This window comes from Aquarana catesbeiana, linkage group LG09, assembly GCF_042186555.1.
Source record: "Aquarana catesbeiana isolate 2022-GZ linkage group LG09, ASM4218655v1, whole genome shotgun sequence".
Taxonomy (NCBI): domain Eukaryota; kingdom Metazoa; phylum Chordata; class Amphibia; order Anura; family Ranidae; genus Aquarana; species Aquarana catesbeiana.
This window is the reverse complement of record NC_133332.1, coordinates 108399472-108687829: the sequence shown is the minus strand read 5'-3', so window position 1 is coordinate 108687829 and position 288358 is coordinate 108399472. Positions and strand designations below refer to the sequence as shown.

Sequence of the window (288358 nt, the reverse complement as noted above, 5' to 3'; positions counted from 1 at the left end):
TCGTTACGTAACGGGTGACCCCGCCCCCTCTGACGTCACTGGGAATGCCACAGGGAAGTCCCCGTCAAGTCCCCACCCTCCGTTACTTAAGCAGTGTCAGAAGACGAGAAGCGTCACACAGCGGGAGCCTCACATCATGGATGCGGAGCGGCCCGAGAACGAAGAAGGGAAGAAGATGCCGCGGAGGAAGATGCCGGACGAGAACACCAGAGCAAGAAGCAGAGGATCAGAGGAAGAAGAAGATGGAGGAAGAAACCGAAGGTAGATAGAAGAAAGTAGATAGAAGAAAGTAGATAGAAGAAAGAAGATAGAAGAAAGAAGATAGAAGAAAGAAGATAGAAGAAAGAAGATGGAAAGAAGAAGACTTTAAATAAAGGATTTGTCAAAAACTGTCTCTTGTCATTTTTAACATTTTTTACACTTTTTTTGTGAAATGGTAGGGGTACATCTGTACCCCATTACCATTTCACACAGGGGGCGGGATCTGGGGGCCCCCTTGTTAAAGGGGGCTTCCAGATTCCAATAAGCCCCCCCGCCCGCAGACCCCCACAACCACCAGGCAAGGGTTGTGGGGATGAGGCCCTTGTCCCCATCAACACAGGGACAAGGTGCTTTGGGGGGACCCAAAGCACCCTCCCAATGTTGAGGGCATGTGGCCTGGTACAGTTCAGGAGGGGGGGCGCTCTCTCATCCCCCCTCTTTTCCTGCGGCCTGCCAGGTTGCGTGCTCGGATAAGGGTCTGGTATGGATTTTTGGGGGGCCCCACGCCATTTTTTAAAAAATTTTGATGCAGGGCTCCCCTTAAAATCCATACCAGAGCTGAAGGGTCTGGTATGGATTTTGAGGGGGATCCCCACGCCATTTTTAAAAAAAATTTTGGCCTGGGGTTCCCCTTAATATCCATACCAGACCTGAAGGGCCTGGTATGGAATTTAGGGGGACCCCCACGCCATGTTTTTAAAAATTTTGGTTCAGGGTTCCCCTGCGGAATCTCATGCGGTTTTTATCAATTTTTATCAATTTTTTATGTTTATTGTCGGCCCTGCAATTGATTAATAGCCACGAGTAGTTTTAAATGACTTTTTTTCCTTTGAAATGTCATTTTGCTGTCAGACTGTTCTAAACATGGGAAACATGCGCCCCTTTACAGGCATACTATAGACACCCCCCAGGTATGAAATTTAAAGGAATATTACACTTTTATTGTTCACTTTAAGCATTATTAAAATCACTGCTCCCGAAAAAAAAAAACACTTTTTTTTGCATTGATGCATGTCCCCTGGGGCAGGATCCAGGTCCCCAAACACTTTTTATGACAATACCATGCATATAAGCCTTTAAAATGAGCACTTGATTTCTCCCATAGACTTATGGTAGCAACTATAGTTTGTAAACCATGCCTCACTGAAGGGAACATTCTCAGCACAGTCCCGCTCGCAGGCACCCGCAGGCTTACCTCGATAACATCGGGCAACAGTAGACATCTGCAGGTTCACTTTATTGTTAAAAGCAGTACTATTTTGGGGGGAGTCTGCGATCAATTACCTTGTGTGGATTCGTGCCAATGTTTACTATGAGGGGGGCGAAGTGTGCTAGCGCTCATTTCTTCACCTTTCTCTGCCACTTCACTGCATCTACCTTCAGTCCTATACCTCCTCCCATTTGTGAACAGTGGTTGTGTTTACAACGGGTGAGTTTGCTATGTTTTTGCTGTGGCACATCTAGTTATGATTATTTTGCCATCTTTTGACCTACTTGGCATTGTCTGTCATACATATCTACCCTTTGATGGGATTTTCTGCCCCCTCAGCAGCCGCTCTGTAATTTGTCTGCATCGCTTTTAGTTGTGAGCCTGTGTTTTATAGTTCATTGTAAGTACTGGGTGTCTTTCTAAGACGAAACGTACGTCGGAAGGTTGACGCGCTGACGTCATCGCTGTGTGTCTCGTCTCCAACGGGTGTTCCCTGGCCAGCCGGCTGCTGCTATTTTAACCTGTGTTTTTATACTCTGCTATCTACGTAAGTGCAATAATTTATTTAATAAATTGTTCATACTCACTAATTTGCGCTATGGAGAGCTGTGTTTTCATTCTTTTTGGGTCCTCCCTGCTGCCTGCACACTGATCCTTTGGACGGAGCTACCCTGATCTGCCTGGTCTGCCTGGCTATCCTGGTCATCCTCCCCCCATATTGTCGATCCTAATAGGACGTTAATACGATTGTGTGCCTGGTCTGTTTACAAGCTGTTTCACAGCTTGCCGTTGGTAAGCATTCAATTTATCTGGTGGCGGATTTTTTTCACGTGGTGTTACTGGAAGGATTTACTAACTTCATTGCACTCTATTGGACATTTTTTGAATTAACATTTGGACTTTATTATTTTACTGATGTGATATTTCTTATTTTCACATGGATATGTTTGTGTTTTTTCTTATAATATTTATGTGATCTCTCAGAGATCCATTTATAATTTATTTGTTTGCAGCGTGGTTCCTACTTACCCACTATATTTATTTACTTTATGCACCAAAGTATATCTATACGCTATACGTTATATATACAATATTTTGACGCTTATTATTAAGTTATCCACGCCCCCATAGTTGTTTGGTTTGCCTTTATTGTCTGTGTGGTCACCTCGTGGGCTGTCCAACCCATGGGGGGATGGGTGAAATGGAAGACTGTATTAATTGTTAAATATTTGTATTGATTATATGTTGCTTATGCACTTTCTTTCTTTATATTTAAATAGTTACTCAAATGCTCCTGATTCCTGAAAAAGCGCAAGGCGCATAACACGTGGAGCAAGATATTACTTCACTGCAATATATTCGTACTCTTGGATTCACTGCTACTATACAGCAAATGTATTTGTTGTCAGATTCCATGTAGTGATAAGTTGGTTATATTTCTCCTAATCTCAATGGGACGTGGCACCTTATATCTATGTAGTGTCCACAGTACCACTCTGTATTGATACAATAACCTTTTTTCAAAAGCATGAGTTTAAAGCACATAGTCACAATGTCCAGCAACTGCAGTTCGCTGGACATATTTGTAATCCATGGGTGCGATCGCCCAACGTGGTTGTCTCGGGTGACGGCACATGGTAGAAAGTTACTGAATTGCAGGCTTTAAAGTATGTGTCCATCCCGGCAATGGTTGGGCAACTGGGTAAGCAGGCAGAAATATGTAGCAGTACCACAGTAAGAGCTGCTGGTAGTTGTGGTCCATCTCTCACCCTGCACAGTCAGGTAAACAATTTTCAGACACTCAGAAGTCAAGAAGCAGTCCTTGTACTTTGTTTTTATGTTTTATCAAGGGGAATTAAACTTGGGTGGGGTAAGGGTAAGTATGGTATGCCTACTTGATTGAAGAAATAACAATTGGAAGGCCGCTTAAGCCGGAAGCTCCGCACTGCCCCAGCCGTGCTTCACACCAAGCGGCTGATTACAACCTAAAAACCGAGCGACTCCAGCAGCCCCAGTTAGAGGAAGTGTCCCAGAACCGACACATGTCCGGTGGATCGGTCAGGAGGGATCTGAGGCTGAGATTCGACTTCAGCGCTGCTCCGGCCGATTCCAAGATGGCGACATTGTGGCCCTCTCTGCCTCTCCATCACAGCCTCTGTGCCCTAACCCGGACATGCCCCTAAACTCAGCAGATCTGGTCCATAAGTTGGCCGAAAAGCTAGATAGAGGTCTGACCACCACTAAAATTACTAGGGACATTAAAGCAGACTTCCAGAATTTGGAATCACGGATGGAGGCTATTGAACATATGCTGGACACTACAGTAGCAAAAGCCAACCGGAACACAGATCTTATCCAGGTTCTACAGGACCAGCTTGACACAGCACTTTCCAGAATTCATGATCTAGAAAACAGGTCAAGGAGATATAACTTTAGGAACAGAGGTCTCCCAAAGTCTATCACAGACATCACAGCAGCAGTACAGGGATTCTCCCAGACATTCCATCGCACAGGCTGGAATTAGACCAGGCTGGTAGAGCCTTAGGAACACCTAAAGATGTGTTGGTTAAACCTTATTTCTATGCAGTCAAGGAGGAAATCATGAAAAAATCACGCACTCAACATCAGCTGCTCTGTCAAAACCACCACCTTCCACTATCCAAAGGAGGAGGTCCCTTAAACCCCTCCTCAATATCCTCTCCAGAAGGGACATTAAGTATTGGTGGGCCTTCCCAATAACGCTCAAGTTTGACGAGAGAAGCAAAACCTATTCTTTTACCAGCCTTCAGGATGGTGAAAAGTTTCTTCTGGATCATGCAAGATCCACAGCCTACTGCCTCAAATTCGCAATCTGAGGCCACCAAACACCCACCACCATTTAGCCCCATCACTCCAGTGTGGAACAAGGTCAAGCCTAAACGTTCCAATGATGGAATACCCCCTTGATCAACCTATGCACTGAGACAGTTAATTATCTTTATAAGGCCTCTGCTTACTTTGCAGAACTGACACCAAGTTACTATAAGCCTTTAGAAATGACTGGATGTCCCGTTTTGGCCTACCACTGGTTTTATGGATAGCTATTTTCCCTGGTTATACCATGGCAACTTTCAGATGTGACTCCAATTATCCCCCTTAGGTCCCCTCTCACCAATTCTTATCCCATACCCTTCATTTCCCCCACTTTTTTTTCTCTTTTTTTCTCTAACAACCGGACATTTAATAGGTTAATATCTTATGTTTACTGCGGATTCTTTTCTCTAACAAATGTATGTTTAGCCCGCAACTGGAACATAGAGATCCCAAGGGCAGATGTATCTTGGTAAAGGGCATTCTAGATGATCAACTGTATTCCTTCATTTCCTATTACGCACCCAATAAGGGTCAAGCAGAATTTTTTCAGGTGAGGCTTCACACATTAGACCCATTAGTGGAAGGAACCCTTATCTGTGGGGGAGATTCGAATACGGCCTTTGATCAGGGGCTAGATAAGTCTAGACCCGCTGGCTCTCAGCTTACCCGCCCACCTAAGAGAAGCCTAAAATTGCTAAATTACTCTTCCTGTATGGCCTAGCGGATGCCTGGCAAGAAATTAACCCTTCTAAAAGAGATTATACACATTTCTCATCCCCTCACCGGTCAAATGCTAGGATTCGGTGACTGCTAGACCTGGTGAATACTTGGATAAATTCCTTCAACCCAGTGTTATTGCAAAAAAAGCATATGTTAAGGACACTACAGACATCCTACGGATGTTGGATCAGATTCAACTAAATCCGTCTGCTATGACTTATCTAGTCACCGCGGATGTTCGGTCATTGTATACCATCATACAGCATAATGATGCCCTTCTGGTTTTAAATTGGGCCCTAAGCAAGCGAGATGACATCCCACATGTGCAAAAATGCTTTCTAGGGAAAGTCCTAGATTTCTGTATGGCACACAATTACTTTTGGTATCAAGATCACTTCTATTCTCAACAGGTTGTCGTGGCTATGGGAGCTAAGTTTGCTCCCAGCCTAGCCAACCTGTTTATGGCGGAATGGGAAGATCGACACATTTTCAATCAAAATAGGCCTCAATTAAGGCTATATTGCAGGTTAATTGATGACCTCCTATTTATATGGGAGGGATCTAAGGATTTTGTGATCCAATTTTTACAACATCTTAATAACAACACGAATAATATTGTGTTGGATCATATCATTAGTGATTCGAAGGTGAATTTCCTGGATTTGACCATTACGAAATCAGACACCAGGCTAAGCACTAAGGTTTACCTAAAACCAACTGATAGAAACAGTTACTTGTCTATTAGAAGTGGCCATCACCCTGCTTGGATTAGAAATATTACTAAAGGCCAAATGCTAAGGATAAGACAAAACTGTATGGAACTAGATGATTACTTTGCACAGCCTGAAATACTTAAAGAAAAATTCATACAAAAAAGGGTATAATGAGGCGTATTGGACAACATAATCTCTGAAATTGCGAATATATCCAGAGAACAATGTCTAACTAAGAGGGACAATAAGTCAGTCAATGACTCACATCAAGTGGGTTTCATTTCCAGCTTTCATTATCAATATAAAGAAATTGAAAACATTTTTAGAAAGCATTGGTACATTTTATGCAGAGATAGACACCTATGTGACACTTTACCCAGTACTCCGAGGTTCGTTTATAGAAGGGCCCCAAATTTTGGTGATCAAATAGGTTTATTATGTAGATTGGGAATCATTTGCTCGTACAATCAGGGATTGAGGTTTTCTTCTATCAGGATGTGGGAATGCTGGGCTGTTAACAAGCTTTATGTAATGTGATGTTTGTTTAGGGGGTTCGGATGTACCTAGCACACGGTACAGATTTAAAGATCTAATGGTTTGATACTAAACCTAGCCCTGTTAATAATAATACGAACTTATTATTTGATTTTAAATGCTGTCTTTGGTTTCTACAGTACTGTGGAACCGATGTATCATGCTTATGGGAACACGGGATGCATGCATAGACTCTACTATCACTTCCGCCAGTAGTTGGTATGGGGAGTATAAGGGGGAGGTTGCGTGCCGTACAGCCAATCCTGTGAAGACGTCAATATGACGATACATGTCAGGGCGTGGCTGTACGGCAACCTATCATCTGCTTGTGACGTGTGACGTGTTACGCTGTGTACCGGTCGGTTGAGACTACCTTACACTGCTGAGGATCCAACGAGGGGAAGGGTGAGGTCTAAACACTGCATCCCGGGTCCACCGTGACCATAATACACTGCCACAGCTTGTTACATGAAGCTTTTCTTTTATGCCTTAAATTATTGGAAGAGTGTGAGAACAATGATTGAAGACCTTGTGTATGCATTTTAATAAACGTTTTCGATGGTATCACACTATTGGAAGCATTGTTTCTTTCCATGTGGATACATCTCCTCACGATGAGTATTGCTGTAAATTGAAGAACTTCACGCGCCTTGATTACAGTTTCATTTTGATCAGCCCCGGTGGCCTGTGATACTGCCTATATGCTGAGCATGAGAATGCAAGGCAATATTTTTTGGTGAGTGCGGCTCCATAAGAGTGGATCACAATCACAGTCGGTGTGGTGGAAGACAGTTTTATTGCATAAGAAGATTGCTTTATTCACTCTTTTGACACAGTACTTTGCATGGACTTTTTTCATCATTTTTCCTTATAATATTGCACGGATTGATGTTATCATTAACACCATTATCCAACATTGTTTCATCATTCATTCACTTTCTCATTTATTTATGCTTATGAGTTAAATGATCTCCTGTTCATCATTGGGGGGGGAATATGGTTGGAACCATCACGGACATTATATTAATGCATTGTTTGGGTTCACTAGCACTAGTGGGTGATTTATTTCATCTACTTTTACTTTCATTTTATTTCATTTTATTTTCATTTATATATTTTTTTGTTATCATTGTATCGATGTGATATATAGCATCACTATTTTTATTTGAAATATTATTTACAAATGCTAGGATTGACCATATCCTCATATCTAAGTCTCAAATCTCAGCTATAGTTGAATCTTATATTAAAGACATGGTCTGGTCGGATGACTCCATTGCCATATTAACACTGCGCAGAGGTTTAGCCTCTCACATTGAAAAATTAAGGAATCAATTTTCAGTGACGCGGTCAGAGTAACTGAAATTGGGAAGGCTATCAATGAATACATTTTCCTTAATAATGTGGAGGGGGTTTCGGCAGAAACTTTCTGGGCTGCACACACAGCAACGATATGGGGCAAATTTATTCAGATAGCCACTCAGATTAAACGGGAAAAACTTATTGACATAGAAAGACTGGAGAGAGATTTTCAATCTCTGCGACATACACATAAACGAGACCCTTCCAAGGTCACCACAAACCAGCTACATGTAGCTTGCCTGTCCCTAAATCTAGCTCTTACAGCAAGGGCAGAAAAGAACATTCGATGGAGCGGGGCTAGATTTTATTATCAATGCGATAAAAAAGGGTCCATGTTGGCCTCCAAGCTATCTCCTCAGTTACGTATGCATTCTCTCCCTAAAATTCAGGTAACGGGAGGAATTTTGACGCTTAATCCAAGTCCCATTATGGAATCTTTCCATACATTTAATAAACACTTATATAGTGCGGGTAACGATGGAGATGGATCCCATATAACATCATTTTTGGACTCCCTCCCGATCCCGACCATTGAAAATTATCATCAGAATAGATTAGAGGCCCCCATATCAACTGAAAACGTGCAGACAGTCATTGAAAATTTAAGGCAGAGATCTACCCCTGGCCCAGATATATTTTCGGTACCCTACTATAAAACTTTTTCCACACAATTGGCACCTCACTTAGTTTGCTTCTTTAATTTCAAAGGTAAAGGAGATCCTTTTGATAAATATCTTACCACAGCTTTTATATTCGTAATCCCTAAACCAAATAAAGACCAAGGAGAAGGGAATAATTACAGACCTATTTCCTTGATAAACAATCACATGAAGATCCTGACCAAGATCCTGGCAGATCGCATAGCTTAATTTATCGGCTTATATGTCCACAGGGACCAAGTCGGTTTTATCCCAGGCAGACAGGGTCCGAACCAGATCAGGAGAGCAGTCAATATTGTTTCCCTTTTACAATCAGGTTGGGATGGAGGTAAACGCCAGGAGGGCTTGCTCCTATCGATCGATCTCCAGAAAGCTTTTGATTCTGTCTCCTGGTCCTACCTGTTCGCAATTGTACACCGCTGGGGTTTTGGTCAGAACTTCATGGGCTTTCTAAAAGCCTTTTATTCCTTCCTGGTGGCTTTAGTACTGTTAGCACACCTACAAGGCTATTATTCTAAACCCATCAAGATTGCTAGAGGCACCAGACAGGGCTTTCCCCTCTCGCCCCTAATTTTTGCAATAGCAATAAAAACACTGGCTATAGCAATTCGCTCCAACCCAGATATTAAAGGGGTTCGAAGTGGTCTACAAACTCACAAGTGCGCTCTCTTTGTGGACTCTTCGTGATATCCCCGGTCACCTTACTCCCAAACATCTGCAAACTGCTGGATGACTTTGCTAAGGTCTCAGGTTTACATGTAAATCCCTCCAAATCTCAACTGCTAAATGTTTCTGTCCCACAATCAACAGTGGCTCATCTGAGAAGCACCTTCAAATTTGAATGGAGTGATGCAACCATCCGTTATTTAGGGTTTTGTCAAGGCTGGCTCAGCCCTTCCTACTCTTAGCTGGCCGCTCAGCTGTCGGCTAATTGCCAACTCTCATCTCTCTCTACAGTTAACCAGCTGTTGTGGATCTGCTCATCAGTCCCGCCTACTTAAAGATCTCCAGCTCACTTCATTCCTGCCTTCGCGTTGGTCACATCACAAGAAACCATCTCCTGCGTTCCTGTTTAAAGAATGGCTTTGCTGACATCCCTTCTGGCTCCTTATCCTGCTTGCTGTTCCTCTACTTGGATCCCTGACTTCTGGCCTAGCTGATTATCCAATCTGGTTACTGAATTCTGGCTTGGCTGATTACCTGATCTGATTACTGAACTCTGGCTTGGCTGACTACCCGATCCGGTTAATGGACTCTGGCTATGCTTTGACTACGCTTACTCTATTTACCTTTTTATTTTTATTAATAAACAAGTATGATTTTACTGTACTTCTGTCTTGGTCTGGTTCATGGTTTCTGACAGTAGATGAAGGCCATGAATTCAGAAGATACAGTCAATCCACTTGTTGGTAATATTTTTTACAGATTGGATGATTGGAAGATCACTGTATGGATCAGTTTGTCATGGCGTTACAAACGCTACTGAGTCGCACGGCTCACCTGGAATCCCCCACTGTGGTTGCTCCGGTACAACCTGAGTTGCAGGCCGTCCCTGCTGCTGCACCAGTCTCTGTGCAGGCACCCGCCGTGAGTATTACCTCTATAAGAGGTATGTCTGGTTGTGCCCCACTTCCCCAGCGATTTGGGGGTGATCCAGTTCAATGCAGAGTTTCTCAACCAAGTTGAGATATACTTTGAGATGCTGCCCCAGGCGTTTCCCACGGACAGAAGCAAAGTAGGGTTCGTGATATCTTTGCTTTCTTAGAGAGCCTTGGCCTGGGCTAACCCTCTATAGGAGACACAAAAACCTGTTGTCTTGAGTTACTCTGAGTTTGTGGCCTCCTTTAAAAGGGTATTTGACGTTCCCGCACGCTCCGCTTCTGCTGCCAAGTGTCTCATGTCCATCAAACAGAGTACTAGAACTGTTGCCGACTACACCATTGAGTTCCGTACTCTGGCACCAGAGGTTGCTTGGAACAATGAGGCCCTCATGGCTGCTTTTTCTCATTGTCTCTCAAAATCCATCAAGGATGAGATAGCAGCCCGAGATATACACACTGAGCTGGAGAGCTTGATCTCGTTTGCCATCCTCATTGACTCCAGACTCAGAGAAAGACTTTCTTTTAAGGAGCGCTTGCGGAAGCCTCCTGTATGTTTGCCTCCGAGCTTTGCAGTCCCACCCGTGCCTCCCTCACCTTCCATGCCTCCTGGTATCGAGTCGGTCAGTGAAGATGAACCCATGCACTTGGGCTTCACGCGTCTCTCTGCAGATGAGAGAGCCTTTGGGAGGAGGGAGAGATTGTGCCTTTATTGTGGCCAGGCAGGTCACTTTTTGAAGTCTTGTCCTACCCGTCCTGGGAACCTTGAGGTCCTGTCATGGACAGACCTTAGGTGGTGTTGTGTCATCCCCAGTTATCCAGAAGGATAAGCCCCTGGTTTCAGTCACCCTTTCTTGGGCTAAGTCGTCTATCGAGATACAGCCTCTAATCGACTCTAGGGCTGCAGGCCTGTTCATTGATGCTGCCTTTGTATCAAAGCACCACTCGATTCCACTGCAGCTGCCTGACACTCCACTTGCCATTGAGGCTCTTGACGGGAGACCTTTACAGCCTGCCCATGAGACGGTTCCATTGTCCATGGCCGTAGGGGCTCTTCACTATGAGATAATCCAATTCCAAGTGATTTCCTCGCCTAAGTTTCCGCTGGTTATTGGTTATCCTTGGTTACAGAGGCACAACCCCTCTTTTGATTAGCTCCTCCTGAGAAACCTTGTGACCACTGCTTTGTCCCAGAGTGTCTCTGTACTGCCATGCTCCAGACTTACCATTCTCCCAAGGCAGCTGGCCACTCTGGTAAGAATCAACTTTTTTGGGCCATTTCCCAACAATTCTGGTGGCCTAGTCTATGTGCTGATGTAAATGCTTTCACAGCTGCCTCTACTCTGTGTGCTCAAAGTAAGACTCCACAACACCTTCCAGTGGGCCTCCTCCAACCCATACCCAATGGAGAGAGGCCCTGGACCCACCTGTCTATGGATTTCATTGTGGAGTTTCCCAGCTCCCAAGGCAACACAGTTATCCTTATGGTGGTTGACCGGTTCTCAAAGATGTGTCATTGTATTCCACTTAAGAAGTTGCCCACTTCTAAGGAACTGGCTTCCATTTTTGCTCGGGAGATCTTTTGCTTACATGGGCTACCCAAGGTGTTTGTCTCGGACAGGGGTAGTCAGTTTGTGTCCCGGTTCTGGCGAGCCTTTTGTGCACAGCTAGAAATTCAGCTTGCTTTCTCCTCTGTGTATCACCGCAGTCTAATGGGGCCGCAGAACAAGCCAATCGGTCCTTGGAGCAATTCCTATGTTGCTATATTTCTGACCATCACAACTGGTCAGACCTATTACCATGGGCAGAATTTGCTCACAACAGTGCCTTGAATTCTGCTTCCCGATTGTCTCCGTTTACGGCGAATTATGGTTTCCAACCTTCCATGTTGCCTGACTTTTTTGTTCCACAGTATATTCCTGCGCTAGAGGAGCATCTCCGTGGTTCTTCGTTCCACTTGGGCACAAGTCCAGGAGGCTTTGCGTCATGCTAATGATAGGTACAGACTCCTTGCTGACCGCAGACGCCTGCCTGCACCTTCCTACCACGTTGGGGACAGGGTCTGGCTGTCATCTCGCAACCTCCGATTCGTGTTCCCTCACTGAAGTTCGCACATCGGTTTATTGGGCCTCTCCGTATCCTTCGCAGGATTAACCCAGTGGCTTGCGCATTGGACCTTCTTCCTAGTATGCGCGTCTCAAATGTGTTTCATATCTCCTTATTTGAAACCCTTGGTCTGCAACCACTTTACCACCTCGGTGCCACATCCTCACCCTATACAGGTTGAGAACCATGAGGAGTATGAGGTACAATCCATTGTTGACTCCCGTAGGTTCCGTTGGCACATACAGTACCTGGTGCATTGGAAGGGGTACGGTCCGGAGGAACGCTCCTGGGTCTCGTCCTCGGATGTATATGCTCCTGCCCTCCTCCGTGATTTCCATTGATGTTTTCCCCTCAAGCCCGGTGGTCCTCCGAGGGGGAGGGGTCGTTGAGGAGGGGGTACTGTCAGGGCTGGCTCAGCCCTTCCTTCTCTGAGCTGGCCACTCAGCTGTCGGCTAATTGCCAGCTCTCATCTCTCTCCACAGTTAGCCAGCTGTTGTGGATCTGCTTGTCAGTCCCGCCTACTTAAAGATCTCCAGCTCACTTCATTCCTGCCTTCGCCTTGGTCACATCACAAGAAACCATCTCCTGCGTTCCTGTTTAAAGACTGGCTTTGCTGACATCCCTTCTGGCTCCTTATCCTGCTTGCTGTTCCTTTACTTGGATCCCTGACTTCTGGCTTGGCTGATTACCCGATCTGGTTACTGAACTCTGGCTTGGCTGATTACCCGATCTGATTACTTAACTCTGGCTTGGCTGACTACCCGATCCGGTTACTGGACTCTGGCTATGCTTTTGACTACGCTTACTCTATTTACCTTTTTATTTTTATTAATAAACAAGTGTGATTTTACTGTACTTCTGTCTCGGTCTGGTTCATGGTTTCTGACAGGTTTAACCTTACCCCTAGGATTGAACAGGTATACCTGGCTAATTACCCTCCTATCTACAAAAAAATGAAATCTGACCTCAAGGTCTGTGCACAACATGAGATATCCCGGTTAGGTAGGATCAATTCTGTTAAGATGACTTTACTTCCCAGATTGCTCTATCTCTTTCGCTCCCTCCCAATTCCTATCAGAAGGGATCACCTGCAAAACTTTCAAGGGAAAATAATTACATTTACTTGGGGTTCCTCTGCTCATCACGACGGGTGCTTTTTTTTTACCAAGGTCCTGGGGTGGGGGCTAGGAGTTCCACATTTTTTGTGGTATTACCAAGCAACACGCTTGGCACAATTGTCAGTCACTAACTCCCACCTGGAGAAACCTGAATGGGTGCACGAGGAGTGGCAAGCCGTTAATACATACACATTGGACTTCCTACTATGGTGCCCTCCCAAAGATCGTCAACCTATCATGTCTCCCATTTTATCCCACTCTATGGCCCTATGGGATAGTCTGAGAGGTCACCCCTACTTAACCTCTGACATGCAACCATTAGCGCATATATTTCATAACCCCATATTCCCCCTGGGATGAAAATCAAGGCCTTCAGTTGGTGGTTTGATAAGGGATTATACCGCATTGGAAATTTTCTTACCTCCCTAGGCCCATTCTTGCTAAGCTACTGTAACAGCAATCCTCCGAAGCTCACGGCGTATGAACAATGGTGCATTCAAACTACAGAGTAAAGGGGAGGTATCTCTATAATCTATTTGTCATTTGCTTCGGACAGCTCTAAACTGCCGCATATGCTGGCATGGGAGGGCAATATTCAGGTAAGCTGGGATTTGGGAGACTGGAATAGATACTCTTATCGCTCTTCCAGGGGTGTATGCAACACTTCCCTGATTGAAGTGAACCTCAAGGTGGTACCTGGTTCCAACCAGACTAGTCAAAATGTTCCCCTTCTCCTCCCCTCAATGCTTCAGAGGTTGTGACTCTCTACGGTTGATGTTACATGTATGGTGGGAGTGTCCAAGGATTATGGGATTTTGGAACAAGATTTTTAGTCCATCTCAGGAGAAAGCAAGATAGGGTGCCTATATTCCTACATACAATGGGACCATGGGGATTGAACATTAGTACTCTCTAACAGGAAGTCAGATCACAGCTGCAAATAAAGGAACTTGGAGATGCTAGGAGCAATAGATGGTACTTTTTTCGAGTTAGAAATACGTACTTGAATAGATTGTGTTAACCAGTTTAGCGTCACTTTAATGCACAAAACATCTACTGTAATGTAAACCAATGTAACATTTCATTAAAAATAACCCATTTTCTTTTGCTGACTCTGCATTTTTGGGCTTGGTTTAACCACTACCAAACCGGGCAATAGTAAAAAGACGTCCTTGGTTTGAAGTGGAATACCGGAGTTATGGCCACAGCAATAGGCCGTAACTCTGGTATTGTTTTGTTCAACTGGTGATTCTCTAACCACTAAAAGTGATCCAAGCAGCTGATTAGCTGCTGGATCACTTTTAGAAGTGGGGGGAGGGGTCGCCCCCTCCCTCCCACCACTTTTCATTGATTCTTAGGCTTACCTGGATGATCGATGAGCCCGGGAACTGATCAGGCAGTTGCGGCGACTAACTATAGAGATTAGGTGAGGAAAGACGGCCTCAGCTAAACTCTATGGTCTAGGAGGATCGAAGCGACGTCATGGCGTCACATCCGGTTCCGGTCCGAGCTAAACAACGCCATTCTTTTTTTAAAGCTTTTGATCAATGTTTTTTCTTTTGATCTAATGCTTTTCATTGTAGAAGAGAGATGTGGGGTCTTATAAAGAGGACCTGTCAAGCTGCGATAGCAATAAAATGATCAAAAAATTTTATAAAGGGACATTGTAAAATTAAAAAAGTAATAAAATAAATGTTTTTGTAAAGTGCCCCCATTCCCCCATGCTCGCACACAGTGGTGAAAGCATATATAGGTCACACCCACAAACGGTGTTTGCACCACACATGCGCACATGTGAGGTATTGCCACAAACCTTATAGCAAGAGCAATATTTAAAGGAATAGACCACCTCTGTAACTATAAACTGGTAAGCTGTAAAAATGTTTAAACATATATAGAGATTTGTAAGTACCCTAGTTTGGCACCATTCCACGAGCATGCGCAATTTTAAAGCATGTCATGTTGGGTATCTATTTACTCAGCATAACATCATCTTTCATATTTTACAAAAAAATAGTGTTTTGTATTTTTTTTTGTTATTCATTAAAGTGTAAATTAAAATTGCTTGGCAAATATCGTATGACATCAGAAATTGCAATGACCACCATTTTTCTCTAGGGTCTCTGCTAATGTTATTTATATATATATATATATATATATATATATGTGTGTGTGTGTGTGTAATGTTTGGAGGTTCTAAGTAATTTTCTAGCAAGAAAACAATGATTTTACATATATGAGAGAAGTGTCAGGATTGGCTCGGTATGCAAGTGGTTAAAAGTTATAATTACCCCAAAAGAAAATTTACCAATTCCCTAAATGCATACTTTACAGTGGGCTACTGCCATTTAAAGGCAAAAACTGCAGAAGCAAAAATGTTCAGCGCGATCCAAGAATGATATTCTCAGATTCTATTTTGCAGTCAGTGATAATCATTTCTAAATAGTTCAGTTTGAACATGGAATTTCAAAAGTAAGAAAGCAGAATTCCTGTATCTAATGCTAACTGATGAGATGTAACAATGGACACGGAGTTCCCATACACAAATTATTTACGGTAATAAGAGAGTACTACTGCACAAAAAAAAATTGTCTTTTTACGCGCTTCCCACAGAGGTTAAATCATCATATTCATACAGGATTTCAAATTGTTTCTTCAGTTCTTCTTATGGCCAAAAACAAATGGAAAACATCTTGTTAAGGGGAAAGTTCGTCTGCTTTGTATACAGCACTTTCTTCTGAGTCCTTCCATGTGATTTCTTCACAGAGAACTGATGCCAAATTGTACAAAAGGACTGAAACCTAAAAAGATACTGCTGAAGAAATTGTACATATTGTAATACTTCAATGACACAAATCAGTGTTGCATGAAAACGGTGGACTTAAAAGTCTATAGGTTTCTTTCCCACTAAACGTATGAAAGGCAACCACTCACACTATCATAACACAGAAATGGAAACTTCTTGGACCTTGCATGTTTGGTATACTTTGCATTGGTCCAGATCAGGTGAGGAATTTTTGTTGAAATTCAATCTCAGGCAAAAGGTGAAAGCCTTCAGTAGAATACTAATGCTGTTGAACACCTCAGTCCTAAAAAAGGGGGGAAAAGCCACTTACCGTAAAAGTTACGTTTATTTAACCACTTATCTACTGGACACTTTCATCCCCTTCCTTCCCAGTTTTCAGCTTTCAGTGCTCTCACACTTTGAATGACAATTACTCAGTCATTGCACTCTGTACCCATGTGTAATTTGTGTCTTTTTTTTCCTCACAAATAGAGCTTTCTTTTGGTGATATTTATTCACTACCGGGTTTTTCATTTTTTGTGCTATAAATAAAAAAAAGACTGAAAATTTTATAAAAAAACTCAGTTTTCTTTGTTTCTGTTATAACATTTTGCAAATTAGTAATCTTTCTTCATAATTTTTGGCCAAAATTTATACTGCTTACATTACATTGCTAAAAATTAACCCAAATCAGTGTATATTATTTGGTCTTTGTAAAAGTTATAGATTGAGTCTACAAGCTATGGTGCCAATCATTGAAAATTGATCACACCTGATGTACTGATGGCCTATCTAATTTCTTAAGACACTATAACAAGCCAGGAAAGTACAAATACCCCCCAAATGACTCCATTTTGGAAAGCAGACATTCCAAGGTATTTAGAGGCATGGTGAGTTTTTTGAAATTTTTAATTTTTCCCACAATTCTTTGCAAAATAAAGATTTTTTTTTTACACAATCGTCATATTAACAGGTTATTTCTCTCACATGGCATATGCATACTTGCAACTACACCCCAAAACACATTCTGCTACACCTCCTAAGTATGGCGATACTACATGTGAGACTTTTATTCAGCCTGGCCACATACAGAGGCCCAACATTCAAGTAGCATCTTCAGGCGTTCTAGGAGCATAAATTACACATCTATGACAATGACAATTACACATGTCATGATGACCTATCACACTTTTGAAGGCCCTGGAGCACCAGGACAATGGAAACGCTTACAAAATGACCCCATTTTTGAAAGTAAACACCACAATTTTCTACGAGGCATAATGAGTCTTTTGAACATGTCATTTTTTTTCCACAATTTATCGGAAAATGTGGAAAGAAAATGAAAATGTGTTTTTCTTTACAGAAAGTAGTCCACTTATACAATATTTCTAGTATGGCGAGACCACATGTGTGAGATTTTTACACAGCCTGGCCACATACAGAGGCCCAACATTTAAGTAGCAGGCGTTCTAGCATAAATTACACATCTAGTTTCCTGACAACCTATCATTTTTGAAGGCCCTTCATATTTCTTACACATAGTATGCACATACCAAGAATACATTCTATTAAGGAAAGGGTAAAAAAAATATATTACCTGTGGTTTTAGTAGTGCAGTTGTCCACAGAGGAGAGCATTGGTCCAGGAAGTAGGCAGGGACGTGCTTAGCGACAACAAAAGTAATTATCCAAGCAGCAGGCAGGAACATTGCCTTTTTGTAAAAAAAAAAATGGGGGGGCACATGGTGGGGCACAGCATAATGTTGGGGGGGTCAGGGCCCCCTTTGCCCCCCCCTAGTGATGCCATTGAGCAGTAGGCAGAAGTATAGTCGATAAAACAGGCCAGAGTCAGTTCACGTGAAAGCAGTCCAAGTGGTGGGCAGAAGCATAGTCGAAAAACAGGCCAGGGTTAGTTCACATGGAAGGCAGTAGCATGGTTATTTTAAGAAGCATGAAAAATGGTCAGCACCGATGATGAAAATGGGGAAATGGTTAAAAATATGGGCTAATATTTTAGAAATGTATGACAAAGTCAGAAGCATTCTCCAATGCATTGGCTGGGTTGGGAGGGGCACTGGGGACAATGGTAGCTGGTATCTCTTTGAAATCTTCTTTTGTTGCATACGCGACATCTTTTTTGGCATCTTCGGCCTGCTTCAGATGGTGCAATGCTCTCCGGGAAGTGGCGCTCATGAAGTCGGCTAGCAGCATCTGAGTGAAGGTTTTCTGGGGGGGGTCTTTGTTGATAGATGAGGGATGTGACAATTTCTTCGATTAATTTTAGAAAGGGGTGGGGCTTTCCGTGGATATGGTGTAGATGAAATATGCATTGTAAACCCCAGACGAAGTCTAGTGAGACGAAACACTTCGGAAGACTCCACTGCCGCCACAATTTTATACTAAGCGCTTTTTTACTACAAAAAATGTAAATGTTTTACCTTTTTCAATAAAAGTGTTTGACATACGGAATTATGCTATGTGGCCCCTTTTTATTTTGTATGGGCCATTTTCCTGAGACGGGCAACTATCTATCAGAAGAGGTTCCCCTAACGTTCTGATGTCTCTGGAGTTCCATTGCCATTCACTTCAAAGGTCCTTCTTCATTGCCGGTTGGCAATACAAGCCTATCTGACTCATTGAGCGTATGTTCTTATGAGTCCAACCCTTCTGGTAAGCCTGCATTTCTTCTGTGTGGAGGTCCCATCACATTAATTTTCCATATTGGTTATTCACGTGGTGAACAGGATCATTTCATTCAAGTATTGGACTATGAATAATTATTGTTCATAAGTGACACTTGAAGACCACCAGAGACTATATTTTGTGCCTTTTGAGAAAAGATTCCTTTTTTCATCAAATCCGGTGCATGTAACAATACACTTGTTTGCTCATTTGATATAATAGTGCTACACTTTTTTATATACCTATGCATTGTAAATGGCCAAATAAAGATAATCGCAACTTTCTTATACCAGAAACAGGACCTCCTTGTTGCCAAATAGAGCTGAAGCATTTGGTCATTGAAACCCACCCCACCATGTAAAGATTATATTCTTGGATACATGTTGGTTTTTGAATGGGACCTCATCTTCTGTGAACCTCGACTGTGGTGTCATTATGGATGGTGGACAGCATGTATACATTCCTGTTATCCCTCTACCTCAAGGCCAGCACTTCATTGCTTCTCAGAGTTGCTTTTTCCCCTTTGTATTTTTTTGTTCACTAAAGATTGTGGGAAGCCCTTCCTGTTCTTTCTGGAGGTTCGGCAGGCAAGGGTTTTTGCACGGTGTAGGTGTTTGAAAAGGGGCAGGCTAGTATAATAATTATCCAGGTATATGTGATAACTTTTTTGCAGCAGTGGGTACGCCAGGTCCCATACAATTTTTCCGGTTGTTCCCATATAGGCTGGGCACTCAGGCTGCTGCAGCTGGTAATCTCTTCCTTCATATATGCGGAATGCATACAGATATCCCGTGGCTCTTTCACATAGCTTGTAAAATTTGACTCTGTATTTGGCCCTTTTGCTAGGAATATATTGCCTTATTCCTAGCCGGCCTGTAAAGTGTACCAAGGACTCATCCACACTTTTATTTTTTTTAGGGAGATAAAGCTCAGCAAATCTTTGGGAAAAAAATGTATGAGTGGGCAAATTTTAAAACTTGTCATAGTTTGGATGATTTCGAGGAGGGCACTGGGTGTTGTTGCTGAAGTGAAGGAAATGCATAATCATCTCATATCGGGAACTGAGCATTATGGCAGAAAAAATGGGCATGTGGTGGATGGGGTTGGTGGATCAGTAGGCCTATCCTTCATTTTTTTGGTAAGCCCCATGTTAAGGGTAAGGCCCCCAAAAAATTAAAATTCCTCCAAAGTCAAATCTCTCCACTCTGGACAGGCATAAGATGATTGAGGCCTGTTAGCAATATACTGCTGGGCATATAGATTTGTCTGGTCCACAATAAATTAAAGCACAGTGTCAGGCAAAAATAAATGTAAAAAATCAGAAAATTCAGAAAAAAATTCAGTATTGGCCTGCACACCTGGCTGTGCGTGAAAGGGGAAATTCTTGCTGATCCCGAGTTGGAAGGCAGCCATGTTGGGTTGACTGGAGCATCTGGGAAGTATGTCGTAGCCCTGACTCTTGGGGATGTGACACTTCAGTGCTGGTTCTTGGGGGATTTGAAACTGGCAGCAGCACTGGTACTGGGCCTGGGTATTTCATCCTGGGGTCTATTGCTGGCAGCTGCCTGGTTTCCAGAGCGCCGTACCCTTTTAGGAGGGACCCATTCTTCCTCTGATTCGGTAGCTGATCCACTGCTTTCAGTCGGTTAAAACTCTGAATTGGATTCCGAATCGGATTGGAATCTGACTGTGAGAACTCCCCACTGCTCTCATCAGTCATTGAGAGAACACCTCCTCACTGCTGTAATTTTTTTTATGGGCAAGGCTGGTACTAGACTGCTAATGGTAGCTGTGTTATGAGTACTTTAAGGATGGGCTGTGTGACTGGTACTGATGGTCAGATACTCTGCTGACAGTCTCTGATGGGTGACAGGTGCACTTTATGGGCACTGATGGGTGACAGGTAACTGCTGATGGTCACTGATGGGTGACAGGTACACCATTGATAGTCACTGATGTGCGACAAGTGCACCGCTGAAGGTCACTGATGGGTGACAGATGCACTGATGGGTGACTGATGGGTGACAGGTGACTGCTGATGGTCACTGAAGGGTGACAGGTGCACCACTGATGGTCACTGATGTGCACCAGGTGCACCACCAACAGTCATTGATGAGCGACAGATGGGTGACAGGTGCACTTTATGGGCACTGATGTGTGACAGGTGTATTTTATGGGCACTGATGTGGTGACTGTTGGGAGACAGGTACACTGGGGGGCAACAGTAACACGGCTGATGGGGCATTGTGTTAGGTTCTCTTCATTGTGTGCTTGTGCAGTACACTGAAAAAGATACAGATCGGTAACTGGCTCTTCTCTCCTCACACTGGAAATGAGTTATCGCTCTGCATTTACATTTGTGATCGGCTGTGAATGGATCAAGTCCGATCACATAGTAAACAGCCGCGGTCATTGGCTGTTTACCACTGTCGATGATGAGCTGTGTCCTGGGGACATGCAGCCACTGACATCGCCGCGCTCCTGATCACGCGCATGCTCCAATAAATGGGCCGCCGTCATATGACGCAGGTCCAGAACAAGAGCCGCACCGCCCCGCTGTCATTTTACAATACGGCGGGCTGGAAGTGGTTAAGAAAATCAATGCACAAACAAGTCCACCAGGTGCAACCAACCCTAATGCATCTTTGACTCTACAATGGAAGTATTTTCTGTCTTTCCTTACCCTTAGCCTTGTCCCCATCCTCACTGGAGGAGGTGTTGCCCTGGCAGCTAGGGGAGATGCTCTGCACCAGTAATGCCACTCCTTAAATGGTCTGCCCAACATCATGCAACAGGGCATATTTATTGGGATGTGCTTGCTCAGAACTGGCCTCCCTAACGTTTATACCTTTACCCCGCCTAACTGTCGCCCAACTATTCTACTCTTGTGCCTGCACCCCTGTATCCCAACTCACATCTGGGCATAAGTGTCTTATCCGTGCTCTTATTGTGGCTGTACTCACTGGAATCCCCCCCTCCCCCCCTTCGGGGTATGGAGCATTCACAGTATCTACCACTGTGTAGCACTTTAAAGGCTGGATGATCCCCAATGTAATGGCAGTTCTCCACTCTTGTGTCATATACCATATAGAGCATAGAGGAGAAAGGAATCCCAATAGTGTAATACTGTTTCAACTGTAACATATATGGCATTACTTTTTCAGGCACAGATAAGCCCAAGAACTGAACTGGTTCATGCAAGGATGAAGAAAGTGGGAGAGGGGGTCCCCATCACATTCCCGGCCTGAAGCTGAGGCAAGAAACCCAAACCAAATCAGAGGGTCAGCTAGTTGTCAGGTCATCACAATGCAATCCCAGAGGAGGATAGATGGTCTAATAACAATCCGCACCAATCTTGCATGTGTGAAAAACAATGTGAAACTAGTGATGTGGTGTGTCTCTCAAGAGGAGGGATTGAGACCCCCTCTCCCACTTTCTTCATCCTCACATGAACCAGTTCAGTTCTTGGGCTGATCTGTGCCTGAAAAAGTAATGCCATATATGTTCTGCCATACATGTTACAGTTGAAACAGTATTACACTCACTATTGGGATTCCTTTCTCCCCTATGCTCTATATGGTATATGACACAAGAGTTGAGAACTGCCATTACATCGGGGATCATCCAGCCTTTAAAGTGCTACACAGTGGCAGATACTGTGAATGCTCCATACCCCAAGGGGGGGGGGGGGGATGGTGGAATTCCGGTGAGTGCAGCCACAATAAGAGCATGGATAAGACACTTATGCTGTGGTCACCCTTGGAAAGTGGAAATTATCAACACTAATTGTTCACCAGCAAAGAAGCACTTTTTTTGAATATTCACTAAGTGGGACTATATATTTTTTAAATGCATGTATATGGGACGGAACCAGTCCCCTTTTTTGAGTTTCAAGTTTGTTCATTTTATTAAGGTCACTAACTTGATTATTATTTTCTGCACGTATACAATTGATATGTTGTAGCAGTTATATATAACGCATGTCAAATGCATTAATACATGTTCAACACATTTGTTTTGTATATTTATGTTATATTTTTGTTGTTTATTGTATATTTTTGTTATATTTATGTTCATCAGTGATCAGGTGCACAAACACAATAGAACAGCGCCATATCTACTTCACTTTCTTCTCATTTATGTACTCCACTTAGTGGTAGTAATTAGTAGAGGCAGCAGTTCTCTTAAACCAGGTATCTTTCTGATAGTACTTATTCCTTTGTGCGGAAACATTTAAACTTTCTTTAGGTACTCTCAGTTACTCTAGGTACTCCCAGTACTCCCCAGTTACTCTAGGTACTCATGGCACTCCCCAGTTACACTAGGTACTGTGAGCTGCAGCGATAAAACTGTAAGGAAAGTAACGTTACTTGTGCCCTTCATTGTTGTGTGACAATCTCCACTGTGGCCATGAATCCACCCTGGGGTAATGTCAGGAGGTAAGTCATCCTCAATCCTGGCCAGGAGAGCCTCCGGGCACACAGGGCATCTAACATCTGTGCAACCCATCCTGGTTTTCTAGTGTGCCTAGGGGGCACAGGTACAGCGTCCAGCCTCGAAAGCCTGCGGCCTGTCAAAGTCTATGGGAGGTTGCAGATGGACAGGGCTGCACATTGTACCGAGTGGTACTCATAGTTAATGCCCTATGCATTAATGGACGAATACTAGGGTTGTCCCGATACCGATACTAGTATCGGTATCGGCACCGATACCGAGCATTTACCCAAGTACTTGTACTCGGGCAAATGCTCCCGATGCTTCCCCGATACCTAGAAGTCAGCTGTGATCGGCGCGTGGGGGAGTTACAAGATTCTCCCCCAGCGGCTTTCACCAGCTTTAGTGACATACAGCGGTGATCTCACAGCTGACTGTCACTGCATCCTCCTCCGTGCTCCCTCCGTTCCTCTGTGCCTCTCCGCTGTCCCCCTCCGTTCTGCTCTCCTTATCTGTCCCCTCCGTTCTGCTCTCCTTATCTGTCCCCTCCGTTCTGCTCTCCTTATCTGTCCCCTCCGTTCTGCTCTCCTTATCTGTCTCCCTCCGTTCTCCCCCTCCGTTCCTCAGTCCCCCTCCTCCTTCCTTTGTGTATGGATAGAGTCAGCTGACTCTGTCCATTCACAATAACTGAAACATTGTAATCTCCTGTGATTACGATGTGTCAGTTTATGAATGGAGAGAAGCTGCTGTCTTCTCTCCATTCATTCTCAGTGCAGCTGAGGTTGCAGAGAAAGGGACTGGGGAATCTCTATCCTCTGTCTCTTTCTCTGTCTCAAGGGGGAGATATCAGAGGTCTGTTAAGACCCCTGATATCTCACCAAAGCCCCCCAAAAGGGCTGATTAAAAAAAACAAAAAAAAAAACAATAAAGAATAAAAAAAATATTATTGTAAAAAATAAAAATAAAAGACGCTCTATGTGCAACCTTGAAGTACAACTCCATTTGACAAAGGAAATTAAACAGCATTGCAATATTGCAACTGCACTAGTCAGAAAGCTTACCTTACTCTTCAGCCAGAATCAGATGTTGCCCTCACTTGTGATACTTGGAGGGTGTCAATGTCTTGTCACATGATTATGTAATGTACAACCTCCCTCTCATACTCCAGTGTTAGGCTGCAGAAAGACAACATTGCTTGAACCAGAAAATATTAGTCTGTATGTTCTCAGGCTAGATTTAAGACCAATGGGAAATAATGAATGCCAATAACTATTGAGTGCAGCTAGAATAATAACTAGATGTGCACAAAGAAAAAAAAGGAAAAATATTAGAATCATTCAGGAAGTGGATGTTGGTCATTTTAAAGCCCATCTATACTTTTTTTTTAAATCCTTTCACCCCTCTTCCTGTTTAAAAAAAAAATGTTTCAAAGCATTACTTACAACCCTACCCTCTGCATTCTCCTCTGCTTGCTGGTCATGGATCCTCTTTTAGATTGAATGATACTGTATCCAGTGTCATTCAACCCACTTCCTGTGAGCCCCAGCTGTCATGGACATACCCCCAGGAGTGCATCATCACAGAGCTTGAGTTCACAGGAGCACTGTTCACTATCGATGGAGAAGGGAAAGACCCTGTTAATGATGTGTCTAACCGTAAAATATTATTGTAAATATAGTGGAAGGATGCTGAGGGTGCTTCCCAACTTGGAGCTTTCCATCCACATTCCTAACACAATATCCTTGCTGATGACCCTCAGAATGCCCTTATTGGAGAGTAGGCACGTGTCTTCACCCATTATAAAATGCATTGTTTAGAGTACACGACTAGTGTACTGTTATATGTGAGTGTGTTTGTGTCTGGGAAAGGTGGAAGGGGGGGGGGGGGGACAAAATCTATGCAGATGTCACCATTCAAATAGTTGGTATTTGCATAAGAACTTCCAGGAACTCAGATGGTTCTTTTTTGCACCTCCTACTTTGTCCAGAATTTTTTAAAATCCGTACTGCAAAGCATCATGCAAGTTCATATTTACATTTAGCATATTTTCATATTAACAGGTAATGATTATTTTTTTAGTTACATGTCAATCTTACTTTTTGCTATACCAGTATGTAAATGATGACCTTTTCCTTCTGTTGTAGTAAAGCAATGGGAGACTTCATTTTGAATTAACGCATATATTAACCAGTTGCCGACCGCGGCACGCCAATTTACGTCTGCAGAATGACACGGGTGGGCAAATGGTCGTATCTGTATGTCCCTCCCCCCCGTGAGCGCGATCGCGCCCCCCCCCCCCCCAATGCCCGCGGTGGTTGGATTCGTTAGAGGACCGATCAGTCCTCAGGGCCAGACCAATACTTTATGGTCTGGACCTGCTGATCAGTCCTAACGAATGGAAACCTTCCCCTGTCTGTGTAAGTGTAAACACAGACAGGAGGAAGTGATGTTATCTCTCCTCGTGGAGTCTTTTCGATTCCAGTGAGAGGTGAGATAACATCTAACCGTGAGTTGCACAACACAACACTAACACCAGTACACACAGGTACACTTGCCACCCTCCGATCGCCCCCCCCCGCCAGTTAACCCCTTCACTCCCTGTCACTGTGTCACCAAATGTAGTTTTCAGATTTTTCACTGATCACTGCATTGGTGTCATTTGTGACTGAAATAAGTGTAAGGGCAGTTAGTAGTAGGCCCCAATAGGTCTAGAGTACCCCCTAAAACCCTGCAATAAAGGTTTAACCCCTTGATTGCCCCCCAGTTAACCCTTTCACCCCACGTCGCCAGTGTCACTAATCAATCTTTTTTCTGATCGCCGTATTTTGTATCACGGGTGACACTAGTTAGCCAGTTAGTTGATTAGTTTCACCGTCAGGTTTTTATAGCTTCAGGTACCCCCATATATTACCTAATAAAGGTTTTAACTTCCTGATTGCCCCCTAGTTAACCCTTTTACTCCTGGTCATCAGTGATCACTGTTTTCGTGTTACAGGTGACGCTAGTTAGTTAGTTTGTTTTTTATAGCATCAGGGCACCCGCCGTATATTACCCAATAAAGGTTTAACCCCCTGATCACCCGGCAGGTGATATCAGTTTAGCATCAGTCAGGGTCTGCGTCGCCCAAGGCAGCGTCAGATTGGTGCCAGTAGCGCTAACACCCACGCACACACCATACACCTCCCTTAGTAGTATAGTGTCTGAACGGATCCATATCTTTGATCTGATCAGAACTATATTAGCATCCCCAATAGTTTAGGGTTCCAAAAATGCAGCGTTAGCGGAATCAGCCCAGATACCTGCTAGCACCTGCGTTTAGCCTCTCCACCCAGCCCAGCCCAGCCAACCCAAGTGCAGTATCAATCGATTACTGTCACTTACAAAAACACAACACACATACCTGCAGCGTTTGCAGAGTCAGGCCTGATCCCTGCAAAGGCTAACAGTTTTTTTGGTAGCATTTGAATCAGTCGCTGACAGTCAGGAGCTGTTTTTCCTGTGAGTCTCACTAGTGTACCAGTAAATTTAGAGACCAAAATTTCAAATCAAAGGTACACTAGTGAAGAGGCCTACATGTTTCTGAGCATGACAGATAGTGAAGAGGAAGTCACTCATCTGTCATATTCAGGCTCAGAATATGATCCTGTAGACAGCGGCACCCTGACAGATAGCTCTGACGGTGGAATTGTGGTCCCTGCCAAGGTCAGGCGTACCCGACCCCGTTCTTCTGCTGTTGTTGAGGTGCAAGAACCGCAGGACTCTGGTATGGAGCAGAGAGCCAGTACTAGTGCTGCTCATCCTTCTGGTGAACTGGCAAGCACCAGCGGCCTAGAACACCCTGGTCGTAGTCAAACCAGCACTGCAGTATCACGTGGTGATGTGGCGAGTCCCTTAAGTGCAGTTCAAACTGGTGAGGTGGCTAGCACAAATAATGTCCCGCAGCCACCAAGAAGAAGACAAACACAGGCCCGTCAAGCCCATAGTGCCCTCCCTGCTGCATTTGCCAATCCTAATTGGGAGCCCTCCACTTCTGCAGCACCCGTACTTCCCCCATTCACTGCCCAACCCGGAATTCAGGTGGAAACAGTTGATTTTACGCCACTTGATTTTCAATCGCTGTTTTTCACGGAAGATCTCTATAGATCTATTGTGGACCAAAGCAATTTGTATGTTGGTCAATTCATCACCGCTAATCCCCATTTGACCCTTGCCAGAAAATGGAAACCTATTACGGTTTCCCAATTTAAGACCTTTCTGTGCCTATCCCTCCTCATGGGCATTACTAAAAAGAGTGAGTCGCGGTCATATTGGTCCACTGACCCAATTCACCATATGCCTGTGTTCTCTGCCTCCATGGCCAGGGCACGATACAAGCAGATCTTGCGCTTCATGCACTTAAATGACAATGAACTCTGTCATCCTCGGGGTGACCCTGCATACGATTGGCTGTACAAAATTCGGCCACTTGTAAACCACTTCAACCAACAGTTTGCAGCCTTGTTTACTCCCGATCAAGTTGTCTGAATTGATTAGTCCCTGATTAAGTTTTCTGGTAGCTTGTCTTTCAAACAGTATCTCCCAGCAAGCGTGCCAGATATGGGGTCAAGATGTATAAGCTCTGTGACAGGGCCACAGGCTATACAATAGGATTTTTATAACAGCTTACCAGTAAAATCCTTTTCTTGGAGTACATCATGGGACACAGAGCCTTAAGTAATAACTTAATGGGTTATAGGCCACCTTCCCCCAGACTTGAAGACCTATACTGCTGCCTGCAGCACACTGCGCCCGAAGGCGATATCCTCATACCTCCTTACATCCACCTGATAAAATTTTGTGAATGTATGCACTGAAGACCAAGTTACGGCCTTACAGATCTGAGCCATGGAGGCCTGGTGACGCACTGCCCAAGAAGCACTAACCGCCCTGGTAGAGTGTGCTCTAACTTGAAAACAGAATCTTACCCCTTAAATTATAAGTTTGAATTATAACTTGCCGAATCCACTTAGCGACAGTGGATTTCGACGCTGCTTGTCCTTTCTTAGGACCTTCTGGCAGAATAAATAAGACATCAGTCTCACGAATCTGAGCAGTTGTCTTTAAATAGATTTTCACTGCTCTCACCACATCAAGACAATGTAGTGACTTTTCTTCCCTGGAACATGGTTTTGGGAAAAACGATGGCAGGTGAAAACCTGAAACCACTTTTGGTAAAAAGTCTGGATGAGGGTCACTTATCCACTCTGTCCTCATGAATAATCAAATATGGCTCTTTACAAGAAAGAGCAGCCAATTTTGAAACCCTCCTTGCTGAGAATATAGCAACCAAAAATACCAACTTCCTAGTCAGAAGGACTAAGGGAATATGTTCTATTGGTTCAAATGGCTGTTTTTGTAACACAGACAAAACTAAGTTCAACTCCCAAGGGTTCAGGGGAGGTTTGAATGGCGGATTAATCCGCATCACCCCTTGCATAAAACCCCAGACTAAAGAATGTGTAGCAAGCAGTCTTTGAAGACCAATAAAGCTGAGACTTGGCCTTTAATAGTACTCAAGGCCAATTTCATTTCTACCCCTAATTGTAGAAAGGCAAGATTTCTGCCTATGATATATCTCAGAGGGTGCCAACCCTTGGATTCACACCAGGAAACATAATCCAACCAGACCCTATAAAATATAATTCTGGAAGCTGGCTTCCTTGCATTAAGGTGGGATGCCTGATGAATAGAATCTTTAAGGGCATCTATAGCAAAGCATAATGCTTTTGGTAGTTCAGCCAATTCCTGGGCTTGTTGTGCAGGAACCTCTTTAAGGGCCTGTCTAAATTGGTCCTTTAGGGATTGACAGGAGCCTATTGCAGCGACTGCAGGCTGAGTAACGGCACCTGCCAAGGAAAAAGTAGATTTTAACAGGGATTCCTTTTATCTGTTGGATCCTTAAGCATTTGTGCATTGTCTACTGGACAAGTTATGCCCCGTACACACGGTCGGATTTTCCGATGGAAAATGTCCGATCGGAGCGTGTTGTCGGAAATTCCGACCGTGTGTGGGCTCCATCGGACATTTTCCATCGGATTTTCCGACACACAAAGTTGGAGAGCAGGAGATAACATTTTCCGACAACAAAATCCGTTGTCGGAAATTCCTATCGTGTGTACACAAATCCGACGGACAAAGTGCCACGCATGCTCAGAATAAATAAAGAGATGAAAGCTATTGGCCACTGCCCCGTTTATAGTACCGACGTACGTGTTTTACGTCACCGCGTATAGAACGATCAGATTTTCTGACAACTTTGTGTGACCGTGTGTATGCAAGACAAGTTTGAGCCAACATCCGTCGGAAAAAATCCTAGGATTTTGTTGTCGAAATGTCCGAACAAAGTCCGACCGTGTGTACGGGGCATTACACTTTTATTCACACTGGAAATCGCAGCGTCAACTACTGGTACTTTCCATTTTTTGGTGAATTTCTCCTCCAGGGGATAGAGAACTGAGAATCTCTTTGGAGGGAGAAAATGCTTATCCGGGTGATCCCATTCAGCAAAACTAAGCTGTTCTAGTAATGCATGGACAGAAACGCATGCAAAGGCTGAGACCTTTTTAAGGAACCCAAGGAAGAAACCGAGCTTTCAGGAGACTCTGTTAGGGGTAGCATGAAAGTAGAACGAACCATCTCCGTAAGATAATGTATCAGCAATTTCTCAAATTGTGAGGTTGACAAAGGTTAATTTACCGTTGTGTCCTCCGCAGAGGAATCATCAGTTTGTTTTTCCTCCTGATCGCCTGAGGGTAACACCTCATCCTGTGCCCACTGTTCCCCTTGCAAAGGGTCTGAAGTGGGGAAGGGGGATCTAGCACGCTTCCTATCCATTTGAATGGAGGATGCAATTAAAGCCACTAATCTTAATTCCAGACCCTGCAGGGTGGAGGAAAGGACATCTTCAGTCACGTACCTGTATACAGGGGCTGAGATGTGAGAAGCAGTTGCACCATCAACTTGTTCCAATGGCTCACACTGGCTTGCCATAATTGGTAATTCAGGCGAGGATGACAGAGTGGAAATGCGACTCGAGATCCAAGCGCCTGGGGGTGAAACCTTTGGTACCTTTTTGGTCTTTGTCGTGTCTTTTTTGGCAGGCATAGTCCTAAGCACAAAAACAGAGGCACTATTCAATTGCACTTAAGCGCTGAACATAGTCATGACAGTAAAGCCTCTATTCAGTTCAGTCTAGTGCTGGGAAAAAAGTCCTTCCTGTATCAGGAATGCCAGTTGCACCCTCACGTGTCCCACAGCTCCTGTGTCCCTGTGTGCAGACTGCTTTCTTCCTCCTCGTCACCCGAGGAGAGACTGTCTCAGCTGTGTTTTTATTAACATTGCTTGCCATGCGTCCTCATGGACATTGCACAGCGCTGCGCTTAGGCCCCGCCCCCTCCGTAAACCCTCCTCCCTGTTTAATTTTTAAAAAATTTCCCTGTGCTTGTGCGTGGCGGGTTTTGGGTCTCCACCCAACACGGGGGGGGGGGGGGGGGCAGAGCCCTGTCAGCAGTGGGCAAAGAAAAACAACAGTAACAGTAATATTAGAAGTAACAGTAACACCGGGACCTCCGCACCCCCCGCTGATGTTCCCCTAACCCTCCGGTCCCTTCAGGGGGGAGAAAAGAAAGCATTTGGCAGATTTCTTTACCTGAGAAAAAATCCCCCTGCACGCGCTGCTGCAGCCACACCTGAGCTTTACAGTGAAGACAACAGATTAAGGTATGTGCATAAACTCCCTCTAGTGGAGAATTAAGGCATGACATTTTTTCCCTTAAAGAAGAAAGCATAGGTGGACTTTTTAGTTCCTAAGTTTCTTCCCTTACCTTATCTCCGCCGCAGGATTTGCTGAATTAACAGACAATCCAACCTTCACCAATCATGGCGGGCTACGTTTAGCAAACCTTCAAGGACCGGGTCCCTTGATAGCGGGGTTCCACTCCCTTGGACCTGTAAAAGCACCGCACCAGGAAAGCTTTAGGTAATGTAGCATGACCTAAGCCCTGGGTCCTGGGTTCCAGCCCTACAAAGAGAGGCATTACAGGCAAAACCTCGTGCTTTGGAAACCAGGCCCAAGTACCATCCACTTTGGCCTCAGTGGCACTTTGGATGGATCTGGCTATGGAGGCTATTTAAATCCAGCATGGATCCCTCCTGTAGCTCCTCAGAACACATCTTCACTCGTGACCAACACCTTAGACACTGGTGAAAAAACTGATGTGCTCCTGGAAGGAGGAGGGGTTATATAGGGAGTGAACTTCCTGGATTGGGTATACCGGTGTCCAACACCTGAAGGTGGCCTATAACCCATTAAGTTATTACTTAAGGCTCTGTGTCCCATGATGTACGATAAAGAAATATAATTTTATGGTTTACGAGGGAAGAGATCGTCACGTAGAGCCGGAGAACTGCCCAGATTACATAGGGAGCGCTGGTAAGATTGTGTGGGACTTGGTGTCACCCTTATTCGGAAAGGGATACCACTTGTATGTGGACAATTATTACACGAACGTGCCACTTTTTAGTCACTTGTTTGATCATGGAATTGGTGCCGTGCGATCTAATCATGGGGGCTTAGCTTGAAGTGTAATAATTTGTTCGCTGTGAAGTGGAGGGATAATCGGAATGTTTTCGTTCTGTCCTCCCATCACGCAGACACGATGGTCCAAATTTCTGCAGCAACTAGTGTTGTTAAGAAACCCCTCTGTGTCTACAAATATAACCTTAATATGGGAGGGGTGGCCCTCAACGACCAGTTGTTGGCGCCGTACCTAGTTGCCCGTAAGGCCTGACACTGGTACAAAAAAGTGTCTGTATTCTTATTTCAATTGGCTCTGCTGAATGCTTATGTGCTATACAAAGCTTCAGGACGAACTAGATCCTTCCTTAAATTCCAGGAAGAGATCATCACAGCCCTTCTGTTTCCAGACGGTACTGTGGCTCAACTTCCCAATCCAAATGCAGTAAGCCAGCTGCATGAGAGGCATTTTCCGTATGTCCTCCCTGGTACCCCTACCCAACGAGCCCCCCAAAGAACAATAGAAATTATTTTTTTTTTAAATGAAAGGAAAAGTTTAAAAATATAATAAAAAAGCAAAATAAATAATTAAAAAAAAAAAAAGCACCCCTGTCCCTCCGTGCACACGCTCAAAGGGGAACGCAAGCGTCGGTCTGGTGTCATATGTAAACAGCAATTGCACCATGCATGTGAGGTATCACCGCGAAGGTCAGATCGAGGGCAGTAACTTTAGCAGTAGACCTCCTCTGTAAATCTAAAATGGAAACCTGTAAAGGCTTTTAAAGGCTTTTAAAAATGTATGTAGTTTGTAGCTGCTGCACGTTTGTGTGCAATTTCAAAGCATGTCGTGTTTGGTATTCATGTACTTGACATAAGATCATCTTTTTTTATTTCATCAAACACTTGGGCAATATAGTGTGTTTTAGTGCAATAAAATTTAAAAAAGTGTGTTTTTTCAAAAAAATTGCGTTTTAAAAATCACTGCGCAAATACTATGTGAAAAAAAATTGCAACACCCACCATTTTAGTCTGTAGGGCCTTTGCTTTTAAAAAAGTATATAATGTTTGGGAGTTCAAAGCAATTTTCTTGTAAAAAAATAATATTTTTTCATGTAAACAAAAAGTGTCAGAAAGGGCTTTGTCTTCAAGTGGTTAGAAGCCTGGGTGATGTGTGACATAAGCTTCTAAATGTTGTGTATAAAATGCCAGGACAGTTCAACACCTCCCCCCAAATGACCCCTTTTTGGAAAGTAGACACCCCAAGTTATTTGCTGAAAAGCATGTTCAGTCCATGGAATATTTTATATTTTGCCACAAGTTTCGGGAAAAATTACACTTTTTTTTGCACAAAGTTGTCACTAAATGATATATTGTTCAAACATGGCATATATGTTGAATTACACCCCAAAATACATTTTGCTGCTTCTCCTGAGAATGGGGATACCTCATGGCTAAGACTTTTTGGGAGCCTAGCCGCATACAGGACCCCAAAAACCAAGCACCGCCTTCAGGATTTCAGGATTAGACTTGTGTCTTTAATATCTAATTAGATTATCTCACTTTTTTTCATGTAAACCAAAAAGAACCTAAAATTAGAATTACTGAATTAGAACATTTAATTAAAACCAGGTTTAACTACTAAACATAACATTGCATGCAATGGTTGCCTGCCTGTTTGTACAAGATGTGCTGAAACTTTGTGTTTTAGAGGGACCACCAGAAGACATCTTTAGTCATTTTCACATGACAATGATAGGGCCTACCTAATGTTCCCAACATTATTCATAATCTGTAACCCAACATTCAAAATGTTCTATCTGTATGTCTAGAATCCCTAAAATCAAATTAAAAAGAATCCATAAATAGCATACTGTAAAGATGGCCATGTAAAAATAGGATACTAATAGAGAGCGAAGGGCAGAAAAGATTTGTCAGTTCTTACACAAGGTGTGTATCACCAAGGTCTGCTGCCATCTGTATTCCTGTCTCAACCAATATACAGATGCAGAATACACTCACTAAAGCATTTAATTGCGGTCTCAATATTATATATATATATATATATATATATATATATATATATATATACACACAGTATATTATTATATTTATATAGTCCTGTTATATTTATATAAACCACTTATTAATGCTTCTTATAGTAAACCTTTTATAATCCATATTTTACACTGTATCAGAAATATATAATGCATTGACTTTACTGAATTCACAGTTCTGATGATTGTTTTATATGTAATTTGTGAACCCTTGTAAAGGGGAATTAGTTAAGCCCTGGAAACACATAGGCTATCCTTTTCACTCTTATCACTAATTAAAATTAAACTAGACTCTCAAACATGTATCTGGTGCTCGTGCAGCCAAGATGAATATGACTGAAAGACTGAAATGTGAATCAACTGTACCCCTGCACAGAATGAAGTGTGAAATTGAATATAGTTAGTTGTTGCCAGTCAGTAATACAACACAAAGAGAGGTGATGTTAACAACTAGAGCAAATCTGGTAGTGAAAAGCGGAAGGGAAGACCTAGGAGATTTTGGCCTGGTAGTTGGGGAGGGGGTCAAACACAATCAGAAGGCCCTTTCATGGTAGGGACATATTTCTGTGGGCTGTACAACGATTGGTGGGTATGGTGGTAGATAGGTGTTCCTAAAAGGACATGGTTTATTGTGATGCACCTTTTCACATCTTCAAGCATACATTTCCTTTGCAGCTTTCTATATTTGGTTAATAGACATCTCAGAGCTGCAATGTTGTTGGTGCTGGAAGAATTCCCTCTGCCAGACTCTGTGATTTCAGGTTTGAGCAGTCAACGAGTAGCTATATAATGCCCACCATTTGTCACTCACTCTAAATGGTATTCCCAACCCAACATATTTAGTGAAAAAAATGTTTTACTTTGAATCTTCTATATTCCTGTGTGGACTGAAAACTGAATATTGCAGTCACGGAATTTGATCCATATGAACTATTCCAACACTTTTACATACTGCAGAATTTAATTTCTACACACCACTAGGAACAATTTTTAATATTACAAGTTGGTAAGTTAGTAACTACATAAAAATTTTGTTAAACAATTAAAGCATATCTAAATTCAAAACCCAACATTTAATATACTGCTAACTGCACTTTACCAGACCTTAAGCTGCCTATACACGCTTCAAATTACTCTTGTTCAGCCCTGCAAACAATAAATATCCATTGATTTCCCCCAATCACGCTAAGCAGTGAGGATAGAGGAATATCACCTGCTGACTATTAAACAGTGCTTGCATTGAATGCAAGTGCTGTTTAACTTCTAACACATTTTTCTGACCAGCAATTTTGGCAAAAGTTGATTGAAAAACAGTGTATGGCCAGCTTAATATGTGGTCATTTTCTTTTTTTCAGGCTTTCTTCCTTTGTTTTCAGCTAGTGATCCTACCAAAAACATATTTCCTGTCCTAGGGTAGTAGAGCTCAGTACACTGTATATTTGAAGGTGCAGGGTTGTCACCCTAGGACAAGAGATATTTTAGAACTACAGAATACCTCCTTCTCTCATCTTCATAACAAAGAAGGGGGGGGGCATTCTGGGAAGGCTGATAATATTGTTTGAAAATTCAGTTTAGTGCACAGGCTGTTACATGGACACTGACTTTCTAGTAGGCTCAACAGGTATTTTTCTGTAATTGCACTATATGTAATTGGCCTGAAAAAAAAGAAAAATCACACATTTTAGGTTGTTACCAGAACAGGAATAGAAGGGACATTTTTCAATGGTGACACTAGTTATGAAGACCCTGGTGACAATCATGGATTCCCTCACTTTGGAGGGATTTCCTCTCACTTTCTGTTTTGGCTATAAGACAGGAAGTGAAGGGAAATTTCCCCAATGGTAACCTGATGGCAAAAAAAAAAAAAAAAACCTGACAGGGTTTCCAATAGGAGAAAAAAGCAAAACAAAGTTTGCTTTTAGGTCTACTTTAATCCACCAATAAAGAATATTAGTATGCTAAATATTATATATGATGTATCAGTTAAAGCGGAAGCAGAATCATTTAAGCTTTCCACACATTTATCCTCAGTGATTTCTTCTTGGGGGCAGGTAACTCCGTGTCCTGTGAAAACTTCTGATGTTGATTTATATGACAAAGCAAAGACACAATTGAGACCTTGAACTATTCCTTTGTAATCCACCATCCAGGTGGCAATCCAGGCCATACTGCAGTCACAGCTCCAAGGGTTAAACGAAAGGTAGACACTTTTCAGTTGGGGCATATGCAAGAACAAGTAACTGGGAACAGAAGTCAAGCTATTTTTATTTAAATGTAGAAACTGCAGTTGTTTTAGATCCGAAAAAGCATTGCGGGTAATGTGTGTTATTAGATTGTTATTGAGATGCAACTTTTTCAGGTTAACCAGCATGTTAAAGGAGCAGTTGATTTTGTCAATCCTGTTAGCTTCCAGGTACATAATCTTGAGCTGATCCAATCCACTGAAAAGCTGATTAGGCAAATGAGATAGGGAGTTATGTCCTAAATTTAGCACACTCAGTTTGTTTAGCTGGTTGAAGGCTTCATGTTGTATGGCCCAAATCTGGTTCCTTCGTAGATTAAGAGCTTGCAAGGCTTGTTGATGTTTGAAGGAATTCTTCCCTATGGCTTCTATGAAATTATTTTCCATGGACAACCTGGTGACATTGTGCAGTTTTCTCAAGGCTTGTGGCACATAATGTATCTTATTGGATGCTAAGTTGAGAACCTCTAAAGATGGCAAGTGGGTGAACACCAATGGGTGGATTTCAAAAATGTTGCAGTGAGACAGATCCAAAGACAGAAGGCTTGAGAGGCCTCGGAATGTGTGGGCATGAAGGTAGGTCAGCCTTTGGTTCCTACTAAGATTTAACTCTTTTAAGCTGTTGAGTGCAATGAAAACACCAGGATATAGGAATGTTAAGTTGTTCTGGCTCAGCCACAGGATATGAAGGGAAGGGACAAACTTGAAAGCGTCAAAATGAAGGATCCGTATTTGGTTTCCTGCCAAGTTCAAAGATACCGCAGATGGAGGTAGATCTGGTGGAAGGTCTTCAATGCCCATTTTTTCACAGTATATGTCATGATCAGCAGTACACCGGCACAGGTTAGGACAGGTGATGTTTCTGAATTCACTATTTATCTCAAGAACCGGGCACCCACTGAAAATGACTGAGATCAGGTAAATTCTCAGAGCTAAAATCCTGTCCGCAAGTGACCTGGATGATGGCAGCATAGCTGAGATTTGAAATGTGATCTTTGTTATCCAAAGGAATGTGAATGGGTCATCAAGAAGCTCTCACAACCAATCAGTTTTTAGACAGAATTAATCTTCTTAAATGTCACAGTGAATCCATCACAGAGGTGTTAATGCAGCAAAGTGCTTGTGTCAGCCAGCAAATCAATTCTAACATTTTAGAACATCGCCTTGTTTTGGAATTCTCTACCATAGCATTTTCGTTTATTAGTTTATATCTTTTTTATGTAATACAATCTACTATGTCCTTTTTTGTTAAATACAAAAAAAATATTTTATAAGGTGGAGGAAATGTACAAGCCAATGAGAATTTTGCAGAAGAGAAAAATAACTAACTTATTTTTTTTTTTGCCTCTTTAAAAGGAACCTGTACAATCAGATTCTATTTACTGTCAAATGTGTAATATTAGACCAAGGATAAAAGAAAATACCCAAACACTGGAGCAAGCATATTTCGTTTTTTTGGAGTCTCTTTGTGCCTTATTACATAAATCAGTTGTGTTAACAAATACCCATATAAACTGGTGATCTATAACTTAGCACCATGGTGTGGTTTACAAGTAATTATAAATGACACTGGGATTACCAAACACATGATTCATAATTTTGTTTTAAAAAGAGTTAGTTTGCAATAGCTAATTATGGTATTCCACAGATTAGACCTGCCAAGCTATAATTAGATGGTTAGAATCTAATATTTCATACTAATCCAGGATTGTATGTGTTCTGCAAACCCATGGAAAATACTACTATAAAAGATGAAACAGGCTATATTTATCAGTCATAAAATTCTCTCCTATTGATTTTGCTCATCTTCCCTCATAACAATACAATTTGTTAAAAACTAAACAATAGGTAAAGAAGCAAAGAACAACACCCTTATTTTTAAAGTGGACCTGTTCTTTGAGTTTAGGTGCTCTTTAAGAATGACGTTGTACATTATAGCCACACAAGCAAATGTTTTGGGGCAGAGAGACTGAAAGAGTAGAGATGAATGGACTGATTCCTGTGAAATGTAGCTGGTTGCGCAATATGTGTTTGATAAAGCAACCAATTGACTCTATTCTTTGACTTTATTAAGTTTAGCTTGTTTTTTTGTATTTTTTTTTGGGGGGGGGGTGTTTATTTAGAGTAGTTTTGTTTATTTCATTAAGGGCTCATTCGCACTTTTACACAGATGGGCATTTTTCTGAACTACACAAATGTTTTCTATGTGCCCTGTTTACATTTAAACTTAGCCATTGTGGGAGCAGTAATGTGGTGCAGAAATCTGCAACATGTCAGCATTTTTCTGTTTTGCACTTCAGCTCACCCACCGCTTCATTCTTGACTGAGTTTCTATGTTAAGCACCCTCCTAGTGTAGGATACTAGGTACATTTAGTTTTTTTCTACATCTGTAATAAAGGGAGCAGTGATCACTTATTCTGGTCTGTTCAGGGTTTCACAGGCTGAGAGTTTGATTGCTTCCCCCTGCCTCTAGAAGAAGCTTCAGGAAGAGATGCAAATAACCAACCTGAATATTTACCATGCTCACGCCAGTCCCTGGTGTCCAGAGGGGGGCTGGAAAGGTGATAAATAGTCTGAAGTAATGAAGAGCTGGGTTCTCCTTCACCCCAGGAGGGCTTCAAAGGCTGAGGGGCTGCTGCCCTTACGCAGCCCATGAACAGTCTAGCTAGAGGTCTCAGCGGTGTGGGAGCTGAGAGCTTAGATGGACCTGGATGGTGACCCCTTTGGGGGGGTAGCACGATATATTAATTGAAATAAATGAAATGTCACAAGTTTACATTTAAAAAATACTGTAAAAAAAAGAAGTGAACAGTGCTCTGAGCTTTAAAAGTGCCAGACAGCACCAGCAACAAGATCGTCCAGAACCAACACTATCTGCAAGGTAAAATGTGGTGTTTCACCCTGTAGATAGTGTGAACCAGCCCTTAGTGTTCTTTATATTTTAATTTGTTCTTTGCTATTGTGTATTTGACTTTCATTTGTGTACTGTCACTTAATATATTTTTCCTTTTTTGTTTTTCTATTTTTTCTTTCTGTATAAAAAAAATGTAAAGTAACGAGGGGCTGTTTTTGGTACAAGAATCAGTCCAGAATAGTTAAACGTAACTTCTGTAAACTACTAGAAGAGTGTGATACTTGTCCCCTATTTGATAGCAGTTTGACTCTATGGGGGTTATTTACGAAAGGCAAATCCACTTTGCACTATAAGTGCAAAGTGCATTTGAAATTGCACTGAAAGTGCACTTGGAAGTGCAGTCGCTGTAGATCCAAGGGGGACATGCAAGGAAAATAAAAAACAGCATTTTAGCTTGCACATAATTGGATAATAACATTAGCATAGCTCCCCTCATTTCAGATCTACCCCTCAGATTTACAGCGACTGCACTTCCAAGTGCACTTTACACTTGTAGTTTACACTTGTAGTTTGCAATTGTAGTGCAAAGTGGATTTGACTTTCATAAATAACCCCCTATGTGTAGCGATCCAGAGTTGGAGAAACTTCCACGTACACTACATGTTTCCACTAGCAAATATGCACACACTGAGCAGGAACAGCAATAATGAAGACCCAGTCATACTGCACTAGCAGACGAGTGGACGTATGGAATAATTTACCATACATATGTTTTACTGGCAGTGAAAAAAAAAGGGTAGAAGCTCTGTGAAATGTCACCCCCAGTTTTATTTCTTTACTCAGTTTCACTGCACATACTCCCCAAAATGGTCATGAGTTGAAAGCAGCAGCTAGTTCATAGGTAGTGAATGAGCACAAACAACTGACAAATCATGCAGTAGTAAATGTCTGGCAAGGCATGGCAAGTATAAGTGATAATAAAACCGAATATGTTGTTGGATTCTCTACAATACATCACTAATGCAGATAAATCAGGAAGACTTACATCAAAACATTAAGATTTTTTGATGTACAGTGACTTGGTTTATTCACTGCTGGTGGTACGGCAGCAGTTGGTGACAAGTTGAAACATTATCTGTGCTCATAACTGATGTATCATAGCTAATTTTCACATTAGAACTTAGGCGTAGTATAGTCACACCTCTCCTGTTGTCCTGATTATAAAACAGGTCACAGAAGGATAAAGGGTGGTAGCTCTTGCCAAAATGACACACCAAAAAGCAACATAAAGATAAAACAGATTAAAGATAAGAAACTTAGATTTTGTTAAATAAAAACAGAACTATTAGAGTAGCTTAAACAAAACAACTTTATTGAAGTTAAATTTAAAGCAGAACTCCAGCAACAAATCAGATAAAATTGAATATCTCATTTAAAGATTAAAAAAACAAGCCCAGATTTTCCTGCAATATTCACCTTAAGCCCTGGTTCACATTGAAGCAATTTGGCATGCCATGCCAAATTGGCGGCTATTGCCGGTAATGCCCCCCACCGCGGAAAAATGCTATATGCCAATATTGCGGCGCCACACCAAAACTGTGGGTGTGGTCAGATTACATCAACAGTGGGAGGGGTTTAAATGGCCATATGCTTTAATGACTGTGCCACAAGCGAGTATGTAACAAAGTACAGTACAAACCTCAGTACATTCATTTTAATAAAATAAAACTATTCTATTTCATATCCTTTACTACACACAACTAACCTTAAAGTGATATTAAAGTCTTGTTTTTAGTTTGTTTTTTAAATAACAAACATGTTATATTTACCTGCTCTGTGTAATGGTTTCCACAGAGCAGCCTGGATCCTCCTCTTCTCGGGTCCATCGCTGGTGCCCCTGGCCCCTCCCTCCTTCTGGGTGCTCCCACAGCAAGCAGCTTGCTTTAGGGGCATATAAGCAGGCACACTCCCATACACTATGTCTCCTTATTGGCTTACTGGCTGTTATTGACAACAATGGTAGCAAATGGCTTTCACTGCTACCTAAAGCCAATCAGGGGTGTGAGTCCTTGGAGAGCCAAGGCTCTTGTGGACATCGTTGGATCTGGAGGGGGCTTGGGTAAGTATTAGGTGGGGCTGGGGGGGACTGCTGCACACAGATGGTTTCTTACCAGCATGCATAAAATGCATGTAGGTAAAAACCTTATGCCTTTACAACCACTTTAACAAAGCATGTACTGTACTTAGAATGCAGTAGTCAGGAGTAAGAAATGTAAAACACAGTGAGGGAAATTTATTAACTCGTGCAGTCAGAATCTAAGAAAAGCTGCGCATGACAACCGATCAGCTTCTATCTTCAGCTTTGAAAATGAAAGCTATGAGCTGATTGGTTGCCATGCACAGCTGCTCCAGATTCTGTCTGCTCTAGTTTTGATAAATTCCCCTAAGAGCTCATTCAGACAGGCGCTAAGACAGGTCGTGTATGCTAAACCACTTTTTGCTGCATCTGCATCCACCAGAGAGCTTCACCTATAGAAGTGGGTGCACAGATTTGAATTTGGACACTGTGCGTTCGGATACATGCATCCCTTCCTGTCTGCATGTCAAATTTTGACATTCAAATGTCCATGCAGCTGCTGCGTCCCAATTGACTTTCACTGGACTGCCTGCACAGAACACCAAGTATCCCCATGCAGTACACAGCCATCACACTGGGCATGGGTGTATATGCTCCATGTGAATGAGGCCTAATTGTCATGTGTGATAGCAGGAAAGAGGAGATGTCGGGTTTGTGAATTTTTTTTTTTTTAAATTATACTTATGTAGCACTAACTCACGGTGGAGCTGCTGGTTTAAAGTGGGTTGTTACCATCACCTTTGTTACCTCAATTTCACCAGAAACAGGTCTAGGGTCCCATTGAGTTTAATACCAGACAGTGTAGACACCAGACACTTGAGTATCTTTTCCAATGCTTTAATAAAGGGTAACTGAAGGAAGTAGCAGGAAAGAGGTAGAAGAAGAGTTGCAGGGAAGTTCAAATACCTTTTCTTAATGTAGTATTATGAATTGGAATCTTGTGGTTGAATGTACTCTCCTTTTAGAGTTGAATCTTTGCCCGCCCGGATAGGTTTCTCTCACTAACCTAGCAACCGGTACGCAGCACGAACAAAAGTCTCTGCCGCAGACTTGAATGGAATAGAAACCCGTACGATCCTCTGCCACAGGATGTAAAGGTTTATGATGGACAGCACACACAGCACTAGAACCTTTAAGCCGACCCGGCAGTACTATGCGGTAGGTTAACTTTAGGACGCGTCCTCCAACTGAGTCACCAGACCCCTCTCCAGACCAGCACTCTGCATGATCCTTCAATGACGGGTCCTCCAATGGGATCTTCTCAGTTGTCCAGCTTCTTCCCGTAGAACAGACAGCACAGGACCATTCCCTCGCCGCTGTGGTAGGCCCCAGACAGGCTTCTGGGCCCACCCACACGCTGCAGCATTGGAGGACCACGCGGTAGTACTCCTAACACATACCTGTTGGCCAGGAGGGCCAGCAGGTGGAACGATACGAACCTTTAAACATGGCGTCTGTCCCATAAATACCCTCTCCCAGAATGCAACTCAGAGGACCACCTCCACCGAGTTATCTCCGGGATAGAAGAGCACCCATACGCTTCAGCTCGTTGCCTTTCCAACACTGACCCATGGCGACAACGACACCCACAGGCACAGTGTGAAACTACATGCCACACAGCCAAACTGGAACAGAGGCTAAATCTGACTATGTATAAAACAGATAACCCACTAAATTTACCTATAAGCGGTAGATGAAAATCTACCAGCGTTACAATTACGTAGGTGGATGCTGCATCTGTCCCCCCCCCCCCAGCTCTCAGGCTGAGAACTGAGTAATCAAACTGATCACTCAGTTCTCAGTGTTCCCTGAGAAGAGAGCTGGTGGCTGTCAGTCTCTGGCTCTCTGTTCTACCCCCCCCCCACTCACTGAAACACTGGGCTGTGGTGGGGACAGAAGTGGCTAGCTCAGCTGGCTGTTGGCTGACCTCACAGAGCCGGTCCAGGCTGGGGAAAGATCACAACCATATGGTCAGGAATCGTTTACATGCCTGAACCGGCTCTGTGACGTCAGCTGAAAACGGGTCACAGGACTGCAAAACAATCGGCACTGCTGTGATCCACAGGAGAAGTACAGCTAAACAAGCAATAAATCTATCACAGGACCTGTCTCTCTGCTCCTGTTTGACATTACTTACAACAATTGATAAATGTCCCTATTTATGTTGTGAACCCCTCATCAAGGGGCCTTTGCCACACCATCTACCATTTCCCTAGTAAAGGGCCTTTTCTACACCCCTCCTCCAGTCTAGGGCGTCCTCTGCACTTCCCTCCTAGTCCAAGGCCTCCTCTACAGCCCCCCCCCCCCAAAGTTCAGAGCCTCCTCTGTACCCTGCCCTCCGAATCCGGGTCCTTTGCCACACCAACACCACTTTTCAATTCCAGGGCCTCCTCTACATGCCCAGTGGCCTCGGGTGTCCGCCTCTCCTAGTCCAGTGCCTCCTCTGCATCATCTAGTCCAGGGCCTCCTCTGCATCACCCAGTTCAGGGCCTCCACTGCACCCCCCCTCAGTCCAGGGCCTCCTGTGTACTCCCCTTCTAGTCCAGGGCCTCCTTTGCATCCCCTAGTTCATAGCCTCCTCTGCACCTCCCAGTCTAGAACCTCCTCTCCTAATCCAGAGTCTTTGCTACACCAACAATTCTTTTCTAGTCCAGGGCCTCTTCTGCACCCCTCCCCCACTCCTGCGCCTCCTCTGCACCTCACCAGTCCAGAGCCTCCCCTGTACCCCCCCATCTCTAATCCAGGGCCTCCTCTGCACCCTCCAGCCCAGTGTCTCCTCCACACCCCCCATCAGCCCAAGGTCCCCACTACACCCTCCAGTCCAGGGCCTCCTCTCAGCCCCCCCTGTCCTGGGCCTCCTCTAGACCCCCCCAGCCCAGGGCCTCCTCCACACCCCACCTCAGTCCCTCAGTCTGGGGTCTCTTCTGCACCCCCTCCTCCCAAGCCAGGGCCTTCTCTGAACTTCCCCCAGGCCCCCCAGTCCTTTGCCATAACAACTCCAACTTCCTAGTCCAGGGCCTTCTGAACACAAACCCCTCTCCCTGTCCTAATAAATGCCTTCCAGTTCCACAAAGGCTCTCCCATGCTGAAGCGTCACTCTGAAATGCCTTTCTAAAGTGCTGGCGGGCGGAAGGAGCAGAGTGATTCAGCGCTAGTGCACCTGTTCAGTCTCCCTCCTATTTGGTTCTCTGGTATTTGGCAGACTATGCAGAGGGCGCTGCCTGTCCATTACACTTGATCAGACGGCAGTGACACCCTTAGTGCATCGCTTCCCAGTGCGGGTGGGGGCGACAGAAACCCTGCCATCACCCCCTAGATGCGTCACACGAGGCGTGTTCCCCCCTGCCCCCCCCCCCCCCCAGTTTCGGCCCTGCTGACATGCGGTTATTAAATTTCAATCCCACATGTCAGTGTGAACCTAGGCTAAATCCAGAGATTTCCCCCACTGTACTTTTTTATGAAACTGGATGTCTGCATTCACTTCCTCTGAACCCAGGTTGTTGTGGACCCATCCCAGTCTGCAAATGATCTGTGAATAGAAAGCAGCAGAGTGATGAGATTATCTCTGTCACTCTGCTTTCTCTTCCTAGAAATACATGGCTGATTACCTTCTGAAAATGCTAGATGCCTGGCTGTTACACCAAACAATGGGTTTAAACAAGCATTAATTACAAGTATGCATATCGGAAAAGTCAGAAGCCTTTTTCTGCAAAGTTAATCTTGGTAATGGCTTTAGGCTCCATGCACACTGGGCTTAAAAAAAAAAAAGTCTGTTCTCTTTAGAGTAAAAAAACGCTTGTATAGAGCTTTTTTTGTACAAAGTTTAGATGAGTTTAGGAGAGTTTTACCTTTTTTCTGCCTCCGAGCTCCAATCAGAACCGCGAACCAGAAGGGTTTTTTTTCTGCCTCAACGTTTAACTCAAAATATGCCTCTTAACGTCCTATGTGCATGGACACATAGGATAACATTGAGCTGCTTCTACAGGCAGAACACAAAACTCCTGTAGAAGCAACGCTTTTTAAGCCAGTGTGCATGGAGCCTAAAGCAGGACTAAAGTGTGAAATGAAAAAAACTGAGCATGCAGGTTTTTTTTTGCAGAAGAGACATGCAAAAAAATAAACCTACTTGCCTGCTCTATTTTCTTTAAAATGTACATGCGCAGCTCAGTTTACGTTCCAGCACAGTGCCTGTGTGTCCTGATGACTGCACCACAGCATATGCAAAGAAGTAAAGTCATCCTGCTCCAGCCAATCAAGATGACCCAAAGACCGGAAACCAAGAAGAAGCCGGGGAGAAGATGCTGGCGCCAGCAAGGTACTTCATGGGTCTCGAACTATTGAAGCAGAGGTAAGTATATTTTATTGAAGAGAAATTCCCAAAAGCATGGCTTGTTGGAGGTACTTGAGGACAGGATTGAGAACCACTGGGCTAAGGTGACCGGGTAACTGTAGGCTGGTAGCAAAGCAACCCAGGAACAAAACCATGTATGACTTGCTTCTTCAACACTTAATGGCAGGAAAGACTTCACTCTCAGTCCTTCACTGTTAACCCATTATCCAGTAAACTAGCAAAAAACAATAATTGTTAATGGCAGCCAGCAGTCCTAATAACAAGGTAACTTCCAGTGCTTGACCCACATTGTTTACATACAAAGCCAGTTTCCCGAGATAGCACCATACCGGTGCTGTGCCATAGCACTGGACCTGGACAGTGCTCCTCAGCTAACACAGTAAACAGTGGTCTGGAAAGTACCAAAATGCAGAGCCCAGTGACCTAAACTCATTTTCCAAGCTAGCCCCATAACTCCCAGTTCAACAGGGTCTGGGTATGGCATGTTAAAGTCAGGCTTAGAAAAGGCCAATCCGGAGCTGCACAGGGAGACCACTTCAGTAGTGCAACAGCAGTGCAACTTTGTGCACTAGTGCGCAGTCATGTTGGAGCAGGAAGGGGCCATCCCCAAACTTTTCCCACAAAGTTGGGAGCATGAAATTATGAAGTACCAATGTCTCAGTATGCTGACGCCTTACGAGTTCCCTTCACTGGAACTATGGGGCCAAGCCAAACCCCTGAAAAACAACCCCACATCATAATCCCCCTCCACCAAATGATTTGGACTAGTGCACAAAGCAAGGTCCATAAAGACATGGATGAGTGAGTTTGGGGTGGAGGAACTTGACTGGCCTGCACAGAGTCCTGACCAAAACCCGACAGAACACCTTTGAGATGCATTAGGAGCAGAGACTGTGAGCCAGGTCATCTCTACCACATCAGTGCCTGACCTCACAAATGCGCTTCTGGAAGAATGGTCAAACATTCCCATAGACACACTCTTAACCTTGTGGACATAAATCCCAGAAGAGTTTAAGCTTTTATAGCTGGAAATATTGAACCCTGACTGGGATGTCATTAAAGTTAATGTGCGTGTAAAGGCAGGGGTCCCAATACTTTTGGTAATATAGGGCATCTTACCTAGGGGGAGCTGTCTGCATGTATTTACTTTTCTGCTCTTTTAGCACCTGTATACGCTTACAGACTTTTTGGGTTGCTGCCTGCTATCCTTTGGTGCCACAGCCTTCTCTGTTCTGCAACAGCAGAATCTGGACTGTCCCCTTTTCACCGCTGTCCTCAGTGAGGCTGCTCATCTCTGAGCCCAAAGAGACTGCTACTTTTACTAAAAACCATTTGAAAAACAGATGCCCAGTCAGATGTCAATCGCAATGCTGCATAGGAAATGACCACTCCAGGGGCTACACTGCAAGTGGAGTGTCCTGTATGGCACATGGCTCACAGTTCCTCCTAACCTTCTGTGCTGTGAGCTCTGTCGAGACACACCCCCCCTCCCAGCCAGGTGTGGGGCATTCTGGAAGTTGCTGTCAGAGAAGGGCTACCCTGGTATAGAAGGATGGACAACTCTGGCCTGCACACCTAGGTGTGCCATTGCCTATGGAGACAGATCCCTTAAAACTGGGACAAATAGTAACCGTACCGTGCAGGCCACCTCAGTTCCTCCACACCAAACTCGTCAAATCAGTCAAATCATAATCTTTATAACCCTGTACACAGGGTTACAGCATACCTCCAAACTTTTTGAGATGGGAACGAGGGACACCTATTAGCAAAAGTATGTAGGCATAGGACACACCCCCTTAAAGGAGAATTAAACCAAAAAAATATTAAACCCACAAGTGCTTTTTTTTTATAGCACTACTATTCCTTTATACTGGATTTTGAAATGTGAAGATGCAGCAATCTAGAAATTGGATGAAAGGTTTAGCACTGAGAAACACTTTTTGAAAGATAAAAAGTGCATTTTATATACAATTATAAAGATTAGACCAAAATGGGGGACAAATGAGGGGGAAAGAGGGACAGAGAGACTTTGTTCCCAATCAGGGACAGTTGGGAGCTATGTTACAGTTATGCTATAACATTAAATGATCTTCCCCAAACTGTCACTACAAAGTTGAAAGTGCACAATTGCCTAAAATGTTTTTGTGTGCTGTAGCATTAACAGTATCCTTCGCTGAAAACATCCAATCAGTAATTTGGAAGGGTGTCCACATACATATGGCCATACATTAGTTGTGATTGTCAGGTGTTGACAAACTTTTGGTCATACAGTGCATCATTCTGGCCTCAAGAATTGTTGGGTCACCAAGTCTGCAAATTTGCAGATCAAGAGTTCTATTTTCATTCTGACTTTTTTGATGCACACTTGTTCTAGTTTTGTGGTTCAGAAAGCATTGCAGCTGAACACAGCCAGATAATCATCTTTTTTAGGAGGAGGGCCAATGCATAGTGAAGCATTAAAAGTTCACCTTTAGAAAAAAAATATAATAATAAATGCACATTTTTTTTTGCAGGGAAAAAAAACGTGCATTTATTTTTTTGTAGAAGCCTGGAAAGCATTACACCAGCGATCAGCAGTTCGCTGGTGCCATGTAGGTCTGCTGCAGACTGTCAGTGTAATGCCCCGTACACACGGTCGGATTTTCCGATGGACAATGTCCGATCGGAGCGTGTTGTCGGAAATTCCGACCTTGTGTGGGCGCCATCGGACATTTTCCATCGGATTTTCCGACACACAAAGTTGGACAGCAGGAGATAAAATTTTCCGACAACAAAATCCGATCGCGTCAATTCCGACCGTGTGTGGCCTGTTCCGACGCACAAAGTGCCACGCATGCTCAGAAGAAATTCCGACACGGGACAGCTCGTTCTGGTAAACTTAGCGTTCGTAATGGATACAGCACTTTCGTCACGCTGCAATGTTAAAAATGGTTTAATACAGCGCACTCTCTTCTTCTTTATAATGTGACAAGAATTAAGTCGTTTTGCTGCTCATATTCACACACACTTCTCACAAACTTATTTCGTTACTATTTCTCGGGATTCCCTCAATATATTTTGATTTCTCACATCTGACAACATATTTTTTTTTTTTTTTTGGTGATTTTGATTTGTACTTCCGAAAATGTTTGTGTGTTTTTTGTGACAAGTTCCCACAACACCACTAATATGTTGTTCTATTTAATCTGTAGGAGATTGTTTGGTGTTGTTGTCCCTTGTTAATTTCACATTTTATGTTAGAAATGTACCTGAATCGTCACCAACAAACTGTCCTTTTTGGATGAAAACACACACAGGAGAGTAGAATTTACCTAACTAAATTTTATTAAGGGGTCACAACTATAAACAAAGAGGGAGGCAACGCTGGAGAAACTGCAGAAGTAGGTGAAGCCTTGGACCCCCAGGGCAGACATCAATTATTTAAAAGCAAAATTGGTGGCCTGAGGAGTCCTTATCTAAGGGAGGGCAGTTTGGTCCAGAAGTCCCAGAGATCCGGAAAGCAGCAGATGACATCTGTGTTCCCAGGCTGTGGTCATACGAGAGACTGCATCTTCTGTCAGACCAGACTGAACCCAGGGCCATCACTCTTTGGTCTTCTTTCCACACTTCCTTCCAGCCTTTGGCTGTGGTGGTGGAGTTGTGGCAGCAGGAGGAGGAGGAGGATCGTCCCTCTCCATGACATCCGTCTTGTGTGTCAGTTCCCCACTCAAACCCCTTACGTAGGACTTTATAAATCAGGTCCTCAGAGATCTTGCGTTGGCCCTCCTGCATGCCCTGCAATTTGGTGGCAGCCATGCAGGCAAAGGCCTCTTCAGGACTGGGGAAGGCTCTGAGGGACGCAGAAGCCTCCTGGATCAGCCTGTATGCTGAATCCTGCACAGGACTGGGAGTGGCCTTCCTGGCCCTTTTGTATGGCAGGCGGAGGGGAGGAACCTGAGACTCAGTCAGGCTGCGACTTGTCCCAGGCTTCTCTTGGCTGCCACTTAGCCCCGCCTCCTCCTGGCTGCCACTAACCCCCCGCCTCCTCCTGACTGCCACATTCCACAGCCTCCTCCTGGCTGAGGTCTTCCTGTGTATGAAAAAGGGACATAGTTTTAGTATTTTTTACATCAATCACACACAATTTTCACCTCCTGACTGCTGCAAATTGAATGTTAACAAATATAACAGACTATCCTTCTGAGCCCAGCAGTTTTCATTCTTGTCCCAATTTTGGGTGCCCACTACTGTCTATTGATATGTAAAACACTTTTTTTAATCAGCAATTAGTGATCAATGATAACATCTAGTAAACATCATTTATTTATTGCCCAGAAATCTGTAGAAGAATGCTATACCTGGCTCCAGCTGGGCTCCTCCACTTCTTCCTGGCTGGAAGGCCCAGGTTGGACATCGGAAGCCTCAGCTGGGGTGGAAGGAAGAGTGGAAGGAAGAGTAGAGAGGGATTCCCTGACTTCAGTGTGGTCTGACAGAAATTGCAGTCTCTCATAGTACCACAGCCTGGGGACATAAACATCATCTGCTGCAGCTCCGGACCTCAGGGAATCTGTGACCTTCTTGCGCTCCCTAAGATAAGTGCTCCTCAGGCCACCAATTTTGGCTTTTAAATAAGGGATGGTTGCTGTGGGGACCACCGGCTTCACCAACTCCAGCAGTTTCTCCAGCGCTGCCTGCCTCTTCTGTTTGTGATTATAGTGGGGGTGTCTGACTTGCCACAGACAGGGCAGCTCCCTGTATTTGTCAATGAACAGGGGCAGGAAATTGTGGTCGTTGAACCCATCCATTTTCTCTGCAAGACACAACACAAGACAAACCCTAATGTCAGGCCAAACTCCCCTAATCTTGTTACAATATAGGCTTCAATTTCAAAGCAGTATAGGCCCAAGTTTAGATCCTACCTTCGTTAGCACAATCGGCGTCTCCAATGCTCCTTCCTCCGCTCACAGATCGTACGTAAGATGCGCGCGTTACGATTTATATACACTGCGCATGCATATAACTCCGCCCGCCCCTGACGTTCTTTCTATTCTATTCCCCGCCCCTTTTCGTTCGGCGCAGTGGAGGAAGAGCACATGGCGGATAGACAGCAGGATCGTGCTAATTACAGCAACGAGGAGGAGGAGGAAAGGCCGGAGCCTGAAACGTCCCGATCCAGAAGGAGATTGAAGGACTCAAATATGTCCTTTGGGGAGATGTTGGAGATGGTGGACATCCTGAAGAAGGCCGACTATGATGGAAAGTATGGGCCTTACCCCAACCCCAATGTCCGAAAGGCCAAGATCATGGCGAAAGTGGTCAGGAGTCTGCACCGGAAATTCGGGGTACGACGATCGAAAGATCAGCTCAGGAAGCGGTGGTCGGACCTGAAATTACGAGAACATGAGCAGTACAGAAAGATCCGGAGAGTGCTGCAAAAAAGTAAGTATTTGTGCTGTGTTCCTATTGTTCTTGTGTTTATTACGTTCGTGCTGCTCCATGTGCTTTTAGGAACTGTTGTACAGTTTAAAATGGCAACTTTCATGTTCATGGGCACATTATTCGTTTGGATCACACATTTTTATTTCGGACTATAAAATACCATTGTTTAGCCCATATGCATTTGGCCACCATTTTGACGCCCTATACTTGGCTTCAAAGAATTGGGTTGTGTAGATGGCTTTGTTACTGGAATGAAATGCCAACTAGATTGTGTGTAAGGAGAGGACACTCAGCAGCTGTTTTCACATCTGGACACTGGAGCACTAGTGTGGGACACAAGAACACCCTTTTTATTATGGGGGCCACACAGGTGCTCCACTGTATACTATAGGGGGGGCTACATCTGTGAAGCTTGTACCAAACAGGTAAAGTATTGCAGCTTGACAAGGACACTAAAAAAGCTACATCTTGGAACTCAGCTAAAATAGACAATTGTACCCCACTTCCAAGCAATGTTTCATCTTTATAGTTCTGCCATCAAATATCTGTGTGCTAATTATACCATTTTTGTTTTACATAGGGGAGAAAAGACTCGGAGGACACCCCTCATCCGAGGAGACCAGAGCCCCCCCCCTCTGGAAGAAGGGGAAATCCCCCCAACACAAGATGAGCAGGAGGAAGAAGACGTGGTGGAACTAGTCACTACAACAGTTGAGTGTCTGCGACCACAGGCTCCGATAAGAGATGGATGGCGGCATTTTTTGGGAAACCTAATTTATTTTGGGGTTCGTCTCTTTTTAGGTGATCGTGAGGTTGTGGATGAAGATCCTTTCACATCCGAAAGTGCCCAGATCGTGATCGGGGAGATCATGGGGTGTAATTTACAATTGGAAAACATCAAGCAAAACATCAATGATGTTATTCCAAAATATAAAAACATCATTGATGTTTTGGGGCGAGTTTAAAACCCCTCCAAATCACTTTCTTCTTTTGTGTGCTACAATGTGCGAAATGTTTTTGTGATTTTTCCCAAAGCCAAATTTGGAGGATGCACACAGTGTGCCAACATGTGCTATCTGCCATCACGGGAGATCAATGGACGCGTTTTGGGGGTGCAACCCCCTTCCTCAATAATAAAGTAGCGGTGAGGAAGGGCTTTCTCCCCAAAACACGTCCCTTCATCCCCCGTGATGGCAGATATCACATGTTGACATTGGGAAATTTGTGTGCATCTTCCAAATTTGGCTTTTCCTGGGGTGATTTCCCCCCATCTGAACGCAATATCAAACACAGTTCCTAAATACTCATGTCTGATATTGCCTTCCAGTTCTACCAAATGTGAACTTTGTAAGATCAAGATTTGTGTCTTTCTTGTGGGTTTTACACAGGCCTGTTTTCTATAAAATGCACATTTTGATTTTGGATAATGACACCACAAAAATTGATATACAACAAACATGTTGGTTTGTCAGAAAAACCTTTGGTAAATGCACATGTGATTGTGCAGGTATTAAAAAGATTGTTCATCAAGAATGTGTGGATTATTGTCTCAACGCTACAACACTTTTGGGGTGATGTAATTGTTTTATGAGAAAATGTGGGTAATTTCCTAAGGGCAAATCCACTTTGCACTACAAGTGCAGTTTCAGTGCAGTTGCAAGTGCACTTGTAGTGAAAAGTGTCTTTGCATTTAGTAAATAACAGCCAACAGTGCTTTGTATAAGGTTACACAATCACGACATTTTCTGCACTCCACACATTTCTGTCAGGGTCAGCTAAAACAAACACAAGCAGTAAATGTCCATAAAGAAGAGCCTAGGGAGAGATGCCTGTCGAGAACTTGAGGTCCTGCAGGCTTCTCCCTGTCGCCAAATACCGCAGGGTAGCGACCAACCTCTGCTCCGGAGTGATGGCTTGTCTCATGCAGGTATCCTGCCTGCTGATATAGGGGGTCAGCGAAGCCAACAAACGGTGAAACACGGGGTCCTTCATCCTGAGAAAGTTCCTGAAATCATCAGGATTATTCTCACGGATCTCACGGAGCAAAGGCATATGAGAGAACTGGTCAAGCTGAAGCAACCAATTCTTGGTCCATGAACTCCTCCCCACCCTGTTCATGAACTGGACTTGTGTCAGGGTCAGGACCCCAACACCAAGCCCCCGCACAGCATGAACTCTACAAGGAGTACATATACGAAACATGGCTATAAAACGGTCGGCTGCTCAGAACGAAGTAACAGAACGCACTGAAGAACAGCAAGGCCTGTGAAGAGCGACCTGAAAACCAGTAACGAACGAACAAGAATACAATGACTCCTTAAAGTCACATGGAACTTGCTTGCACGCACTGAAGAGCAGATACAAACCCACAAGCACAAACTGAACGGCAGAAAATGATCTGAAAGCCACGAGTCTGAAAAAGCGCGAACCGTCTCTCACCAAACTTTTACTAACACGAGATTAGCAAAAGGAGCCCAAAGGGTGCTGCGCTTGGTTCTGAACCGGCCTTTTCTAGTCTCGTCGTACGTGGTGTACGTGACCGCGTGGTTGTCGATGGGAAATTCCGACAACTTTGTGTGACCGTGTGTAGGCAAAACAAGTTTGAGCCAACATCCGTCGGAAAAAATCCTAGGATTTTGTTGTCGGAATGTCCGCTCAATGTCCGACCGTGTGTACGGGGCATAAGCTGTCTACTTGTACATCATATGGGCAGGCAGTTTCACACTGATGGGAAGACTCAATGAACTACAAGCTGACATCTGCAAAGCAGTGGCGGCTGGTGCTCAACAATTTTTTTTGGGGGGGGGGGGGGGCGCAAACAAACTGAAAAATTCTGAAAAAATTAGATTTTTGTACTCACCATAAAATCCATTTCTCTGAGGGCACAGTGGCTGACTTTGATGGGGCACAGTTGCTGCATTTTATGGACACAGGGGCTGCAATTGATGGCACAGTGAGGCTGCAATTGATGGGTTTTTCTCTTTCGTTCATCGACGGACACAGCGCTCCCTTAATCTTGACCATTGGGATATATCCCCTCCACAGGAGTAGGACTAGGCAGAACAAAAAACACCTGGCTGTGCCCATGAGAAGCAAAATGATACCCCAGCTCCACTGCCAATATGATGATCTATGAACTGTGAACCAGTGCTCTAGCAAGAACGTTCAGGCCCCAAAATGCAGTACTTGAATCAGAAAAGGGCTGGCGACTCGGATGCTCTTGAATAAAAGTCCTTTATTTGGTTACATGGGTACACGGGTACAGGCTACGTTGACATGTTTCGGCTAAGAAGCCTTTATCAAAGCATTGGCTGTGCCCATGGGCTGTCCTCAGTCAGTATATAACCTCCTCCCTGCTCTAGGTATTCAGTTTAGTAGCAAGCAGTAATAAAACTATCAAAAACTCCATAGAGGGGTGTCCATCGATGAACTCAGAGAAATGGATTTTATGGCGAGTACAAAAATCCCATTTTCTCTTTCATTCATCGACGGACACAGCACCTCCTTAATCTTGACCATTGGGATGTCCAAAAGCAGTGCCAAAGAAAAATGAGGGGTGGGCAAAATAACCCAAGCCTAACCACAAGAGCCCTAACCGGGTCACAGGAGCCCAATCTGAAAAAATACAAATTTGAAGAAAAAACACCCCTCAAGAGGGAACCCCCCCTGCACTGATGACCAGGTGGCCGCCTTGCAAACCTGTGATATTGAAGCTTGATGACGGAAGGCCAAAGAAGTACTAAGCGCCCGAGTAGAATGCACCATGAAAAGGAAAATAGGAACCTGACCCTTGATAGAATAGGCCTGAGTCACAGTCTGTCTGATCCATCTGCAGATGGTAGCCGAGGAAGCGGCCAGACCTTTCCTTGGTCCCTGTGTAACCAAAAAAAGTGAATCTGACCTCCGGAAGGACTCAGTGGCTGCCAGATACACCCGAATCGCACGAACCACATCCAAGGTATGCAAAGCAAATTCCTTGGAATGAGCCAGCTTGGGAAACAAGGACAGCAACACAATGTCCTCATTCAAATGGAAGTCAGAGACAACCATGGGTAGAAATGACAGACAGGGACGAAGAACCACTTTATCTCTATAGATTACTAAATAGGGACTACGACAGGGTAATGCTGCCAACTCTGAAACCCTGTGGGCCGAGGTAATAGCCACCAAGAAGGCCACCTTCTGGGACAATGTAGGTAAGGGAATCTCCTGAATATTCTCGAATGGAGGTTTCTGGAGAACCGATAGTACTAAGTTTAAATCCCATGGTGGCAAAAGAGACTGTACAGGTGGAGCCATATGGCTAGGGGTCACTGAAAGGAGACTGCTAAGACAGACACCTGGCCCTTGATGGTACTCAAGGCCAACTTCTGCTCAACACTACGTTGAAGAAAAGCTAAGATCCGAGCCACAGAAAGATCGAGGATGAACACCAATCGACTCACACCAAGAAATGTAGGCTTTCCATGTACGATGGTATATCTTACTAGAAGTCGACTTCCTCTCCTTCACCATAGTAGGGATTACTGATCCCAACAGACCTCTATCTCTCAGTACCTGGCTTTCAATGGCTAGGCCATTAAAACCAGTAACTGTAAAGCAGGATGGAAGCTCAGCCCTCGGTACAACTTGTCCTCTCTGAGAGGTAGCTGCCAAGGGATGTTTACGGCCACCAGAATGACCAGAAGAATTTCACCCTTGGTCCTTCGCAGGCACCGCAGAGGAGAAAGGTGTTGGCCCCACAGTGGCACTGGGATGACTGCGGCGTCTACCAGAGGAACCCGCGAGATTGCCACGAGCCTCAGTTACTTCCTGTTGAACTGAAATGACAAACTGGTCAGCATTCACTCCAGAGTCAGACCAAGATAACCCAATTTCCTGGATGGGGCTAGAGGGGACGTTGGGTAGTTCGGGCGTCCCCCAAACCTTTACAGGAATTATACCCACACAAGGAGACACAGGGCCCCCCAAAGTGGACGAACTCTGTCCCCCTTCTTTGGTACCCCCAAAAGGTTCAATTTGTGGACCCCCTTGACGCTCAAGAAAGAGGTCCATGAATCTGGAAACCAGTGAAGCTGTCCCCCCACCCCAGCAATGAGTGAGGGCAAACCTTCATGCTGAAGGAGTATTGTCAGTGGATCCGGAGAAGCCTGCTCTAGGCTTACCAGACCAAGATTGCTTGGAACTTCCCGGGGAAGAATTGAGAGATCTGTTTTCCTTGTCTGCAAAATAATTTCTTATGGGCTGAGAAGGAAGGCCCCCGTCTGCAACAAGGCTCCTTCCCTTTCCTAGATTGAGGCAGGAAGTTACTCTTCCCCCCGTGACCCCCTTAATGATGTCATCCAGGGTAGCCCCAAACAGGCAGTCGCCTTGAAAAGGCAGATCAATCATTGCTTTTTTAGAGTCTTAAGCCACAGCACACGTCTAATCACCACCGCTGAAACAGAAAGCTTGGACAGCACAGGAGCTGCATCCAAGGCTGCAACACAAATATACTACAGCCCATGGACCAACTGGTCTGCTAAATCAACATAAGGAGTGGGAACCTGCTCCCTACCCAGACCCTGGTGCAAAAGTTTGGCCCATTCAGTTAGGGTCTGCGAAACCAGGGCCGAGGCCAAGACTGGACGCATTGCCGAACCAGCCATAGTAAACATGCTGCATGCCACATCCTCTGCTTTCCTGTCAGCTGGGTCCTTAAAGGATGGGGATTCCTCTACTGTGATCATGGTTGCTTTATTCAACCTAGAAACAGGAGGGTCCACCACTGGTGGGGTAGTCCACTTTTTTAAAAGTTATTCTTCAAAGGGGTTAGCGTACTGAGAAACGTTTGGGGACCACAAAGGGTGACTTTGGTTGTTCCCATTCCTTATAGTTAAACCAAAATAAGACAGATAAGGAAACACCTTTGGTGTACGAGGTGAATTATGTGTACCAAAGGACACAGCCACACCTGTGGCCCCATCAGCCGCATCCTCCATCTTTAGAGTCTCCCGCACCGCAGTAACAAGTTCCCTCCACCAGCACTTTTTCACTCGCTGCTGAGGCCGCGGAGTACTCAGCCTCACTAACGGACAGGTCAGGGGGTGAGATATTAAACCCCCCGGATGGGCTACGTCCCCGGCGGCATCAGGCTCAGAATCAGATGAGACAGACTGAGCAGGGGAAGGCTCCTCCTGGGTCTTTGCCCACACGCTACTTCCACCTAGGATACCAATGACTCAAGGACCGCTGTCAGCGCAACCATGGGAAGCTGGGGTTCCGAGGGACCTGCCACCTAATTCATATATCCCGGGACAGGAAGAGGAGAAAAGAGGAGGAAGAGGAAGAGGAGAAGCTCCAGCGTCTCACTAGACTACACAAACATAAAAAGTGATCCACATTACATCTGCCAGTGAGCACTGACTCACACACTACCTGACAGTTGTGTGTGATATATGGCTACACAAACATGGCCACCGGCCGGGGACCAGAGAAAGCAAGGGAAAAAGGTCACCGTGATGTCATCAGACCTCCCAAACATGGCCGCCGGCCCTTTGACATGCTGAAGCATGCTGCCAGGATCCTCTCTGTGCCTTCAACATCGCTGCACCCTCTGCAAGTGGACCCCCCTCCAAAAGGTACTGTACTCAACCAGACTGGTAAACATTTAAGGGGATACTGCTGTGCACTCTGCACCGCTGCGCTCTCAGCACTGGAACCCCAAACTGCACACTACCTCACACTGCACACACAGCAGGGCATGCACCTAGGGGTCTCCGCTGCACCTTTGTGCACTGGAACCCCCCCATGCCGCCAGGGCAGGACACACACCAACTAGAAGGGGAATGGCAGGGGAGACCCCCAGGGGTCCCTGCTGCCTGCCCTGGGACTCCCACCAATCTGTGGGGGGAGGATGAAGCCCAGCTTAACCAAGGGACTTTAAGATGGGAGGAGGGATCCTGCAGGCAGTTCCGACCATCCCTGGAGGGTACCCGCGTCCACCCCAAACTGCACAAAGGGGGAAAGGGGGGACTGCACTTACCGATCCATGGTGCGGGTGACCCTCCTGACCGAACTCTTTGTCACCGAAGTGGGGGGCTGTTGGTCAAGGGACCGCTGCGACTCGGACTAGAGCCGGTTTGTATGTGACCCTGCAAGACGTTTAACTCATGGGCCAGCCCTCCGTCCATTGAAGCTATGTCACGGCCGACCTAGTGCATAGCTGTGGTCTGCAAGCGCTCTCTGGCTGGACTAGGGAGACCACTGGATCTAGATTATCCAGCCTGTCGCCCAGCCCAGCAGTTGATTGTAGAACTTCCAGGAGAAAACGCATGGAAGAAAGACAAAAAGCTAAATTTGCTAGGACCAAAAGATCCCAGCAAGGAGCTAGGTCCTTACTCCTAATTAGACTGAAATAAAACTGAATACCTAGAGCAGACAGGGGGTTATATACTGACTGAAGACAGCCCATGGGCGTAGCCAGGTGTTTTTTGTTCTGCCTAGTCCTACTCCTGCAGAGGCGATATAACCCAGTGGTCAAGATTAAGGAGGCGTTGTGTCCGTCGATGAACGAAAGAGAAAAACCCATCAATTGCAGCCTCACTGTGCCATCAATTGCAGCCCCTGTGTCCATAAAATGCAGCAACTGTGCCCCATCAAAGTCAGCCACTGTGCCCATTAAATGCAGCCAAGGTGCCCATTAAATGCAGCCACTGTGCCCATCATATGCTGCCATTGTGCCTATCATATGCAGCCACCTGTGTCCCATCATATGCAGTCACTGTGCCCATAGAATGCATCCACCGTGCCCATCATATGCAGCCTCTATGCCCATCATTTGCAGCCACTGTGACCTGCCCCCCTGCCCCGCTCACCGCCTGACCGGCACTTACCCCCATCCTGGTGGCGGGTCAGGCAGCGAGCTGTGGGACATGCAGTGGGTCAGGCGACTGCTCCTGCATCCCCCATGCTATTCTGTCCTCCCGTGTGTCTCTTCTTCCATTCCACGAGGCGTCCAATAGTAATAGGGATGCCTGTGCCTTCAGCCAATCAGGTGACGGGTATTAGACCCGCGCTTCCTGATTTGCAGAGAGGCAGTTCGGTGTTAGAGAACCAAATATAAATGTTCTTTTCTAACACACTTGGGTTGGCTCAGAGCGCAATGCTCTGCGCTCAGAGTGCGTCTTTTTTGAAAACTATTAGAGCCTATGGTTCTAATCAGGTGCTTAAAAAAAACACCCCCGCCGCTGTAATTCAGGCGCCCAGTGTCCGAAAGGGGTCGGATGCCTGAATAGGGGGTGGCTACAGCGGCCTTGGATAGATGCATAAATCTGTCCATTTTACATATAGGGGGTGGCGTGACAGAGGGGGCGGCACCCCTGCGCCCTTAATGAATGCACCACCACTGCCACAAAGGATGTTGGTACTTGTAGCTCTGAACTCTACAAATCAATGGCTTGTTTCAAAAAGTGACAGCTTGTACAAGGAACTGCTCTCCGTAGTGCTGTCACAGGGAGAGAGGTGATCGTTGAGTGGCTGCAGCAGTGGGAATATGTTACCGTACATGTTCCACCCTAAAAACAAATGGAACATGTAACATGTTCCTAAAGGTGAACTTCTTTAATGCTCTATTGTGCTCTACTTTATTTTGGTTGTTAAAGATCTATAAGTGAACATTTGTGCCTTTTATACCAAGACTGCTCTTTACACTGGGTCTGGCACCATGAACTGATGATCTTTCCTAGTTCCGGATATCATTCTGAAATGTAGACTATAAACTGCAGGCTTGGCCAATATGTTTTCAATTAACTGTGCTAACAGCTGACATACAGGGGAGGAGCGAAAGGATTGATATATGACAAATACTAGTTGCTATTTCTGAATCACTTCTTTCAGGGAAAGATACTGCCAAATGTTTCTTACAAAAAAAAATAATCCCTAGGGTACAGGACAATTCAGAGCACATATACCAATGTGAACAAACAGGGAACATTGTGTGCTGTAAACAAGGCAAGCAGAAAATGCTAAAAATAGGCACACTTATAAATGCATTATCTCCATATTTACCTTAAAGCAGGGGTCTCAAACTGGCGGCCCTCCAGCTGTTGCAAAACTACAAGTCCCATCATGCCTCTGCCTGTGGGAGTCATGCTTGTAACTGTCAGCCTTGCAATGCCTCATGGGACTTGTAGTTTCACAACAGCTGGAGGGCCACCAGTTTGAGACCCCTGCCTTAAAGTATATCTAACCCCCTAATTTCCACCTGGTAATTCTGCCAGCAACACACTTAATGTCTTAAGGAGACAACACACACTTATTATCAAAACACTGTAAACTGCTCTGAAATGCATTAAAAAAAAATATACGGGAAAGCTGAGAACAGCCGCGATGACCCAGCATGGCGTCCACACCCCTGGAAGACGTCAGTTGTGACGAAAGCATAGGACAGAGCCTGCCGTGACATCACGGCACCAGATGTTTCCGAGCAGCCATACAGTGTGCTGGCCAAAGGCTCTGTACAGAGTGTTTCTTTAAACACAGTTTTTAATGTGAGTGTTATGCTTCGTTTTAAGGCTGAATATAGTTTTTATTGATTTTTAAAGGAAAAAAAATAATACAAGTTAAAGGGGGGGGGGGGGGGGATACAGAATGAAGAAAAGGGAGGAGGGGTAGGGATGGGGAAGCGGTTCTCACATACCGCCCATCATACAAAACATTCTAACACATATATGCATAAATGCTTAGAACAGTTCTTATTAACCAATATCCAACAATACGGTGCCCACTTACTTAGGACACTGAAATGTATAGTTATTCCTGTGCTACCATGTAAACGAAGGGCAATGAACGTTGAACTGCTGCAAGCACCGAATATAGGTCAAACTCAGCCCGTACAGCAATTAGAAATAACGTATGTAAAAATTGGTGCTGCGCTGTTCTTTAACAAAAAAAAACAAACCTATGCTGCTAGAGGTAGTAGTACAAAGGTAAATGATATAAACATATAAAAAAACAGAAACAATATAAGAATAAGTATAATCAATATAGAGCACTTCTATACCCAATAGGTGCAGTGTGATATTCCGCAATAATCGGTGGTAATAGCAAAGTGCAAGAAAATCATTCAATAAAGACTTAAGGCCAGATGTGATAAGTATCTTACTGGAAACACTAAAATAAATATACAATCACTAAAAACCTCAATGGATCGTACAAGTAGGCAAAAAACAGCAATTAATAAATTAAATGTGCAACGTGCAATCAATATGTGCAAAAATCGCAAATGCAGTGTATAATAAACATATAACCAAAAAATCAATATACAATCACTAAAAACCTCAATGGATCGTGCAGGTAGGCAAAAAACATTGTGCAAAAAACAGCAATTAGTAAATTAAATGTGCAACGTGCAATCAATATGTGCAAAGATCGCAAATGCAGTGTATAATAAACATATAACCAAAATAAGTCCACTGTAGAACTTGTGAAAATTCAAACAAAGGCAAACGTGCAAAATATATAATGGGCCTGGGAATGTAGTCCAATGCGATTAAATCCTCTTAATGTGGAAAATGTGCACAAAAGTGCAATAAGGTGCTGAGAGCATGGGGTGATCTCCTCTTCGTGCACAGGACACACAGTGGTGTGAAGTGGCCTCTTACCTTGCGGTAAAGAGGTAACCGCATAAAGTTGCTGGTAATGGCTGCTTCTCCCTTGTGCTCCTAACTGCCTCTCACTTAGAATCCTGAGCTGGATGGAGCTGTTAGTGGGTCTGTGTCTCTCAGTGGAGCAGGAGGGGGATTAAAGGAAAGAAGGGGCCAAATAGTGTAGTATTTCAATCAGAGGTTGGTTTTTATTAAAACAATGGTGAGGGTACTCACTTCACTTACAAGAAAAAAACACACAGAAAACTTATCTCCTACGAGCGGCGAGCTCGTTTGCATATATCAGTCTTGGATGCCTATCCCGTCCCTACGCGTGACGTCACGGTCACGTGACTTCATCAGGGGATCAGGGGATTGAGGTTTTTAGTGATTGTATATTGATTTTTTGGTTATATGTTTATTATACACTGCATTTGCGATTTTTGCACATATTGATTTCACGTTGCACATTTAATTTATTAATTGCTGTTTTTTGCACAATATTTTTTGCCTACTTGCACGATCCATTGAGGTTTTTAGTGATTTTATATTGATTTTAGTGTTTCCAGTAAGATACTCATCACATTTGGCCTTAAGTCTTTATTGAATGATTTTCTTGCACTTTGCTATTACCACCGATTATTGTGGAATATCACACTGCACCTATTGGGTATAGAAGTGTTCTATATGGATTGTACTTATTCTTATATTGTTTCTGTTTTTTATGTTTATATCATTTACCTTTGTACTACTACCTCTAGCAGCATAGTTTTTTTTTTTTGTTAAAGAACAGCGCAGCACCAATTTTTACATACCTTACTTAAGACACTGCCTTGAACATGTAGCCCACTACCCCCGTAGGAGCTGCTAAGCTGTTCATTTTCCCACTGGCCATCCCAGACCCTTGGAGCTACCCTTATCTCTAACACTTCAGGTTCCATTATGTGTAACAGCACAGACTCAATCCCCTTAACACAACTGTGGTGTGGTATGCAGCTGACAACTGTCTCCAGTGTGAGTAACTTTATATAACAGTGTCAGAATTGTAATGAAGTACAGCTTGAGGCCTATATTAAACTCAGTCTTAATCCTTTAAATTTCCTCTGTGGGACTACAGGTACCAGCAGCACTGTGTTATAAGAGTAAGTGTGTAAGAGTGCGTCAATGAAACTCTGGGCAACAGCCCTCTCACCCAACCAGGTCTGCAATGTAGAACAGTTCTGCTCCGATGCACAGGGTCCTGCTTCCGGCTTGCCGACACTGCTCCACTCCACTCAGCGAAATGCTCCGGGACTCTCAGATGACTCCGACAGGCTTTTCTGGCTCCTTCCCAGTCTTGCCTCACCGTCAGTCCAACTCACTGATGTGTCACAGGATCACTGATCAGATCGCTCCACATTGGACGTAGGCTGCACTTCACTGGAGACCTCCACACAGATCCTCATAGGCTGGCCATGCGTTCCCAAGAGACCTAAGATGGCCACTCCCAGCCTTTTTATAGCCTTCCCAGAATGCAGTTCAGTCTCTTGATGCTCATGGGAGTTCACTAAGCATTGTGGGTAAGTCAAGTTAATGTCCAAAGTAAACAAAACAAAAACACTTCCTGTCATCTTCTTGAATAATGAAATAAAATGCAGTTCATTCCATATTTTGGCCGCTAGATGGCGCCAAATACTAAGCTATAATACTGTTCATTGAACAACATAGCATTACATTAATAGACAACAATTTGCGGGTGCTAAAAACATATAACATGTAATCTAACTGTTGGATGAGGGAGGGTATGGAGGCAGGGACTAGAGAGAGGACAAAATAAAGGAAGGAAGGAGGGGGGGAACTCAGCAGTATAGGTCTAGGAACATTTTAGTTAACTATACATTAAGCCTTAGAGGGGTAACAAAATCACCTTCATTGGTGATTCCTCCTGTATATGTACAATATGGGACCAATTCCTCAGGCAGAAATTCTGTTGAGGAGGAGGTCAGAGGATGAGTGGTGAAGCCAGAGGTACCATAATTGTTTGTGTTTATCCAATGTATCTCCCAACTTTGCCTGTAGCTCCTCCATGAGCATAGTATCATTGAGGATGTCTATCCATCTGGTAATAGAGGGGATAGTTTCTGATTTCCAGAGTTGCGATATGACATGTCGGGCTGCAGATAAAAAGAATCTGAGGAGGTTTTTCTAGTGAGATTTTATGGGGCCTGGTAGAATGGATAAAAGAGCCACTATAGGAGAGGGCACTAGAATTCCCACTGCTGCAGACATTATATAAATCATTATACCAAAAACCTTGTCCCAGAAAGGGCAAACTCTGTCGCACTCCAACCACACATGAATGTAAGAGCCTTTTCCTCCGTGACAGCACCAACAGGTATCCGAAGTGTTGGGGTACATCTCATTCACTGTGACTGGATCCCTGTACCATCATGATAACAGTTTGTAGTTTTTCTCTTGTGAGAACCCAGGTGTGGATGATTTGTGTGTGAGTGTGAATAAGGTATACCATTGTCCTGCGTGCCCAGGTCCCTGGACCACTTTTGTGTGAAGTTTGGTAGTGAGTTGTAGGTATAGGACTGTAGGTCCCTATAAATCAGAGGTTACTCTTCTTTTTAATAAATATTCATTTTAAATGGGTGTACACTTTGTGGAGTTCTTTCTCAATATAAAAAAGAGGCACCTCAGGTGAAAAGCGGCGCTATCCCAATATCAGGAGAATCCAAGCTGAAAGGATTTCCAATAGCCCTTTTAAGGGAGAGGAGTTGTCTGACCTTCCTGTCATAAGAAGGTCATGTCTGTTTAGTAAGCCTTTCTGGATACTATTAGGTGGTGGATTCCATACTTTGTCTTCAAGCCACTATTATCACATATCCCTTACTTGAGTGGATAACCGTCACTTCAGTCTTTGTTGGATTTGCATTCACATATTGTATATGTATCAGTTTCATTACACTTTTTAATTTGATATTTATTCACATGAACTTAATGTCTGTGCAACATGTTTGTATTGCAACACTCACTTGCTGCACTGTATAGTAGAGCATCATTGACATAGGACTAGGGAATATCTCCATCACATTGGAGGAGGTGTTCTATAGTCAAAGAGAAACAGAGGACAATACTAAATAACAGTCAGCAGAAGCTGAAAACAGAAGTTATTAGTTCACAAGATCTCTAGCAAGGATTAACAAGTATTTCTTTTTGCAATGATGAAACAAAAATGACCACTAAATGCATGGCTGTTTTACAGTAACAGACCAAAGGAAGAAATTAAAGTGTATGTAAACCATAACAAGCTTCTTTAAAGGGCATGTGCATATACATAGGTGTCCATGGGTGCATACAGATTAATGTGCACTATTATACTAGTGTATCCCAACAGGTATAATCACAGTAAAAAAAAAAACTGTTGTGATCCATTTTGACATCCAGCTGTTGATTGCCGTCTTTAACCGTGATCATCAGTGTTGTAAACAATGAAAATGTGAAATCTGGATGGGACTCACGGAAAAATGTATTTCTTCTTTTCCAAAAGTATTTGGAAATGTTAAATGCAGTCTTGATAATCCTAAACTGCATCAGATTTCTGAAAAATAATTCCGTATTAGTTAGGTCCATATATATTTGGACACAGTCACGGTTTTAGTTTGTTTCAGGTATTTACCAAAACATATTCAAGCTATAGTTATATAATAGATATGAGCTGAAAGTGCACACTCTCAGGTTTAAATTTGAGGTTATGACATCCAAATCGGAGGAAGGGTTTAGGAATTACAGCTCTTAAGTATAGCCACCCCCCTTTTTCAAGGGACCAAAAGTAATTGGACAATTTAATTAAAAGCGGTTTCATGGCCAGGTGTGGGCTACTCCTTTGTTATTTCTTCATCACTTAACTAGTTCCGGACCAGCCACCACAGTTTCACTGCGGCAGGTTGGCTCGGCTAGGCGAAGCGACATTACCTTACGGCGGCCTCGACTATCGTATTCGCTTCAGTCTCCAGGCCCAGGCCAATGATTTCTGGCCTGGACCTGGTGATCGGTTCTGGCGAATTAAATCCTTCCCCTGCCTGTGAAAGTGTAAACACAAGCAGGGGAAGTGATGTCATCTCCCCCTCGTGGAACTCTTTTCCGTTCCAGAGAGAGGAGAGAAGACATCTCAGAGTAAGTTACACAAACACTACACTGACACAGTACACATAGGCACACTTGTCATCCCCAGATCACCCCCCGATCGCCCACCCCAGTTAACTCCTTTACTCCCTGTCACAGTGTCACCCAGTGCAGTGTTCATATTTTTCTTTGATCACTGTACCGGTGTCATTTGTGACAATACTCAGTATTAGGGTACTTAGTAGCATGTCCAGATAGGTCTAGGGACCCCCTAATAAAGGTTTTTACCCCTTGATCACCCCATCACCAGTGATCTCTGTATTAGTGTCATGGGTGACACTGGTTAGTTATATTTTTATAGCGTCAGGGCACCCGCCGTATATTACCTAATAAAAGGTTTAACCCCCTGATCACCCGGGGGGTGATATCAGTTAGGTTTTAGCATCAGTTAGGGTCTGCATCACCCCAGGCAGCATCAGATTAGTGCCAGTAGCGCTAACACCCATGCACGCACCATACACCTCCCTTAGTAGTATAGTGTCTGTAGATAACGGGTCGATATCTTTGATCTGATCAGATTAATACTAGTGTCAGCCCAGATACCTGCTAGCACCTGCGTTTAGCCCCTCCGCCCAGCCCACCCAAGTGCAGTATCAATTAATCACTGTCACTTACAAAACACTAAACACATAACTGCAGCATTCGCAGAGTCAGGCCTGATCCCTGCGACCACTAACAGGTTTTTTGGTAGTGTTTGAAGCAGTCGCTGACAGTCAGGTGCTCTTTTTTTCCTGTGAGTCGCACTAGTGTATCAGTAAGTTTAGAGGCCAAAATGTCCAATTGAAGGTACACTAGTGAAGAGGCCTACACGTTTCTGAGCCTGACAGATGAGAGTGAAGAGGAAGCCACCCATCTGTCCGATTCAGGCTCAGACTATGAACCAGTAGACAGCAGCGGCACCCTGACAGATAGCTCTGACGACGGAGTAGTGGTCCCTGCCAAGGTCAGGCGTACCCGACCCCGTTCTTCTGCTGTTGAGGTGCAAGAACCGCAGGGCTCTCGTATGGAACAGAGAGCCAGTACTAGTGCCGCTCATCCTTCTGGTGAACTGGCAAGCACCAGCGGCCTAGTACATCCTGGTCTTACATCCAGCACTGCAGTAACAGTTGGTGATGTGGCGAGTCCCATAAGTGCAGTTCAAGCTGGTGAGGTGGCTAGCACAAGTAGAGTCCGGCAGCCACCAAGAAAACAAACACAGGCCCGTTAAGCACATAGTGCCCTTCCTGCTGCATTTGCCAATCCAAATTGGGAGCTCACCACTTACTTCTGCAGCACCCGTACTTCCCCCATTCACTGGCCAACCCAGAATTCAGGTGGAAATGGATGATTTTACGTCACTTGATTTTTATTCGCTGTTTTTCATGGAAGATCTCTATAAATCTGTTGTGGACCAAAGCAATTTGTATGCTGGTCAATTCATCGCCACTAATCCCCAGTTGGCCCTTGCCAGAGATTAGAGACTTATTACGGTCTCTAAATTTAAGACCCTCCTGGGCCTATCCCTCCTCATGGGCATAGTTAAAAAAAAAAGTGAGTTGCGGTCATATTGGTCCACTGACCCAATTCACCATATGCCGTGTTCTCTGCCTCCATGACCAGGAGACGATACGAACACATCTGGCGGTTCATGCATTTCAATGACAATGAACTCTGTCGTCCTCGGGGTGACCCTGGATACGATCGGCTCCACAAATTTTGGCCCCTCGTAAACCACTTTAACCAACAGTTTGCAGCCTTGTTTCCAGATCAAGTTGTCTGTGTTGATAAGTCCCTGATTACATTTTCTGGCTGCTTGTCTATCAAACAGTATCTTCCCAGCAAGCATGCCAGATATGGGGTCAAGATGTATAAGCTCTGGGACAGGGCAACATGCTATACATATAGTTTTATGGTCTACGAGGGAAGAGATAGTCACGTGGAGCCTGAGAACTGCCCAGACTACATAGGGAGGGCTGGTAAGATTGTGTGGGAATTGGTGTCACCCTTATTCGGAAAGGGGTACCACGTGTATGTGGACAATTAGTACACAAGCGTGCCACTTTTTAGTCACCTTTTTGATTGTGGAATAGGCGCATGTGGCACTGGGCGATCTAATCACTGGGGCTTCCCCCAACGGCTTGTAGAATCCCGACTTAGACAGGGGGGAGAGAGCCTGCTTGAAATGTAATAATTTGTTTGCAGTGAAGTGGAGGGATGCAAGGAATATTTTCGTTCTGTCCTCCCTTCACGCAGATACGACTGTCCAAATTCCTACGGAGACTGGTGTTATGGAGAAGCCCCTCTCTGTCCATGAATACAGCCTTAACGTGTGAGAGGTGGACCTCAACAACCAGTTGTTGGTGTTGTAACCAATTGCCCGTAAGGCCAGACGCTAGTACAAAAAAAGTGTCTGTATATTTATTCCAATTGACTCTGCTGAATGCTTATGTGACATACAAAGCTTCAGGAGGAACTGGATCCTTCCTAAAATTCCAAGAACAGATCATCACAGCCCTTCTGTTTCCAGACAGTGCTGTGGCCCACCTTCCCAACGCAAATGCTGCATGGGAGGCATTTTCCGTATGTCCTCCCTCATACCCCTACCCAAAGAAATCCCATCAGCCATTCGAGACAGTTTAAAGTGATACTAAATTCTGGTTTGAAGAAAAAAATAAAATTCTATTCATGTATTCTTATGTAACGCTCCTGCTGAATAGTCCCAAGGATCTTTTCCCAAACTAGAATATCAGCAGCTGGGCACACAGCTTCAATCACTCTTCTGGCCCAATGAACAGTCATCCTTTGTAGGATTTTTTTTTTATTGCTGAAGAACTTTAATAGGATATAGGAAAGCTGTGGGATACTCAAGTAACACAACGCAGAAACCAGAGGACACTTCTCACTTTATTAAAACTTCTTAGAACAGTCATTGCAGCAACAAATAAGGTTTAATTGCAGTGAGCTACACTAGAACACCATAAGAAATGCCCATACTTGAGCAGAGTGTGGCACTGATGCACAAGGGTTTGTAGCAGTACTCAGTCACTAGGTTCTTACACACAGGTCTGTTCTCACAAATGTCCCTGGATAATTGGACGCCTCCTTCCAATATCAGCCAGACATTTTTCCTGTGAACTTCCCAGACCAGATCCTCAGTGAAATTCCTCAATCAGCTTCAGCAAGGTCTAGTCGAACAGCCTTTTGCCCCCCCCCCCCCCAAAGCTCTACACAGCTGGGACTTTGATGAGCACTAGAACAAGCACCCCCCCCCCTTCCCCCCAGCTCTAGGACCTCGGTGAACTCAAAAGGACAGCTGCTCTTCAGGCTAGAAACTTTGCCTCCTGTACAAGAACCCAGCTGCCCCAGCTCTCAGACAATGTATGCACTCCCCAGCCACCTATTGGGCACCTACCCCCAGGGACTGGCTGGAACCACAAATATTCAGGCTGTAAATCTGACTCTCCCAGCCCACTATATTCCAGAATCCTCATTAAAGCAGAGGAAAGCAAATCAAACCTACAACCAGTAAGACCCTGAACAGCCCAAAGTAATCAAAAGCTTGCCCACCGCTTATAGAGGAGCCTAAAGAATAAAAATGTACCTAACCTAATCAGCAACCAATCTAAGAGAGTTCTAATTTTAACTCAGAAAAGTGTCTCCTATTGCTCTCAGTCTCCTAGAAATCTCAAGATTCCTTTTTTTTTCCTGCTGTTGCGGTGATCTGACTTGCTGCTAGAGGGTGGCTACGTTTGTTCTCCATGGTCCTACCTTATGTAGGAACATAGCCACCCTCTATTGCTGACTGCTGAATTGGACCAGAACCTATGAACTATGGGATTTGTTGTAGCCATGGGCAATGCTCATTCCAAACGAATGGAAAGGAGGGGAAAAGGAGAGATTTGGAAACTTATGGAGGTTACATGGAGGCAGAAAAACACAGCAAAAAACATTTTCCTTAAAATAGGTTACAGAGCCATCAAGTAGTGGATATGAATGGATTCTTTTTTGGAGAAAAGGGATATCATTTAGTGTCAACTTTAAGGCCCCCCACCACCTCTATACAATTGTAAAAAAAAAAATGCTGCGTTTTACCTTGTTCTCATCTCCTTTACTTCAAATTGGCTATTCTCACCTAGGTAAACATGATACAATTGGATCCAGCGCATGCACAGAACCTTCTCAAGTCTTTGCCTGTAATATGATGAAGACCCTGCAACATATCTTGTGAACGGCCTCCTGGGATGTTCAATGTAGATATTCCAGGAGGCAGTTTGCATGATTTCATAAATGCAGATGCCATGGAAGCTCCACCATATTACTGGCAAAGACCCAAGCCAATTGTGCCCATGTGTGGGAAATATGGCACATGCACAGACATGCCATGGGTCTCATAGGTCTGCGCATGACCTTGATTCAAGATGGAGACACTGGAGGAGAGTGTGGTAGGTAGAACTTTGCCTGCAAGCAGGACAATGCTGGGCTCCATGAACTAGTGAGGTTTTTTTGTTTTTTTTCTTGACAGCAACAGGTGTTTAGTATTTAACCACATCCCACCTGGCCTATAGCAGAATGATGGTCGCAGCCAAGATCAATTATCCTGACTGGGTGTCATATGATATCTGTTAGGCGCCCGTCTTCTCCTTGTGGCCTAGGCTCTTGGAGATGGCTCAGTGGAGGTCCTCGCCGGCGGTTAATCAATTACACATACACACACTAGGTATGCTGAAATGATTACAATGGTTTATTGAATGCTTTGCTGTTTTATGCTGTGCCTCTACAAGACTCTGCCCCATTTGGGGGCCAATCAAAATGATACACATAAATGTTCATTAGCATATTTAGTAATTTCTTAATCTTGTGATTTTGGTAATGTCTTCATCTTGTGACCTTAATATTCATCTTGTGACCTTAATGTTAACCCCTATAGTTCAAGCTAATAGGTCATTGATTCCTTACTTTCTGTCACCGTCTACTGACCATGAGATGTCCAACCACAACTTCCTAAAAAAACTAATTCTAGCCGCTGTTGGCCTTCTCATACCCAGCAACAGTGTACAGAGATAAAAACCACAGACAGATGTTTCCTAAGATGAAGGCATCAGACAGGAATAGACAGACAGGGTGATATTGCAATGAGATAATTCAGTCATTAAGTAATACTTGTCATAAGATTCAGTCTGTCACATTCACTAAAATATACCAAGATATTTCTCTAATCATTAAGCAAATAAGCAAAACCTGAACATATATCCTCAGGGTAAAATCAATAATCAATCATAATGCAATGTATTATGGAATCTCCTTACAATCCTCCCTTTGACCATTCGATATCATCGAAATGGTCATTCTACCTTTTCGTCACGCCTTAAGGATTCATATCCCTCGGCTACCTTTTTGTCACGCCTTAAGGATTCATATCCCTCGGCCTCTTTTTCCTGGTTCTCGTACCATACCGTGGGATCTCTGGAAATGGAAGTCAGCTTCATGGTTTCGGAATGTGCTTCGCTACCCTTTTTGCAGAGGCATTTGAGTAACATGAAGCATGCATACAAGAACAATATGAAAAGCAGTATGGTAAAAATTGTCATTGCAGTGTTCTTTAACCATGAAGTGAGACCTCCCAAACTGAACCCGGTAGAGAAAGGGTCCCATGTTTTCCCAATATCCCTTGCATCCTGTTGTAGCTTGTTTACCTCTTTTCTGTGTTGTGCAATAATGTCATAGTAATCAGGGATCTCGATACTCGTGTTGTGTATCCAAGTGCAGCATTCATAGTCCTCAGTAATTTCACAGAGGCCAGTGAGGGCTGCACTCATGCTTTCTATAGCCAGGTCATGTAACCCTAGTTGTTTTCTAATTGCTCTGGTTTCTAGGTTTAATTTTGAGATGTCATCAGAGTCCTTTTCCAAGATCTCATCAATGATTGAGGTGTAGTTATTTAGTTTCTTCATCAGATCTATTCCCCAACCTGTCCAGGAAGGAAACCAAGCCCAGGTCATATCTTTTTCTAGGAACATTTCTCTCTTTCCAAGATGTTTTAGAGGGTATCTTGGGTGGGTGCTAGCTTTAAGTAGGTGTCCTTGCCCATTATCCCCAACTACTCCCATTACAGGAACTATTTTAGCAAGGTAACACCATCCCTGGGGTTCTTCAGGAATCCATGGGTAACAGAGCTTGCCACAACAGATGTAGGTTGTGTTACCTAGTGCCAAGGGTCGTTGACTAACAACGGTCCTTGCACCCTTTGAATGACCAGATGCCATCAGCAGAGCCAATAACTGTGCGACCGTGGAGTGGGAACTAGAATTAAAAAGGTCATAGATGGTAGCATTTATCACAGGGTCTGAGGTGCGAAAAAGTGAGTTATCGGTAAGGGAAGCCATGGAGACATTAAGTTTTGACCATTTGCACACCTCAGCTCCCCTGGAAATGTTTCCCAGTATGAAACACCAATCTGGAGCATGGCTTCTACCCACGATTTGAAAACTGAGGGGCTTATTGGGACTTTTCCTTATGACATTGGCAAGAACTATGGGGGGAGTTCCATTCAAAAAAGGAGTGATGTTTAAGGGAATGGCCATCAATGGGATTCTGGCTGTACTGGGGTGGAGTTTGCTACATATCCAACATTTCTCAAAACCAGACTTCTGTGCATAACTGTACTTAAACTTCAACAACAACATCTTGTCAGTGAAACCTGAAGGGGGTTCAGTGGGGGATATACTTCTTTTATATTTTAAACTAGATGTATTGGCTGTCTGGGCATTTCCACATATCCCCTCTAGTGACCCTAAATCTTCTGGATGGTACACACAATTTGTTATTAACCAAGTAGGTATGAATACTATCAGAATCAGACATGTCCAGAAGCATAATGTTTTTCCTGACACAAAGGTAGAAATCATTTTGTCAGGTACTGTGTACAAAGTTCTGTTTCTTGTTTCTTCCTGTTGGTGGGGGATTCGTCTCGTCGGTCCGAGAGATTTGTTTTATGCCTTCTTGAATGTCCTTCAAATCTGGTCGCTGTTCCTGGTCAGAGGAGTCTTGGGGTGCTGGAGGAGGGTCAGGGGTCTGGGGTTGCTGTGGACACTTCTTTAACCGGCTGGCGTGGATCCAGGTGTTTCCTAGATCGGTCAGTACAGCAGTTCTGGAAACCTTCTCTATCTTCCAAGGTCCAGAGAAAATGGGTCCAACCTTCTTTTTGTGTGCCAGTTGTTTCACCAGTACTTTGTCTCCTGGGATGAAGGGATGAGTAGGTTCTGTTGAAAGAGGAGAAAAGGTGACAGAGACTTGTTCGTTCATATCCTGTAGCATACTTACCAGATTTTTCACGTACATTTCCTGTTGAGAATAGATGTTAATGTCAGTGTTTTGATCTAAGAGGGGCAGCTCTATGTTTGCAGGAACTCCCATCAAAATCTCAAAGGGCGAGAGTTTTGTTCTAGCATGTGGTGTTGTTCTGATCTGAAATAGGACAGAAGGAAGGTAATCCAACCATCCTTTCATGGTGCCCCCCGTGGCCTTTTTTAACTTGTCTTTAATGTTCCTGTTCATTCTTTCCACTACCCCTGCACTTTGTGGGTGGTAAGGGATGTGCAGTTTCCACTGTAAGCCTAGTAGCTTAGCTAAAGTCTGTGTAACAGAGGAGCTGAAGGCAGGCCCTCTGTCTGACCATATGGCCGTTGGTATTCCGAACCTACAAACCCAATGGTTCAGTATGCATTTGGCAGCAATTTTAGCAGTCTCACCTGTACATGGAATACCTTCAACCCAACCTGACCATTTGCATACGATCACGCAAAGGCATTTCAAATTGCCTTTTTGTTTGGGCATGTGTGTGAAGTCTATTTGCAAATCTGTTAGGGGACCCAGGGGTGGGGGCAGGTGGCCATGTAATCCATGATTTTTCCCTTGGACATTGTTTTGTGCACAGGTCAGACAACTGCTGGTGAGGAGTTTTGCCTGTTTACTTAAGTTGTTCGTACAGAAAGACTTTGTGTATATGTTTGTTAGGGCGGTGGTACCTATATGTCCTGGACCATGGAGATAGGAAAGTATGAGAACACTGCTTGATTCTGGTATGCCCAATATCTTCCCCTCTTTTGACCAAAGACCTTCTTGGTCCTTGGTCAAGCCATCCTTGACCCAAAAAGAAACATCCTCTTCTGTAGCTAATCCCTGTATTTGTGCCACAACGGTTTTAAAGTTGGGTGATGTAAAATGTTCTTTGAAGAACATTGTTGTGGGGGCTGGCTGACCAATGTATAGGGCAGCGGCTTTTTTTGCTTCTCTGTCTGCCAGAGCGTTTCCTTTGGAAACTCTGTTGTTATCTGATGAATGTGCCTTTACTTTGATGACCGCTATCCTCTTTGGGAGAAGAATCGCTTGCAGGAGTGCTTTAATTTGCGTAGAGTTAGCGATTGGCTTGTTGTCAGCGGTTTTAAATCCTCTATTCGCCCAGATTACGCCATAGTCGTGCGTGACACCAAAAGTGTACCTACTATCTGTGTAGATGTTTACCTCCTCATCAGAGAAAAGTATGCAAGCTCTTGTGAGCGCCTCCAGTTCTGCTACCTGTGCCGAGGAGGGTGGTAAGGCTTTTGCTTCCAGCACCACATCAGGGAGTTGGACAATGGCGTACCCTGTCAGGAATGTTGCATCGGAGGGGCGAGAACAACTGCCGTCTATGAAGACGTCCTGTACTCCTGGTAGGGGAATGTCAGTGAGATCTGGGCGAGGGCTGGTTATTGCTGCAACCTGTTCAACACAATTGTGCTTCTGATCAGGGTTTCGCGGTAACCTGAGCAAAGAGTGCAAAAGACGGACAGTGGGATTACTTGGTGGTGCGTGTTTGAGAGTGAGGTTATCAGTATTCAGAAGTGTGATCTCATACCCACTAAGCCTTTGTGCTGTCATATGCTGCGTGTTCATGTTTTGCAGGAGGTGAGTTACTGAATGAGTAGTGTAGAGAGTCAATTCATGGCCTAATACTGATTTGTTAGCCTCTTGAACTGCCATAGCACAAGCAGCAAGGTTTTGTAGACAAGATGGCATCCCTTGTACTTGGGTAGGCAACTTTTTTGAGAGATAGGAGACTGGTCGGTACCCGGTTCCATGTTGCTGTGTCAAAACCGCAGCAAAAGAATTTCCCGATACCACACAGTATAATTGAAAGGGTTTGCCATATTCTACCAATCCCAGGGCGGGGGCCTGAGTCAGACTTTTTAACAAGGCCTGAAAAGCACAGAGCCTTTCTGTTGTCCAATCTACTGTCTTTGGGGCGGTGGACAAGGTAGCCTCCCTCAGAATGCCATCATAATATGAACAATCTGGGATCCATTGGCGGCAATATACGATTGCGCCCAAGAATGAGAGCAAAGTTGCTTTGTCTCTCGGAGGACTGAGAGCCTGCAGGGCTGCGGCACGTTTGGGGGATACCAGCCTGGTTCCCTCCTTCAGAATGCATCCCAGGTATTCTACCTGACTTTGACACCATTGTATCTTCTTCCGCGATGCTAGGTGGCCAGACCTGGCCAGGTGATGTAACAGAGATGTGGAATCGACCGCACAATCTTCAGCAGATCGACTGCACAGGAGCAAGTCGTCCACATACTGTATTAGTACCGACCCGCGCTCAGCAGTCCATGACTTAATTGTCTCATTAAGGACCATGGAGAAGGCTGCTGGACTGTCCACATACCCCTGCGGTAATCTTGACCAGGTCAACTGTTTTCCCCTCCCCCATGAGAATGAAAACATGGGCAATACCCCATCATCGATCGGGATGCTAAAGAATGCGTTCGCCAGGTCTACTACTGTGTAGCAAAGGGAATCAGCAGGTATTTTCAAAAAGATGAAAGAAATATCTGCTACCAAAGGTGGCAGAGGTATAACCTGCTTGTTAACGGCCCTTAGGTCCTGTACAAGCCTCCACTCCCCATTTGCCTTTTTCACAGGGTAGATTGGTGTATTCCAGGGGCTTATAATGTGTTTCAGAATCCCTTTTGCTATGTAATCATTGATTAATGGTGTGATGCCTTCAATTTTTTCAAGTGGCAGGGGGTATTGCTTGTGATATTGTACTTCAGCGTCTGGACGCATTTGTGGTGTGTAAGGTGTACAGTTAATAAAACCCACACTCCCTTTGTTGTCTGCCCATATGGCATGTGTTTCTAGAGTGGGTGGCAATGATGCAAAGAGTCCCCTGAAAGTGTGTCTCTTTGGAGCATGTAAATCACAGAACGGTGAGCTGGCAGTGAGGGAGCCCCCTCTGTCAAATTTAATGGTGATATTCAGTTTTGAGAGTAGGTCCCTCCCCATTAAAGATACTGGACAATCCACAAGGACAGCAAAACTCTGGGTACACAGTTCCTGCCCTTCTGGAGTGGCCACGGGCAATGGTGGAGTGATGGGGTGGGTAATTGATGTCCCATTTATACCAATAGAGTTTCCCTCAGTGCAGTGCGGTGTGTCATATATGGCATCATTCAAACTACTGAATGTAGCCCCTGAATCCAACAATAGACATATCAGGTGATTGTCTACCCGCAATAGTACCTGCGGAAGACTTTTCCATGATGGATTGTAACACACAAGGCTGAGGGACGGGACGTACTCTTGGCATCCCTATTGTGGCGTCCGCCGAGCGGATGGCCACTGCATCGGAATGCGTGGGGGTGGTCTGTTAGGCTGAGGCTGGTATTGGGGTTGTGGTTGGGGTGGTTGGGGTTGTGGTGGGTGAGGATACCTGATATCCTGAAGGCGACGGGGGGTGGTGTTAAGATTCCTACCCCTTCCTCTTTGGGCGTTTGTTCTAATTCTGTAGGGACATTGGGACTTCCAGTGCCCCAGTTCCCCACAGTTAAAGCACCCCTGGTCTGGTGGGTAACCCTGATCTGGGGGATATGATTGCATTGGTGGATAAGGTTGCATTGTCATTATGTGGGTGGGCGGAGTCCCACCAGTTGGCAGAGTCTGGGTTGGTGTCAGGGAGGGAAAAATGCCACCCTTCTGCTCAAATACCCCTGATGTTTCTCGTGACCTAGCATCCTTCATAAATTCATCGGGGGGTTGTTCTGCCCACTTTGGATTAGTGAATTTAAGCAACTGTGTCACCTTCGTATCGCCACCAGCCATAATGGTGGTGGTGAACAACTGGGGGTTGGCGTTATCTACTGCTTTCCACAGACCATATACCCGGGTACAAAATTCATAGAACTTTTCCTTCGGTCCCTGTTTTGCTAGGACAAGTTCCTGAAGTGCAGATGAACCCTTGTATATAGTAGACCAATGATTCCCCATACCTTTCCAAAAAGATACCCAATCTTTATTTTCTTCTATGTGGGCTGTCCATAAGGCATCTACGGGATGCCCTTCTGGGCTGTCAGGGTCAACTATACTAAGAATCCCTGCTATATCTTCTTTATCCAGGCTCGTCCCTGCACTGTATTTTGCAAGGAAAGCTCCAGCCTCCCTAGGGCTTTTCTTTGGGCTGGGGCATAACTCCTTTATTTTTGACAGTGTGCCTAGGGGTAGGGGAATATGGACTACCGTCTCCCCTATATGCATAAGTGGTGCTTTAAAGGTGGCACCTAGACTTTCCTGTTCCATGTCTATTTCTCTTTCCTCAGTAGAGGATTCACCCTGCTCCCTTTCCTCCTGTGGGGGTTTCTGGCTTATGGCCGGTTTAGTTTGGCTTCTGAGTGTGGTGGATGGCTGTGAAATTATCTTTTCCTTAGCCTCCTTAATCCTTCTTGCCTCTTTCTCTAGTTTCCTCTCGTACGCCTCTAAATCTTCCCTTTTCCTTTGTATCCTTTCTTCCTCTTCCTGCTGTCTTTTATTAAATTCTTTCTGTTTCTCCTCCCATTCCTTTTCCTTGGGGCTTAACTTCCTGACTCCTTCCTCTTCTCCCTCTTCCAGGGTCTTTCCATCCCTTTCTTCCTTAGTTATCACAGAATACTCTCTTATTTCACCCTCCCTCCTATCTAGCTCTCTTTTGTAATGTTCTAGCTCTTCCTCCCTCCTAGACATTTTCTCCTCTAATTCCTCCTTTCTCTTCTTAAACTCTTTTAACTTCTCTTCTAATTCCCTTTCCTTCGGATCCAACCTCCTAATCCTCTCTTCTTCCCTCCTACGTATACCTTCTGCCCGGACTTCCTCTTCCCTGTTCCTACTTTCGTTTTCCCATCGTGTAACTTGTGCCTGATCAGCTGCCCCATATACCATGGTAGCCAATACTGCTGGATCCAGAGATGGATACAGCTGAAGACATGGACCCAATGTTCCATCCTCCTGTTTAACCATCACATAAGGGGGGGGTGCTTCGGGTTGCTGTGATAGGGCGGGTGAATTTACAGGTTTTGGTGTGGGGGCTTTAGTTACATACTTTGTTTTATACTTGGCTAAGCATTTGTTCCATGTTTTGTAACAATCTTTCATGTATTGGGTGTCTTCCCATTTCCCAGGTGGGTAAGAGTGCTTGTGCACCTGACACACCTTGCTCACTTCCTTCCACTCGTCCTCAGAACAGGGTCCCACTGGCCCTGGGTCATGTATCCCCAGCTGTTGGCACCTCTCTCTGACCTGTGTCCAAAACGGTTCTACCTGTGGCCCCGGTAGTGTGTTTTTAACGTACTCATAGGGAGATGAATTGGCCATGGTCTGGGTTGCCGCAGAATTCCCCATCTAATAACCTTGGTAGTGTGTGTCTAGTACAGGGACAGAGATGAAAGCAACCTGTTTGTGCTATAATCTGTTCCCTGACTTGGGAATAAGTCCCCTCGTCTGTTATCGCTGTGGGGCTGATATAGCTATGAAGGTTAACCCTCAGTACTCGGTATAGGAAACCCCTCCTTGTGGTAGGATATACTCCCCTTGCACCAAGTCGGTATGAAAACCCGGTCGGTCTAGTGGTGAGCAGGATCCACGTCCTGTCAACACTAAGGAACAGTAAACCAAAGGTGCAATGTGGGCAGGCGGGCGCTATCTCACTACAATCGGGTTCCTGATTTATGTTGTTCATTTAGTGCATATATGTGTAATACTTTAACAAAAAAATCCTCTAAATCAATACAGTACTTTACATTCAGTTGTCATACACATATATATCATACACTTATCTCTAACTCTCTATACACTCTAAATACTTACGGTGGTACCTAAAAGAAAAACAAGCAAAATCTTATATATACAGTGGCAAAATAAAGTTACATTATATGAACATGTTATAATAAGTGCACTTTTCAATATTTTCCCCAAAAATTGGGCGTCCACTCAGCCACTCCTTATACTACGGGCGTATTCTATACTTCCCGAGTTTTAAACACACATATATCTACTCAACACAGTCAGACCAACCTAGTCAGACTATAAAAAACCAAAAAAAACCTGCGAGCCCTTTCTTTAACCCTCCAAGGGACCAGCCTAGTCCGTTGCGAAGGCACAGTTATGTAAGTAGGTGGGTATACAAGGTTATTTGAACAAGGCAAGCATCAACACCAGTTACCAAAAATTAGGTAAAAAGGAGTAAAATGACTTACCTGTTCAAACACCCCACTTCTGGTACCAAAACTGTTAGGCGCCCGTCTTCTCCTTGTGGCCTAGGCTCTTGGAGATGGCTCAGTGGAGGTCCTCGCCGGCGGTTAATCAATTACACATACACACACTAGGTATGCTGAAATGATTACAATGGTTTATTGAATGCTTTGCTGTTTTATGCTGTGCCTCTACAAGACTCTGCCCCATTTGGGGGCCAATCAAAATGATACACATAAATGTTCATTAGCATATTTAGTAATTTCTTAATCTTGTGATTTTGGTAATGTCTTCATCTTGTGACCTTAATATTCATCTTGTGACCTTAATGTTAACCCCTATAGTTCAAGCTAATAGGTCATTGATTCCTTACTTTCTGTCACCGTCTACTGACCATGAGATGTCCAACCACAACTTCCTAAAAAAACTAATTCTAGCCGCTGTTGGCCTTCTCATACCCAGCAACAGTGTACAGAGATAAAAACCACAGACAGATGTTTCCTAAGATGAAGGCATCAGACAGGAATAGACAGACAGGGTGATATTGCAATGAGATAATTCAGTCATTAAGTAATACTTGTCATAAGATTCAGTCTGTCACATTCACTAAAATATACCAAGATATTTCTCTAATCATTAAGCAAATAAGCAAAACCTGAACATATATCCTCAGGGTAAAATCAATAATCAATCATAATGCAATGTATTATGGAATCTCCTTACAATATCCAGCAGGTTAAGCCACTTATGCGCGCCCGAGGGTGCTTGTTCCGACTCACTGCATTATGGAGCCTATGACGCAGCTGATCACGTGGCTCTTTACCACGTGATCAGCTGTGTCTAATCACAGCTGATCACATGGTAACCAGGAAGTGGTTTACCAGCTTGCCTCCTTTCGTGCCGACAAGGGGCATGGGTAGAGGAGAGCTGATCTGCTGCTCTCCTAATATGGGGGGGGGGGGTCTGCGCTGATAATCAGCATATTGATTATCGGTGTAGACCCATCAGCGATACCCACCAGTGCCTCACCAGTGCTTGCCAGTAATGCCAATCAGTGCCCACATGTGAGGCCAGTGCCCATCAGGGATGCCCATCAGTGCACATTGTCGCCCATCAGTGCTGCATATTAGTGCTTCCTCATCAGTGCCCATCAGTGAAGGAGAAAACTTCCTTGCTTACAAAATGTTATAACAGAAACAAAGAAAAACGGTTTCAACATTTTTGGTCTTTTTTATTTGTAGCACAAAAATTAAAAAAAAGTGGTGATCAAAAACCACCAAAAGAAATCTCTAATTTTTGGGAAAAAAAGCTAAAAATCTCATGGGTACAGTGTCGCATGATCGCACAATTGTCATTAGGATTGCAACATCGGTGAAAGCTGAAAATTGGCCTGGGCAGGAAGGGGGTAAAAGTGCCCAGTATTGAAGTGGTTAAAACATTTTGTGATAGGTAGAGCAGAGCTTCTCTTTAAGGATAACTGACCTCAATAACACCATCTGCTGAAACAAGATGCTGGTGTTAGCAGTCAAAATACAACTCATGACAGTACAAAACTCATGTTTTGTTTGTTTTTTTCTTTTATACCTTGTTCCTTACTAACGTTTAGCAGTTCTTACATTCTCGGAAAGCTGCCAACTTATGTTTGTATTGTAGCTAGGGATTTCACACATTACAGCCTAGTTACTTAGAAAAAAAGGCACATTCACCAAAAATGATTTTGGGCAGGCATTAGTGGGTCAAATAATTAACCTCTTGTATATCTTACAGACTCAAATGGAAGGTTCAACATTAGTTTGTATATGCCCTGCTTCAGATCATAACACACAGCTGGATTGCTAGTTATATATATTTTAGACCAATAGGATCCCACAGGGTAGTGAGGAACTATCATTTTACTTGTATTGGTCAGGGTAGTTGGGTGCAGCTGGGATGTTCTGCCACAACAGTCTGATAAATGAAAGAAACTAAGATGTATGTCAACCTACCGAAGAGAATGAGTGAATTGTCCTTATAGTCTTTTTCAATATATGAAAATGATAAGCTATCTGTAAATGTCATCCATTTTTTCTGCCTCTAAACGCCTATGCATGTTAGCCTTTGTATCCATGCACACATGGGCTTTTAGAAACTGTAAAAAACCAATGCCAGTGCAACCAGGAGCAGCTAGATGCTCTGAAAAAACTATTAGAAAAACTATGCATAGAAAAAACTATTGACACTTGTAAGCGCACCTAAGCATTATGCGCTTGAGCAGTAATTCATTATATTCATAAATTATTATTCCGGCAAATTAAATGAATTCATGCCCAAGCCCTTGACATGCCTAAACGAGTTACACACTTATGACTGTGGTAATTACTAAGGCAGTGAAACTGATCAAATCACCTGTGCAAAATAATGGAGAGCCTGAAAACATGACCTGTTGGTGCGCCTTGAGGACTGGAGTTGAGTAACACTGACAGAGTTTGCAAAGTGTGCTGATCTTTCTAATAGGACCACAACCAGCGGCGGGACAAGGAGATTCAGTGCCCAGGGCGAAGATGCCAAAATGCGCCCCCCCCCCCAAGCAGGGGGCGGAGCAAGTTGAAGCATGTGTAGCGCATCAAAACATGTGTAATGGTTGCAGAGTGCACCAGTATTACACACACACAGCCAATTAGATTACTTTGATGATGGCTTGGCCCACAGCCAATAATGAGTAATGGCAATAATGGCTGCCCAAAGTTGATTTCTGAAGATTGTAAATGGAGCTCTAGAACTAGCTGAAACTGACCTTGGCTTCTGTCAAATGGTCCTGCTGAAAAACTTCCTTTGATCAGTGGGCTGCAGCGCTGATCAGTGTATTCTGATCAGTGGAGTTCTGCTGTCAGAGTACAATAGAACAGAGAGGGTGGATTTTTGCATCCACCTTGATTGTTTGCATGCAGTGATCTATTCGTTTTTCTTCCAGCAGGCTGAAAAAAAAAAAAAAAAACAAACAAAAAAAAACATAGTATGTACCCAGCTTTAGACAATGTGTCAGGAAAAACATTTCTCATTCTTAGTACTTATACACATGAACAGTAAAGGTGAGCATACACTTTTTTCAATCTGATTGTACAATTTCTGCACAATCTCCTTTGGATTCACCAAAACTTTGTAATATGAGGAGAAATCCAAACAATTCATTATCCAATTAGTAGTATCCAATCAGGCAGGCCCTTGTACTGGCATCAGTGGCTCTCCTCACACGTGGAGCAGCGCGGGCTACCGGAGCTACCCTGAAAGTCGGCGGTGGAGAAAACAGGTAAGCTGACCCTAGAGCAAGTACATGCCCAGCTTCTTGAGGCGATCACCTCCAGTAGCATCTCCCTGACAGGCAAGATAGAGGAGAGTGGACATAGGCTTCATGAGACATGACTTGCAGCAGGTTAGGGAAAGGGTGGCAGAAACAGAGGAGAATTTCCACCTTGGAAGAGGATTTCTCCCCTTTCCCTGGTCGGGTGACAGCTGCTAAGAAACTAATCTCTTTCTGGTCCCAAAAAGCGGATGACCTCAAAAATCGCCTTAGACGCAATAACTGCAGGTTAGTGGGGCTCCCCGAAAAGGGTGAGGGACAGAATCCAGGGGACTTTGTGGAAACGTGGCTCAAAACTACCGTTCCTGATGCCAAGTTTTCTGCTGCCTTTGCTATTGAGAGGGCTCACAGAGTCCCAGCAAAACCCCCTATCCCTGGTGCAGCTCCCAGGCCACTGCTGGCCAGAATGCTCAACTGTAAAGATCGTGATCTGGTCCTACGTAAGGCCCGACAGAAAGGTATCAACTTTGAAAACGTGCAGATCTCCATCTTTCCGGATTTCCTGATCGAATTGCAGAAGCAAAGAGCCACATTCACAGAGGTTAAACGGAAGATGGGATCATCTATTCTATGGCTTTCCCTGTTCGATTGAGAGCGATTGATGGTGGTCGTGTGCTCTTCTTCACTACCCCGATGCAGCTCAAGAGTGGTTGAATGCAAAACGGCGTCCGTCCTGATTATTCTGGAATAGCATTGATGTTGGGGAGATTCCTTTACCTTGCTTGCCCTAGAATACATTTTTTCCTGCAACAAGTGCTTGATAGTAATCCTATTACATGCAAGCTCCTTTTTGTTTCTTTTGTTTTCAAGTAAATGCCTTTACTGCACTCGATTCACCAAAACTTTGTAATACGAGGACAAACCTAAACAATTCATTATCCAATTAGTAGTATTCAAATCAGGCAGGCCCTTGTACTACATATGGGAGTGCACCGCTCCAAAGTGATCACCTCTCCTAAGAACAGCTGCCTCCGCAATCAGGCAGGTTGTTGGCTCTGTTTACAACAGAGATAATGGAAAAATAGAACGCTGGATAGCTGTACTCCAAAAAAAAGTTGACCTTTATTAAAAAATTAATATCAAAGCATCACAGGGCAATACAGACTAACTGCACAGCCTCTGACGCGTTTCACACCAGATATGGTGCTTAGTCACTAAGCACCATATCTGGTGTGAAACACGTCAAAAGCCGTGCAGTTAGTCTGTATTGCCCTGTGATGCTTTGGTATTCATTTTTTAATAAAGGTGAACTTTTTTTTGGAGTGCAGCTATTCAGCGTTCCCTTGTACTACATAGTCAGTGGTAGATCCAAAAGATATTGTACAATCAGATTGTATAGTGAATGGTAAGCTGGCCATAAATGGATCAGTTTTTTTGATCAGAGTCTGAATGAAACAAGCTGAGAGGATCCCCCCATCCACACAAGTTAGGTGTATGGAGGAATCCTTTCCACTGAGACATTACAATGTGATAATAATACATTTTATTTATAATGCCCTTTTTCATCAAAAGATCTCAAAAGGGATGATAGTGGTCAGAATACATTGATTAGCGCTGCAGATCAAAAGGAAAAAATTCCAACAAGCTGGTTTGAGAAAAGTTGATCATATTAGATCAACTTCTCTTTACAAGAATGGCCATAGATGGATTGAAACTCATCCAGTCCTTGGTGAACCAGCTGAATTTCCATCCAACTATGGGCAGCCTTAGTAGCTCCTGTGTAAAATCCCTGTTGCTTTCTGATGCCTGGAGTGCTGGGGAATTCACTAAGCCTCTATGTACATGAGTTGTTTAGGCCAATTCATATGTGGTGCAGACATGTGAGTCCTGTGCAGGGCTTTCTTGTGCACTGTGTGCATACCTGTGCCAGTGTTCTATTCATTTCTATTGGGACCCGCACCTGCATGTATTAGGATATAGTGGCTGTGTCCATGCAGCCTAATGTCCCAGTAGATATGAATAGGGTGCTGGCATGGGGATAGACACAATGTCCATGCATCCCCATGCTGATAGACAGCCCTGCACGGGAGCCACATGTCTGCATCTAATCTTAACAGATCCTTAATAAAAACAGAATGTGAAAGAACAGTCGTCTTCAGTGCTATAACTCCGATATAAAGCCTGAAAGAAGGTTACCCATTCGCTGAGTATTGGCAGCCTTAGCAGCACAGACACAGGAGAGAGACACCACTCACTGCATTAGGGCTTGAGACGAGGGGACCCGAGGGAAAGGGCACAGGAGGAGGGGTCACTACACAGAGGAGGAGTCACCTCCACATTGTCCACAGCAGAGAGGGGAAAAAACAGGAGGCTAGGGGGCGGAGCTGGTGATGTCACACAGACATCAGGAGTGATAGAAATGAATGGAGAGGGGGAGGGAGAAGCCGCTGTCCAGGCAAGCAGAGGAGCAGGAAGGAAAGCTGTATGTATCTGGAATCTATCAGGAAAGCACTGATATGCTTTCCCAACCTCATGCGCACTGCCCCCCCCCCCCCCCCACTCTGTCACTCAGGGACTAGTACAGTGCACTGTGCAGGCAGGGGATGGGGGGTGCTACAATACAATCTAGCCTACACGCAGGGACAAAGCCACTGTCAGATTCGGCACTCAGCAGCACATTATGTGCTGGGCATGGTTGTACCCAGCAGACAGTGCCTTCTTCCCCCAACGAAATCATTCCGCCCAGCACAGCTGCCCGTCTCGCCCCCACCCCTAGTACTGGCCCTGATCATGACTACCTTTATGTTTTCAGGAAACGGGGGTTAATTCACTAGTTGAAGCGAAAATAGTACAGAGGCTGCTCCTTATGACCAGCACTAAGAATATTAGTTGCCTTGCTGTCTTTGGCTTGAACACCTTGTGTCACAAACTTGAAAGAAACATCTTTGCCTAGGAGTCAAATTTTGGAAGCCAGTAAATGACCATGATTGCCAGGCAATTAGCATTGTCCTGTTATCTTAATGTCAGGTATAATTTAGGACATTTTCATCCTTGCTACAGTATGTATGTGGGGGAGACAAGTGGTAAATATGATATTGCAAAGGAACATGGCCACCATTGACATGGCCGGACGTGTCTGAGGAGAGCTCTGCCAGACACCCATAGAATCCGCATCAATCCTGCATATTACTAGCAGCTCTCACTCCACAAATTGCTTCTTTGAGGTTCCAAGACATTACTTGCAGCAGGTTAGGGAAAGGGTGGCAGAAACAGAGGAGAATTTCCACCTTGGAAGAGGATTTCTCCCCTTTCCCTGGTCGGGTGACAGCTGCTAAGAAACTAATCTCTTTCTGGTCCCAAAAAGCTGATGACCTCAAAAATCGCCTTAGACGCAACAACTTCAGGATAGTGGGGCTCCCTGAAAAGGCTGAGGGACAGAATCCAGGGGACTTTGTGGAAACGTGGCTCAAAACTACCGTTCCTGATGCCAAGTTTTCTGCTGCCTTTGCTGTTGAGAGGGCTCACAAAGTCCCAGCAAAACCCCCTATCCCTGGTGCAGCTCCCAGGTTACTGCTGGCCAGAATGCTCAACTGTAAAGATCGTGATCTGGTCCTTCGTAAGGCCGGACAGAAAGGTATCAACTTTGAAAACGTGCAGATCTCCATCTTTCCGGATTTCTCGATCGAATTGCAGAAGAAAAGAGCCACATTCACAGAGGTTAAACGGAAGATGGGATCATCTACTCTATGGCTTTCCCTACTCGATTGAGAGCGATTGATAGTGGTCGTGTGCTCTTCTTCACTACCCCTGATGCAGCTCAAGAGTGGTTGAATGCAAAACGGCGTCCGTCCTGATTATTCTGGAATAGCATTGATGTTGGGGAGATTCCTTTAGCTTGCTTGGCCTAGATCTACATTTTTTTCCTGCAACAAGTGCTTGATAGTAATCCTATTACAAGCAAGCTCCTTTTTGTTTCTTTTGTTTTCAAGGAAATGCCTTTACTGCACTGGCAGTGAATGTCTTCAATTTTTTTCACTGTTTAGAGCAACATAATACTGAACTACACAGACTACCATTTCAATTTAACGCTGGGTTCTCATTTTTTTCCCCACTGTTTTTTTTTTCCCCACATTGCCTTTTTTTCTGTAGATTTTCTGAGTTTCAGGCCTATTCTAGTCATACCTGGTGTGTTGCTGCCCTCTTCTGGATGAACCTGGAACTCCTTATCCAAATGGCTTCTGTTGTCTACCCTTCTAACCATTTGGGGGGGGGGGGGGGAGGCTCTGAACTCTGGTAGTATTATACACACTGCAATCCAGTATTATGTGCATTTGAAACTGTTCAGTCTGACACTGTTTATTTCATCTAACAATAGCAATGTAGAATGTAAACCCCCCTTTTTTTTCTGAGAGCTCAAGGAGATGGCTACTACCATGAATTACCTTCACATATGCTGTTGCAATGTGCAGGTAATGCCCCGTTGATACATCTTATCTACATAATCATTCAACAGTTACTAGCTACATCAGATATTTATGGTTTGGCTTTTGGCCGCAGTTGTTATGCCATTTGCCATTTTGTTCATTGGTACATATATAGTTTTACTCCTACACATTTTATCTCATTGTTATTTCCTGATATGCTGAACATCATTTTTTTGACTGTTTGATGGCTAATCTCAGTACCTTTTTGTCATGGAATGTGAGGGGTCTGGGTACCCCCCACAAGCGTTTCCAAGTGTTTACCACAATACTTAAATCCAGCTCTCACCTGATATGTCTTCAGGTGACGCATTTGACTCCTGTACACATTGATCACCTCAAGAAGCCTTGGCTGCAGTGGACAGGCCATTCCTCTTATTCTAGGAGGGTATCAGTATTGGTGCACCGCTTGGTCCCATGGGAGTGTGTGAAGGTTCAGGCAGACCCCCATGGGAGGTATGTCTTTATCCAGGCGCAGCTACATGCACTCCCATTTGTGATAATGGGTATTTACAACCCCCTCCTGCTAATCTACAGGTGGTTAAAGAGGCAATGGTTTTTGTGGCAATGTATCCAGAAGCCTGTTTTTTGTTTAGGCAATATCAACCTGCTCTTATACCCGCTCATGGATAGACATGGTGACCCTTCGGCCACGCAGTCCCAGGCACTGTCTGCTTTCGGTTTGTTGGTCTCTGAGTTTGGTTGGAGTGACTTATGGCAGGTTTCCAATCCCAATACCAGGGCTTATTCATGGTCCATCCACAGCAGAGGCTGTCTCTCAAGAATCGATTTGGCATTAGGTAATAAGCTTCTCACCAAATTGTCCTCTATCACATATCTGCCTAAGGGAGTGTCGGACCATTCACCTTTGTCACCGTCGATTGATACTGGGGCTACTGGAATCCGTAGACCCTGGCGGTTCAGCCCTTTTTGCTGTCCCCGATTGAGTCCAATGACAGGATACCAGATCAACTAGCGGCTTTCCTGGAAGCCCACGGCTCTGAACGTGGTTTAATGTTTTGGGACGCCTTGAAGGCTTATTTTAGAGGGGCTCTTAAGTCCACTATCTCATTTAATAAACGTTCTTCCCAACAAGACGAGGAAGATCTAGCAAAAAAGTACCAAACAACTAAGGCGACTTATTTGACAGCCTCAACTACCCGTATCTACTGGGAGTTTATGTCTTGTTTATATTCAGGCCATATGTCTGCCGCTGCAAAAAGGAAATCATTCTATACCCAGCAGGCCCGTTTGGCTGGAGATATACTTACTTGCTTTCACGACTTCTATACAAGTATGTATGACTCTACCCTTACATTTACCAGTCAAGATATTGAGGCATACCTTTGATATTGTAAATTATAAACAAATATATACCGCGCTGTCTATAAAAGAAATCAAAAAACGAAAGCAGCCAGCAAAGCAGTGGATAAAGTTGCAAAAATAACAACTTGGGTGAAATGTGCAGCGCTTATGTGATCATATAAACCATAACAAATAATAGGAGTACAAAAAACGTGAATAATAAATGATGTGCTCAAAAAAACTCCAAGCAGTCTATTATGACATGTGATGTCTATAAACAGAGGAACTTGGACACGTGATGCCCAAAAAAAGAAAAAAAGTCAGTGACAAGCTTCAATCATGTGTGATGATAATCCTCAACCACATGTATAATATAGTGACAGTCTTTAACTTCAAATATGTATGATGTAATAACAGTTGATAGTAGATCCACCACCAAAGACACCAGAAGCTGCTTATGAGAGGGATTGGACTCAAATAGGTGTACACCTAGTGAGTCAATCAAGCTTTGTGGTATAATATACCAAGGGGATCAGATGCTCTATCCAGATATGACCTCCAGATGGACCTCCGAACAGGTGAAAGGTATGGATGGATAGATATAGGCAGTCAGCCCCATCATTAAAAGAAAGAGGAAGGCATATAGGGTAACTCCGTATGGATATTTTAATACATAAAAAGCAAAGGAAATACACTCACGTGTATAGCAGTAAAATCAAGCGCTTGTATAAAAGAAGACAGTGGTCTCAGCATATCCTCCCGACGCGTTTTGACTTAGAAGTCACCATCTGGGGTGCTGGACTACTGTACTGGCTGAGTATTTATAGATACTGGTTACCCCCATAACAAGTGGCAGCTCCGTCTGATTGAAAGTGTAAATTATGGAGATTACTTCCTGGTTCCTCCAAAATGGCGCCTGGGCTTGCATTCCAAGCCTCGTTTTCATATGTAGAGGATTACTTCCTGGTTCTGCCAAAATGGTGCCCAGGCAAGAGTTCCAAGCCTTCATTAGAAAAATAAAATACCCTCATAAAAACATTTAAAAATACTTATATAAAAACCTCTCATAAAATATATTCTAATTAGGTACCAACTGGACCCTACAGTACCAGAGTTGTTTATTTGATTACCTGCCCCTGTGGGAAGTAGTATGTGGGCCGTACAATTCGAGCTCTCTCTGTGTTAGAGTCAGCGAGCATATCGCTAAAATAAAATTACGTCAAACATAATGTGCCTCGACATTATAGAGAGCATCACAGACGAGACCCTACTGGTTCTCAATTTCTTGTCATAGATAAATATACACCTCCTTGGAGGGGAGGAGCTAAGACAAGGGGAGTCTTTCGCTTGGAGACTTATTGGATCCACCAATGGCAGACCTACTCCCCTTTTGGGTTGAATATAGAATGGGACATCAATGCTTTTATCAACCAAGCATGATGCCTTTTCTCTATTTCTGGTACTTTAGGGTCCAGTTGGTACCTATTAGAATATCTTTTATGAAAGGTTTTTTATAAGTATTTTTAAATGTTTATGAGGGTATTTATATTAATTTCTTATTAATTTTTCTGATAACATATTTTAGAATGTATTTTGGATTTATTTGAATATATACTGGTTTGGTCCCTATCACAAATATCAGCTTGATCCAACCAATAATGTGTCCTTTTTGAGGGGTGCCATCATTTGTCACACCTTAGTATCATATTTTTTATATATATTATTGCCGTTTTAAGCCACATCTGCTCCTATATGTCCCCCAGAATAGCGGTGCCATGTTTTTGGCTGTTTAAACCAGTCACTGTTCCACATGTCACATCCTCTTTCACATGTTAAAATGAGACTTTGAACTCTTGTCCGGGCGCCATTTTGGTAGAACCAGGAAGTAATCTTCCTCTACATATGAAAACGAGGCTTGGAATGCAAGCCCGGCCGCCATTTTGGAGGAACCAGGAAGTAATCTCCATAATTTGCACTTTCAATCAGACGGAGCTGTCACTTGTTATGGGGGTAACCAGTATCTATAAATACAGGGCCGATCCTAGGCGGGTGCAAGGGGTGCAGTTCACCCAGGCGCCACAGAAGTGGGGGCGCTCAAGCGCCAGAGTGCTCCCCTCCCTCCTCCTCCCCTCCTTGTCGGTGTCCACAGGCCGCTCTCTCCGCGGCCGCTGTGTTTACTGCCCAAGTCCATCCCCGCCCGCTCCATCCTCCTGTCAGAGGAGATCGGAGCGGCTGTCTCTGTTCGGAGAGAGACCCGCGCAGTGATGTCGTTGGGGGGCGGGGCGGTCCATGCCGCGCGGCATACAGTGCCTGTTATTTCTTTTTCTCCTCTGGGTCACGATCTTCTCCACCCGGGTGGTGCAGGTGCACACCCGGGTGGGGTTTGTCCTGAGGGGGGGGGGTCTCTGGGAGTCTGTACTAGAGGAGGGGGGGTCTGTGGGGGGGACTCGGGGAGTCTGTACCAGAGGAGGGGGGGTTTGTGGGGGGGGTCTGTACTAATAGAGGAGGGGGGGTTTGTGGGGGGAGTCTGTACTAATAGAGGACGGGGTTTGTGGGGGGGTCTGTACTAATAGAGGAGGGGGGGTTTGTGGGGGGGGAGTCTGTACTAATAGAGGAGGGGGGGTTTGTGGGGGGGGAGTCTGTACTAATAGAGGAGGGGGGTTTGTGGGGGGGTCTGTACTAATAGAGGAGGGGGGTGTTTGTGGGGGGGGTCTGTACTAATAGAGGAGGGGGGGTTTGTGGGGGGAGTCTGTACTAATAGAGGAGGGGGGGTTTGTGGGGGGGAGTCTGTACTAATAGAGGAGGGGGGGTTTGTGGGGGGGAGTCTGTACTAATAGAGGAGGGGGGGTTTGTGGGGGGGAGTCTGTACTAATAGAGGAGGGGGGGTTTGTGGGGGGGAGTCTGCACTAATAGAGGAGGGGGGGTTTGTGGGGGGGAGTCTGCACTAATAGAAGAGGGGGGGTTTGTGGGGGGGTCTGTACTAATAGAGGAGGGGGGGTTTGTGGGGGGGGGTCTGTACTAATAGAGGAGGGGGGGTTTGTGGGGGGTCTGTACTAATAGAGGAGGGGGGGTTTGTGGGGTAGGTCTGTACTAATAGAGGAGGGGGGGTTTGTGGGGGGGTCTGTACTAATAGAGGAGGGGGGTTTGTGGGGGGGAGTCTGTACTAATAGAGGGGGGGTTTGTGGGGGGGTCTGTACTAATAGAGGAGGGGGGTTTGTGGGGGGGGGAGTCTGTACTAATAGAGGAGGGGGGGTTTGTGGGGGGGGTCTGTACTAATAGAGGAGGGGGGGGGGTTTGTGGGGGGGTCTGTACTAATAGAGGAGGGGGGGGTTTGTGGGGGGGTCTGTACTAATAGAGGAGGGGGGGTTTGTGGGGGGGAGTCTGTACTAATAGAGGAGGGGGGGTTTGTGGGGGGGAGTCTGTACTAATAGAGGAGGGGGGGTTTGTGGGGGGGAGTCTGTACTAATAGAAGAGGGGGGGTTTGTGGGGGGGAGTCTGTACTAATAGAGGAGGGGGGGTTTGTGGGGGGGAGTCTGTACTAATAGAAGAGGGGGGGTTTGTGGGGGGGTCTGTACTAATAGAGGAGGGGGGGTTTGTGGGGGGGTCTGTACTAATAGATGAGGGGGGGTTTGTGGAGTGGGTCTGTACTAATAGAGGAGGGGGGGTTTGTGGGGGGAGTCTGTACTAATAGAGGAGGGGGGTTTGTGGGGGGGAGTCTGTACTAATAAAGGAGGGGGGGTTTGTGGGGGGGGTCTGTACTAATAGAGGAGGGGGGTTTGCGGGGGGGAGAGTCTGTACTAATGGAGGGGGGATCTGTACTAATGGAGGGGGGTGGTTTGTGGGGGGGTCTACTCTGTACTAATGGAGGGGGGGTGGTTGGTAGGGGGGGTCTGTACTAATGGGGGGTGGTTTGTCCTGAGGGGGGTCTGTACTAATGGGGGGTGGTTTTTGGGGGGTCTACTAATGGAGGGGTGTGGGTTTGTGGGGGGGTCTGTACTAATGGAGGGGGGTAGTTTGTCCTGAGGGGGGTCTTTACTAATGGGAGGTGGTCTGTACTAAGGGAGGGGGGTGGTTCATGGGGGGAGTCTGTACTAATGGAGGGGTGTGGTTTGTGGGGGGGTCTGTACTAATGGAGGGGGGGTAGTTTGCCCTGAGTGGGGTCCGTACCAATGGGGGGTGGTTTATGGGGGGGTCTGTACTAATGGAGGGGGGTGGTTTGTCGGGGGGTCTGTACTAATAAAGGGGAGTCTGTACTGAGGGAGGGGTTTATACTTAGTGGGGCGTCTGCACTGATGGAGGGGGGTCTATACTTAATGGAGGGGGGTCTATACTTAATGGAGGGGGGTCTGTACTGAGGGGCGACTATAGTTGGTGGGGGGGGTGACACCATGTTTTACCGCACTGGGTGACACCAACCCTAGTGACATCACTGCAGCCGTGGGCTCTTCCCCCCTCCCTCTTCCTCCCCTCCCTCTCCCTCTCCTCGCGATGCTGTACTAGTGAGCAGCGCTTGCCAGCACAGCTGCCCCACTATGTTTCTTCCCCCGCCTTCATATCGGCCAGGGAAGAAATAGAATAAAAATATAATCATGTAGTCCCGAGGACTGGCAGCCCCACTGTAACACGGAAACTGCAGCCCACACAGCATGCCCAGCTGAATGGGATAGAGAGAGAGCCAGGAGCCCGGGAAAGCTTTCAGGGAAGTACACCCAGGACTCCAGAGGGAGAGGACAGTGCTGAGGGAACACCATCAGAGAGAGAACCCCGCTGCCCTGCGGAGAAAGGAATGGAGTCAATGCCAGAATGCAGATCTGGGCTCTACCCAGCGGAGTCGCCACGGGCAATTCAGAGTGAGCTGACTCCTGATCAGAGGAATCGTTGTTGCTGGGTCAGGTGAGAGGGCCGATCGCCCATTATCTCCTGTACTATGTCTGCAGTCTTTTGACCATCTCCTTTATTATATCTGCACTCTCTGACCGCCTCCTGTGCTATGTCTGCAGTCTCTGACCGCCTCCTGTACTATGTCTGCAGTCTCTGATCATCTCCTGTACTATGTCTGCAGTCTCTGATCATCTCCTGTACTATGTCTGCAGTCTCTGACCATCTCCTGTACTATGTCTGCAGTCTCTGACCATCTCCTGTACTATGTCTGCAGTCTCTGATCATCTCCTGTACTATGTCTGCAGTCTCTGATCATCTCCTGTACTATGTCTGCAGTCTCTGATCATCTCCTGTAATATGTCTGCAGTCTCTGACCATCTCCTGCAATATGTCTGCAGTCTCTGACCATCTCCTGCAATATGTCTGCAGTCTCTGACCATCTCCTGTGCTATGTCTGCAGTCTCTGACCATCTCCTGTACTATGTCTGCAGTCTCTGACCATCTCCTGTACTATGTCTGCAGTCTCTGACCATCTCCTGTACTATGTCTGCAGTCTCTGATCATCTCCTGTACTATGTCTGCAGTCTCTGATCATCTCCTGTAGTATGTCTGCAGTCTCTGATCATCTCCTGTACTATGTCTGCAGTCTCTGACCATCTCAGGTAATATGTCTGCAGTCTCTGACCATCTCCTGTACTATGTCTGGGGGCTCTTTCTAACAGAAGCCCTCTCTGTGCGCATCAGAGAGACTCATTAGTGTAAGCTCGTCCTGTATTTTTTTTTATTGTTAGAAGATCATGGGAGGATCCTAGAAGACTTCTTAGGGGAGCATCTCTGTGTTTGAGTCGTTGCCATAGAAACATGTGTAAAGGGGAGGAGTTTGTAACATGACCACGCCCATGTGGGGGCGCCAGAAAGATTTCTGCACCCAGGCGTCTGTGACCTTAGGATCGGCCCTGTATAAATACTCAGCCAGTACAGTAGTCAAGCACCCCAAATGATGACTTCTAAGTCGAAACACGTCGGGAGGATATGCTGAGACCACTTTTGAGCACATCATGTATTATTCACGTTTTTGTACTCATATTATTTGTTATGGTTTATATGACTCACATAAGTGCTACACATTTCAACCAATTTGTAATTTTTATACCTTTGATATTCCCTACATTAACTCAGGAACAGGGGGAGAACTTAGATGCAGATAACACAGAAGATGAGGTCAGGGAGGCAGTAGCATTTATGGCTAAGGGAAAGGCCTCGGGTCCCAATGGTCTACCCTTGGAAATATAGTGTAGATACCTGCACACTCTCGTCCCAGTTCTGGCACAGGTCTATTCTACAGCGTTTAGAGAGGGGATACTACCACCATCAACGTACTCTGCCACGGTGGTCCTTATTCCTAAACCCGAGAAGGACCCAGCTGATGCATCGTATTGGCAAATTTCTTTATTGAATATTGACTATGAAATACTAACAAAGATCCTGGCCAAACGTCTCAATGCAGTCATTCTTAGTACAATTCATCCAGACCAAACTGGCTTTATGCCACGAAAGTCTACCTCCATTAACATACGTAGGACGCAACTAATAGCTCAACTTAGAAAATTTCTGCATGAGTATTGTGCGCTGGCTTCACTAGACACCGCAAAAGCCTTCGACTCAATAGAATGGCCCTTTCTTATGGCTGTGTTGCACTCATTTGGCTTTGGCACTAAATTCCAACAATGGGTCACTAAACTTTATAGGGATCCCAGGTCTAACCTTTTAGTCAATGGTCTCCTATCCTGATCTATACAGCTTCGAAGAGGTACCAGGCAGGGGTGCCCTCTGTCTCCGCTGTTTGCGGCTGCTATCGAGACGCTGGCACTGAAATTTCGGCAGTTTCCCCTCATAAAAAAAAAAAAAAAAAAAAAAAAAAAAAAGCATCACTATGGGTGAGAGTAGACATTATAGGAATATACGCAGATGACATTTTATGTATGCAGGATACCTCTGCCTCATTAGGAATAGCAATGCAAATCATAGAAAAACTTGACACGTATACGGGCCTTAAAATTAACCTGCAGAAGTCAGCCCTAATGACCTTTTCCTTGCAGGCCCTTCCATGCAGTGATCCTCCATGCCCTCTTAAGGTAGCGACCTTGTTTAAATATTTAGGAATCATTATTACCCTGTCTCCTTCAGAGGCTTCCCAAGCGAATCTGGACCTTCTGGTTACCATGCTTAAAGCTAAACTTACTGCCTGGGCCAAACTTCCCCTGTCTGTGGCAGGCAGGACTAATCCCATTAAGATGATCCTTCTGCCCAAGTGTCTGTACGTGACTTCTCACATGCCTACCTCAGTACCTTTATCATTTTTTAAAACCGTGGACACGCTACTCATCTTTATTTGGGCCACCCATAGGCGGAAAAGTAAATTCTCCACTCTGCAGCGCCCTAAAGCTGATGCTGGCATGGCATTGCCTAACATACTATTTGGCTGGGCAGCTATGCCATCTGACAGACTGGTTGGAACCGGCTATGCCAGCGGTGGTTGAGTCATATCTCGCCTATGTCCTTAAAAGCAAACATCTGTTGATAGCACTGGGGGCACCTATGGCCACACTGAGGGAAAGATATATACCAATATTGACACTGGCCCGTTGTGGAGGGAGACCAGAAAATTACAAATTTTCAGGGTACTAACGAGGAGCTACCACTCTGGCACACTGTGTGTTCCCCCACACTCCAATGTTAAAGCAATTTGTGGAGTCTGGATTCTGGGAGTGTAGGGGAATGGTTTCTCTGGACAACATCTATGATGGAAATGTATTGGCTTCTTTTGAGGGATTGCAAAGGAAACTACAACTTCGACATGTGCTGCATACTCAATTTTGTATTTGTGACACTGACTTCCCTGAATACCCACTGATAGGAGGGCTTCGATCTCAGGGCCCTAGGGGACTTCTCAACTCTGTATCTCCATTTACTCTGTCACGACTAGTGGGGCTCCACTGGAGGTGCGCATCCAGTGGCAAAAACTTGTCCCCAATTTGTCTGATGAGGATTGGGAGGAGGCATGCTCTGCCCATCTATCTGTATCTTCCGCAGTCAATAAAATTAATCCACCTTTATATGCTACATCAAACATACCTGACCCCGGTCAGACTGCACACAATGCACCGTATACCTACCTCTGCCTGCACTAGGTGCACCTGTCCACATGTGGATTTTGCGCATGTTATGTGGCCTTGTCCAGTTATAGTGAGATACTGGCAAACGATGACGGAGATATTGTCTGTGATCTTATCCATTCCTGTTCCATGTACCCCACTGGTGTCTGCTGGGGGTCCTCGATGAGGAGCAATGGTCAAGACATTAGGACCATGCTACTGGAGACATTATTTATGGCCCATAAAGCTGTAGCACTTAAGTGGATCCAGCCCACACCTCCATCCATATATGCATGGCTTTGGTTAGTGAATGAGGTATTACCCTATGAAAAACTCATATTTGAACACAGGGGTTCCAAAGTATAATAAAGTGTGGGATGCTTGGTGTTCTTCTGCCCTTACTGTAACCAACACGTACATATATCACTAAAAGATCTGAGAAATAGTTATTGTACTTTAGTGTATCTATGGTGTTTTCTATAACATGTGCATCGGGATCAATATGCCGAGAAATTCAGTATACTTGTAAAGACATTGACATTTTTGCACTGTAAGATGTACCACACTGTCTAGTTCGCTTGTTGAACGCATTTGATAATGTCGTTGTCATGTACCCCTTTCAATAAAAAGTTGAAGAAAAAAAAATATGACATTGCAAGTGGTAAATATGACATTTCACCATGTGACAGTGATCTACTCTTGGTTGCTACTCTTGATTTCTCATTTTCTTCACTTTTTTTCAAATTTTTACCTCAGACACAGTTCTATTTGAAGAGTGAAACATGTTAAGTTTGGGCAATTTGACTTTGGGAGCACCGTCTGACTTTATTTTCATTTAGGTTCACATGATTTAATTTTTATCCTGACACATTATTTCCCCCCCTCCCCTCCATTTTTCTTTTTTGTGGGGTGAGACAAACCTTGTGTAAATGCAGTCTTGATTAGCTTTTTGTGGATACGGTGATATATGGGGCTTCTCTTTTTCTGTTCATCTCAAATTGTATATCTGTCCAATAGATGGGAGGAGAGACAGATCTACTCCCATCTTCTGATACCAGGTGGTGTTGGTGAGTAGACATCTAATTTACATATCCTCCAATACAGCCTGGAGCCTTTACATTGAATATAGGAGGAAATTATAACCCTCATATTGTCTATACGTATATTTTAAAGAGAAGTTTTCACCATTTAAACTTGGTAGATGTTAATATTACCACATAAAGATAGAATGTTCATTTTTATATAGAATGGCATGGACCTCATCCTATTGGTATACCCGATACGGTCATTTACATACTTTTTATAATTTAAAATAAAGGTTAAATTTTAGTTAGGAGGCATTTTGGTGCATAGGGAAGCGCACCCTCTTCTAGTTCAGTCTAATTTTGCCACAGTTGAGTGTTATCACCATCACAGGCTTTTGTATATATTCATACAGAAATTCCTGAATGTCCATAGCTTAGCTACAGGTTTACTGTAAAAGTAAACATAGCTTTAAGAACCCAAAATGTGTGCCGACTTAAAATACACTAGTTTCCCTTTTAATTCATTTATCTCATCATGGTTTTTTACCAAACCCTAAAATGTACCAACATTTTTTTATATTGAAAGCAAAATAATTTAAAAAATAAAAACAGTCAAGAAAGCTCTTTATCTCAATTTGATACCAACACCAAGCCAAGGGACATGCTGAAACAGTTTCTTTATTTGAGTTCTGCTTTGCCATCATATCATTTTTCAACAGCATAAAATAGCAGCATGATCGTAAAAATCTAGCAAACAGGTCGCCAAAGCTATATAAATATATGCAAATATAGATGTTAAAGTAACTTAATTCTTTGGCCCTTTTTTTCTCAGATGCAAATACATACTGCTATGCAGTGTATGGTCCTCGGCAGGAATGAAACCAGCAATTCCAGATAAAACAGGTCAGTTTGAGTATATAGAACTTTTAAATAAAAATTGTTACAAAAAATAAATGTTCATGCAGGCCTTATACAAAAAAAATGGTAATGTATGAAGTTTGAACCAAGATACACACAAAAATGCATTCATGTTAAACTATCAATCACATTCGCAAAATAAAACCAGGAATGATATATGCAAACAGAAAAACTAAGCAGAAAAGGAAAGATGTCCTATGTTTTGGTTAGAATTGGAAGTGCCTTTATAATATGGTTATTTCCAGAAAGTTTCCCAGATGACTGTCACACACCCAGTGGAAGCAGCCACTTTGACTGTGCTAATAGCCAACTGAACATGAATTTTTTTTTTACATGACTCATACCAAAGAAAGGCAACTGGCTACCATAGGACAGCGTTAGCCTAGCCCACAAAATAGTACTACAAAGAAAGCACAAAAGGTGTTTTAGCAGCCCAGCAGGCCTCGTTATGCCCAGAGTTGCCAAGGTGTACATTGCTCAGTCGTGGTTGAGCAGACAAAATTGTATATTTTTTTAGTGACATAATTGTAAAGTTAACAGCAAATTTCCAGAGTACATGCACAAATAAGAGAAATGTAACACCCCAATCTGTACAAACAGGTGGAAACATGATGTTCCTTTTAAGTTCAAGTTATTGTTTTTCTCCCCGGCATCAATACTTTTTGGCTTGCTAACCTAGAACGAGTATGAATATCAAGACTCGACATTAATGGTTGCTTACTTGTTACCTGTGATGGGCTTAAACTACTGGAGGCAGATGATTATTAGGACAGACAAGTATCATTTCCAGAGGTATGTAAGCAATGGGACCCTGTATTTTTCTTTTAAAATTACATAATTGATGAAGCAGTTGCAGAAACCATGGGTGCATAATTTACTTTACTGTACTATAAGATTAGGACTTCTGGACAACTGAATAGCATTAACATTCACAGCAATCAACCATTGGTTTGTAGGATTCAGGCTAATGAAAACTAAATAACATAATTGGGTATTGTACATTGCTGTACTGCACAATGCTATTCAACTGCCATGGGGAAGCCACCTTGTGTAAATAAAAAATTTACTTAAGTCAGTTTCCAAAGGGCAATGTTCTCACCCTGTGTGATGGTGCTGGTGCTTTGTGATTGGCCCAGTGCCATCACATGGAGCGAGTCACATGCTCCTCCATACCCACAAGTACCAGCATTTTCTTTGCTTCCAACAGCTGAACAGCACAGTGGGGAGTGAGAAAAAGGCCAGTATGTGTTTTGGGGGGGGGGGGGGGCTGGAGGTTTTAACAAATCACGGGGTTTGATTTAAGGAGAAACAAATTTCAAATGTTATGGCCCAAAGAAGCTAATTTTTATTCAGATTCTCCCATACTGCATTAAGAGAAATAAAGTTAAAACTAACTAGTTGAGTAATCAAAACTGCTTTCTTTCAGGCATGTTGAAGCCCTGCAGGAGAAAAGGCAACAAGGTATTTTTTGCACCTTTGTCATGACATACCCTCAAATGTATTGCTTGGAATTTCTAAAGCGGAAGATCAAAGAGCAAAAAAATAAGGTCACGAGTGGTCCAAGCTTGAATGCATTTTGGTATGATCTTGAAGGTTCAGCTGGGAAAGAGCACTTGTGGCATACAGTGCTTCTTCCTGAGAATCGGGTAGTTTCTAATGTTGAAGCAAACCTCAAAGTCTTGCCACCATCAAAAAAGTTTTTATGTTGGCAGTACGGAAAGGCCTCGGACTGCCAAGTCTTGCAAGCCATACACCCTGTGAGTCTCACACTCCTCCACAGCTGAAAACAAGTACAGTTACACCTTCTTCATCCCTCGGCCCATCAAACAAGCAAACACTGTCATAACCATCTTGGGCTTCACTTCCACAAGGTCATCAGGAAGTGCGTATACTCTTGCTCCAATTCTTCTGGCCATGGACACAGCATATCTAGAGCAAGCATAAGAAGATAAATTAGGAAAAAACAAAACAAAACAAAAAAAAAAAACACAACAACTCAGGTGACATCACCCACCCTACCTCTCCACCTTATTATAATCAGAGAACATTTTGCATTCATTCAGGAAATGAAAATACCCATGCCAAGCAGTAGTAGACATGTGCAGTTAGTTTTGGTCCGAATTGAAATTCAAATTAAAATTTTCCATTTTCGGAAATTTGGATGTATCCGAATTTTCAAATTACAATAGCACCGAATTTTAATGAATCTGAAATAACGCGAAAAATTTAGACGAAATTCGAATCCGAATAGTCTTCAAATTAAATTCAAATAGTTTTCAAATAGTTTTCAATTTGTTTTGCAATTTCCAAAGAGAATAAAAGAATAGAAAAGGAAAAAAAAAAATACAAACAGAAAATAAAATAGAATATAATAGAGTAAAACAGAACAAAATAGAATGGAAAATAAAACAGAATAGAATAAAAAGAATAGAATAAAATAGAAAGAATATAACCATCTTATGAAATTTGAATACATAAGAAAATTTAGAATAGAATAGAAAATAGAATAGAAAGAATAACATTTTCCCAAAATTCAAATAGAAAATAACAGAATAGTATTAAAAAAAAAAAAAAACCCAGAATAGAAAGAATATAACTTCTGAAATTCAAATAGAAAAGAATAGAATAGGACAGAAAAAAATGGAACAAATAGAAAAAGAATAGAATTCAAAAAAGAATAGAAATAGAATCATTTCCCAAAATTCAAATAGAATCATTTCCCAAAATTCAAATAGAATCAATTCAAATTTGAATAGAAAAGAATAGATTAGAAAAGGAAGATGGTTATATTTTCTACTCTATTGTTTTTTTATGTACTAGGCTTATTTTTTATTCTAATCTATTCTTTTCTATTCAAATTGATTCTACTTGCATTTTGGGAAATAGTTATATTTTTTTCTATTCTTCTGTTTTTTTATTTCTATTCTTTCGCATTTTATTTTTTTCTATTCGAATTTCAGAAGATGGTTATATTCTTTTATATTCTATTTTTTTCTATTCTATTCCTTTATTTTCTATTCCATTATATTCTCTGGAAATTGGCAAACAAATTGAAATCTATTCGAATACTATTCTAAATGGTTTATAAAACTATTCAAAATTTGAAAACGAACAAAACAAATTCCAAAAACGTATTAAAACGGATTAAACTAATCTAATTTATCTAAATAAATGAATCAAAATTAATTTTTTAGTTCTGCACATGTCTACTGAGCAGCCAATCTCCTGTGTTCACAATACATGAGGCTTCTCAGCAAAGGAACTGGAAGTAACTGAATATCAATGGTGTAGTGATGACCACTTAAGTGATTTCCAGGGGCATCAGCAAGGTACATCACATACATAGTTACATTGCTCCAAGCTGGACCAATGTTACGTTGTAAAAATATACTACGCCTGGAATTCATCTTTAACCGCTTGCCGGCCAGCCGCCGTCATACTGCGGCAGGTCGGCATGATCCCGTGAATCGCCGTCATTGTACGTTGGCTCGCAGGATCGGGATAGCGAGCGCGCGCACCCTCCCGCTGCACTGCAGGGGTGCCGTTGCTCGTGGCCGATGGTCGCCGGCCCCGAGCGATCGTGGGCACTAGAGGCAGAACAAGGACGTGTGTGGGTGTAATAAATATATATATATATATATATATATATATATATATATATATATATATATATATATATATATATATATATATATATATATATATATATATATATATATATATATATATATATATATATATATATATACACATATACACACACATATATATATACACACACACACACAAATCCCTGTTCTGTGAGAAATTACAGATCGTGAGTTCTTAATAGCTAGGAACCACGATCTGTCATCCCCTCTATTTAGTCCCATCCCCCTACAGTTAGAAATCCACACAGGGAGCACAATTAACCCCTTGATCTCTCCCTAATGTTAACCCCAACCCTGCCAGCGACATTTTTACAGTAATCAGTGCATTTATATAGCACTGATCGCTGTATTAATGCCAACGGTTCAAAAAATGTGTCAAAAGTGTCCGATGTGGCCGCCATAATGTCGCAGTCCCGATAAAAATTGCAGATAACCGCCATTACTAGTAAAAAAAAAATAAAAATTCTATAAATCTATCCCCTATTTTGCAGGTGCTATAACTTTTGCGCAAACCAATCAATATACGCTTATTGCGATTTTTTTTAACCAAAAATATGTAGAAGAATACATATCGGCCTAAACTGAGAAAAAATTAGCTTTTTTGGAAAATAAAAAAAATGGGTATATTCAAAATTTTCAAAATTGTTGCTAAAATGATTAGCGCAAAAAATAAAAACCGCAGAGCCGATCAAATACCACCAAAAGAAAGCTCTACTTGTGGGAAAAAAAAGGACGTCAATTTTGTTTGGGTGCAGCGTCGCACGACCGCGCAAATGTCAGTTAAAGCAATGCAGTGCTGAATCACAAAAAATGGCCCGGTCATTCAACAGCAAATCTTACGGGGCTAAAGTGGTTAAATGCATTCTTTGCATTCAGGTAAAAAATGCCCAAGTACCTTTCTGTGCCCCCTCCCCAAACATTTAGCTGTGATCCATGTTTGCCACAGCTGGGTCATCCAAATTCTGTGCTGCTTCCCTGATCTTCCAGATTGTACATGAGGGTACTGAAGGCAGCAGAGCCATAGGTCCAATAAAAGAGAAAAATATCTGGCACCGCGATGTCTCAACAATAAACAAATAACTAAGGACTATGTAAGAGGCTGCAACAATCAATAAATTACAGGTATTGATTCCTTTTAACGGATGGATCTAATAAAATCATACATTTTATTGTTGAGACATCGTGGTGCCGGATTTTTTTTTTCTAATATTGGACGTTTGAATGTCCGAGTACTGGGGCTGAGCACATGAGTATCTCATCCTATTATTTCGGGGCTATTTTGGGGTAGCAGCACGATTCTAGGAGAAGCAGAGCCACAGGTGCCCAATACAGTCAGTCAAATTGATGGGAGGAGGAAGCAGTGCCTATGAGCGCACACTGTACTGGCCGGGAGTGTGTACACATGGGTGTCCCTTTAGCAGTCAGCTAAAGAGACAGCTGCAAAATAGAAAGGCGGCTCGAGGGCCAGTCACAGGGACCAAATAGGGACATTTAAAAAAAAAAAAAAGAAAAGAAAAATCATCCTATAATGCAAGTGTGGATCCTTTTCAAAATAAAGTAAGAGTTTAATATCACTATGGTAATTGCTAAGGATTCCACTGTAGGGACTCCATAAAAAAAAAAAATTTTAAAAATGTAATTCATGCAAAACAATGATATAGGCCTGTTTGATTCAACAGAAAAGGCTGAATGCAAAAGAAAATCTATGGAACAATGCCAAGTTGTTCCACACTCTTTAGAAACAAATATGAAGCCATTACAGAAATAAACCAGTTGTTACCCCACTGGCAGAACATCCAACAGACAACTAAGAATTTAGCTCAGTAAACAATGGCTGCCAAAAAGCCATGGAACAAAAGACATTAGGGTCATTATGTCAACAAAACAAAGACACACTTACTTGGCATTCTCATGTTTGTCTTCATCTGAGAGTGAACCGGTCTTAACAAGGTCATAATTAATACTGCCAGGCTGTATAGCATCAATCAGATCCACTACAGGAAGACTAGTGCTGATGGTTTTGTCCTGTGGAAAAAATGGAAAAATGTTGAGGTGAATCCAGCAATAATATGCTAATGCCTGAGCTAAAGTGGTTGTAAAGTCAAAAGTTTTTTTTGATTGTAATGCATTCTATTCAAGAAGTGCCAGCGAGGGACCCGAGAAGAGGACGCTGCTGATGGAAATAATGGGGCCCTGTACAGACTCCCTGCATTCATGCAGCAGCAGGATGCGGGGGCCTCAACACCATGAGGCTTTAAAATTCTGTGCTGAGAACAAGTTCACTGCCGAGAACAAGTTCACTGCACGCTCCCAGCACACGTACCAAATTGTCCATACAGCTGCCCATCACTGTTTGCGATAGGGAACCACCAGAATGGGCTCCTGACCATGTGACTGTTGCGACAGAGAGCCACAGGGATCATGCGATTGGGAAGTTGCCTCCACCTACCAGCATTAACACCCACTTAATGGGCTGTTGGGCGGTGGCGGCAAGGGGTTAAAAAGAGCAAATAAAAAAAATAAAATGCAAGCACAAGTTAACTGAACAAGCACCTGAAGTTATATGCAAATTTCAACTTTTCCTAGTAAAACATGTTTGACCCTGCCCCCACATATTTTGGTACTTACTGTCAGCCTCATTGGCCAAAAGATTGGAAATAGAAACAAGCTTAAAGTTTACCTTTTGGGAAAAAAAAATAAATGCACATCTTTTTTGCAGGTAAAAAAAGTGCAATTATTTTTTTGACTCTGCATCCTGTGAGGCATTGCACCCACAAATCAGCAACACCAGGCTCCTGTAGACAGTCCGTACAGCTGTCTACCAATACCTCGTATAGAGCAGGCAGTTAGCGAATGGCCCACACGTCCGCTTCATTCATTCTGTGAATTAATGAACTACAAACTGTCAGCCATGGAGGCTGAAAGTAGATGTAGTTTATTCTTTCACAGAACTGTGTATAAATGACATGGCTGTGTAGGCGGGGCCCAAATGTTTTTAAATTCTGACAGCGGGTGTGGGGAGGGGATCAAAATCCTACTGTCATAGGAGGAGTGAGGAATGAAGGGAGGAGTAGAGGAGGCAGGAGCTGGAACATGCTTTATGTTTCGCACTAAATATGGATGGAACATGTAACATCCTTAAACTAAAGGAAGATCCAAGATTTGTATTTAAAGTGTATACAAAAAAAAAAAAAACACCTGTAGTATATCTCTGGAATGCATGCACATTGTTTCGTGTTTTATTCTGCCATAAATCCAATGTGTTCTTAACTTCCCATTTAAGAACTGAAATCTCAACCAGCATCAGCAGCACTACCTGCTGGACTACAGAAATCTGCCTAATTTTGACTCATCACCAAGGCAACATGCATTCCCCCCCCAAGCAAAAGAAGTGATATCGACTTGACTTCTCAGAATCTGCCCACACAATGTGTAGGGAAAGGGCTTTTGGAAGATATAGTTGTGGGGGCTCACCTACAACAATAAAAACAGAGCTTCCAGCAGCTATTCCTAGAATAAATTTACAATCTTAATAATAATGTACAATGGGAGCAAAAAAAAAGTTGGTTTACCAATATAGGAACAGGGTAAAAGAAAAAAAATATATATTGGGACCCACTCTAGAGAGTAAAGTTTGGGGGTAAATTCGGGATATGCCTGGACATATACCGTACTTTAAATGTAACTTCACCTTTACAGAAAATCTGTAAGGGGACTTTACACTGAACCCCCTCCCCATCCCACCCAGTCCAGATTGCCACAATCCCCTGCTGTCAAAGCTGCTCCACTGGTCAGGGGATTTGAAACTCCCGCGGCTTAATCTTGTGTCCATATTGCTTAGCCAGTATGGATCACGTGGACAGTGCAGACCAATCAGAACCCACTAAGCCCATACCCTCCGTCCGGACCTACTATGCCTCGTGTCCTGCGTGATACAGAACAACTCCTAACTAGGAGTTCAGTACCTCACGCATCCAGGTTCCCCTTCTATGGAGATTAGTGGTCTAGTCACGGTCTAAGGAACGTTTTAGTGGTGTCTCCATTTCAAGAAAGGCCCCGACCGGGTTAAGGTCACAAGCTTTATTAAGCTTGCCAGTTGGTAAGCGTGCATTTTACTCATATCACAGTGGTGTGGTGAAGGTTATCCAGTTTATTTGTCAATCATTTTTGGTAGAGACCCAAGCTGGGGTCCTCATCCGTTTCACCTTTGAAGACTATTATTATAGAACTTTGCTGATTCAATTGACCAGATATGGACTCTAATATTATTTAACACTATTGTGACATTTATTTATCACATATTGCTTTACAGCGCTGCTTCTTCCATTTATATATTTTGTGTCCATATTGCTTAGCCAGTATGGATCACGTGGACAGTGCAGACCAATCAGAACCCACTTAGCCCATACTGTCAGCGCTGAGAGGAGAGAAAGCCACATGAATTTTAAATCCAACTGGTGAAGTGGCTTTTCTGTATTTGACAGCGGGGAACCATGGCAATCTGGTACAGTGGAACCAGGTAGGATGGGGAAGGGATCCAGTGTCAGATTTTCTGTAAAAGTGAACTTACTTACAGACTATGAAGAATATTTACACTTAAGTTCCTAATATGACCAGCACTTGCATGACTATCCCTGCCCTAGGATGTCAAGTTTACGAGTCATATAAGGTGTAAGGAAATATTGCGCTAACTAATAGAAGAAATAATAAATACATTTCTGTGAGAAAATCAGAAGCTGCTAAATAAGAATGTGACAAATATTCAAAATGGTGAGGTGTGTGAAATGTAGATATATTGTGTATATGTATATATCTACTGTATATCTCAATATCAAAAGGATTAATCATCAGATATGCATTCAAGGTAAATCCTGCTATAGAAAATGCATAAATGTCCAATGAGAAGAATCAATCCTAGGAAAATGCAAACGGAGTCCTCAACAGACAAATGGTGGTTCTCAAAGAGAAACTGATGGTAAACTGATACAAAGAACTTCCGGAGTGAGGAATCAATACATTATTAAAAATGCATACTCTTATCGGAACCAGGTGGGATCCGAATGTCAGCGTCAACGAGTCGATAAAGCATGGATATCCAAACCAGCAAGTCGCCCAAACAATCCAAGTCCAGGAACTCCAGAAGTGCATCCAAGGAAACTGGTAGATGGCAGCAGGACTGGACAATCGATGACCCAAAAAACGTAGGTTTTTATTTTAAAACCAACATACAATAAGTAAAATGTAATAAAAGCAATGTGGGGAGCGAAGTATCAAGCCCGACGCGTTTCATCCAACTAAGACATCTACAGGGGCATCTGTATCTTGTATGTTAGTTTTAAAATAAAAACCTACGTTTGACCTACACCATTGGAAGCCCTTTTTTCTCTCGTTTGCATTTTGCTAGGATTGATTCTTATCATTGGACATTTATGCATTTATATAGCAGGATTTACCTTGAATTCATATCTGATGATTCATCCTTTTGATATATTGTTACTGTGTATATATACAGTGGGGACGGAAAGTATTCAGACCCCCTTAAATTTTCCACTCTGTTATTTTGCAGCCATTTGCTAAAATCATTTACGTTCATTTTTTTCCTCATTAATGTACACACAGCACCCCATATTGACAGAATAGTTGACATTTTTGCAGATTTATTAAAAAAGAAAAACTGAAATATCACATGGTCCTAAGTATTCAGACCCTTTGCTGTGACACTCATATTTAACTCAGGTGCTGTCCATTTCTTCTGATCATCCTTGAGATGGTTCTACACCTTCATTTGAGTCCAGCTGTGTTTGATTATACTGATTGGCTTTCCTAATCAAGTCCACACACCTGTCCATCTAAGACCTTACAGCTCGCAGTGCATGTCAGAGCAAATGAGAATCATGAGGTCAAAAGGAACTGCCTGAAGAGCTCAGAGACAGAATTGTGGCAAGGCACATATCTGGCCAAGGTTACAAATAAATTTCTGCTGCACTTAAGGTTCCAAAGAGAACAGTGGCCTCCATAATCCTTAAATAGAAGATGTTTGGGACGACCAGAACCCTTCCTAGAGCTGGCCATACTAAGCTATCGGGGGAGAAGAGCCTTGGTGAGAGAGGTAAAGAAGAACCCAAAGATCACTGTGGCTGAGCTCCAGAGATGCAGTCGGGAGATGGGAGAAAGTTGTAGAAAGTCAACCATCACTGCAGCCCTCCACCAGTCAGTGCTTTATGGCAGAGTGGCCCGACGGAAGCCTCTCCTCAGTGCAAGACACATGAAAGCCCGCATGGAGTTTGCTAAAAAACACCTAAAGGACTCCAAGATGGTGAGAAATAAGATTATCTGGTCTGAGAAGACCAAGATAGAACTTTTTGGCCTAATTCTAAGCGGTATGTGTGGAGAAAACCAGGCACTGCGCATCACCTGTCCAATACAGTCCCAACAGTGAAGCATGGTGGTGGCAGTATCATGCTGTGGGGGTGTTTTTCAGCTGCAGGGACAGGACGACTGGTTGCAATCGAGGGAAAATGAATGCGGCCAAGTACAGGGATATCCTGGAGAAAACCCTTCTCCAGAGTGCTCAGGACCTCAGACTGGGCCGAAGATTTACCTTCCAACAAGACAATGACCCTAAGCACACAGCTAAAATAAGAAAGGAGTGGCTACACAACAACTCTGACTGTTCTTGAACGGCCCAGCCAGAGCCCTGACTTAAACCCAATTGAGCATCTCTGGAGAGACCTAAAAATGGCTGTCCACCAACGTTTACCATCCAACCTGACAGAACTGGAGAGGATCTGCAAGGAGGAATGGCAGAGGATCCCCAAATCCAGATGTGAAAAACTTGTTGCATCCTTCCCAAAAAGACTCATGGCTGTATTAGATCAAAAGGGTGCTTCTACTAAATACTGAGCAAAGGGTCTGAATACTTGACCATGTGATATATTTCAGTTTTTCTTTTTTAATAAATCAGCAAAAATGTCAACAATTCTGTGTTTTTTCCTGTCAATATGGGGTGCTGCGTGTACATTGAGGAAAAAAATGAACCTAAATGATTGCAATATAACAGAGTGAAAAATTTAAGGGGTCTGAATATTTTTCATCGTGTGTGTGTGTGTGTGTGTGTGTGTGTGTGTGTGTGTGTGTGTGTGTGTGTGTGTGTATGTGTGTATGTGTGTGTATATATATATATATATATATATATATATATATATATATATATATATATATATATATATATATATATATATATACACATACATACATATACATACATACATATATATATATATATATATATATATACATACACACACACATACATATACATTTCACACACCTCACCAAGTTTACGAGTCAGCCTGAGGCCCCACCATGCACAACTGCAAACTGCCTACTCAGCCAATAGCACCATGTTCCATAAAAGATGGAAGTGACTCAAAGGCATTTATTGCAGTCTGTATTGTTTGACCGACAGCTCTAGTAAAACAAATTTATTAAGAAATAAATCAGTACGTTGTCCTGTTAAAAGGGTTTATGACTGGCAGGTTTACTCATCTGGGACAAAAGAAATGTTTAACTTCTGTGCGCCAGGGCTAAAAACTCTAAAATTGATTGGACAGGCATACAAAACCTTTGTGAGCTAAAGCATTTGTATTTTCCCTGTGTGTTTATCTATATACACAGTGTTCAGCTTTAAAGAGGAGGAGTTCACCTTTTTACAAAAAATAAATGCACATTTTTTGCTGGGGAAAAAAAAAAATTGGAAAAAAAAAAATCAGCAATTATTTTGTTACGGGAGCCTGTAAAGCATTTTACCAACAATCAGCAGACTGCTGATGCCATGCAGGACTCTTGCAGACCTGTCTGTGTATCTTCTTGCTCGTACAGGCAAAGCAACACACTGTCAGGAAGAATTATAAACTTCCACAGTGCTCACAGCACCATGGTAGTTTATTGAGAACTACAAGCTGACAGCTGCGAAGGATGTCAGGACTTGTAAATTTCCATTCACAGAACACTCTGAAAGAGCAATGGGGCTTTGCCCACTTTTGACAGCTAGCGGGGGGAGAAGATCCCCACTAGCTGTCAGAGCACGGAATCGGGACGGGCCTTTCTTAATATGTTACACCCTGAATATGGGTGTAACATATTATGAAAAGGTGAACTTATCCGTTAACCGGTTCCCAACTGGCACACCCTGAAGTACGTCGGCAGAATGGCACGGCTGGGCAAATGGGCATACCTGCAAGTCCCTTTAAATTTGCCGCCGTTCTTTTGCGTATGCGCCGGCCGGGACCTCCGTGAGTTGGGTCGCTTGTCCCGCAGACTCGATCGCCATGGGGATACCTGCGATCACCTTACGGAGAAGAAGAACGGGGAGATGCTAATGTAAACAAGCATCTCCTCATTCTGCCTAGCGATAGTGTCACTGATCTCTGCTCCCTGTGATCGGGAGCAGAGATCAGTGACATGTCACACGTAGCCACGCCCCCCCAGTTAGAATCACTCCCCAGGACATACTTAACCCTTACACTGCCCCTAGTGGTAAACCCCTTCACTGCCAGTGTCATTTACACAGGAATCAGTGCATTTGTATAGCACTGATTGCTGTATAAATGACAACGGTCCCAAAAATGTGTCAAAAATGTCCAATGTGTCCGCCATAATGTCACAGTCACGATAAAAATCGCTGATCGCCACCAATACTAGTAAAAAAAAAAAAATTAATAAAAATGCCATAAAACTATCCCCTATTTTGTAAACCCTATAACTTTTGCGCATCCAAACGCTTATTGCGATTTTTTTTTACCAAAAATATATAGAAGAATACGTATCAGCCAAAAACTGAGGGAAAAAAAAATGTTATATATATTTTTGGGGGATATTATAGCTAAATGTAAAAAATAATGTGTTTTTTTTCAAAATTGTCGCTTTTTTTGTTTATAGCACAAAAAATAAAAAACCGCAGGGGTGATCAAATACCACCAAAAGAAAGCTCTATTTATGGGAAAAAAAGGACGTAAATTTTGTTTGGGAGCCACGTCACATGACCGCGCAATTGTCAGTTAAAGCGACGCAGTGCCGAATCGCAAAAAGTGCTCTGGTCTTTGGCCAGCAAAATGGTCCGGGGCTTAAGTGGTTAAAGAAACAGCTTATGTCAAATGGCCAATTATTGTTGAACACTTTCTATTTACTCATCGAGGCACAGTATGAGAAAGAAAAAAAAAAAAAAAAAAAAAAAAAAAAAAGAAGAAGAAGGACGGGATAAAAATCACAGCCAAACCTAAAAGCCGAACATTTCCAGTTTTGCGTTTTGAAATATTTATGTAGCAGTACCTTAAAATTCTGAATAGATGAGGTCTTCCCAGCGTCAGCCAAAGTGCTGTTCACCCAGTTGACAATAGTGTCATCATTTGCCTTGGCGCCATCACCCAGATCCTCCAACACATTCAGTGTATACCTAAGGAACAAAGGCACAATTACTGCTGAAAGCAACACCTGGACTTCAAGTTAAATTGCACTCAGTGCTCTAACACTTTGTCATATTTTAGGTGCTTTGGTGTACAGAATAAATTATGGCTGTATAGTTGTGGCGCTGGGATGCCACAGCATGTTTGCCTACAGACATGCATTGCAAAAAATGCAGTACGTGGCTATGCTCACTTAAATATTGCAACCTGCGTTTACACACGCACCCGAATAAGTATTTTTCAAAAAGTAAAATGTCATGCTTTGAAAACTACACTCATACAAAGGTCTGTGTAAACGTGAGTGGCAAAAAGCTCATAGCTGCATATGAAGTTGTGTCATTACCCATCTATGGGCAAAACTACCCAACTACTGCATTCATTTACTCTGTAAGCCTATACGCCAAGAATATGGTTGCGCGCAAGAGCCCTTAAAATCATGTAAAAGAAATTTTATTATCGCTGGCCAAATAAATATGTTTCAATGCATTGTTAAAACTAAGGTACCCCTGGGGAAGAAACTTTTCCTTGAAGTTCACAAAATAAGCAAAGCTGTTCCAGGTAAGTGTATGCATTTTCTCCCTCCTTTCTTCTTGAGCACTGCTCTGTGCTTGAAACAGAGCAGCATATCTAGCATTTCTCAAACTTTTTTTTTTTTAACCGAAATATATTTTCAGCTATTGGAAACCCCCGCTGAAAATTCTACCTACATTGTGTGGTATGTTGGCGTGAACACTAAATTGTAGAACATTTTGTATACAAGGATAAATATGGCATGCCTAGCCTATTTTACACCCGGGGCAGATACTTTATATACCATCCTTCTCTGGACAACAATATTTATAGTAATAATCTTGAAATCAAATCAATAAAACAAAAAGGGAAAAAAAAACAGCACCCCCCCCCCCTTATTGCACTTTCACATTGATATGTGATCTTGCCGTGATTTTACCGCATTTGCGGTGTGGTTTTTAAAGGACACTGCTGGTGTGTTTTTGCTATGGTTTTACTGGGTTTTCCATTGCTTTCAATGGGAAGGTGCGTTTTTTTTTTTTTAGCTCCCCAAATATGCTACTAGCAGGATTTCTTTTTTTTTTTCACCGTCCCACTATGAACACATTTGTTGGTTTTAAAGGGAAGCATTTTTCTTGAGCTTTTAAGGTTTATTTTTTTTTTTTTTTTTTTTTTTTTTATGCAAAAGCCCTTGAAAAAACTCTTCAGTATGAAAGGGCCCTTACATTGATGATCAGTGTAGATAAGAGATCAATTCCCCATTGAACCCTAGATAGATTTACTAGGTTTATAATCTGATTCTTTCTGGGCACATGTACATTGTGGGGAATTTACTAAGACTAGAGCAGACAGAACCTGGAGCAGCCATGAATGGCAACCGACCAGCCTCTAGCTTTCACTTTTGAAGCTTATCTGAACAAGCTGAACTCATCAGCTATTTGGTTATGATGCACAGCTGCTCCAGTTTAAATAACCCCCCCAACATAATTGTTTCCTAACCTGTTATCGCTGTTCATAAAGTGCTACACTTACCTTCTCATGAGTTGCCAGACTAATGCAAGTGTGAGAGTTGGGTTTCCATCATTGAGGTCCTGCCCTCCAATACCCACTAATGAGAATTTAGCAGGATGTTTTCCCAGGTCAACTGCATAATTACAGTTCTCAAGCTGAGAAGAAAGAAAGGACATTACATAAAACCAAGCACTAGTGCTATTTTTGCTTCTAATTCACATATACAAGAACACACTAGACCTCTTGGCGTTCACTTACCTTTTTCATGTTTGCTCCAAGTTTGGGATATGGGGGCTTGTTTACTTTACTCCAGTCAACAGGAACCTTAATCTTCTCATATAATTGTAAAATGACTAGAGAGTCTTGTAGGTCACTGGAATTTCAAAAATAAAACCAGGTTTTATTACATTTTTAAGTCCTCATACTGCAGGGGTAGGCTGAGGCATTTGTCTCAATATTCAATTATTAAAAAAAAAAAAAAAAAGTCACATGCAAACTTATTGCCAATGTTTTCCTTTTTTCAGAATATGTAAAAGTAGAATGTGTGAAAGGACATCAAAGCTCAGAGGCAAAAATGTCACTCATTCAATAAAAAGAAAACCGGCACAAAAGAAACAGAATTAGAACGCAGAGTTGACAAAACACATGGTTTTCTTTATAGAAATAGGTTACCACATCGGTCTGTAGTGAACTAGGCCAATAAAAGGAAGATTGTAATTAGCTGCCATGGATGACAAAAGCAGTTCTTGCTTCATACATTGATAAATTAGGCAAATACTTTTACTTAAGCTTCAAAAATTAGTCCTAATGCGAGCATCTTAACAATAACTCCATCTACACTATCTATACTCCACCCATAACAAAACGGGGTTCCATCCCTATCGATACATTTGTCTGGCAGTGTCCCTTCAGTGCCACTGTGGTCATGACAGGCTCCGCTAAGATTTATGCTATATAAAAAGAGATCACCAAGTCCGTAGGAGTTCTTAATATTAGGTCTCGGAAGAATCCGGTAGAATACCCATAACAGCTGTAGCACCACCTGAAATGAATGAAATGGCTGCAAACCACAGTAATGATTCAAGATCCTTCATTGGACATCCCAAGTAACACCACAGGACAAGATGCCTGGTAGATGAGTATCACACAGTTCAGATGTGCTTAATAATTACTGTAAAGATTAAGCATATCTGAACTGTGATACACGTCTACCAGGCATCTGGTCCTGTGGTACTTGGGATGTCCAATAAAGGATCTGGGATCATTAGTGTGGTGTGCAGCCATTTCTTTAATTTCTACTGTCTGTGGAGGCCTGCCCCCACCAGTTCCATCAGGCTTCTTCATCTCACCTGGAGTGGCAGGTTTTCCTTGTTCAGTCCTGTAGCACCACCTACAGGAATGTCTACCCTATTAGGAGAAATAAACTCCGCATACAGCTCAATGGGCCTGTCAAAACAACATTGGCAGTGGTACGAGATGTTTTGGCTATGCTCCTGGACATTTTTAACAACCTAGCAGCACATCAACCCCTGCCCACTTAATTAAAAGTAAAGCGATCCATTGAAGCTAGTGCTGATCCATTAAAATCACTTTAACCACTTCCATACTGGACCAATGCTGGCATTCCTCTCCTACATGTAAAAACCATATTTTTTTGCTAGAAAATTAATTAGAACCCCTAAACATATAAATATTAGCAGAGACCCTAGGGAATAAAATGGCAGGCATTGCAATTTATGTTACACTGTATTTGTGCAGCAATTTTTCAAACGTCCTTTATTGAATAACACACTTTAATAATAATAAATAAAACTGTAAAGTTCGTACACTTTTTTTGTATATTGTATGTGAAAGAGGTTACAGCGAGTAAACAGATACCTAAACATGTCACGCTTTAAAATTGCGTACTCGTGGAATAATGCCAAACTTTGGTACTTAAAAATCTCCATAGGCTATGCTTTACAAATGCATTACAGGTTACCAGTTTAGAGCTACAGAGGAGGTCTTGCACGAGAATTATTGCTCTTGCTCCAACGTTCGCGGCAATATCTCACATGTGTGGTTTGAATGTCGTTTACATATGCGGACGCGACCTACATATGCGTTCGCTTCAGCGTGCGAGCACGAGGGCGCTTTTTTTTTTTTTTTTTTTAATTTTAAACACTGCCTTTAAAATTTTTTTTTTTTTTTAAATTTAAAAACCAAAAAAACACACACACCACAATCTCAGCTTACCAGCCAAAAAAAAAAAAAAAAAAAAAACGGTAGTGTTTACATCTGTCAAGGCCAGACATGACATCATTAAGTCGCACCCGGCCTCCAAAAAGGTCAGAGATTGTCTGGGACTATTTGGTCCGCGGTATTCTCTTTGGTAAACGGCCACCACCAGCCGATTCATTCCTGGCTCACACGGGTGAGCCAGAAGAAGCACCCTCCCGCCACCTGTAAAAACAATTAAGCAGTTGAACAGCCACTATGATTGTTTTTACTGTGCAGGGAATCGACGGCAGAAAAAAATATATATATATATATATCTGAATGGATGCCTGGCATCATTCAGATATCTCCACTGAAAGCCCAAGACATCATGCGGTATGTAAGTGGACACAATAGAAATAGGTTAACTTGTACAGCAGGGGTAGGCAACCTTTCAGAGGTGGAGAGCTACCTGAACATGAGAGATCAAAAGATCACTGGGGTTTGGCACCCATTTTTTGTAAGAAATTAACTAGCAAGGCTTAACTAAATAGTAAGGAAAAATAATACAACAAATGTTACATTAAAAATATAAACTTAGCGGGGCACGGCTTGCACGTGCACGAGAATGGCTGCCAGAGCCGTGAGCTCCTCTGCGCCGTCCGGACTATTAGCGACGAACGGGCTGTTAAATACCACAGAACGGACCATCGACTCCACGGCACATCCCCAGGCACCTCGCCACCACGATGTTCCGCAAAAGGAGCCAGGATAGAGGACCGAGACGCCTGGAATCGTTCTCCTTCCAGCCCTGCCAGGCACAGGGAAGGGGCCAAGATGGCACCGCCGGAGCAATGGCGCGGCACTTTGTGGCCTACACAGACTCCCCGGACGGCCATCCACAACTAATTCAGGGTGAATCATCACCATCACGCACCCAGGACTCATCTCCAGCCATAATGAAAATGCTATATCATCACTGCAGTCCTCTATAGCTCAATTCCTGACCTTACGGCAACTGGTGCTAGACACCACTATGAAGGACATGCTGTTATCCCTACAATCTTCCTTGATGACTAATTTGTCCTCACTGATTGACAAATTTTCATTGGAAATGAAGCATATGGATAATAGAATGTTATTCACGGAAAACAAAATGGAGGAATGTACAGAGACAGTAAATGATCTCATTGATGCATATACTGAACAAAAGGATGACTCTCTGTGGATTAAAGCGAAGCTGGCGGACCTCGAAGACCTTTCCAGGCGAATTATTAAAATTCGTGGAATCCCAGAATCCATCCCGCCTAAAAAGAGCTGCACAATTATGCTAGTGCCATATTCTCTAGCATGCTGCCAGCTCTCTCCAATTGATCATAGATCGCATTCATAGACTGCCTAAACCTCGCCACCTGGAAGCAGACATCCCCAGGGATGTCTGAGGATTCACTTCTATCAAGCATAAGAGCAAATCCTCTCAAAAGCAAGGGAATTGTCTCCTCTCCCAGCTCCATACTCAGAAATACAACTGTATGCAGATCTGTTGCAGTACACGCTGCAAATGAGAAGGCAATAAAACAACAATCACAAAGGCCATGAACAATCACAAAATCATATACAAGTGGCGTCATCCAGCCACCATCCTGGCCACACACAACGGCATTCAACACACCATATCTACTATAGATGGCAGTCTAAAACTTCTCCATGCCTGGGGAATTATAGCAGAGCCTCAACATAACCAACCTGACGCCCACGGGAAACCCAATCCTTTTTAGTTTGGTCAAGATCAAAGGCGCGGGAAAAATAGACATAAATTAGTTAACCTGTTCAGAATACAACTTCATTGTTAATCAGCACTAAGTCTGGTCTGGCCGTACGCTCAGATATTCATCTGCTGAACTTTTACCCCCCAGTTTGATCAGCTGCTCACAGAGCTTTCTACTGCTGATACACCCGTTGTTGTTCTTGCCATTTTACATTTCTGCTGAGGTCACCATACCCTCATATTGCGGAACTCTCCAGCTCTTGCAGTATTGTAGCTCAATATCTAACACATCTTATATCCCTCTTAGATTCTTGTTTATACCACATTTGCAGCACAGCTGAGGATACCAGATAACGAACGAAGCTTCTCATTCACATTCCGATCTCCAACTGTAAGTCCATCTTAACCATATCCCACCCTCTTATCACTCGCCAACATGGATATCACCATTCTGTCCCTCAATGCCAAGCGTTTGAACCACCCAGCCAAAACGTGCATCTCTATGGAAAACAGCACTTGCTCATAAATGTGATGTTATATGCGTCCAAGAGACTCACTTTGCCCAAAATGCAACCCCACAGTGTAGCCACAAGCAATTCCCACATAAATTCCGAACCAGCTATACAAAAAAACAAAGAGGAATCATGATAGCCATTCGGAACACTGTATCCTTCCAACTTCAGAATTGCGTCACAGATCCAGACGGGAGGTTCATTTTTCTGCTATGCACAATTAACAATGTCCCTTACACCTTGACCTCCATCTACGCTCCAAATCACCACCAGATGCACTTCCTCAAAAAGACTCTACGGTCAGCAAGGAAAACCCAAAAAGGCCACCTGTTGGTTTGTGGTGACTTTAACCTGGTCCCAAATAAAGAAATGGACTCCACCACAGGGTCCAAACGTCATGCTTCTCCTTTAGATAAATTTATCTCTACCAATGATTTGTTTGACGTGTGGAGGTGTTGTCACACGAGCGAGCGGGATTACACTCTCTCGCCGCGTCACAACACCTACTCACGAATTGATCTATTTTTGACTGATAAAAGATTGTTGCAAAAGATATCAAACTCTACCATTCACACCACCACCTGGTCAGATCATGCTCCTATTAGCATCTCAATATCCGCTAACTCCCCACAACCCAACTCATATATATGGAGAGTGAATTACCTCCTTAACAACCTGTGTTATTCCACACCAATTAAACAACTGGAAGAATACTTCCTACAAAACATCAGTCTCTGACCCGCTGGTGGTGTGGAATGCCCATAAGGCAGTAATCAAGGGGGGTATTCCTACAAATGGGAGCTAGGGCAAGGAAGAAAAGAAACCAAAAGTTAGATGAACTCACAAATGCCATAGCCAACACCGAATCCCTGAACAAAACTAACCCATCTCCTACCCTCCAAGCAAAAAATGTTCCAACTACGTCACGACTTAAGATCACTACTCCTTGAGTCATACGTTAAAAATGATAAAAAACTAAAAGCATCATCATACACAACAGGCAACAAGTCAGGCAAAGCCATGTCCCTACGAGTACAGGGGCATAGAACAAAAACTAAAATCCCATTCCTATACCACCCGCACGCTAACGAAAAACTACTCAAACTCCACTCTATTGCCAACGCCTTTACTGCATACTACAAAGACCTTTACAACCTTAAAGATGACACGCTTACACATCAACCATCCCCAAAAGAAATCCAAGCATTCCTTAACAACACGAATCTTCCTTCCATCTGCTCACAACTCCTCTCATCACTGAATGAACCCTTCACAAAATCCAAATTACTACGAGTAATTAACAAGCTTTCCAATGCTAAATCCCTAGGACCAGACAGCTTCACTGGGGAGTACTACAAACTTTTCTAATCGTCTTCAACTCAGCCACCACATCAGCTTCATTCCCTGCTGAAATCCTCGTGCCATGGTTCTGAAGCTACCCAAACCTGGTAAAGAACCAACATCACCGAAAAATTTCCATCCTATCTCCTTGCTTAATCTAGATTTAAAGATACATGCCAAAATTATAGCCAACAGACTCGAAAATATACTACCATCCCTTATCCACAGGGACCAATCTGGTTTTACAAAAGGTTAAGCCTCTGACACCACTAGAAGAAGGATTAATATTATTCACAAGGTAGAAACCAATAAAACCCCTTCGCTTTTTCTATCTTTAGACGCTGAAAAAGCATTTAATAGGGTACACTGGGGATATATTTTATCGGTATTACACAAATTTGGTATACAAGGCTCGATCCACAATGCAATAATGGTCCTATACTCTACCCCATCAGCCAAGGTTTTCTCGGCAGATAACCTTCCTGTCCCATTCCAAATCACCAACGGCACAAGACAGGGGTGCCCGCTCTCACCCCTACTATTCAATCTTTTTATGGAGCCTCTTGCCGAATCTATCAGATCTAAGCTACAAATTAAAGGAATATCCCACACTGATCAGGAACATAAAATAAGTCTATTTGCGGATGACGTAATACTCATGTTCACTGATCCTGACCACTCCCTTCCTGAGATCCAGAAAATGCTTGCCTGGTTTAGTAACGTTTCTTATTACAAAGTGAACAAGACTAAATCCTACATTCTAATTTAGGATTAAAGGACTCTACTATCGAACGCATCAAAAATCAATTCCCTTACGCATGGGCGGATCAAAGTATTACGTATCTGGGGATTCAACTATACGCTTCCATGATAACATTCTCGTTAATATACTTGCCATTCCGAACTACACTCCAAGAAAAACTTAACAGGCTGGCGTCTTGAATTTTCGTGGAAGGGCCATCTGGCAGCATTCAAAATGTTTCACCTCCCACAAATACTCTATCTTTTTCAAACTCTCCCGATCCCAATACCCACTAAGTACTTCACATCACTAACAATTCTATCTAAATATATATGGCAAAGCAAACAAGCTAGATGCAGCCATGATAAGTTGATCAAACATCGTCTAGCTGGAGGAATGGGATATGTGGACTTTCAAGACTATTACATGGCCTCAATCCTTACCCAAGCAAAAGAATGGTTTCGACCTTCCTCAATGACAGAGTGGGGACAGATCGAGGCCACTTCATCCCTAGAAAATAACCTACCCTCATGGTTATTTACTATCACTCTAGGCGGACCAGTTCCCCCAGGAATATCCCCAACAATGGTAGCAACACTTAAAACATGGAAAAAGGTTTGTAATTCGAAGCCAGAACCACCCTCTCAAATCAGAAGTCCAAATTCCTTTAGAAACACTGCAGAACCCAATGAAATACACATAGTATTATCGTTGGGAAGAAAGGGGTATTACAAACATGTCTGACCTGCTCCACATGGGACGTAATCAAACCTTTCCCCACATTACAGGAAAAATTTAACCTTCTAAATTATGACATATTCCTATACCTACGTACCAAACACTGTATTACCTCGATCAAAAGCTCAACATGCACAATTCCTCAAGAAGCTTGGATATATTTTAGAACACCCATACCACACCAGAAAGGGATATCATTGTTTTACAATCTGATACAGAACAAAAACATTTTTACCAAATCCACTCCACTGCTTAAATTGGAAGTAGAATTGGGATAATCATTCACAGCACATACCTGGGAAAGAGCATGTAAATCAACATACAAAGGCACTTGCTGCTCAACCCTATGGGAACTAGCAATTAAACTGACACACCGGTGGTACCGCACTCCCAATAAAATAGCCAAATTCAACACGAACCATGATGACGCCTGTTGGAGGCAATGTGGACAAAAAGGAGACATGATACACATCTTCTGGAACTGCCCAAAACTAACAATACTGGACCTCCATATTGCGCTTACTTTCTGCTTTCACACAAATCTCCATTCCCATGAAACTATCATTGGCACTACTATCACTAGAAATCAAGCAATATCCCAACCCAATGAGAAATATAATAATCCAAATCCTACTGTCGGCAAGACTCAATATTACTAGGAACTGAAAAAACACAGATCCACCTACAGTTAGCGAAGTGGTACAAACAACCCATGTCCACTTCTCATTGGATTACATGGATTAGCTCCCCAGGACCTATCGAATACTTTAATCCTTAAATACTGATAAAAAGTTATTACTAGATCTCCCATTTACAGATAACCGTTCTCTGTCTGGTTAGTTAAACTCAAACTGACATAGTTATATGGAAAAACATTTCCATGGGGTATGACCTCAGAGGAGGGGGAGGCAGGCCTACACAGGCACAGAGTAGCAACGACCAGGGTGTGTGGGTAGGCATGTTCCTCCTATATACGATCAGAAGATCGTCACTAACTTCCGACATATACAGATTTTGAGTTTAGTTCTGGTTCTTTTACTTACTACTGCAATATAACTAAGATTATATCTGTTTGAAATGTAAAATAAGAAATAACTAGAGTCTACTATGATTGTTTGTTTATATATCATATGCATACCTCAGAAATACTTTGCATAACATTGTATTGTACAAAACTTTTCAATAAAAACCTATTGAGTAAAAAAATATAAAACTTAGCCTACCTTAGCAGTGGACAGGGTGCGGAGAGCGTCGCTCGGGCCGTGGACGGAGAGCGTCAATAGGGCAGTGAACAGGGGCGGCAGCACTGGTGCAATGGCAACCCTGCCCATGCTCCATGGTGCCTGTGCAGCCTCCCCATCACACCTGGACTGGAGGGGGCAGCATTTACAAAAACTAATATCCCTCAGGGAAAGGGGGAAAGGAGAAGTTGGCTTTCGGCTGCTGCAGGGGGGAAAAAAAAAAAAGCAGCTGATCGGTTCTAGTAAATGGTGCCCCAGCCATCCCTCCTGTCCAGCTGCGACAGGGAGACCACACATGCCTGCAACCCCTCAAGATTTACACCCCTGGCCACTGCAGCTGGAGGTGGCAGTTTGGTGGTAGTAAAAACAGGGATCAACTATGGGGTTTTACCCCCCATACATCGCAAATGAGCCCTTACTGCCTTGAGCCTCCTAAATTAGTAACAGTGTTCAGAGTTTTAAATTCTATTATGCCCAGTTCAGTCTGACCTGAAGTAGTGTTAATCCAGTAGAATCCAATTTCATTACAGCACAGAGCTCTTCTCCCGCTGTTGCTGGCACTGCTCCACATAATACTAACAGGGATGAGTGCAGCAGATATCACTCCACCTTATCCTGCCATCAGAACTACAAATCAGACTGTTGTACATGATCTAAAGTTTTAATTTTAAACAGATACATACTTGTACAAGTGGTTCACATGAGGATTTACTCCAAGTGAGTTCATCCAGTTACGGAATGTTCTTTCCTCCCGATTTTCCCCTAAAAATATGCAAATATATTAATAACGAAAGAATTAAAAGCTTGTTCAAATAAAAATAAATGGAAGACAACATTTTGCCAAACTGAGGCCTATGTAGAATGCCAACCAACTAGGATTTTTCAACTGTAAATAGAAACAAATTATTTGCTGCTTGCAGAATGAAGATAAGTTATTGCAATTAGATTTTTATTCTCTAGCCCATGCCAATAACCAAAAGTTGTATAAAATTTTACACTTTGGGGCTTAATAGAAAACTTGCAGAGCTGTTCATCAAGCAAAACTGAATGTTTTAAGGCAATTTCTTCTACAGGGCCAACGTTATTCATTCATTTACAAAAACAAAAATTGTCTAGAAATATACTGTACTGCATTAGGATCAACAGCTGGAACTGGAATCATAGGAAGTACATATTTCCTACGCGTGTCAGCTCCATCTAGTGCCCATAATGAAATATTTTACCCAAACAACTATTTTTCTTTGAACATTTGCATGAGACTAAAGACCCTCTTGGCTAGATTTTTATTTTACAAAACAAGTAGCGCTAAAGCCAAGGAAAATCGGTACAAGAGAGGATTTTAAAGATGCCCAAAGACCTCCTTCGCAAACAGCACAATGCATTTCTACAGTAAAAAGTAATCTTCTTGCATATAAACATTTTTCTTAACGTGTATCCAAACCAAAAACCATACATGTACAACATTTCAGCTTGCCAGCCTTTTTTTTTTTTTTATTTAAAAAAAAAAAAAAAGAAAAGAAGGAGGGTTGGGGGCCCTAAAAAATGAGGCTTGGCAGTATGAGGACATTCTGCATCACTGAACTTGGTCATCAGAGCAGTGCATGGTCACCAAATATAGTATGTGTATAGAATAATTATAAATAAAAACTTGTGTGCTGCTATGAAAATAATTGTAATAAAACTTCAAACTGTAATATAGTGTTAATTAAGCGCACCATTATTTGCATAGTCCATTTCTTATGAGTGGGAGTTCACTTATTGAATGGTAGAAGCTGTTATTTTTGTTCATATCAGTTAATGTCACAGTTTGAAGTGTAATTACAATTATTTTCATAGCAGCACACAAGTTTTTATTGCATTCTTTAGTCTCATGCAATTTATAACACATTTAATAAAAAACAAAATCTAAAAACACAAACAAAATACTGATAAGAAAATGAACATGCAGTATATACAGTCATCAGTAGATGGTGCACACAGATCAGGTTGGTTTGAAGGATAGGGTTTGTTTGAAGTACAAATTACTACGACTGTTAAATTTGAACTTCCTCATGTTTGTCATGAAGTTCATTGCAGAGTATGCACAGAAAATTATTTAACTCTTTAAAAACTGAAAGTAGCGTAAAGAGTGCAACACTGTGCAAACAGACTTCTGGAGTTGATAACAGTGCAAACAAATAAAAAAATAAAACCTCTGCATACATTTTCTATTTAAAACCGATCCATTTGGTCAGATCAGAAAAACATGTCCTCACCCACACAACATCTTACAGGACTTCTTTCTTAACTTTTTGTTATACCGATTATCAAATAAATAAAAAAAAAAAGTAACCAAATGTGGGTGACGTAAATGCAGAAGGCACCAAGACAGGCAGAGCTGTAGAACAGCAGACTCCCTGAGCGACAGTCTACTCCAGGGGTGCCCAACCTTTTGAAGAGCGAGGGCCACTTTAGCGGCTTGGCAGCTGGTCGCAGGCCACAATGAGCGGCCGAGATGACAGGTCTGTGTCCACTCTGCATATGCAGAGCAGACAGGGACACAGTCAGCTCTACTCTATGGGCCCTCCGATCCACCCTGACAGAAGGGGGCGGATTCCCTTCTGTTTTTTTAAGCAGATCACATTGAAGATAAGTAGGTGTAAAAGGATGCCGGTCAGTTTAAATTTGCTGCTCTATAGAGGTGATCATGTGAAAAGGAGCCCAAGGCTGCTTTCACACTGACACAATGAAGTTTACCTGCACCTGAACTGACCTCAATCTTCACTTCTTCCTCAGGATTCTTGCAGGTATCACTGGCTGCTGCCGTCTCCTGGGTGGGTCCGGCTGGTGGCTGCTGCTGCTGGCTGTCCGTCCTTCAGGGTGGGTCCGGTGGGTCCGGCTGGTGGCTGCTGCTGCTGGCTGTCCGTCCCTCAGGGTGGGTCCGGCTGGTGGCTGCTGCTGCTGGCTGTCCGTCCCTCAGGGTGGGTCCGGCTGGTGGCTGCTGCTGCTGGCTGTCCGTCCCTCAGGGTGGGTCCGGCTGGTGGCTGCTGCTGCTGGCTGTCCGTCCCTCAGGGTGGGTCCGGCTGGTGGCTGCTGCTGCTGGCTGTCCGTCCCTCAGGGTGGGTCCGGCTGGTGGCTGCTGCTGCTGGCTGTCCGTCCCTCAGGGTGGGTCCGGCTGGTGGCTGCTGCTGCTGGCTGTCCGTCCCTCAGGGTGGGTCCGGCTGGTGGCTGCTGCTGCTGGCTGTCCGTCCCTCAGGGTGGGTCCGGCTGGTGGCTGCTGCTGCTGGCTGTCCGTCCCTCAGGGTGGGTCCGGCTGGTGGCTGCTGCTGCTGGCTGTCCGTCCCTCAGGGTGGGTCCGGCTGGTGGCTGCTGCTGCTGGCTGTCCGTCCCTCAGGGTGGGTCCGGCTGGTGGCTGCTGCTGCTGGCTGTCCGTCCCTCAGGGTGGGTCCGGCTGGTGGCTGCTGCTGCTGGCTGTCCGTCCCTCAGGGTGGGTCCGGCTGGTGGCTGCTGCTGCTGGCTGTCCGTCCCTCAGGGTGGGTCCGGCTGGTGGCTGCTGCTGCTAGCTGTCCTTCAGGGTGGGTCCGGCTGGTGGCTGCTGCTGCTGGCTGTCCTTCAGGGTGGGTCCGGCTGGTGGCTGCTGCTGCTGGCTGTCCTTCAGGGTGGGTCCGGCTGGTGGCTGCTGCTGCTGGCTGTCCTTCAGGGTGGGTCCGGCTGGTGGCTGCTGCTGCTGGCTGTCCTTCAGGGTGGGTCCGGCTGGTGGCTGCTGCTGGCTGTCCTTCAGGGTGGGTCCGGTTGGTGGCTGCTGCTGGCTGTCCTTCAGGGTGGGTCCGGCTGGTGGCTGCTGCTGGCTGTCCTTCAGGGTGGGTCCGGCTGCTGCTGGCTAGTACTTCTGGGTGATGCTGGCGGCTACTGCTGGCTTGTTCTTGATCCCCTATACCTGCCATTAGTGTGACAGGAGCGTCACTGGAGAAAGCAGAGCTGGTGCTTCCTGTATCGCGCTGGGAACTGTCACAGGCAGAGCACATTTGGTATCACTCCGCCTGAGACAGAAGCCAGCGTTATACAGGAAGCATCTGCTCTGCTTCCTCTAGCGCCGGTTCAGATCTTCCCGCTGATGCTCGGGGATGGCGGGTCGGGAACCCACAATCTGGGCTTGCCAACCTGCCATGCTAGTGCAGGAGGTGGCGGGCCACATCAGAGGACCAGCGGTTGGGCACCCATGGTCTACTCCTTAATACAACCAGCAAAGAGATGCTAAGATAGGAAAAGCAACGTTTCAAAGCTGCTTCATGCATTCCGTGCACTTGGTCATGTGCTATCAAATGACTATGAGTCATGGGTAGTGACCCCAGAGACGGTCATTAGAAACTTTCACTGCTCCGCCCCAAGGAATTTTCAAAATACAGGGCTTTGCAGCACAGAGCACTCAACTAAAGTCTCATGCATACAGGACATTTTACTTCCTCCCCCGAATGACTTTGCTCATGGCAGGAAAATGTTTTTTAAAAAGGTTGTGTTTTGCAGAGGCATTTAGGAACATTTAAATGCGTTCAGGAGTGCCAAGCGTTTTAGTGTTCATGAATTCCACTGACCAGAATGTTAATTTAGGCTAGCATTTAGGTGTGTTTAGATGCATCTAGTCGCATAACACGTTCTCGCTTCAAAAACTCCTTCCTGAATAAGCTTAGTGATCTTTTTTTTTCCAGCATGTAAACACTCTGCTTCTAATGAGCCTTCAATTTACAGGCTGGAAAAAAAAAAAAAAAAAAAAAAAAAAAAAAAGTTACATGCTGGCGTTTAAGCCCAGTGTGCACGAGGCCTTTAGTTCACACCTGAGCAATTTTCTGCTTGAAGCTCGTAAGCTCTAAAAGGCTCAACAAGCCAAATCCCATTCATTTCAATGTCCCCTGTTTACAGCTCAGCATTCTGTCGCTTGTCACACAAAACATTACATGAGCTACCCTTTTGACAGACTGGAGGCAGATTGGGCCCCATAGGCTTCAGTGGAAATGCCTGAAAATGTGCGACATGAGCGTTTTACAAGTTTTTTGTTGGCATTTTCTGCTCAAACAGCAGCTCTCCACCCCTAATCTCCACCTCAAAAAAAAAAATTTTAAAATGCCTGAAAGTCGCTCTGCTCAAGTGGGTTACTAGGGGTCAATAGTGGAAAGGTAACGAGGGGAAAGGTTCCAGCATTTGAAAGCAAATACAGGATGAGCGCAACAGTCACAGTGAGCAAAGTCCATTCTGCTACACAGCACATAATACAAACAGGGCTACGACTACTTGCTGTGCTTCCTAAGGATACAATAAAGTCATCCCCACTCCCAGCTTTAAAGCTCAATTAACCTCTCAGATTAAAATTAGCAAACTACATTACAGGTGTATAAAAAAAATTAAAAAAAGTCTTGCAGTTCATACTATGAGAAGTAGCCACAGCCTGAGTAGAAAAGCCTGTCTTCTGCCAGCAGTGCAGAGTGGGTCCCTTGCCCGAACTAGTGGCTTCTCTGTAGAGGTCTGAAGTCAGACCTATAGCTCTGCAATCAGCGAAGCTCATGCTCCCTGCTGATTGGACAGCCCTGATTGTTATTTTGCAGGGGGCATGTGCGACAGATCACTGCTTTCCCACAGAGAGTAAGGGTATTACTCTGTAGTAAGCTGGCAGGGAGACTAAGTGCATCTTCTCAGGCTGTGGCTGCTTTCCAAAAATCAAAAAACTGTAGGATTTTCAATCTTTTAGCACACCTGGAATGTTTTTAGTTGATTTAAACTGAACTTCAATGGTGCTGTATGCCAAATACATCAAAGATCCCAGCTGTTCCTAGCAGTATGGACTCTAAACCGCACAAGGTTGCAGACTTGGCATCCCCAAGCTAATAGCATCAGGAAGAGGCTGGGAACTTATTTAATACTACCCCTAATAGGTGCCAACTTACACCAGCTTCTAGTCCAATCTGATGGACCGGCTTCTAGTCCAATCTGATGGTAGGAAGGATACCCTTCATAAGCCTCATTCATGCGGCCTTAATACATCCAAATAAGTGTTACTGATCATTAAGGCAAGGAACAAAATGTTCTTATTGAGAAAAAAAAAAGCATGACCATTTTTATGCATTAAGTGTTTACTCATGTCTATAGATGCAGATTTTTGGTTATAGATCTAAACGCAATGCATGTTTGTGCATCTGTTTACATGTTTCCATTGAAAATAGATCTGCTGCGTTCAGATCTGTAAATAAAAAATGGTTGCAGCTTTTTTTTTTCTTTTTACGGCCGTATAGGTGAAGCCATATAGGTACTCCAAATACATAAAATTATGCTTCTACAGACATTTTTACCAGAACTAGCTTGGATTAGGGATGAAGAACGACTCACCTTCAAGGAGTGTCCAGTCAATATCTTGGTTCTCAGGTTTGGTAAGTGCTGGGTATTTATTGAACAGATTGGCCACAAAAGCCATGTTTAATTTTGGATTTCCACACACGACATCAGCGGGAGTAACAAACTGTCTGCAGCCAAGTCGGTCTGCCTGTTGGAGCATGTACTCTGCTCTCTTTAAATCATCCTTTTCCTATTGGGACAAATAGACAGTAATCACACAATTACAAATTATTTTGCACATCACCAGTGATATTGTCACTTCCTAATAAATTAGATTGTGTGTTGAGTATTGGTCTGCATGAGGTTGTCCATTTGTATTAAAAGGAGGTAAGTAATGAGAACTGCCTTAGTACATGACGTCCGACAGCCACCAAGACATGGAAACAAAACACAATTGTGTCTGTAAACACAAAACTGTCAGTGTGGCAAACAGTGATATGATAGGACTGTGAAGCTGGGGATGGAAGGACAGACTATAAGAGTGCAGATATTAAAGCCCTACATACCGAGTTAACTGCTAAACAGGACATTTATTGGCTTGATATCTGGGCTAAGCTGAAGCATCTGTCATATCTTTATTACAGACTGGTCCATTCAAGATTTCTTGCTGAAGTTTCTATCTCAAATGAGTAGCGATCAGGTAGATCAAGCAAATACTGAGAGATTATCAGCAGGGAACATCAAAACCAAGTCTGCTATGCAGATGATCAGTAAGGTGTGTGGGTACCTGAATAAGTTCCAAACCTATAATCTTTTCTTGATCAAATAAACCCAAAAAAGGAAAACCCTGCCTAGAAAGTTTAAAAGTAACTCCAACAAAAACCAGATTTTTATCTGTACCCAGAGTGGGACAAAGTATGATCCACCACAATTTTTTTTACGTTTCTATACCCTTACTTGTTGATCTCTACTGACACTGGTAACTGGCCTAATTCTTAATATATATTTCTACAGATAATCCTTTAGAGGGGTAGAAAGGTCAAATAATCTACCATCTTATGTCCAAGAACACATGGAGGAGAATTGGGCAAAGTCTGAGAAGCGAGAATGGATGTGTCAAGTCTTCCCCAACTCCTTCCTGCTCCCTCCTGGTTGCACGTTAGCCGAGTATTAAAGTGGTTGTAAATCCTCACATATACCCAGCCTCAGGTGATACACAGATAAAACCAATCCTACTACATAGGTTGTACCTGTCTATCTGCAGTCTTCTCTTCTCTACATCCATTCAAAATGCTAAATTTATAAAGCTTGTCTGAGCTGTCATAAAAATGGAGCGGAGAGCTGAAATTACTTAGCAGAGTTCTGAGAGCTGATTGGAGGGAAGGGACAGACCCCTGTTCACACAGCACACAGGAACAGAGCTGAGGCTGTCGACCAGCTGGAGCTCCCTGCCTTGTCAGAAGGGACTCTGCTGATGGAGAAAAAACAGCAGACAGAAATTACACTTAGTGCTCTTAACTGAGACAAGTATGCACTATAGAAGAATATGCTTTGTTCACATTTCATGTCTGAGGTTTACAACCACTTTAATGCCGGAGGAAGGGAGGGCTTTCCAATCGTACGATTGGCTGTCACAGATGGGAGATGTCTGACAGCTTAGTCTCTGTGCTGGAAGTGGAAAATGGGCAAGCTCTAGGGACAGAAACCTCAACCGCCATGAAAACACGTGCAGCATTGGGGCGTTGAGCATTATGTTTAGCAATAGGTTATTATTCAGGCACACAGAACTAGTATGCAGTGATGCAGATTATTATTATGATGATAATAATGCACCAACAATTTACACAGCTCTTTGTATACTGTGCATTCACATCAGTCCCTGCCCTCAGGTAGATTTTAATCTAAGGTCTCCATCTCACATACATGTATGCACATACTAGGGCCAATTTAGGCAGGAGCAAATTAATCTACCAGCAGGTCTTTGGAGTGTTGGAGGAAACTGGAGTACTTGGACAAAATCCATGCAAACACAGGGAGAACATTCAAATTCCATGCAGATAGTGTTCTGACCATGATACAAACTGGGAACCCCAGCGCAGACCCTGCAAATGGGCAGTGACTGTGGGTGTGAAAATACTTACACTGAACCCAGACATGTTGATATCAATCCTCTCTTCATTTTCCTTTGTTCCTTTGGGTGCAATCTGGTTGAGCAGATGGAAATAGGCTCTGGAATCCTAATGAATAAAAAAAAGGAACAGTGTTATTAAATTGCGTGCTGCAGTTTGCCATTTATTAAGTGTACATGGTGTTAATCTAGATAGTGCAGTCATACCTTTATGTTTTTGTGTGTCAGGGTTACTAAAGAAGGTAATAAAACCTAGTTCTCATTGATGAATTTCATTTGCATACTTGCCACCATTCTAGTGTAAAATCTTGATACAATGTTAGTTGCTCCCTAAAGCCACCTTAACCAGTCCCAATAAGCCAAGTTACAGCTGAGCAGCGTTTAATGTCACATGATGCTCCACCAACTCAGCCACAGAACATGGTATGGTTCCATGAAATCTGGAACGGTTGGCCAGTATGCATTTGGTACGAAGTGTTATTAAAGGTGTAACAGTGCCAGTCAAAAGTGCACATGTTGCAGCAAGCAGAACACACTAAAAAAATTGTGAGAAGTCCATGCAAAGTGGTAGTTGTGATGAAGCTGGTATGACAGCTAAATTAAAGCAAGTATTTATATAGTTATTAAAGTAAACCTGCCAGGAGAGAAATAAAGGGGCAGTAAATATATCTTCCACTTGAAAATAATAGTTGACTGGCTGTTAGGCAGATACTCTGAATTGGAACAAGTATCTGGATCAGGAAAGTCAAAAGTCCTCATTTGCACACTTGTTGCAGGCCAGGGACCTGGTGTTGAAGCCAAAGGCTCAGTGTTAAAGAATTTGTTTTTTTTTCTTTTTCTTTAACTCTCCAGGGGATCAAGTGCATATAGCACGTGCTTATTGTTGCCCCAGTTGTTCCCTAAAACCACCTCTATATGCTGGCTGTAGCTCCACCCTCTACTAAAGCCCAATTTATGGGTGTTCCTGTGAGGGGAGGTGCATCCAGACCCTCCAAGTGGAGTACTCTGTCACTATTATGGATGACCGATCTACACTGCTTGTTTATTCAGAATAGTAAAAAAAAAAAAAAAAAAAAATCAGCACTTGGCTGCAGATACTTTACACAGAGCCTCAGCTCTTCATGGTTTGTCATTATGAATGAACAAGCAGCGCTGCTCATTCATTCATAGCACTGACAGGTCAGTGTATGTCTATTAGGGCTGACTGTACACAAACACATTCCAACTGATCAGAGTTGTTGGGGGGGGGGGGGGGTTGGAGGGTGTGCAATTTGTAAACCAGTTTGACCACACTACATAGAATCTAAATGGACACAATGGAACAAGAAAAGCAGCTCTTGGTCTCCTAGGAAGTTAAACAAATAAAAATATATACCGTACATACTCGAGTATAAGTCGAATTTTTCAGCCCTTTTTTTTGGGCTGAAAGTGTCCCCTTCGACTTATACTCGAGTCACCGCCGTCTGTCTGCATGATCAGTGTGTCATGCAGGCAGACGGCGTGCAATGGTAGTGTTCGGCGGCTATTCCAGCATTCAAAAGCCGCGCCTCTTGCTCATCTGTGATAGGCTGAACAGCTGTCTCGTCCGTGGTATGAGAATGAGAGAATGTCCGTGATAGGCAGTCAGCGGTCAGCCTATCACAGAAGAGGAGGAGGCGCGGCTTTTGAACTGTGGAATGGCCGCTGAACACTATCATTACACGCCGGCCACCGTTTGAGGATGGAGATCGCCACAGGGAGCCTGGAGATCGCCACAGGGGGGCTGCACAGGGACACAGACAAACAGGGACACAGACACACATGTACAGGACACAGGTAGGCAGGCAGCTGCAGATGGGCATTGTTGACCCTCTGCATTTCTCACCCTCGTCTTATACTCGGGTCAATAAATTTTTCCCAGTTTTTTGTGGTAAATTAGGGGCCTCGACTTGTACTCGGAACGACTTATACTCGAGTATATACGGTAGTTAAAACCAGGAAACTAGAATTTTCAAATTCAGCAATTGAATCTACCATGTGTCTTTCGTGACAGGTTTTCTTTACAGTGGAACTCCAGGTAAATGTTTTCAATTCTTCTAGGTAGAGTGGGGACAGGTTAATACATGTCAGTTTTTTTATTACTGTCTGTTAAAGCAGGAGTATCGTGCATATCTTCCAATTGGGGTCAGCTTTTTGTGTCTAACAGAAGAAAATCTCCCAAATGAAGGGCAATAAAACCCATCTCAGGTTCTAACTCTCCTCCACTCCAAAGAAAACTGGAGAAAGGGTTATTGCTGGAGTCTCACATTTGTAAAACACAGAAAAACAAACATCAATTCAAAGCACAGCAAGTGAAGTGCAGTGTGCCAATGTGCACACAAAAGGCAAGAATAGTGTCTGGCTCAACAAAATGTGTTGTCTTTATTACTCAAGTTATTCATCCAGCTACACCCTTGCAGTCATCAGGTAGCAGAGCTTCATTCTGGCCCGATTACACCACTGATGTTTAAGCTTTAATGTAATAAGGAGAACAGAGAATGTATTAATCTTTCCGACAATGAACTGAAGAGCATTTGTCAAGATGGAGGTAATGGATACCTTCAACAAAATTGTAATAATCTGCAAAGTCATTGGATGTGGCAGCTGCATTCGTTTTCTTTGAAGGCTTTTTGTCCTTTTTCACCCGGCATTTCTGCAAACACACTTCGGGTCCTTCCACACGGGCACTCCGCTGATCCCTGCTGAGCAGGCAGATAACAGGTCCATCGCCGCTCACTATGCAGAGACAGACCTGTCAGAGCCCCGCTCTCCTCTATGGGAAGCAATGCTGTATCCCGGCCTAGGCCAACAAGGCCCAGGCCTAGGGCAGCACTTTGCAGGGGGGCAGCACGGAAAGAGTCCCCGCCGACTTGCAATACACTGTTAGTATAGCACCATTCTTATGGGGCGGACTGGGTTGAGAGGCAAATTAGTCTAGCGCCCCCATAAAGCGGCCTTACTACTTCCGGTATGCGAGCGGCTGGCATTCCGCAACTGGGGGGGGGGGTGGGGGGGGGCCGCTTCTAACTTTGACTGTCCTATCGTCCTGGACCACAAACCTTCCTCACTGTGCTATCTGTTTTCTGCTGCACCATTGGCATGGTTATATCTTCTTAGTCCTCTCCATAAAATTTATCAGAAATTTGTGCTTAAAGTAGAACTATAGGCAACACTTTTTTTTTCATTTTGGATAGAGTAAGGGAGGGTTATAACACCGTCAGTTTATTTGTTACCATCCCTGTCCCATTGCAGAGATTTCCCTTCACTTCCTGCCCCATGACCAAAATTTCAGGGCTGGTCTTAAACAGCAAGGGGTGTGGCCTTGACATGAAGGGGTGGGTCATATTTAAATTAGGGGGTGCACGAGTTTAGTCAGGCCTAGGGCAGCACAAAACCTAAATACACTACTGATGGGAAGATTGGATGAAAACGGATCCGCCTGTCTGTTTTCATCCGATCCGCCAGACGGATGGAAAATAGGGTCTAAATCCATCTGGATTTCATGGACAGGATCGTGGCGGATGCCAGCGGACAGGTCACTGCTGATGTCCGCCGCTCCATAGGAGCGAACGGAGGGTCCAATCAGGTCTGCCTGAAAAACAGACAGGCGGACCTGATCAGAAAGCCATGTGAAAGCTGCTTTACTGTCCCTGGTTGACAACGCTCACTTACTGCGCTATATCTATAGAGGGAGCCACAGTTGTCACCCAGGCTGAACTTCAAACCTGTCTTCCTCTCTTTACCTTCAGTACATGGAATTTTTATTTTTAAAGAGAAGAATGCTTTCACTTTAGCTTACAGGTAGTGACAAGGACAATGCATTTCTGGCAAGATAAACAGATATTTTCTGCACTTGCTGGAATTGTTCTTGGCCTGAAAAATGAGAATTAATGCAGGCACCACATTCAAGGACTGGTAAGCTGCAACAGAATACATTTTCTACATTAATCTTGAGTCAGTGTTAACAACTGGGCAATAATGAACATTTCTGGGATTGGGAAGTGCTTTAAAAGTTTTTTCAACATGTGATTAATTCACAATTGTTCCTCAATGTGCACCCACTGCATTATAACCACAAAGTCTGCTGAAAAACCCTGTCCCCATGAATTAAGAGATCATAATGCTTATGTGCGCCCATATACATGGGTTGAAATTCTGCCGGTTCAGTAGGGACCGGACGAATTTCGATCCATGTATGAGCAGGCTTGTTGTACAGAAGTCAATCTACCTGTTGGTATTTCCCCGAACAATCAGTGCTGCCGGCTAAAAAGTGATTAATGAATGGCCTACCTTAACATTGCCTTTAGTCCCCAGCACCCCCCCCAACAGGTCATTTTTAAGGGTCTCCTTCACCTAGCATACAAGGATTACATTTTTTATTTAGACCATCAATTACCACTAGGGGAAATCCTGAAAATATGACCTGCTTAGTTTACTGAACATAGAGCTGAGCAGAGCTGTATTTCTGCACTTAAACCCCATTACCACAACAGGTGGTAATGCATGTTATGTGCATGTGTGTGCTGTGGTGCATTCAATCCAAATGGCACACCAACACACCTATCCCAGTCCCTCAGTGTTTAAGGCACCAAAAAGCACTACCATGAGCATGTTTTGGTGCATATGGAAGCCCATTCAAATAAGCTGCCTTAATGCAATGCATTTGTAAAGATATAAAAAGGCCGTAAAAATATTGCACAGCATCTCAAATGTACACTTCTGGAAGCTCACCACACGTTACAATCTGACTGTACATTCTCCTTTAAATCTACCAACTATGTAGTGCCTGCCTCATTGGATACAGAATGAGTGTATAGTCCGGATGGGCAAACAAAGTAAAACTGAAATATTAGGATTTGGTAAATCTTAAACTGTACAGAGCTTGTACACTTAGATTGTACCTTGTGGTGCTCATTAGTAAGGCCCAGCTCTCCAAATTCCACAGACACATACTTCACTACCTTATTCAATAAAGTCTCGAAATACAAAAAGTCATTCTCCCTTAGCTCTGCACAGCTCAAAAAAAAAAAAAAATCCTTGTTACATTTTTGGCAATCATAACCTGTTGGGCAATCAAATCTCAGTTTGTACTACAGCCTTCAATATACACACGCAGAGATTAGTAGCAATAAAAACAAGGCTTCCTTTCATTAGTCCGTTAAAAGCCATTTGTTCATTATATACCTTAACAGAGTTACCAAAGTCAGTTAGCTGCAGAGAGAAGGAGGATGAGGAAGAGCAGAAGAGACAGCAGCAAGAATCCATTTGATGCATTAGAGGGGAAAGACAGAATCAATTAGTTAAATGAAAGACTGTGCTTAAGTCACTGTGTAAATGTATACAATGATGTTGAGTAGGAATATACAGTAACATGATGAACATATGTTATACAGCATAATGCTAATGGCACATTAGTGAATATATATATCTCTACAATGGTATGGGGAAGATGCACTTTGGATTACCTTTTCAATCAGTTTTTTTTTTTTATTAAACTGATTAATGGGGTCGGAAAGATTTTTTGTTAGAAAGTGGATGGATATGTTAATTTTATGATTTTATTTATATCATTGTAAAATCTGTAACATTTCATTCAAGCTAACAATACATAATTATGTTAAATTGTGACGCACTAAACTGAGTAGTATTTATGAAGCTTTGCAGTTGGCTACTGATGTTAATCCATGTAAACCTTGTCATTAACATAGCTGCCAGTGTAAATCTGGCCATACATTATATAATTTTCTTATTCATTTTCCTTTAGGATTTACCTTCAACTATGTACTGCAAGGGCCTGCCCAAATGCATACAATTGAAAGTGTTTAGGTTGGACCTCATATTATATGCTTTTGTTAAATCTGTAAAAACTGTATAATGTATGGCCAGCCTAAAGGGCCCTTTCACACCATTGCATTGTGGCAACACGTTACATGCGTTTGTGCAATGCATCTGAATGGCTCCCCTATGTACTTTGCATATTGACATGGGTTGCTGTACAATGGGCAGCCAAAAATGGCACTTATTGAATTAGGCAGCCCATTCAAATGAATAGGCTGCCCTAATGCACCACAGGAATGTGAATGGGCCCTAAACGAAGTCTAAGGAGTCTATTCCTCAGTGGTTCCTTACAGCTGCCCACACTATGCTAGTGATTTTGAGATAGGAGACCCAACAACACCACCTCCTTCAGCAGGACAAGCATAACGCTGAAGGGCAAATGGGTTGGTAAATACCACAACAGGGGACTCACATACTTGGGGGAGTGATTTGGAGGAGTGGATCTTGAACCTGACTTATAATAGCCCATTCAAGATATCAAATTTAACTATTAAAAACAATGGCCATCATCAAAGAAAAAAAAATATAAGGTAACCTACTTTTTTATATGGTTAAAGCCAAACTCCAGTCAGCTATAACATCCCCACACCCCTTCCGGTAGATTAAGGATCTAAAGCTTGTTTAGTCTATGGGACATGTACTAGAGGGAAAGTATTGTCTTATTCAGTCTTACAGGCCTCCACCCAGTTAGTTCCAGTATTGATGACTGGTTTCATGAAGCCGCTTCTCTTCTCTAGTCATGTCATCATGTATAATGCAGGACCTGTGGCCACTGCTGGACCTGCATTGTATGAGAAGGTCCTTAAAGTAATTTTTTTTTTAACCACTTCAATACAGGGCACTTATACACCTTCCTGCCCAGACCAATTTTCAGCTTTCAGCGCTGACGCACTTTGAATGACAATTGCGCAGTCATGCTACACTGTACCCAAACTAAATTTTTATCATTATGTTCCCACAAATAGAGCTTTATTTTGGTGGTATTTGATAACCTCTGGGATTTTTATTTTCTGCTAAATAAAAAAAAAAAAAAAAAAAGACCGAAAATTTTGAAAAAAACATTTTATTTTTTTTGTTTGTGACAAAACTTTGTAAATAAGTACGTTTCTCCTTCACTGATGGGCACTGATGGGGCTGCACTGATGGACACCGTTAAGGTGGCACTGATTATGGGCACTAATATGCGGCACTGATATGCAGTACTGATGGGTACACAAAGATGGGCACTGATAGGCGGCACAGATGGGCACTGATGTACAGTAATTGATGGTACGGATGGATGCCAATCAGTGCCAAACAATAATGCCTGCCAATCAGTGATGCCCATTGTGAGCACTGATTGGCATCCATTGTGGTCTAGGGTGGCATACCTGGTGGTGACATCCCTGGCGGTCCTAGTGGCGTCCCTGGTGGTCCAGTGTCGGCATCCTCGGGGGGGCTGCGCTGATAATCAGCACAGACCCACTCTGTGAGAGGACCAGCTGATCGGCTCTCCTCTACTCGCGTCTTACAGACGCGAGTGAGGAAAAGCCGATCAAGGGCTCTTCCTGTTTACACTGTGATCATCCGTGATTGGACATGGCTGATCACATGGTAAAGAGTCTCCTTCAGAGACTCTACCTAGATCGGTGTTGCAGTGTGTCAGACTGACCCACCACCGATCGCCTTGATACACGCCCACATGGGCGTGCGGTGGCTGTTATCCTGCTGGACGGCATATGATGTTCGGTCAGGATATTGAAACCACTTTGCCGCTGTCATTTTGCTATACAGCGGGCGGCAAGTGGTTAAAGATGTTATGTTATACTTACCTGCCCTGTGCAATCCTTTTGCACAGAGCATCCCTGAACCTCCTCTTCTGGGGTTTCTCACCAGCACTCCTGGCTCCTCCTCACTTCTGAGTGCCGTTGTAGCAAGCTGCTTGCTGTGGGGGCACTTGTGCAGGCTCAGCTAATGATACACAGCGCAGCTCAGCCCTGCCCCCTCCCAACAGGATTTGACTGACAGCAGCAGGAGCCAATGGCCCCCACTGCTGCCTACATGTCCTGTTTGGAGGGAAAGAGCAGAACCGCTGCTCTTGAGCATAGCGCTGGATCAAGATTGAGCTAAAGTAACCATTTAGGGAGGGCTGGGAGGAGCTTATAACAGAAGGTTTTTTGCAAAGGGTATATGAAGCCAAAAAGGTTCTGCCTTTACAACCACTTTGAGGGTCTAACAACATTCCAGGGACTGGAGCAAGAGCCAGAAGAGCAGCATCTGCCACAGGACTGAGAAATAAAGTATTCTTCTGCATTGTACCCATCTAGACCAAACAAGCATTAATCACGAATATATGGGGGAGTTGGGGGTCAGGACTGAAAGTGATGGAAAGTCTCTCCAATATAAAGGTCAGAAACGGTAACAATGTTTTTCCTACTCTCTATGCCCTCCCTGCCTTGGGGACCCTATTACCCTCATTTCTTTCAGAGTTAGATATGACGAAAAGAAAAGATCTTACAAAAAATTAAAAATTTTCCGTACACTAGCTAAGAAAAAAAAAAATACAGTTGGGTTTTAAACAGTGGTTCTTTTAGACCTAAAGTCCATAAAATCCATCTAGAGTAAGGAATTCTACTTTTACTTTACAAATGCTCTCTTCCAGTCTGCAGCAGAGGCACAAGACATTCATCCTATTTCCAAAAACAGGAAATCTACATCTCACTGGCCTGGTGTGGTAATGGATATCCGATGGTGTGACAGATTCCAGCCCCACCTTTAAAGCGGTAGTAAACTGCTGTATGGGGTTTTTTTTGCATAATGTGCTAGTATGCACAGACCAAAGCCCTTCTATCGACGCGCTGTCACCACTGACAGGGCTTCTATCTTCCCACCGGGTTCTCGGATGTGTGAAAATTATGCATGGGCGTTAACTTACACTTTAACGGGAGACACTCTCCCTCTGCAATAACGGTATACTTATATTTTTAGTAATTTTAGAAAATGCAGAGCAAGATTCTTACAAATTTTTATTTCAGAGTTGTAATTTTAACTTGCCATGTGTAAAATGGTCATGCTTTTAAATTATATGTTGTTTTGTAAAGAATGAATGTAGGTTATAATCCCGAGACAAGGATATGAAAAATACATGAAGCTTGTAAACAGCACCCCACGTATCACTCAAATAAAATTGATGCCTCATTTGTCTGCACAATGCATTTAATGTAAAGTCTGCCCTTCCCAAAAGAGGCAAAAAGACACAACATGCATTATTAATAAGACCTAATCCCTCTTCTTGTGCTGGTGTGCAATATTCGGCTTTTGTACCACACGAGTACCTTAATGTCTAAGGTAAAGTTATTGATCCTATTCCAGCCAGCGTTCTCCAGATGGAAGTTGACCCATCTCAGCAGCAGCTCTTCAGGGGACAATTTCATCAGATCCTCCAAGGTCTCTCCATCACGAAGCAAGGCAGCCAAGGCTGAAATGCACAAAACAGAATCAGCTGCATGGTAAATCTATTAGTAAACAAAAGATTTTTTTTTTCTTTTTTTAAACAATTTCTACCTGGCAAGTTCTTTCATATCATCTCTACTAGATAAAATTGGATGTCCTAAAGTTATACCGAATGCCTAGTTATTTGCCTTAAAAAGGGAATTATCCAACTGCATCAAGGTATAGATACCATGTAAATAATTTAAACATTAATACTATAAATAAATACTATCAAAAAATAAAATAAATAATTTTAAAAATGGCCATAGATGGATCAAAATATAGCAAATTCAGCAGGGACCAGTGGAATTTGGATCCATGTCAGCCGTCCCTGTTCAACAGAAGCCAATTGTTAGGAATGTTGGAAAATTTCTTGATCAGCGGCTGCTGATCAGCATATTTTGACAGGGGAAAGTCCTGCTGTCAGAATACAATGTCCCAGCTTGTGTGGATGAAGGAATCCATATGTTTTTTCATACAGCCCATTGGCTCGGTCTGCTGGCTGATCAAACAAGTTCTCTATGGTCAGTTTAAAGTGGTTGTAAACTTTTTATTTATTTATTTTTTTTAACTAAACTGATACTTACCTGCTCTGTGCAAAGGTTTTGAATAGAGCGGCCCGGAAACTCCACCAGCGCTCTTGGCTTTTCTTTTTCGAGTGCCACCATAGGAAGCCACTTTCTAAAGTGACACATGTGCAGGCTCGTTCCCAAACCAAGCTGTGTGCGTCTACAGACAGACACACATCATTGACTGGCCCACCCTACTCCCTTCTCATTTAAAATTTGATTGACATCAGCGGGAGGGAGCCAACGATTAAAATCCCTTTGACTTTAGAACCATTTTAAGTATATCGCTATTTCCCAAGAACAGTCAAGTCATTTGTAGCCTGAACCATTATCAGATTACCTTCATTTCTGCTGATCTCAATGTCCGCAAACAAACCAATTTTAATAATCTGCCACAAGAGCCCCAGGACCAGGTGAGGCTTTCCAGCCTTCAAGTCTTCTGCTCCAATGTTAACCACATGACATCCAATGGCAGAAGCAGAGTTCAATGCCAAGTTCAAATTTTCCTGCAGAGAGAACAGGTTATGTGTGGTGGGAAATGCTGTCTGTTTAAACAATTGGAGAATTGAGAAAAGCACTTACAGTATCACATAACTAAACCATTTTCAGTGCAATTTAATTTAGAAGCAAAATGAAGACGACCTCTTAAGATAAACTGTATACCCCTGTATGTATACTCAAAACATTGTTTTATGGCTTTGGATAGTGTGAGAAAGGTTTAGATGTTCTGTTGGAATCCTATTGCTATCCGTTTCCCCACAGGGGAGCTTTACCGCTCAATTTGCCCTGGTGACCATCATCATCAGCTGGGCAGAAGGTGAGGAGAATACAAAATTTTTTTATAGTTGTAAAAAGATCAGAAGTTAAGGGAACCTTCCAATAGGGATCTGTGCTCTAGCGACAACTGTACAGCATGGGATTTTCCCTTCGTTTGGAGAAAACATTTTAAATGGCCATAGACTATTTCTCAGAGAAGCTTATCAACTTCCTCTATAATGGGGCAAAGAACTACCTCTGTCGGCACAAGAATGGGCCAAAATGCAATAGGTTTTCTTTCCCCATTTCACAAACTAGGTGTCCTTTCCCCTTATTTCCCCATTTTAGAATATCTATTTATGCTTTGATTCTGTCCAATTTAAAAGATCAAACAATGACTCCCAGTGTGCTGTGTTACACAACTATACAGGATGTTTTTGTGATGCAGACCTTAGAAAGGCTCTGAATCACTGTGATTATCTGCTTTGTGACTCCAATATCAATTTGGTGTTCAGGTAAATTCTGAGACTATTGCAGTAAAAGCCAATCCTACTTATTGACTCACCTGGATGGTGAAAGCAGTTAGTTTCTTCTTGTTAATTGCTCTTTCATCAATAGTGTCAGGAACAGACAAGTTAACCATTTTACTGGAAACAAGGAAAGGTATTATTCGGATGATGCTTTGAAAGTTCAGTTGAAAAGCAGCTAGGTTTTAGGCTGACAAATGCAACTGTAGCCAGGCTAGGATTCAAATATTTACATACACTTATTCTGATCTCCAATATGCATCGAGTAAAGCATAATGTACAAGGTCAATTCCAAAAAAGTTGGGACACTGTAAAATCCACAAAAAAAACTAATAGCTTGCAATTTAAACTGAGAAAATGTACCATTTTAAGAAAGAAATAAGGTAATTTTGAATTTGATGGAAACACATCTCAAAAAACAGTTAGGGCAGGGCAACAAAAAGCTGGCCAAGTAAGCGGTACTAATTGAGGAAGAGCTGGAAGAATATTTTGCAACCAATTAGGTTAATTAGCAACAAGCGAGTAACATGGCGTATAAAAAAATAGTCAGAGTGTCTCAGTAAAGATGGGCAGAGGTTTATCAAATCTGTGAAAAGTGTCATCTAAAATTGTTGAACAATTTCAAAATAATGTTGGGACAGGGTCAAGTATCCCCTCTAATGCCGCGTACACACGGTCGGACTTTTCGTCTACAAAAGTCCAACGGACGCTGACGGACTAAAGCTGGCTGGTAATCCGATCGTGTGTGGGCTTCTCCGGACTTTCAACGGACTTTTTCAGCCTCAAATCCGACGGACTTTAGATTTGAAACATGCTTCAAATCTTTCCGACGGACTCGAGTCCGGTCGAAAAATCCGCTCGTCTGTATGCTAGTCTGACGGACAAAAACCCACGCTAGGGCAGCTATTGGCTACTGGCTATCAACTTCCTTATTTTAGTCCGGTGTACGTCATCACGTAAGAATTCGACGGACTTTTGTGTGATCGTGTGTAGGCAAGTCTGTTCGTTAGAAAGTCCGCCGCAAGTCCGTCGAAAGTCCGTCAAAAGTCTGTCGGACAGGCTATCGGACTTTTGTAGCTGAAAAGTCCGACAGTGTGTACGCCCCATAACACTCTGTAAGGCTGGGTTCACACCGCAGTACAGAGCGTCCCACAGCAGGGGTCCAGTGCGTCCCTGTTCACCATTTCAGGTCCGATTTCAGTGCAAATTTTTGGCTGAATTCGGACCTGAAACAGACCAGAAGAAGCACAGGACTCCTGTGCAATTCGCTCTGGAGCCGCTTCGGATATGTGTGAACTGGCTCCATTGAGAGCCGGTCACAATCTCCTGACGTGCGGATTGGATGCAAGGAAACCCGCATTCAATTCGGAATATTGTGAACCCAGCCTAAAGGTCTGGGAACTGAGGATACCAGTTGCTGGGAGTTTTGGGAGAGGCATGTTTGTCCCAATCTTGCCTGAGCATATGTTGCCCTAAAACCTGGACACATCTTAGTATTGATGGTGCCTTTCCAGATGTGCAAGCTGCCCATTCCATACATACCAATGCTGCCCATTCCACATGTACTCCCCTGCTTTAAATTGGTAAATCAATTCAAGTCAGTAACGCCCTTTGGATCGCGGTAGCTTCGAGCTTATAAGTCTGTCTTACTTATGTTGTTACCCCTTTGCTTTGCGCTAATCCTGATACGCTTATAGCAGGGCACCATGAGGTCACAGGGGATATGACTGAAATAATGGTTAATGTTCCTCAACAAGCCCTAGCTTGCCAATAACTGCATAGGACATGCCTAGGCCCTGTCCACCTTGTTCTTGTTGGGCTCATCTAATGCCATGTACGCTGTGGCTCTGCTGTGATGAATGAAATGATGGAAAATGTAGTTCCCTACAGAAGGTACACAGCTAGCACAGCTCTTGGAAATTAAATGCTAGCTCTGCCAAACTCCTCCCAACATCAGTATCAGGATCCTGCAACAGAGGCATAGAAAGGTGAAGGAGTATAATTTTGATTCTTGCAGGGGTAAGAATTACTTTCATGCTGAAAGCATATACAGTGAAACCTCGGTTTGCGGTTAACGAGCGTTTCGCAAACCGTGCACTGTATTTCTAGAATTCCTAACTCGGTTTGCGAGTGTTGTCTCGCAAAACGAGCAGGATTCAGGCCAAAAGCGGTGTGCAGTACCGCTTTTGGCCTGAGGTGGGGGGCGCTGGAGCCAAAAGTCGCCGATCAGTGCTGTCCGGAAATGCACGGAAAGGCCCGAGGACAGTTTGGCTGACCTCGGCAAACCTTGGAAAGGCTCGAGTCTTTCTGAGGTTTACCAAGGTCCGCCAGAGTGTCCCTCGGGCCTTTTCGGCCATTTCTGAGGCTCTTCCGCGCCCCCCGCCTCTGGCCGCATGCGGTATTGCATCCCATTGAAGTCAATGCGGAACAAATTATTTTCGTTTCCATTGACTTCAATGGGAAAACTCGCTTTGATATGCGAGTACATAGGATTAAGAGCATACTCCCGGAACGGAATATGCTTGTAATCCGAGGTTCCACTGTATATGAGACTTATGGGTATCAATGGGGCCTGAATAAAAAGACACAATGCCTTTACTATAAGGACTAAATGATAAAATCTGCCACTATTCAAGCAACAGTAAATAACTATATTAGCTTTTCCCATTTAACACATTTATAGTAAAGTACACTCACATCTGCTGAGACATATGTTTCAGTAATGTAGCCTATATAGTATATATATTAGAACATGAATAACGATAATTCTCTAAAGGGCAAGCTGCTTTACAAAATACTCAGGCTCTTCACGAATACTCACCAAAGCACAATGCCATCTCCAAGTGTCCGGAATAAGTCGTTGGTGTTTGGATTCATGGGAAGGACATGTTTGCAGTCTGGGTCATTTTCTAAGGCTTTATTTATCCAGTTGACAAAGGCATATTTTTCCTCCTCTACAATAGACCACAAAACTTGTATGAATGACAGACAACACCCAAATCTCCAGTCTAATTAAAACTAAGTATATTGTTTTAACATGTAATATCACTGAAACTATAAATGTAAAACATTCATCACTACATCCCCTGTAAGCTGAGAGCCAACCACATTTATTAACAACTTTATCAAGTAATAATTTGGTTCATGTGCTTTGAGACACTATGCTGCCAAAGCACAGGGGCAGAGAGAGCTGCCATTGCATCACAACGTACTCAGAACGATGGGGGTTATTTACTAAAACTGTATGGTGCAAAATCTGGTGCAGCTCTGCATAGAAACCAATCAGCTTCCAGGTTTTATTGTCAAAGCTTAAAAAGGAGAAGTATAGCCAAAGCTCATTTGGCTGTACTCCTGTGGATCACAGGAGTGCAATTCGATTTGCACTCCTGTAACCCGTTTTCAGCGGGTCTGCCGACGCTCTCTGCCGACATCACCGATGTCAGTCCAGGCACCGCGTCATCCCGGCAATGGAAGTCTGGATCTGCCAGGTGCCTGAACTGACACCTGTCTCAGCGAGCCGCCGAGAGCCTGTGCCAGCCGCTCCGCCCCCTCCACAGCTCAGAGCTCCAGTGAGGAGGGAGAAGAGCAGAGAGCTGTAACTGACAGTCTACAGTTTATGCAAGCTCTGAAAACTGAGGTGTTCGATCGATTGGTTTTCAGTGTGGAGGCTGCGGGGGACAGATGCATCGGACCCATGCTGTATCCCCCTAGGTATGCAAGATGGAGGAAATATATAAAAAAAAAAAAAAAACACATTTACTTGTGTTTTAATTGAACAAGCTGAAATTAGAAGCTGATTGGCTACCATGCACAGCTGCACCAGATTCTGAGTGCTCAAGTTTTAGCAAAGCTCTTCCTGTGTGGAGAGTAGTTGCAAATCTGAAGGTGGATAGATAAAACTTTATAGGCAAAAAAAAGCATTTAATATTTTTTTATTTATGTGCTTACATTATATGGACAGCTATTTTCAATTTTTTTGAATTGTAAAATACATTTGTAAAGACATTCCGCTGTAAAGTAATTGTAAGATAAAGCCTTCTCTGATGCCATAAACAAAATGTTTGAAAAACCAACCACATGCTTCACTGGCAGCTCACATCAGTGACATTTCCCTGAATAGCATGGCAGTTACTACTGTGTAGAATTAAATGCAGTAGGCATGCATTCTTGCAGCAAGCAGCTCTTGGCACCTCTGCTTGTGCCTCTTGAACAGCTGCATAGTGGGCTGAAAGTTACAAACTTCTGGGTAGTCCATATTGTTAGCAGTCACTTGCAAAGTCAAGAATGCATGACAAACGGCTGACCTGCTCTTCTTCAGTTATACTAATAAGAGGACACATGGGATGAATGGTGTGGCTGCTACTCCTCTGTACCAGCATAGAGCACTGGAGTGGGAGAAGAGGCAGCACGTTTCCACTATAAGGAAAATATTTGGGGGAATTCCAAGCAAAAATCATTAAAATAAAAACATGGCATATTTGGGCTTTAAAGTAGAACTATAGGCAAAACTAGTTTTGGATAGCGTAACCCGTCAGTTTAGGAAGCTAAAAGGAAATCCCTGCAAATAAGGGGAATCCCTTGGGTACCCCCAGGTCACCAGAACTAGTGACCCCATTGGAAGATTATGCGCTACTACTTTTCTGGGGACAACCCAATATTTTTTTTTTACTTTACTTTTACTTTCTTTTTCAATAATGGTAAACAGGACAAAGAGATTGAATCTCCCTAACGGGGACACAGACGGTAATAAAATGACCGGTAGGTGTTCTAATCCCTCTCCACTCGGTCTGAAACTAAAATAGTAGTATACTAGTTAATAGTACTTTAAGTCTTTTGAAGCAGTGGCAAATGAAACTGCAAAGTGCAGATGAATCCAAACGCCAGTATGAAAACCTTCCAGCTGCCCATCAGGCTTTTCTGCTGTGCTATCTTACCAGAATAGGAGTGTTGTGTCCCCTCACTAGACAACTCTGAGGTGCCTCCAATTGCACAAATTCCCTCTTTGCGGTTGATTGCTTTCCGGAATGTTTTTGCAATGTCGCTGCTCTTCAGTTCTTGTACAAGCTACAAAGAAAACAGAAAAATTATCTAAACCAAAGTTTAAATTGGAAAAGACAAGTGTACTATCTGGCATGTCATTTCCATCCAAACAGGCCATGACCTAATTTAAAATCTGCATTTATGACCACCAAGGAAATATCTACTGGACCATAACCTGCTTTGGTTTTAGCACATGAAAAAATAAAAAACTTTCAATGAGCCTTGGCTTATTTCAATTTGAGGAAGCATTTACATTTTGTGTCATCGTTAACATTTTTAACATATTTCCTTGATAATGTAACCCTCTGGAAACAATTTTCTACCCATTTCATTATTTTTAAGACCACAAGGGAAATTTGCCAACCCATCAAAAATCATGCTGCATTGGTAATATTGTCTTCTAAAAAAAAATAAGGCAAATAAAGAAATTGGACTGGTTGCTATGGGTTACTAATTGGTATATAGTAGTAGAAATGTATTTTAGTTTTGGGTAGAGTAGGGAAGGCATGGGCCCCATCAAGTTTATTTTTTGCCGTATTCTATTTTTCCTGGTGACCACTGACAAATATTTCGGTTGTCATATACATACATACACACAGTCGTATGCAAAAGTTTAGGAACCCCTGACAATTACCATGATTGTCATTTATAAATATTTGGGTGTTCGGATCAGCAATTTCACTTTGATCTACCAAATAACTGAAGGACACAGTAATATTTCAGGAGTGAAATGAGGTTTATTGGATTAACAGAAAATGTGCAAATATGCATCAAAACGAAATTAGACAGGTGCATAAATTTGGGCAACCCAACAGAAAAATCACATCAATATTTAGTAGAGCCTCCTTTAACAGAAATAACAGCCTCTAGACACTTCCTATAGCCTGTAATGAGTGTCTGGATTCTGGATGAATGTATTTTGGACCATTCCTCCTTACAAAACATCTCCAGTTCAGTTAGGTTTGATGGTTCCTGAGCATGGACATCCCGCTTCAAATCTCCCCACAGATGTTCAATGATATTCAGGTCTGGGGACTGGGATGGCCATTCCAGAACATTGTACTTGTTCCTCTGCATAAATGCCCGAGTAGATTTTGAGCAGCGTTTTGGGTCGTTGTCTTGTTGAAATATCCAGCCCTGGCGTAACTTCAACTTTGCGACTGATTCCTCAACATTATTCTCAAGAATCTGCTGATATTTAGTGGAATCCATGCGACCCTAAACTTTAGCCAGATTCCCAGTACCTGCACTGGCCACAAAGCCCCACAGCATGATGGAACCTCCACCAAATTTTACTGTGGGTAACAAGTGTTTTTCTTGGAATGCTGTGCTCTTTTGCCGCCCTGCATAACGCCCCTTGTTATGACCAAATAACTCAATCTTTGGTTCATCAGTCCACAGCACCTTATTCCAAAATGAAGCTGGCTTGTCCAAATGTGCGTTTGCATACCTCCGTTTGTGGTGTGTTTGCAGAAAAGGCTTCTTTCGCATGACTCTCCCATACAGCTTCTCCCTGTGCAAAGTGCGCTGAATTGTTGAAGGATGCACAGTGACACCATCTGCAGCAAGTTGATGTTGTAGGTCTTTGGAGGTGGTCCGTGGACTGTTTTTGACCGTTCTCACCATCCTTCGCCTTTCTAATATTTTACGTGGCCTGCCACTTCTGATCTTAACAAGAACTGTGCCTGTGGTCTTCCATTTCCTCACTATGTTCCTCACAGTGGACACTGACAGCTTATATCTCTGCAACAACTTTTTGTAGCCTTCCCCTAAACCATAATGTAGAACAATCTTTGTTTTCAGGTCATTTGAGAGTTGTTTTGAGGGCCCCCATGTTGCCACGCTTCAGAGGAGAGTCAAACAGAACAACAACTTGCAATGGGCCACCTTAAATACCTTTTCTCATGATTGGATGCACCTGTCTATGAAGTTCAAGGCTTAATGAGCTCACCAAACCAATTGTGTGTTCCAATTAATCAGTGCCAAGTAGTTACAGATATTCAAATCAACAAAATGACAAGGGTGCCCAAATTTATGCACCTGTCTAATTTTGTTTTGATGCATATTGCGCATTTTCTGTTAATCCAATAAACCTCATTTCACTACTGAAATATTACTGTGTCCTTCAGTTATTTGATAGATCAAAATGAAATTGCTGATCCAAACACCCAAATATTTATAAATGACAATCATGGAAATTGTCAGGGGTTCCTAAACTTTTGCATACGACTGTATACACACACACACAAATTTATATAGGGAGGCCTGTTACAGTGATAACTGTCTAAGGCCCTGTTCATACCAGTGCGAATTGACATGCCATTAGACAGTTTAAAATGGCATGACAAGTCGAACCCTATTTGTACCTATAAAACTGTTCAAATCAGCGCGACTAACTTACACTGATTTTGAAGAGGTTCCTGCACTTTTTTTTTCACTTTTTTTGGCAATTTAATGTTCGACTCGCATGAAGTTGCACAGCAAGCTACACATGAAAGTGCACTGACTGGCGACTTTGAAAATGCACTGAAGTAGCGTGATTTCAAAGCCACATTCAGTGTGAACCAGGGCTAAGAGGAAATAGTCTCCTCTTGGAAAGATTTCCACTCATTTCTGGCTGTGTCTTTTGGACAGAAAATGAGGGGAATCTCTCCAATAGGAGAAAAATACAAAAAAAAAAAAAAAAAAAAAAAAGGGGGAAGAAGAGAGTTTCTTACCATTACCTACACTATCCAATACTGGGAAGAAAAAAAAAAAAATTCTAACACTGAAACCGAGTGATTACACTTTGTAAAGGCTGGTATATTTGCCAAGTCATAACAATATGTGGTTTCTTAAGCTAGACTGAAAACCTGAAGTACACAGTAAAGCAGTCTTGTACCAAGCTGCTAGGATTTGAAATTTGTAATCTGCCGAGACTGGCTTAAAGCAAAGTCGGTATAAAATATTTTGCAGCTGTACAATTGTACAGCATAGTCACTACAGTTATAAAACCAGTACCAAAAAAAATGCACAAGGTTCATGTCAAGGGCAACGTATGGGCCTCTCAGAACACCAGCATGCCTTTGCCTTTGTTTTTACTCCAGGCTTAACAAGGGAAACAAACACTGCACAGTTCAGAGAACATTTCATTAGGGTCACAGGCCAAGGCTCTGCTACTAGAGTCAGCAAACACTCACGTTTCACCAATCATCACTGGTGTAGGCAAACTTCAGAGCACTTTGTAGCTTGTGGCCAAGTACAGTGTAATAACTAATGCTACCATTTCTAGCGTTGAAGGTTAGTAGACTGAGGGTCTAAAGCCCTAGCACCCAACCCAAGGTCCATGGGTCACAAGCAGTCCTTTGACATATGCTTTGTGGCTCTTGGGGCTCCTACAGTCTCAGACCACTTCCTGTAACATCACATTCGCTAAATATTGTGCAGTGCTTTGTAGATGGTCAGGGACCACACATTAGGCCTCCCATATCCAATAAGTTGACCGTAGCTGGTTTAAAGATACCCATACAAAAGGCTTTTGAGCAAAAGAAAAATATGGAGTCTGCCAATGCTAACCTTCTAGAAATGCTAACCGCCAGTTTCTCTCACCCTTTAACACCTAATCACAAGGACAGGTCAGCAATGGTAACTCCCCATTTTCCACACTAAAGGTTTCTTTTAAGGCCCCTTTCACACGAGGCGGGCTCCGTTTTCTACGGAGCCCGCCTCGGTCCGCCGGCTCAGCGGGAGATCAGTCCGTTGATCTCCGCTGAGCCGGCGGATGACAGGTCCCTCTCTGCTCACTGAGCGGGGAGGGGCTCGTCAGGCGCCGCTGCCGCCTATGGAGGGATCGGACGAAAACGGACAGCGTGTCCGTTTTCGTCAGATCTCACCCGATCCAATAGCGACGGATCTGGACGTAGAGCCATACGTCTGCTTTTAGCGGATCGCCCGTTCAGGTCTGCCGTCAAAACTGACAGGCGGACCTGAACGGTCCGATCGTGTGAAAGGGGCCTAAGGGTCATTTAGCCATTTCAAAATGATTAAATTTCTATTTATGCATGTGCAATTTTAAAGTATATCTAAAACTATAGGAAAGGGAACCAATACAACCCCTGTGATGTTTTTATTGCAGTGTCTGTCCTTACTGGAGGAAAATTAACCTATATTTGTCCTTTTAAAAATTGTTGCTGGGACAAAAAGTGATGGGAATTCCAAAGTTCCAATATTTACCATCAAAACTGGAATAAAGAGGGGGAAAAAAAATATTCCAATAGGGGCACCTGTTCTGGTGACAACAAAAAGTGACATATACAATTGTTACAACAGAACACAGGGTGATCAAGCTGAACAGAAATGGAGCTTAGTTCAAATAACCATATACTGAAAGATACCAGCATCTGTTCAGCAGCCGCCTGCTCACCAGATGACACTAATCTTTATAACCCCAAAGCCCCATGGCAGACAATTCTGTTAAGAAGCTGATGTATCGGTCTGTTCAAAGCATTTTCTACCTTTGCACAAGTTTATTTCACATACACACCCTGCACCTTATAAAATGTGCAGTATTTTATTCTTGGTAGTTTGTTTGAGAGAAGAACAATTTTTACTTTTAAGTAGAGTAGTGCTCACCCACGTTCTCCCAACACCTTCTACTTAAAAGTAATCTCAGGCAACAACTGAACCTAATCAGCGAGCTCTGAACGTTACCCAGAAAAACACTGCAATTGTGCTATATGCAGATCCTTCACTCAGTATTGTAAGGAAAGTCCTTTGTAATTCACTACAGTTAGAATCCTGAGATCACCCCATATGGTATTTAACAGTTCTTTCAGAGTCTGTACCTGAAAGGTTGTTTACTCTAATGCACAGAATGCATGAAGTTGAAAAACCTTTAGCCTTTAGAACTACTTTAACCACTTCAGCCCCGGAAGGATTTACCCCCTTCCTGACCAGAGCACTTTTTTACAATTTGGCACTGCATCGCTTTAACTGCTAATTGCGCGGTCATGCAATGCTGTACCCAAACTAAATTTGCATCCTTTTCTTCCCACAAATAGAGCTTTCTTTTGATGGTATTTGATCACCTCTGCCGTTTTTATTTTTTGCGCTATACACAAAAAAAAAAAAAGATATTTTCTACTTTTTGTTCTAAAAAAAAAAAATCCAATAAACTCAATTTTAGTCATACATTTAGGCCAAAATGTATTCGGCCACATGTCTTTGGTAAAAAAAAAGTCAATAAGTGTATATTTATTGGTTTGCGCAAAAGTTATAGCGCCTACAAACTAAGGTACATTTTCTGGAATTTACACAGCCTTTAATTTATGACTGCCTATGTCGTTTCTTGAGGTGCTAAAATGGCAGGGCAGTACAAAACCCCCACAAATGACCCCATTTTGGAAAGTAGACACCCCAAGGGAATTGCTGAGAGGCATGTTGAGCCCATTGAATATTCATTTTTTTTGTCCCAAGTGATTGAATAATGACAAAAAAATAAAAAAATTACAAAAAGTTGTCACTAAATGATATATTGCTCACACAGGCCATGGGCATATGTGGAATTGCACCCCAAAATACATTTAGCTGCTTCTCCTGAGTATGGGGATACCACATGTGTGGGACTCTTTAGGAGCCTAGCCGCGTACGGGGCCCCGAAAACCAATCACCGCCTTCAGGATTTCTAAGGGTGTAAATTTTTGATTTCACTCTTCACTGCCTATCACAGTTTCGGAGGCCATGGAATGCCCAGGTGGCACAAACACCCCCAAATGACCCCATTTTGGAAAGTAGACACCCCAAGCTATTTGCTGAGAGGCATGGTGAGTATTTTGCAGCTCTCATTTGTTTTTGAAAATGAAGACAGACAAGAAAAATTTTTTTTTTTCTTTTTTCAATTTTCAAAACTTTGTGACAAAAAGTGAGGTCTGCAAAATACTCACTATACCTCTCAGCAAATAGCTTGGGGTGTCTGCTTTCCAAAATGGGGTCATTTGGGGGGGGGGGGGTTTTGCCACCTGGGCATTTCATGGCCTCCGAAACTGTGATAGGCAGTGAAGAGTGAAATCAAAAATTTACGCCCTTAGAAAGCCTGAAGGCAGTGCTTGGTTTTCGGGGTCCTGTGCGCGGCTAGGCTCCCAAAAAGTCCCACACATGTGGTATCCCCATACTCAGGAGAAGCAACAGAATGTATTTTGGGGTGTAATTTCACATATTCCCATGGCATGTTTGAGCAATATATCATTTAGTGACAACTTTGTGCAAAAAAAAAAAAAAAAAAAAAATTTGTCTCTTTCCCGCAATTTGTGTCACAATATAAAATATTCCATGGACTCGACATGCCTCTCAGCAAATAGCTTGGGGTGCCTACTTTCCAAAATGGGGTCATTTGGGGGGGGTTTGAACTGTCCTGGCATTTTATGCATAACATTTAGAAGCTTATGTCACACATCACCCACTCTTCTAACCACTTGAAGACAAAGCCCTTTCTGACACTTTGATTACATGAAAACATTTTTTTTTTTTTGCAAGAAAATTACTTTGAACCCCCAAACATTATATTTTTTTTTAACCACTTGCCGACCGCCTAACGTAGATATACGTCGGCAGAGTGGCACGGGCAGGCAGAATCACGTATATATACGTGATCTGCCTCCCGCGGGCGGGGGGTCCAATCGGACCCCCCCCCGGTGCCAGCGGCGGTCGGCATCTGACTGGGAGCGTCGGGAGGCGAGGGGGAGACCATCCGATCGTGGCCCCCCCCTCGCGATCGCTCCCAGCCAATGGGAATCCTCCTCTGCCTGTGTGTAGTTTCACACAGGCAGAGGATGTGATGTCATCTCTCCTCGGTCTGGCAGTTTCCGTCCAGCGCCGAGGAGAGAAGACATGTAAGTGCACACAACACAAACACACACAGTAGAACATGCCAGGCATACCTTACACCCCCGATCCCCCCCCGATCGCCCCCCGATCCCCCCCCAATCACCCCCCCCCCCTGTCACAAACTGACATTAGCAGTATTTTTTTTTTTTTTTCTGATTACTGCATAGTGTCAGTTTGTGACAGTTACAGTGTTAGGGCAGTGAGTGTTAGGCCCCCTTTAGGTCTAGGATACCCCCCTAACCCGCCCTAATAAAGTTTTAACCCCTTGATCACCCCCTGTCACCAGTGTCACTAAGCGATCATTTTTCTGATCGCTGTATTAGTGTCGCTGGTGACGCTAGTTAGTGAGGTAAATATTTAGGTTTGCCGTCAGCGTTTTATAGCGACAGGGACCCCCATATACTACCGAATAAATGTTTTAACCCCTTGATTGCCCCCTAGTTAACCCTTTCACCACTGATCACCGTATAACTGTTACGGGTGACGCTGGTTAGTTCGTTTATTTTTTATAGTGTCAGGGCACCCGCCGTTTATTACCGAATAAAAGTTTAGCCCCCTGATCGCCCGGCGGTGATATGCGTCGCCCCAGGCAGCGTCAGATTAGCGCCAGTACCGCTAACACCCACGCACGCAGCATACGCCTCCCTTAGTGGTATAGTATCTGTACGGATCAATATCTGATCCGATCAGATCTATACTAGCGTCCCCAGCAGTTTAGGGTTCCCAAAAACGCAGTGTTAGCGGGATCACCCCAGATACCCGCTAGCACCTGCGTTTTGCCCCTCTGCCCGGCCCACCCAAGTGCAGTATCGATCGATCACTGTCACTTACAAAACACTAAACGCATAACTGCAGCGTTCGCAGAGTCAGGCCTGATCCCTGCGATCGCTAACAGTTTTTTTGGTAGCGTTTTGGTGAACTGGCAAGCACCAGCCCCAAGCAGTGTCAGGTTAGCGCCAGTACCGCTAACACCCACGCACGCAGCATACGCCTCCCTTAGTGGTATAGTATCTGATCGGATCAATATCTGATCCGATCAGATCTATACTAGCGTCCCCAGCAGTTTAGGGTTCCCACAAACGCAGTGTTAGCGGGATCAGCCCAGATACCTGCTAGCACCTGCGTTTTGCCCCTCCGCCCGGCCCAGCCCAGCCCACCCAAGTGCAGTATCGATCGATCACTGACACTTACAAAACACTAAATGCATAACTGCAGCGTTCGCAGAGTCAGGCCTGATCCCTGCGATCGCTAACAGTTTTTTTGGTAGCGTTTTGGTGAACTGGCAAGCACCAGCGGCCTAGTACACCCCGGTCGTAGTCAAACCAGCACTGCAGTAACACTTGGTGACGTGGCGAGTCCCATAAGTGCAGTTCAAGCTGGTGAGGTGGCAAGCACAAGTAGTGTCCCGCTGCCACCAAGAAGACAAACACAGGCCCGTTGTGCCCATAGTGCCCTTCCTGCTGCATTCGCCAATCCTAATTGGGAACCCACCGCTTCTGCAGCGCCCGTACTTCCCCCATTCACATCCCCAACCAAATGCAGTCGGCTGCATGAGAGGCATTTTCTTTATGTCCTCCCGAGTACCCCTACCCAACGAACCCCCAAAAAAGATGTCGTGTCTGCAGCAAGCGCGGATATAGGCGTGACACCCTCTATTATTGTCCCTCCTGTCCTGACAATCCTGGTCTTTGCATTGGTGAATGTTTTGAACGCTACCATTCACTAGTTGAGTATTAGCGTAGGGTACAGCATTGCACAGACTAGGCACACTTTCACAGGGTCTCCCAAGATGCCATCGCATTTTGAGAGACCCGAACCTGGAACCGGTTACAGTTACAAAAAAAAGTGTAAAAAAAAAAAAAAAAAAAAAAACATACAAAAATATAAAATAAAAAAAAATAGTTGTCGTTTTATTGTTCTCTCTCTCTCTATTCTCTCTCTATTGTTCTGCTCTTTTTTACTGTATTCTATTCTGCAATGTTTTATTGTTATTATGTTTTATCATGTTTGCTTTTCAGGTATGCAATTTTTTATACCTTACCGTTTACTGTGCTTTATTGTTAACCATTTTTTTTGTCTTCAGGTACGCCATTCACGACTTTGAGTGGTTATACCAGAATGATGCCTGCAGGTTTAGGTATCATCTTGGTATCATTCTTTTCAGCCAGCGGTCGGCTTTCATGTAAAAGCAATCCTAGCGGCTAATTAGCCTCTAGACTGCTTTTACAAGCCTTGGGAGGGAATGCCCCTCCCCCCCAACGTCTTCCGTGTTTTTCTCTGGCTCTCCTGTCTCAACAGGGAACCTGAAAATGCAGCCGGTGATTCAGCCAGCTGACCATAGAGCTGATCAGAGACCAGAGTGGCTCCAAACATCTCTATGGCCTAAGAAACCGGAAGCTACGAGCATTTTATGACTTAGATTTCGCCGGATGTAAACAGCGCCATTGGGAAATTGGGAAAGCATTTTATCACACCAATCTTGGTGTGGTCAGATGCTTTGAGGGCAGAGGAGAAATCTAGGGTCTAATAGACCCCAATTTTTGCAAAAAAGAGTACCTGTCACTACCTATTGCTATGATAGGGGATATTTACATTCCCTGAGATAATAAAAATGATTAAAAAAAAAAAAAAATGAAAGGAACAGTTTAAAAATAAGATAAAAAAATAATAATAATAAAGAAAAAAAAAAAAAAAAAAAAAAAAAGCACCCCTGTCCCCCCTGCTCTCGCGCTAAGGCGAACGCAAGCGTCGGTCTGGCGTCAAATGTAAACAGCAATTGCACCATGCATGTGAGGTATCGCCGCGAAGGTCAGATCGAGGGCAGTAAGTTTAGCAGTAGACCTCCTCTGTAAATCTAAAGTGGTAACCTGTAAAGGCTTTTAAAGGCTTTTAAAAATGTATTTAGTTTGTCGCCACTGCACGTTTGTGCGCAATTTTAAAGCATGTCATGTTTGGTATCCATGTACTCGGCCTAAGATCATCTTTTTTATTTCATCAAACATTTGGGCAATATAGTGTGTTTTAGTGCATTAAAATGTAAAAAAGTGTGTTTTTTCCCCAAAAAATGCGTTTGAAAAATCGCTGCGCAAATACTGTGTGAAAAAAAAAAATGAAACACCCACCATTTTAATCTGTAGGGCATTTGCTTTAAAAAAAATATATAATGTTTGGGGGTTCAAAGTAATTTTCTTGCAAATAAAAATTATTTTTTTATGTAAACAATAAGTGTCAGAAAGGGCTTTGTCTTCAAGTGGTTAGAAGTGTGGGTGATGTGTGACATAAGCTTCTAGATGTTGCGCATAAAATGCCAGGACAGTTCAAAACCCCCCCAAATGACCCCATTTTGGAAAGTAGACACCCCAAGCTATTTGCTGAGAGTCATGTTGAGTCCATGGAATAATTTATATTGTGACACAAGTTGCGGGAAAGAGACAATTTTTTATTTTTTTTATTTTTTTTTGCGCAAAGTTGTCACTAAATGATATATTGCTCAAACATGCCATGGGAATATGTGAAATTACACCCCAAAATACATTCTGCTGCTTCTCCTGAGTATGGGGATACCACATGTGTGAGACTTTTTGGGAGCCTAGCCGCGTACGGGACCCCGAAAACCAAGCACCGCCTTCAGGCTTTCTAAGGCCGTAAATTTTTGATTTCACTCTTCACTGCCTATCACAGTTTCGGAGGCCATGGAATGCCCAGGTGGCAAAAAAAACCCCCAAATGACCCCATTTTGGAAAGTAGACACCCCAAGCTATTTGATGAGAGGTATAGTGAGTATTTTGCAGACCTCACTTTTTGTCACAAAGTTTTGAAAATTGAAAAAAAAAAAATTTTTTTTCTCGTCTTTCTTTATTTTCAAAAACAAATGAGAGCTGCAAAATACTCACCATGCCTCTCAGCAAATAGCTTGGGGTGTCTACTTTCCAAAATGGGGTCATTTGGGGGGGGGTTTGTGCCACCTGGGCATTCCATGGCCTCCGAAACTGTGATAGGCAGTGAGGAGTAAAATCAAAAATGTACGCCCTTAGAAATCCTGAAGGCAGTGCTTGGTTTTCGGGGCCCCGTACGCGGCTAGGCTCCCAAAAAGTCCCACACATGTGGTATCCCCATACTCAGGAGAAGCAGCTAAATGTATTTTGGGGTGCAATTCCACATATGCCCATGGCCTGTGTGAGCAATATATCATTTAGTGACAACTTTTTGTAATTTTTTTTTTTTTTTTTGTCATTGTTCAATCACTTGGGACAAAAAAAATGAATATTCAATGGGCTCAACATGCCTCTCAGCAAATTCCTTGGGATGTCTACTTTCCAAAATGGGGTCATTTGTGGGGGTTTTGTACTGCCCTGCCATTTTAGCACCTCAAGAAACGACATAGGCAGTCATAAATTAAAGGCTGTGTAAATTCCAGAAAATGTACCCTAGTTTGTAGACGCTATAACTTTTGCGCAAACCAATAAATATACACTTATTGACATTTTTTTTACCAAAGACATGTGGCCGAATACATTTTGGCCTAAATGTATGACTAAAATTGAGTTTATTGGATTTTTTTTAGAACAAAAAGTAGAAAATATCATTTTTTTTCAAAATTTTCGGTCTTTTTCCGTGTATAGCGCAAAAAATAAAAACGGCAGAGGTGATCAAATACTATCAAAAGAAAGCTCTATTTGTGGGAAGAAAAGGACGCAAATTTCGTTTGGGTACAGCATTGCATGACCGCGCAATTAGCAGTTAAAGCGACGCAGTGCCGAATTGTAAAAAGTGCTCTGGTCAGGAAGGGGGTAAAACCTTCCGGGGCTGAAGTGGTTAAAGCAAATGCCCTACAGATTAAAATGGGTGTTTCATTTTTTTTTTTATACACAGTATTTGCGCAGCGATTTTTCAAACGCATTTTTTGGGGAAAAAAACACACTTTTTAAAATTTTAATGCACTAAAACAACACTATATTGCCCAAATGTTTGATGAAATAAAAAAGATGATCTTAGGCCGAGTTCATGGATACCAAACATGACATGCTTTAAAATTGCGCACAAACGTGCAGTGGCAACAAAATTAATACATTTTTAAAAGCCTTTACAGGTTACCACTTTAGATTTACAGAGGAGGTCTACTGCTAAAATTACTGCCCTCGATCTGATCTTCAAGGTGATACCTCACATGCATGGTGCAATTGCTGTTTACATTTGACGCCAGACCGACGCTTTGCACGAGAGCAGGGGGGTCAGGGTGCTTTTTTTTTTTTTTTTTTTTGCTTTTTTATCTTATTTTTAAACTGTTCCTTTCATTTTTTTTTTTTTTTTTTTTTTTTAATCATTTTTGTTGTTATCTCAGGGAATGTAAATATCCCCTATGATAGCAATAGGTAGTGACAGGTACTCTTTTTTGAAAAAATTGGGGTCTATTAGACCCTAGATTTCTCCTCTGCCCTCAAAGCATCTGACCACAACAAGATCGGTGTGATAAAATGCTTCCCCAATTTCCCAATGGCGCTGTTTACATCCGGCGAAATCTAAGTCATAAAATGCTCGTAGCTTCCGGTTTCTTGGCCATAGAGATGTTTGGAGCCACTCTGGTCTCTGATCAGCTCTATGGTCAGCTGGCTGAATCACCGGCTGAATTCCCAGGTTCCCTGTTGAGACAGGAGAGCCAGAGAAAAACACGGAAGACGGTGGGGGGGGGGGGGCATTCCCTCCCACTGCTTGTAAAAGCAGTCTAGAGGCTAATTAGCCGCTAGGATTGCTTTTACATGAAAGCCGACCGCTGGCTGAAAATAATGATACCAAGATGATACCTAAACCTGCAGGCATCATTCTTGTATAACCACTCAAAGTCGTGAATGGCGTACCTGAAGACAAAAAAATGGTTAACAATAAAGCACAGTAAACGGGAAAGTATAAAAAATTGCGTACCTGAAAAGCAAATATGATAAAACATAACAATAAAACATTGCAGAATAGAATACAGTAAAAAAGAGCAGAACAATAGAGAGAATAGAGAGAGAACAATAAAACGACAACTATTTTTTTTTATTTTATATTTTTGTTTGTGGTTTTTTTTTTTTTTTTTTACACTTTTTTTGTAACTGTAACTTTTATAACTGTAACCGGTTCCAGGTTCGGGTCTCTCAAAATGCGATGGCATCTTGGGAGACCCTGTGAAATGGCGCCTAGTCTGTGGAATGCTGTACCCTACGCTAATACTCAACTAGTGTATTGTAGCGTTCAAAACATTCACCAAAGCAAAGACCGGGATTGTCAGGACAGGAGGGACAATAATAGTGGGTGTCACGCCTATATCCTCGCTTGCTGCAGACACATCTTTTTTGGGGGGGTTCGTTGGGTAGTGGTACTCGGGAGGACATAAAGAAAATGCCTCTCATGCAGCCGACTGCATATGGTTGGGGATGTGAATGGGGGAAGTACGGGTGCTGCAGAAGTGGTGGGTTCCCAATTAGGATTGGCGAATGCAGCAGGAAGGGCACTATGGGCACGACGGTCCTGTGTTTGTCTTTTTGGTGGCAGCGGGACACTACTTGTGCTTGCCACCTCACCAGCTTGAACTGCACTTATGGGACTCACCACATCACCAAGTCTTATTGCAGTGCTGGTTTGACTACGACCGGGGTGTACTAGGCCGCTGGTGCTTGCCAGTTCACCAAAACGCTACCAAAAAAAACTGTTAGCGATCGCAGGGATCAGGCCTGACTCTGCGAACGCTGCAGTTATGCGTTTAGTGTTCTGTAAGTGACAGTGATCGATACTGCACTTGGGTGGGCTGGGCTGGGCCGGGTGGAGGGGCAAAACACAGGTGCTAGCAGGTATCTGGGCTGATCCCGTTAACACTGCGTTTTTGGGAACCCTAAACTGCTGGGGACGCTAGTATAGATCTGATCGGATCAGATATTGATCCGTTCAGATACTATACCACTAAGGGAGGCGTATGCTGCGTGCGTGGGTGTTAGCGGTACTGGCGCTAATCTGACGCTGCCTAGGGCGACGCATATCACCGCCAGGTGATCAGGGGGCTAAACCTTTATTCGGTAATAAACGGCGGGTGCCCTGACACTATAAAAAATATACGAACTAACCAGCGTCACCCGTAACACTTATACGGTGATCAGTGGTGAAAGGGTTAACTAGGGGGCAAACAAGGGGTTAAAACATTTATTAGGTAGTATATGGGGGTCCCTGTCACTACAAAACGCTGATGGCGAACCTAAATATTTACGTCCCTAACTAGCATCACCAGCGACACTAATACAGCGATCAGAAAAATGATCCCTTAGCGACACTGGAGACGGGGGGTGATCAAGGGGTTAAAACTTTATTAGGGAGGGTTAGGGGGGTATCCTAGTCCTAAAGGGGGCTAACACTCACTGCCCTAACACACTGTCACAAACTGGCACCATGCAGTAATCAGAAAAAAAAAAAAACTGCTTGGTGTCAGTGTGACGGGGGGGGGGGGGCGATCGGGGGTGTAAAGTGTGCCTGGCATGTTCTACTGTGTGTGTTTGTGTTTTACACTCACTCAGATTTCTTCTCTCCTTGGCGCCGGAACGGAAACTGCCGAGCCGAGGAGAGATGACATCACATCCTCTGCCTGTGTGTACTACACATAGGCAGGGGAGGATTCTCATTGGCTGGGAGCGATCGCGAGGGGGGGGCCACGATCAGATGGCCTCCCCCTCATCTCTGATCGCTCCCAGACCAAAGCCGACCGCCGCTGGCTCCGATCGGACCCCCCGCCCGCGGGAAGGCAATCACGTACCAGGTACGTGATTTTGCCTGCCCGTGCCATTCTGTTGACGTATATCGTCATTAGGCGGTCGGCAAGTGGTTAATGCGCAACAAAATACAGTGGAACCTCGGTTTGTGAGTAATGCGGTTAACGAGCGTTTCACAAAACGAGCACTGTATTTACAAAAATTCTAACAGTTTGCGAGTGTTGTCTCGCAAAAAGAGCAGGATTCAGGCCAAAAGTGGTGTGCAGTACCGCTTTTGGCCTGAGGTGGGGGGGCGCCGGAGCCAAACAGCGCTGATCGTCGGCATTTGGAAATGCACGGAAAGGCCTGAGGACAGTTCGGCTGACCTCGGAAAGGCTCGTGAACAAAGTCTTTCCGAAGTTGGCTGAGGTCAGCCGAAGTGTGCCCGAGCCTTTTCGTCCGTTTCCGAGGCTCTCCGCCCCCCCCCCCCCCCCCCCCCCCGGCCGCATGCGGTATTGCATCCCATTGAAGTCAATGCGGAACTAATTCTTTTCGTTTCCATTGACTTCAATGGGAAAACGCGCTTTGATATGCGAGTACTTTGGATCATGAGCATACTCCTGGAACGGATTATGCTCGTAATCAGAGGTTCCACTGTATGGATTAATGCACATATGTTTGTAGCGCACCCCCTTAAGGGCCGTGCTGGGATCCCCCACCCTGCACAGCCAGGCACAACAAATTTTCGCAGGCAGTGAACAGTTTGTGAATTTGTTCAATTATTGAGGGTAATAACGTGGATAGGAATCGGAGGTTATGGGATGCCCACTTAACTTTAGAACTTCAGGGACAATTCCTATATACAGCTCCACTTCTTCCTCCAGCACACGCTTGCTGAACCCAGGTGGATCACTGTATGAAGATCTGACAGTCACTCAATACGATTAAAGGCAACGGCCTATTACAGGCAGTAACCCGAGGCCCCTTGGTTGTGTAGCAAAAAAATAAGTGTCCAGATTGTACGCTTCCTCCTGTGGCTACTGCTCCCAGCATCAACTATTCAGGAACTGCCAGCCCACCTGGCTCTAGCTGCCCCTCTCACTAACCCTCCAGGATAATTCTCCACAGTCCTCCAGACTGACACACCAGTCCACTCGGCTGACTCAGGAGATCTTCCAGTAGTGCTGACCTGCTCCTGCTGTCATCTCCTTGCTCCCGTACCTCCAGGAAGGGCTTCCTCCATTTTTGTTATGGCAGGAGCCTTCCAGCACCCGAGCCCTGGCCCAAGATCCCACCCCCTCCCGCCCTCAGACTAGGGGCCCCTTCTGAGGGCCACCAACATTCTTCTCAACACTCCATCTCCACCTTCCACCCAGCTGCCCCCTGCCAGCCCTTTACTAGGGATTGGCTGAGGCCCTCAAATATTCCAACCAGCTCCTCCTAACCTCCACTCACTATGTTTAGAACATTCTACAATGTCCCAAAAAAACAGGGGAAGGCACCAGAGAGGTTGCAAGGATAAGTCATCCAGCCCTGAGTCACTGAACCCTGAACCAGATTCACAGCTTAAGCTTAGCCCTGAGCTGAACTAAATTTGCCTAACAAACCTAGCACACTAGAGGCTCTACATGTTATATGTGCTGAAAAACTGTAAATTAACCCTTAAAAGGATAACTTTACTAAAAGTAGTAATGCTCAGACAACTTACTCTGGGTATGTGGCTGTGATGAACTAGTTTTGAATATAAGTAGTCATCCCAGCTTTAGACACATTTACAAAGATGTTGAAAAGTTATATATTTAAAGATCTAAGTAGCACTTCTATAGATTTTAAAAGATAAGATTTGAAGGCATAAAAACAGAAAATTAAAAAAAGAAAAAGGATAAGACTTGCCTGTCACTTGAAATGTCTAGACAATGTAAAAAAAACAAAAAACAAACAAAAAAAAAAAAAAACAAACAACTGCAGCAACAGCAAGTGGCCAATATACTGTACTTGTGGCAAACAAATGGTCTGTCCACCATGACCAAAACCAGTCTGTCACATGAATGTCAAAAGTGCTTCATAAACAAACAACGTAACTTGACAGAGAAGGTAAAAAAGGTACACAGACTGACATATCTCCTTAACCCCCAGTCCAGGAACCTGGAGAAGGTGGGCTGACTGCAGCTTTCAAGTGGTTAGGCAACAGGTTGGAACATGGCCCAGAAGTGCAAGCAGAGGGGGTTCATTGATGTCTGCCCAACAAATATGAGAATGCCTCCTAATTAAATCATCAGGCAGAGCCAGTCTAGTTTATTACCATGACTTCTGAACATGCATGGCTGATTTTTTTCCTAATTGCCAAAAACCAGCTTCCTCAGGAATATGGAACAATTTGGGGTCTAAAAAGCTCTAATTGCATAAGAGCAAAGTATCATAACTGGAGAGAGTGGAAATGTCAACCACACTCTACAGTGTCTTGATAGATGACAAAAAAAAAAAAGCTGCAACCAAGTCCCCCAACAACAGAGCAGCAGTCTAGTACGACTTGACATTTTCAATTCTGTGGGCATATTTGCACCACATACACCATGAACTCCTAGAAAACATGATCAGGAATGTCAGACATAAAAAGACAGGAACTAGCCTGCCATACAGAACTAGAAAATCACGTATAAAAGCCAATTCCACCTTTCTGACCATTTTTCAAACATATTTAGAGTGTAACATGAAACGTCGTCTACATACACAGCTCCCTAAACACTCCCTTCTTTTAAATTATTGCAGAGTTCTTCACTCCACAGCATCCTGTCAAATTTGACATGGACAAGGTTGTGCGTGGCTCTGCCCACACAACCACAACGGTCATTTACAGACAGTTGTGAATAAAATTACTACAAATCCCTATCTTCCACCATAGATTTTCTCAATGGAGCACAAGTATCGGGACATTACTGCACTTGTAGTCCATTACTGGTGTAATGCTTTGCAGGCTCAAATGCAAAAATAAAATATATAACTGCACATTTTTGCCTTTTGCAAAGTGTGTGTGTGTGTAAAATTTCTCTTCTGCAAAAGGCGGAATTCTCCTTTAATAACTTGGCAAAAATGTAAATGAATAAAGTAGGAGAAAATTACTATTGGTATTTAAAAACAATAGGGTCAGTGGGGACAGAATCAGTAGACGAGTTGCTCTCACATTCAAGAACATCTTTACAAGGTAATTACCAATGTACGCCACAGATAAGCGTATCTGAGGTAATCTCTGAGGTGCATGCATCTAGAGCAGCCTCTCAGCCTTTTCAGGTTTCAGGGAACCCCTGCTAAAACTTACTATATCTAAGGCCCCATGTACACGGGACGCTGAGGCAAAGAATGAACTCATTTTTTTGACACCTTGAAACCGGCGCTTAAAACGCCCGTTTAGCTGCGTTTGCATGCAGCTTTTAACCGTATTTGCGTCTAGAAGCGTTTATTAAGATTACCTCATTTAAGACCCCCCCCCAAAGCTCAAAAAACATTGTTAGTTAACTTTTTCAGCCATTTTCACCAGAGTCAGTAGCAGCAGCAAAGAGAGCAGTTGTCTACTTGTATTTGCCTCTATTTCTGTGCTTTATTTTGCAGTGGATCCAATAATCAGCATATGTGAGGAAATGCTCCTGACATTGCTGTTGATGAGGCTAGAACAACGTAGAAAATTGCGTGAGAGGTCCAGAGTCACCTGCCACAAGTTGTGGATTGTCCACTGCCACAAGTTGCAGATTGTCATTTGCTGCGTCACCTGCCACAAGTTGCGGATGGTCCACTTGCCACAAGTTGCGGATGGTCCACTTGCCACAAGTTGCGGATGGTCCACTTGCCACATCACCTGCCACAAGTTGCGGATTTCCACTTGCCACGTCATCTGCCACAAGTTGCGGATGGTTCACCTGCCACAAGTTGCAGATTGTCATTTGCCACGTCACCTGCCACAAGTTGCAGATTGTCATTTGCCACGTCACCTGCCACAAGTTGCAGATTGTAATTTGCCACGTCACCTGCCACAAGTTGCAGATTGTAATTTGCCACGTCACCTGCCACAAGTTGCGGATTGTCCACTTGCCACGCCACCTGCCACAAGTTGCTTGTTCAAATCTAACATATGGGTCAAACTCCAATTATACTTCGGATAACCAGCAATGCTAGTGGTGTATTGGATTGGATCAAGGGCTCATTGAGGTATATAAATGGTCTATGAATCATTGCAAGCAATTACAATGGTTTTTCATCATTTGCCATCATTTTTGAGATTTTTAATGTAAAAAAAAAAAATATAGGGCAATTTTAAAAACGCTTATAAACAAAAATGCAGCTAAACGCCGGTACAGCGTTTGGCATCTGAAACGTGGAAATCTTCTGCGTCTGAACCCATTTTTTTTTTTTTTTGCTTCCAAAGAAAACGCTGTTAAACGCAACTGCAAAAAAACGTCAATAAACGAGACTGTACATGGTCACATAGGATAACACTGAATGAGTTCAGGGGCAGTTGAAAAAAAGCGTCTAACTGTCTCTGAATGTGTGTTTAGCAGCGTCCCGTGTACACAGGGCTAAAACTCAGTGTGATGGTCAGAAAGGCCTTGTGCACACGAGACGCTGTTAAACGCGTATTCAGAGGCAGTTGGACACTTTTTTCAACTGCCCCTGAACCCATTCAATGTTATCCTATGTGTCCATGTACACAGTCTCGTTTTTTGGCATTTTTAGGCAGTTGCGTTTAACCTCATTTTTCCAGAAGCAAAAAAATGGGTTCAGACACAAAAGTTTTCCACGTTTCAGACGCCAAACGCGGCTAAACGCCAGTACCGCATTTACGTTTATAAGTGTTTTTAAAGGAACATTTTACGACCCGACTTTGGTGTGCTAACACAGTGGAACTAACACTATAACATATGCAAATTTGGGGCTGCTAGCACCAAGTGGCCTTGTGATATGGGGCCCCAAAGTCGGGTCACAAAATGTCATTCTCTGCTGCAGAAGTGCTTGACATTTTGTGATCCGACTTTGGGGGCCCGTATCTCAGCGCCACTTGGTGCTAGGAACCCCAAATTTGGATATGTTGTAGTGCTAGTTCCACTGTGTTAGCACACTAAATTTGGGGTTCCTAGCACCAAGTGGTCCCAAGATACGGGGCCCCAAATTTGGGTCGCAAAATTTCACACTGCTCTGCAGACGCTTCTAGACGCAAACGCGGTAAAACGGGCGTTTCTAAACGCCGGTTTCAGCTTTTAAAAACGTGTTCAGCAGAGTTTGCACCGGCGTCTCGTGTGCATGAGGCCTAAGAAAAATGCTCCTTACACTTGGACATTTGGAAGAATTAGCCCCTTACAGATAGCTAAAAGGATTAATGGCGTTAATGGGAACGTATCCAAGAGGCAGAACTTGCTCAAGGAACCCCTAATCTCTGGAGGAACCCCAGGGTTCCATGGAACCCAGGTTGAGATACCCTGATCTACAATACCCATATTGCTTTAAATTATTAACTATGTGACTGTTATGAGGTACTGTAAAATACATTTTAATAAGCAGCAGTGCCAATTGAACATCAGAAACACTTTGAGGTTCTATTACCATTGGCTGAGGACCCGAGTTGTAGCCATTTCCTTTCCCACTGCATTGAGAGCAATGAAGTAGTTCCAGTTGTAAAAAGCTCAGATATGGTTCTTACAGATAAATAAATGTGCTGACCCAAAAAGAAATATGCATTATTTTTCTCTGGGCCTATCTCCTACTGGAAGGGGCAAGCACATGTAGAGATGATTCCCAATACGCCTATGTATTGCAAGATTGTGCGCTTATAGTTTTTCAATGTCTAGTTCTGGGTTATGGAAATACCTACAAAATGAATGTAGCAATTCTTACAGTGAATAGCACAGAACTCAGATTAAGGTTATATTCAGACAGCCGTGTTATAATAATGCTCAGTAAAATGAAAGGTTAACCACATGTTGCCACAATGCGTGGCAACATGTGCGCAGTGGTGCTCTGTTTTTCAGTGCTAATTATTTTGAATACCACCCCAAACTACACTGGTGCAGCCAATGAATGATTTTTGGGATATTAGAGTGCACTGAAAGCATATTCAAAATGAAGGGGCTGCCTTAACACCGAAATAATGCAAGTGCTTTAATGCAATGCAAAGTCTGAATGGGCCTTAGGGAAAATTTAGCAAAGTTTCCACCTTTAGCACCATTGTAGTTTTTTTGCACAAACCTATCTATATACATATTGTATTCTGCCAGACTAGTAACTATGCTTGTCCAGTATTGTGACCCTGCACACCCTGGTCACACTGCATAGACCGTCACATGAGACCATTTCCTGTCCCAGTTTTGCAGCTTCACGTGGAATCTGACTGCACATTTAATCAGTCATCAAGTGCCGATTCACTGGAGGATAAAGCAGGCATGATAATATTCCTTTTAGAACAGTCTGGTAAATTTCAACCGAGTACCACATTCTAAATATATGCACACTTCGGCTATAGGGTTTTGGACTGATTATTCTGCAACAGTAATATGAATGTACAGAAAACACTTTTAGTTTTACGTATTAAAGAATCCCTGTAAAACCCCTCAACTCAAAACACTCCCTGAAGGATAGGGAAAACTACCTTTTGGTTTAAGTTTAGACCATGTCTGAACTAAATCTAAATAACCCATCAACCTCTCAGCAGACAAGGTCAAATCTTTCTTTCCCAGTCTAAGTGGACGCATCCAGTGAACGTCTGCCAGTTCCGTCTGGTCAACATTTTAACAGAGCAGCAGACGGCTAATAAGTTGAACATAGCAGGTATGACGGGCTTCATGCTGGTACTTCTCAGAATTTGCCAGATGTTTCCTTTACACTACAAAAACACAAGCTAATCATAACCACCACAAGGAGTTAATGGTTTCAAAGAACTTGTTTCCCAGCCCCAGCCCAGACACAGCTTGGCCAACACACAGATCTCCTGCAGAGACCTATCACCCAGAAAGTAAACTTCAGAATGTACTGTGCGATTAGCTGGCAGTGGAGATGTAATGTCTGTCAAATACTCAGGGATAGTGTCAATATAAACATAATACATTCACACTCCATAAAAAACCAGCTGTAAACCCTGCCATTGTAGGAGCTAGGAGTCACGATGGAAGCCTTCCAGTTATTCTAGCCTTCATTCCTAGTCAGTGGTAGGACTTGCCCAATAGCCTGCCCAGCACTCGTTCATCATTCACCTATTACTAGAAGGCCATAAACCTAACCAATTACCAGCCAGCTCAGTACTGCAGCCTTAACACTTTAACGTTAAGCACTGAGCAAACAAAGACCCGATAAAATGCCTATTAGAAAGTCATTTTACCTACCAAAGGATTTGCATTTTTTATATATCCAGTCCTGAGATCTAAACAGCTCTGCCACAAAGCAGGGCCCTGTCTGCCAGGGCAAAAGACCTGACTTTTCTGTTAGGTAAAATTAAACGGGTTTTGTCCCTTCTCCTGTCTGACTGGACAGTGAAGTAGCAGGCTGACAAGGTCATCTCTGTCACTGTGCTCTCTCCTCATATCAACATGCTTCTTGTTGGCAAATGAGCACAACTGACTTGCTCCTTGTGCTGCTTTTCGCTCTCCAAATACAGGGTATTTTACAACACTAATCCCAAGTTAAAGAATATGTAAACCCAACACTTCATATTCCCGATTTGTGCCTGCTGTACCATGTACTTGTATGAAAAAGTATCCTGTTCTCTTTGTATTGCTTCCTTTGTGTGAAATCCCTGATGCTCCTCTCCGTCTCTCCACTTTCCAATTACAAATTGACAACACTAAACAGGAGAGCACAGTGTGGTCAGTTCTCTAGCTGTGTTGGAAACTCAGACTGCTCTCCTCCAATGATCTGTCTGTTGTCCTGACATGCCCCGGATGAACAGCCTTTCACTGGGAAGCTCAGTGTACTGCTGTTTTCTCCTACCCCAGCTCTTATGCAGCTGAGAACAGAGGGCATTTGATCACTTATTTAAAAAAAAAAGTATACATACATATAAATGTTTTGCCTTTCATTTCTATTTTAAACTGAATGGGTTGTTTTACAAGGTGATCATTTACAATCACTTTAACTTCAAGTACATACAATACACAGTCACAATGGATTTATTAGACAGGAAGTAGGAGAACATCTGCAACAACAATCTGGCAGTGTGTTGCTCTAGGACAGGGATATGCAATTAGCGGACCTCCAGCTGTTGCAAAACTACAAGTCCCATCATGCCTCTGCCTCTGGGTGTCATGTTTGTGGCCATCAGTCTTGCAATGCCTCACAGGACTTGTGGTTCTGCAACAGCTGGAGGTCCGCTAACTGCATATCCCTGTAACACCATCATCTCCTTTGTATGTGCCACAATAGCTGGACAGTCTGGGATTTCTTCTGATCCAGAAGGGTAACAAACCAGCATAAAATTTAGCCTACAATGTCAGCTTGCCAAACAGTTTTTGGTGGAGTGGGCATTTAGCAACCTAACAATGATGACATTTGCTAGAATAGTAATGTGATCTAGCGTAGGCCGCTCATCTTAAATAAGCTTTGTTTCAACAAAATAAAGAAATTCTCTGCATTTAACCTACTGTAAGGAATGTGAAATTTGTACAGACATTCCTGCTTAAAGTGGAGTTCCAGGATAAACCTAATCTTAAAAATGCCCGCCCCCCACCACCTTTAACACTTATGCTGACTAACCTGTGAGAGAAAGATGTATTGATTTACCTATTTTCAGGCCACTCTGGTCCCGGTCACATGAATTGACTACCATGTGTTAGCCAGCAGCAGCTGCGGGGGAGTGTCAAACAATGGATGGGCGATAGGAGCCTATTAGTCACAACTTTACTAGCCATTGTTGAGCGCCGTCTCCCCTTTCCTGAAGCCACCGCTGGCTGACACAGGGGAGATGTGATTGGACCGAAGCAACCTGAAAATAGCTAAGTATATACAGTACAATTTTCATACACAGGTTAGTGAGCATAGGTGTTATGAGAGAACTTTTAAGATTTGTTCAGGCTTAGCCTGGAATTTCACTTTAAGTCCGACATACAATTTTTTGCATGCCTGTTTTGGACAGGTGTGTTTTTACATTCTGCTAAGACTGAGGAATCCACAATAGCCAGTCTGCATATACAAGGGAAAACAAACAAACATCATATTGCGTCACTTCAACATAGAAAACAGGCCTTACAAATACAAATTCTTCAAAGCATATCTTCCCATCCTTATTTTTGTCACCCTCATTCATCATCTTCTGAATGATCTCTCGCACTTTGTATCCAGGAAGAGGAAGGTTTGCTTCCTTAAATAGAAAATGAAGCTCATAATCCGAGATGTATCCATTGCCGTCCAGATCTAAAACGGAACAAACACAATATTGTCAGATAATAACCTCACAGTCAGAGCCTTTCTAAATATACAACTTCAGAAAATCTGCCGGACAGAAAAACAAAAAAAAAAAAAAAAACACAAAAACACAAAAACACAAAAACACAAAAACACAAAAACACAAAAACACAAAAACACAAAAACACAAAAACACAAAAACACAAACAAAACAAGGGAGGGGGGGGGGATTAAAAAGCTGAAAATATTGAAAAATATACATTAAAAAATGGCAGAAACCATAACTGTGATTCTCATTCTGCTCATGAAATAGTTGAAAGCTAAAATCTAGCTTTCCAATATTGGAAGAACCTTACTTATATGTAAGTGGTACTGTTTTTTTTATTTAATAAACACCAGTCAGTTTTTACCTATGGTGACCCTTTCCTTTCTTTTGGGCTGTATGAATACCAATGTTGAGTGAGGACTTTGGATTGCCATTGTTCCTGGGACTACACAAGATTATGCACTAGATAGTGGTGTGTGGAGGTTGTGGATCGATGTGCCATTCGATTGCCATCCTCAGAAGAAAAGGCCCTGGCTGGGTGTTCGCCACAAGTGAGCTGGTAAGCGTGCACTTTAGGTGGTGGATTCTCACTTTATCCAATGTGAATAATACAGTCACAGGAAAAGTTCTTTACATCAGGTGTCCCTATACACTTTATTGGAGGACTCATTTGCTTCCCTCATTACTCACTCACTTTGGGACTTGTTATACACTTATTAGTGTCACTGCAGTCATTTTGACACACATTGTCACTTGCACTATTGTCACTTTAGATATTTAAAGCGCAGCTCCTATTCTGTTAATTTATGAATATATTTTTGTGTATATTCCACAATTGAGTTGCAGCCACAATAGGGATTGAGCTACAGAGCAGTTTTTCTTTACACATATATAGATTCAACAAGGTGTTAGAAACATTCCTCAGACTTTAATCCATATTGACATGATAGCATCAAGCAGTTACTGCAGATTTTTTCGACTGCACATTCATGATGCAAATCTCCCGTTCCACCACATCCCAAAGGTGCTCTATTGGATTGAGATCTGGTGACTGTGGAGGCCATTGTAGTACAGTGACCACATTGTCTTGTTCAAGAAACCAGTGGTGAGATGAGTTGAACTTTGTGACATGGTGCATTATCCTGCTGGAAGTAGCCATCAGAAGAAGGGTACACTGTAGGTCAAAGGGCTGGACATGGTGAGTAACAATACTCAGGTAGGCTGTGGCATTTAAACGAACCATTATGCCACCACCACCAGTCTGAACGGTTGATACAAGGCAGGATGGATCCATGTTTTTATGCCAAATTCTGACCATACCATCTGAATGTCGCAGCTGAAATCGAGACTCATCAGATCAGGTAACTTTTTCCAATCTTCTATTGTCCAATTTTGGTGAGCCTGTGTGAATTGTAGCCTCAGTTTCCTGTTCTTAGGAGACCGGAGTGACATCTGGTGTGGTCTTCTGCTGCTGTAGCCCATCTGCTTCAAGGTTTGATGTTTTGTGCATTCAGAGATGGTATTCTGCATACCATGGTTGTATCGAGTGGTTATTTGAGTTACTGTTGCCTTTCTATCATCTCAAACCAGTCTGCCCATTCTCCTCGGACCTCAAGGCATTTTTCGTCCACAACTGCGGTTCACTGAATAGCCTCTTTTTCAGACCATTCTCTAAACCCTAGAGATGGTTGTGAGTGAAAATCCCAGTAGATCAGTTTTTTTAAATACTCAGACAAGCCAATCTGGTAACAACTATACCACGTTCAAGGTCACTTAAATCCCCTTTCTTCCCCATTCTGATGCTCAGTTTGAACTTCAGCAAGTCATCTTGACCACGTCTAGATGCCTAAATGCAGGGAGTTGCTGCCATGTGATTGGCTGATTAGCAATTTGTGTTATCAAGCATTTGAACAGGTGTACCAAATACACACACACATTTCTGCATATGTTGCAATTGTTTTAAAATTGTCTCCAATTTAAAAACCCTACAAAACACAGAAAAACACCAGTTGACCCTTCCTTCCTGTAGTGAGCTTACAAAGCTGCCTCTGCTGCATTCAAATCTTAACCAGCGTCATCAGCCCTACCCAACTTCTCATCTACTGGGCTACAGAACCCACCAAGTCCTCCCCTGATCCCCATAACACAAGGGGGATATGTTCTGTAGTCCAGCAAAGGAGAACTGGGAAAGGCTGAAAACAAATGCTTAGGAGCTCAGTGTGGTGGAGGTAGTGTCATTACTACCATTTTTGGCAGAATCAGCAGGTATTTTCTGTACATGCAGCAATTTTTTATTTTTTAAGAGGATGACACATGGAGAAATGTGTTGAGAGGTACTTTTTTTTTTTTTTTTTGCCCAGACATACTTTAATACAGTAAAATCTTCCTATAATTGAAATGTCAGGTTTGGGCAGTTTAATATTTGAAAAATAAATAAAATCAGAGCAATTATCCCCCCACCCAGAAAAATATTGAAAAAGTTAAAGTCATAAAGGCCAAAGTAGAAGGGAAAGATTTTAGCCTTTAGCAGGTATAGCTCACATGGCTAGGAATTTGAAGCCTCTGAAATCACCCCATAAAATGTTTTCACAACGTTCCTATGTCTGATGATCTAGTTAGCAGACCAGACTGAATCAGCTCTGCAGACTGAAAACGTACAGGAATGTTTACACTACAACACAATGCTCCGTAACCCTAACCCACTTAAGAACGCAGAAAGCCTTTAAGGAAAGGGGGTTATGTTAGGTGACTCGTGTCCTCTCTTGAATGCAAACACATGTGCCTTGTCTGGAAAAACATTTTTCCTTCTCTCTGCATGAGAAATCTGGTCACACCAGCACTTTTTGTCATGTCATACTCTAATGACAGCCCTAAGGATCTCAGCTACCTAATGTGGATGGGCCGACAGGGTTAAATAAGAAAAAAGTCAAAACTGCCTGAAGGAAAGCATGCCAAAGACCTGCAGTTTAAATGAAAACTATATTGTGTGGACTCTGCAATCCAGTTGCAGGTGGTAGAGAGGAAACCAGTCATAACTTGGCTTCCTCCAAAGAACCTGAAATTGCCTGAATCAGAGGATGCAAGAAGGAGAAAAATTATTCTACCATATAAAGGCACTCAAAATGAGCTAGGAATAGTTACAAAGCAAACTGGGCTTGGTTAGGAATCCACAGATTAATGATCCGACCTAAGGGTTCAAAATGGGCAAAAGTAGTAAAATTTTAAAAGTACCACTCAAAGCTGGAAATCAAAGACACCTAAACCCCAAGAAATAAAAAAAAAATTTTTAAACCGCAAAAAGGGGACTTAAAAGGTGCCAGAACACATCAATCATAAACTCAACTTTTTATTGTACTCCACCATTATAACATATGTAAATACAAATGTTAAAATTAAGCATGGAATATCGTATATAAATTCTTATGTTGTTGACAAATGCTCTTCGATCGATATGTTTCACCAATCGGCTTCTTCAGGAGACATAAGCATTGTAAGTATTTTCACATTGATATTCAAAAGATTGACTAAACAGCCTTTGCAAGGAATCACTAAAGTTCATGCATAGAGAGAGCTAGCCCCATCAGTGACTTAAAGGCTGTTTAGTCAATGTTTTGAATATCGATGTAGTGACAATACTTACCATGCTTTATGGTTCCTGAAGAAGCAGATTGGCAAAACATGTCGAGCGAAGAGCATTTGTAAACAAAAGAATTTGTACATGATATTCCATGCTCAATTTTAACATTTGTATTTTGGTATCTTTTGATGTAGGAGTAAAATAAAAAAGATTGACATTTTATGATTAATTTGTTATGGCACCTTTAAAGTCCCTTTTTTGCGATTTCAAAAAAAAACCACAAGTCAAATTCCTTTAACACCCTGTTTTGTCACCAAGACAGGATGTAAATTAGTTTCCAAACTGTAATTCAGAAATTTAAGCAATTTTATAAAAAATTTCCTTTGGATAGCATGGAGCAATATTAGAACATATGTCGGTTTTATATTGCTATCTCAGCGTCCATTGAGATTTTCCAACTTTTGTTCTGTGATTGATACAAGGAGTAGTGGAAAATATTCTCAGAACACAAAAAGAAAAAAAGTCCATCAGAGGTTCTTCTCTTTTCACACTCTACCCAAAAAAAAAAAAAAAAAAAAGAAGATGGAGCTGGATATCTACTTTAACCTAAGAGTCAAAAGCAAGGTAATGCAAAATAGGCCAGGCATGATATCAAATAAAAAACCAAAAAACACATAAATTAGATTGAAACGCTAAAATTTAAAGTGGACCTAAAGCCTGGAGGTGTTTTACCTTAATACATTCTCTTCATTAATATAAAAAAACAAAAAAAAAAAAAAAAAAAAACAAACATTTGTGTGCTGCTCTCTTCCAGCCCCAGCCCCTTATACAGCCGTGGCCAAAAGTTTTGAGAATTACACAAATATTAATTTTCCCAAAGTTGGCTGCGTCAGTGTTTTTAGATTTTTGTCAGATGTTACTATGGTATACTGAAGTTTAATTACAAACATTTCATATGTGTCAAAGGCTTTTATTGACATTAAAGGGGTTGGAAAGGCAGAAGGTTTTTTATCTTAAGATAAAAAGCCTTCTGTGTACGGCAGACCCCCTAATACTTAACTGAGCCCCCTCTCTATCCAGCGATGTCCACGAGTCCCTCAGCTGTCCAGGACTCTGCCTCCTGATTGGATGAGAGACAGCAGCGGGAGCTCAGTTAGCCAATCAGGAGAGAGAAGGGGCAGAGCCAGGCCACAGCTCTGTTTCTGAATGAATACATAGAGCTGCAGCTCGCCTCAGGTGCCTCCAAAGAAAGCTGCTTGCTGTGGGGGCACTCAAACCAGAGAGAGAGGGGCCAGGAGCTCCAGCGAGGGAACCGAGAAGAGGAGGATCCGGGCTGCTCTGTGCAAAACCAACTGCACAGAGCAGGCAAGTATAGGTTTGTTATTTTAACCCCTTCCCGACCAGCCGCCGCAGTTATACTGCGGCAGGTTGGCTCCCCTGCGCGATCCGTCATAGCTGTACATCTGCTCTTTAGGACGTTTTAGCAGGTGCGCACCCGCAGCGTGTCCCCGGAGCTGATGCGCGTGTCCGGCGGGCGCAATGACTGTCGGGCACCCGCAATCGCTCATGACAGAGCCAGAACCGTGATCTCTGTGTGTGTGTAAACACAAATCCCGGTGCTCTCGGGGGGAGAGGAGACAGATAGTTTGCGCCTACACCAATCGGTCTCCTCCCCTAGTCAATCCCACCCACCCCCCACAGTTAGAACACACCTAGGGAACACAGTTAACCCCTTGATCGCCCCCTAGTGTTAACCACTTCCCTCCCAATGACATTTATACAGTAATCAGTGGCCATTTGTAGCTCTAATCGCTGTATAAATGTCACTGGTCCTAAAAAAGTGTCAAAAGTGTCCGATCTGTCCGACGCAATGTCGCAGTCACAATAAAAAAAAAAAAAAAAATTCTGATCACCGCTATTACTAGTAAAAAAAATTAAAATAAATAAAATGCCATAAATCTATCCCCTATTTTGTAGATGCTATAACTTTTGCACAAACCAATCAATATACCAATCAATATATGCTTATTGCGATTTTTTTTTACCAAAATATGTAGAATACATATCGGCCTAAAGTGAGGGGAAAAAAATGTGTTTTTTTAAATAATTTGGGATATTTATTACAAAAATTACAAAATATTGTGTTTTTTTCAAAATGGTCACTCTTTTTTGCTTATAGCACAAAAACTAAAAAACGCAGAGGTAATGAAATACCACCAAAAGAAAGCTCTATTTGTGGGGAAAAAAAAAAAGGACATTTATCTTTGTTTGGGTACAACGTCACATGACCACACAATGGTCAGTTAAAGCAACGCAGTGCCATATCGCAAAAAATGGCCTGGTCAGGAAGGGGACAAATCCTTCCGGGGCTGAAGTGGTTAATAGAAAAAACAAATCATTTTAAGTTTATGCAAATATCCAATATTTGCAGTGTTGACCCTTTTTTAAAACCTCTGCAATTCGCAATCAACTTCTGGGCCACATCCTGACTGATGGCAGCCCATTCTGGCATAATCAATGCTTAGAGTTTGTCAGAATTTGTGGGTTTTTTGTTCACCCACCTCTTGAGGATTGACCACAAGTTCTCAATGGGATGAAGGTCTGGGGAGTTTCCTGGCCTTGGACCCAAAATTTTGATGTTTTGTTCTCCAAGCCACTTAGTTATCACTTTTGCCTTATGACAAGGTGCTCCATCATGCTGGAAAAGGCATTGTTCCTCGCCAAACTGTTCTTGGGTGGTTGGGAGAAGTTGCTCTCGGAGGATGTTTTTGTACCATTCTTTATTCATGGCTGTGTTCTTAGGCAAAATTGTGAATGAGCTCACTCCCTTTGGCGGAGATGCAACCCCACACATGAATGGTCTCAGGATGCTTTACTGCTGACATGACACAGGAATGATGGTAGCGCTCACCTTTTCTTCTCCAGACAAGTTTTTTCCGGATGCCCCAATCAAAGGGAATTCATCAGAGAAAATTACCGTATTTATCGGCGTATAACACGCACCGGCGTATAACACGCACCCCAATTTAGGAGGGAATTTTAAGGAAAAAAAACTTTTAGGAGGGAAGTTGAAGGGAAAAAAAAAAAACTTACATTTAAATGCCCATCAGTGCAGCCTTGCCCATCAGTGCAGCCTTGCCCATCAGTGCAGCCTTGCCCATCAGTGCAGCCTTGCCCCATTGCAGCCGTCGATCCCCTGTCCCTGCCATATTGGGCTTCAAAATCGCCGACTGCGATTTGAAAATGGCGCCGCCGGCGCCGAAATACACAGAGCCGGTCCTCGGCTCTTTCCGGCGGCTCTCGTTCACCTTCGGCTCCACTCGTAGTCCCGAGCGGAGCTATCCGAACCGTTCGGATAGCTCCGCTCGGGACTACGAGTGGAGCCGAAGGTGAACGAGAGCCGCCGGAAAGAGCCGAGGACCGGCTCTGTGTATTTCGGCGCCGGCGGCGCCATTTTCAAATCACGGTCGGCGATTTTTAAGTTTTCACAGCTCGGGATCGCAGGGGATCAGCGTATAACACGCACCTGTGACTTTCCCCTGATTTTAAGGGGAAAAAAGTGCGTGTTATACGCCGATAAATACGGTACTTTACTCCAGTCCTCAGCAGTCCAATCCCTGTACCTTTTGCCGAATATCCTGATATTTTTACTGGGGAAGTGGCTGCTTTGCTGCCCTATTTGACACCAGGCCATCCTCCAAAATTATTTTCCTCACTGTGCGTGCAGATGCACTTACACCTGCCTGCTGCCATTCCTGAGCAAGCTCTGCACTGTTGGGGTCCTGATTACAACAATTGAACCGCTCTCCTTGAAGATCCAATAAATGGTTGATTTAGGTGCAGACTTAGAAGCAGCAATATCCTTGCCTGTGAATCCCTTTTCGTGCAAAGCAATGATGACTGCATGTGTTTACTTGCAGATAACCATGGTTAACAGAGGTAGAACAATGATTTCAAGTACCACCCTCCATTTAAAGCTTCCAGTCTGTTATTCTAACTCAATTAGCACTAGAGAGTGATTTCCAGCTTTGTCTTCGTCAACACTGACACCTGTGTTAAGAGAATCACTGACATGTCAGCTGGTCCTTTAGTGACAGGGCTGAAATGCAGTGAAAATGTTTTTTGGGATTTGGTTCATTTTAATGAAAAAGATGGACTTTGCAATTAACTGCAGTTCATCTGATAACTCTTCATAACATTCTGGAGTATATGCAAATTGCCATCATAAAAACTGAGGCAGCAGACTGCGTGAAAATAAATATTTGTGCCATTCTCAAAGCTTTTGGCCAGGGTGTACTTACCTGAGCCCAATCTTGATCCAGCAATATGCACAAAAGCAGCAGCTCTCCCGGCTTATTCCTCACTGGACAGAGGCGGCAGCAGGAACCATGGCCATGGGCCAGTGAAGAGGGAGCAGGGGTGGGACCAAGCCAGTGGACGCACAAGGCCAGCTCGGGAGCATGCTCACGAGTGCCCCATAGCAAGCAGCTTGCTTTGGGGCACTCAGCAGGGTAGAGCAGCAGACATGGCTAGCCGGGGACCCAAGATTATGATCAGGGCTGCTTTGTGCATAAACCACAGCACACAGCCAGTAAACAGAACGTTAGTTTAAAAATAAAAGAAAAGCTTTACAATCACTTTAAGCTGGCCATTTACCTGTAGATTTTTTTGGTTCAGCCTGTAGACTTAATAAAAGAAATCAAATAGATTGCTCATCCACTTTGTTTAGCATGGATAGGGTAATTTCCTGCAGTTACTATGTTCTGATAGAAGAACGTCAGACAGAAAGGTGCCACCCACTGATTGAATCAGACTAAATTTGCTCAGCGCATGGCCAGCTTTACCTTTTCTAAAGAGCTGCATCTGACACAATTGCATTTTTTTTTTTTTTTTTTTTTTTTAACGTATCCTTTCCTACTTTGTTGCCTCTCATTGTAGCAACTTCCTGTCTACACACATACACTCAATTTTTAGCTCAACAATGTCAATGGGTATTCAGAGCAACCCTTTACTAAGTATAGTAAAAGGGTCACATAATTATTTTAATATCTAGTGTGTTAGACAGCCCATACATTATTCTTTTTCTTTGTTCAACCGGTGGGTTGAGCATAAAAAAAAAAAACAAAAACAAACAGATTCTACCAAACATTTGGAGGGGGTTGGGGGAATCCTTCCTGCCGAGTTATTATATTCTGACAGCATGGAGACTTCCAAGCCATCAGAATACACAGATCAGTGCTGTCGCCTATAGTCGATGGCACTGATCGATCGGGAGAAACCCAACAGGCTGGTTGTACAGAAGCCAAATCAGTAGAACTGCTGTACAACCTCCCTGCCCATACCAGGTGTGGATCTGGGGGGGGGGGGGGGATTGGTTGCAGGTGAGCCAGTCAGCGGGTGAGTGAGTGGGCGGTTAGCTCGGCGGGCGGCTCAGTGGGTGAACGGATGGGCCAGTCGGCAGGTGAGCTGACCAATCAGCGGGCAGGGGAGCAGAGAGATGACATCTCTAACCGCCCGTCCTGCATCCCTGCAGTTCCGCCCTCACTGTGCAGGCAGCTGAGAGATTACATTATCTCTCTGATGCCTGACTTCACTTTGGGGCACAGGCAGTGACAATCCCAACTTTAGCAGGAAAGTGCCAATTGTAGCAGGTAAGTGACAATCTGCAACTTGTGGCAGGTGACAAGGCAAGTGACACACTCAGGGCTCCCACTGATTCTGCATTATGGCAAGTTGAACTACTTTATATAACAATGCAATAATAGAAATAACAACCATGGTGCCAGGATGGTTGAAAAGCCAACACCAGCCATTTCCTGATAAACTGCACAAAAAAAAAAAAAAAAAATAATAATTTCCTGGTAGTGCCCCTCCCGAGACTAGAGTCTGGATCCGCTCCTGGCCCATACATGGATGGAAATTTGGCTGTTTCAGAAGGGACCAGACAAATTTCTATCCAGGAATGGCCTGCTTTCGATGAGTGGAATGTGTTAAGTTCCACATGGGAGAAAAGAAGCACACATCACATCACCCATATTTGGAAATACTAAGCATTTCACTTCCCTGTAGGTGACTGAATTGAGTAGCTGGGGAATGGAGGAAAGGTGAGTTTATGCTGCTAGTGATGTGGGGAGCTGAGTAGCCTTTACATTGGTAAAGGAAAGGTCACATTAAGGTCATCTGGTTTTCTACTTCCCAAAAAAAAAAAAAAGCTGAAAATGGAAGGGGACCATGGTAGCATTTTTCTTGTGGTTGCACTAGAAACTGGGTTCTTTTTTCATTGGGTACATACTTTGAGCATCTCTACGATAGCCTTATGGGAAGAAGAGGAGCAAAGAAGGGCAGCAGAAACTAACAGGGATGGGACAGTGGAAAGACATTTGTAGTCAGAGTGCAGGAGGAACCTACAACATTAGCCCCACAGACAGAACTTTTGGAGGCATTGGAAAAAAAAAAAAAGAAGAAATGAGAAAGGAAAAAAAAAAAAAAAAAAAAATGTAGAAGACGGTAAGCTGAAATCAGTTTTTTATGTTCAGAATCTCATAAAAGTGAGTACACCCCTCACATTTTTGTAAATATTATATCTTTTCATGTGACACTTTGCTACAATGTAAAGTAGTGAGTGTACAGCATTTTTAACAGTGTAAATTTGCTGTCCCCTCAAAATAACCCAACACACAGCCATTAATATCTAAACCGCTGGCAACAAAAGTGAGTACACCCCTAAGTGAAAATGTCCAAATTGGGCCCAAAGTGTCAATATTTTGTGTGGCCACCATTTCCAGCACTGCCTTAAAGAGGAAGTAAAGCCTCTGGGGGGGGGGGGGGGGGGAACACCCTGCAAGACAAAGGCATAATGAGCTAGTATGCATAGCATACTAGCTCATTATGAATTACTTAACTGAGATCGAAGCCCCCAAAGCGACCCTCGTTCGCCCCCTCCGACGCCGCCATCTTCCGGGTATCGCGGCTCCGGCGCTGTGACTGGCCAATGCCGCGATGACGTCACTCCCGCGCATGCGCGCTGGTGCCGCCACTAACAGCATGATCGCCGTTAGAAACGGCACGCTCAGTGCATCTGCGCCCAATGTCTACGGCGCATATGCCGTAGACATCGGTGCCGTTATTTCTGCACAGATCTCCTAAACCTTCTAGGTTTGGGAGATATTTCTTGCACCTACAGGTAAGCCTTAATCTAGGCTTACCTGTAGGTTAAAGTGGTTGTAATGGGTTTACAACCACTTTAACCCTCTTGGGCATGGAGTTCACCAGAGCTTCACAGGTTGCCACTGGAGTCCTCTTCCACTCCTTCATGATGACATCGCGGAGCTGGTGGATGTTAGAGACCTTGTGCTTCTCCACCGTCTGAGGATGCCTCACAGGTGTTCAATAGGGTTTAGGTCTGGAGACATGCTTGGCCAGTCCATCACCTTTAACTCAGCTTCTTTAGAAAGGCAGTGGTCGTCTTGGAGGTATGTTTGAGGTCGTTGTTGGAATACTGCCCTGCGGCCCTGTCTCCAAAGGGAGGGGGATCATGCTTGGCTTCAGTATGTCACAGTACAATTTGGCATTGTTCCCTTCATGAACTGTAGCCGCCCCAGTGCCGGCAGCATTCATGCAGCATCAGACCATGACACTGCCACCACCATGCTTGACTGTAGGCAAGTCACACTTGTCTTTGTACTCCTCACCTGGTTCCACCACACACACTTGATGCCATCTGAACCAAATAAGTTTATCTTGGTCTCAGCAGACCAAAGGACATGGTTCTAGTAATCGATGTCCTTAGTCTGCTTGTCTTCAGCAAACTTTGTGGGCTTTCTTGCGCATCATCTTTAGAAGAGGCTTCCTTCTGGGATGACAGCCATGCAGACCAATTTGATGCAGTGTGCAGCATATGGTCTGAGCACTGATAGGCTGACCCCCCCATCCCTTCAACCTCTGCAGCAATGCTGGCAGCACTCTTCCGTCTATTTCCCAAAGACAACCTCTGGATACGACACTGAGCATGTGCACTCAACTTCTTTGGTCAACCATGGCGAGGCCTGTCCCGCGCTGCAGCTCAGTTTCAGGGTCTTGGCAATCTTCTAGCCTAGGCCATCTTTATGTAGAGCAACAATTCTTTTTTTCAGAGTTCTTTGCCATGAGGTGCCATGTTGAACTTCCAGGGACCAGTATAAGAGAGAGCGATATCACCAAATTTAACATACCTGAGACCTTGTAACACCAACAAGTCACATGACACTGGGAGGGAAAAGGCTAATTGGGCCCAATTTGGACATTTTCACTTAGGAGTGTACTCACTTTTGTTGCCAGCAGTTTAGACATTAATGGCTGTGTGTTGAATTATTTTGAGGCGACAGCAAATTTACACTGTTATACAAGCTGTACACTCACTACTTTACATTGTAGCAAAGTGTAACTTCTTCTGTGTTGTCACATTAAAAGATATAATAAAATATTTACAAAAATATGAGGGGTGTACTCACTTGTGAGATACTGTATGTTAGTAATAGTACCACCATCGTAATTTGCTTGTTTTTACAGGTCAGCGGCATGGTTTGCTGTGCTTGTTCAGCAACACATAGAACACATCACCATAATGAAAATAAATATTACAAAGCAGCGGCAAAGTATTTTCCAGGGAAAGATTCACTGGCCCAGAAAATAGGTTTCTCAGCAAAAACACGTCTTTCTGGAAAAAGTAACCTGCAGGCCGACTCATCAGCTGTCTGGTTGCTCATCCTTCCATGAAAGCTTGTTACATCAATTATTCATAGTTTCTAACTCAAAATGGTAAATGATCACATATGGTTAAAGAATACTCTATTGTTTCATATGTAAAACAAACAATATAAAAGCAGCATTATATTTTTATGAATATCCTCTTAATCCCCTTCAAATGAAGAGTAATGCGACTTAGGCTCCATTCACACCTGAGCATATTGATTTACTCATCTTTTTTTTTAGCTTTTTTGCATCTTTTTACAAGCTTTAATGCTTTTTGGAAGCGTATTACAAGAGTTTAACAGCTTCAGGCATTTTTGTTTAGGTAATGGCAAGCACTAGGAGGAGAGGATGAGGAAATTAGGGGTGGAGAGCTGCTATTAGAGCAGAAAATGCTCATATCAGGAAGTCTGTAGGGCCAAAAAACACTCGTAATCTTCCAAAAAGATGCTCATGTGCTTTTTTTGAGCTTCAGGTATTTTGCTGCAGGCGACAGAACGCCCAGATGTGAACAGGGGCCATTGAAATGAATGGGATTTGGCTTGTTGATTGTTTTAGAGCTAGAAGTTTCAAGCAGAATCGCTCAGGTGTGAATGGGGCCTTAGCCCGGCTGCAAACATAAGCATAAAATTTAACAGATCCTGTAATCTTAATAGCTATCTTCCCATACGATTTTCAAGTTATTTACCTGTACAAGCCTCCCTTGAATAGAACATACAAAAGTCTTAACACTCAATGAGACAAAAAAAAACTGGGATTCGGTTTACTTCTCTATCCAAAAGCTAAAGAAAAAGGGGCTTGCTAGAGATATATTTTAATTGGCCTGTTTTCAGAACTCAAAAGAACAAGGACAAAAAAAAAAGTGAGAAGCACTTTCCACTATCTAATAAGGAAAGATTATACGAAGGATGGCTAACACTGAACTTCAAGCAGAACGTCTGCTAGAATCATTTCCTTATTGTCCTGCCAATTTCAATAAACTCCACAAGTATATTCAGTCCTAGATTTCTCAGTGCCACGAAATGACAGATACTTTGTGTTCTTTATTCCTTTGAGTCAGTTCCTGCCATGCCACAGAGCAAGAAAACAGTGTGCATGTGATTCCATTTATACTGTGTTCATCTCTGGTTACATTCTCCCTTTCAGTAAAATGAAGGCAGCCTGAATAATGTGTGCAGTAAATGAATTTTCTATGAAAAGAAAAAAAAAGGAAGTGTGCTAAAGCAATATTCTGACTTGTTAGTTGAATTTATACACAGGAAATTACTGGATTATTATGTGACTCATAGAATGGGGCAAGTTTACAGAGACATGATTAAAATGGAATTCTGTTAGCTAGGCAGAGGTAGGAGTAACAAACTTTACTTTGCATAGCACCCAAAAGAGAAAATTAATTGTAGATTGTGCAAAATCTGAACACCAATCCAGGGTCCCACATCTTCACACTTGACTAGCGAGGAGTCATCTGTAGACACTAGTCTGCGGCTCCCACGTGCACAATCATACTGTCCATCCAAGATCCACATGCAAAATATTAACATCCAGGTTGGCTGCTACTAAAATAGTACTGCATACATACCAAAGATTTCAGTCAATCGGGAGGCAACAGAGATGCATCATAAGACTGAAAGAAGGACTCACACATTGCCTGCCAACAGCAAAAGTAAGATGTTTTTGCACCACTGGAGTGTATAAATGATATATAGCAAGCTGATGCATGGGTGCTCTGCCAACTACCCAAAACTAAAATGACCGGATTTGGAACATTTGACAATTTATACAACAGACATTTTCAGACACAACAACATCACTGTCTAGGACATGAGTGTAACAAAGTCCTTGAAACTCGTCACCATAACAGATTAAAGTGTAAAAAAAAAAAAAAAAAAAGGGGGAAGAATGACGCTTTAGATGGAGTCTAATCAGAATAACAGTCTCCATTTTACATACTCTTCCAGAATTTAATCTCATGTGAAGAGGTTTCTTAAAAACCTCAAGAGGTACTACAACACCATAAGAATGAACTGTTTTTGTACCAGAAAATAGAACTCTTGAAGACGTCAGCACACAAAGTTGAAAAACAAAAAACACAAGTTACTCACCAACTTTAGCAAAAGCCTCTCTTAGTTCTTCCAGCTCATCTTTGGAGATCTGTGTTGTGTTCGCCATTGTCTGTGGCAGCTGGACCCGAAAAAATAAAAAGAACCAACATTAACACTCTTAACTGCCCACATCAATTTAAAATAGCATTACAGTGGTCCAAGCAAGATTTCCAAAGCACTTTAGGCTTTGATGTTATACAGCTCATCAAAATCAGAGTAAAAAAAACAAAAAAAAACAAAAAACAAACACACACACACACACACACACACGTTTAATCACATTATTCTATGGGATTGTGAAACTTCAATAGAAAACAAGTGTCCTTATTTCACCCGGCTTCCCAGACTTATCAAGACAGGGAGCCACAAGTCCCAATTTGACCTGTAGTGGCATCTGCTGAGAAACTCTTGCAGATTAACCACCAAGACCCAGTTGGGATTAAATGGACACTGTTTTACTGAAGTTCTGACTATGGCATGCTTTGGGCGCCACTTTAGCTGAAGTTCTGACTACAGTCCCCTCAGTTTAAAAAGATAAATTCACCTTTTAAAAAAATAAAAATGCACATCCTTTTGCAGGAAAAAATGTGCATATGCACACATATACACTTATTTTATATATATATATATATATATATATATATATATATATATATATATATATATATATATATATATATATATATATATATATATATATATATATATATATATATATATATATATATACACACACACACACACATACACACACACACACATATACACACACACACACATTTTTTTTTTTTTTTATTAGGAGCATTGCACCTGCAATCATCAGAACGTGGGTGCAATGCAAGGTTCCTGCAGACTAGTGGAAGCAGTCTGCTTGTACCTCGTACACACAGGCAGTTACACAATGATCAAAAGAATCAATTAACTACCTACAGAGCTCACCGGTGTACTGGTAGTTCATTGAGAACTACAAGCTGTCAGTTGCAAAGACTGATGGTAGTTGTAGTTCTCCCATTCACTCTGAATAAATGACACAGCTGGGTGGGCAGGGCTGAGAGCTGCAGGAGCGGGAACATGTTAAATGTTTCACCCTAAAAATGAGTGGAGCATGCAACATGTTCCCGAAAGGTGAATGTCTCCTTTAAAGACTGATGTCTTGCCATTTCTTCCTGGGACAGAAGACCTGTGTTACTATGCCCGAGGACAACATTGTAACAGATTTCCAGTTTACTTTAAAAAAAGTTCTAAAAAAGGATGACAGACCCGAATGAGATGAAAGTAGAATGAGCATTATAAACTACAATGCCTGGTTTCCCTGTAGCTCTCAGACTCATCGTAAAGAAAACGTTTTTCTACTGAACAATTGAATGATCTTCACTGCTCTTGACAACAACTTCTGTTTAGTTACTTGCATTAAAACCAATTCTGACTTCAGGCAATAAAGCTGGTAAGCTACTCGCAGCACAAATTAAACAACACAGAATCAAACAAAAAAATCCCCTTTATCCTGCACCCATCACATGGCGGTAAAAATTTTAAATGTATCAACCTAAGGATATTGCAAATTCTTTCCGATCATACTACAATAGACTCTACAACCTCAAAGATGATCCATCAGTACCCCAACCTACAAACTCTGGGATAGCAGATTTCCTTGACTCTCTGTATTTACCTAAATTATCTCAAGATCACCTAACCAGCCTCAATGCTCCATTCACCATTCCTGAAATAGAAAAAGCCATCTCTGATCTCCCGAATAGCAAAGCCCCTGGCCCAGACGGCTTTTCGGCCAAATATTACAAATTGCTCTCCAAAATCCTATCTCCACAGATGTGTCAGGCTTTCAAACGCTGCTGTGTCCTCTGGCGAGTTTCCAAATGTAATGTTATCTGCTAACACTATAATGCTTCCCAAACCAGGGAAGGAGCTGATATCCTCTCAAAACTTCCACACCATTTCTTTATTAAACACTGATCTCAAGCTTTATGCCAAGTTAATAGCACAAAAATTAGCTCCCATTATGCCACACATAATACATCCTGACAAAGTCAGCTTTACACTGGGTAGACAGGCTCCAGATGCAACCTGTAAAATTATTAATCTAATCTACAGTACCATGCTGAAACCACAAAAATCCCAGCCCTGTTCCTGACTCTCGACACTGAAAAAGCATTCATCAGGATCCACCGGGGATACCTATTGTAGACCCTGAAAAATTTGGCTTCCAAGACAACATATTGGAAGCCATCATGGTCCTGTACACCACACCATCAGCTCGAGTCTTTGCAGATGGAGTACTCTCCAAGCCATTCCCCATCACAAATGGGACAAGACGGGGTGCCCCCTCTCACCCCTAATTTTTACCCCAATGATGGAGTCACTATCCCAAAAAATATGCTCACACACATCCATCTCAGGCATTCAAGTAGCAGGACAGGAATATAAAATTACACTTTTCGCTGATGATACAATACCAACATTGACAGATACGGCTCCTTCCCTGTCAGTGGTCACTGAGGTTTTTAATGTTGTCAATACATGTTCATATTACAAGGTGAATGATAAATCTAATATAATGAATGTGGGCATGCCAGACTAGCAAGAATAGCCTATAAACTGAATACTTTTTTCAGTGGGTACCATCCTCCATGCCATACCTAGGAATATCCTTCACCATCGACAAACATACACTGCTAACTATGCCCCCTTCCTTAACACATACAAACTAGAACTCCAAAACTATAGTGCACATTACCTCTCATGGGTGGGAAGATCAGCAGCTTTTAAAATGTTAAACCTTTCTAATCTTCTGTACTTGTACAGAGCTTTGCGGATAAATATCCCATTGTCATTTTTTAAATCACTTAAACGTCATTTGAACACCTTTATCTGGCAAAACAAAGTTAAGACGTCGATACAACATTCTGACACGGCATAAATGGGCATGAGGTATGGGGTTCCCTGACCTCCAAGATTATCACACAGCAGTAATCCTGGACCAAATCAAACACTGGTTCCAACCTAGTTCTGGCAAACAATGGAGAAACACAGAACAATTTTTCATTACAAAAGGTGTTCCTATTGGCACATTCTATGTGAAACCCCCAATTTGATACTGATCATCCAACTATCGCAGCTGCAGCTTCAGAGTGGAAAACGCTCCTTAAATCCTGCAATGATAAACTTTGATAAGTATACCTATCCCTTTTGAAATCATTAACTTTATCATTCCCAAAATATCCCTTAAGTATTGGTCAACACTCAAATAGAAACAATCTTACAAAATAAACTCATGCACTTCTCTGATCTACAAACTAACTTCCAAATCCCCTCTCAAAGCATGCTTTTACAAATTACCTCCTAAACACACACCCAACCCCAGCAGTACATCTACCTAAAAAAGCCTGGTCATTTTGGTCCTCGGACTCTCCCAAGGTGAAAGGTATTACGCTCTTTTACATTAGGCTACATGCTAAAGACCACTTTTTGAAACCTCCGGCCCTTGAACAATGGGAACGAGATCTAAAAATTTCCAATTTAGACGTTCAATGGCAATAGGCTACCCACTATAACCAGAGTTAATCTAAAAGTATGCACCATTCCAGGGAGCCCCTAGTTGCTCATCTGACCTCTATCTGCTTTACTATACTCTGATTTGACTGACGACTTGTTCTGAAATGTGACCTTTATCACAAATCCAATGCATGTTATTGGAAATGACTCTGATACTCAACTTTTACTCTTCATACTATTTGTTAATATTTTTTTTTCATGTTTAAAAAAAAAATAAATAAAATTTGGTAAAAGAAAAAAACAAACAAAAAAAAAAAATTCTGACAGCTAAATCTTGACACAAAGACAACACATCTAAAGTCTGAAGCATTATATTAAACTGGCATGTACAACAGTTTACTTTAAGGCTACTTTCACACTGGGTTTAGCGGCGCTTTACCGCTGTTTAAGCGGTGCTTTTCGGCTGCTAGCAGGGCGTTTAACCCCCAAGAAGGGGTTAACAGCGCCCGTGTTGCAGCGCTTCTGAAATGCTTTTCTTTTTTTCAAATATATAGTTTATTATTTTTTCAAAAGTTTTTGGGCAAAGCCCGGGAATACAAGCAATAAAGAGGGGGGGGAGAGAAGGTCGCAGCCTCCCGATGATAAGACAGAGTGATACATCAACATTTTACAGACATAATACTAGTAAATCTTTGTCTCATGGTGTGCTTATTGGTGCATATGTGTCTCCCGTTGCTGTTATCATTTAACTTGTTTAATAACTATGGGTAGGGAGATTGATCAGCAACTAAATTATTTCACATTCTACCAATATGCAATATGCCTATTGATGGATATCCATCAAGAGGTTGCAACTTAAATATAGTATTACAAAATAAAGATAAAATAGAAGAAACAGTTAGAAGGAAAAGTTGGGGAAAGAGAAGTAGGAAAGATGGGGAGGGAGCTGGGGAGGGAAAAGGGACGGTTGTCAGGATGTTATTTTGATCATTTGGGGATTCTAGTTTGTGTGTCACTCTTTACATATATTGGGTCTATTAATTAGTTCTAGTTTCCAAATAGGACCTTACCTTCCTCCTGAAACGCTTTTCAGGCGCTTCGGAAGCACTGCCCATTCACTCCAATGGGAAGGGGCGGTGTAGGAGCGCTGTATACAGGACTTTTTTTTTCCCGTCCCGCAAGTGCACTGCCCCAGTGTGAAAGCACTCAAGCTTTCACACTGGGGAGGCATAAGAGGCAGTTTTCAGGTGCTTTTAGCACCAAAATGCCTAGAAGCTTCCTCAGAGTGAAAGGGGTCTTAGCATTTTCCTAAAGTGTTCCTAAAGCTAGAACATTACTAGGATTTCTACCAATGATTTGTTTTATGTATTTTTTTTTTAGTATAGTAAGGGACATTCTCTATTTGTCCAAATTAATAGTTTTCACAAGAAAAGATAAAAAATCATGCAAAGGGGACACCTGCTCCTGTGACAGCTGTCAGAGGCTTTTGCCTTTAATCTGCAGCGTTGGTCTCCTCCTGTTGTGTCTTTGCTGTTGTGCCCCAAACTTAAAAAAAAGTTCTGCCTTTAGATATATTTACCACATACTAAAAGTGAGCTCTGGACAAGTGTATCAGTTATGTGGAAGCCCAGATAATAGATTCTCTTGATAAATATACCTGAATACCAAGGAAATCATAGTACACAAACTGCAGAGTGATCATCTGACATGATCAGTTTTTTGTTTTTTTTTTACAGGTTGTTAATAGCCATTCAAGTGGGTATGCATTTTCTTATTGGAAAAGTTCAGCACAAAAAATGTTAGGGTCGGTTCACACTGGGACGACTTGGGATCCGACTTGTACGCCCTCAAGTCGCCCCAAGTCGCCCCAGAAAGAGATTCACATTTAAGTGAATGGGAGCGTCTGAATAGACACTACTGAAGTCGCTCCGACTTCAGAGCGTACTCCCTGTACTACTTGGATCCGACTTGGTAGGCGACCTGTACCATAGAAATCAATGGAAGTCGCCTCCAAGTCGGATCTCTCTCTCAAAGAGAAGCGACTTTGCAGGGAAAACCCCTCCCTCCCAGAGAGCTGATTGTCCTGTGATTGGCCACAGCCGAAGTCGCCTGTCCTGGAGGCGACTTGAAGTCGCGTTGTAATTTGCTAAAGTCGCGCTGAAGTTGCGCCGAAGTCGCGTTGAAGTCGCCGTGCAAAGTCGCGTTAAAGTCGTGTTGCCCCTGTGTGAATCGAGCCTTAAGGATGCCAGTATATTAAAGGTTTATTTAAAAAAAATAAATGCATTACTAGGGATAAAAAAAAAAAAAAACAAAAAAACAAAAACAAAAACAACAAAAACAAAAAAATATATTTTTTTTTTTTAAAGACCGAGTACCAATACTTATCAATCACCAATACCCATTTTTAGTGTCACATGCCCTTTCACACCAAACATGCAAGAAAACTGATGGGAAAACTGCAGATTTCACTTGCAGAGACATCCCTTTCACATCAGTTTTCATGTGCATTTCAGTGAGTTTTTACAGCCTGTTCACATGTGCAGTCTGGCCGCAGTGTGATTTGAAAAAGAGCCCTTTGCAATTTCAGTCTGGTTCAGGTGTGATTTCTAATCTCACATGCTACAATTCACATTGGAATCGCGCCTGAACCGCTGAACAAAATCGCACAGATCAGGATTTTGGGGGAAAAAAAAAAAATCAAATCGCACTGCAAATCAGCCCACGCATGTGAACCGAGTCTGAAGGTATTGGTTTTAGTAACGGAGCATTTGCATGAATACAAGTACTCATGCAAACGCTTAATATCAGCACCGATAGAAAGCTATATTAAACATATGGGGTCCATTCAAACCTACAAAAAATAAACTCAGCGCTTGTATGAGGAAAAACCCTGGAGATGTACACAGATCGAATGAACATGATTAAAAAGGTCTCTCAATAAGAGGGATAAAGTCCATAGCAAGAGTCTCTAAGATGAAAGGGGAGAGGAATCCATGCTCCAGCACTAAGGGCAGCCAGTGAAAAGCACTAGAAGCATTCTCTGCAATGCAAAGGAAAAGAAACAGCGCCTCTAAGTGTAGTATGGGTAAACCATTTAATAAGGCAAAAGTAGAACTACTCACCAAAAGGAGCATGAATACAAGCATAGTAGTAATTCTGCATCAAGATCTGGGGATGTTCTCTCCTGAACGTCTGCGTTTCTGGAGTGCAGCTGACAGCTCGTGCAGGTGGAATTCAGCATTCGCAGCCTCTGGGAACAGCAGGGAACACAGGGGAGATCGGAGAGGACACGTCGCGTGACGCGTTCTCTGGGTGCAGATGCACTGGGAAGAGACGTGTCATCTCTGATTAAGTGACGTGTCCTCTCCGATCGGCCGTGTTCCCCGCTGTTCCTAGAGGCTGAGAATGCTGGATTCCACCTGCACGAGTTGTCAGCTGCACTCCGGACACATGGATACTAAATTAAATTATATGGTTTACCTATACTTCACTTCGAGGTGCTGTGTTTCTCTTCCTTTGTTCCATTCAGACCTGTCCGCTCTTGTGCGTGTGTTTTAACATTCAATGTATTACATTAGCCTGCATTGTGTTAAGGCAACATGTTTATGGGATGCTTGCTAATGCACAAGCTTAAAAATCAAAAAAACAACAAATAAGCTGCATGCTGCATTTTTCACAGTGCAGCACACCACAATGCCAGAGTTGCACTGCCTTACTGTGTTGGGATGCCATTGAAAATGAAGTGTGAAGAAATGTCCTTTATTAGCACACAAAAAAAAAAAAAAAAAATTCTAGCAAGTTAAAGGGGTTGTAAAGGTTTGTGTTTTTTCACCTTAATGCAATAAGGTGAAAAAAATACCGGGCAGTCACCGGCTCCCAATCCACCCCTCGTTTTACTTATCTGAACCCCTTCATTCAGTCGGAGGGGACGTGCTGTCTCTCTCTCCACAGGCTCCCGGGTCTTGATTGGATAGATTAATAGTAGCACAGGCATTGGCTCTGGCTGCGGTCAATCAAATCCAATGACACGGGCGCCGGGGCCGAGTCCTGCATTCAGCCTCTATGGACGCCGAATGCTGGACTTAGGATCGCACGCAAGGTAATCTCCTGGGAGTGCGCTTCTCCCAGGGGGTTATCTGATGCGGGGAGGAGCCGCAAGAGTCGCCGGGGGACCCCAGAAGAGCAGGATCGGAGCCACTCTGTGCAAAATGAGCTGCACAGTGGAGGCAAGTATGATATGTTTGTTATTTAAAAAGCATTTTCAGCCAGAAAGTCCTGCAATTTTGATGTGTTTTGTACAGGTCAAAAAGGTCACCAATGTAAAAAGCAGAAAAACGCCCAAATCTGCCTAAAAAAAAAAAGTTCCAGAACTTGTTTGAGCTTCAGGCATTTTGGAGTGGAGATGTGAACCATCTCCATAGAGAATAATTGATTTTTTTCCCCTCCAGCATTTTGTAGCTTGAGGCTTTAAGCTACAAAACGTTCAGGTGTGAATGGGGCCTTACTGTTGCAGTAATCGCATAAAAAAAAAAAAAAAAAAAAAGTACATTTTTTGTTTTTGTAGTTGTGATCAGCTGCAGACTAAAAAGGAACTAATCATATTTAAAGGGTAACTCCACCTTCATGGACAGATTTTTTTTTTTTTTTTTTTTAAAAAGGCAAAAAATTCGAAGGAGCAGAATAGAAAACTTTTTGGTCATAGGAATTTTAAGACAGTGTATGTGGTTTTTGTTCAAAAATTACATTCATTTTAAAAAACTGATTTTTAAAAACAAATGTAATTTTCAAAATGACATTCTTTCATTCAGCGAATGTACAAAGATTTTTAGTATGAATATTTTGGACCGAAAATCGATACATGTATGGCCAGCTTAAGGCTCGGTTCACACCTATGCAGTTTGCTTTTGATCCGTTTCAGCAGTGCTTTTTGCTGTGCGTTATTCATTCTCGCACATGCAATTTTGCTGCGATTTGCTTTTTTTATTTTTTTCTAGCCAATTTGTTGTTGGGTAGATAAAAAAAAAAAAAAACGCAAATTGCTGCAAAAACACACTACATGCTTTTCTGCAGCTTCTCTATTAAAGTCTATTTAACCAAAAAAAGCACTGTTTTGCTTTGAAAAAAGTCATTGACCCTTACCAAATACGCAGCGGCTGAAAATAAGCATTAGATGTGAACGTGTCTCATAGCAAACCATGTTAAAAGAACTGTAGAGTGTTTCTGCAAAAAGCACCAAAACGCACATAGATGTGAACTAAGCCTAAGATGTTTACTGCAGGGCAAAAGGGGCAGCTGCCCCGGGTCCGGTCATTATTTTGGGACCCAAAACAGCTGCTCTTTGAGCCCACGCTGCCTGGGAATGTCTGGAGCAGGGCTGGCTGGGTGGAGGAACATCCAACACTGCTTCTGGAACCCTGCTACAGAGAGCGGTGTCTCCTGCCTCAGCATTGCCTCCTACTAAAACATCAGGTTTTAGTACACATTTACACACTAATTATATATTAACACATTAACACACACACAATATACACACACTAGGCATTATAACTAGGAGTCAGACATGAAGCTATATAAAAGGGTGTAAGGGACATTTAAATCTTTTTATATTATAGTACTAAAACCCAGAGACTTTTTTCATGGATATAATCATTTTAAATATAATGCACAATATTGGTAAAAGTTTACTTTAAAAAAATGTAAAAATACAGGAAACTGACTACATGGTGTGAACTAGAGCCATTGGAATACATTAAAAACACTGTGCATGCATTTTGTGCAGAAAAAGAGCGCACAGAACTGAACGGAACTGCATCTGGTGTGAACTAGCACTAAATGTAATTGTAATGCCTTATATTACCTCCAGTCTATCAGCCCTGCACCTTCTCTGGGGTTAGATGCCGATCTTCCCTGCACAGACTCTTTAACCACTTCTGGACCAGCCGTCGCAGTTATACTGCACCTGGTTGGCTTCCCTGAGCGAGCCGTCATATCTGTACGTTGGCTCTTTAAAGACACATCCGGCGGCGCGGGAGTGTCCGGCAGGCGCGATGATCGCCGGGCACTCGCGATTGTTTGTTACAGAACGAGAACGGGGATGTGTGTGTAAACACAAATCCCAGTTTTCAGGGGAGTAGAGACAGATCATGTGTTCATACCAAGTATGAACGCCGATCTCTCTCCTCCTAGTCAGTCCCATCCCCCTTACAGTCAGAACACACCTAGGGAACACAGTTAACCCCTTGATCGCCCCCTAGTGTTAACCCCTTCCCTGCCAGTGTCATTTATACAGTAATCAGTGCATTTTTATAGCACTGATCGCTGTATAATTGTCATTGGTCCCAAAAATGTGTCAAAAGTGTCCGATTTGTCTGCCGCAATATCGCAAAAAAAAAAAAATAGTAACAAAAATGCCATAAATCTATCCCCTATTTTGTAGACGCTATAACTTTTGTGTAAACCAATCAATATACGCTTATTTCCAAAATAATTATAGAAGAATACATATCAGCCTAAACTGAGGAAAACATTTGGGATATTATAGCAAAAAGTTAAAAAAAAGATAGTGTTTTTCTTCAAAATTGTCGCTCTTTTGTTTATAGCGCAAAAAATAAAATCTGCAGAGGTGATCAAATACCACCAAAAGACAGCTTTGTGGGAAAAAAAGGATATCAATTTTGTTTGGGTACAGCATCGCATGACCGTACAATTGTCAGTTAAATCGACGCAGTGCCATATCGCAAAAAATGGCCCGTCATTGAGCAGCCAAATCTTCCGGGGCTGAAGTGGTTAAAGTGATTTATTTAAAAACATGTTCTACTTACCTGTTCTGCGCAATGGTTTTGCACAGAGCAGTCCTGATTCTCCTCTTCTAGGGTCCCACACCGACGCTTCTGGCTCCTGCTGCCTGCAGAGTGCTCCAATAAAGCTGCAATGTGTAATATAGAGTGCCCCTATAGCAAGGTTAAAAAAAAAAAAAAAAAAACAAAAAAAAAAAACAACACACACACACACACTTCTGACTTTAGAACCACTCACTTCGTGCCCAGGACTACATGTCCCATGAGGCATTGATCCTCACACATTCACAAGCTCTGAGGCACTTACTGACATGTATGTGTACTGAGCCATATGTGTGCTGCACTGTATTTCTTGATATGTAAACAAATGGTGCATTCTGTATGCAGGCCAACGAATCGGCTGGCCGATTAAGCGATTATGAAAAAAGTTGACAACTATTATTATACTATCGATTAGTTGTCAATTGTTTCGGCCCCATTCTGTACACAGACAATGTACAGAACACCACCTGCACTAAGATACAACTTTTTTGAGCAGCCTCTGCAACAAAAATGTAATTTTTTGAAAAATACTTCCAAAAAGGGAAAAAAAAAAAAAAAAAAAAAAAAAAAATCACATAAAGAGATGAACACCCTGATAATTTCCTCAGAGCTCTGCAGGTGCAGCAGCTGATTGTTACAAAAGCACTGCCATACAGAGTCACTTTCAGCACAAACAGCTTCAGAACAACAAAAGGTAGAAATTTTCAACAAAATGTTAAAATCCTTGCAATGTACAGAGATCACCCAGAAGAATTTTTTTTTCTCAACAAAAGTGGAGTAATTACTCTTTAGTAAGATTACATTAAACATTGTAGCAACTATAAGATGTTCAATAAACTGATATAAACTTACCTAAGTGCAACTGAATTCGTATAAAGATATCCTAGTTGGTTTAACTTTCAGCCTGAAAAAACAAAAACAAAACAAAAAAAAAACAAACAAACAGTATGAAAATGAGGTAATGGTTTAAAAAAAAAAAAAAAAAAAAAAAAAAAAGGTAGGATACACAGTAGCAACAACATTTACCAACCAAATAAAGCAATTATATATCACAACATGGAATATTTACAGTATGTCAAAGCAAAACATATGTCTTTATAATCACCCTTCTGATTGCTCACCTTCTGGTCAGTAATAGCATTAGGGCTCATGTACACAGGACTTTAAAAAAAACCCAGAGCTGCAGCCAGAAAAAAAGCAACTATAAGAATGTGCTTTTTAGCTGTGTTTTTGACTAGCGTTTATGCTCTATTTTGGAGTTAGCGTTTTAGGGCTTTTTTTTTTTTTTTTTTTTTTACAGTAAAAACACTCCCTATAATGTAAAAACCCCAAAAGCAGTTAAAAGCTTGTTAAAGCGTTTTGCGTTTTTACAGCTCAATAGCCTCCGCTGCTGGACGCACAGGCTGTTTTTTTCTACTACCCATAAATGCCTCTGAAAGTTTATGTGTGCATAGACACATAGGCTAACAAGAAGGGACATTGAGAGGCAGAAAAAAAAAAAAAAGTCACGCCCCTAACAGCAGCTGTAAAGACATCCTTTGTGCATGAGCCCTTACAAATGAATGGAAAAGTCCATCCAAATCTGATGTTCCATCTTTTGGTAAATGGGAACTTGAAGCAATGTATTGCTGGCCCCTTGCTGGGACTCTGGTGGGGAGATTGCTGGCGGGAGGAGCACAGATTTGAGAAAAACTGACAGGGAGATCTTGCCACTGGGATGCCCAAGATTTAAAAAAATAAATTAAAAAAGCCCAGACTGTAAATGTAACTGAACTACTACTTTTAGTGAAATGCCCTTCTGATGATGGATTTCAATTTATGTTCTCAGTCTGGGGACCTAAAATTCTACATTTAAACTTCCGCTGTGTACCCTTGGAATGATCATAGGAACAGCTACCAACCAAGTATCATTTAAAGTTTCAGGCGATGCTCAGGAGAACCCACAATCACAGACTTCATACAGGGTAAAAGTGCACAATATTAATCAGTAAGAGCAGAGAAAGGTTAGTTGCTCCATTTATATGCATTGAAGTGATTATTATTCAGTTAAATTAACTGTGCATGAAATGAGGAGTCACTTAGGTTGGATGTTTAAAGTGAACTTCAGATACAAGTAGTATTTTAATTTAGGAGGCGCACCAATGGCTAAAACCACCCTCCACATCTTAGTATTGTTGAAGGCTCCATTCACAGGGGTTCAGGTTTCACTCCTACCACAAAGCCATAATAAAAGGGCCATAGCGTTGAAGCCAGATCTCCTCGGCATTTAAATGTCAGCCTGGGGAAGCAAAAATTCTGGTACACAAATCTCAGTGGACTGGCATAGAAAAAGTTACCATGCAAAATTGGAAGCCAATACCAGCCAATACTTTGTCCTGGATAGTGTGGGAATTTTTTTTTTTTTTTTTTTTTACGTTTTGTTAGCTGTTTATATTGGTGATCCTATTGGGGAAATTTCCTCTCACTACCTGCATGGCATCTTAGAAAGAAGTGAAAACATGATTTGTGGGTGTAACACAAAAGCAAGAAATGTTCATTTTTCAGTGCTGCTCAATTCTATGGGGTGAAATACACTCAATTCCTCTGATGACATAGGATGAGTTGAGTTTCCCTAGCAGTGACAGAGGGTGATAAAAACCTGACAAAGGATCGAACACTTTCTCACTTTGAGAGCTCTAAAAAGTTTGGACTGAAGTACCATCAACTAACTAGCTCCACTATAAACTTTCAAAGATGTTATAGGAAATTCAAGCAAATAAGAATGTATTTCTTTGAATGTAAAAATGATATCCAGATATCAGCTGTGGCAGAAATAAAATGTTATGAAGATACATCCACCATAAATATGAACACGGTTGGTCATAGAGAGGTGATGAGATATACAGTATACTTGTGCTCTGTAGGACAGGGGGGACCCACTGCTGTTTTTTTTTTTGCTCTGCTTTTCCAATGGACTGAAATGGTCCATAGGCAATTATGCTGGACTTAAACCTATGCTCTGGCAAAAGAAAACGTTAGTGTTAGCCATCTTCTCTCACAGCAGATACTCCTTTAAATCTCTCCCGCATCTCTCCGCTCAGTGCCAGGAGCCATCTGTACTTCCAGGAACAAAGAAGCATGTGAGCCGGGCCATTTAGGTTTTATGAATAGAGCTCAGCAGGAAAAGCGATAAGTTCTCAAATGGAAGCTCCAGGGTGAATTCTTGCCGATCTCCAAACACTCTATGCAGCTCCTCTAGGAGACTGAAGGATTTCTAGGATAGCAAAGGGCACAACCATAGTGTAGTGAGGCACATTTATTAATAAAAACAGCAAATTGGCAAAACATATGACCAGTAAAGTTTCACATAAATTCAAAGTCAGGCTTGAGTGGTGTAGATATCGGCACAGTAGTGAGCCATATTTCAGTCCAGAATAAAAGTCAGTTGGGCATCTCTAGAAGGCTAACAGAACACCAGAGGGCAGCAGACTAAGTGTAGCATATAAAAAGGCATGGTAAACAAATACAGAAAGCAACTCACAGATACGTGGACAAAAATCAGAGTGTATCAAAGAGTCCAGAACTGCAGCTCAATAGTGTCTGCATCAGGTATGTCCTGTCCCAAAAATTCCCAGTTAGGCAGCGATTTTGTTTGTAAAATCCAGATGCTAAAGGAATCAAGAACCTGCTTCCACCAGCATCTGAACTCTGATAGGCACTGATTCTTCCACATATCTGCGGGGTGGTCTATTGTTTTAGTGTTTTATTGCCTTTATATGCTACACGTAGTCTGGTGCCCTCTAGTGTTCTCTTATCCTTAAAAGGTATATCCAGATGACAGCCCTGAAAACTTTAGCTTAGACTGGAACCTATTACTACTGTGCTGAGATATACACAACCTAAGTCTGTTGGATTACAAGGAAACTTTTACTAGCTATATGCAAGTTGGCAATTTGCTGTTTTTATTAGCAAATATACCTTACTACACTCAGATCGCGCCCTCTGCTATTTTTATTTATAGCCCAGTGTAAGCTATGATTCTGGCATTTTATAGCTTGCACATGGCTTTAACTCCCAGTGGATGAATGGAGCAGTAAGGAAGAATATGGATAGGAAGCATGTGCCTCTGCATTAAAGTCGACTATGGCTGAAACAACTACTTGATTATGAAAACAGTTGTCAACTACTTTGATAATCGATTCGATGGTCAACCGATTTGTTTTAGAAATTAGAATTCATTACTTGTTTACATATCAGGAAATATAGTGCAGCACACATGCAGCTCAGTACACCATGCATACATGCTATTAAGTGCCTGAGAACTTGGGAATGTGTGAGGTGCAATGCCTCATGGGACATGTAGTCCTGGGCAGAAAATGAATGGTTCTAAAAGGCAGAAGTTTTTTTTTACTCTGCTATAGTGGCATTCTATACTATACTTTGCAGGTTGCTATTGGGACACTGAAGACAGGAGAAGCCAGAAGTTTGTGCTTCCTGTGACAAGACAGGGCCATCTTAACTGCTGTCTTCCGAGTCCTTAGTGCAATATACTTCCACCCTTTCAGCTGCAATCTTGTGCATGGACATGGGGTGTACGAGAAGATATCTTGGCGCAGTGCCCCGGGGAGCTGATATGACAGACACAGTGTTCTAACAGCATACTTCTTAATGGGAGAAGCGTGTACAAAGAATAATACAGATTACATGCCAACGGAGCAAGTAAGGTGACATTTACATACAGCATCAAGCAGTGCTTTTAATGATGATTTAGATGTGCAAAAGTTATGGGGGAGGGTTTACAACCACTTTAAAGACTCTGGGCAGGGAAGATCAGCATCTGAACCCAGAAAAGGTGGAGGCGGATAGATGAGGTAATATAAAGCATTACAATTACATTTAGGCTGGGTTCACACCTATGCAAATTGGATGCAGCTTACACTGCATCCAAGTCGCATGAAATTTTAGTTCATTTGAATGACGCTGGTTCACATATGTGCGTTGCATTGGCACTCCGCATTGCCCCAAAAAAGTGTGCGTTTTCTGGGCATTCCGGTGCTAATTGCAAGCACGTTATCTTCTATGGGAACGCATCTGATTCGCATTTCGTTGTGAACAGGATAAAATCCTGATGTAAACCTGACCTGATCAAAAACTGATGTGAAACGTTGAACTACTTTGTCGATTATCTGTGAAAAACAGAGCCTCAATTCGCACCGCACATGTGCAAACCCAGCCTTAAAGTCAGCTTTTACCAGCATTGTGCATTATATTTAAAATAATATCCATGAAAGAAAAAACAAAAACAAAAAAAACAAACACATTTACACACTAAAAATAAATAAAAAAAAATATATATATATATATATATATATATATATATATATATATATATATATATATATATATATATATATATATATATATATATATATATATATATATATATATATATATATATATATAGAGAGAGAGAGAGAGAGAGATATCTATCTATCTATCTATCTATATATACACACACACACACACACACTTATATTTTTTTAGATTTTACACACACATACACACATTCAGGTAGAAGTGGCATGAACTCACCACCTGATGGCGCAGGGTCAACCCAGAGTCAAAGGTGACACCCAGGTCCTTGACATGAGTGGCCGGAACTTGAAAAGGTTTGAAAGATTCCAGCCAGAACAGACACAGGTTGGAATACACCCGGTTACTGAAAAATTATGCATTCAGTTTTGGTGCCATTTAACTTTAGATAATTGGCACCGATCCAGGATTGGATTTCCTCCAGGCAGGAGGCCAGCATGACCGGGTCCTTCCTTTTCTTGGATAATTTGAAGTAGATATGGGTGTCGTCAGAGTAGACATGGAACAGGAGATTGTGATGGCGAATGATGTACAGCAGCAGCCTCATATGGATATTAAAAAGGATCAGAGATAAAGCCGATCCTTGTGTGACACCGCAAGACAAGGGACTATCAGAGGAATAAAATGGTCCCAACTTTACCCTCTGTACCCTGTCTCACAGGAACGAGGCTACCCATGCCAGAGCTATACCATCCATTCCCGCCACCCTCTTCAACCTATCCACAAGTATAGAATGGTCGATGGTATCAAAAGCTGCTGACAGATCCAGAAGTATCAAGGCCGAAGCTTAATTCTCATCCAAGGCTCAGAGTAGGTCATACTGGTCTTTTACCAGGGCAGTTTCCAAGCCTCTCCCAGTACGAAATCCTGACTGGAAGTCAAAAATTTTTATTAGACTCCAGGTGAGGTTGAAGTTGCCATACCGCAGCTCACTCCAAGATTTTTGCCAAAACCGGCAGGGTTGAGATAGGGTGATTATTGCTCAACACTGTGTGCTCCACATTAGCTTTCTTTAGCAGGGGTATAACCACCGCCTGCTTCAGAATGCATGGAATGACACCAGTAGCAAAAGACATGTTGACAATGTCTGCAATAAAAGGCGCCAGAGTATCTGAGGAGTCCTTCACAAACTGTGCAATGCAGGGATCAAGTGATGAGGACGAGGCTCAGAGATTTGAGGATGATTTTAATATCTTTTGGAGTCGCCGAATAAAATACAGAGAAACGGGTCCCTGCATATGGTGGTCATCTTTCTTCCACCTCCACTAATGAAATGTTTTTTCTGACGATTTCTATTTTCTCTTTAAAATAACAGGATAAAATTTTAGATAATGTAACAGTTTTTCTCTTCAGGTTCACCATACGTGGGATTAGCCAATCGCCTGGCCACCTGAAGAGCTCTGCCGATGCGTTAAAAAAAAAAAAAAAAAAAAAAAAAAAAATTGGCATTTCTGATGCCTTCCTTGTAATTTTTAAATTAACCATATAAATTAATTTTGATGATTCATTTGGGGATTTTCTCCATGCTCTTTCAGCAGCCCTACATTGCCATTTTAATTCTCTTGTCTCCTGAGAGAACCAGAGCTGTTCTGTTTTAGTGACTCCACGTAGATAATACAGAGTTAGCACGCCAGCAAGTCCATACTTCTTGAGCTTAGCAGTGCAGTATGCAATGACTATATGCAATGTAGAGCACCTTTACAGCAACCAAATCCTGCAGTGACCACAATTACCCAAACACTGGCTAATCTGGGCTATGGATCTCAGCACAATCATTGCACTTTGCACGGACTTATTAAATAGGCCTGTAAATAGCAAACTTTTTAAAAGTAAGGATAAGCTAAGGAAAACCACGGACACAAAGATATACCAAAGTAGTATTGTCTACCTGCCAAACAATATTAACCAAACAAGGAAAGCTCAGTGACTATTTCAGCATTTAGACTACTTGTGGTAGATCCCAAAGCCAGATCACATTTTAGGCTCCATTCCACACTGCAACTGTCAAGAGCCCAGCAGACTGCAAAGAGATTGGGGTGTTTCTGAAGCCTAGGTTTGGAAGAGAACAAGCTATAAAATATGTTAAGTAAATACCAGGACTCTCCTTATTCCTCCAAACATGTCTATTCAAGCTTAGACCTACACAGTCCACATTCCTTCATTCAAGTGTTTTAAAAACACCCTAGTCATAGCCAAGAGCTTGCTGCAAGGTTGTGCTACAGATAAATAACTACATGGAGAATGTTAATGACAAGGCTGGGTTTATACAAAAACCACTGCCTACAGACTTTATATAGAAGTCGAGTATAAACTCTCCCCTAGCCAAACAATCGTTCTACAAAACATGCAAGTTTGATACATACAGGTTGAATGAGGGGGGATGAGGGGCTCAGTCTTCAAAGTATAGATTTTTCACCTTGGATTGTTTAGACTGGGGGCATCTGTGAGGTGCATGGATGTATATACGTACATTTTTTTTTTACCAAGCATCTGGGTGGTATTACATAGACAGACAGTCTCACAAAAGTGTGTACACCCCTCAAATTTTTGTAAATATTTTATTTTATTTTTTTCACGTGAAAACACTGAAGAAATGACACTTTGCTACAATGTAAAGTAGTGAGTGTACAGCTTGTATAACAGTGTAAATTTGCTGTCCCCTCAAAATAACTCACACAGCCTTTAATGTCTAAACTGCTGGCAACAAAAGTGAGTACACCCCTAAGTGAAAATGTCCAAATTGGTCCCAATTAGCCATTTTCCCTCCCCAGTGTCATGTGACATGTTAGTGTTACAAGGTCTCAGGTGTGAATGGGGAGCAAGTGTGTTAAATTTGGTGTCATCAATCTCAGTCTCTCATACTGGTCACTAGAAGTTCAACATGCCTCCTCATGGCAAAGAACACTGAGGATCTGAAAAAAATTGTTGCTCTACATAAAAATGGCATAGGCTAGAAGATTGCCAAGACCCTGAAACTGAGCTACAGGATGGTGGCCAATACCATATAGCGGTTTAACAGGACAGGTTCCATTCAAAACAGGCCTTGCCATGGTCGACCAAATTAGTGGAGTGCACGTGCTCAGCGTCATATCCAGAGGTTGTCTTTGGAAAATAGACGTACGAGTGCTGCCAGCATTGCTGCAGAGGTTGAAGGGGTGGGGGGAAAGTCTGTCAGTGCTCAGACCACACGCCGCACACTGCATCAAATTGGTCTGCATGGCTGTTGTTCCAGAAGAAAGATCTAAAAGGTGATGTATAAGAAAGCTCGCAAACAGTTTGCTGAAGACAAGCAGACTAAGGACATGGATTACTGGAACCATGTCCTGTGGTCTGATGAGACCAAGATGAACTTATTTAGTTCAGATGGTGTCAAGTGTGTGTGGCGGCAACCAGATGAGGAGTACAAAGACAAGTGTGTCTTGCCTACAGTCAAGCATGGTGGTGGGAGTGTTATGGTCTGGGGCTGGATGAGTGCTCCTGGCACTGGGGAGCTACAGTTCATGAGGGAACCATGAATGCCAACATGTACTGTGAAATACTGAAGCCCCCTCCCTTCAGAGGACTGGGCTGCAGGGCAGTATTTTAACATAACCCCAAAAACACCTTCAAGACCACCAGTGCCTTGCTAAAGAAGCAGAGGGTAAAGGTGATGGACTGGCCAAGCATGTCTCCACACCTAAACCATATTGAGCATCCTCAAACGGAATGTGGAGGAGCGCAAGTTCTCTAACATCCACCAGCTCTGTGATGTCGTCATGGAGGAGTGGAAGAGGACTCCAGTGGCAACCTGTGAAGCTCTGGTGAACTCCATGCCCAAGAGGGTTTAAGGCAGTGCTGGAAAATAATGGTGGCCACACTAAATATTGACACTTTGGGCCCAATTTGGACATTTTCACTTAGGGGTGTACTCACTTTTGTTAACGGTTTAGACATTAATGGCTGTGTGTTGAGTTATTTTGAGGGGACAGCAAATTTACACTGTTATACAAGTTGTACACTCACTACTTTACATTGTAGCAAAGTGTCATTTCTTCAGTGTTGTCATATGAAAAGATTTAATAAAATATTTACAAAAATTAGAGTTACGTACCGGTAACGTCTTTTCCAGTAGTCTTTCAGGACAGCCACCATGAGAGATAGTCTCCTCCTCTTCCTCTTAGGAAACACTGCGCCAGCCCATAAATTCTCACTTCCCCCTGCCAGACCTCAGTATATTCCGAGATTACCTCCGGTCAGCTGGGGAGACACAAGAACACATTAATAACATACTATTCCATATCATTATCATGCTGCGTTCTGGTCTTTTGTAAGACCCCCCCCAAAAATTTCGGGTGGGTAACTAGGGCTGTCCTGAAAGACTACTGGAAAAGACGTTACCGGTACGTAACTCTAATTTTCCCCTTTCGTCTTTCAGGACAGCCACCATGAGAGGATAAACGAGCACTTACCAGTTTAGGGTGGGACTACCGCTTGCAATACCTTTCGCCCAAAGGCTTGCTCACTAGCCGACACCAGGTCCACTCTGTAGTGCTTTACAAAAGTGGAGTAGCTGGACCATGTTGCAGCCCTGCATATTTGCTCTGGCGTTGCTCCAGCCCTTTCTGCCTGCGAAGCTGCCATAGCTCTAGTAGAGTGTGCTCTTATACCCATTGGGATTTCTTTCCCTGCCAATGTATAGGCCTGGCCAATGGCTACTCTGAGCCATCTGGCAATAGTGCGTCGAGACGCTTTGCATCCTTTTCTGGCCCCAGAAAACAAAACAAATAAAGAGTCTGACTTTCTAAACATCTTGGTCAGCTCTAGGTATCTAAGGATACATCTCCTTACATCCAAAGAATGAAATTTTAATTCCCTTTCCCCCGAGGGGTTGGGACAAAATGAGGGTAAAACTACCTCCTGACTTCTGTGGAAACCAGAAGCAACCTTAGGTAAAAATGCTGGATCGGTCTTAAAGACGATCCGATCTGGAAAAATAACGCAAAAAGGAGATCTAACAGATAAGGCCTCAATCTCGCTGACTCTCCTGGCAGTTGTCACTGCTACCAAAAAAACTGTTTTTAGCGTAAGATCCTTTAGTAGACATTCCTCTAAAGGTTCAAAGGGGATTCCCGTCAGGCCCTGCAAAACTAACGATAGGTCCCACTTGGGAAAGGGAGGACCTTGAACCGGTCTTTGTCTAGACAGAGCCTTAAAGAATCTGACCACCCAGGGGTTGGTGGCCAGATGTTTCTCTAAATAAGTACTAAGTGCTGACACCTGACCTTTAAGGGTACTTATGGATAAACCCTTGTCTGCCCCGCACTGAAGGAATTCCAACACAGCTGTGGGAGTATGTACCGCAAGGGAGCCTTCTGCACACCATTTATTGAAACGTACCCAGATTTTTTTATATATCTGGCGTGTTTCCTTCTTCCTGCTATTGAGGAGGGTGGAGATTAATTTCTCAGAAAAACCCCTAGCTCTCAGCATACCCTCCTCAGTAGCCAGGCCGCTAACTGCCATTGGTGAACCTGTGGACAGAGGACTGGGCCCTGTGAGAGGAGATCCTCTCGAGGTGGCAGGAATAAGGGAGGTTCGACCGCTAGCTGCTTGAGTACTGAGAACCAAGCCCTCTTTGGCCAATGTGGTGCTACCAGAATCAGGGACGTGTTTTCCATCTGAAACTTCCTGAGAACTGCTGGTAATAACGCTGGGGGCGGGAAGGCATAGCAGATTCTGAAATGCCAGTCCTGGATCAATGCGTCGACCCCTCGTGCTCCCTCCCCTCTGTTTAGGGAGAAAAAACAAGGGGTTTTCGCGCTGTTTCTTGACGCGAACAGATCTACCTCTGGAGGACCCCACTTCTCTGAGATGAGATTGAAAACCTCCTGGTTGAGGATCCAGTCGCCCTCTCTCAGCCTGGTTCGGCTGAGAAAGTCTGCTATCACATTCTTTTCTCCTCTCAGGTAGACTGCTGAGAGTGAGAGAGTGTGAGTCTCGGCCCAGCTCAGAATGTCTGATGCCAATGCCAGCAGTACTCCGCTCTTTGTGCCTCCCTGCTTGTTCACATAAGCTACGGCGGACGAGTTGTCCGACTGCACCTGTACATGGTGGCCCTGTAGCTCCTTTTTGAAGAACCTGAGTGCTAGCCCGATTGCCTTCAGCTCCTTCCAATTGGACGACCTTCTGAGTTCGTTTCCCTCCCAGGTGTCCTGTGCTACAAGGGAACCCAGGTGCGCCCCCCAACCTCTGCCGCTTGCGTCTGTGGTTACCACCTGAGAGACTGGGATGAACCACAGACGACCCTGCGACAAGTTTGAGACCCTCCTCCACCACCAGAGGGATCTCTTTACTTGGGATGGGACCTGAACCAAGGCATCCAGACTTCTCTGGCTGTGATCCCACACCCTTAGGACAAAGGACTGTAAGGGACGAAAGTGCAGACCTGCCCATTGCACTGCTGGGAGGGTCGCGGTCAACAGACCCAGGGCCGACATCAGAACTCTTATAGAGACCCGACTGCTGCACTGGAGACCAGCCACTGCCCTGTCCAGCTTTAGTATCTTTTCTCTTGGAAGAAACACTCTCAGAAGTGTTGAGTCCAACTGGTAGCCCAAGTAGGTAATGCGCTGGGAGGGAATCAAACTGGATTTCTCCAAGTTCATTAGCCACCCTAGACCTGTAAGAACTCTTCTTGTAAGCTCTAGATCCCTGACTAACTGCAGTGGACACGCTGCAAACAGGAGCAGGTCGTCCAGGTATGCTATCACTGATATTCCCTGGAGCCGAAGAAAGGCCATCACCTCCGCCAAGACCTTGGTGAAGATGCGGGGCGAGGAGGATAGCCCGAAAGGCAGCGCCTGAAACTGTAGATGTACCGATGTTCCACCTAGATCTACCGCTAGCCGGAGAAACCTCTGTGAGGCTTCTGCTATGGGAACGTGTAGATACGCGTCCTTTAGGTCCAGGGATACCATAAAGCAGTACTTGTTCAGGGGCTTTAGATTCAGAATCAGTCTGAATTTCCCTGTGGGTTTCTTCACTACAAAGATGTGTGAATAAAACCCCTCTCCCTCCTCGGCTTTTGGAACTTTTAGAACCACATTCTGATCTACCAGATATCTTAATGCTTCCAACAGAGCCTCGGCTTTTGCCGTACACCTGGGTAGGTGCGTGACCAAAAATCTCCGAGGAGGAAGATTCGTGAAATCGATATGGTACCACTTTAGAGGCGCTATCGCCCGGCCAGGTTTTTAGCCAGAGGGCTCTCCTGGCCGAATTGGCCAGAGCCGCTGATCTGGCCGTCATACGTACTGACTCTGCCGAGGCATCAGCTATGTAGGCGATACCCCGCAGAATCGTAGGGAAGGAAGACAGAATGGTTTCTTTTGCCGTTCCAGCCTCAATATGCTCTTGAATCTTAGAGAGCCAGTGCTCCAGATTGCGAGCCACTACTGTGACAGCCAACTCAGGTTTCAAGTTACCAATTGTTGAATCCCACGTCTTTTTAAGGAGAGAGTCTATTCTCTTATCCATGACATCCACCAGGGCCCCCATGTCCTCAAAAGCCAGGTCAGTGTGTCTGGAAACCTGGGAGAAAGCAGCATCTAACTTGGGATTTTTATTCCAGACAGATGTAGGATCATCCGAAAACGGAAATCTCCTCTTTAAGGATCTAGAAAAAAAGGATTTCCTTTCGGGATCCTGCCACTCCTTTTTGATAGTTTCAACCAGTACTTCATGAACTGGAAAAACCTTTCTCTTTTGTTCCCCCAAGCCTCTGTACATCTGGTCATGAAGGGTCAGGGGTTTCCTGTCCTCCTGAATACCGAGGGTTGTATAAATAGCCCCTAAGAGGTCCTCTACCTCCTCTAGGGATAATTTATATCTGGAGGATCTCCTGGACTCCCCGTCCTGGTCCTCCCCCTCTGAACCATCCTGGGAATCGGAGGAGGAACTATCTGGCTGTCTTAGTTCCACTCCGGAAGGCCCTGGAGCTTCCTCTGCCCTAACTGAAGTTGCAGGTTGGGCAGGAGCAGAGACCTGCGCCTGAGGCGGGGTTGTATCCTGGGGAGCTGGACTAATGGGAGGTTGAAACCTTTCAAATAAGGCTTTAAATGAAGAAAAGGTGGACGAGAGCTCTTTAACTGAGGCTGCAAGTCCTGACTCCTGTTCAGAGTCCCTCTCCTTAACAAGGGAGTCTATGCACTCCCTACACAAGACCTTTGTCCATGCCTCCCCTAATGTGTCCCTGCAAGAGGCACACCTCCTCTTAGAGCTATGGGTAGACTTAGATTTTTCTGTAGCTTTCTGAAATACAAGAAAGGAAAAACAAACATTTGTCACTTTTTTTTTTTTTTTTTTAAAAAACAAGGATACAACCCTGGGAGTGCACTAGACCCTCCTTCATCTATGGGGATCTGAGCCTCCCTCCCCTGACCACCCAGGGTATCTGCCCCCCCATGACAGGAACCATACATGGAGGGACAATCCTAGGTAAAGAGTACTTTTCCCCAAGGCACTCTTACCTTAGGAAGGCTGGAGGTAGTGTCCGTTGGTTGAGCATCCGCTTCCGACATGACTTGCAGGTGGTTGCTACTACCGAGTCCAACGCTGCCTGTGCGCGTCCCAGACTCGTCTCCAGCCTGTGCCTGGCTTCCCTATCAGCCCTGCGACCCGGAACCCGCAGTTCAAAGGCAAGCCCCCGCCCTTCCGCCGGAAATGACGTCGCCCGTCGTCCGGCCCGCCTAGTTCCAAAAAGAGAGCGGCCTGTAAAGTATACAGGAAGGGCGGACGCCAGCCTGCTGCAGCCCTGTGACCGCGATAGGGAACCCCCACAGCCTGAAGCTGCGCTCAGCAAGGAAGTGGTGGCCACTGAATCGAGGGGTAAGTTCCCCCCCATGCCCATAAGAAGCCCCTGCTCCCATTAACAGGCTCAAAAAAAAAAACAAATAACAGCCACAGTCCCCTGACTGAAAAGCCTGGTTCCTTGCACAGTGTCTCCCCACCGGAGGAAACACTAATACTGAGGTCTGGCAGGGGGAAGTGAGAATTTATGGGCTGGCGCAGTGTTTCCTAAGAGGAAGAGGAGGAGACTATCTCTCATGGTGGCTGTCCTGAAAGACGAAAGGGGAAAATGTGAGGGGTGTACTCACTTTTGTGAGAATATATATTTATTTATATTGTGTACTGGTAGCTGTCTGCTCCCTAACAACCAGTAAATATCACAGTTAAGGAGCAGTTCGATAGAAATACATACAGTACTCGGCCACTGAATCACTTTCACCCTGTTCTTCAGAAATGCAACAGTGGTCTTAGATGTGCATTTTGGATCATGGTCATGTTGGAAAAGTACACGATGACCAAGGGCATGGAGTTATAGAAGCAACTCCTCTTTCAATATAGAGCAGTACATCTGTGAATTCATGATGCCATCAATGAAATGCAGCTCCCCGACACCAGCAGCACTCATGCAGCCCCACAGGACACTGCCACTGTAGGCACCATGCATTTTTCTTTGTACTCCTCACCTTTGCGATGCCATACAGTTTTGAAGCCATCAGTTCCACAAACATTTATCTTGGACTCGTCACTCATGAGTCCCAGTGGTCTTACTCAGCATGTGCCCTGGCAAATTCTAGGCATGCTTTTATGTGCACAGGCTTTAGGAAAGGCTTCCTTCATGGACGACACCCATGCATTCCATTCCTCTGCAGTGTACGCCGTAGTGCATCATGGGAAACAACCACCCCAGTTTGACTTTCTACTTTTTAGCTAACTGCAGCAAACTTCATTGGTGATTTTCTTCAACCCTTCTCATCAGAAGATGCTCCTGTCAAGGTGATATCCTCAGTGGACGGCCTGGACATCCGAGATGGTTGCAGTTCCATCTTTGTTCCATTTTTGTATCACTTTTACAGTATTCTGTAGGATAAGTAAAGCTTTGCTGATCTTCTTGTAGCATTCTCCTTTGTGTAAAGAAATTTTCTCTCTCAAGCCTTGTGAAATTTCTCTTCCATGTGGTGCCATTGCTGACAGCATGTAATGGAAAGAGGTTTTCTTAAGTAACACCCTTTCATAATCGTCTGCTGGACACCTGTTTAATGAATAATTTGACTCATCTGTAGTTGAAATCTTGTTAATTAGGATTTTATTGTCTAAAATTTAGCTTTGCTCTTAAGACTTTCTTTGGGGTGTATTCATTTTTGCAAACATGGTCTTGAATGAATTTGTTAGGAAAAATACTTGTGTGCAAATTAACATACAGTATCTTGGTTGCAATCACTGGCCCGCATTTGTGGGAGTATTTTGTAGTAGTGTCTCATAGAAAATGCTGATTCTGAAAGTAAAGGTTTTCTGACAAACTGGTTGGGGTGTATTCATTTATGCACCTCAACATACATACACACACCCAACATGGACAATAAATGCATTCAGTAATTGAAAAGTCCAAAAAAGGTATGTTCAGCCCTAACGTACCAGTGAAAAAAATTCAGGGAAGAAACTAAATTCTGTGAATTCCACAGAATGTATGGAACGATGCGTCTCTCTATGCTTTAAAATATCCCCAAGACCTCTGGGCTTGTGGCCCTGCTTTGTAATCCCTTCAAGATCCTTAAACCAGCTAGGACCAATAATTTCCTCCCAGTGGAAGTGAAAAAAAGTTAAACTTAAATTTAATACCATAAATATCCAGTCACTTGGGACAGCACAGCATAAAATACATTAAATACATTGGCTTTGCCTCACAGAACCTATGACTTTATCACTTAAACCCAGTAAGAGGCACTGGCGTTTCACTAAGCTGCCGATCTGAAACCCATCTTAAAAGGGGCAATACAGTTTTAATGTATTTTATGCTGTAATGCACCAAATGACTGTGTACTGTCCCAAATGATTGGATAGTTATGGTTTTAAATTTAAAAAGTTTTTAAGTAAACAGTAAGCACACCCACATAAGCACAATGTTTGTTTTTTTCGTCATATGCTTTTTTTCGTCATACATAAGGATGCACAATCTTTGCAGCAATATAAATTCTAAAGGAGTAACCTTTGGCTCGAGAGAACATTCACCTATTTATTTGAAGGCTACTGGAATGTTAGAATTCTGAAGCATTTATAGCTTGGGTGCAGGCAGTGTAGTATTATTATAGATGATGTAGATTAGTATTCTGTTACATTTTAAGTAGTAATGACCTTTTCTACATTTGTAACTGTAGCAGAAATCACAGCAAGCTTTCAAAGCATGGGGTGGTCTTCCACTGTTGGTCCAAAGATCCTATAGTAACAAATGCTAGGCATGAAGGAGCATTTTAGAAAGCAAACCAAAATCAATTCGTTTTTTTTTTTCTTGGCAGATTTTAAACCTGAACTTTAGATAAACTGATCTCACACATTGTAATAATACAGGTTACTTGTGTAGCCTGCTAAAGAAGTTGTACTTATGTTCAGCCTTCCTGCCTTCAAATTGGTTAGTGAAGGGACCCATCACTGAGATCGGCTGTAAACCATCTAAATGGTAGCCAGAGACCACATGAATTGGTCACTACTTGTACAAAAGAGCTCCCTCTTCCTCAAGAAATCAGAAATAACAAATGAACTTGAACATGCCTACTGTAAATAACAAGGGGTTGTCTGATGTGGATTAAATATCTACAGGCTTAATGTAAAGCCATTATTGACTTTGCCTATTCCAAGCTTGCACTTTCCTGCATGACCCCATTACCCAAGCTCACCACTAAAGTCCCAATAAAAGCCCAATACCTCTGGGTATGGCCAATCACCAAGCCACAGTGATGTCACGTGAGTGCGGGGGAGCATTAATAGCAAGTTTAGGCTTTCTGGGAAACAGGAATTTTGCAAAGTTCTGACAGCAAAACAGTGAAGGCAGGTAAAGGATGCTCATTGCTCCCTCTAAGTGAACCTGTTACATTGTCTTCCACTGGTAAAAGTAAAAGGTGACTTTATGATCAAGAGTGTGAAAAATGACTGATAATAATTTATGATGTGCAATATAAGGATGCACAATCTTTGCAGCAATATAAAATTCCAAAGGAGTAACCTTTGGCTCGAGAGAACATTCACCTGATATTTATTTGAAGGCTACTGGAATGTTAGAATTCTGGAGCATTTATAGCTTGGGTGCAGGCAGTGTAGTATTATTATAGATGATGATGTAGATTAGTATTCTGTTACTTTTTAAAAAGTATTGACCTTTTCTACATTTGTAACTGTAGCAGAAATCACAGCAAGCTTTCAAAGCATGGGGCGTCTTACTGGTTGATTGTACAACAAACTCTCAATCTATGGAAGCAAGCCAAACAGACTGCATTTGATGCATGTCATGTAACCAATGATATACCATCAGCAAAGCACTTCAGGGCTTTGTGTAGTAATGAACTCATTGATTAAATAAAAGTTTCATCAACAAACCCTACAATTCCTGTTTAGCTCTAACGATGTTAAGGCAATGTTCACGTTTAATCCTATATCCCATAATCCCCGTCCTGCATTTTTTCTTATTCTTTATAACATTCCAGTCAGTGGAAGTTTTCTGATGTGCTGCAGTCCACCATGTTGCATTGTTTGAAGTATTCAATCTGTCCAAGTCCAGACGGGCATTGCTACAGGACAAAGCACTTTCAGTAGAAACCGAGCAAAAAGAAGTGCAGACACCTGGCTTACAGGCCAGCAACGATAAGCAGAGCCCCCACTGGATAGTTGGGTGGTTTGGAGGATCACCACGTTAGAATGTGGAGGTCTATATCCATAATTAGATTGGGGGGGCTTCCTAAATGCACAGACTGTTATGGTCAATAAGCATGATACTTGAAGGCACCGCATGGTATAATGACTTCGAACTACCAAAAAATTATTTTACAGGAATTTACTCTTGGACTAAGTCTATTAAGGTTTTGGGACCATGTTAAGGAGGTCTTTCCCAAACCGTGAGAGGACCCACACTGCTTTCAAGCAAGCCTGCCAAAGAGTACTATATTCACCAACCAAGTTGAAAGTTTCACCTACTTCTGTTCGGAATCTGTTGGGAAGCCATTCGACCTGAAAAAGCAGCATCTGCAGAGTAGGATTTGTAGGTTCTCATGAGTCTTTAAACAATGTTTAAAAACAGGAAACTGGAGCGATCGGCGCTCCACAGCTCAAAACCGTAAGGGCGGGACTATACGGCAAACAGAAAAAGAAACTGCGCTAGGGTGAATGAAAAGCAACTAAACACAAACAATCCCAAAGCGTACCAATGGAATGACATGTGAAAGATTGCTAAAAGCAGCAATTCTCCTGCACAACATAAATACAGTAATCAAATAGAAAAACATAGAATCGCGCTAAACATGTGAAAATATTGCACAAAGTAAGTGCACACTCACACACTAACCCAATATTTAAAAAAAATTTGATCATATGTCCAACCATGTATAATATGGACAGAAATCTTGAATGTCAAAATTACCATGACAAATAAAAATTGGCCAAAAGTAATTGTTCAATCAACAATTAGCTAAATAAAAACATATGATATAATGTGTCCAAAAAAACCTAGAACAGTATCACCCGTGAACTTTAAAAATTAAAAAAAGTGATTATAATGTCCATCCATAAAGTGTGGAATCTTCGGTGTTATATGAAGAACTTGTGCACAGTCCACCACCATTAAGTAGAGGGTTTCTGCTTACCGGAAGCCGTTATCCCCCACTGCAGAGGTTCAAGGGAAGCCTGTATTAAGGGATGCCCTCTAGGGCATATCAAATGCAGCCAATAACCTTGATTCATTAGTGGTGATAGTGTGATCTCCAGAGACACCCAAGGGAACGCATTACACCTCAAATCTCCTCGTTTCATTCCCAGCTCATAGGTGGATATGCATGGCATGTAAAGATATAAGTGCTCCAATAGTGTAAAACCTTCAAAATTTATTGAGATAACAGTATCACACTTACATTTGTAAAGCAGAAAAAACACCTATATGCCTAGTGCGCCGGCCGGTACACTCAGACAAGCCTGTCCTTCTGGAATCATCAACAACGACACAAGGTGACGCAAGCGCATCGCTCTACCCTACGCGTTTCAAAATAGAGCGAAATAGAGCTAAGTCGTCCAGAATGACATCTAGATTCCTACCTTTTGTTGTTCTGAAAAAAAACCCACGTGGTAAGTGAATCTAATGGGAGTGGTTTCATGATCAACCAGCTGCTGCACCTGCAGGGCTTTAATGAGGAAAGCTGCTGGGGCTGCATCCCTTTAGGCTCGATTCACACCTATGCATGTTGCTTTTGAGCGTTTTTGGAGGTTTTTTTTTCATGCTTGCCACGTTTTTGAGCCGCGTTTTTGCGTTTTTTTTTTTTTTTTCATTTTTTTTTACAGTCTTAAAAAAAAATTACAAAAAAAAAAAAAACGGCAAAAACGCACCAAAAACGCACCAAAAACGCATCAAAAACGCATCAAAAACGGTGCACTTGCGTTTTTGATGCTTGTCCATTGAAAACCATTACATGCAAAACGCTGCTTTTTGCATGAAAAAAAGTCCCCGACCCTTTCCAAAAACGCAGAGATACAAAAAAGCATTGATGTGAACATGTTCCATAGGAACCCATGTTAAAAAATTCCCGTGCATTTCTGCAAAATGCAAAATGCATCAAAAAACGCGCTAGTGTGAATGGGGCCTCAGACGCGATTTCCTATTCGGAGTATCTCACCAAAAAAATTACACCTTTGTTGCAGGGGCTGCCTGAAATCTGACTTGTATCTTAGTGCAGACTTCTGGGAAAATCAATGAGCCAATCACACAAGCTGGAAACTGTTTCTGGGGGGCGTTCTGTACACAATGTGTACAAAACACCTCCAGGTAGCCATATTGCATTTTACAGAAAATGACAGCACTGGAGATTGAAAAGGAAAGGTCATTTTTAATAAGATTCAATTACAATATGACTTGTCTAGCAGTTTTATACGCTATATTATTTCTTTATTTGCCATTCCCCCCCCCCCACAAAAGTGGAGTTACTCTTTAATACTACCTCAATTAAGCCTGGTGATTTGTCCAAAATGCCTACGGGCACCTAAAGCTGGCTGAGTAGAAGCTCTAAGTCCCAGAAGCCCCTAGAACTTTGAGGTCTTATTACTTGCAGCACCAGAACCCAAGTACATCATGCCTGGACTGAGAGTGCTCTCCCAATGTGAGGATAAGAACAAACTTGCAGATAAAATGAAGTTTCTCCAGAATATGTCGATTTACCAATTTTAAAAAGCCACACAACTGAACAATCATTTGCACTCAAAATTCATGAACTTGTAACAGCATACCAAGTCGCCCCCCCCATTATGCTGAATCTTGGTTTGCTATGATAGCACTTGGTGGGGGGGGGGGGGGTGCCAGGAGTGTCAGCGGGGAACCCTAGAAGAGGGGGGTCATGACTGCGCTCTGCAAAACCATTGCACAGAGCAGGTAAGAATGCTATGTTTGTTATTTAAAAAAATTAAAATGTCCTTTAGGACAAGTGGTGACTTTTTTACACATAACATAAAAATGGACTTGTCTGATATTGCTTAAAGTCTGGATATTTCTGTTAAAGTTGTTGCTAGCCAAGGAAGTAAAATTTAGGATTTAGAGGGTTAGTATCCCTATACTTTAAAGCTCTTTAGGGTTAGAGATCATGCTGGACTGTCTCACTCAGTTGAGGGTCTGACTTGGTGATGGTTGGGGCGGGTAGGGAGAGAGTTCTCTCCTGATGATTCCGGCCCAACTGAACAGAAGGGTGGCGATGATCTCTTCTGGGGAGCTTGGGCTGCTACCTCTTAAAGGTCATTACCACATATATTTCTAAGGGTAGGTGAAAGGCGCTCCCGATATCCAACGAGAAGCAGAGTGAAGGTGAATTTATAGTCGTTTTATTGAAAGAAACAAATGGTCAAGCCTGGCTCGACCATTTGTTGTTTCTTTCAATAAAAGGACTATAAAATTCACCTTCACTCTGCTTCTCATCCTATACTTTACAGTGTCCTCAGTACATTGTGCATTTTGTTTTGTAAAAGAATGCTTACTTTTTAGGCCGATTCCATTGCCCTGCCCCCTCTGTCCTGCAGATGGCAGGATGTACCAAGCATTGGATGCACAGCCCTGGACCCTACCCACACATGTGCAGTCTGCTCTCTGGCAGCTTAGCATTTTGTGAGAATAAAATAGTAGGCTGCACATGCATGGATAAAGGAACAAAGCATGCTAGTTTGAGTAGTCCAAGCACAGGTTTGCTTTCAGGGCCTATTCACATCCACACTGTAGTAACAAACATTCCCCATTTAGTGCGCTGTAATTTTTAAGTCAACCATTCAATTGGCTTTAATCAGACAATGTAGAACAATACACAGAAAAATACGGAAAGAGTAATCCGTGTTACATGCCAAAACCATTTAAGGACTACCCATATATAGTATGGTTAGGAGAAACTGGCATCAAGAGACTGAATGGTGTCACACCCAGGCAGGGAGCTACAGTATCAGTGTTGTGAGGCTTGTGATAAGACTTTCCTAAACTGCATCACACAGAGGAAGAGGACATTAAAAATAGATCACGAAACAAAGGCAGTCCCCGTCAGCACTATGAACCAGACAATATGCCCATTAAACTTTAAGTGTATTAACAGACACGCAGGAGAAAAACCACTACACCACTTTAGGCCTGCATTCGTCATTTATCTCAAGACCAGTAAAATGCTTGCAGAGGACCAGCCATTACACTTCTCAATAAAGGGTACCTAGATAAACGAGAAATAAAAAAAAAAAAAATTAAAAAAAAAGGAAAGGGGTCCATAGTCCAGCTAATATCTCAGTAAATGGGTCCAGTTTAGCAACTACAGAAACCAGTGATATTACACAAAAAAATCTAGTGTACATAACATGTATATATGTCATGCGATCATCGCCCTCCAACTGGTCTCTTTTTTATAATAAAGCCTCATTTGGCTGCACTTCTGTAGATCACAGGAGTGCAGCTCGTTCTGCACTCCTGTGACCAGTTTTCAGCAGACAGGGAGCTGGAGCCTGCTGTCAGCTGTCACAGAGCCGGTCCAGGTTTAGGAAAGATCATGACCATATGGGCAGGATTCGTCCACATGCCTGGAACAGCACCCAGCTGAGAGGCTGAGGCAGCAGCTCCCACCCCCTCCACAGCCCAGAGCTCCAATGAGAGACAGTCACCAGCTCTCAGCTCACGGAGCTGTAGGAACTGAGCGATCAGCGGTGTTTGACCGCTTGGTTCTCAGTGCTAGCACTGGATCGATGTTGCATCCAGCTAGGCAAGTACGAGAAGAAAAAAAAAAAAAAAAACACAACACACACACACAATCCCATACTTCTCTTTTTAGCTGAACTCTAAAAAACAAACATACACAGATGAAAATCCAATAGAAGTACCATTTTACCTGCTTTATTTATGTGCATCAAACTCTGGTTTTTAACTACTTCACCCCCAAAACATTTAGCTGCTCAATGACCAGGTCATTTTTTGTGATATGGCACTGCGTCGTTTTAATTGACAATTGCGCGGTCGTGCGACACTGTACTCAAACAAAATTTACGTTCCCCCCCCAACAGAGCTTTCTTTTGATGGTATTTGATCACCTCTGCGGTTTTTATTTTTTGTGCTATAAAACAAACAAAAAAAAACTATTTTGTACTTTTTGCTATAATAAATATTCCCTTTTGGGTTTTTTTTTCAAAAAAGCTAATTTTTTCCCCAGTTTAGGCCAATATGTATGCTACATATTTTTGGTAAAAAAAAAAAAAAAAAATTAGCAATAAGCGTATAACGATTGGTTTGCGCAAAAGTCATAGCGTCTACAAAATAGGGGATAGAGTTATGGCATTTTTATTATTTTTTTTTTTTTTTTTTTTTACTAGTAATGGTGGTGAGCTGTGATTATTTTATCGGGACTGCGACATTATGGTGGACAGATCGGACACTTGACACATTCTTGGGACCATTGATAATTATACAGCGATCAGTGCTAACAAAATGCACCAATTACTGTGTAAATGTCACTGGCTAAATGTCACACTAAGGGGCGATCAAGGGGTTAACTGTGTCCCCTAGTGTGTGTTCTAACTGTAGGGGGATGGGAGTGACTGGAGATGACAGATCGCTGTTCCTAGCTAGTAAGAACTCACAATCTGCCTCTCCTCACAGAACAGGGAGGTGTGTGTTTGTGTGCAGCGCCTGCTATGCCTCTTAAAAAGGAGCCGATGTACAGCTATGAGCTCGCAGGACCGTGCCGACCTGCTGCCGCAAAATGACGGCAGCTGGTCGGCAAGCAGTTAAAGGTTAAAAGGTTCCCCTTTAAAAAAAATAAATGCACTTTTTTTGCAGGAAAAAAAAAAAAAAAAAAAATGTGCGTCATTTTATTCTTTTGAAGCCTGTAAAGCATTGCATCAGCAGATCACTGGTACCATTCAGGCCTCCATCAAATCTGTCAGTACATCTGTGTACCCATACAGGTAAGCAGATACAAGAAGAAAGAAGAAACTTTCACGGTGTTCCAGAGCGCCGTGGTGGTTCATGGAGAACTATAAGCTGACAACCGCAAAAGGATGTTGGGGATTGTAGTTCATACACACACATACACGTGTGTGAATGAATGACGCAGCCATGTGCGCGGTTTTTAAAAAGTGACAGCTAGTACAAGAAACTTCTTCCCATACTGCTGCCACAGGGAGGCAGCGGCTGCAGCATTGGGAACATATTCTATATGTTTTTAGGGTGGAATATGTAACATGTTCCCAAAGGTGAACTTATCCTTTTAGCAGGCCTGCAAGAAAGTATAGTTCTGCCTGACAGTGAGACCTGATTTTTCACTGCTGCAGTTACACAATTACAAGTCTTGTTTCTTCCCAGTTGGTGACTGGACATGTGAAAGGAATAGAAAGTCCCTCATTAGCACATGAATACTGCAGCCAGTTTGTGGCTGGTGCTCCACTGGCGGTCGGTTCGTCAGTCAAAAAACCCACGCGCCCCCGTCTCGGTAAACCAAAAACACCACCCCCCTCCCTCTATTGCCTATCCGCCCAACAGCCCCGCATCTACCCCATCTAGGTCGCGAGCAGCTTTGGCTTCCCCGAGTCTCCTCCTCCTCAGCCGCCAATACGGTCGCTTCTCCTCTTGGCCAAGACCCGCTTCCTGATCGGCCAGCAGGAGAAGCAGAAAGATAACAGCGAACATTATTCGCTACCGTCACACAACTGGGTGGATGCAGTGCTCTGCCCGAGCCCACTTTTTTTTTTTTTTTTTAAGCCAACCCCAATTGAAAGCCACGTGTCTAGCATGTAGATTAGGAGCCAGGCATGTGGATTTAGGGGGACGGCGCCCCTAATGGAGCTGCCGCCACTGACTGCAGCACAACTGTTTGGCTCCTTGTTACTGCTTCCACCTCTTTGTCTCTGCTCTGAATTGATAGAGCCAGGTCAAAGACAGATACACTGCCTGCACCTGGGGCCTAAGGCTGCAAATATATTTTATAAGAAGGTACTTGTCAAGCAATTGTGACAGCCACTGAGAAACCAACAGCCTATCCCACCGCCACACATACAGACTAGCAGGCTTAAAAAATTGTGTTGATTAAATTTTGCCTGCAAGAGTGTTTCAGTTGTCAGGAGAACATGGTCACGAGAAGCTCTTGTGCATCCTGATTAAAGAGTTTGCCAAGAGATACCTTATCAGCGTGCCCAAAAATACATGAACACATCTGTAGTAAAACCACTGGATAGCCATAGTTTGTGTACTTTCCCTGTTTTGAAGCACTGCAAATATATGCAGAAATCCTGATGAAGACCGAGTTGAAATGTGTTGAGGTTTTTCAAATTGCCATCTGAAGACCTCTTTATTGTTGGAACATATATATGATGCAGATAACAATTGGTGTATTTGGTTGTTGTCCATTTGTGTATGATAAACAATTTTAACTTGGAATAAAGTCAATTTTTAGAATTTCCTAATGGTTATTTGTACCCTAAAAAAAAGTCCCACTCCGTTTTTTATAAAAATATAAATACAGTCTAATAGGGATGAGGTACCATTTGTGATTTTTGTTGGGATCTAGCATCAAAGTTAATAATTTGACTCGGGACAAGCATGAAGCCTGAGTCTTCTGAGTGAAGCCAGAATTCCTGATCACCTTGTTCCTGAACAAACTTTTTCCTGGTCAGCGGATCAAGTTACTGGAGTAATTAAAACCACAAGAACCGCCAAAGAACTAGAATATTCACAATGAGGTCAGAAGTGGCCACCAGGCAACTAGCATTTCAGCCACAGAAAGGTCCACAATAATAGACTCCATAGCTCTCTCACTATTGTGCCATGAGTAACCTGTACAAACATGAATCATATTGCTTGAAAGTGAAAGGGGTCAGAGTCCTCTAGGTGTTAACATTCTATTAGCAATTATTATACCTACGCCTACCTTCCCCACCCAACCATATACATCAACAGCAGATGTAGTATTTAATATTGATCAGCAACCTCCATCCTCAAAGTATAGTGTTTTTTTTTTTTTTTTTTTTACAGTCACACAGCATACCATTTATAAAACTGAACTTCAGAAGAAAAATAAATAAATATATATATATATATATATATATATATATATATATATATATATATATATATATATATATATATATATATATATATATATATATACACACATATACACACACATACACACATACATACACACACATATACATACACACACATACATATATACCCCCCCCCACCCACCCCCCCAATCTCCAAATGTTTGCTTTTAACATTCAATTTTATAATGAATGGACTTTCCTAAAAGAAGAAATCCACCACCAATCATTCTAAAACATTTTCCATCCTGTTCCTTCAAAAATCTTCCGGTCACTGTGGTTGAAAACAAATGACAATTTGACGCCACCGACAACTGTAAAATCTAATGAACGTTCTTAAAATGAACATTTTCTAATGGAATGCAAGTGTACGACCGGCTTTAGGAAGTCAGGGGCATCACTTGTAAGCCAACTGGAATTTACTGTACAGCAATGATTAGAGGTCGACCGATATGGGTTTTTCTCTGGCCAATGCCAATATTTAGAAATCAGGGGCAGCTGATGCCCGATATAGGATGCCGATTTTTTTCGTCCGATTTTTCTTTTTTTCCCGCCTTCATCTCAAACTCACCCACTCCACTCCCCCCCTCCTGTCACTCAACCACACACCTAATGTCCTCAGTACAGACGGCACTGGCAAGTGGCACTGGTTGGCAATGGCAGGTGGCAATGAGCCGATATAGTGTAACTGTGTGAAACCGACATATGTAACAATGCAGAGAGACCAGCTGTCAAAATTCAGCGGTGATGTTGGGGGTGGGCGGGACCCGGGCTGGGCAGGACCCAGCAGCTATCAAACACCAGCCAATGATTGGGTTGCTTAAGAACGGGGGCGTGGCCACGTAGCAGCCTGCCGGATCCCATCGGCTGGTGTCTGATAGCTGCTGGGTCCCGCCCACCCTCGAGATCAACACTCAATTTTGACAGCTGGTCTCTCTGCATTCAGTTACATGCATCAGTCTCACAAACTCAGCGACTCTGGCAAGCACCGCTCTGCCAACGGAGTGTGGAGAAGGGAGGAGGAACACTTGTGGGGACGGTGCGGTCAGGGTTAAATAAATATCGGCCTAATTTGGATAATCAGCTGATTTCTCAAAAATGGCCAACTTCCAGCAATGATGTTTCCCTAGAACAGGGGAGAAAAAAAAAAAAAAAATGTGTATGTGTATGTATGTATGTATGTATGTATGTATGTATGTATGTATGTATGTATATATGTGTATATATGTGTATATATATATATATATATATATATATATATATATATATATATATATATATATATATATATATATATATATATATATATATATACATATACATATACACACATACATATACACACACACACATATACATACATACATAATATTCCCTCAATGGGGCCACAAAGGATACTAAAAAAGGGGTTCTAGCCCTTTACAACAATGAATGTTTTGACTGGAGATCCACTTTAAATAAACAAAAATGCACAGTGTTGTAATGATTAAAGTGATATTAAAAGGTATTTTTTAAATTAACATACATGTCATACCTACCTGCTCAGTGCAATGCTTTTGCACAGAGCAACCCCAATTCTTCTCAGGTCTGCCGAGGGGGCACCTGAGCAGGCTCGCTCCCAAGCCACTGCTGTGTGTCCATTCACACATGGTGCGAGGCTCGACCCCACCACCTGCTCTATTGCTCACTGGCTGTGATTGACAGTAGCGGGAGCCAATATCTCCCACTGCTCTCAGCCAATGAGGAAGAAACCCGGCAGAGCCTCTGGTCTCGTGCACATGGCTGGATTGAGATTGGGCTCAGGTAAGTATGTGGGGAGAGGGGGAGCTGCACACAGTGAATGTAGTACACTTATTTTTAAACAAGATTGAACAGCAGATTTTTTTTTCCAAGTCAGTCAACCATCTATGAAATCCAAGTACATCCATAATGTTCCAGACATTTAAATGACTGTTCAATCATAGAATGCAAAATACCCAATATAAACCTAAGCGTGCAGCTTTGTAGCTGCTTTTCATGCACTTTGCATTGCAGACAGGGTGTGACCAGTTACCTATGTGCACCTCAATGGTGGGAATTAATCAGCAAAAAGTCAAGAAAAAAAAAAAAAGGGAGGGAGCACAGCTGACCAATGACGCCTCTACACTCCGGCATGCACAGTACAAACATTGGTTTGAAAAGCCACGATAACAATGACCCTCAACTGTGCACGGAAAACCTTGGCAGGCGGCCCCGCTGCCCTCCAATTCATGCGATAGCAGGGAACAGCCAGTTTATTCTAGAAAAGCAGATGATTCAGTTCAACTTCAGAGCTGCGTGTGGAGGATTATCTGCAGTGATTGGGTCTTGATGACAGATGCTAATAATCTTCGGTAGTCTAGACTGGGGTTAGTGCTCTGCACTTTTAATACAGCCAAACTACCGAATACACATTTCCTCAACAGCCTTTTTAATTTTCTGAAAACTCCACTCAAACAAACATAGAACATGTTAAGGAAAAACTTTTTTTTTTTTAGCCCTCACTAGGTGCTTGCCTGCTAGGTCAGTGACTTGGGTAGGAAGCGAGGATCAGGAAAACAGTGTGGAGCATCCTACTGAAAACGTACTTCTACAATCAAGTTTGACAAAACCCCACTGTGTTTGTTATGTGTTCCCAGTCACATTTCTAACATTTTGAATGTTTCTCAGTAAGTGTCATGGATGACAATTTTTTTTTTTTTAACAATGTCAGTGTGTCTGTCCCAAGTCTGTCATCATTAAGCCTAGGGTTCCATCTATGTGTGTCAGGAATGCACACAAAAGCATGCATTTACCAACACAGAGAAACACATGGCATTTTAACAAACGTGCAGGACTGCCATTGAAAGATAATCTTTTGGAGCATGTTACATCCATATTTAGGGGTGTAACATGTTCCAGCAGTTCTTCACCCCCTGAACCCCCACCCCCATTAAAGCGGGCAGGGGTTCTGCTCCCCCATTTGTGATGGGCTCCATCTGAACAGTTGTGTCATTCATTCACAGCAATCCGAATGAAGGAAGAGGCAGACAGCGGGCCCCTGGCAAGAGCCCACATGAATGCCCCCATAGAAATATGGGCACTCTCCAGAGAGGAAGAGCCAGGAATGCCAGTGGGGGACCTGAGGTAGAGAACTTTGCCTTTAATTGTTAATGGCACCCGATCTGTAAAAGTGTGCGCCAAACTGCTTAGTGCAGTTCCGTGGGCCTTTTTTTTCCCCAAAAACAGGGGCGTCTTTTCCTCATTTCTCCAATGAAATTAAAAGGGTGCCCTACATGGAGCTCAAGGGAACATGCACAACATACACACCAATGATCATAGTGTGAACCAAGAAATCCAGCCTATATGCTGTTAACCCTTTGTTAGGACAGGGTTTAAATCTAGTTAAAATTGACAACGAGGATCTGCCTGCACAGTACAGACAGGGTTATTAGGCACAAACCCAGCCCCCAAATAAACCAAAAAGGGAAGAACCTAGGATTTTTTCCTTTCTGGAAGGTCCAGAATAAAGCATTTAAAAAAGGTAAGCTGAATTTTTACACATTTTTTTTAGGCTGGCCTACAATATACAATTTTCTTGTAAAATTTTCCTTTAGAGATTTACCAAAACCTTATAATAATATGGAGGTCAAACCTAAAGATTTTCAATTTGTATACAATTATGCAGGCCCTTGCACTACATAGCTGAAGGTAAATCAAAAAAAAGTTGAAGAAAACTGTATAAATGTACATCCAACTGACGGCAGACACCGTGTGTTGGATCTCGGCTGACTACTTTGTTTTACACCTAGAATACACAGTATTTAGCCAATTCAAACTGAAAGTTCAGTTGGGCTTTAACCACTTCCATACAACATGAATTCTAGCACTCCTCTCCTACAAGTTTTGCTAGAAAATCCCCCAAAATATATATTTTTTTAGCCAAGACCCTAGGGAATAAAATGGCAGTCATTGCAACTTTTTATGTGACACAGTATTTGCGCAGCAATTTTTTTAAATGTGGTTTTGGAAAAAAAAAAAAAAAAAAAAAGTCCCCTCCCGCCACCTGCAAGAATGATCAAGCCGTGATTGTTCTTACGGTGAAGGGAATCGCAGCTGCAGACATCATTCACATACCACTGAAAGCCCAGGACGTCATGATGTTCTGCAGTATGGAAGTGGTTAATGCAAGTACAGATTTTTGCAGGCCGATCGTTGTGGGGCAAAATTACTGTCACAGGGGAAAAAAAAAAAAAAAAAAAAAAAAAAAAAAAAACCAGAGCCCTAGCTGGTAAGCTACCTTTATAGAATAGCGCAGTCTTTATGATTTGTCATCAGAGCTGACATACTAAAAATGGGCTGAGAAGAAAAGCAAAGATGTACAAATGAAGAAAACACCATCCTTTTGCCTGGGAACAAAAAAATCTTTGTTTTGCAAATTTTCAGAGGACTGCAAGAGTCAAACACCATTTATCAAAGATTGGAAGACTCCACATCTGTGCAAATGATAAAAATACACAAGACAAATACACAAGATATGCTTGTTTTAGACACAACAAACATTTCACCAATAACATTGCTGTTCACTGAACTCCCATATGTTGGTACTGTGATTGAGCCCCACCCCTCTTTATTGTCATAGTGAATGACTATACAAGGACAATTCATTTAGAAAACATGATAGAAACCTCAAATAAAAGACATGCTATAACGTGCAGGTCTGTCATGCCACCAAGAACTTATTACACAACAAAGCCAGGCTTGCTTCAAACATTCACTCAAGCTCAAGAGAAATGTATTTCAAATTCACTCTCATTCTACTGCAAAAACTATTCCTCTAGGAGTTGTATAGGGTTTTGAGTACAGGCTTGATAACCCTCTTAAACAAAGAAAACCATAAAAAGGTATATGTCTTTAGGTGTCTTGATTGTGCCTGTAGGGGGGCCATGAAGTGTAAATATAGACTTCCTTGAAAAAAAGTCAGTTGTCATTGCTAAATTTTTTTGAAGTTGCATGCTAAATGGTTGTTCTTCCCAAAATGTAATAGGCATGGGCCACGTCAATATCTTACCTTTTGGTGAAGACAAAAAAAAAAAAATAATATATGAAGGGAAGGAGGAAGAGAACCCTAAGGCATGTACCTTCAAAAAAGAAGATAGCAGTGGTATTTTCATCCTGGTTCTTTTTTAAGCTTAGGCAAAATTTAAGCTTAGGCATGTCAATCTTCAGTGCATGAGAAACCAGTCAAACGGGTCTGAGGATTGCTGTGTGTAATTTGTGCCCATGCTCACTATTTTAGTCATTCAGTGGGCGATTCAGGGAGGAAGACTCAGGAGGTGACTACTGGAGCATAGCTTTCATTGAACGGTCTGTTTCTACACACTAATGTCATTGAATAGTGTTAAAAAGTAGAATTATAATCCCATGCTTCCACTCCATTACACTGTAGACTTAAACTGGCCTTACATCTGGAAATTTGATTGAAGAAATGTAAAAAAAAAAAAAATAAAATAAATAAGAAGCTCATCTGACCATTTTATGGTGCTACTGCTTTTACAGACTCCACTAATTTTGAACAAACTATCATTTGAGTACAATGTCAATATCTCATTTCATAGGATGAACACATTCTACTTTCGGAATTATATATATATATATATTTATATTATTTATTGTCGTATAACACTCACTTTTTCACCATGAAAATCGGGTGCAAATAGCATATGCGTGTTATACGCCAATACTTCAATTTCAGCTGCCTCGGAGGGGACAGGGAGGGGGGCGGGATGAGCACCATCAGATTACATACAGTGAGAATCTCCTGTTTACTTGGCAGCCTCTGTAATAGGAAGTCCCCTCTCCTGGGCCACCATTGGACCACTGTTCTGTCTATCATAGAAGATTCTCACTGTATGTAATCTGTCGGCGCTCGTTCCGCCCCGTTCCCTGTCCCCCCTAAACTGCAGAAGGGCATCGATCAGGCTGCAGTGATGGCAATGGTGAGGACTGATGACGCTGCATTGATGGCACTTGTGAGGCTGCAGATGTGCACTGACCCAAAGTTCCTTATTTAAAATTAAAGTTTTTTTTCCTGAAACTTCCTTCTTAAAATGAATGTGCGTGTTATACGCCGATATATATATATATATATATATATATATATATATATATATATATATATATATATATATATATATATATATATATATATATCATATACATACACACACACACATATATATATACACACACACACCCCATCTGTATCTTTCTGGTCTATTCTATTGTTGGTTCTGACTTTATTCTCCACCCACTATGCAACTTTACTACCTTAATATTGCCGACTTTATGGTTTTGAATATATATATTAAAACAGAAAATTTCTAACAAAATTCTACAGGTGCAAGCCCAACTTTAGTCATAGACCGAATCCTCATGGGTTTCAAATGAACTCTTGTAAAAGTCAGTTTATTGCCAGCTTTCCAAAGCACTTTTTCTCCTAAACATAAAAGGCTCCATGCACACTGGGATTAAAAAAAAAAAAAAAACACCTGTTCTCTCGGGGGTAAAAAACGCTCATCTAGAGCATTTTTGGTACAAAGACGAGTTTATGTTTTTTCTGTTTCCAAGCTCCAATTAGAAATGCGAACCAGAAGGGTTTTTTCTTCTGTCTCTATATGTTAAACTCAAAATATGCATGGACACATAGGATAACATTGAGCTGCTTCTACAGGCAGAACACAAAACTCCTGTAGAAGCAACGTTTAAGCCTGTGCGTATGAAGCCTAATGGTCTTTATTTTATTATAAGAACACAATTTTTGCTATAAAAAAAATATATTTTATACACGATTACAAGAATATGGATTAGGTACAGCAAATACTTGGTTCGCAGAGCCAGTTCAAACCAGGTGTGGGAAACCCACATTCCGTGTGTGTTTCCTGCTTCATTGCGATCTGCAACTGGTGTCCATGTTAACACCCCAAAAATAGGTTGCAAATGCAATGCGTTTGCCTACAGCAAATCACATGGTACATGTGATCCGGTTGCTATGCAGTTTTAAAAAGTAGTGCAGGCACCATTTTTGGTGCAGTCCAGTGCAATTTCAGTCTATTCAAATGAATGGGCTGAAATCTTACTGCATCCGGATGGTTTTGAAATCACACAGAAAAAGAGCATTCCTGTGTGATTCATGGTGTGAACTGGCCCCAAAACCTCAGACAAAAATGGTCCTGAAAGGGGTTAGTCACTATTTCCTCACATGCATGCGTTGTAAATTTCATCACCTTGAACTACTGAAGTCTGTTAATACTTTAAATTTTTTTTTTTTTTTTTTTTTTTTTTTTAGGAGGGGGAAAGAAAGACGAAAAACGGCGAAACAAGGCGAAACAAGACGAAACAAGACGGCAGTACCAATAGAGTTCATCTTCTGAAATGTCTTGTATTGATGGAAGTTTGAATTAACTATTTTTTTTTTTTTTTTTTTTTTTTTAACAACTACACCACTATTCCTAATGGATAAATCAAAAGTAACAGTTTTCACAAAAAATAAATAAAATACTTTAATTATAACCTCACCTTATCTTGTGCATAGCAATCTTATAAAATGGAGAGCTAACCATACAAGCACAAATTTGTAGATGTACGTGGGTGTGAGAAGATAACACATAAGCAAACCCGTCTGTCATGAATTACAGCCGCACCTTACCTACAGAACAATATAGGTGCTAAATCTACTTTAAAAAAAAAAAATTTCTTCATCAGAATATTTCTAGGTAACCATACGTGAAAGAAAAAACACAAGAACACAAGTGCCACAGCTTTTAGCTTGAAAGATCTGGCCAGACATGTCTCAATTTTAACAAGAGATGCTTATGATTCAAGGATTGCTTGTTAACTGGGCTGTCTGGCGGTGATAATGAATGCCCCTGGTTTTCAAGGATATTATGCGTTAGGACAAATTTTTTTGACCAGGTGAAAAATCTCTAAATGGGGTTTGATCTTTTCATCCTTGTCCTCATTGAAACATGGGCAGTTATACTATCAGTCCTTCTTTGGATGAGATCTGCCCATCTATGTCTACCTTGCATCTGCGCCCAAACCCCAAGGAGGTCCTTAGCCTCTTCTCAGACAAGTTACAGTACAATGAATGCACCCATTCAGGGTATACAATAGATGTTTCCGGAATACAGACCATCGCAAAAACACAAAATAGGGATGGGAGTCCACTGTTATTCTTTAAGAGATTTTGAAGTTTAGCTTTACTCTGACATCTCTTTAAAAAGGGAGTGTACCTTTTTATTCAACTGTGAAACTGAGCCTTCACGGAAATACCCTTTTTTGACAGACAGCATTTTAGCCCAGAATAGAGCTGTTATTTTTTTCAGGGTAAGGCTAGAAATTTAACTTTACTTAGTAAAGAAAGAAAAAAAGGTCATTGCTTTTTGTAAACCAAAATGAAAGCAGTCACAGGCTTTCAAATCCAACCCATGCAAACTTCTTATTCTTGCCCTTTGTTGCCCTCTAACATTTATATCAGACTATAAAAATACAAAAAGTAAAGTTGGAGAACTGTATACGGACCCATTTAACCCCTTCCCACCGACCGTACGCAGATGTGCGTACTCGGCTTTCCGGGGTTGTACTGGGATGATGCCCGCAGCTGCAGGCATCATCCCGGTACCGTTGTTTAGAGCCGGCGATCGGCTATCCGAATATATTGTGGGCAGCACAGTGGTGTAGTGGGTAGCACTCTCACCTAGCAGTAAGAAGGGTCGCTGGTTCGAATCCCTGCCACGGCACTACCTGCCTGGAGTTCGCATGTTCTCCCTGTGCCTGCGTGGGTTTCCTCCGGGTACTCCGGTTTCCTCCCACATTCCAAAGACATGCTGGTAGGTTAATTGGATCCTATCTAAATTGTCCCTAGTATGTATGAATGTGAGTTAGGGACCTTAGATTGTAAGCTTCTTGAGGGTAGGGACTGATGTGAATGTACAATGTATATGTAAAGCGCTGTGTAAATTGACGGCGCTATATAAGTACCTGAAATAAATAATAAAATAAATAATATAACATAACAACCGATGCGGCTAAAAGCCGATCGGCTGTTATACCGGAGGAGCGGGAGGGGACATCCCCCCCCCTCCCCCCTCCCGCCGCTCTTACCGGGCCTCCCATGCGATCGGGAAGCCCGGTGTCCAATCGTCTGCCTTCGGCGGCTGGGGGCGGGCTGGAACGAAGCTGTGGGCGGCTTTGTTCCAGCCTTCTCATTGTAAACGCGGAAGCGACGTCACTTCGCGTTTACTCGGCTGCCAATGGCGCAGGTTTTAAAAAAAATATACAGTGTTCAGAATTGCTGTTTTCGGCGATCTGAATACTTTGAAGTGCAAAGGAGGGATCGGGGGTCTTTTAGACCCCCGATCCCTCCATAAAGAGTATCTGTCACCACCTATTACTGTCACAAGGGATGTTTACATCGCGAGCTCGCGCAGCGAAGAAAACGCATACGGAAGTCGCGCCCGCAATGTAAACGGTGTTCAAATCACACATGTGAGGTATCACCGCGATCGTCAGAGTGAGAGCAATAATTCTAGCCCTAGACCTCCTCTGTAACTCTAACCTGGTAACCGTAAAAAAAATTTAAAGCGTCGCCTATGGAAATTCATAGGTACCGTAGTTTGTCGCCATTCCACGAGTGCGTGCAATTATAAAGGGTGACATGTTTGGTATCCATTTACTCGGCGTATCATCATCTTTCACATTATACAAAAAAAATTGGCGTAACTTTACTGTTTGGATTTATTAAAATTCATGAAAGTGTCCCTTTTCCAAAAATTTGCGTTCAAAACACCGCTGCACAAATACCGTGTGATATAAAATATTGCAACAATCTCCATTTTATTCTCTAGATTCTCTGCTAAAAAAAATATATATGTTGTTTGGGAACTCTAAGTAATTTTCTAGCAAAAAATACGGATTTTAACTTGGTCATGAAAGGGTTAAAGCAAACCTTAAAACAAAATCCTATAAATAAAAGCTAAAGAGCTGTAGTCTCAACAGTAGCCACGTTCAGCTCTTGACCCCTGTGGAGCACATACCCAGGCAACCAAAGCCCCTATCACACCTAAGCGTTTGGAAGCACGATTGCCAAAGAGCGACAACGCTAAGAATCCCATAATTCGCAATGGGCCTGTTCGCACTTAAACATTGTGTTACCTGTCGCTGGGAAGCTCAAACGAGCTTCTTTGGGACAGAATCGCATGTTTTTGGTTCTACTGACGTTAATGGCATCTTCTTGACAATTGCTTCACATGTAATTTTTAAGCACATTTTAAAAAGTCTATGGGGCCATAAACATGTGATTCTGCTCCTGTATTAAAAGTTGTGCTGACAAATGCCCCAATGAAGACTTTATAATCACCCTGGCTATGCTTAAGGTAAGTTTGAGCAAGGGCACAAACCCTACTGTTTTGTAATGCTATTACCAATCTGCTTGCCGTCTGGTGCTATCCCATTCAACTTCATGCACGCTACTGGTCCATTACTGATGAGTGGCCTTGCTATCCAATGGCAATGCACACAACTATTAGCCAAACCACTGATGGATACCCTGGCTAACACTAAGAAAAAAAAAAAAAAAAGTATCCACCTTGAAATGGTTTAAAGTAAAATAGAGATGGATTTAAAAAAATATATATGAGATAGAGAGATATATCTATCCATCTATGATTTTTTTTTTTATTATAAAATCTATCCATAGATAGCTAGGAGACACAGACCAGAGACACTGACTTTCAAAAATATAACCCATTCATAATTGAACTTAGGAGTTTAGGTTAATTTCAATTCTGGCCATTACCAAAGCAATGTCTAGAGACTGAACATGTTTAAATAACAAAAACAAGTGGAAGTAACAGTTTAAAAAGTCATATTGCAGGATAATGGGTAACTTTGCCTTGATATCATTGATCGTTTATGCAATCTAAAGCTGGATAGAAGTGGTTGAAAATGCAAGAAAAAATGCTTGCTTGTATGACCATCAGAAAACATGATCTAGTTACTGTCATTACTACAGGCATTAAAAAAAATAAATAAATAAACACAAGTATCATGGTCGGTCCCATCCTTGTAATGTGCTATTGCCTTCTTAATTGGAGGGCAGTGTAAAGCGTACAGTTTGCTTTTGCTCTTCACACCCATATAAAAAGGTGAGCACGTAATTCATCAGGGTTTGGCCCAAAGTATGCTTCTCTGTAACATTACAGTATAGGTTAATGATTCATGTAAGCCACCATCATCTCCTACCAATTCATCAAACTGCACTGTCACATGGCCGATCCTAGCAACAGCATTATACACAGAAGCAGCCAGAGATATTGACAATAGCCGCTGTGTAAATAGTCAGCCCAATACTTTTATCAAAGCAAAATCTCTTCAAACATTAATGAGATCATCATGCTCATAAATCGACCTCTCCGAACACAGGGATGGATACTCTAGGTGAGACACACAAGTTATAAATAACAGAAGCTAAACCACTCGACATAAGGTAAAAGCAAGTAGAGCAAATTGTGCCTGCATTCAATGCAAAGTAGCTGCTCTAAAGATTAAAGAAAGTCCTAGATTATATCAGGCTAGACAGAGAAAATGGTAGGAGTTAGTCTTCTAAAGCAGGGATCTCCAAACTACAGCCCTCCAGCTGTTGAGGAACTACACGTCCCATGAGGCATTGTAAAATTCACAGACATGACTAGGCATGGTGGAAATTGCAGTTCCTGAACTGCAAGGCCATAGCGTGGAGACCCTTGCTCTAAAGCCTAGTACACACGGGCCGAATATCGGGCGGCATCAGCCTGTTCAATAGAAACTGTCCAACATTTGGCCTGTGTGCACGACAGCCGGTCCAACAAAAGATGGCTTCTGACGAAGGGCCACGACCGTAAATGGTCTACCGATCGGCACCTGATCATTGCTCTCAGCCAATGGCTGAAACCAGGTGACCAAGGTGTTCTGGCGGGGGGCTGTCCCCCAGTCAGAACACAATAGCTCAGTGAGGGAGATTGTTTTACCAATATCGCATAGTTAGAACAGTGGCTCCTCCTGTGCACTCCAGTTTTTTTTTTCCATTCAGTCCGCTAGGTTGAAGGAAAAAAAAAAAAAAAATTAAAAATGGTTAGTGTGTACCAGGCTTAACCATTTGCCTACTGGGCACTTAAACCCCCTTCATGCCCAGACCAATTTTCAGTGCTGTCACACTTTGAATGACAATTGTGCGGTCATGCTGAACTGTAACCAAACTAAATTATCGTTTTTTTTCACACAAATGGCTTTTAAATCACCTGTTTCACAGTTTGTTAATAACATTTTGAAAACAGGTAATTTTTCTCCTTCATTGATGTGCACTGATAAGGCAGAACTGACAGGGCTGCACTGGTGGGCACAGATGAGGCAGCCACAGCTCTGTGTGAGGGACCGATGTCCCTCTGACAGAAGCAAGGGATCTGCTTTTTTTTATGAATGGAAGAGGTAGAGTGCTAGCAACTCACAAAGCCTTTCCTGCATTCGCTGTACAGTGAATTATAAGTCTTGGCACTTCCTGTACCGTTGGGGCAGAATGGAACCGTTTTAAGTAGGGTAGCAGTCATCTACTCATAGGACACACCATCTTAGAGGGTATTTAACGGTACATGGCATCCAAGAAAAAAAAATAAAACCTTGGAATCGATGTAATAATTATGTTTCTATTCCACTGTGACCTGAAAAGAAACTGCTCAACACCAACTAGGCTCTCAGGGTCACCATGTATAACTAGTTGGATGTATTTGGATGGGTCCCCCATGAGGGTACTAGCAGTGTCTTACTTGGTCTCGGACTTGGTTTTGCTTTCATGTTAAAAAAATAAAAAATAAAAATAGAATATTAGTATTAGAACAGGTAAGACTTGTGACTCTTTACTTTGCTTGGCATATTCTTGTGCTTGAAGGCACAAAGAAAAAAAAATTAAGTAGCTAACAAAAGATAGAATTCCGTTTTAATAAAGGACGCCAAATATACGAAACATATATAAATGCAGATCTGTATTCATTAACAGATTTTTTTTATGCAAACAGTGTTAATACCCCAATTTGAATTTATCAGCATGTTGTCATCCCTGTACAGCACACCTCAGATGTGGAGGTGAGGAGAGGAGGAAGTAGCAGAGGCTAATCAGTTATGCCAATGTGTCAACAATGGACATGCATCTCCTTTCACTGTCCAGTCAAAGGCTGGGAAAAGGACAAGTCCTGTAAAAGATTACTTTACTGCAGCAGAGAGAAAAAAATAAATAAAATAATGTCTCCTGTGCTGCGTGGCACAGCTGTGTAAATCTCAGTACTGGATGAATACAAACACATTGTGGTAAAATCACTCATGCATATACGCTGTATCTTGACCACTTTGCCTAAAGTTCAAGCATAAAACAAATGCATGCATTATCCACATACAAGAGTTAGGTGTATTTTACTTTACTCTGTGTCCTTTCAAAATGGCTGAAGACTCTGGACCCCAAAGACGACCAGACAGACAAAGATCCTGGCAACGGGGCAGAGCAACAAGGGAGATTGCACACATTGCTGAAGGCGAGTACTTGGGAATGCAAGTGTGCCATAATGTGCAAATGTGTAAATAATGCCGCGTACACACGAGCGGACTTTACGGCAGACTTTGCCCGGCGGACGGGATTTCGTCGGACAATTCGATCGTGTGTGGGCTCCAGTGGACTTTGTTTTCTCAAAAGTTGGACGGACTTAGATTTGAAACATGTTTTAAATCAGCGGTCTCAAACTGGCGGCCCTCCAGCTGTTGCAAAACTACAAATTCCTTCATGCCCCTGCCTGGGGGAGGCATGCTAGTAACTGTCAGCATTGCAATGCCTCATGGGATTTGTAGTTTCGTAACAGCTGGAGGGCCGCCAGTTTGAGACCCCTGTTTTAAATCAATCCTTCGAACTCGAGTCCGGTCGAAAAGTCCGCTCGTCTGTATGCTAGTTCAACGTACAAAAAGCCACGCTAGGGCAGCTATTGGCTACTGGCTATGAACTTCCTTGTTTTAGTCCAGTCGTACGTCATCACGTTTGAATTCGACGGACTTTGGTGGATTGTGCGTAGGCAAGTCCGTTCATTCAGAAAGTCCGTCGTAAAGTACGTCGAAAAGTCCACCGGGCAAAGTCTGCCGTAAAGGCCACTCGTGTGTACGCGGCATAACACCTATTATGGTCCCCAGAGGACTTATGCATGGGGTTCAGCTTTAAGTCTTGCTCATGTGGCATATGTATGCAAAGATTAGAAACTCTCTATTTTTTGCATAAGTCTGCACACTATTAAGCATGCACCAGTGTATACCCAAGTACAGCTACATACAGCCATTTGTGTCTACGGGCGGCTGTACGAAGCACCTTAGCTTTCCAAGCATGAGAAATATTCCAGAATTTATGTTGCATGTGCTCAGGCTCTTGTAAGCAAAAGGCCTTATATAAATTAGCATGCACATTACTGTGTGCAAATGTGGCAGGTTTAAAAAAAAATAATAAAATAAGCTGAAGATTTCTTTACCAGTTTTAGATTACAACCAGCAGTACCGTTTAAGACAAGACAATGCCTTTGTATATGTACTGGTCAACTGTGCCTAACATGTGTTAGGAGAACACAGAAGGGTTTTGTTAAGTATACAAAAGTGACAGCATATCAAGAAACATTTGCAGACACAACTGTGTTCAAGAGCTTGGACTTCAACACATGCTTAAAAGCCCATTCAAAGCAATGCTACCCCATAACACATTAAAGTGCAACTAAACCCAGGAGCCTGCATTCACTAGATCTGGTCTCCCACAGTACACAGAACATGGAAATGCAATAGTTTTAGTAAATCTAAACTGCTAAATACCTTTTCTCATCAGCAGTATATAACAGCCTTGTGACTATCGGTGTCTGGTTAAAGCTGGTAGGAGGAGTTTATTCTCCCATGAACGTCCTATAAAGATGCAGGACCCCTGACCCTCTGTCTGGACAGTGCCGATTGGCCTTGTGCTGATCACAAGCATGTCACAGTCGTAATGCTTCGCACCCATGCAGTTTACCTGATATATTTGCCTGAGCATGTCGCTACAACGCAAAGGCCTATACAATGGTTGCAGTGTGTTTGTCATCAAAAAATGGGGTTAAAATAAGCAGTGAGAAGGTGTAAAATCACTGCCTCATCACCTATTGGTAGCCTCTGAAGCGCAATCCGAACATGGATCATGCTTCAGTGGAAAGAGATTTAGAGATGCGTCTAAAAGGATATCTTAACCCAAGAGCAAAAATGGTATACGCTGCAGCTTGGCCATCCTCAAATGTGGTCGCTGCATTTGTTTTTTGGAAAGTAGAGAAAAGCACTAGAACATTTCTCCCTCCACAGAGTGGAGCAAAAACAAGGGTGAGACAATGTATTACTGGATTTTAAAGAGGAGCTCCTTCAGAAAAAATTAAAAGTCAGCTGCTACAAATACTGCCATGTGGCTTCACAGCCAGGTACCCTGCTGTGCATGCGCAAAGTGAATGGCCCGCCAGTAGGGAAAAGGAGGAGAGGGGGCCGAAATTCCGCATACCTTTCCTGTGGCAAAGTCATCAAGAAGTGGGAGTGGGTACCTGTCAAGACCAGGTACCTGCTAGTGGTCTATCCCCCCCCTCCAAAGGGTGCCAAATGTGGCGGCAGGGGGGGGGGGGGGGGGCAGACAAGCAGAGCTTTCCCTTTTGGGTGGAGCTCTGCTTTAAACAGTATAAGCACTTATTTTTAATTACTTATATACAGCGCCTTGCAAAAGTATTCACCCCCTTGGCATTTTTCGTGTTTTGTTGCCTCACAACCTGGCATTAACATGAATTGTTTGAGGATTTTGCATCATTTAATTTACAGAACATGCCCACAACTATGAAGATATTTTTTTTTTTTTTTTTTTTTTTTATTATTGTGAAGCAAATAAATAGGACAAAACAGAAAAAGTCAATGTGCATAACTATTCACCCCCCTAAAGTCAATACTTTGTAGAGCCACCTTTTGCGGCTATCACAGCTCCAAGTCGCTTTGGATAAGTCTCTATGAGCTTGCCACATCTTACCACTGGGATTTTTGCCCATTCATCCTTGCAAAACCGCTCCAGCTCCTTCAGGCTGGGTTCACACTGCTGCGGTGCGGGAACGCAGTGAATTTACTGCGGGTTCCCGCATCGCACCAACTCGCACGGCAGTTCACACTGCCATATGCGAACTGCTGGGGAGTGTCATACAATGTTAATGACACCCCCAGTTCAGCCCGCATATCGCAATGCGAACTGACAATTCGGACATTTTCGGATCGCATAGGTGTGAACACCCATGCGATCCGATTTTGGTCCGAACAAAAAAAAGGGTCCTGTGCGAGTTTGGACCGAATGCGGTGCGATATCAGCCATACTATCTGTATGGCTGATATCGCACAGCACAGACATCGCATGTGATGTGAACAGCAGTGCGCTGCGAATCACATGCGATGTCTGCCACCGCAGCAGTGTGAACCCAGCCTTAAGTTGGATGGTTTGCGCTTGTGAACAGCAATCTTTAAGTCTGACCACAGATTTTCTATTGGATTGAGATCAGGGCTTTGACTAGGCTATTCCAACATATTTACATGTTTTCTCTTAAACCACTCAAGTGTTGCTTTAGCAGTGCGTTTGGGGTCATTGTCCTGCTGGAAGGTGAACCTCCGTCCTAGCCTCAAATCACACACACAGAGTTGTACAGGTTTTGCTCAAGAACATCCCTGTAATTAGCACCATCCATCTTTCCTTCAACTCTGACTAGTTTCCCAGTCCCGACTGCTGAAAAACATCCCCATAGCGTGATGCTGCCACCACCATGTTTCACTGTGGGGATGGTGTTCTTTGGGTGATGTGACGTGTTGGGTTTGCGCCAGACATAGCGTTTCCTTTGATGGTCAAAAAGTAAAATTTTAGTCTCATCAGACCAGAGCACCTTCCTCTATACACTTTGGGAGTCTCCCACATGCCTTTTCGCAAACTCAAAGCGTGCCATTTTTTTTGCTGAAAGTAATGGCTTTCTTCTGACCACTCTGCCATAAAGCCCAACTCTATGGAGCGTACGGCTTATTGTCATCCTATGTACAGATACTCCAGTCTCTGCTGTGGAACTTCGCAGCTCCTCCAGGGTTACCTTAGGTCTCTGTGCTGCCTCTCCGATTAATGCCCTTCTTGCCCGGTCCGTGAGTTTTGGTGTGCGGCCATCTCCTGGAAGGTTTGCTGTTGTGCCATGTTCTTTCCATTTGGTTATGATAGATTTGATGGTACTCCTAGGGATCAAAGATTTGGATATTTTTTTTTTTTTTTTTTTTTTTATAACCTAACCCTGACTTGTACTTCTCAACAACATTGTCCCTTACTTGTTTGTAGAGTTCCATGGTCTTCATGGCAGTGTATGGCTAGTGGTGCCTCTTGTATAGGTGTTGCAGCCCCTAGGGCCTTTCAAAAAAAAAAAAAGAAAAAAAAAAAAAGTGTGTATATGTAATGACAGATCATGTGACACTTACATTGCACACAGGTGGGCAACATTTCACTAATTATGTGAGTTCTGAAGGTAATTGGTTGCACCACAGCTTTTTATGGGCTTTATAACAGGGGGTGAATACATACGCACATATCAGTTTTTTTATTTCTGAAAAATAGTTTTATGTATATATTTTTCTAATTATACTTCACCAACTTAGACTATTGTGTTCTGATCCATCACATAATTCAGATTAAAAAAAAACCCATTGAACTAGAGGCTGTAATGTAACAAAATAGGTAAAAAGCCAAGGGGGGAGGGGGGGGGGGGGATACTTTTGCAAGGCACTGTAACGGCAAAAGGAGCCAGCCTAAAAGGGATCTAGCAGGACTTAAGATTAAAAAAAAAAAAAATCTGGGTGCTGCAGCCCCCCTCGGCCCCCTAATACCTACCTGAACCCCATTTTTGATCCAGCGATGTTGCACGTGAGCCTCAACTGCCAAGGACTCTACCTCCCGATTGCTGCTGCGTCTCAGCCAAGCACCATTGGCTCCTGCTGCTGTCAGTCAGTGGACTGAGCTGTCGCGCCATGTCTGAATGGGTGCACAGAGCAGCGGCTCGGGTGCCCCCATAGCAAGCAAGTTGCTTGCTGTGGGAGCATGTAACAAGAGGGAGGGGCCAGGAGCGCTGGCAAGGGACCTCAGAAGAAGAGGATCTGGGCTGCTCTGTGCAAAACCACTGCACAGAGCAGGTAAGTATAACATGCTTTTTTTATCATCATTAAAAAACACAAGACTTTAATATTTAAACTTTCTGGACTAAAGTTCCACTTTAAAGACTGGGGAGCTGCATTATAATTAAAGTGTGTGTGGCTTATTCACGCTAGCTGCTGTGTTTTACAGCAGGAGGGTTTTTTTTTTTACAATAGGTTAGGTTTGTATTATTCTGCATTACAGGGACACTACACAAACGGGTATCTTGATAAACATATGCAATGAGAAATTTCTCAAGGACACCTTACCATACCAGCAGAACAGAAAAAGAAAAACAAACTTCTCTATGCCCTTTAACCTAAAAGGTGTATGCACTGTAAACACTGCAGCTATAGGTGAGGCACAAAGAGGTAGAGGGATCATAAAACATCATAGATGGAGAAAGCATATAGTAGAGTTTTTGTAGGCCAGAATATACCATTCAGAAGCATTAAAGGCCAAGTTCACCTTTTTCAGGTAGAATTTCACTTTTCATAATAGACGTCTTTTCTGCCCAAACCATCCCATGTGCACATACATTCCCTCATCCATGGCAGCTTTGAATCTTCACCTCTGTTTAAAATAAAATTAAAAAAAAAAAAAAAATGCTTTCTACTGCAATCACTTGCTGTAGAGCATATCCCATCACTGCATCAAAGAATAGGGCGTGTATTACCACCCTGGACTACGCCCCTCTCATTTCCACCCACTTTCCTAGTTTTTCCCCTTCACCTTTTCGCTGCCAGGTCCGTATGTCGTACAGACCTGACAGCAGGGTGTTTCACATGCAATCCAGTGGCTGCTGCCTGATTGCTAAGGCCCCCCCCCCCCCCCCGGCCATGTTTTCTGGGCTCCACTTGCCCATCAATACAGACATGGTGGGTGATGGCTGGCAGCCAAGGTGGGGGGGTGGGGGGGGTGGGAGTAGAAGACGTAGAAATAGACTTATGAATGCTGCCAGCATTTCTGCAGAGGTTGAAGGGGTGGGGTGTCAGCCTGTCAGTGCTCAGGTCATACGCCGCACACTGCATCAATTCAGTCTGCATGGCTGTTGTCCCAGAAGGAATCCTCTTCTAAAGATGATGCACAAGAAAGCCTGCAGTTTGCTGAAGACAAGCAGACTAAGGACATGGATTACTGGAACCATGTCCTGTGGTGTGATGAGACCAAGATAAACTTATTTGGTTCAGATGGTGTCAAGTGTGTGTGGCGGCAACCAGGTGAGGAGTAAAAGACAAGTGTGTCTTACCTACATTCAAGCATGGCGGTGAGAGTGTCATGGTCTGGGGCTGCATGAGTGCTGCCGGCACTGGGTAGCTAAAGATCATTGAGGGAACCATGAATGCCAACATGTACTGTAACATACTGAAGCAGGCCATGACCCCCCTCCCTTAAGAGACTGGGCGCAGAACAGTATTCCAACATGGCAACGACCCCAAACACAGCTCCAAGATGACCACTGACTTGCTAAAGAAGCAGAGGGTAGAGGTGATGGACTGGCCAAGCATGTCTCCAGACCTAAAACCTATTAAACGTCTGGTGGGACATCCTCAAATGGAAGGTGGAGGAGCGCAAGGTCTCTAACATCCACCAGCTTTGTGATGTTGTCATGGAGGAGTGGAAGAGGACTCCAGTGGCAACCTGTGAAGTTCTGGTGAACTCCATGCCCAAGAGAATTAAGGCAGTGCTGGAAAATAATGGTGGCCACACAAAATATTGACACTTTGGGCCCAATTTGGACATTTTTACTTAGGGGTGTACTCACTTGTTGCCAGCAGTTTATACATTAATGGCTGTGTTTTGAGTTATTTTGAGGGGACAGCAAATTTACACTGTTATACAAGCTGTACACTCATTACTAAATTATGGATCCATATGTGCTTAACGCAATATCCTACAAATTTTCAAATTTGATATACGGTTTATAAGAGCTCTTTCTATTATGAATAATTGTTTAAATTAGGATCTTATACTGCATTGATTATTTTTCTTTTCTATGTAAATTCCAGTTTTACTAATGGTACCACACGATCTCCTGAAAAAGCTCCACAGAGCGAAACATGTTGAGAAAACAAGTGGTATCTGTATTATAAATTGTTGTTGCATTTTATAAATCAATCAATCTTTTGAACAAATACTGTACTAATGTGTGGCCTTAAAATAGGCTTTTTTTAAATCAAATGTAATAAAATTTCTCTTTTACCCTAATATGGTTTAAATATTTTTTGAACACTGACACCTTTAAAGTCCCAAGGCTCTATGCCTAAAGCCCTTTCTTCCTTACTGTACACTCATTACTTTACATTGCATCAAAGTGTCATTTCTTCAGTGTTGTCACATGAAAAGATAATGGAATATTTACAAAAATGTGAGGGGTGTGCTCGCTTGAGAGGTACTGTAATATATATTCATATTTATGGTTTACTGCACTTGTTTGTCCTAAAATTCACTTGTGTGTTCTTTACTGAAATTTTGTGTTAACTAGACCTTTGTGGAAATATTGTGCGACATAAAAAAAATTTGGAATATTGGATTCTCTAGGGTGTCCGCTTTCAGAAAATATAGAAGGTTTGGGTGTTTTACATAATCTTCAGGGCTAAAATGATTTTTTAAACATGTGCAAAAAAAAAAAAAAAAAAAAATGCAAAAACGGCTCTGGCAGCGAAACTGTTAAAGTGTCAAACCCAGACTATGAAAAACTCTCATTACATGCTATGTAACAGAGTGTGCATACTCACAAAGCCACTAAAGCATTTGTTTAGTGTAGAGTGAAATATACCTGGTTGATTTTGCCTTCAGCTGTCCTTCCCAACTTCTGTGTCCCCGCTGCAGCCTGGGATTAAGGAGACCAGCTGGTGTCCTCTACTGGGTATGCTCAATTTCAGTGCCCTTCTAAAACTTTAATTTGTTCCTTTATCTGTGCAGACCATTTGAGTATAAAGTCACACATGTGGGCATATACACAGTGGTAAATGACACTCCCCTCCCTTCTCCGTGTCCTTTTATTACTATAGGGGTTGAATAAAGTATGTTGGATTGATTACATTCACTAAAAAATTAGCAACAAAAAATATATATGTTTTAAATATAAATCAGTATTACATATATCAATGTAACTGCTAATACCTGTGTATATATGTGTGTATATATATATATATATATATATATATAAATAAAAACACACACACACCTGATGTTCAATTAGGATTTATTGGGAGCTATAAAACAGTTATTTGATATTTGAAATTCTGATTTGAATTGCTTTTTTTTTTGGCAGGTGACCAGCATAGAACCAATCTTGGTTGGCCAGACAGACTCACACTGCAGAGAGCATACATCAGCAGAGTAATAGAAACGCCTTCCACAAATATTTCCCTGTAGCTGAAAGAACAGAGGAAGATATGTGACCACACAATAGCACAACAGGCATAAGGTACTTGCAGGATATTTACAAAAAAAACCCCATACACCACACAGTGGTAGGATAGTCATTAGTTATTTATGTGAATGAATTCGTGCAAAACAATACTCCTCGATTTAGCATCAGTTCGAAAAGGGTAACTCCAATTTCATCGGGGAAAAAAAATAGCAAATAAAAAAAAAATATATATATATATATATATATATATATATATATATATATATATATATATATATATATATATATATATATATATATATATATATAAAAATATAGTATATACAATTACAACTCAAGTCATACCTTTGCAATCTGCAGCTCTGCATCTTTCTGTAAAATGCAATGCAATATGGCTACCTGGAGGTGTTCTATACACAGAACGCCCCCCTCCCCCCCAGATAAATTTCCTGCTTGTGTGATTGGCTCACTGATTTTCTCAGAAGTCTGCCTAAGATACAAATAAGGTGTCAGGCATCCCCTGCAACAAATGTTCATTTTTGGGGCAGACTCTCCCAATAGGAAACATCTAAAGGGATGCAGACCTTGCAACTTTCCTCAGAGCCCTGCAGGTGCAGCAGCTGACATAGAATTATGAAACCACTCCTAATAGATATACTTTCCACAGACAGAAACACAGCGATTTCTTCAGAAGAAAAAAAGGCAGGAATCTGCATCAAAGTTCGTTAAAATCCCTCTAAATGTACATAGATCACCCAAAGGGGAATGTTTTTTTTCTCAAAAGTGGAGTTTCTCTTTAACCACTTCCAGCCCAAGGCAGTCATATGACGTCCTTGACTTTCAGTGGGAATATCTGAAGGATGCCTGCAGCTCCAGGCATCGTTCAGATAGCCTCGTTTTCAGCCAGCAATTCTGTGCACCACAATAACGATCATAGCGGCAGTTCCGCCGCTTGATCGTTCTTACAGGCGACGGGAGGTGACATTCCCTCCCCCTCATCCAGTGCTTCTCCGGGCTCTCCTGTACCATCGGGGACCCGGAGAAGACCCGCTGATTCTGATGACCATAGAGCTTTCCGATGACTAGATGGTCAAGTCATCTCTATGACCGTCGGAGGCCCGGGCGCTGCGTTATGACTTCATGTCCGGGCCGCGATAGTAAACAAAGCCACGATCGTGGCTGGTAAGCATTAGATTGTGAATTTTTTTTTTTTTTTTTATCTCATGCTTTCCAGCCTGAAGGAGAGATGTGGGGTCTTTTTGACCCCGCATCTCCATAAAGAGGACCTGTCACACACCACTCCTATTACAAGGGATGTTTACATTTTTAAGTGTGACATGTTGGGTATTTACTCGGTGTAACATCTTTCACAGTATACAAAATAAATTGGGCTAACTTCACCGTTTTGTTATTTAATTCATTAAACTGTTTTTTTCACAAAAAAAGGCGTTTGAAAGAATACCGTGTGAGATAAAAAGTTACGACAGCCATTTTATTCCCTTGAGTATCTGCTATAAAAAAACTATATATGTTTAGGGGTTCCGAGTAATTTTCTAGCAAAAAATGAGGATTTTTACATGTAGGAGAGGAGTGCCAGAATAGGCCCGGTATAGAAATGGTTAAGGTGACCATACACATTACAATCTGATCGTACAATCTCCTTTACATCTACCATCAGCTATGTAGTGCAAGGGCCAGTCAGATTTGATACAAATTGAATAGATAGTTCAGGTGGGTCCTCCTATTCCACAGTTTTGGTAAATCTTTATACAAGTACACAGGAAGGAGTGGATGAAGACAGTCCGCTGTCAGGCCCAGTTCACATCTCGGTATAGTGTTTTGGATCATTCCTGCTTGTCCCCTGCCCCCCTCAAACACCACATACACTACCCAACTATATAAAATAATGCTTACAACCGTCTCCAGACACGTTGAAATGCACAGCCAACATTTTAGTCAGCTGTTACCTTTTCTATGCAGCAAAGTTTATTGCAGCTTTAGTTCAGCAACAGCTGGGAAGCAGAGATGTGCGATAATCCATCACAAACACAACCTCTGTGCACTATATGTAACATACAACAGCTGCAACATACACTCTACCACCAAGTTCAACCATGAAGTCTGAGAGGTTCATTTTAAAAAAAAAAAAAAAAAAAAAAAAAAAAAAAAAGCTCTTTTCACCCACTACATTACAGAATGATACTCATTTTTATAAATGGAGTTTTTTTTTTTTTTTTGTTTTTTTAATCCAATTCATTTTCCATCCATTAGCAGAGGCTGAGATTTCAATCTAGGATGCAGAAAATGGTAGTCTCCAGAATAAAGAAAGCAGGCAGTTGGTTGGGAATTGCAGGAATGCAGCGACTGTGGTAATCAAACACCATACTGAAATCTGATCATGTAGAAGTTGTAGACGCACACACTCACTTAGAGGAACAAGGTTGTTCACGAGTGCACACAAAGAATTCTGTTCATATTCAACCCATCAAATGCTTAGAACAAGCTCACAAATTTGCAAAGCCTCACTGCACAGCAAGATTCTAATACAAATCTTTTATACCTGAATATTAAATGTATTCTTGTCTTTGGTGAATAGTGTTTTTGGTACATCAGTCCTTTTCTTCATGCATTCATTTTCAGTGATTCATATATGAAGCCCTGGGTGAACCTTGGGGTATATGAGGCTCTTGGGGAATGCATCCAACTGGGACAAGCATCAATCTGATCCCCTCAGCAGTGGGGATTAACTTTCAGGGTTAATTTTCACTTAGGGGTGTACTCACTTTTGTTCTCAGCGGTTCCGACATTAATGTCTGTGTGTTGAGTTATTTTAGAGAGGACAGCAAATTTACACTGTTATACAAGCTGTACACTCACTACTTTACATTGTATCAAAGTGGCATTTCTTCAGTGTTGTCACATGAAAAGATACAGTAAAATATTTACAAAAATGTACTCACTTTTTGAGATACTGTGTTTAAGTGTCATTTTCAGGGGGAATTTCACACTAGTTACTTGTCAAACAATAGGTTTTCTCATATATAAAAATAGGTGATGAGATAGTTTTTAATTGTAGGTATAGTAATAAGAGTAGTTTACACACCTTTATCTTAAAGTAGAATTATAGGCAAAACTCCCCCCCCCCCCCCATTTTGGATACTGTAAGGGAGGGTTGTAAGCCCAGCCAGATTTATTTTCACCACCTGTGTCCCATTGCAGAGATTTCCCTTCACTTCCTGTCCCATAGCCAAACAGGAAGTAAGAGGAAATCCCTGCAAATTAGGGGAATTCCCTAGGGACCCTCAAGTTACCAGAACTAGTGTCCCCTTTGGAAGATTTTGCCGCTATTACTTTTCTGGGGACAACCTTAAGTTTGGGATTTTCTGTTACTTTCACTTTCAATGATAATGGGAAACAGAACAAATAGAGAGGGTGAAGCTCCTTAATGGGTGTATGGCCAGCAATACATAAAGGACAAGTGTTCTAAGCCTTCTTCACTATGCAAAACTAAAACACAGTTTTGCCTTTAGTTATACTTTAAAATATTATCGTTAAAATCTGACAACTTCACCTGGGGAATCACCACCAAAATGGTTGAAGGCCATTAGAAGAAATATATTTTAGTGTAAAAGGTTCCCATTTTCAGATAACCGAGTTCCACTGCAATACAAGAATTAGAGTTTATTAAACGTACACCTTAATCAAATAGCGGTAAAGCAGGCAGCACAGAGTGGCACCCTATAAATTATAGTCCGCTTTTCACTGCATATAAGAGACCTCAAACCCAGGCATACATGTTCCCGAATCCTTAGCTTTACTAAAACTCCGATCCTCAACCTATCCACAACATGTAACAATTAAATAGCATGGCTCCTTAGTTGTGGTACTGGGGGCAGGAACACGTTTGGGGTCTATTTACAAATGTTTTCATGCATTTTCTTAATTGGATTCAATTGCAGAATAGATTTATCTTAGTAAATGTTCTTGTGTGAAAGCATTTATATTTAGACCCCTTTGTGGTGCTGTAAACTTGGTTGGTTTTTGGGTGACCGGTTCACTTTTAAGCAGAGGAAGCTGAAGGGGGTCTATTGCAGGTGGGGGTAAGACCGCCCCAAGATGACCAAACCAAATCACAGGCGGGCATTATTTACTGCAGCAGGCCTAGAACCGCAGGACATTTTCTTCCAAACCATGCAGCCTAAAGCAAAAATACCAAAGACCACTGTTCTATATACCAATAATTTAGACTGCAGACCTCTGCCTAAGTACAATATCGTCAAACTAAAATAAATGTAAATCTTGAAGGTTACCACTTTAAAGTTCAACATACACAATGTAGCCAACAGACTTGTTCCCTTCCTCAGACAGGAAGCCTAGCTCCCGATCAACACATTCCACTTGGATTACGTAACACTCTTGCAGCGCAGCATTTTGAAGACAAGGATGATTATTCCTTGCTCAGAATTATGGTACTATCAACAAAGAATTTCACAATTCATATCTAAATACTTAAAATGTGCAGCATAATACATCCTGGTCCAAAAAGGTAAAAACCTTTTGTTAGATTTAAATCTTTATCAACAATGATCAAATTTACATCACACATGAGCAAGCATTTAAGGTGATGCTTAACAAAAAAAAAGAAATTGTTCTACTTACCTTCTGTGTGCAACGATATTGCACAGAGTGGTCCTTTACCCGTTCTTTGGCGTTACCCCACCGATGCTATCAACTCCTCCTTCCAAGTGCCCACTTTGGAAGCTGGGTGCTATGAGGGTATCCAGGCTGTGTGCATCCATAGACAGACACAGGGCCAGTAAGCCATGCCCCCAATCCCTCTTCACAGGAGGAAGAGAGGAGAGCGGTGCTGCAGCCAGGACAGCTCTGGATCAGTGAGAGGAGTCCGGTAAGTTTTTAGGGCTGTGTGTGTGAGGTGTAGGGCAAATAGTGGGTAGTTTTTTTTTTAACCTTACTGCAGAGAACACATTAGACCGTCTTCACACGGGTGGACCTATAAGGTCCGCCTATCAAGGTTTTTTTTGTTTTTTTTAGGCGGCCCCGACTGCCTTCTATGGAGCAGTGTATAGCGCCAACAGTTTGTGCAGGACTTTACAACATGAGGCCAGACAGTTCAATTCAATACAGGAGGAATTAGAGGACCCTGCTTGATAGAGCTTACACCAATGCATACATCCGTCACGTGGGCTCCTCACCACACACTCAGATAGTCAGGATGTCATGGTGATCTGGAATTGTCCACTCCTAATGCAAAGAAAATCTGTGGTGAGAAAGATGTAGAGGTGACCATTTCTACAATTTTTAAAAATGCCAACTCACTCCCATGCTCCTGTGCCACACAATAAGCTATTAAACTGCTATAAAAGGGAAATAAGGTAGATTTTTTTTGAACTGCATAGTTGGGCTGGGTTGTAGAATTAAAAAATTAAGAAAGAAAGTGGGTGAACCTAATAGTCAGTAAACTAGCATTTTCACGCAGAGGCAAACAATACTAGCTGTCATAGTTCAGAAAATACTACTAACCCTAATCCCGAGCTAAACTATACAGTGGGTATAAAATCACACACACAAACCCCCCCCCCCACCTTTAAAATAATCATTCTGCCACTTTGCAGTCTGAAATGAAGACATACACAGTTTTTGTTCCATCCAGCTGTATTTACTCAGTTCAACGAACATCAAAGATGTTAACAAGATAAACATGTCAGAAAAAAATAAAAATGTAACAATAAATAAAATTCAAAAACAGTAGCCTCTTCTGAATATACAAACAAATCCCAAGAAGACTATGTTTTAGTATACTGTTCTCTTCTATATTGCGCATTAAGCACCAAGTCCTCCATGGCACCAATATTTCTGACCTTGTTAAGCCACATGGCAATGGAAGGAGGTCTAGAATGCTTCCAGCACAAAAGTAATACAGGCTTTAGCAGCATTAATCGAGTGACGAAACACTGATTTTCTATATTTCTGGAGTGGAATTTGTGAACAATGAAGCAAGAAAAAGGCCGGATCTTCTGGTATTGGGCAATCTGTAAATTTTTGAGAAATCTTCTGTACTTCCAGCCAATATGGTCTAATCTTTGGACAGGACCAAAAGATAAAGTCCCCTGTCCCTCTGGGCACCGCCAGCAACAGTCCGAGGCCTCTGGAAAGAATTAGCAGAGGGTTGACGGGGTATAGTACCATCGCATTAATAATTTATAGTTAAATTCCTGGGTTCGCGTGCAAAGAGACGATTTCAACGAAAGATGAATATTCTGACGCTGGACCGATTTAAAAGTCCTATTGAGATCTTTCCCATTTACTAAGACCCGGCATCAAAAGGTTGTCGGGGGGCTACCAGCAAGGCATACATCTTGCAAACAGTAGGGGAGAGAGGTTTCTTTTCCTCACAATACAGTTCAAATTTTGTTCGCTGTCGTCGATAGTTCACCAGTGATCCTAAAGATGCAAAATAATGGCGTAATTGCAATGCCCGCCAAAAATGTATTTCATATCGACCCCCTAGCTGAATCAATAAGTCTGTGGGCCAAGTATCCATAAAACCACCAAACGTGCCTGGTTCTATGCCTGGTATAAAACCAGGATTCCCCAGAATGGGGAACAATGGTGATTATATGGAAGAGAACTTGGAATTCCCGACAATTCCTAGAGCCAATGCTCAGAGTGAGGCCTATAATAGGGTGCATTTTAAGAGAAGCCGGCATGGTGCCCTATACAACGGAACAGGACCAAGCTGTTCTATGGCTGTCCAGAGTTTGTGATCTGTGTCTACACCAGTCAATTATTCTGCCAAGATGGGCTTCTTGATAGTATTTAAAAGCATTCGGAGCAGCTACTCCACCAAAGGACTTTGGCAACGTCAGGAGATGTCTACTAATCCTCAGACGTTTACTCGCCCATATAAATTTAGTAGAAAGGGCCTGTATTTGGCCAAAAAAGGTCACAGGAATAAAGATAGGCAATGCCCGGAAGAGATACAAAAACTTAGCAAAATACTAATTTTAATGATATTACATCGGCCAAATCAAGAATGCAGGCCTTGGTGCCATTTATCCAATAAGGATCGTACTAAGCTAAATAAGGATGGAAAGTTCACCTCAAAAGTTATTAGCTAAAATTGGTGGAATATGGGTGCCCAAATACTTTAATGCAGAAGACATCCATTTAAAATTAAGTTGCATAGTGCGACGCACAGAATTGGACAATGCAACTCCCATGGCTTCAGATTTGGTGTAGTTTATTTTTATATTTGATAAAGCGCCATAGAATTTAATCACCTTCATAAGATTGGGTAATTAAACATGTGGATTAGGCATAGAAAACAGCAGGTTGTCTGCATAGGCTGAGACTTTAGAATTATGGTCTCCTATTTGTAGCCCCAAAATATCAGGATTTTGACCAATTTTATACAATAAAGGTTCTAACGAGAGAGCAAATAGTAGGGACAAAAGGTGACAGCCCTGACGGGTACCATTTGAAATCTAAAAAAGGGTTTTGGAAACACTCCATTTACTTTAACCAAGGCCTGTGGAGTAGTATACACCCTGGCAATCCACTAAAAGCATGTGATATTCTAATTTTATGAGATAAACCTGTGTACACACACACACACAAACACACACAAAGAGAATGCACATACAGTTCAATATAGAGCATATGTTGATTGAATTACCAATACTATGCCAGTAAAAAGTTGGGAACCATACCATTTTTTTTTTTCCAATGTGGATTTGATCTGTTGAAATTGCTTCTATTTGTCAGACCGTGACATGACTGTGCCAGAAACTGCAGTTTCATAACAGTTTGGCTCAGTGGGCTTCATACATCAGAGCGCCTTTCATAAGAAAAGGAAAAGGGACATCTGAAAGTAATTAGTCATTATAGGGAAACAGACTGTTCTTATGATAGACCTTTCTACAAAAAGGGACAGTTTTATCACAGTTTTCCCTTTCCCTGTTACACGAGAAATGTGGGGGGATTAATGTACCTCAAAAAAAGCCTCACAACTTAATTGCTGAACTGTGCATTTTTCCTGGCAATAGCTCATCCACAACCCCGTTTAGCTTTTGAATACATTCAGCCTCTGGATACCTCTGATGCCCTTAAAAGACAGCTGTCAAAAACAGAGAACAATGATCTCGACATTAAATGCATCATCATGCTCAATCGCTGCTGAATTTAAAAGTGCTTTTAACATCACACATTTGTGTTTATGGCTGTTTACCATTTTAACACCATCTGCTGACATCAATTTTCAAATTAGGCAACTATGAACTCTTGAACAAAGAAGCGTGCCATTTCCATTACAGATATTGACAGTACCAAGTATTGACTCAACAGTACCTAGTAAAGACTCAAATTTTGATTGAGTTGGCCAGCGATCAGTAGTTGGGGCCCCTGAGCTTCCACCACACACCCACTGCTCCAGAGAACCCTTACTATACAACTCCCGCTGCAGCTATAGATCATATACATAAAAACCATAACTCACAAAATGCCTCCATCACATACCTCTAGGTAGTGCTTCTCCTTTACTTTGGCTAAATACCTGGAGTTCACACACTTGTTCAAAGGGATAGCTACTGACATGTGTCCAAGTAGAAGTAAAAGATTCAATTTGAAGCTAAATTCCCAGGAAAAAAACAATCATTCTCCTTTTTACAGTGGGGCTGTCTTCACCGTACAGTACAAGTGTTAAATGGTAGTTTAGGTCTAGGGTACTAGGGGAAAAAAAAAAAAAAACTGGAAGTTTGGAGACAGGAAGTCTTACCCTGGGTCAGAGGTGCCCCAGCCTGTAGCCAAGAGACAGAAGGTCTTACCCAGGGGTCAGAGGTGCCCCAGCCAGGAGGTCTTATCCAGGGGTCAGAGGAGCCCCAGCCAGGAAACAGGAGGTCTCAGTCCAGGAGTCAGAAAGAGGTTGAAAGACAAAAGAAAACAGGTATCACACTATGGAGCCCTGTTTCTTCTCTATGAGGATACACTGAAGGAGACCTCACAGCTGGAGCGGTGGACCTTGATGACCCATACACATCTTACTGGTGCCTACCATTACATGCCTACTACCCCTGCAGGGGTGCAGGGAGCTGGTGAGTGGGGATCTTTGAGGGGGAGCACCGCAAGTCACTGGATTTGATCAGCTGTTTTCACGAAAGTCACCGATTACAGACGTTTTCACTTCCTTCACTTGGACTTTATTATATTTTTTACACTATATATATATATATATATATTCTTTTCATCAAAAAAATTTTTCCACTAAGTTGTTCATTAATTTTCATTACTTTTCCATCAGTTTATATTATCTAATGTGCAACACTGCACTATATGTCTAATGTTGGGACTATTCAAATTCACCTTTTTGCTTATAAGCACATTTGGACACATTTGGGGATCAATATAAGTTCGTACCGTGGTGTTTTATTTAACTTTATTTTGTTTGGCTGTCACTATTGATTTTTTATCAATTGTCACCTATTTAATTTGTGTTGATTAATCACATGGTGTACACCTGCATGTAGGTATGAGACTGATCTGCTAGCACAGTCCACTCAGGTAACGGTGGACATTTAGATCCACTACCTAATGAGGGATAAAGGTGTGTATTTATTATATAGTTCCTGGTTTCTTTTGAGGTTCATTAAATTATAAATCAAGGTACCCTGATAAGGTAGCGCCATCCACCCCTAATCAATTCCTTTCATTATTTAACTCACTCCTTTGGGGGTAAGTGCAAGGGGGGCTGCAAGCCTCTAGGTCCGTGAGCGCGGGAACCCCTCTCTGATTTTAATTTCACCAACATAGTATGCGACTACTATCCCATACTAGTAATACCAATGCTGCCATGTGAAGTATATAGCAGGAGGCGTAAACGGTGTGCATTCTGTGTCAGTATAATGGTTGTCATCTCTTCCAGCCACACTTGACAGCCTGCACTATAAAGAAGGACGCGCATGTTTGACAGCACACACAGCTTTCTTCAATGAAACCGGTCAAGGGAGAAATGCTGGAGCTAGTTCTGTCTTCATTGCTTTGAGTCACAAACACGCAACAAGCATGCAGCAAGTGAAGTCAGAATTCTTGCATGAAACTGACTCAAAGTATTGCAAACAATGAGAACACGTGACAGCCAGATAGCTCTCACTTTTTAAAAATGCCATTAATGGCAGCTTACACATCTCTTACCACAAGCACAACTCAAAATTGTAGCATGTATTCTCCGTGTGGAATTGATGAAGCCAACCTTAGCATTGTCTACAACAGGAATGTTTCAGGTACAATTTCTAAGCCAGTCCATGGCTGTGGGCCCCTGAGACCTTTAACACCCCAGGGGTGCACATCTGCCCCCAACGGAAGATAATCGCTACATATGTAATTACCTGTGAACAGCTGCAGACATGTATAGCCCTAATCAGCCATGTGCATTACACCTCAAGATGGACTGGCAGCACACCACCAGGAAGATATAACATATCATGAAATAACGCAGCATTATTTCATTTACATACCATTAAACGCGTTATTTAAATGCAAGTAGTGCAAGAACTTGACTTTGGCTGGCCATACACGTTGCAACCACGGGTTGCAAGAAAAAAAAAATTGCACGATTCCCCCCATTAACACATGCAGTGCTGACAGCGGAATCAGAAATTGTCTTCTACCAGCAGGAGGGCGTCCCCGCCAAGAAAAAAAAGACAGCGATTATCACTAGCAGCTATAGAAGCCGCTAGTGATAGTCACAAGAGAATCTGGCAGGGTGGTCATATCCAGCCTGCCCATTGTCAGTTTGAATCCTAGCCAGTTTCTGCTTAACCGGCTGAGATTCAAAACATGTATGGCCAGCCGTAGTATAAACCTCCTGCAGTGTTTACAGCCAAACCCAGATTGGGGGGGGTTGGGGGGGCGTCAGCACAACTAGTTAATCAGTGGTGCTTCAGCACAAGGAGCCTGTTGATAGGAGGAGAGAACAGAGTGATTTAGCTAATCAGTCCACGGCTTCTGCTTTCATTGTCCAGGCTGGCGGAGGAACATGATCTGAAAGTGTAACTTAAAGTGGTTGTAAAGCCAGAAGGTTTTTTTTACCTTAATGCATCCTTGTTCTCTCTTCCTGCAGTCACGGGCTTGGCTGGGAGCAACAGGAGCCATTGGCCCCTGCTGCCGTCAGTCAAATCCGGTGAGGGAGTGGGGGGCAGGGCCGAGCTACGTCGATCAGTAGACTTACACAGCTCAGGATTGAGCCCATGCGACAGGCTTCCTATGGGGGCACTCAGAGAACAGGAGGAGTGGGGAACCGTCAGTGGGGAACCCCAGAAGGAAGTCCATGGCCGCTCTGTAAAACACTATTGCACAGAGCAGGTAAATATAAAAGGTTTTTTTTTTTTTTTTTTTTTTTATTAATAACAAAGAAGAAGAAAACCCAACACTTTACAATCGCTTCAACTGCAGTAAGGAAAAATCAGGTCTCCTGCCAGAGCAGTGTAATCTCATGGCTGCAAGGACAGAAATACAAGTCCTTTGGAAAGTAACACCACCTCCTTATATGTATTTAGCTTTAAAAATTTACAGAAAAACAGATATAACCTTTATTTAATGCAGTGCACTACTACCTGCAGCATGTGTGCTTTAGTTTGGGTGCTTTTCCCACTACTATAACAGTGCATTGAGTGCAATTCATAATGAATGGCATCACGATTTGCACATTAAGATGATGCATAAAGCTGAGTAAAACTGCCAGTGTTTTTTTTTTTTTGCATGACTACCTGGGATTTAGCATGTGAGCAAAAGCAAATTACTACCAACATTACATTACCCCATCACCACTGACATTCCAACTTTCAAGGCAGGCCTATACCTGTACTTGTTAGGGGCTGTAATTAGTAAGTAGCCTGCAGAGGGTGTTCCAGCATCACAAGCTGGCATGTTCCAGGATCACTAGATCACTAGTGCATTGCTGCAATGACTAGATAAAAACTGAACTACTCAACAGGTAGCCCCATTTCTCTGTATGTATGTCAAGGTTCAGTTTTGACTTCAGTACACTTTAAAGCGGTGGTAATCTGCAGTACAAAAAAAATTAAAAATTGGGCTCCGGGCAGTTTAAGCCATTATGTGCTAGTAGGCACCGTCTACTAGCACATTATGACAGGCTTACCTGAAAACAAAGCTCTCTGGCGGCGTGCTATCATCGATTTAGGTGCTTCCATCCTCACCCGATCTTCGGTGCTATGAATGGCCAAGCCGCTATTACGCCTCTCCCGCGTCATAAGGGCTCTGAAGGAACGGAACAGGGAACGCATGCACCAGTGAGGTCACCGGTTGCTTCTAAAATAAATATTTCCTAAATGGTGCCTGTTTAGGAGAGATTTACTGTACCTACAGGTAAGCCTACGATAAGGCTTACCTATAGATAAAAGTCAACCAAGGAAGTTTACTCCAATTTTATAACTTCAACCACCACTGACTGATTTCACGATGAGTAGGCTTCATATTAAACACTGCAACAACAGTGGACGGAACAAAGGTTGTGGATGCAGTTACAGTTTAACCGAACAGAAAGAACAAACTTATAGAACCTGGAGGGGGGGCGGAGTTTTTGCATTTATTTTATTGGCTATAGCAATTAGGTTCTGTCCTTCAAAATGCAGCAACTAAAATCAACATTTTCACTGCCCCAAAACTAGAAGTTGACATATCTGAATGGCTGCATTACTCAAGGGAGCCCCAATGCAATGACAAAGCAAGTCATCATATTCTAGCTTATCAAGTTCACACCAAGGGTGCTTTTTACACTGCTCCATTGGAAAAAAAAAAAAAAAGAAGTTTCATAAAAAACGCATATATGTTTTTGATGCGTTTCTGGTGCTTTTTTTGGTTGCCTGACTCCCAGCATGCACCTGTGAAACACGGACATGTGACTTAAAAACACAATAAAAAACGCAACCGCAGTTCATTTATGATAGATTGATGCTCTTAATCAATTTAATGTGGAGCTATGTTTTTGGTGTAGTTTTGAAAGTGCACCAAAAATACAGCAAGCAGCACTTTTAAAAATGCAACTGAAAACACAACCGACCGGTGTGAAGAGTTCTGCATAATTTAAGAGGATGCATTTTTCTTTCACTTTTTTGCCTGAAAAATTGATCAGTGTTAAACATGTTGAATCAACACACAAGCATCATATCGTGATACAACATACAAAATGTAAAATAAAAAAAAAAAAAGCAATGAGTCCTCCAAAAGAGCAAATGAAAAAAAAAAAAAAAAGTGCACATGACCAATGAATATCAATAAACGTGTTATGTGTGAATGAAACTCCTAAATAAAAGTATCCTGCTTCAAACTGCCCCGCTTTGGATAAAGCTAAAGTGCAGCTAACCCACGTTTTTCATGCAGTTTAGCTGTTTTTTCCCATAGACTTCAATTATGTCCCACGGTTTTGGCGTGTTTTCTGAAAGCCCAATAAAACCACAGGACATAATAAAAGTCATTAGGAAAATGCAGTCAACATGCACAAAAAACATGGGTTAGCTACACTTTAACCAAAGCACGGCAGGGCAGTGGGAAACCACCCTAATAAGTCATTTAGGCTTTCCTCATTCTTCCCTGCTTAGATCATTTTTATGTGTTTTTTGTTTTGTTTTTTGTTTTTTACATTTGTTGTAGTGTAGAGTTTGTTTTCAAATAACTTGCCTAGAAATGTACACTCTCTGTGAAAATAAAAAAATGGCAAGCAGACTAGTATTTACTATGTATCTAAGTAAAGCAAAGATCAAAATTGGAGGCATATTTGTAGCCTTTTTAGTTGCTGGAAGACAGCCAAATATATGTACCACATAACTCTGATATAAGCAATGACCTCATCTGTAGACCTAGAGCTCTGCCTGAAGCCCAGTTCTCAAATATCAGCTGAAATCACATGACCAGATGCCTAGTCATTGGAATCTGCAGAACAAGTCATTATGGCCCCTTTCACAAGGGTTTTCCGATTTTCTGATCAGGTCTGTGTGTTGGTTTTTAAGGCGGACCTGATCGGACACTCCTATGGGGCAGCGGATGTCAACGGTGAGAAGTCCGCTGACATCCACCAATATCCGATCCGTGAATTTCAGACCGATGGAGCAGGGGTCTCCAAACTATGGTCCTCCAGTTGTTCCCGTCATGTCTTTGAATGTCCGAGTTTTACAATGCCTCATGGGATGTGTAGTTTTGCAACAACTGGAGGGTCGTCGTTTGAAGATCCCTAGTCTGGAGGATTGGATGAAAAAAATGGACATTCAGTTTTTTTCATCCATCTCCTTCCCCATAGAGGAGAACAGGGCTCTGACAGGTCAGTCCCTGCACAGTGAGCGTAGTTGGTCCCGTCATCCGCCTGCTCAGCAGGGATCAGTGGATCAATCCTCTGCTGAGCAAAGTGGAGTCCGTCGGGAGGACCGCCCATGTGAAAAGCCCTAAATGGTCTTTTTGTACATGCAGCGGCAGGGCTTGACAAATTTGCTTTGAATCTAGGAGCCAGCTTAAAAAAAAAAAAAAAAAAAAAAAAAACACACACCTTTATGAGCTAGTTTGTGCATGCCTGGCAATATGCAACGTGTATCACAATTAACGTTTTGATGTTTAGGCGCCACAAAGCATGCGTTTACGCTTGTTCCATGTTGGATGGGGAAATTGTCAACAGGGACCCAGAAGTGACATATTACCCTGCAGCACCCGCTATGCCAGTCCCAGGCCTGCAGATGGGCAAGCGGAGATCAGGATACATAGCCCAGGGGGGCACTTTACACATGTATGTAGAAACAAATAGGCGGGAGCAGAGCTGCCCAAATGCTTCCGCCTGACACGTGAGCCCTGCTGCCTGCCCACAGCAGGGCTAAATGTAGAAAAGAAACTGCCTGCCCGATGCCCAGAATTGCATGTCGTGGGCGATACAAATTCTGCATCCCTGCAACAGTGAATAGGCTGACAAAAGCCCAGGCACCAGAACGCAATTTCTAGCCACCATGGTGACCTGGCACCTGGGATTTGTCGAGTCCTGTGCTGCAGATTGTGGTGTTAAAATAATGCTGCAGGTCCGGTTTTTATGGTTTCTGGCCTATCATCGTGCTTTAGCAGTCCATTCAAAACAAGACATGTTCACGTGAGAAGTACTGCACATTAACCACTTGCCGACCAGCTGCCGCAGTTGTACTGTGGCAGAATGGCACGGCTGGGCGAAACGACATTATGTAACATCGCTTTACCCTGTGGCCACTAGAAGGCACGTCACTTCATATTTTGCATCATTGTGCCTCTATAGTTGCGGCTTACATCATTGTCATTTATAGGATTTATACTCCTCATATCTTCACTGGATTGCCTTTTTCTAACTTTATTTTATTTGTAGGGATTTTTCTTTAGTTTTCCACTTGCCTTTTTTCACCATTATTGCATATTCATTTAATTGGTTGCTTGTGTTAAAAAAAATGTGTTCACTTTTTTGTCTATTTTGATATAGAGACATTGCTTTAGTTTTCCACTTACTTTTCACCACAACTGAATGTCAATTCATCTAGTCTTTATATATTAATTTTTTCAGCTCTGCACCCACCCCAGATTTTACACAGACATTATAGCAAAAAGTAAAAAAAACAATTTTGTCGCTTTTTTTGCTTATAGCGCAAAAAAAAAAAAAAAAACCGCAGAGGTGATCAAATACCACCAAAAGAAAGCTCTATTTATGGGAATGGGAAAAAAAAAAAAAAAGAAGGACGTCAATTTTGTTTGGGTGTAATATTGCACGACCGCGCAATTGTCAGTTAAAGCGACACAGTGCCGAATCGCAAAAAGTGCTCTGGTCAGGAAGGGGGTAAAATCTTCCGGGGCTGAAGTGGTTAATGTCCATGCAATAAACCACAGCAACAGACTGCAAGGGTCTGCAGAGGACCAAAATCTTTCATTTTAAAAGGGAAGGTTTTTGTTCCTCATTTTAGGTGTGCTTTAAATAAAACCTGAATCCAAACCGTAAATACAAACTATGACACTAGTCCATCTTCCTACAATAAATCTCAATCACAAATCAAACACCCCCCCCCCCCCCCCCCTATTTTTCAAAAAAAAAAAAAAAAAAAAAAAAAAAACACACACACACACAACAAAGAACCATGATCAGTAGCACACCTTTTCAGCCTGCTCTGCACTCTCCTCTAGTTTCTTCATGTCACTTTACTAGGCAGTAATCTCTAACTATTCACAAGTAGGTAGCCTTACAATAATCATTTACATTAAAGACAATTTTAGACAGTAAAGACAACCATTGAAGATCAATAAAAGTTTGTATATGTTGTTGCCTTTGCTTGTTACATCAAATGAATCGTTCAGAAAGAAAAGGTGTGGTGTCATTCACATTCCACACATTCAGACTGCCATAGGCAATACTAGTTCTCTTTTCCCTTACTGCCTGCTAGGCTTGCTCCTCCTTCGTCTCCACCACAAATCTATGCAAAAATGTTTTAAGTCTTATGGTGGCCATATATGCTTTGATAAATTATTGATTGTTTTTGATTGATCTTTCCCGATTGGACAAATGGATTAATGGTGGACAACACAGACAATTGAAATATGCTCAAATTTATAAAACGGAATCATCTCAGTGCAGCAGACTGGTGCAAAATGAATGATTTTTCACCCTGGCCGACCAATGAATTTGCTTGAATCCAATCTAAACCAAGTCTAAGGGAAGGGAAGGGCGACAATGAAGCTCATGCATCTTTTTCAGCACTTTTTTTTTAACCATGTGTGCAAAACTGTATGGCTGTTTGGGGTGCCATTAACAACTAACGGCACTGCAATTCCAGATGCTTTTTTTTTTTAGTTTTTTGTGAACATGCCCAAAATGTGTTCATGCACTACTCAAGTGTGAATGCGGGTTACATAGCGTGTGCAAGCACGGCGCGTGTTTTTGCATGTAATGTGAAAACATACAAAACCACGCAATTTTGCATGCATTTACGCACTACATAAGTGTGAATGCAGATTAAATGTGGCCATCATAGCAAGCTCTTACCTGCCAAAACTGATTAGAATGCAACTTGTTTCATGATCTGTGCAATCAGACCCAATCCTTCCCTTTACCATGTAGAAGAGACCACCATTTCTGTTCAACATCCAAAGTGCATTGATAATAATGAGCAATCCAAGGGCAGGCAGAAGTCATTCACCTGTCACTTTAAATAAGATATCTGCCCACCAGTAGGTGGACAAAGCACACTGTGCAAAACGCCATGGTAAAAGCACCTCAAGTCACCAATTAAAGCATAACTAAAAATTAAAAATCACATGTATGCTTCAAGTTTCCATAAATACCTTAGAATCATTCCAGAGATTTCTACCTGTATTAATTTCCTTGAAGCCATGTGCTCACAGTTCATTCTGCTCTTAACATATCCCTTTGTAGCCACTCATTCAATTGCAGTGAGAGAAGAGACAAGGGTAAGCAATGAACCTAAGGGAAAGAACAAATCCCCAGCATCCCTTTAGATTAGCATGTCCCTCACTGCTGGGCACTGGATGATGCGAAATTTAGATGAGCTGACCAGTTGCTTGACTACTGTCCAGAAGTAGATCTGCTAGAATGCAATCAAGCAACTGATGGGCAGACTACATAACTAAAATCTACACCATGCAGCGGCCAGCTCTCTCATTGGAACATGCACATCTAAAGAGTGCCAAGGAAAGTGTCCTTTCACTTTAGCCAAGGTGAAACACCAGTAAAGCAACTGGGACAGAGTTTGACCACAAAAGGCTACTGAAAACTCCCATCACAACCAGGCACCTACACGAGAGCACACTGTACATGATGTGTGCCGATACTGACCATCACAAAATCCTGTTCTGGCCCAGTCACTTTTTTTTTTTTTTGAATAGCGGTACTAACCAATAAGATAGTGGGGGGGGGGGGGGGGGGGCAATTTTAGGATGCAAGGTCAGTAATTCAAAGCCAGCAGGAGGCTCTGGAAAATGTTAGAGAGAGGGCTGGGAGGCAGGATGCACTTGTGTTCTGGACCAGTCCTATTAGGAGATGTTGGGCTGGTGACCAACCCTGACTGGAGATAAATCAACTTTCAGACATACGAGTGCCATCCACAGTCAGTGACTCATGCTAGGCATTACATAACTACCTGCTCCCTGTCCAGACCTGGCAAAGGAAGTCTTCCAGCACCAAAATTCTTTATGGCTCTGAGATGTCATGTGACCAAATGCCTAGGGATGAAAAGAAAGCTGATGCTTAAAGATGGGAACCTATACTCAGCATGAAAAGGCCACCTGGTTATATTTATCCTTCAGGCAAAAGGTTCCCAGTCCTCTTCTGATAGGTGGGCATGGACATCAAAAGCTCCCAAGTGAGCAGAGTCAAAAACAATGGCAGGAGATCTCAAAGCTGGGGTATCTAAGGCAGGGGTCTTCAAACTATGGCCCTTCAGTTGTTCAGAAACTACAATTCCCATCATGCCTAGTCATGTCTGTGAATGTCAGAGTTTTACAATGCCTCATGGGAAGTGTAGTTCCGCACCAGCTGGAGGGCCGTAGTTTGAGGATGCTTGATCTAAGGCATAGGAAGCAATGGGGAGGGGGGGGGGGGGGTCTTCCTCTATAACCAAAACATTTGGGTGGCAAACTCTTAAAAAAATGAGAAAAAAAAAAGGCTAATTTACATTACATTCAAAAGACAACGCATAAGTTTAAATAGGATGTTTTACCACCAATGTATTACAAAAATAAATCCTGCATTGTACCATTTAATAACTTTTTTAAACTCAATTCACCTACAAATCATTTTTTTTTTCTTCCTAGAGACACACATTTCATAGACAACTTCTGGAAATGAGGACAATCTCCTTCGCACACATTTACAGTGCGTGCGATATACCTTGGAGGTACGTTTGTCGCAGTAAATGTACATTACAACTCACTTCAAGGGCAGGATTAGCTCAACTGCTGATAATGGCTTTAACTAGATGTGTGTGTCCTGACCGGTTTCCTGTTACTGGCAGTAAGCAGACATTTGGATTTGATTATTCAACTGGCAATACAGCTGCATCTCAAAACGTTCCTCGGTCAAATACCAGGAGCATGTAAAGCAAAATCATGTGTCCTCCATATCAGGATCAAACAGACAAAGGGAGCTTTAGTAAGTTTCCAGCGTGATTCCGATTGCTTCATAAATGGGGAAAAATAAAAAGTCTGATCATCAAAAAGAGTGTAGACTACTAAGGGGGGGGGGGGGGGGGGGGGGAGAGAGAACAACAATGATCTACTGACTACAGCCTATCCCCAGAGAAACCCAAGGAGCTCTTTCGCACTGGAGTTTTTCAATCGCTTTCACGTTAAAAAAAGCACCTGAAAAGCTTAAGAAAAGGCTTCCCATTCAAATCAATTAATGCTTTCACATTGGGGCGGTGCGGTGCAAAAAACCTCCATGCAGCATCTTTGGAGAGCTAAAAAAGCGCCCCAAAAATGCCCCTCTCCATTGAAATGAATGGGAAGTGCCTCAAAAGCACCACAGTGTTTTTGGTGAGGTTTTCGGGTCACGTGTTCCAAATAAAAAAAAAAAAAAAGCGTTTTACAGCAAACCAGTGTGAAAGGGGCCAAAACTGCATGACTACGTAACAATCTTTAGACACACTAACTAAAAACCTTAAACAGACACTAGCACCATCTCTGATGCGGCTTGAGAATCACATGACAAGGGAAATCACATTATTTTCAATCGTCCTGTTCCCACAAGTGTGACTCTGTAGTGCGATTTTGGATCCTGTGCTCATTTTGGTGTGATTTGGCTCCACAGAATATGCTAACCACATCCAGAGTCACATCACATAACCACACTAAAATTTGCATCAAATGCAAATCACAGTGGTGTGAACTGAGCCTTAGTCATTGAAATAGCACCAAGAATGCACCAATTCTAAAACTCTCAGCTACTTTTGGAGTGAAGGTTAACACCCCTGTCAGCGTTTACTGCTGCCTGTATTCCCCTCTTGGAAGATTCAGGTTCCATTCACATTTATGTGACTTCTCATGCAACTTAGGACATCAAAGTTGCATGACAAGTCGCAGCCCATTCTTTTAAATAGCCCCTGATCCAGAGAGTGTAAAGTCAGATAGATCAAAGTCGAATCAGGCAGGAATTTGAGTTGTGGTGGCCATGCTGGCACCCTCCTAACCTCCTTCAACCTAAAAAAGTTGAAGGAGCCGAGAGGAAATTCTCAAGCCAACAACGGCAACATCCAATCAGATGCGTTTTTTTTTTTTTTTTGTTTTTTTTTTTTTGGTTTTTTTTGGTATTTTGACATCCACACAGTTTAGCATGGACAGAGGAATTCAGAGACTGGGCTGAAAAAAAAAAAAAAAAAAAAAAAAAAAACCCCCACACACAACACACCATAACACACACTTAAAAAGTGTATGGCCAACTTTAGAAAACTTCTTTTGGCATCTACAGGGCAGAAAGTAAGTGAAAATCTGTTGAATGGGACACAAAAAAGACTCTAATTTGCTTGCTATGGGCTGTAGCACTCGCTCACTACTCTCTGCACAGCTTTATAGTATAAGTATATTTGAAGTGCGGTGGATAACCACAGCAACCAAGCATCATCCAAAAATACAACACTGGCTGACTGGTAGGACAAGAACCCAACTTTTGTTAACCAGCAAGCCCAAAAAATATTTAATATCCTTACATAAAAATGAGCCGCAGCCACCTGGAACAAACAAGAAATAAGTCGGCGTGCTAAATGTCCTTTCAGCACTGAAAACAGCAATTGATCACCATAGGTAATCTCATTAACCCCATAATGGCCCATTTAATCAGCTGCGGTGCTCAGACATACAATGACTAGCAACCAGACTAAAAATCAGTTTACTGCAGCAGATCTAGCAGCAATTTAGATTGGTTGCCAGCGGTTACAGCATACAATTACCACTTACAGATTGCTTGCTAGGTTTCAGCACATTATTACTGCTCGCTGATTGGTTGCTAGAGGTTACTGCACATTATTACAGCTCAGTAATTGGTTGCTAGAGGTTACTGCACATTATTACCTCACTGCCTGCACACCATGGACTGGGGAAGACCCACCAAGAGACAGAAAACTCCTATTACTTGTTAGTACTAGTAGGACTGAGCAGAGAACACACCGCTATGAAGGTGCAGGTAAGAGCAGAGCTCAGGGGAGCCGCATCCCCGGGGATGGGCTGCCAGGAATAATGACTAGTCATGCTGTGTGCAGTAGAAGGACCGGCCTGGAATAGAGAAGTCATACAGGACAAGGGACACTTACACAAAGTTAGTCCTCCCAGTGCAGCTCGTTGTCGGGTATCCAGAGGCAGCCAGCACCTCTCTCCTCCGCCGTCACCTTCCTTCCCCTCTGCCAGCTCAACCCACACAAGGGAGCGCAGCCCGGCCAGCCACAGCAGCACTCCACAGCCCCGCCCTCTGCTCCTCCACACACTGGCTGCGGCCACCCTGCTATCTCAGCCACACCGCTCTTCTCATTGGCCCCTAGTGCTGTCCATCTGCAGTCAGTCTGCCGCTGATTGGGCAGGACGCTTTAGCCTCCCCGGGTGGAGGTTGCTTGTGTGCAGGGCTGTCTTAACCCCAACCTGGACACGGTACATGTGTCCTGCACCCATCACACTGATAGAGAGAGCAGTGCACAGCCCACCCACACAAGCAGTACTAGTGGTAATCGTGGCTGGAGCTGTCCCACCATTTCTAATGATGTGTTATCCCTGCACTGTACACAGCCTGAGCCCCATTCCATTCCTTATACCCACCTACCGACTGCGGACTACGGGGACCGACCAGGGAACTTCACCGATCAGAGCTCAACACAGGCAGACCTGAGCAGATCGGAGCATGTGGACGGGAATCGGATCCAATGTGTGTGGAGCAGGAGATCCTCGTACCTGTGTACAGAGATGAGCCCTGCCCAAAGCATAGATCCCAGAAAGTCCCTGATTGGGGGCAAAGTCCCTCTTTCCTCCTCATTTATCCCTCATGTTGGTCTGATCTATATAATTGTATAGAAAATGTACTAATTATCTACCAAAAAGTCTTTCCCAGAGCTAAACCTTTCATCCAATTTCTAAATTGCTGCATTTGTATATTTCCAAAATCCAGTATAAAGGAATGATAAAAAAAAAGCTCTTGTGGGTTTAAAGTGATTGTTATGCCCTGTACACACGACCGGTTTTCCCGTCGGAATAAACTTTTTTTACAACGGAGTTCCGACAGAATTCCGCTCAAGCTGTCTTGCATACACACGGTAACACCAAAGTCTGACCGTTCAGAACGGGGTGACGTACAACACGTACGACGGGGCTAGAAAACAGAAGTTCAGTAGCCAATAGCTTCCGTCTCGTACTTGCTTCAGAGCATGCGTCGTTTTTGGTGCGTCAGAACAGAATACAGACGAGCGTTTTTCCCGATAGGAATTAGTTCCGTTGGAAAAATATAGAACATGTTCTCTATCTAAGTCCGTCTGAATTTTCGACAGAAAAAGATGGGGCATACACACGGTCGGAATATGCGATGAAAAGCTCCCATCAGACTTTTTCTGTCGGAAATTCCGCTCGTGTGTACGCGACATAAGGGTTCGGTTTAAAAAAAAAAAATAACAAACATGTTATACTTACCTCCACTGTGTAGCTCATTTTGCACAGAGTGGCCCCGAACCTCGTCTTCTGGGGTCCCCCGGCAGCTCTCGCGGTGCCTCCCCACATCAGATAACCCCCTGGGAGAAGCGCTCTCCCGGGGGGTTACTTTGCAGGCGCGCTCCAGAGTCCAGCAATCACGGTCCATAGAGGCCGGATGCAGGGCTCGGCCCCGGCACCCGCGTCATTGGATTTGATTCACAGCAGCAGGAGCCAATGGCTGTGCTGCTATCAATCTATCCAATCAAGAGCCAAGAACCCCGGGCAGAGAGACAGCGCGTCCCCGTGGGTCAAGTTCTAGGGCTCAGTTAGGTAAAACGGGGGACCGGTCACTACCAGGTGTTTTTTCACCTTAATGCATAGGATGCATTAAGGTGAAAAAACGCAAAGGTTTACAACCCCTTGAACCAAGAATATTTTTTGTACAATTCTCCTTTTAACCACTAGGCATCCGCGCTATAGCCAAAAGACGGCAACAGCGCGGACTCCAATTGCAGGGAGGGCGTCCCTGGACATCCTCCTGTCGGCGCATCGGGGAAATTCTGTGTTGGCCGTGTCCCTTGGACACAGCCAATCACAGATCGTGCTAAATGGCCAATCACAGTGGCCATTTAACACTCGATCTGAGTGTCCAATGAGAGATGATCTCATATGTAAACATATGAGATCATCTCTCATTGCCGGCTCTCCCTCCTCACACAGAGACAGCATGTGAGGAGGGAGAGCAAATGGCTGCAGCTGTGAGTGGAAAAAAAAAATAGAAAATACAGTGCCAACAGTACCTGTCAGTGCCATCTGTCCCCAGTGCCACCTGTCAGTGCCATCTGTCCCCAGTGCCATCTGTCATCAATGCCACATCAGTGTCACGTGTCATCAGTGCCACATAAGAGTGCCATCTGTCATCTGTGCCACGTATTAGTGCATCTGTCATCAGTGCCACGTATTAGTGCCATCTGTCATCAGTGCCATGTATTAGTGCCATGTGTCATCAGTGCCACATATTAGTGCCATCTGTCATCAGTGTCACGTTGCATCAGTGCCATGTATCAGTGCCATCTGTCATCAGTGCCACCTGTCAGTGTCACGTGCCATCTGTCATCAGTGCCACCTGCCAGTGTCACGTGCCATCTGTTATCAGTGTTGCGTGTCATCAGTGCCACGTATTAGTGCCATCTGTCATCAGTGCCACATATTAGTGCCATCTGTCATCAGTGCCACGTATTAATGCCATCTGTCATCAGTGCCACATGTCATCAGTGCCTTATATTAGTGCCATCTGTCATCAGTGTCACGTGTCATCAGTGCCACATATTAGTGCCATCTGTCATCAGTGCCATCAGTGCCACGTATCAGTGCCATCTGTCATCAGTGCCACATCAGTGTCACGTGTCATTGTCCTGGTGCTCAAGGGCCTTCAAAAGTGTAATAGGTAGTCAACAAGTTAGATGTGTAATTTATGCTCCTAGAACACCTGATGGTGCTCCCTGCATGTTGGGCCTCTCTATGTGGCCAGGCAGTGAAAAAGTCCCACACGTGGTATTGTAATACTCAGGAGGAGTAGCAGAATGTATTTTGGGGTGTCATTTGTGATAAACACATGCCATGTGAGAGAAATAACCTATTACAATGACAATTTTGTGGGAAAAAAAAATCTTCATTTTGCCAAGAATTGTGGGGAAAAAAAAATGACAACTTCAAAAACCTCAACATGCATCTTACTAAATACCTTGGAATGTCTACTTTCAAAAAGGGGGTCATTTGGGGGGTATTTGTTTTTTCCTGGCTTGTTAGGCTGGATTCACACCTATTCAGTTTTAGTGCTTTTTGCATTTTGCAGATTTGCACTACAGAACGTGTTCCATAGAAAACAATGTTAAATGGGCTGTAGTGCAAATCTGCAAAATGCAAAAGGCATTAAAAATGCATAGGTGTGAATCAGGCCTTAGGCTCGATTCACACCTATGCATGTTGCTTTTGAGCGTTTTTGGAGGTTTTTTTTTCATGCTTAGCACGTTTTTGAGCAGCGTTTTTGTAGCGTTTTTGCTGCGTTTTTGCGGCGTTTTTGCCGCGATTTGCGTTTTGCGGTTTTTTTTTTTTTTTTCATTTTTTTTTTACAGTCTTAAAAAAAAATTACAAAAAAAAACGGCAAAAACGCACCAAAAACGCACCAAAAACGCTGCAGAAACGGTGCACTTGCGTTTTTGATGCTTGTCCATTGAAATCCATTACATGCAAAACGCTGCTTTTTGCATGAAAAAAAGTCCCCGACCCTTTCCAAAAACGCAGAGATACAAAAAAGCATTGATGTGAACATGTTCCATAGGAACCCATGTTAAAAAATTCCCATGCATTTCTGCAAAATGCAAAATGCATCAAAAAACGCGCTAGTGTGAATGGAGCCTTAGGGTCGCAAGAAATGAGATAGGCACCAATACATCAGGTGTGATCAATTTTTTTATGATTTGTACCACAGCTTGTAGACTCTCTAACTTTCACAAAGACCAAATAATATCCACTAATTTGGGTTATTTTTACCAAAGATATGTAGCAGTATAAATTGTGGACAAAATTTATGAAGAAAAATTAATAAAAATTTTATCACAGAAACTAAGAAAAATGCTTTTTTTTTCAAAATTTTCGGACTTTTTTCATTTATAGCGCAAAAAAATCCCAGAGGTGATCAAATACCACCAAAAGAAAGCTCTATTTGTATGAGAAAAAGGACAAAAAATTAATTTGGGTACAGTATTACATGACTGAATAATTGCCATTAAAAGTGTGAGAGCACCGAAAGCTGAAAATTGGTCTGGTCACGAGGGGGGTTTAAGTGCCCAGTTGTCAAGTGGTTAAGGGGGTTTGTCCTATGCCTACATACATTTGCTAAGAGGTGTTCCTCGTTCCCATGTCAGAAAGTTGGGAAGTATGCCAGTGCGCTGCCAGTGCTGATTACTGTACTGTGCCCTCCTGTCCCCCCCATATTGTGCCTTCCTGCCCCCCCCTGTACTCTGCCCTCCTGCCCCCCCCCCCCTGTACTATGCCCTCTTGGACCTCCCCATACTGCGGCCTCCTAACTCCTCATACAGTGCTCTTCTGTAACCCCCTGTACTGTGCCCTTCTGTCCCCCTCTGTACTGTGCTTTTTTGCCCCCCCTGTACTGTGCCCTCCTGCCCCCCGTACTGTGCCCTCCTGGCCCACGTACTGTGCCTTCCTGCCCCCCTCTCCTTCTTGTTCCTCTTGTCCCCCCCCCGTACTGTGCCTTAGTGTCCCCCCCTGTACTGTGCCCTCCTGGCCTCCGTACTGTGCCTTCCTGCCCCCCTCTCTGTACTGTTTCCTCCTGTCCCCCCCTGTACTGTGCCTTACTGTATCCCCTGTACTGTGCCCTCCTGCCCCCCCTGTACTGTGCCATCCTGCCTCCCATACTGTGCCCTCCTGCAGCCCCCGTACTATGCCCTCCTGCTTGCCCTACTGTGCCCCCCGGCAAACTCTGTACCGTGCACTCCTGACCCTGTACTGTGCCCTCCTGGCACCCCCCCAGGTACAGTGCCATTCTACCCACCCTCTACTGTGCCCTCCTACCTGCTCTGTATTGTGCCCTCCTGTCCGCCCTGTACTGTACTCTCCTGCTCCCCTTCCCACCCTGTACTGTGCCCTCCTGCACCTCTGTACTGTGCCCTTCTGACCACCCTGTATTGTGCCCTCCTGCCTCCCTGTACTGTGCCCTCCTGGCCGCCCTGTATTGTGCCCTGCTGTACTGTCCACCTTCTGCCCGCCCTTTATTGTGCCGAGCTACCCACCTTGTACTCTACCCTCCTACTCGCCCTCTACTGTGCCCTTCTGCCAGCCCTGTACTGTGTATAGACATACATATATAAAATCCACTGACAGGCTGGGAGAGGCATTTATGACAGGAGGGCATGTGGACAGGGAGGGGGATAGTGTAAAAAAGTAGTGCGAGCAGTGTGTATAGGAAAAAAAGAGGGTCAGTGTATATAGGGGTGAAGTGTGTAGAGAGGGTGCAACAGTGTGTACAGGGGGTAAAACCCCCTTAGCTCCAGAAGGTTTTACCCCTTTCATGACCCCTTTCTCCTCTGTAAATCTAAAGTGGTAACCTGTAAAGGCTTTTAAAGGCTTTTAAAAATGTATTTAGTTTGTCGCCACTGCACGTTGGTGCGCAATTTTAAAGCATGTCATGTTTGGTATCCATGTACTCGGCCTAAGATCATCTTTTTTATTTCATCAAACATTTGGGCATTATAATGTGTTTTAGTGCATTAAAATTTTAAAAAGTGTGTTTTTTCCTCAGAAAATGCGTTTGAAAAATCGCTGCGCAAATACTGTGTGAAAAAAAAAAATGAAACACCCACCATTTTAATCTGTAGGGCATTTGCTTTAAAAAATATATAATGTTTGGGGGTTCAAAGTAATTTTATTGCAAAAAAAAATAATTTTTTCATGTAAACAAAAAGTGTCAAAAAGGGCTTTGTCTTCAAGTGGTTAGAAGAGTGGGTGATGTGTGACATAAGCTTCTAAATGTTGTGCATAAAATGCCAGGACAGTTCAAACCCCCCCAAATGACCCCATTTTGGAAAGTAGACACCCCAAGCTATTTGCTGAGAGGCATGTCGAGTCCATGGAATATTTTATATTGTGACACAAGTTGCAGGAAAGAGACAAATGTTTTTTTTTTTTTTTGCACAAAGTTGTCACTAAATGATATATTGCTCAAACATGCCATGGGAATATGTGAAATTACACCCCAAAATACATTCTGTTGCTTCTCCTGAGTACGGGGATACCACATGTGTGAGACTTTTTGGGAGCCTAGCCATGTACGGGACCCCGAAAACCAAGCACTGCCTTCAGGCTTTCTAAGGGCGTAAATTTTTGATTTCACTCTTCACTGCCTATCACAGTTTCGGAGGCCATGGAATGCCCAGGTGGCACAAAACCCCCCCAAATGACCCCATTTTGGAAAGTAGACACCCCAAGTTATTTGCTGAGAGGTATAGTGAGTATTTTGCAGACCTCACTTTTTGTCACAAAGTTTTAAAAATTGAAAAAAGAAAAAAAAATGTTTTTTCTTGTCTTTCTTCATTTTCAAAAACAAATGAGAGCTGCAAAATACTCACCATGCCTCTCAGCAAATAGCTTGGGGTGTCTACTTTCCAAAATGGGGTCATTTGAGGGGGTTTGTGCCACCTGGGCATTCCATGGCCTCCGAAACTGTGATAGGCAGTGAAGAGTGAAATCAAAAATTTACACCCTTAGAAATCCTGAAGGCGGTGATTGGTTTTCGGGGCCCCGTACTCAGCTAGGCTCCCAAAAAGTCCCACACATGTGGTATCCCCATACTCAGGAGAAGCAGCTAAATGTATTTTGGGGTGCAATTCCACATATGCCCATGGCCTGTGTGAGCAATATATCATTTAGTGACAACTTTGTGCAAAAAAAAAAAAAAATTTGTCACTTTCCCGCAACTTGTGTCAAAATATAAAATATTCCATGGACTCAACATGCCTCTCAGCAAATAGCTTGGGGTGTCTACTTTCCAAAATGGGGTCATTTGATGGGGTTTTGTGCCATCTGGGCATTTTATGGCCTTCAAAACTGTGATAGGTAGTGAGGAGTGAAATCAAAAATTTACGCCCTTAGAAATCCTGAAGGCGGTGATTAGTTTTCAGGGCCCCGTACACGGCTAGGCTCCCAAAAAGTCCCACACATGTGGTATCCCCGTACTCAGGAGAAGCAGCTGAATGTATTTTGGGGTGCAATTCCACATAGACCCATGGCCTGTGTGAGCAATATATCATTTAGTGACAACTTTTTGTAAATATTTTTTTTTTTTTATCATTATTCAATCACTTGGGACAAAAAAAATAAATATTCAATGGGTTCAACATGCCTCTCAGCAATTTCCTTGGGGTGTCTACTTTCCAAAATGGGGTCATTTGGGGAGGTTTTCTACTGCCCTGCCATTTTAGCACCTCAAGAAATGACATAGGCAGTCATAAACTAAAAGCTGTGTAAATTCCAGAAAATGTACCCTAGTTTGTAGACGCTATAACTTTTGCGCAAACCAATAAATATACGCTTATTGACATTTTTTTTACCAAAGACATGTGGCCGAATACATTTTGGCCTAAATGTATGACTAAAATTGAGTTTATTGGATTTTTTTTATAACAAACAGTAGAAAATATCATTTTTTTTCAAAATGTTCGGTCTTTTTCCGTTTATAGCGCAAAAAATAAAAACGGCAGAGGTGATCAAATACCATCAAAAGAAAGCTCTATTTGTGGGAAGAAAAGGACGCAAATTTCGTTTGGGTACAGCATTGCATGACCGCGCAATTAGCAGTTAAATCGACTCAGTGCCAAATTGGAAAAAGTCCTCTGATCCTTAAGCAGCATAATGGTCCGGTCCTTAAGTGGTTAACTGACGTCCAGGGGCGGTACAAAGGAGGGGCGGGTGCCCTGGGCAGAGTGTGGGCAGGGCTGGTGCAAGCATTTTTGACACCCTAGGCGAAACTTCATTTTGCCGCACCCCCCTTGGCTCCACCCCTGACTCCACCCCCTTTGCCCTACCCATGTATACCCCACCTCTTTAATGAAGCGCCTATCAAATGCAGCCCAACAGTGCCCATCAAATGCAGCCTCACCAGCGCCCATTAATGCAGCCTACCATCGCCCATCAATGCAGCCTCACCAGCGCCCATCAATGTTGCCTACTAGTGCCCATCAATAAATGTTTGCTTGCTTTCATTCATACAGGAATTGGGACTCAGACACAGTCCTCCGCCTCCACTGCGCCTCTGACACTATGTGCGAACAGAGCGGCGGCTGCCTGCTGATGCTGAGACTTAGTTGCTTGTTGCAGAGAGAAGATAGTAGGAACACCAATGGCCAGGCGCCCCTAGGCAGCAGTGTGCCCTAGGCGGCTGCCTATTGGTAGCACCGGCCCTGAGTGTGGGAGGGGGCGGGTTGTTAGCAGGCAGAAGAGTATCATTATCCTATGCTCCGTACTGCCACTACAGCTTGCATCAAAAGAGAGCAGAAGATTCCTGATTGCCAAACTTCTCTCTGAGGCAGTAGACACGCCCCTTTTTAGAAAGGGAGAACGCCCTCTCCCTCTGCTCTCTCCCTCGGCTCTTTCCCTCGGCTCTCTCCCTGGGTTCCTGTTAGTGTGTCTGGCTGAGTCGGGGCTTTCAGAGTAGAAGCTCCCGTACAGGTGGGCGGAGCTAGAAAAGACGATTACACAGGAGCCCCGATCAATGTTTCCTGCCCAGCACACTAGAGAGCTCTCCCCGAGTGATGATCTGAGACAGATAGCAGACTGCATCTTCTCCCTGTGAGTCTTGACCTCTGCCTTCCACCCTGTACTATGCTGTCTGTAAACCTGCTCTGCACCTTGCATTACAGGTTTAATAAGAGAGAAAGTCAATTTATTGAATAGGTTAGGAATACACTGGGACCTCTGAGGTGATACATAGATGTATTCCACGTACACATCTTTTTAACCACTTACCTACTGGGCACTTAAACCCCCTTCCTAACCAGACCAATTTTCAGCTTTCAGCGCTCTCACATTTTGAATGACAATTACTCACTCATGCAACACTGTACCCATATGACATTTTTTTCCTTTTTTTCACACAAATAGAGCTTTCTTTTGGTGGTATTTGATCACCTCTGAGTTTTTTATTTTTTTGCGCTATATATAAAAAAAAGGCCAACAATTCTTTGTTTCTGGTATAAAATTTTGCAAATTAGCAATTTTTCTTCATAAATTTTGTCCAAATTTATACTGATAAATATCTTTGGTAAAAATAACCCAAATCAGTGTATATTATTTAGTCTTTGTGAAGGTTATAGAGACTACAAGCTATGGTGCCAATCACACCTGATGTACCGATGGCCTATCTCAGTTCTTGAGACCCTAACAAGCCAGGACAGTACAAATACTCCCCAAATGAACCCTTTTTTTGGAAAGTAGATATTCCAAGGTATTTAGTAAGAGGCATGTTGAGTTTTTTGAAGTTGTATTTTTTTCCCAATTCTTTGCAAAATTAGATTTTTTTTCTTTTCACAAAATTGTCATATTAACAGGTTATTTCTCACACACACAGCACATGCATACCATAAATTACCCCCCAAAATACATTCGGCTACTCCTCCTGTGTATGGGGATACCAGATGTGCCCAACATGCAGGGAGCTTCGTCAGGCGTTCTGGGAGCAAAAATTACTGTCAGGAAAGGTTCCACCTGCTGGTGGCGCTGTCGGACATTTTGCTTGCAGTACTGATATCCACCAGTGGGTGTCTCCTGGCAGTCTGGAACTGTCAGGAAAGGTTTCATCTGCTGGTGGCACTATCTGATCCTTGGGCCACAGTACTGGAGTCCATCAGCGGATGTTTCCTGGCAGTGTGGAGCCAACATTATATTAATAGTATTAATAGTATAGTATTAATTCCCAGAAAACACACACACACTTGCCTAGGTATCAACCTTGAGTACCTGACCTGAACCTGTGATCCCTGACAAAGACCTTGGTACCTGAACCCTGTGCCCTGTACCTGAACCTGTCCCTCCTGTGACCCTTTTACCTTTGCCCTGCAGCCTGATCCGTCCATCCTCTCCCTGTCCTGTTTGCTCCCTGCCCCCATCTGCTGATCTCCCATTAATGACCCTGGCCTGGCTACGTTTCGATTCTGGTATTCCCCATTTATTGTATATACCTGTCTGACTGTTGTTATTTGTGGGTCTCTGTCTGGTAGTTGGTTTGTTGTGCACTGTGTTGTATTGGAGGTGTTTGTATTTATATTATACTTACTTTAATAAATTACTCTATTTTCACTTTACATGCGTTTGGTTTCCTTTGTTGCTGTCCACACAGTTCTGGTCACACCTGATTCATGACAGTATACCAAGGCTATCCCTGACCAGAAGTGACTGCACAGAGGAACCATCCCAGTTCTGTTTGCTTTGCTGAAAATTAATTATGATGAGATTATTGTTTATTATTCTCTGATGGCGTCAGAGAGTGGTGAATATTGCCGCCAGACACTAAAAGATTGGACCAGTGACCAGCGGCTAGAGAACATTCGTTTATCTCACTCCCTGGTTGATCAGGGCTATATGCTGTTTGGGGATGTTCAGCCTTTAATTCAAATGTGCGCAGAGCTAGCCTTGCCCTGTATTCCAAAGGGCTGTGATGATTTTTCTCCCCTTTTCAGTGTTAATCAGGTCATGTTTCTGGTGTGACTTTTGGAGGATGACTTTACATACTTTTTCGAACATTACTCAGCTTGTTCCCAACAGGTGACAATGGAGTGTGTTCATTCTGTACAGTCCTTTGTCAGACAGGCAGTAAGTAAACCGCAGTTTGTCCAACCGTTACTCCTAGCATGGTCTGATATATTGCAGTCAGCCTCAGCCAGCCCACAACAAACCATTTCTGCTACCAGACACCCGCCTGCCCAAATGTCTTTTCCCCCATCACCCATGACAACCTCAGTCTCAGCCCCATGTACTCTGCTTCCCACCAAAAACCAATACCCTGTTTCTGCTCGCTGCACCTATCCTGCCTTTAATCCACCTGCCTCTTCTCTGCTGCCTACAACAACCCCACAGGAACTTCCTCTAGCCACTGTTCCCTCTTCCCTACCATATTCCAGCACTTCTCTTCAGTCTGCTTCACCCCTTACCTACAGTCCTGCAGTCTCCTACAGAACTCCAGTGGCTAAGCCAAAGAAGAAACTGAAGTTTTCTCCGACTCGATCCTGCCATTAACCCAATCTGCCTCCACACCAGCCAATCTGCTCCAGCCTGAAGTTCCTGTGCCCATGTCCCAGCCTGAAGTTCTGGTGCCTGTGTCCCAGCCTGAAGTTCCGGTGCTCATGTCCCAGCCTGAAGTTCCGGTGCCCATTTCCCGGCCTGAAGTTCCAGTGCCCGTTTCCCGGCCTGAAGTTCCGGTGCCCGTTTCCCGGCCTGAAGTTCCGGTGCCCGTTTGCCGGCCGGAAGTACCAAGCCCATGGAGCTGATGCCCGTTACCCAGCCCATGGAGCCAGTGCCCATTGCTCAGCCCATGGGGCCGGTGCCTGTTGCCCAGCCTGTGGGGCCATTGCCCATTACCCAGCCTGTGGAGTCGGTGCCCACTATTCAGCCTGCTGAACCAGTGTCCGTCACCCGGCCTGTTGAGCCAGTACCCATCACCTAGCTTGCTGAGCCAGTGCCCGTTACCCAGCCTAATGTGCCGGTGCCTGTTACCCAGCTTGTTGGGCCGGTGCCCATTACCCAGCCTGCCGATACGGTGCTCGCTGCCCAGCCAGATGACCTGGTGCCTGCTACCCAGCCAGATGACCAGGAGCCTGCTGCCCAGCCAGATGACCTGGAGCCTGCTACCCAGCCAGATGACCCAGAACCTGTTGCCCAGCCAGATGACCCGGAGCCTGCTGCCCAACCAGATGTGCCCCTGTCTGCTGCCCAGCCTGATGTGCCCCTGTCTGCTGCCCAGCCTGATGTACCCCTGTCTGCTGCCCAGCCTGATGTGCCTGCTGCCCAGCCTGAAGTGCCCGCTGCCCAGTTTGATGTGCTTACTGCCCAGCTTGATTTGCCCGTTGCACAGCTCGATGTGCCTGCTGTCCAGCTCAAAATGCCTGTGCCTGCTGTCCAGCTATACGTGCCTGCTGCCCAGCTTGACGCTTCTGCTGCCCAGCTTGATGTGCCTGTGCCTGCTGCCCAGCTTGATGGGCCCGCCGCCCAGCTTAACGTGCTTGTGCCCACTGCCTGGCTTGATGTGCCACTGCTCGCTGCCCAGCTTGATGTGCCTGTGCCTGCTGCCCAGCTTGATGTGCCTGTGCCTTCTGCCCAGCTTGATGTGCCTGTGCCTGCTGCCCAGCTTGATGTGCCTGTGCCTGCTGCGCTGTGAGCAATACAAATCCAGCCCACAACCAATCTCTCCCCCTCTTCTCTCACACTGTACCGATCGGTCCGGAGAGGGCAGAGCTAAGCCGGACATGCGCCGTCTTGTTTACAAATGAGTGTTCAAATGATGGAATGATCACGTGGTAAATGGCCACTGTCCTTATGACATCACAGGGGGCAGGCTCTCCAGGTGACATCATCTGATGGGCACACTCCATGGCTATATAACAGATGCCAGATAGCGGACAACACAACAGAGGAAGACAGCAACAAAAGAACTGCAGCTTTTTAATTTTTTCAGCGGGTAACCAGTGGCGAGGAAGAAGATGATGGCAGGAGAGAAGGCATCGGGGAAGACAGCGGCGGGAGGAGAAGACGGTGGCGAGAGGAGAAGATGGCAGTGGGAGAGACGGTGGGAAGAGACGGCGGCAGAGAGGACAGCACAGACAGAGCTGTTAATAAAGGAATTGTCAAAAACCGTCTCTTTTTTTTTTTTATGGGTAGGGGTACGATGTAGCCAGACCCACTTTTTGCCGCAGAGTACAGGAAACCTTCTCCCCAGTAGGGGCGCCAGTGCATTACTTTGCCGAGGGTCCTATGATGCTGTTTAGATGGCACTGCATGTGTGATGTGTCCACAAATTATGGAGTGTGCACGCTGGAAGAGCCCTGTGTGTGTCTACTCCCCCCATCATCATTGCAGGACAGGAGTTATTATTAATGAGTGATCGCCCAGCTCCCTGAGCATGAGATTGCTGTAGAGCTGAAGGAGATTTCCCTTCACTTCTTGTCCCATAGCGAAAACATAAAATGAGAGTAAATCCCTCCATAGTGAAGAAATCCCTAGATTTAGTGTCCCCATTGGAAGATTTCTTCTCTATTCCTGTTCTTATGACAACCCAAATCTTGAGATTTGAATGTCCCAATCACAGATGCCTCCATGATGGGAGATCGGGACAGTCATCAGCACCTCTTCCAATCACAGAGCGCCTTTCATTCATGGAAAATGAATGCAAGACTTTTTTGAATGGAGGAGGTGTTGAGCAAGTGACTTATTATTTTTACTGTGCAAATGATCAGCAATCTTTAGTGAAGTCAGAACTCTTACTATGCATACTTGGTCCATGGCAATGCCTCAAAAAGCGCTGAAGCCATTGGATCAGCATGACAGCCAGACAGCTAACATTATCAGAAGGAAAGGTCAGTGATGGCATCCTACATATTCTGTAGACAGTCTGAAGTGATCATTCACAAGAACAGATCTGTGTGTCTGCTTGTGGCGTCTGCATTGTGTTGAGCATTTCTAATTATAGACAAGAAGATAAAGATACATCTATATTTAACTAATTAGAGGTTGTGCAGAGACTAGATTGAGCAGAGTATCCACATGGACCCCACATAGAGAGTTGTATATACAATATAGCTGCAAGGAAAATACAATAAGTCAGAAGTGTGTGGAGCCAAATATATCTCATACATTATTAATCCGTGTCTGTGATAGAGCTGGCGAGCATTGTTACCATTCTATTATGCAGTCATTAGTATGTATAAATAGGTTTTAACCTTGTAGTGAGATTGATTTTCCAGCATCTAATTGAGATGTTCATTAGTGAAGAATAAAACATTCTTATATACCAAGCACTCATCAAATGCCTTTCATTTTATTACTGGACATTGGGTACTATATCCAAGGTTTCTGAATTAGAAGTAATCAGCATCATGACATTATTAATACATAGCTCCCAACTGTCCCTGATTTCGAGGGACTGTCCCTGATTTGGAGCAATGTCTCGCTGTCCCTCTTTCCCCCTCATTTGTCCCTCATTTTGGTCTGATCTATATAGTTATATATAAAATTCACTTTTTATCTTTCAAAAAGTGTTTTCCAGTGCCAAACCTTTCATCCAAATTCTAAATTGCTGCATTTGTAAATTTTAAGAGCCAATATAAAGGAATAGTAGTGGCAAAAAAAGCCCATGTGGATTTAAATAACCTTTTTTGGGGGGGGGGGGTTAAGTCTCCTTTAGGGGGGTGTGGCAGGGGGTGTGTCCTATGCCTACATATGTTATCTAGTAGGTGTCCCTCATTCCCATCTCAAAATGTTGGGAGGTATGCATTAAAAGTAAGATAAAGGTAGCCTCATATTTCAGGAACATATAATCCAATGAAAGCGTCAAACAAAACGTTCAAGAGTCCAATGTAATTTAATGATAAAATTATATAGTTACATAGTAGGTGAGGTTGAAAAAAGACACAAGTCCATCAAGTCCAACCTATGTGTGTGATTATGTGTCAGTAAAATTGATTTATAGCAGAATAAATCCAACACGTTTCAAGGTCCAAGCACACTCCCTCTTCATCAGGGCTGTTATATCAACACAGGTTGACTAGAGAAGCAGTTTAACTGCTTGCCGACCAGCCACCACAGTTATATGCGGCAGGTTGGCTCGGCTGCGTGAATCGCCGTAGCTATACGTCAGTTCGTTTAACAGCTATAGCAGGTATGTGACGCATCGCCAGGGGCCCATGTACATGGCCGATGGCCGCGATGTCCGCTGGCCACCCGCGATCACTCCACAGAGAGCCAGAACAGGGATCTGTCAATGAAAACAAGCAGATCCACGTTCTGACAGGGGAGTAGTGAGAGATCGTCTGTTCCTAGTGATCAGGAACAACGATCTCTCTCTACTCTCAGTCAGTCCCATCCCCCCACAGTTAGAAACACCTCCCTAGGGAACACTTAACCCCTTGATTGCCCCCTAGTGTTAACCCCATCTTTGCCAGTGTCTGTTATCCTTGCCAGTGTCCCAAAAAAGTGTCAAAAGTGTCCGATCTGTCCGCCTTAATATCAGAGTCCCGCTAAAAACCACTGATCACTGCCATTACTAGTAAAAAAAAATGTAATAAAAATGCCATAAATCTATCCCATAGTTTGTAGGCGCTAAAACTTTTGCGCAAACCAATCAATATACACTCATTGCGATTTTTTTTTTTTTTTTACCAAAAATATTTAGAAGAATACATATTGGCCTAAACCAATGAAGATTTTTTTGGGGGATATTATAGCAAAAAGTAAAAAATATATTTTTTTCTTCAAAATTGTCAGTCTTTTTTTGTTTATAGCCCAAAAAATAAACCCACAGAGGTGAGGCAAATGGGCGTACAGGTACTTCCCTTTAAAATTTGCCACCTTTCGGGCACGCACCCGCCGCTCGCCGCAGGAGCGTGCCCGCGGGTCCCGGGAACTCGATGTTCTCTGGCAGTCCGCGATTGCGGTGTGGAGAGGTAGAACGGGGAGATGCCTATGTAAACATGACAGAGGTCTACTGCTCCCTGTGACCGGGAGCAGTGATCACTGTCATGTCCTAGGTAGCCCCTCCCTCCCACAGTTAGAATCATTCCCTAGGACACACTTAATCCCTTCATCGCCCCCTAGTGATTAACCCCTTCCCTGCCAGTGGCATTTACACAGTAATCCGTGCATTTTTATAGTACTGATCGCTGTATAAATGACAATGGTCCCAAAATAGTGTCAGAAGTGTCCGATGTGTCCGCCATAATGTTGCAATCACGATCAAGATTGCAGATCGCTGCCATTACTAATAAAAAAATGAATAATAAAAATGCCATAAAACTATCCCCTATTTTGTAGACACTATAAATTTTGTGCAAACCAATCTATATACGCTTATTGTTTTTTTTTTTTTTTTTTTTACCAACAATATGTAGAAGAATACATATCGGCCTAAACTGAGGAAAAAATTTGTTTTTTTATATATTTTTGGGGGATATTTATTATAGCAAAAGAAAAAATATTGCTTTTTTTTTCAAAATTTGTTGCTTTTTTTTGTTTATAGCGCAAAAAACAAAAAACGCAGAGGTGATTGAACACCACCAAAAGAAAGCTCTATTTGTGGGAAAAAAAGGACGTCAATTTTGTTTGGGTACAACAACACATGACCGCACAATTGTCAGTTAAAGTGACGCAGTGCTGAATCTCAAAAAGTGCTTTGGTCAGGAAGGGGGTAAAATTTTTCCGGGGCTGAAGTGGTTAAAGTGACGCAGTGCCATATCATAAAAAATGGCCTGGTCATTAAGGGGGTAAATCTTCCAGGGCTGAAGAGGTTAATAAACATAAAATGGTGCCTGCTTCCCTGTGTTATGCCAATCAAGCAACAGTTTGACAGCATCTTTAGTCACAGTTTGTAAGTTACCGAACCAAAAGAGAGTGATCTGTATTCCGCCTGCATGTACAGGTGAAAATATTAGATTTTTTGTGCTTTAATTGCAATATTTTTCAAGTTGGTAAGGGGTCTCTTTAAGGATCTCAATTCTGAAACATATTCAAAAGTAAGTCAGCAGTAGTAAGTAGTAGTAGTAAGCAGGTCCCATATTTTTATTTCAAAAGGTTCCCATTACTATGACATTTTCTCTTTTATCTTATTTACGGAACTAGTTTCAAAGATCTGTGGTTATAGGAGGTGGCACATATGAAGTGGCGTGGAGAGGAGACCATTGAAATGACAAGTTTCTTCTAGGGACGGGTCAGTTATCTTTATTTTAACAGCTCTGTCCCACAAGATCCCTTTAAACCTGAAACAGTTGTACCTGCCTGAAGGCCTCCCCTGCTTCTCCTGCCCAGCTCTCTCTTCCCCTGCTCCTCCTGCCCAGCTCTCTCTTCCCCTGCTCCTCCTGCCGAGCTCTCGTCTCCCCTGCTCCTCCTTCCCAGCTCTCTCTTCCCCTGCTTCTCCTGCCTAGCTCTCTCTTCCCCTGCTCCTCCTGCCCAGCTCTCGCCTCCCCTGCTCCTCCTGCCCGGCTCTCTCTTCCCCTGCTCCTCCTGCCGAGCTCTCGTCTCCCCTGCTCCTCCTGCCTGGCTCTCTCTTCCCCTGCTCCTCCTGTCGAGCTCTCGTCTCCCCTGCTCCTCCTGCCCGGCTCTCTCTTCCCCTGCTCCTCCTGCTGAGCTCTCTCCTTCCCTGCTCTGGAACTTCTCACCCTGTTCCGCGCAGCTCTCACTCTGACAGCACTGGAAAGGAGCAGTTTAGTCCAGGGTCAGCAATGCAGAGATGCGAACTAGCCTTCACCTGGCCACGGACGACTGGTAGACTGCGATCGAAGGGTTGCCGAACCCAGCCCTACACCTTACCTTAGCTGATTATGTAGAATCCCCTTCTTTCTGATTGTGCCTGTTCTCACTTATATGCTATTACGCCCTATGCTCTATATTCAATAAAATGTATGATCTTTTTTTTTTTTAATGTATTCAGGCTTTATTGATCCAATCGAATTCAATAGGAATGCCTGTAAATGCACAATACACGCATTTTCACGTGCATCTTTACACCTAAAGAATTCCTTTCCTCCTATAGAACTGCTCTCCTCCCCTTGCCCAGCCCAGGAAAAAAATCCTGATGCTTGATAAACATGAAAAAGCTCAGGTGTGAATGCAGGCTTATTCAGCACCCACAAAAGTGATGTGAGAGGAGGTCCTCACCTTGCCTCTGGACCCTTCAACTTGTTTAGCTTTTTTGAAAAAAAAAAAAAAGGACGCAGCGCAGAAACACAGATTTTTTTTTTCCAAATCAACAAATATACGTATTTAAAAACTACACATTAGCATAAAAAAAACAGGAAAAAAGGGTTGGAGAAAAGTATCAAGTCACCTAAATCCATCTATAAAATGCAAGTCATAATTAAAGGAGTGATTTATCCTGTATATAGGCTAAATTGTTTCTATATTGGTTGGATTATCTACTGCTATGAGTTTAGCATTGGAGGTATGGGAGAGTTGCATAATAAAATAACCTGAGTTTTGGGTGTTCTCAGGTTGCCAGGAGTAGATACTGTAGAAGTATAGATGCAGGTAGTTGATTAGCCTACAGCAAGGGTGTTCAATGTGGCCCTCGACCTCTAACCAGGGAAGCGCACTTCTGCAGGTTTGGTGTGCCTCCAGAAAGTGCACCAAATCTGTATATAACAATAATAATAGAAGTCTATGGAAAAGCGCATTTAACCCACAGGAAAGTGCAGGTAAATCACAGCGCATCAGTGTGAAAGCAGCCTTTCACACTCAGTATGGGGCTCAGGACAGTAAGGGCTTATTTACATTTGCAATTTGGGTGGGCAGTAAAATTCCATAGTCGAGACATGCTTTTACATCCCTCCAACCACTGGTGTAGCATTAGGGGTCACAATGGTGACCCCACCCCATGCTCCAGGGGGCCCGTACGGCCTCCCTGTCACATTCTGTTTTACACTTGGACAGGAGGGGTGGCATATACAGAAACCGATCCCTTCCATTTTCCTCCTGCAACTGCTGCAAACTGGCTTCTCCTCCTCTCCCTTCCGCCGGCACTGAGTGGCTGCAGGAGGAAAATATTCATTATACTATTCAAAAAAAAAAATGTTTAATTCTGAACCATTTAATTTCCTTGTTAAATATATTTATTGAGTTTTCACAAGAGAAAATAAAAGAATATAACGCATGGATACTTAGCATACATTCAAAATGTTTTACATTATAATAGTAAATTTAGAACTGTTTTACCACTGTGTTTACTTTATATACACTGTAAATTAAAGACGTAAGAAAAGAGATAATGATCAGTCAGACTAAATATCATTGTCAAGTTGTAAGATATGTAACATAAAAAGGAGAGAAAAAATATTTAAAAAATGAGTATACCTATATTATATATTGCATAGAAAAAGAAAGGGATAAATTCCTGGCATATCACATCGTAATATACCAGCCTAATGAGAGAAGAGCTTAAAAAAAATCAAAAGAAAATAGCAAAGAAGGGAAAAAGGAAAAGATAGAAGGAAGGAATTTCCCGAGGTGGTGTTCTGGCTCATGATAGATGTACACATTTAATTGGTAAATATTCTATGTAACCTAGTGTGGTAGCAACAAAGATTGGTCAAAATCAGTGGAGAAGTAGTGCTTAACCCATGGTTGCCAAATCTTGCAAAATTTATTGATCTTATTGTCTTCAATAGCCGTCATTTTAGCTTCGGCAACAATTAGAGTTTGGGACTTCCATGCCTTGGCAATAGTTTGTTTAGCTGCAGTACTAAGTTGAATAAACAATTGAAATTGAGTGTGGGTGAGTGTAGTGGGCTTAAGATTTAGAATTACCATGACAAGATCTGGAGAAATTGAGGTTTCCAGAGCTTTAGATGCCATTAAAAATATGTTCTTCCAGAATTCTTTGACAACTGGACATTGCCACCATATGTGGAAATGTGTGCCTGGCGTATCACACCCTCTAAAGCAATCAGGGAGATATGTGGCACATAGGTAGCACAGTGGTGTAGTGGATAGCACTTTCGCCTAGCAGTAAGAAGGGTTTCTGGTTCGAATCCCAACCATGACACTACCTGCCTGGAGTTTGCATGTTCTCCCTGTGCCTGCGTGGGTTTCCTCCGGGTACTCTGGTTTGCTCCTACACTCCAAAGACATGCTGGTAGGTTAATTGGATCCTGTCTAAATTGTCCCTAGTATGTATGAATGTGAGTTAGGGACCTTAGAGTGTAAGCTACTTGAGGGTAGGGACTGATGTGAATGTACAATGTATATGTAAAGCGCTGCGTAAATTGACAGCGCTAAGTACCTGAAATAAAATAATAAAAATAAATGTGGGGATGAATTTTGCTATAATAGGTACCAACGTGCTAGAACCTTATAATTTGTTTACACAGCAAAACAGTTTGGAAAGGAAGTTTTGGTGGCTAACCAGATACTAAACCAATCTTTGATATCAAACACTCGATTCATATCCTGTGCCCATTTGAGTTGCTGATATAAGAATGAAATTAGTCCTCTGATGTGTGGGTCGATTATACATATCCGCTCGAATTGAGTCATTTGGTTGAGAGATGAGCCTGTACTAAGAAATGTTTCGTAGAAATTTTTAATTTTTAAGTAACGGAATATTTCTGTTCTAGGTAACCCAAAGGTTTCACATAGTACAGGAAAGGTATGGATAGTGGTAGCAGAGGTTAGATTGTATAAGCGAGTCAGGTTCATAGAGGACCATGCAGAAAATGATCTTGGAAATTTCCAAGCAGGATAAAAGGCTGGATTATTAAGGAATGAAAGTAGGGGAATATGTGGTGATTGGAGATTATGCAAACTCTTACACTTGTCCCAAATTGCTAAGGTATGTTTCGTTATAGGATTAGAAAGATGTACTCTATCAGCAGAGCAAAGCCATAACATATTAGCCACCAAGATAGGGTCAATATCTACCGATTCGATAGCTACTCATAAGGGTGTTTTAACCATAGCATGATATTTGGGAAGGAGTGCTATTTGTGCAGTGTTGAAATAAGAGGAAAAGTTGGGTAATCCTAAACCTTCTCTCAATTTATTGAGGTAAAGCGTGGATTTAGGAATGTGAGGTTTAGTAGTACCCCAAATAAAGGACATAACTCTACATTGAGTGAGTCTTAGAAAATAAGATGGTAGTGATATAGGAAATACCCTTAATAAGTATAAACATTTTGGCAGTATTGACATCTTTATAGCATTGATCCTTTCCAGCCATGACAATGGAAGAGAAGCCCATTACTTCATGAAGCCAGAAGTTTGTTTCAGGAGAGGCAGATAATTGGCCGCAAAAAGATCCTTAAGGGAGATTGTGAGTTGTACTCCTAAGTATGGGAGTTGTTTTGGAACCCAGTTAAATGGTAAGGAAATTTGTGCATGTTGAAGTTCTGATTGTGATAAGGAAATATTTAACGCATTTGATTTTGTTGGGTTAACATATAGTCCTGAGATATGGGCGAAATTATCTAATGTATTGAGTAGATTAGGGGTAGATATATGAGGATGTGACAAAAATACAAGGCTATCATCTGCAAATAGGCATAATTTATGCTGGTGACCACCTAATTTGATACCTTTAATGTCAGGATTGGTTCTAATTAGTTGTGCTAGGGGTTCTATTAATAAGGCAAAAAGTAACGGGGAAAGGGGACAACCTTGTCTAGTGCCTCTTCTGATATCAAACGTTGTTGACTTATAACCAGTATATTTAATATATGCTCTAGGATTATTATATAAAGAGGAGATCCAGGTTAGAAAATGGTTTCCAAACCCCCTTTTTTGAAGGATATATTCCATATATAGCCAGGTGACAGTATCAAATGCTTTCCTTATATCCAAGGATACAAGGCAAGCTGGGATATGCCTAGTTTTAGCTGCATGGATGAGTAAGAGTGCTCACCTAATATTATCATTTGCCTGACATTTTGGCATAAAACCTGTTTGGTCCTTATGGATTAGATGGCCGATGGTATTATTCAATCTGGTGGCCAAGATTTTAGCTATTCATTTTATATCTGAGTTAAGGAGGGATATAGGATGATAGTTAGTCCAGGAAGTGGAGTCAGCATGTGGTTTGGGGATCATTGCTATGATAGAGGTAAGTGTTTCCATTCTAAATGATTGTCCCTTAAGGATCGAATTGAAGGCCTTGGTTAAGACTGGCATTAAGATATGTGCAAACTGTCTATAATATGCTGCCGAGAATCCATCTGGGCCTGGTCTCTTATGCAGTTTTAAAGATTTTATAGCGTTTAAAACTTCAGTATCTGTAATAGGGCATTCAAGAAGATCTCGCTGTTTTTGATCGAGATTAGCGTGATATTGGAAAACAGGGTATCTGCTTTTGTCTTAAGTTTGGAGCAGAGGAATATAATTTAGCCAAGTTAGAACAAAAAATCTCAAAAAGAATCTTTACTGGGTTACTAGTGTGCGCTTCTCAGGATACTTTCAATCTGATAGGTGTCTGTGTGTGTTGTGAATTCTTTAAAATTCTAGCCATGGGCGTATCAGGTTTATTTGCCTTAAGGTATTGAATCTGTTGGCGTTTGCGTATGAGTTTATCTGCTAAATCAGTCAGAAAAAGATCTAGATCAAGACGGGCTTTTTCTAGTTTAGAATTATTAGTGGAAGTCGGGGAAGAATGAAAAGTCTGGTGACAGTCATTAAAGGTAGACTCAAGTTTTGCGAACAGAATTTTGCATTCTCTTTTAAGCGCAGTTGCTTGTTATATCAATCTACCCCTAATGGCAGTTTTGTGTGCCTCCCATAATGTAAGGGCAGAGACATTCCCTGTATCATTGGATATATGATAATCGGAGAGTGCTTTCTGAATCTCAATACGATGAGAAGGATGGGTCAATATAGAGTCATTTATACACCAAGTGGTGTCGTGTGATCTAGGAACTGTGGAAGCAATGGTAGTGAATACTGCACAATGGTCTGTCCATGGAAGGGGAACAATGTTGGATGAAATGATTTCTGGTAGCACACCAGATGGAATAAGGATATGATCTATCCGTGAGAAGGAGTTATGTGGGTAGGAATAATGAGTGAAACGTCTACTGGTAGGGTTCATTTCTCGACAAGTATCAACCATGCCATGTGTAGTAAGTAAATGTTGAAAAGTTAGGTTTATTGTACCTGTAGTAGGTCCTGAAGGAGATTTATCCAGAAACGGGAAAATAGTTGCATTAGAATCACCACAAAGAACAACTGTACCAAACTTATGAACCTCTATAACTTGAAGAAGATGAGATAAAAAAGCCGTTGGGCGTTTGTTGGGCGCGTAGTAAGATACAATTGTAATAGGATTGTCAGAGATAAAACCTGTTAGAAGTATGTATCGTCCCTCAGGGTCCGTTAATTTTGATACAAGATTAAGCAGAGTGGAATGATGAAAACCAATAAGGGTTCCACGCTGTTTGACCATGGCGGAGGCAGTATAGAATTGTGGATAAGAGGATGAAAGTAATTTGGGGTAAATCTTGAGCCATTTAATTTCATTGTGGCCCACGACCAAAACACTTAAGTATAACTAAAGGCAAAACATTTTCTGTAGTTTTGGATAGAGTGGAGAGGTATTACAACACCTGTCAGTTTTCATTGCTGTCTGTGCTTCCTTTAGGGAGACTCACCCTCTCTATTTGTCCTGTTTACCGTTATCATTGAAAGTGAAAGTAAAATAAAATCCCAAATTTTGGGTTGTCCCCAGAAAAGTAACAGACGGGAAATTTTATAATGGGGACACTAGGTCTAGTGACCTTGGGGTCCCCAAGAAATTCCCTATATTTGTAGGAATTTCTACACATTTCCTGTTTGGCTATGGGACAGGAAGTGAAGGGAAATCTCTGCAATGTGACAGATGGCAAAATAAAATCTAATCAGGGTTATAGTCCTCCCTTGCTCTATCCAAAATGAAAAAAAAAGTTTTGTCTATAGTTCTACAGTACTTTACGTGGCCCTCGCTCTTCAAGAGGTTGAGCACCCCTGGCCTACAGTTTGTACAATTTGTGCTGTTAGTTTGTGTAGTTTCACAAAAGGACAATGTGTTCTTTAATATTAACTCTGATATCATTCAATAGATCGCTGGACCATCACCAATATAGCTCAGATATTTTGCATATGTAAATAAGCAGCAAACTGGGACTTTAAATTAAGCATGTTCAATGCGGGTAGAAACTTAGTCAGTAATAAAAATATATATGTATTTATTATCTGGACAGTAAAAAATTGTCTCATTTGAATACAACAATTGATAAACATACAAAAAATATATACATTAACCGCTTCAGCCCCGGAAGATTTTACCCCCTTCCTGACCAGAGCACTTTTTGCGATTCAGCACTGCGTCGCTTTAACTGACAATTGCATAGCCGTGCAACGTCACACAAAAACAAAATTGATGTTTTTTTTTTCCCCACAAATAGAGCTTTCTTTTGGTGGTATTTGATCACTTCTGCAGTTTTTATTTTTTGCGCTATAAACAAAAAAAGAGCGACAATTTTGAAAAAAAAGCAACATTTTTTACTTTTTGCTATAATAAATATCCCCCAAAAATATATAAAAAAACTAATTTTTTTCCTCTAGGCCGATATGTATTCTTCTACATATTTTTGGTAAAAAAAATCTCAATAAGCGTATATTGATTGGTTTGCGCAAAACTTTTGGCGTCTACAAAATAGGGGATAGTTTTATGGCATTTTTATTATGATTTTTTTTTTTTATTAGTAATGGCGGCGATCTGCGATTTTTATCATGACTGTTACATTATGGCGGACACATCGAAGACTTTTGACACATTTTTGGGACCACTGTCATTTATACAGTGATCAGTGCTATAAAAATGCACTGATTACTGCGTAAATGACACTGGTAGGGAAGGGGTTAAACACTAGGGGGCGATCAAGGGGTTAAGTGTGTCCTAGGGAGTGATTATAACTGTGGGGGGAATGGACTACCACTGACATGACAGCGATCACTGCTCCCGTTGATAGGGAGCAGTAGATCCCTGTCATGTCACTAGGCAGAATGGGGAAATGCCTTGTTTACACACCTTTCTGTGTCTCCGTGACACGATCACGGGACACCGGTGGACATTGCTAGCCCCACCAATTAAGGGGACGTACAGGTACGCTCATTTGCCCACCGCTGCCATTGTGCTGACGTATATCGGCGTGCAGTGGTC

At 42.9% G+C, this 288358-nt stretch overlaps 2 protein-coding genes across 4 annotated transcripts; both read right to left on the bottom strand.

The window, feature by feature from the left end:
- Positions 1–35566: 35566 nt before the first annotated feature.
- LOC141107234 (uncharacterized) lies at positions 35567–36856 on the bottom strand. The gene has a single exon (XM_073597951.1). It carries the CDS (start codon positions 36854–36856, stop codon positions 35567–35569), a length of 1290 nt encoding a protein of 429 aa, XP_073454052.1.
- A 60880-nt stretch (positions 36857–97736) lies between these two features.
- Positions 97737–263724, bottom strand: PLS3 (plastin 3). 3 transcript variants are annotated; one of them, XM_073599132.1, is made up of 18 exons: positions 263550–263723; positions 195416–195467; positions 184215–184293; positions 169608–169771; positions 145709–145838; positions 143596–143728; positions 140813–140894; positions 139832–139997; positions 138766–138908; positions 134798–134824; positions 129609–129704; positions 127522–127717; positions 121851–121929; positions 112888–113002; positions 112651–112784; positions 110975–111098; positions 103545–103669; positions 97737–99923 (listed from the first exon to the last, which is right to left on the bottom strand). In XM_073599132.1, exons 3-18 carry the CDS (start codon positions 184279–184281, stop codon positions 99791–99793), a joined length of 1914 nt encoding a protein of 637 aa, XP_073455233.1. In that variant the 5' UTR covers positions 184282–184293; positions 195416–195467; positions 263550–263723; the 3' UTR covers positions 97737–99790. The 3 variants fall into 3 exon arrangements, with proteins under 3 accessions (XP_073455233.1, XP_073455234.1, XP_073455236.1); XM_073599133.1 differs by lacking the exon at positions 195416–195467 and having other exon boundaries at positions 263550–263724; XM_073599135.1 differs by lacking the exon at positions 134798–134824 and having other exon boundaries at positions 263550–263721.
- Positions 263725–288358: the final 24634 nt, after the last annotated feature.

Excerpts from the sequence above, each read along its gene's own strand:
- PLS3 (XM_073599133.1), bottom strand. The coding sequence starts at position 184,281 with ATGGCGAACACAACACAGATCTCCAAAGATGAGCTGGAAGAACTAAGA. Across the intron at positions 145,839-169,607 it reads GCTTTGAAGAATTTGTATTT|CTTGTACAAGAACTGAAGAG; the intron begins GTAAGGCCTGTT and ends TTTTCTTTGTAG. Across the intron at positions 139,998-140,812 it reads TAACTGCTTTCACCATCCAG|GAAAATTTGAACTTGGCATT; the intron begins GTGAGTCAATAA and ends TTCTCTCTGCAG.
- LOC141107234 (XM_073597951.1), bottom strand. The coding sequence starts at position 36,856 with ATGCTGCCATCATCCAGGTCACTTGCGGACAGGATTTTAGCTCTGAGA.